Source organism: Haliotis rufescens, unplaced genomic scaffold (assembly GCF_023055435.1).
Source record: "Haliotis rufescens isolate VD_foot unplaced genomic scaffold, xgHalRufe1.0.p SCAF_21, whole genome shotgun sequence".
In the NCBI taxonomy this organism is placed as follows: domain Eukaryota; kingdom Metazoa; phylum Mollusca; class Gastropoda; order Lepetellida; family Haliotidae; genus Haliotis; species Haliotis rufescens.
In genome coordinates, this window is record NW_025963902.1 from 11,151,613 (window position 1) to 11,403,426 (window position 251,814).

General features: G+C 40.1%; 5 protein-coding genes across 11 annotated transcripts; 2 read left to right on the forward strand and 3 right to left on the reverse strand.

The window, feature by feature from the left end:
* Positions 1 to 5,265: 5,265 nt before the first annotated feature.
* Positions 5,266 to 17,286, reverse strand: LOC124145754. 2 transcript variants are annotated; one of them, XM_046515650.2, is made up of 9 exons: positions 17,179 to 17,286; positions 13,497 to 13,583; positions 11,111 to 11,155; positions 10,586 to 10,633; positions 9,408 to 9,456; positions 7,997 to 8,001; positions 7,234 to 7,278; positions 6,824 to 6,912; positions 5,266 to 5,333 (listed from the first exon to the last, which is right to left on the reverse strand). In XM_046515650.2, exons 2-8 carry the CDS (start codon positions 13,557 to 13,559, stop codon positions 6,853 to 6,855), a joined length of 315 nt encoding a protein of 104 aa, XP_046371606.1. In that variant the 5' UTR covers positions 13,560 to 13,583; positions 17,179 to 17,286; the 3' UTR covers positions 5,266 to 5,333; positions 6,824 to 6,852. The 2 variants fall into 2 exon arrangements, with proteins under 2 accessions (XP_046371606.1, XP_046371607.1); XM_046515651.2 differs by having other exon boundaries at positions 6,820 to 6,912.
* Positions 17,287 to 31,835: 14,549 nt separating this feature from the next.
* Positions 31,836 to 39,605, forward strand: LOC124145755 (zinc finger matrin-type protein 5-like). The gene is made up of 4 exons (XM_048401240.1): positions 31,836 to 32,042; positions 34,057 to 34,119; positions 37,084 to 37,158; positions 38,474 to 39,605. The coding sequence occupies exons 1-4, from the start codon at positions 31,910 to 31,912 to the stop codon at positions 38,743 to 38,745; spliced, it is 543 nt and encodes a 180-aa protein (XP_048257197.1). The 5' UTR covers positions 31,836 to 31,909; the 3' UTR covers positions 38,746 to 39,605.
* A 6,685-nt stretch (positions 39,606 to 46,290) lies between these two features.
* On the reverse strand, positions 46,291 to 198,578 carry LOC124145756 (unconventional myosin-XVIIIa-like). Of its 5 annotated transcripts, XM_046515654.2 has the most exons (41): positions 139,140 to 142,202; positions 120,901 to 121,095; positions 120,371 to 120,547; positions 119,356 to 119,566; positions 117,950 to 118,092; positions 117,019 to 117,119; positions 116,147 to 116,207; positions 115,455 to 115,599; positions 114,704 to 114,845; positions 113,300 to 113,431; positions 112,584 to 112,776; positions 111,956 to 112,042; positions 111,130 to 111,274; positions 110,319 to 110,478; positions 108,453 to 108,636; positions 106,683 to 106,893; positions 105,540 to 105,637; positions 103,685 to 103,750; positions 100,200 to 100,226; positions 71,259 to 71,387; positions 70,325 to 70,468; positions 69,009 to 69,098; positions 68,000 to 68,119; positions 66,538 to 66,649; positions 65,420 to 65,547; positions 64,976 to 65,130; positions 64,328 to 64,451; positions 62,237 to 62,332; positions 61,002 to 61,103; positions 60,097 to 60,207; positions 59,559 to 59,682; positions 57,003 to 57,130; positions 56,107 to 56,220; positions 55,691 to 55,807; positions 54,226 to 54,309; positions 53,869 to 54,006; positions 52,904 to 53,089; positions 52,155 to 52,291; positions 51,299 to 51,456; positions 50,124 to 50,168; positions 46,291 to 48,456 (listed from the first exon to the last, which is right to left on the reverse strand). In XM_046515654.2, the coding sequence occupies exons 1-40, from the start codon at positions 140,700 to 140,702 to the stop codon at positions 50,164 to 50,166; spliced, it is 6,543 nt and encodes a 2,180-aa protein (XP_046371610.2). In that variant the 5' UTR covers positions 140,703 to 142,202; the 3' UTR covers positions 46,291 to 48,456; positions 50,124 to 50,163. The 5 variants fall into 5 exon arrangements, with proteins under 5 accessions (XP_046371610.2, XP_046371609.2, XP_046371611.2 ...); XM_046515653.2 differs by lacking the exon at positions 50,124 to 50,168; XM_046515656.2 differs by lacking the exons at positions 50,124 to 50,168; positions 139,140 to 142,202 and adding an exon at positions 197,061 to 198,578 and having other exon boundaries at positions 46,296 to 48,456.
* Positions 198,579 to 205,545: 6,967 nt separating this feature from the next.
* LOC125382957 lies at positions 205,546 to 212,248 on the reverse strand. Its single transcript, XM_048401339.1, has 4 exons — positions 212,206 to 212,248; positions 210,530 to 210,721; positions 207,030 to 207,227; positions 205,546 to 205,556 (listed from the first exon to the last, which is right to left on the reverse strand). Exons 1-4 carry the CDS (start codon positions 212,246 to 212,248, stop codon positions 205,546 to 205,548), a joined length of 444 nt encoding a protein of 147 aa, XP_048257296.1.
* A 9,506-nt stretch (positions 212,249 to 221,754) lies between these two features.
* Positions 221,755 to 236,228, forward strand: LOC124145714. 2 transcript variants are annotated; one of them, XM_046515606.2, is made up of 4 exons: positions 229,731 to 229,769; positions 230,807 to 230,849; positions 231,787 to 232,393; positions 234,596 to 236,228. In XM_046515606.2, the coding sequence occupies exons 3-4, from the start codon at positions 231,791 to 231,793 to the stop codon at positions 234,920 to 234,922; spliced, it is 930 nt and encodes a 309-aa protein (XP_046371562.1). In that variant the 5' UTR covers positions 229,731 to 229,769; positions 230,807 to 230,849; positions 231,787 to 231,790; the 3' UTR covers positions 234,923 to 236,228. The 2 variants fall into 2 exon arrangements, with proteins under 2 accessions (XP_046371561.1, XP_046371562.1); XM_046515605.2 differs by lacking the exons at positions 229,731 to 229,769; positions 230,807 to 230,849 and adding an exon at positions 221,755 to 222,041.
* The last annotated feature ends 15,586 nt before the right edge of the window (positions 236,229 to 251,814 follow it).

Sequence of the window (251,814 nt, forward strand, 5' to 3'; positions counted from 1 at the left end):
TCGGGGTGAACCGGGATTCGAACCCACAAGCATAGGTTTCTGGCGTGCCTAAGGGACGCAACTCTGCACAGCGAATCGCGACGCCTTAGACGACTGGGCCACCCGTGCCCTTCTTACGCGTCATAGACCTGTTGCAGGTGGGCACACGTCAGAATATTGTTCCCAAACGTTGCATGTTTCTCAATCTGTCATCAGCAGATTGTGGGTCCGACAGGAATAAATACATAACGTCGATGATCGACGCCGCTCTGGACGCCCAATGCAACAACTCCAGCCAAGGACAGATTAGTGAGAGCGATGACATTAAGGAATCGGTGCATCAGGCAACTGGAGTAGGATTACATGCACGGACGATGGGAAATCGTCAGCACAGATGGCATTTGCGTGCAACTTACTGCACGTCATTTGATTGGTTGGTTTGTTGTTTAACGCCGAACACAGCAATATTCCAGCAATTATATGACGGCGGTCTGTAAATAATCGAGTCTGGACCAGACAATCCAGTGATTGATATCATGAGCATCGATCCACGCAATTGGGATTGGTGACATGCATCAACCAAGTCAGCGAATCTGACCACCCGATCCCGTTAGTTGCCTTATATTTCGTCAAGCATGGGTAGCTGAAGACCTATTCCACCCCGGAATCTTCACGGGCATCTAATATGCTGATATACATGTACCTAACATATATGCACACAGCGTGATTTAATATAAATTCCGTGCCATGTCTAAGTTAGATGACAGGAAATACTAAAGGTTCTTGATTGGCATCTGCAACAGAGTAGTGGTATATTTGAACTTTTACAATGGCATGTCTATCTCTGTTGTTTTCCAGTGATCCATTCATATAATTTTAGTACTTGTTTTCAGCAACCCATACTTGTAGTCAGGCGACTAACGGGATGCATGTCATCGTATCCCATTTGCGTGATCGATGCTCACAATGTCAAGCACAGAGTTGTCTACGGCGTTGAAAAACAAACAAAAATGTTTCAATGGCCTTAAATATTGATGTCACCCTATTGGGAGTCCGAAGTTTGTTTGTTTGTTTTGTTTGTTGTTTAACGCCGCACTCAGCAATATTCCAGAGGCTGGACCAGACAATCCAATGATTGATTTCATGAGCATCGATCCACGCAATTGGGATCAATGACAAGCATCACCCAACTCAGCGAGCCTGACCACCCGATCCCGGGGAGTCTGAAGTAGGCGTTGTCTCCTGTGTAACCTGTGCTTGTCGTAAGAGGCGACTTACTTGGATTGGTTGGTCGGACTCGGTGGCTTGGTTTATTGCGTGTACCAGTACCCCGAGTGTGTTAATATTTGCTGGTGCCGTGGCACCCGAGAGCAAGTGTACCCAAAACACCTTTTTAATTACAATTGATATATAATATGTGTTTATTATTCTGTTATCAAATAAATGTCTTTGTTAATATGTACCTCATAGTTTGAGTTCTGTGTGTGCACTAAATGCATGGGTATGGTGTTAGACGCTTCGCGGCGGAGGACTGCAGGAATGGGCTTCATACGAAACATTAGCCAGATGTAAGGAATCAAACTCGGCCGTTTAGGCGTGACGTGTCAACACTTAATGAGACACTGGGCTACCTTACTGCTATTATGGACATATTTCCTTCACACATAAAATATTACCGTGCACGGTAAAATCTGTCGAGACATGACAATACTTCTTTGAATCTTGTTAGGGATTCGTGCCTGCAAGGCAGAAGACCTATTGTAATTGCTGGGAGTATTATTATTTATTATTCCGCCGTTTTTTGTACCAGATCTACAAAAACTACCACTGGCAAGAATCGCTCCAATATCAACAGCAACATGGACACCAATGTGAAGCAGATACCAGCAAAAACCCAAGGCCAAAGGCCCAATGGCTAAGGGCAGATAACTCATCAAAGTTTCAACTTCAGCAGCAATAATCTTCGACACTAATTGTCCAATGACTTCCAGATTTGCCATGCGGCAGCGCAATCAGATGCCCATCATTTTGTACAGCATGACCATGGTAGCTACAACGCACCGTTTGGGAGCCACATTGGATTGAAGCTTTTCGACATGCATTTTAGCATCTAAGCAATGCGACAGGTCCCTGAGATCCTGACAAACTCAGAACACTAATCCGTTTGATTCTAGCGCCAGGGACAACGAAGGGACAGCGTGTTAAAGAGGGAACTCTTTGGCCCCTGTCATAAACTTGACATATAGCAGAATTCCAAACACGTGTAACTCCGAAACAACTGGTCCGATTTCGCCCAGATTTCGTGTGTGTTTGTAGACTATAGGCTTGTCCATAGTCATGCCTAATTGTAGCCACATCGCCTTGAAGGCAGCGAAGAGAAAAATGAAACAGAATTCATCTATAACAACATATTTTAACCTATTGTACCTCACCAGATCATCCAATAACTGTCAGACTAGGCACTCTTTAGTAATATGCAACTCGATATTGAAATGCATTCACAAAATCCCAAGTAACACATACACCAAACTGTGATTTGACTGTGAAAATGTCATTTTGTGGGAAAAACAATGAGATTTTACGACACTTCAAACTTGTTCAGTTCAGACACTGAAAGAAGTGTATCTCTCTTCTCTACACGCAACAGCATTGCCCGTAGGCCTGTGGTATATGTGCGATTGTGTTAATCCGCTATGGACTACAGAAATCAGTTGTCAGGGTCAGTGAGATGCAGCGTATATACAGCTGATGGACAACGCAGGAAGAAACGGACTATAGAAATAGGTTTACGAGTGGGTTTGTATCTTCAACGGTTCTGCATAGAAAACAGTGCAACTTGGTATAATATATCGACATCGCACTTTGTGTTAGCGGTGCATGTGGAAGCTCATATCGGCATTGGCGCGAATTCACAATACACACTGTCAATAGAGTTAAGCAAACGAATAATTGCCCATGCATGTTTATTGACCTTTCAGCGTGTCAGCTGGCCTTAGTCCCATGAGAATGTGTCAGTCGAGTGCATATTGGAACGTTAGCCACGGTAAAGGTATAGCGAGACAGCGGTAGCGCAGAATTTTATTCTCCAACAAACTGCTCGAACCGTAACACACACACGCACCCCACCCCCACTCCACCCCCCATATACGAGAGCAACACAGTTCCACCTTCGGATATGAACGGCACATAGTAACGAATTTATTATTATGTTTTCGATACAACCAAACTAAATCCAAACATATTCTCAACTTATTAAACTTATATTACACTTGCTAGAATGGTACGTAATGCCTGAGAATGTATATGCATTTCGCGACTCTGTCAGACCTGGCGTACATTCAAAGCAGGCATCTATTCAAGAATTTACGGTAGGCGAGTCTCTGGGCCAACTAAATGTGATCTGACTTTCACTCAATACGGGTGCAGGGGGTAAGGCGCTGGACACTCTTACCCTGCACCGAGTGTGATCACTGCATGTTTAAAGTGTTTCGTGAGTGTAGCGGCTGTGGATAGGTTAAATGTTCGTTTTTTTAGTTTGTTTGTCGTTTAACGGCGCACTCAGAAATGTTCCAGCTATATGACGGCGGTCTGTAAATAATCGAATCTGGACCAGACAATCCAATGATTGACATCATGAACATTGATCCACTTAATTGGGATACAATGACATGCATCAACCAAGTCAGAGAGTCTGACCACCCGATCCCGTTAGCCGCCTCTTAAGGGTTAAGATTTTGTTGTTGTTGTTTAACGCCGCACTCAGCAATATTCCAGCTATATTATGGCGGTCTGTAAATAATCGAATCTGGACCAAATATTCCAGTGATTGGAAACATGAGCATCGATCCAAGCAATTGGGATAGGATGATCTGCATCAACCATGTCAGCGAGCCTAACCACCCGTAACGGTTAAGAGTGCTGGCTCGTCGCTCTGACGACAAGGGGTCAATTCTCCATGAAAACCATGTGTAAAACCCTTTTGCTAGTTTTACCGACCGTGTTAAGTGAGGCTGGAATTCTTCTAAAAGCGACGTAAAACTTACTACTTACTCCTGAGTATGGATTCTTTTTTAGCGGTTCCTCTATAATTACACGGTTTAAAACAGATACGCAGTTTTATGATGTTATCAGACAGTTATTGGATGCGGGGCTCCTTGTAAGGGTGCGGACCGCCTCCATGGTCTAATGGTAATGCGTCCGCCCGGAGAGCGGAAGGTCCGGGGTTCTATCCCCAGCCGCGTAATACCAAAAGACGTTAAAAGATGGTACTTGTTGTTACCCTGTCTGGCGCTCGACATTTAGGGGCTAAAACAAGGACTGGTCGGCTCGGAGTCAGTAAACTGTGTCAGAGTTGGGTATTCATGTTAAACTGCGGCATGGTATCTCAGTGTGTTAGCACTATAAATCGGCATCAGTCCGGACTAGTACAAGCAGCCACACACACACACACACACACACACACGTGCATGCTCGTCGCTATATAAGTGCAATAATCTTGGACGCGACGTTAAACCCAATTTCACCTCACCTCACCTCACCTCACCTCACCTTGTAAGGGTGCAGTGACTTTGCTTAAACTTAAACTTAATCTAAGTGTTGGGCTCAGTCTGCTCACTTCAAATGCGAAGCCGCCATATGTGACGTAGATGTAACTAAATGCCAATAAGCATTATGGAATCAACCACATAACCAAATCTTTAGCCGGAGGAAGACTTCTATGAAGTGTCACTTGTCTCCTTTCGTAAATAAATTGTGTTTAAAAAAGAACGCTTTTCATTGGCTCTGAGAACTTTTCAGTGAAAAGCGATAGGCCAACATAGCTGTTATCAAAATGCCTTAACTGTACGTGATTAACACAACTGCAAACGAGCAGGTTGTTCTACGTCTTAACAATTAAAGTTTACGCCCACTCGCTCATTCAATGCTCATGTAAATTTATGTACGAGACACTGTTGGTTGGTTGGTTGGTTTGTTGTTTTACGCCGCACTCAGCAATATTCCAGCTATATGACGGCGGTCTGTAAATAATCGAGTCTGGACCAGACAATTCAGTGATTTATATCATGTGCATTGATCCACGCAATTGGGATACGATGACATGCATCAACCAAGTCAGCGAGGCTGACCACCCGATCCCGTTAGTTGCCTTTTGCGACAAGCATAGTCACCTTTTACGGCAAGCATGGGTCGCTGAAGACCTATTCTACCCCGGAATCCTCACGGGTCACGAGACACCGTAGGCTGGGGCGATATTTTATGAGAAAATGCAAACACAAACACAGAAAGTAATGTGCATGTTTTTTTATTCAGGTTACAGATTCAAGAACACGAATTCAAGAACTTGACTTGGTATCCTGCAAAATAAAGAGAGAGAGAGTTTATTCAGTATTGAAGGCCTCGTGGCTAAGAGTACAATTTCTTTCATATAACATGAGTACGATAGTGGCATGTGGATGTATTACGTAATTTCTAAATATAAAAGTGTATATCTCTAAATAAAACTATATCTTTAATACAGATTAACACTTCTGTTTAACGGTAAACTGGCAAATTTCTCTTTAGATAAAGGGCAAAACCTCTTATAACATTAACATTTTTTTAGACATCAAGGAGGCAAATTTCTGTCTTGATGGACAATGATGACAAATAACGAGAATTAAACTATCTCTGCTTTTCTCGTAATATGGGCAAACAAGTGCAAAATGATATTCATCATCTAATTCTAATAAATCACAATTATCACAGAACATTAATTCAGGTTGTATTTACTGTTTGCTAAAGCGCTGTTTTTGTACTTTTAAACCATGTGCTAAACATCGGAATTTCGCTCCAACTCTTATAAGATCCTTATCGAAGCATGAGGTTATATAGAGTTCAGTTTCCAATGGTGATTTATATGACGCATAATGGTTCAAGAACACAGAATTGTTAATCTTTTGACTCCAGTTTTGTACAACAATATCAATACATCTTCTCTTGAATAATTCCATGAAACAATGTATATGCCCACAGTCCTGCGATATCCACGCATAACCAAAACCAGATTCAAACAAAAGCATTCTCACATGAGATGCCCATTTAACACTACCATTAACAGCTTGTACTTTCAGCATTTTATAACAAGCACGTGGAAGTCGATTTGACTTCATGCGTATCAGTCTACACCAATATCTTATACATCGACTGAAATAAATAACACTTAGATGATAACGGCAAACTTCACTAAGAACCGCATTAGATGATGCTTTATTACTGATTGACAAATATCTCTTTAAAAAAAAACTTTGGACTTTTTCTATACTTTCTCTAAATGTAAATCCCCAACGCTTCTTAACTACCATTCACTAAATGCTCCCAAACTTCTAACATGCCATGTACTTCCTATCCGAACACATTATTTCCAGATCGTGATCTTATTAAGACAACTTCGTGAGCGCAACAGAAACTGGAACGGAAGCAACCGTGTTTCGTAATAGCATCAAAGATGACCTTGACCTTGGAAAGATACATGGTCGTTATGACTTGACCTGTAATGGAATGTCCTCAGATCTTTGGGCAGCTTTAATTAGAGTGGGTTGCCTGGGAGCTATTCAAATCTGGACTCCCAAGGGGGCCGCCAGCAAGTACCAATGTGGACACTCCTTTTGCCATGCCAGAAACCCAACGAGGTGGGTTCTATTCTCTGAAGGTCCTCGTTGTGCTTCTGGGTGTCACAACACCATGCCCATGAACGTGTTGTTTTCACTAATGTGGTAAATGTCGGAGACCTGTATCACCTCGGGCTAATATGTCGCGATATAACTGACACAGTATTCGAAACAGCAGTAAAAGAAAACTCACTTACTCGGGTTTACACTGAAGAGCATGCCTGTCCTAGTTCCCCTCCTTCGCGGCTTCCAATTCGTTGCAGTATTTAATGTGACTAGCTGCCAACTGCAAAAGGGTCAAAGACAAATATTAATCTGGAATATTCCCAGGATCGGGTCATATTAAAAACAATAATTTTATTTCCTTTGTTTGTTGTTTAACTTCACAATCAGCAATATTCCCGCTGCAAGTCTTGCCTGATTGTTGGGCGCGGTATTAATAAAATAATGAATAAATTAATTAACCAGTAAATATAAATACTATTTATAGACTTTTATTACCCAATATTATGGACCTTCGGTTCAGGTAAACTGCCACCCAAGGCATTTTACCCCTAAAAGGCGCTAACAGACATTAGACGAGTGCACAACCTTGACGTGAACCTACTATTTGCAGAACAGTTTCCATTGCTGCTTCGGTGTTTGTCTCGTCCTGAAAAGGAAAAGAAGAGGGGTGTAATGAAAATCCAATTCCCATCTAGTATAACCTACTAACATATGATAGGCTTTACATTAATGTTTCTGTTCTGTTGGAATAAATAGTTAGGACATAAAAACAAAAAACAAATCCATACATAATATTCTTCCCATAAATGTCCCTACAGCTTTCTTCAAAATTTAATATAATACTTCTTTGTGTTTCTTTGTTGTCTATTTGAACGTGGCACCCAGTAAGATATAGCGATCACTTTCAGAGAGCGGCCTGATGAGTTCTACAACCTATTGCTAGAGTCCCATCTGATAGGTACCCGGAGAAAGGAGTTTAGGAAATTGTTAGTTTATTAATTGTTGTGCGACACACTCACCAACATTCCAACCACAAAGATTTGAAAAATTAGCAGCTACAATATATATAGCCAATACCAGTACCATAGTACAAGGGATGTACTGAGGTCAACATACCAAGTTATGCGAGGACGAATTCATCAATGTTCACTATATATACCTGTGTAAAACTATACACTAATCTCAAGTCAATCTCAAGCATGTGTTTACCATTTTTTTCTTAAACCCATCCTCATGGGAAATACAAATGCAATTTTCAAAACGCGTAATTAAGCTCAAACCGTTCAGTTTAATGAAGTCCTGTTGCAAGGTAGTCCAGAAAGTATCAACGTGTTGGCAGACATGCTAAAAGCTTGTGTACTCACGTATTCTAAAAAAAAAGATACAACAATTACATAAATATGTGTATATTTAGACATTTTCTAAGTATAAACACTGAAATCAGTGATGGGTAAGGTGAGGTGAGGTGACTTATACTCCGAGCCGACCAGTCCTTGTTTTAGCCCCTTAATGCCGAGCGTCAGACAGGGTAACAACAAGTACCATCTTTTAACGTCTTTTGGTATGACGCGGCCGGGATCGAACCTCGGACCTTCCGCTCTCCGGGCGGACGCTCTACCACTAGACCACGGATAATAACAAACACACCCGCAGACGAGGACGAGTTTGTTCATTTTATTTTTTTTATTACACGGTCCTGTGGTTCAAGGTGAGGTGAAATTGGGTTTAACGTCCCGCCCAAGACTATTGCACTTCAATAGCGGCGTGCATGCACCTGTGTGTATGGCTACTTGTACTACTCCGGACTGATGCCGATTTATAGTGCTAGCCCACTGAGATAACATGCCGCGGTTTAACATGAATACCCTACTCAGACACAGTATACTGACTCCGAGCCGACCAGTCCTTGTTTTAGCCACTTAATGCCTAGCGCCAGACAGGGTAACAACAAGTACCTTCCGCTCTCCGCGAGGACGCTCTACCCCTAGACCACGGAGTCGGTCTTGTTATAAGAGAGTATATTCGCTATTTATTAAAGTCTGAATTATATGTTTATCAGTGGTTATAGTAAATCTTTACGTCCGTATATAAAGCATTCAAATATAAAAATCGAATCTTGACCAGACAATCCAGTGAATGTTTTTTGTAAGCAACGATCAGTTCGTTTTACTATAACGATCAACCAAGTCCCAGAGTCTGACCAACCTATCCATTCAGCCGCCTCGTACGACCTGTATATGTTGCTATAACAATTCTAACACCGAATTGGTGGTTATATCATCCAATACAGAAAACACGTTACAAACAAGTGCATTTATATACCCCTGGGAAAAGGTTAGGCACAGCTTTGTAGATTTTACCAAATAATATAGTACTTTTTGAAATCGTATCCTTTTTAAATATTAAGACAAAACACATTTACTTTTGTTTACAAGGTTACATACCAATACTGAAATGCAGAAACCAAAATCGATTCTCTGACAACATGTATTGTAAATGATCCACGACAATAGTTATTTAACGACTCTTTCATTTGCTTATTGTCTGTCTTTGTTTCCTATGATATGATCCCAATATTAATTTTCGCATGTCCAGAGACATACATTCTCCTACCAACTGCACCAGGTATCCATGGTACGGATCAAAATGAGATCAATGTGACATGTAGATATATCCCAAATATATATGGAAGTTCTGGGTAAATGAAAATAAAAGATCGGTGGCGCTTAATTTAATTTGTTTCCAGACGTAAAATATATAATGTATAATCCTTACTTCCGAGTGCGTTCACTGCATCCGCCAGTGTCTCTTCTGCCTTGGAATACTGCAACAGAGTGGGGTCGTTTAAATCATTGATGTATCGACGTTGACGACCCAACACTACTTTTGTCATCGACAATTTCAAAAGAGAAGTTTAAATAATCATGCGATGTAATTCTGAATCAAAACTTATAAAACAATGCCAACGCCTTTAAATTATCGTCAAGTGATATTGTTTAGGGCTTAGCAAAGTGTAGTAAAATAACCCAAATGTCATTATAAAATTAAACTGATACGTTTCCATCTACAAGAGATGTTTTGTTTGTTTGTTTGTTTGTGTGTTGTTTAACGCCGCCCTCAGCAATATTCCAGCTATATGACAGCTGTCTGTAAATAATCGAGTCTGGACCAGACAATCCAGTGATTGACATCATGAGTACTGATCCATGCAATTGGGATACGATGACATGCATCAAGCAAGTCAGCGAGCGTGACCTCCCGATCCCGTTAGTCGCCTCTTACGACAAGCATAGCTGCCCTTTTAACGCCACACTGAAATTTAGCAATATTCTAGCTATATGACGGTTGCTTGTGAATGAACAAGACACACTTGTAGTTGCTACCATGAACAACGACCCACAGCGTTGAGTATATTATTGACTCACAACAAACAATTCACCAAACCTGGTCAATTGAAAGGCCTCGTACCGACCAGTATACGATGTTTGGGACATATTCTAACCCAGAATACCATCTAGGGTTCAAATGTAAACGCAGTCTGTTTTAAGTTAAGAGTAAGATTGCACTATTATGGTTACTTTTGCATGTATTGACGGAAAACATAGAACACGACTACGAATCGAGCAATGAGTGAGTGAGTGAGTATGAATTTACGCCGTTTTTAGCAATATTTCAGCAATATCACTGCGGGGGACACCAGAAATTGGCTTCACACATTGTACCCATGTCGTGAATCGAACCCGGGTCTTCAGCGTGACGAGCGAACGCTTTAACCACTAGGCTACCCGCTCGAGCAAAGCGTGTACATGGCGTATGCATACAATGTGCATGTATAGGGACGAATAGTAATACGTATATTTCCTGAAGGATAAACATATAAAATTAACAGCCTTAAAACTAATCTGAACTATAAGACACACGTGTACTGGCAAAATAATATCACGTGTACTTACGCCCATGTCAAGAACTGTTGTGCAAAAGTGGTCGAGAGCAAACGCCGACTGAAAAATAGTGCATAAATCTTATTAATGTGAAACTACTGCAATGCTTTCACATATACATTTTAATCGGAAAGACAAATACCAGGTTTCATTAAACTCGGTCCGATATGTTGTCAAAAAAGATGAATCTAGTAAACATGTAATTTGCATCCTAAACTCGCGGAAGGGCAATTGCCTTGATTTTGTTTGTTTTTTGTTTGGTTTGTTGTTTTACGCCACACTCAGCAATATTCCAGCTATATGACGGCGGTCTGTAAATAATCGAGTCTGGACAAGACAATCCAGTGATTAATATCATGAGCATCGATCCCCACAAGTGGGATTGATGACATGCATCAACCAAGTCAGCGAGCCTGACCACCCGATCCCGTTAGTTGCCTTTTACGACAAGCATAGTCACCTTTTACGGCAAGCATGGGTTGCTAAAGACCCATTCTACCCCGGAATCTTCACGGGTCGCAAATGCCTTGATCCTACCTTGCCCGTCTTGGCCTGTAAAGCATCTTCCTCCCCAGATGGCGCCTACAAACACAGAGGGAATTGTTTGCAGCTACACCGTTTACAGTCAATTTATGGAAAATAATAGAATATAAGTTCTACATTTTTTGGTAAAGATTAAGCTATATAATTAAAAGATCCGAATGTTCTGAAAAACTGTCAGATTTACATGCGAGTAAGCAAATTTAAATGTAAAAAAAACGACCAGAGTGAGTTGTTTATCTTACAATAAAACACTACAGGGAGAATAAACCACGAGGGGTGTTTTTGTATACGATAACTAACGACGACGAGTCGTGTATTTCGCATATCAGATGTTAACATTATGGACAGCCTCTTTGAGGATGTTGATAAATTTTACAAGCTTTAAAAAATATTTTCCCGTATTTAATGATGGTGATTCCCCGAATACAATCCGATGGCGGCAATGTCGGACAAGTCAGGATGGTTAAGTTTAGTATTTTCTGAATATTCTCACGAACCCAAAACAATTGACGACCACTATGGGTACATTTTCTCCCATTACAGATTGCCATACCTCGCATACTTTTTGATTCGATTGTTAGGTCATTACGTTTATCTGCCTTGTCCAACTACCTCTAAGGGGAACAATTCACTACCCTCTACAAAATAGCGTCGTCCAATTTTCGACGTCATCGAGTTGCGACCGTATGATCGAAGCTCCAGATATGACGTCAATCGTGAAATAAACCACGCCTCCTTCTTCATTGTTTTTTGCGATTAATGGCGTTGCTAGCTTTTAAACTGACGTCCAAAAGAAACTTTACCAACTGAAAATATAAATTTCTGACAAAGTATACATTATTTTTCGATGAAGTCTATCTATAACTCATGACCTAAATACAACAATGGTGTATGCAGAAAATGTTAATCGTCTGTTACATGTTTGCGAGATAACACGCGAAAAAGTGAAAAACACGTGCACCACGGACAACTGCAAATGCACGTGCGGGTAAGGGTATAAAACGATTGCAACGGCAAGTCAGACATTCCGGAGTGATAAAAAACACAAAAGAAATGCCACGACTGACAGTCGAACAACGTGAACGAGCCTTGGGTGTTGTACAGATGGGAGCCACCCACGCCCATATTGCACGAACCTTCAGTTGCTCCCGTGTTGCCGTTACCAACTTGATGCAACGTTACAGACAGACAGGGCGGACCGCTGACAGGCCAAGAACAGGCAGACCCAGGGTGACCACGCCCTATGATGACCGGTACTTGCGTACCATGCACCTCCGAAATCGCTTACTGACAGTGACGTCATCGGCGACAAATGCCTTAGGTCACAGGGTTTGTCGACAAACAGTGGAGACTCAGGGCTCAGGGAATCAGGGCTTTTAGACCATACAGAGGACAGCTATTGACAGCGCAACATCGTCGTCTGCGATTGAGATGGGCCCGGACTGTACGACGTTGGCAACGACGTGACTGGCAGAGGGTTGTCTTCACTGACGAAAGTCTATTCTGTATGTTTAGGGCTGATGGAAGACAACGTGTTTACCGCCGAAAGGGTGAACGAACGGCGGCGTGTTACGTGCAGGAGGTCGTACCATATGGTGGAGGGAGTGTCATGGTGTGGGGAGGGATCTGTGGGCAGGAGAGGACACCGCTGGTCATCGTTGACGGAAACTTGACAGCTCAGTGTTACATGGATAACATTCTTCGTCCAATTGTCCTACCATTTTTCAAACAGCAGCCACGTGGTGTCATTTATCAGCATGACAACGCTAGAGCCCATACAGCCAGAATTGTCACTAACTTCCTCGCAGCCAACAACGTCAACGACCTGCCGTGGCCTGCACGCTCACCCGACATGTCCCCCATAGAACACCTCTGGGACTTGATGGATCGTCGTGTTCGACAACGACCACACTCTCCAGCCAACCGGCAAAAACTGATCTTGGCCCTCCAAGAAGAATGGCGTCAAATCCCAAATCGACTTTTTCGGTGCGTCGAAGAGTTTTTGTGTGTATTGAGGCATTTGGTGGTCACACACGCTACTAATGACTTGTTATTGAACGTGAGCGATTGTTTATGTACTCTGCCTATTGTCCATGATTCTGAAAGCTCGAGTTTTGTACCACACCCAATTTTGGGGGGCTCTGACGTCATTCTCGGTCGCGGTATGATTGTCATTTTCAGTGTTGATTATGTTGATATATTGATCTTCTCAATACACTTTACTTCATGCATGTATGTTTTGTTCTTTTGGAACAAGAGTGATTTCAAACTCTGGTAAAGTTTCTTTTGGACGTCAGTTTATTAAGAAAATAAAAGAAATAAAATGTATCATAATATAAATAGAACAGGCGATGACAGTCAGTTACATTTTGCTACAAACCATTGTTGCTTCTCCGATGAGAAAGGCGAACGCCACAGCCATATAAATTGCACTGAAATTCATTGTTCACGGTCTTGATTTTGGTCACTGAAAAAAAAACACTCACATTTTATGTCCAGGTTTACGCAGTATGATAAGTGCAGTTCATTATTACATAATTTTAAAAACATAACATGTTATTCACAACATTCTATTCTAATTACACGAATTTAATGTTATGCAGGCAGCAGTGTTTCAGCTAGATTGTTAAACTGTTTCAATGTTTTTTATACAACAGGCGATGCAATACCAACAGTAAAAGGGCAAAATATTGTTTATATGTGCAAATAAAGGGTTTCACGAACCTGAATAAACAAACAAAGAAACACACACACAACAAAAGCATGAAGAGCACGGCGTATAACATGAATTAGATTTATAGATACGCACGTTCTGTTGTACTTATATTGATTACATCTACTACCTACAAACCTGCACATGCAACCATTCCTTGCACTAAACAGTGCTGTGCCCATGTGTGTCGTATGCTTTAGGTGCTTGACATTATTTGTTCTTTGACTTTGGTCATTGGTCACGTGGTTTGGCAGCCATATTGGATTCAAGGTTTACACAGTGTCTTTTGGGTAGTCTTCAAATGCAAACAACTTTGAGTCCACTGCATGAAATGCTTTCAAACTTTCTGAGAATTGTCTCCATACAGAACACAACAAATTGTAATAGCCGTTTTTTGGATATCCTTTAGTTGCGTCAATATTTGATTTTGATTTTGATCATTTTTTTTCACCGAAATTATACTTTAAAGATCATGTCTTGTCAGGTTCTCCACAGAAACTATTGATAGTTTTACATGAAGCTTGTGTGCCATATGTACCTCTTTTTTTGTTCTTTGACTTTGGTCATTAGTCACGTGGTTTGGCAGCCATATTGGATTCAAGTTTTTTTCAGTGTCTTTTGGGCACCTGTCTTCAAACGCAAACAACTCCGTGTCAACTGCATGAAATGCTTCCACACTTTCTGGGAATTGTCTCCACACACAACACGGCAAACTCTAATAGCCGTTTTTTGGATATCTGTTTTAGTTGCGGTTGTATTGGATTTTGATTTTGATCATTTTTTCACCGAAATTTTACTTTATAGATCATATCTTGTTAGTTTGTTGACAGAAACTATTGCAAGTTTATATGAGTCAGTGAGTTGGGTTTAACGCCGCTTTTAACAGTATTCCAGTTATATCACGGTGAGTCAGCTTAATGTGGGAGGAAAGCCCGAAGTGATGCAGGTCTCAGACGTTTATCGCTTCGGTGAAACCCACGAGCACGGGTATGGTGCTGACAAACCTAGAAACATAATCGGGGCGAACCGGGATTCAAACCCAAAATTATAGGTTTCTGGCGTGCCCAAGGGACGACTGGGCCACCCGTGCCCCCGCAAGTTTACATGAAGTTAGTATGTCATATGGATCTTATTTTCTGTTCTTGGGTGCACAGAAAAAGTAACAACACTTGGTGGTAATATTTGATAAATATTTGGGACACCCCTGGAACACGTCAATTTCGTAGCGGTGATGTCCTGCAAACGGTGACTATGTTTTGACAGAGTTGGTACAAACAAACCCTTTGAGGATTCGAACATGTTCAATGTCGGAAATAGGTTTTGAACAGACTAAGCACACGTCAATTTCGTAGCGGCGATACCCTGCAAGTTGTGCCTACATATGACGGATTAGGTACAAGGAAACCCTTTGAGGATTCGAACATGGAAAAGCCACGCCCTTACAAATGCGTGGGACCAAGGGGTGGTGATAGAAATATACATACATAATATATCTAATCTATATACAGGGAAATTACTGACACGCACATATATAAATGATGTCAAGAACGTTCTGACGCGCATGTAGAAATAAATCAAACGTCATTTATAGTTTAATACCCAGTTAAACACAAAAGAAAGAATACAAATGACGTTTGATATATTTCTACATGCGCGTCAGTATTTCTTCACATCAGACTTTTGAAGAATCTTTGATTTGATAAACGTTATAGCATCTATAAAACGCATCTTCAAGAGATTCGTATTCATCATTGCATACAGTACAGTGATCGTTTTCTCTTTTTTTTCCAATTTAATATAAACATTACCACAATGGCTACAATTCGGTGTAACATTATATGAGGGAGATTTTATGTATTACTATCTACGGAACATTTACGATTTATGTCGAAGCATTTTTGAAGATACTTGTGTATTACCATGGTGTTTAATTTAAGTATTTAGGGACTTCACAAGGTCAGAAAGTAACTTACAAATGGTAATTTCTTTGTTCTTCCGTTTTATTGTACCACTGTATTATGAAGTGAGTGAGTGAGTTGGGTTTAACGCGTGTATATATATATCACGGCGTGTCAGCTTAATGTGGGAGGAAAGCCCGAAGTGATGCAGGTCTCAGACGTTTACCACTTCGGTGAAACCCACGAGCACGGGTATGGTGCTGACAAACCTAGAAAAATAATCGGGGCGAACCGGGATTCGAACCCACAATCATAGGTTTCTGGCGTGCCTAAGGGACGCAACTCTGCACAGCGAATCGCGGCGCCTTAGACGACTGGGACACCCGTGCACCCTGTATTATGAAGATTTATCCAATAATTTGGAATGGAATGAATAAGTTTCAAATAGAGTTTGAAATTGAGACGACATGTTCCAGTTAGGCTAAACTCGTCTTTAAAACATCAAATTACTTTAAATATCAATATCAAAAGACGAATTATGTGTTGGTAATGCTGTTATCTCTACATTAACAATCACGAAAGAAAACTAACCCATGTATTACACCACTGTGCCCTAGCTTGTTCTATTATTCCAACAGTCCAAACTCGAGACTCAACAACATGTCCGATTACACTGGTCCTGACTGACCCTAGCGGAATTCCGCCAGGCCTCCACGCGACACTCATACCGTAGTCTGTACCCTAGTCCTGCGTCATGACTGTGGAATTTATATTTTTTAGATATTCACTTTGACTAAAAGCCTAGGCAAGTCTAGATCAAACTCGCCATGTCTAGTTTAGTTGATTCCAACACAGCTGAAGAGCAAAGGTTCTTTCACAAAAAGATATAATTATTTTAAATAAATCTTCTCATTGATTAGGTGTTAGTCTATCTGTCTAGATTGCCTAAGTTCTGGTCCTGAAATCAAGGGCTCCATTTTGATTTAGTTGAGTAGATTTATAATTCTAACTACAAAAGATGTATTTCTGGGATATTGATTGATTTTCGATGTGGGTATTTAAAGATCACAAAATAATATTAAATATATGAAATTTATGATGTAGTTAAGGTATATGCACTTGTAAAAACCTGTATTTTGTAGTCAATCAAAGAAGACATTCAACACCTTACATTATATATTGTTTTAAAATGTCTCGCTTCATGAACACGTTCCTGATTTCAATATTGTATTCAATTCCACACATGACTACACAACTTTTATATATTTTACATGTATAAGACGGCTACATGGGCAAGTATAACCGCAAACACAAACTTGTGGTTGTTGAAGATTTTTGTGTGTTAAAACACGTGTTATTGTAAAGGGAAATATAAACATTTAGTCTGTTCAGGTAACGAATTCTAACTATTGTTTCCTGAATTAAATATTATTTAAAACACATTAGCCTACCTCTTGCTGCAATGTGTGGCCCAATCAGTCAAATAGTCATGTCAACGAAAACCCAGACACTTCAGGCATACACATCTTATTGAATGTAATGTGACAACAGATGTTGTTATCAACCAATAGTTACATTTTCCTTGTGTTCATTGAAATTCCTGCATTCTGATTAGCTGAATTGGTCACGTCTTATTGCATTCATTCCCCAATGAATGTTAAAACGTAAGCCGTGCCCACCGAAGCGGACTGCTTTTATTACTTCGGAATGTCGGGGAATCCTAATATTACATGCGAGGGAATTCCCTTTCTGCTCACGTGTATCGCCATGCAGTGGGCATTTAGCGAAATTCATTCATATTCCTTGTCCATACAACCCGTGAGACCGAAGGCCGAGAAGGAATGAAACATCATATGTGCAGACTCGCTCGCCTGTTTTTGTCCCACTCGCCTCGGTGCCACAACTTTCATTTCTTCGGGTTTCATTTCTAACTGGCATTTTTCCAACTAGGACTTCCCGTTCTCAGGGAACTAATGTTCGAATCTGGCGGTAACTGACTATGTCATTTGAAACAGCCGCCTTCTCCCGGACCTATTTGTTCCGGCTCGTTGCAGTCTGACTGTTGCAGTTCTTCTCACCTCTTTCCTTGATTGACAGGTCCTATGAACTTTGTTTTAATCCTACTCTCCGTTGATTGGCTACTCACTGTGTGGGCGTGTCATGATATGTGCATAAATTAAACAATCACCTGATTTATGTCACAGCACAGTATGTATTCCTCCCCCGGGAATGTTTATCAATCTCGTCATTTTTGTCTGCTTTTACAAAAACAACTGTTTTTGGTTAAACTGTTATATGTTTTCGTTGTCGAATTTAATTAAAGGCATTGACTATGTATTATTTTCGGTTCATTGAGGTATGCAAACTTTTGTAAAAATCCGCTACGCGGATGAACCGAAAAAAATACACAGTCAATCCTTAAATACTCATGTTGTATACAACAAAAGACATATGAAACATCAATATCTGGTAATAACCATTTTCGATTTTCTTGTCGCAGGTGAATATATGAAGTTAAATAAGCTATTAGAACTCTTGTATGCCAGCTGGGACCATTCAATATACCATGTAATGAATTCTATTTACACGTTGAACGCATTGACAGAGAGCATTGTTATCTTGAAGTGGTGCGTCACAACTGGAGCTGAAAGGTAAGAGACCAACTAATTGTATGAAGTGACGCATCACAACTGGATCTGAAACATATGAGACCAACTCATTATATGAAGTGGTGCATCACAACTGGAGCTGAAGGTAAGAGACCAACTAATTGTATGAAGTGGCACATCACAACTGGAGCTGAAACCTGAGGGACCAACTCATTACATGAAGAGGTGCATCGCAACTGGATCTGAAACATATGAGACCAACTCATTATATGAAATGGTGCATCACAACTGGAGCTGAAAGGTAAGAGACCAACTAATTGTATGAAGTGGCACATCACAACTGGAGCTTAAACATATGAGACCAACTCATTATATGAAGTGGTGCATCACAACTGGAGCTGAAAGGTAAGAGACCAACTAATTGTATGAAGTGGCACATCACAACTGGAGCTTAAACATATGAGACCAACTCATTATATGAAATGGTGCATCACAACTGGAGCTGAAAGGTAAGAGACCAACTAATTGTATGAAGTGGCACATCACAACTGGATCTGAAACATATGAGACCAACTCATTATATGAAGTGGTGCATCACAACTGGAACTGAAAGGTAAGAGACCAACTAATTGTATGAAGTGGCACATCACAACTGGATCTGAAACATATGAGACCAACTCATTATATGAAGTGGTGCATCACAACTGGAGCTGAAAGGTAAGAGACCAACTAATTGTATGAAGTGGCACATCACAACTGGAGCTGAAACATATGAGACCAACTCATTATATGAAATGGTGCATCACAACTGGAGCTGAAAGGTAAGAGACCAACTAATTGTATGAAGTGGCACATCACAACTGGAGCTTAAACATATGAGACCAACTCATTATCTGAAGTGGTGCATCACAACTGGAGCTGAAAGGTAAGAGACCAACTAATTGTATGGAGTGGCACATCACAACTGGATCTGAAACATATGAGACCAACTCATTATATGAAGTGGTGCATCACAACTGGAGCTGAAAGGTAAGAGACCAACTAATTGTATGAAGTGACGCATCACAACTGGAGCTGAAACCTGAGGGACCAACTCATTACATGAAGAGGTGCATCACAACTGGAGCTACACCACTAGAGACCAACTCATCATATGAAGTGGCGCGTTACAACTGGATCTGAAACATAAGAGACCAAATCATCATATGAAGTAGCGCATCACAACTGGAGCTGAAACCTGAGGGACCAACTCATTACATGAAGAGGCGCATCACAACTGGAGCTACACCACTAGAGACCAGCTCATTATACCAGGAAGTGGCGCTTCCTGGAAACATTAAAAGACTTAATCATCGTTACTAGAGGTGGTACATATCAGTATAGACTATTGTCTTGATTTTGTTTTGGAAATGATCTTTTGGTAGTGATAAGCAAATTGTTATAAAACTCAACAAAAGTTATTTGCCAGAACGGGTATGCACAACAGAGGTCCATAACACGAAATCTTTGCTTTGACTATTGTGCTAAATAATGACCAAACGGAGTCAAGGTATCTGTTCATTTGAACCTGAACCTTTTTAAGATCTATCAGTATATGTGCTCCAGAGATCAGACTTCCAGACGACCTCAGCTGACACTACAACTGCCTTTCTACGGTAACTGGGGTATCATTGGGTGTGGACAGCACCCGCAACTCATTCTTACACTTCATCATGAATGCGGAAGGTTATACTTTCCCTACTACTCGGAACATTCGGACCAGCAAAATACACCCCTATATCTACTGACCACATTCTTCACAGGGAAAGTCCAGCATAACATGGCTTTCTCAGAATGGAGCCCATATGACCACGGACAGTTGCAATGTGTAACCCATGTCCAGGCACCTTGGTCGTCTAGGTATAACCTACAATTGTAGGACATGCTTACATGCAGTCTAAGTCACCGTGACTATAGAAACTATATGGAGTTAAAGGAGCACCTAATTACACCATAATATTGAAAAAAATGATTCTGTCTGGAAAAATAATCGGCTTCGTCTAAGTGATGCGTCTCAACTGGATATAAATCATAAAAAAGAAGCTCATACTAGGAGGGGTGGCGCGTCTGAAACATATGAGACCAACTCATTATTTGAAGTGGTGCGTCACAACTGGAGCTGAACCTGGACTGGACTGGACTGGATTCTGGGGTTTAACGTCTACTTCACAGTTAATGTATTTCGTAGACAGGGTAGACTTTGAGAAGGCATTTGATTCCATTGCTTGGTCATTTATAGACAAATCTTTATCCTGTTCGGGATTTGGTGAAAATTTAAGAAAATATATACTCACGCAAAAGAAACGCAAGTGGTTTTTTAAGCAGATAGGTAACAAACACGGAACCATAAATTGATACGAGTTTTAGCATGTAGTGAAGCCTGATGGTGTTATCAATATTTTTGGTTGCATTTTGGAAGCCCCGATAGAAAAACGCAACATAAAAAACGAATCGCCAAAACGCACCATTTCAATGAATATGTGGGTATCATGGGCCGGTATCATGCACCCATTTCACCCATATATATAAAGTATAGCATAATGGGTTATATATGTATTACAGATAAGCTGCAATTAGGTATGGAGCCTACTAAAGAAAGAAAAAGGGAATAAGAGCCTAGCCTAAGTCTATAATCGCTGCGGTGGGGAGTCATGGTGGCGAGGTAGGGAGACGATTGATGACAGTGAGCGGTGTTATTGTGTCCTTGACATTGACAGTTGGCTGAGTAATTGATGTTCTACGTTAGTGTGGAAGACAGTTCGCGCTTGATTTTTCTATCCCGATCCTGAATGGGAACAAGTTTGCTTACATTATGAGATTTTAAAGCAGAGTTTGTTTGGGATGTTCTAAAATTTGTCCCAGAGTTTATCATTAAGAATGAAATTGATAATGGAGTTGTATTTTGCTGGAGGGTTGAATGGACTGAAAAGTAAGTAAATATTGTGCTGATAGTGAGATGGGATAGAGTGATATAGTTGAGAGTGGAAAGTGCTATAAAGTGGACAGTGGTTAAACATGTGATCTAGATCTTCGGGAATAAGGCAGTTTGTACAGTTACCATTTAGATGTTTTTTTGCTTAAATAAATTATAGTTAAAGATTTGTATTGCCACTGATAATACGGGATATTATTTTATCAAAAAGGTCGAATTGTTATAATTGTGGCATTTATAGATAGGTTTATGAAATAAAGTCTTAATCCAGGTTAATCCAGCAGAAATTTTGAATTTTGATGGATTGTTATATTTTAGATTTCAGCTCGGTTTTGGAAGTGTGAAAATCAATGGATGGGGATGTATGAGTTATGGCTATATTAGCTGTTATGTCTGCAATGTTGTTACCAGGTGTGTTGGATATGCCAGGTAACCTTATTATTATAAGGCTATTTCATGTAATTTATTAGTTGGATTTCTGTTACATGTGTCTATATTTGTGTCATGTATTTGGTCTATGTCTGTTTGTTTACATAGTTTTGTAAACAGTTGCCAGTTATCTTTTTTAAAATTAAATTTTATTTGCTGGGGAGAGTCCGAGGGGGGTTCAGTTGGGGTGGGTGGGTGTGTGGCTTTTATTTAATGAATTTTTTATGGGGCAGTGGTCGCTGCCCAAGGTGTCATCATGAACTTCGGCAGGATAATTGATGGGGCGGGGTCTGTCTTTCCGAATGATTTGAAAGCCTGGAATTTTGTAGGCCATTTTAGGGGACAGTCGTGTTTCCTGTAAAGCTACTAGTGGATTTTATTTTAGGCAATGAGGGCCTCAAGTTCATGCCCAATGGCTCGGAGACCATTGCAGTTCCAGTGTATAATCACCATGACTGATAGGGTAAGAAGTGTACTTATTAATAACATGGTGGGGGACGATTGTGACTAATATTTGATTTTTTTGGGGGTGGGGGTGGGGGGGTGGGGGGGGGGGGGGGGGTGGGGGGTGGGGGGGGGGGTGGGGGGGTGGGGGGGGGGGGTGATTGTGTTGGTTTGTGGTGTTGGGAGTAGTGCTTGGTGGTGGGGAGGTGTGTGTGTGTGTGTGTGTGTGTGTGTGCGTGCGTGCGTCTGTATGTGTATGTGTATGTGTAGTTGGGGGATGGGGGTGAATATCGGCTGAGACTAGTGTGTGTGTGACTGAGGTTGAGTGTGTTTGGGGTCGATGGCGAGTTTTGTGTGGAGGTCTTTTTGGTTTGAGTTGGGGTAGAGTAGGAGTGTGTGTGTGTGTATGTGGTGGGGGGTGGGGGGGGGGGGGGGGTGGGGGGGTGTGAAATGAGCTGAATGATGAGTCTAGGGTTTGGTCCGTAAGTGGGTAAAAGTTGTCCTCTTGATCATCAGTTGTGTAATTGTATGAGGGGATAGTTGCTGGTTTGGGGAGGTCTGATAGTTTAAGATTTTTGTTGAGTTTTAGGATATGTTGTTGTTTGATGAGACATGTATTTTGGTTGGATGTGTGGCCTTCGGTTTGGCAATTTATGCAGTAGGGGGCCCAAGTGCATTCTTGAATGGCATGATTTTGGGACCCACACTTTGAATATAGGGGGAGGTTTTTGCAGTTGATAAATGTATGGACGAAAGAGAGACAGTTTTGACATTGTGTGGGTTTTTTGTTCTTGTTTTTTCTGATAGGGTGGACTTTATCAGTGCTGTGAGTTGGGAGTGTTGTTATTTTGAAGGTGATAACAACTGTTTGTGTGACTGTTCTACCTGGTGATGATTGTTTGTTGTTGTTTGTTTTAAAGTCTGTAATTTGGGGTTGTGTGTGGATTTGGTTAGCTATTTGTATACATTCCTGGATGTTTTGTGTGGTGTCTTTGCTGTCTAGATATGTAACTCCCTGTATTTGTGATTGCCAGCATGGGGTTTGCCAATTTATGTTTAACCCGTCGATGATAGGGGATCTGGAAGCTGTATTTAGTTAGGTTTGATCAGGAAAAGTAATTTTAAAGCCTCGGCCGCATATGTTGACATATTTAAGGTTGATATAAGATTCTTTGAGGCAAAGAGCAAATTTATTTGTTGAGAAGGGTTCATTTAGTTGGGTGGCTGACTAAGCTAAAAAGGCAAGAAGGATTAGTATTTTGTTAGCATGATGTTTTGGTGTTTGGTTGAATGTCAGTATTATCGGGGGTGGAGAAAATGGATGTGAATAATAGGGGGAGGTCATATTTACCCCTGCAGGTAAAAATGAATCCATCAGAAAAAAGAGTCGTTTGAAAAAGCCGAGTTGAGGGGGGGGGGGGGGGGGGGGGGGGGTCCCTGGTCGCTGAGTAACAATGGCGGCTGATCTCTAGGGACGCTTGAGCTGGGAGCCGGCAGTGGTAGGGGTGTAGGCAGGGGGTCGGGCAGAATAAGGAACTTTAGTGGTGTTGGATAGTGATTAGATGATGTTTGATGATTATGATAAGCGCTCACAGGCTGAATATATGTCCGAAGACCATGATGGACAGAATATGAATGGGGAGCTGAAACATTATAGACCAACTCATTATATGAAGCGGTGCATTGCAACTGCAGCTGAAACATTACAGACCAACTCATTATATGAAGCGGTGCATTGCAACTGCAGCTGAAACATTACAGACCAACTCATTATATGAAGCGGTGTATTGCAACTGCAGCTGAAACATTACAGACCAACTCATTATATGAAGCGGTGCATTGCAACTGCAGCTGAAACATTACAGACCAACTCTTAATATAAAGTGGTGCATCGCAACTGCAGCTGAAACATTACAGACCAACTCTTAATATAAAGCGGTGCATCGCAACTGCAGCTGAAACATTACAGACCAACTCTTAATATAAAGCGGTGCATCGCAACTGCAGCTGAAACATTACAGACCAACTCTTAATATAAGCGGTGCATCGCAACTGCAGCTGAAACATTACAGACCAACTCTTAATATAAAGTGGTGCATCGCAACTGCAGCTGAAACATTACAGACCAACTCTTAATATAAGCGGTGCATCGCAACTGCAGCTGAAACATTACAGACCAACTCTTAATATAAAGTGGTGCATCGCAACTGCAGCTGAAACATTACAGACCAACTCTTAATATAAAGTGGTGCATCGCAACTGCAGCTGAAACATTACAGACCAACTCTTAATATAAAGTGGTGCATCGCAACTGCAGCTGAAACATTACAGACCAACTCTTAATATAAGCGGTGCATCGCAACTGCAGCTGAAACATTACAGACCAACTCTTAATATAAAGTGGTGCATCGCAACTGCAGCTGAAACATTACAGACCAACTCTTAATATAAAGTGGTGCATCGCAACTGCAGCTGAAACATTACAGACCAACTCTTAATATAAAGCGGTGCGTCGCAACTGCAGCTGAAACATTACAGACCAACTCTTAATATAAAGTGGTGCATCGCAACTGCAGCTGAAACATTACAGACCAACTCTTAATATAAAGCGGTGCATCGCAACTGCAGCTGAAACATTACAGACCAACTCTTAATATAAAGCGGTGCATCGCAACTGGTGGTGAAACATATGAGACCAACTCGTCATATGTAGTGTTTGTTTGTTTGTTGTTTAACGCCGCACTCAGCAACTCATTATATGAAATGGTGCTCACAATAGGAACTGAAACATTACAGACCAACTCATTATATAAAGTGGCGTGTCACAACTGGAGCTAAAACATTAGAGACCAACTCATTATATAAAGTGGCGTGTCACAACTGGAGCTGAAACATTACAGACCAACTCTTAATATAAGCGGTGCATTGCAACTGCAGCTGAAACATTACAGACCAACTCTTAATATAAGCGGTGCATCGCAACTGCAGCTGAAACATTACAGACCAACTCTTAATATAAAGCGGTGCATCGCAACTGCAGCTGAAACATTACAGACCAACTCTTAATATAAAGCGGTGCATCGCAACTGCAGCTGAAACATTACAGACCAACTCTTAATATAAGCGGTGCATCGCAACTGCAGCTGAAACATTACAGACCAACTCTTAATATAAAGTGGTGCACCGCAACTGCAGCTGAAACATTACAGACCAACTCTTAATATAAGCGGTGCATCGCAACTGCAGCTGAAACATTACAGACCAACTCTTAATATAAAGTGGTGCATCGCAACTGCAGCTGAAACATTACTTCGATCAGTGACATACGTATTTAGTAATAATTACTTTGTTTTGCATCCTTATTAAGAAAGAGAATTTGTAAAAGAAAAATCTTTCTAAGAGCAAAATGAATGCGTTCTTGTGGTTCTTTTTTCACAATTTTAAATTGTGTATGTTTCCTCCAAGCTGTAGTTTTGCTGGACCAAAAGAAAAAAGGATAGACATAATAACTGAAAAGCATTAATATTAAAGATTGTGTTAGTTATTTTTTTGAAGTTCAATACCAAGAATATATGACACGAAATTCCATTACTTTCATTCACCAACGATCATTATCTATTTCAAACCTTTCCTTTTGTAGAATGGGATGAAATGGAAAACTGTACTGGAAAAACATTATCACGAATGTCTTTGAATGGGCCAGGCACCATGAGACTACAGCGTTGTGAGACCGAGGAGGTCGCGCGGTAGCCACGCCAAAATTGCATTATGCGCTGAATGTAGTGGGCTGTTGTCAAATTGAGCAGAATTGCTGTGAGTAAGCAGAGACCATATAATATTATAATCTATTATATGGTCTCTGGAGTAAGCAAGGAACAAGGCGCTAAGGGAATTTGGTGTCGATTGCTACCCGAATGCGAGCCGCGAACTGTGATAAAACAGCTAACGCGCGCTGTACCTCATTATTTGTTCAAATTAGGGTGCGTACTGGTTGATTGAACCGGTGGTAAGCTTGATACAAGTAAGTCTGGATTAATATTTACTGTGGCATCCACACCTGCGCCTAGCGACAACATACCCGTACCGAGTAGCTCCAACAGACAATTGTTTAATCACTTGTCAAATTTGTCTTTCAGTAATATAGAAACCTAGGTGTTGTTTTGAAAACGAAACCAAACACAATTACTTTTGCTAGAAAAACATTAAATATACTCTTTATACAAACATACTATACGCATTTTTGATCACATGTATTTCTTTGTTAAATCAATAAGATTAGCTGCCCATGAGTTATCAATAAGGTCATTACTATAGAGCCTGCCGACACCTTCCGTTTTAATCCTTTCCAAATTATCGAAAAGGTATGTTGTTTCACACTTCTTCAGCATGGACTTGGATAGAAATATATTGTAAGCTATCGACGCCATAGTGATGTGGATCGCTGTCGCGATTAAGAACATTTCTAACGTGATATCTTCGATCTGTTCTTCGTGTTTTTTCGAAGTGTCAATTTGAATCGCACAGTTTAACAAAATGAAATGTCAATGTTTGAACGTAAAGCAGATTATTTGTTTGTAAAATATCTATGGCAAAGTATGCCGCCATTTTGGTTGAAGATAACATAAATGATATTTACGATATCTTAGGGCTACGATAGTTTCGAAAATAGGCTACGATAGCTTACAATTTCCTTACAATAACTTGACGATAATTTTAGGGCTACGATCGTTTCGCAAAAGAATCTAGCTCATTTTTATAGAAGTAATGCGTCTTAGCTGGAGCTAAAAAAGATACACTCATCTTAATAAAAAATGGGGCGCCTCAACTGATACTGACACATTCAAAGACCAATTGATTTCAATAACCATAAAATTGAAAACGATAATGTCTGTATCTGCATCGTCAAAGATATCTAGATGGATCTCAACTTGAGCTAAAACATTAAAATTATAACTCATTTTAATAGGAAGTGGCGCGTCTTAAATGGAACTAATACATTAAAAGACTAACTCGTTATTGTAGGAAGTGGGATGTCACAACTGAAACTAAAACATACGAGACGAACTGATCATGATATGGTTTCGCGCATCTGAGCTGGAGCCAAAACATTAAAAGACTCACTCATTATGATTCATTCATTCACATTATTTCATGGTATAATCGGCCGTAGCAAGTAACATCCCAGCATCAACATCAGCCTCCGACCCAACCACAATCCAACAAAGTCCTGCCCCCATTCTTCTTCAAGTAAATAAAAGCGACAATACCCTTACCACATTCAATAGAAATCTCTGCTGAAAGCTGACTCGATTGTACGATTCCAGCTGTGTCATGAGCACGCGTTTATGAATCACTCGAGAGTAGTGATGATACCAGGTGCTCGCGAAAAGGTGAGCGTATCCTGCACCACCGGTGGCACCCGTCACAAACACATGTCAAGGCAAGTTTATTGTTCACCTGAAACAACACGTGAACACACTCCATGCAGCCATCATACCAGTCGCCATTGCTGGAGCCAATCAAGCCCCGAAGTTCATTCAGTTTGGGCCACACTCTATGAAGGTTCATACTTCAGTGAACTCACACAAAGTGAAAGTTCATTCTTAAGTAATCCCTAAAGGTAGCCCTGAGGGCAAGAACTGAAACCTTCCTAAACACATTACTTATATTAGCTGATCTATTATTTACCCCCGCCAACTCTAAAACTCTTAAACTGGGCAAAAACATTAATATAAAATAGCATCTAATTTTAAAATTTCAAAATTTATATTCCAAATTGTAAATCTATATGGACATAAATCCCTTCATATGAAAACAATCTAGCTTTACTCTTCAAGCCATTTAGTGCAGCGACAGTATTCTCGGCAATTTCAAATTTCCTTATAACATACAGTAAATATTTTAGATTAATCTTTGACAAAACAAAATTTTAAACAAACCGATTGCCATATATATTGAATCTAGGCCCTGGACAAGATAGAGCTGCAATGAATGGTTAAACGGTCATTTCACAGCAAATGCTCTGCATGTATGCATATAGTGTTGTTGGCCAATGTGTGGAGGCGTTGGACAAAATTCTCCTAGTGAAAATGTATTGACAAAAATAATTCTGGTGTCCCCGCGTGATATTACTGGAATATTGCTAAAAGCGGCGTAAAAACCATACTCATTCATTCATTCTTTATCTAAAACATACTGATAAGTAATATACCACTTGTTCGTACGGGTGGAGTTTTAAAATCGTATATTACCACTGCATAAGTGTGTTGAGGAAGCTGTTATGACGGCAACGAAAGTGTTTTCTCTTGTTTACATCACTGGTGGAATGGAGATACCATGTTGAAACGTTCGCTCCTGTGACGAAAATCCGGGTCTTGTACCCAAATAGGAATTTAGAATTTAGAGTCAATATGTTTTATGTACATACTGCATTCTTACATTAAATAATATACTTCATTCATTGACGACATGGGACAATGTCTTCCCCCCCCCCCCCCCCCCCTCCCCCACACACACACACAGAGTGACAGAGAAACGCTCTTACCGGCCTGGTGCTCTGGTGCTGTTTTGTATCGACAGGGCAGGAAAGCAAGCTGAAAAATGTTTTTTCGTGAAAAGTCTTCATAATGCACATGACATACCAAAGGTTTAAACGCAGCGTTCAAAGTAGCGCGTGAATAATTTAAACATCAGAAATAGGGGTCTAAGCCCACCGCTGCATTTGATACAGTGAGCGTCGTCTGCTTCGATCCATTGAGTCTGGATTACGCGCAGGAAAAACTCGTGCAACGGAAGTGTTTCCCGATTGGCTAAACTCGTAACCATGACATCACGTGACTATTCTGGTGAACACCTGCATGAAATATACAACATTTCTAACCTGATTTGACCTTTGTTTATATAAATAATCTTAACCGACAAAGCCATTGGCGGTGGGGTTTGTCTAGCGAGGCTAAAGCCTTGACTCGTCATACCAGTTCACCACATGGGTACACCATGTAGAGCCGATTTTGACGCCCCTCTCCGTAATATGGCTTGGACTTTGTTCCAAATATCGCAAATGATTTAGCAATTATAAATGGTAATTTTTAGCGGTATTCATCCTAATAGAATGGAAATGTAATACATTGGATGGTCGACCATGAGTTGCCAAGCGCCTTAACATTTTAATGCATTTTTATCATAATGATGATTATGAAAAAAAAATTTAAAAAAATTATGAACAATATGTATAAAGTACCACCCGAGTGAAAACGTATTAACTGAGGGTCAAAGGTCAGTATACCGAGTTTTTTTATGTAATAGAAATTATTGAAAGAACTGTTGTTAAATTTGATAATGTCTATTTAACCATTACTCATTCCTGCAACAGTTTGTGAAATGTAATCTGTGGCTGAATAATTTTGTGCAAAAATATATTGGTTCGATGAAGACTAGGGTAGGAAATGAACTTGCAACCACATGACCCCTAACATGTTTGAGATGTTATTAATTCATGCCGAAAAGAGCAAATGTATTGATTTTCAAGATAAGATATCAAAGACACCCATCAACGAAATTAATATAGTCGGTCCCTTAGAAATGCCTTGTCGTGGTTAAAGCGTTTGGTCGTCACGCCGATTGCCCGGGTTCGATTCCCCACATGGGCACAACCCGTGAATTGCCGTAAAAGGCGACTATGCTTTCGTAAGAGATGACTAACGGGATCGGGTGGTCAGGCTCGTTGACTTGGTTGATGCATGTCATGATCGCATCACAATTGGGTGGACCCGTGAAGATCCGGGGTAGAATGGGTCTTCAGCAACCCATGCTTGCCGTAAAAGGCGACTAGGCTTGTCGTAAGAGGCGACTAACGGGATCGGGTGGTCAGACTCGCTGACTTGGTTGATGCATGTCATCGATCCCAATTGTGTGGATCCGTGAAGATCCGGGGTACAATAGGTCTTCAGCAACCAATGCTGGCTCACTGACTTGGTTGACGCATGTCATCGATCCCAATTGCGTGGATCGATGCTCATGATGTCAATCACTGGTTTGTCTGGTCCAGACTCGATTATTTACAGACCACGGTCATATAGGTGGAACATTGCTGAGTGCGGCGTTATACAAAAAACACCAAACAAACAAACAAATCTTAGGCGCCGCAATTCGCTGTGCAGAGTTGCGTCCATTGGGCAGCCAGAAACCTATGATCGTGGGTTCAAATCTCGGTTCGACCCGATTATGTTTCTTGGTTTGTCAGCTCCATACTCGTGGGTTTCACCAAAGTGGTAAACATCTGAGTCCTGCAACGCTGGCGTGACAAAGGGACGCTACTTTGCTCAGCGAATTGCGGCGTCTTAGACGACTGGGCTACCCGTGCCCTCTCATGAAATAGAAGAAGAAAATATATTATATATGATGTGAATTATATACAATATAGAGCAGAATATGGAAACAGTTTTTAGTTTAACTATAAAGGTGTTACAAGATATTCTGGAAAACTCAAAAATGCACGAGGTGGTGATATGTCTCCTCGATATCTCCAACGCTCGCATTTCGGTACACATGTACCTACGATCACTGACATGAGATATAGAGGATGTGATATGTGTCAATTATATTGATACCTTTTCTCTTAAAAAATAGCAACCTGGGCCACTTCTGGACACAGTGGTATATGTAATAATATAGTAAATCTTCTTTTAAAAAAGCAAGAAATAAAGGAAATCAAATTATTTTCTATTTTTTTTATTTTTTTAAATGGATATATGGTATTCATTCGTAAAGATTCGTATAGTGTATATAAAATCTTATAATGTTTGTGTTATGCTTTTTGCGAGAGTTAATAAAAGTAAAAGTAAGATATGTGTCGTATGCATGTTTATACATTACAGAGAAAAATTCTGATATTCGGGAGTAAAATACATAGGAATATATTCATAGTGAAAGTACAAGAGCTTTTTGTAAACATTTTACATATATCTGGTCCACTCAATTAAACAACCCACTGTTTTTAATAATTAATAGTATATTAAACCTTTCGTATTTTTTTAAATTTGTAAACATTCTTCTTCTTTTTTAAATCTGGCCTCATAATGGATGATAAATAGTTTCCCTACAAAGTTGCAATGCATTTTCTATGATTGGTTGTCCCAACAAATCAAAAAACAATTATCTATTAAATAGATATAGGCCTACCGCAGTAACTGGTTTCAAACACGTAAACTCATCAATGGAGTGATCTATCGTTTCACTTTCAAATGGGGCGGTTTTGCTGGACTTCCGCTGGTGTGACATACAGAATTCAGTTACTTATCCATAAAATATATTTTGAATTCGGATGGGAAAAAATCTTGTTTCACGGGTGCTTACAGAACTCACGATTTTCTAGCAATTTGCTCTCAATAACTTTATTGTGTTGCACATTTATGGTGTGTGATTAATGTTACGTGTGTGTTTTGCATCGAAGTATTGACTTCGCTTATGAGTATTTGGCCAAGGAGAACTTTTCATAGCCAAGGACTGGGTAAGCTGGGCCCCGTCTCCAATATCAAGTTGACGACGCGCATAGGGAGCCGGGAACCAGCTTACTATCTACCTAAACTAAATCGCGCTAAGCTTGCGTCGCGTTCCAACTGTGGAACCAGTTTATCATAGCCAGTCCGACTTTTAGTCTATCCCGAGATTAGAGTTACCTACCCGTGGATATCACGAAAACTGTGTACAAAACCTCGGAAAACTTCGACGATGGGAAAACGGTATTATTGTGATTATTGCGATAAATCTTTTGCAGATAACGCAACCAACAGGAAGAATCATTTGATGGGTGTATATCATCAAAAGCAAAAGAAAGCCCATTACGATTCTTTCATAAAAAGAGGTAATTTAATAATTTGATAACTTCGAAATTAGATTTATCATGTCTGAGACATTGTCTCTTCACCCCTTATTCTGAGTTCATGACAAGATAGGTTCTGTTTAGACTTTGGCTCTCAACTGTTCGACATTTCACTTATCATTGCTTAAGTTACGATTCAAGAGGTATGTGGTAGGCTAATGACAGGACACACATAATCATTTACTCTAATTCTTAGCTTCATATTCTAACAGATTCTTGTTCTAGTTCTTGTTCAGCGAGCCTGACCACCCGATCCCATTAGTCGCCTCTTACGGCAAGCATAGTCGCCTTTTACGGCAAGCATGGGTTGCTGAAGACCTATTCTGGATTTGTAGTCCAGTTGTATAAAGGTGTGTCAGCTATATGTGTGAGGAAAGTTCAAAGTGCTACAGGTCTCAGATGTTTATCACTTTGTTGAAACCCACAAGCTGACAAACCTAGAAACATTATAAGGCAAACCAGGATTACAACTCATTATCATAGGATCCTGACAAGACTAAGGGACACAACTCTGCGGAATAAACATAAAATATAGTAGTAGTGGGCCGATACACTGACGCATCTGTGAAACGTGATGTTTTACTGCTCGATACAAGTATCGATCACAGTTGCACACTAAGTAAAACAATTTTGATTCTTACTCTAATTGTTTTCTTTAATAACTGTTTCACCAAACACTAATTAGTAATGAAAATTATATGGAAAAAGTAAATATTTTCATCCATTGCGGCATTCTTGACACTATCAACTGTAAATTGTCAGTGTGCCAGGTATTTGGCCATACTGTCTATGAACAAGATGACTTACGCACCACAGATGAGAGCACATGCAAGCATCGTGATACATATCAGATCGTGACCAAGATATCGTGAAACATATCGGATCGCACAGTTGGTGTATCGTCCCAGCCCTAATAACCAGTGTGCATATTTTGTGTAGATCTGCTACACGGAGTTACACAGAGTACACACTGATTTTTATGTTTATACTCAATAAATGCAAAATAGCCGTGAAGATCCAGGTTAAAAAAAGTCTTCAGCAACCCATTCTTGCCGTAAAAGGTGACTATGCTTGAGGCAACTAACAGAATCGGGTGGTCAGGCTCGCTGACTTGGCTGAAGCATGTCATCGTATTCCAATTGCGTGGATCGATGCTCATGATGTCAATCACTGGATTGTCTGGTCTAGACGCTATAAGTTACAGACCGCCTTAACAAACAACAAACAAACTATAAATGCAAATATATTGATTTCAATTCTTAACAGACATGACCAAATTTGATTTTACGGATGGTCTCTAGAAGGTCAGAGTGACAACAGTTAATATCAGCATGATCAGAGAGTGGCAGCTGGCTTCACACGTAATATACCTGTTGGGAATTGCCCTGGGCTTTTAGGGTGACGAACAAAGCTACCACTAACCACTCCACTACCCCACCGACCCCAATATCAAAGATGCCTCAAGCTATACGACAGTGGCCCGTAAATAATCAAGTCTGGACCAGACAATGCAGTGATTGATATCGTCAGCAAGATGGCAAGATGACGTGTAATCAGCCGAGCCTCACCATCCCATCCACTTAGCCATCTCTAATGAGTAGCACAGGCTACTGGGGACGTTTTCTAACCTTGAATCCCCATCTCTCGCATTGATTTTCTATAATGGCGGTCATTTTCTTAAAATTATTTCAGGCGACTATGCTTGTCGTAAGAGGCGACTAACGGGATTGGGAGGTCAGGCTCACTGACTTGGTTGATGCATGTTATTGTATCCCAATTGAGTGAATCGATGCTCATGACATCTATCCTTGGATTGTTTGGTCCAGGCTCGATTATTTACAGACCGCCGTCATATAGCTGGAATATTGCTGATTTTCGCGTTAAACAACAAACAAACAAACAACTGGAATACTGTTCAAAGCAGCACAAAGCCCAACTCACCCACCCACCCACTCACTCACACACTCACGTTTCAAGCATGTTTTCTCTGTTCCAGATCCGGCCAAGGTCTTAGCGGAGTCTTCCAAACTACCATTGTGCCACAACTTCAAAACTACAGGTACTGTGTCCTTGTTAGACTAACATCTAGTCTCTGAAATGAACATATCGTACATAAAAAAACAGTTGTTCAGTTATCTTAATAAAAATATAATAAAAAGGAGCCCAGTGACTCTCTTCATTTTCCTGATACTGCAGTGATCTAGACTTGCCAAACATTATAGACTTGCATGGGCTGTATTTGATATATATTTTTATCAGGGTCTGTAAGACAGACTATGTCCTTGTTAGTTACTTCAACCAGTATACAGTAATTTCCTTGCTTAATGCTCGGCAAATACCAATTAACAAAGACTCGGTTGATATTTTCAATATTGAGAAACACTTGTGATAAATGATCTATTTAAATTAAACGTAAAGTAATGACTTATAATGATTTCTTCTTTCATGTCTATATGACAAATACATGCCATCTGTGAGGTGATATGCAGTGTCAAGGTCATACACACATTGAGTGAGTGAGTGAGTTGGGTTTAACGCCGCTTTTAACAGTATTCCAGTCATATCACAGCGTGTCAGCTTAATGAGGGAGGAAAGCCTGAAGTGATGCCGGTCTCAGATGTTTACCACTTCGGTGAAACCCACGAGTATGGTGCTGACAAACCTAGAAACATAATCGGGGCGAACCGGGATTCGAACCCACAATCATAGGTTTCTGGCGTGCCCAAGGGACACAACTCTGCACAGCGAATCGCGGCGCCTTAGGCGACTGGGCCACCCGTGTCCCCCATACACACACTGAGACAATTAAAGTGTGCTACAGTCGGTGAGGTGAGATGAGATGGGTTTAACATCGTGTTGAAGATTATATAGTGAATTGTGTGTGTGTCTCTGTGTGTGTCTCTGTGTACCATGGGTATGTGAAGTCTGACCTTCATTCTCAACACTGTCACATGCAGTTCTCGCAGGCCACTTAGGAGACATAAGGGAAAAACTTGTGGTCAGTTTGAAGCATATTTACAAACACTGCATCAGTAACATTGATAGTGTTCCAGAAGCGAGGTGAAATGGGGTTTAACGTTCGGTTCAAGATTGTTGCACTTATATAGCGACGTGCATGGATGCACGTGTATGTGTGTGTGTGGCTGTTTGTGCTAGTCCGGACTGATGCTGGTTTTATAGTGCTAGCTCACTGAGATACCATCCAGCAGTTTAACATGAATACCCCACTCAGACACAGTATACTGACTCCGAGCCGACCAGTCCTTGTTTTAGCCCCTTAATGCCAAGCACCAGGCAGGGTAACAACAAGTACCATCTTTTACTTTTGGTACGACACGGATAGGTTCCGAACACCCAACCTTCCTCTCCCTGGGCAGGCACTCTATCCACTAGGAGGCGGTCCTGTGCTTACAGTAACTTTGTTTTCAATTTGAAATTTCCTGACAGGTCGTTGCTGAAATAGAGGGTCATGTCATTTGAACATGTTGAATGAAAGTGCTGCTAGCTTTGTTATGATGGTAACTAGAGGCAAGGGACTTTCTGTTTCATAGTTGAACTGCATCGGGCGTGTATTTTTATGTGACACAAGGACTCGTCAGCTCGGAGTCAGTATCCTGCGTCTGAGTGGGGTATCATTGTTAAACTGTGGCGGGTATCTCAGTGGGCTAGCACTATAAAATCGGCATTAGTCCGGACTAGTTCAAGCAGCCAGACTCATGTGAATAATGTTAAACACCACCTCACCCAACCCACATTAAGCTGACAAGGTGTGATGTATGCCTAGCTGAGATACTGTTCAAATTGGGGGCATGGGTGGCCCAGTCGTCTAAGGCGCCCCGATTCGCTGTGCAGAGTTGCGTTCCTTGGGCACGCCAGAAACCTATGATTGTTGGTTCGAAACCCGGTTCGCCCCGATTATGTTTCTAGGTTTGTCAGCACCATACCCGTGGTCGTGGGTTTCACCGAGGTGACCTGCATCACTTTGGGCTTTCCTCCCACATTAAGCGGACATGCCGTGATATGACTGGAATACTTTTTTGAAAGCGGCGTTAAACCCAACTCACTCACTCACTACTGTTCAAATTAGTGGTAACTGACACCTCATTTACTCACGCACTCAAATTGAACCCAGACAGCAGTATGCATTCTTGCAGCTGAGATGACATCCTCAATATTCCCAACTTCCTGAGACAAGGGAGTTAACTGACTGTGAAAGTCCAGTTTCCACCCTTACTGAACTAGGCAGGAATTATGGAGTTATATTTTCTATGCATAGTCCAATCAAAATCGACATCCAGTTCTTAAGCTTCTTTGCAGATTTCAGTTGATTGCAGGATTTGCAAAGCATGTGCACCTCCAACTCGGCGTCAACAGATATTTTCCAAATCTTTTCATGTTTTTAATCAAGGTGTTCACATGATTTGATGCATTTCGCGAGGTGAGACCTGTTTTATCACAATATAGATCTTGATTGTCGATCAGATCGTCTTGACTAGGGGCCGCCATTTTGTTTGAAGCAAATGCAATTGATATTAGAGGTGGAACCTGATTGGCACTGAAGGGACATAACTGGTAATAGCCACTGGTGGTGCTACAATTGAGCCCCGAAATTCCGGCCTAGTTTGGCAAGGGTGGAAACTTGACTTTCATAGTCAGGTAACTCACTTGCCTCGGGAAGATGCAATATTCCAAAGTGTTAAATCTAAAAACAATTCATAAATACCCTAGACCCATTTACCTTTTATAGCTTCATTTCAGAAGTGGCATCACTACCTCAATATCTCCTCTTACTTAGCAGAGAATTTCTCTTGCTCGTGAGAGTAATTTGATTGGATGGCTTTTTTAGCATCAGCCTATTTGAATCAGGCTCCATGCAAAGCTTTGGCAGCAAATGGGTCGGGGTATTTTTTCGTAATAGAATGGAGAGTCAAGGATGCTGAGGTGATAAAACATGGATGTCAGTCTTAGATGTTGTTTTATGTTTAGAGTATCACTAGATATATAAATGCTATTGTTTTTCCAGGGGAATGTCATTATGGTGTCAACTGCCGGTGGTCACATGTGACGGACAAGGTCAGGGAAGAACTAGAGAATGAAAGTGAGTAGACAGACACACAGATTTATTTCGTATATGTGGCCAGGAGGCGAATAGTACGACATTTTGTTGGAGGATAATTTGTCATGGAGCACCATTTGTATATTGGGTCTGAAAAGATGTACACATTTCAGATTTATTAGTTATCAATGTATCATCTTTCTTTCATATATCTCATTAACAAAAACTACAAGTCTGAGAGACGGTAGCTATTTTTGCCGTTCATTACTTGTACAAATATTCTTTGTGTTGGATACGTATAATAATAGCAGGCATTCTCATATTAATAACACATGTGAAAGTAGGGGAGTTGTCATCAACTTCGCATTAAGACTGTCATAAGTCCAAGGGAAAGTAAGGGTGTTGTGATCATCTTAGCACTACGACTGTCGTAAGTCTAGGTTAAAGTCGGGTAGTTGTGATCTTTTTTGCGCTACGACTGTTGAAAGTCCAAGTGAAAGTAGGAGTGTTGTGATCATCTTAGCGCTATGACTGTCGTAAGTCTAGGTGAAAGTAGGGTAGTTGTGATCATCTTAGCGCTACGACTGTCGTAAGTCTAGGTGAAAGTAGGGGAGTTGTGATCATCTTAACGCCATTACTGTCGTAAGTCTAGGTGAAAGTAGGGGAGTTGTGATCATCTTAGCGCCATGACTGTCGTAAGTCTAGGTGAAAGTAGGGTAGTTGTGATCATCTTAGTGCTACAACTGTCGTAAGTCTAGGTGAAAGTAAAGGTGTTGTGATCATCTTAGCACTACAACTGTTGAAAGTCCAAGTGAAAGTAGGGTAGTTGTGATCATCTTAGCGCTACGACTGTCATAAGTCTAGGTGACAGTATGGAGGTTGTGATGATCTTGGCGCGAAGATCCATTTGTGGACTACAGCCTGCTTTCTTAAGTGGATAGTGGCATGAAATATCAAATGTTTTTCAAATTTGTCATCCTTCAGACATTCACCTGTCGGGTTTACGGGTAAGAATATGTCTGCAGAAACCGATGCTGGTCGAAAGAGGCGACTTAATGTATTGGGTGGTCAGGCTCGGTGACTTGGTTGATGGCGTGTCATCATTCCCTGACGACGTGGATCGTTGCTCACAATATCAATCACTGGATTGTCTGGTCCTGGTTATATATTTAGCTGGAATATTACACATTTCATTCATTCTGCTGTTCTGTAGGTTTATGCATGAAGTTCTTATGTTAATTGAATATATACTTTCACTGCACTTGTATAACAAGTTTTTACAATCCTTTAACAGAAAGGGTAGGAGAAAGGTCTAAATCAGCCTGTGATATTGTAATAATTTGTCTTGCTTCTTCAGTCAGGAGTAGGAGAGAGGCCACACAGAAGCAGCGGCAAGAGGAGGAGAAGGTGCCCACACTTGAGGAATGGCTGGACAAACGGTCCAAGAAACTGAAGACTGAAGAAGATGTGAAGAGTGGCATCACAGAACCATCGGATGAAGCAGCAGTGTTCCAGCTGCCGGTGTGTTCACTACCTCCAGTCCTTGCCAACATCCCCAACCTGCCCCCCTCGCTCCTGCCCCCACCCCCAGATGCTTACAAGTATCTGCCCTTGGAGGAGTGGGGATGAGAGGGGAACTAGAGGTACATGGGAAGGAGCTTGGCCCTGTTCCATACAGTGATCATAGTGCAAGATATCATCAATCTATGTCACAATGTTGTAGTCATGACTGCCATCGTAGACCAAAATCCCAATTTGGACCGAGGTCCACAGGGCGGTGATCACATTGCCATCTTAGCACAACTGACGTGACTGTCTTTTCAGTAACATTAAAACTTTCAGTGGTCACAGTGCTAAGGTCTTTGTTGTATGAGGCTCCAGGCAGTGATATTAGAGATATGTAAGCAATATATTTCAATGTATGATTCCTGACCAACATGACTGAACTTAATCATGCAAGTAGTACTTTGTCGTATCACAGGTTGATTTTGAAAAGGGTGGTTGGGTGCACACAACCCAAGCCACTAAATGAATAGATGTGATATATAGACCCTGACATTGGCTGAAGCATGTGTCTGAAAAAGAGGGTTGTGCCCCTCTGGTAACCCCTTGTCATGTTGTTCAGAATAGATCCCCAGTACCTCATGTGGGGATCCCTTCAAAAGTCAAGTTTCCACCCTTGCCGAACTACGCTGGAATTACGTGGTTCGATTGTAGCACCGCCCCTATTGATAATAGTTACGAGTCAGTTATATTCCCCTTCTACACTGCTGATTTCTATAAATAATCTGTGAGATACACAAGAAATTTTGGACTCGTGTAATTTTCGGTCTCAGCAGGTAACTTACAGATCATACCCAGAAACATCTGGTTTAGAATAGGTCTTCAGCTACCCATGCTTGCTGTAAAAGGCGACTAACGGGATCGGGTGGTCAGGCTCCCTGACTTGGTTGATGCATGTCATCGATCCCAATTGCCTGGATGGATGCTCATGATGTCAATCACTGGGTTGTCTAGTCCAGAACGACATCATATAGCTGGAATAATGCTGAGTGCGGTGTTAAATGCAAACAAAAGTTACAGATTGGTCGAGTTGGTCAGGGGATGCTTAATATGGAGAATATGGTAGCTAGGATTGAACATTCACTCCCTTCCTCATTGTGTCCATCTGACTTACACTTGTGACGGGCTTAGAAAAAAAGGGGGCACTGCAACTCCTGTGCAAAGTTGTGTCCATTAGGCGTGGAAGAAAACTATGATCATGGGTTCGAAATCCTGGTTCATCCCAATAATGATGGACCCGTGAAGATTCCGGGGTAGAATAGGTCTTCAGCAACCCATGCTTGCCGAAAAAGGTGACTATGCTTGTTGTAAAAGGCGACAAACAGGATCGGGTGGTCAGGCACGCTGACTTGGTTGACGCATGTCATCAATCCCAATTGCGTGGATCGATGCTCATGATATCAATCACTGGATTGTCTGGTCCAGACTCAATTATTTACAGACCGCCGTCATATAGCTGGAATATTGCTGAGTGCGGTGTTCAACAACAAACCAACCAACCAACCAATTATGATGCTAGGTTGGTCAGCACTTTTCCCGTGCTTGTAGGTTTCACCTGCATCACTTTGGGCTTTCTTCCACATCAAGAAGACACACCGTGATATAACTGGAACACTGTTCAAAGCAGTGTAAATCCCAACTCACTCACTCAAGTATGACTCGACACAACACGACAGTGATTATAAGATTTATTACATGTCATATATTATGGGAATCATTTCACAATTTCCTGTATGTACAGAAATTCATTGTCAATAAATGGACAGAAAACCTATCAACTTCTGTTTTAATCTTGCCATCTTGTTCATGTCAATATTGGACCAACACCCAAGTGGGTGCTGGTTAACTCTGTGACATTTTGATATTTGTCGAGGTGGGGGTTGATATGAACATGGTGATGAAAACTAGGAATGAAACAAAATTGTAATTGAAAATCAAATCATTTTTCACTGAAATAAACTCAGACTTCCTATTCTACTACCACTAGTAATGACACTCGTCTTGACCTTACAAACAGTACTGTCAAAATGGAATCGTGAAACATCGGAGATTTCTCAAGAAACTAAACACATGACTATTCATGCCCAAGGTCAGAAAACCAAGGTTTGACTATATTTCAGCAGAAAAGCCTATTTCAGCTCCACTGCAACGAAATCAGCTCCACAGCAACGCCTTCAGCTGTAACAACCTAGCAACAACAACAGCATGTCTTTAATCAACAGGAACTAGGAGATATGCTGTGCACAGTAAAAACATGCCAACAATGGACATAACAGATGTAAAATTGGAAACAATTTACAGCTTACTTTTGGCGGAAGAGCAATGTAAAAACTTGCCTCAATATTAACATCTTAACAATTTACAACACCTATGCATAATACGTGTAACAAGGCACCATTTGTTACAATTCTAAATTTCCGTTATATTTTTAGTCATTCTTTATTTCAGTGCAGATAGCTGATTCAGGTTTTAATCTGAAATTAAATGAGGAAGAATTTGTGGATGTCCCTTTCTATATTATGAAACACGTTGTGGAGAATATGCTTTCTCCTTCATCTGGTGAATAATAAATCCCCTGATGAAGGAGTAAGTATATACTCTGAAACGTGTTCCTCATAATAAAGAAGTTGACATCCATAAATTCTCTTCCTTATGTGTATCACTTCTAAATGCCATTCAAAAACTTGAAATTTAATATTATGAAAATCATTCAACCTTGACAAATAATTTTGAATGTATTATCGAGCATTACGTTAGGTGTAATTTGCGCAAAAACAAAGCTGCAGAGGACATGATGACTTTTCACCATAAAGCTTTGCAGGTGTATTAAGGCTTGGATACAAGCCACAAAAATTCTGGCCTGATTAAATTACCAAAGACTGACTGCTTGTCCTACAAGTATGAATAAACCAATCTCAATTAAATCAGATTTCCACTCCAATGCAATAGATCTCTGCGTAAAGATCTGAAAACATCATTGAAGGTTTCTTTGGAAGTTTGTTTTGGAGATAGAGAGTTCAGACACTGGTCGAAAGCTTTGCTACCTCGTACCAAGTTAGCTACCTCGTACCAAGTTAGCTACCTCGTACCAAGTTAGAAACCAGCCTTGAGGCTGATTACAAAGTTCGCCTGTCATGACCTTCTTTGGAAAGTTTGGATCTTCACACAGAGAGGTATCAGAGTTAGGCATCTGTGTCAATTAGATTGGACTAAAATACACTTTGACATGAATTAGTAAATTATTTACAGAACAAATTATCCAAGATTTAGCCATTCCTATTTTCAAGCTAATGATGGCAGTCTACTGGCATACATTCAATATCAGATTCTCTTGATCAGTTCTTAAATATTGATATTGAATATCTGTGAACAATAAGTAAGATATTATGATAAGTCATATGCATAACGTCTTTATTATTCATACCCAACATTTAAGGGCAACTTGTGATAAATTTATAGGACCAGGGTGCAACCTGGTTTTGTCTGGTGTAACCTGGTTTTGTCTGGTGTAACCAGGTTTTCATGTCAACATCCACTCACCGCAGGTTAAATCAAGTTCGTAAATCAAGCCCTGTGTACAATAAAGACCTTATCTATAATATTCCTTGACATAATTATTACAACTTCTAAATGCCTATAAAGACTTGGTAATAAAGATACTTTAGCTAAAACTTAAAATAGAAACTTTCTTTAATCTTTTTGTCAATCTGGTTAAACTAAACGTATGATTGTGGCAGCTTAAGTTGATATTATAAGGGTATGGCTATTTTTCAGGGCATTATCATTTACAGAAGCCCAAGCTCGTCCATTAACTGCCCGACGAAGGAGGGCGGTTGAAAAGACCGAGGGCTTCTGCAAATGATAATGCCCTGAAAAATAGCGTTACCGTTATTATAGCTAGAATGGATGGAATTTGCCATAAGATAAAAAGAAACAACAATATCGGTTTGGAAACATTTACTGCAATCGACACCAATGTCACTGACCAACTTTTACAAATATGGTAACGCCAGAGAACAAACCAAACGACGTCACTATTGACCGTGATGCACCTATCCCTATCCTATGACGTTGCCTAACAACGGGCGTGATAATGGCCCGTCGTCAAGCAGTATGAGGGCATTATCAAGTCACAGTGGCCCGCTCATTTCTGATAACATGCGGGCGGCTTAATGATAATTCTATCCATTTTAGCTATAATTTCTTACAATTAAGTACGTATGTGGTCTCCTGTGCCCTTATTGCAATACCCCAGTCGCACCACGAGGGGAAGTCAGGATTGTATCACAGAGATGCAAACCCAGGTTCTCTGCAACCGAAATCAACATCCTAACCCTTCGCTTTTCTACTCCATCAACCTGCTCTCAGCCTTCAGTGGACTCGTTTATTTAATTTAATTTAATATAGACATATTAAAAGACATTTATGTCAATAACATTTGAATGACATGTATGTCCGAAATACGAGATTTAAACATTCAAGTCTTAATACAAAGACTACCGAAAGCTAAATATTTATGAAAAGATCATAAAGAGCCAATGAACACATTTTTATTTGAAAAAAAAAGAAGTAAATAAGAAGTAGAAAATGTTTAAAAATATAGTGAGTAGTACACTGACGAGGGACGTAAAAGGACGTAAAAGGTCTGGAATGTATCTACGAAACTGAGACATGAGTATGATATGGATACATTTGGACCGAGTATGGCTTAACTAGAATGCTTATACTGAACATATCCTGCCCAACAGGTGCAGCATTCGTGATCACTCGTGTCATTCCAAGAGTAGACGCATGGCGACTTAAGCCCTTTCTTGGCCATCTTATCTTATCTTCACGCAAGTAGGCAGAGCCAAAAAGATAATCAGCTTGATGTATCACGTCCGCCTTTGTTTCGTAAGTTTATGTTTATATTTTAACATACATGGATGTTGTTTTCAACCAGTTGTTATGGATGGGTAAAACAGCTCTCACTTCAGCATGTTCAATATATGTATATTTAGCGAGTGAGTGAGTGAGTGTGGTTTTACGCCGCTTTTAGCAATATTCCAGCAATATCACGGCGGGGACACCAGAAATGGGCTTCACACTTTGTACCCATGTCGGGAATCGAACCCAGGTCTTCGGCGTGACAAGCGAACGCTTTAACCATTCCAGCTGTATTCCAGCTATATGACGGCGGTCTGTAAATAATCGAGTCTGGACCAGACAATCCAGTGATTGATATCATGAGCATCGATCCACGCAACTGGGATAGATGACATATACGACCAAGTCAGCGAACCTGACCACCCGATCCCGTTAGTCACCTCTTATGACAAGGATAGTCGATTTTACGGCAAGCATAGGTTTGTGATGACCTATTCTACTCCGGATCTTCATGGGGCGAAAGAGACGAGTGGTGACGAATGCCAATGTAGGTTGAGCTGTAACAACATTGTTTATGTTACAGCAAGATACAAGGATAATACTGTATACCTATAGCATACTTTACAACACGATATTAGGATCGTTGGCAATTACAAAGTCGGCTAACTCTCCATGTTTTTGGTCCACGAAATATTAGAAATTGATAAGATAATTTAGCATATTCATTGATAATATTTCTCTCTGTCCAAATATGAGTCAAATTGATCATAATGAAAAAACAAAAATTGTACTGGTTGTAACAGAAAGGATATGTTAAAATACATGACAAGATCCTGGTAAGATAATCATATGATATTGTATCTCTTGGGAATAAACCAAAGAAGGAAGCATGAAATTGCTTTACCAATGAAAAAAAAGATATCGTTTATTAAGATTTTAAATCTTTTCATATTTGAAGTGAAAATTATTTAACACTTCCAGCAAAACAAATATGAATATTTTGGACTTTTCTGGAACAACTGGTCAGGCAAACATGGTACAGTGATCAATAAACAATGAAGTCACCTACACCTAGTGCCTTTCATTGTTTATTAGTTAATTAACAAAAGAATTGGCTTAAAATGAAGGTGGTCGGGGGGAAAAATCCAACCCAAATATGCTACTAATGAATGTAAACAAACTTGTACGTCATACCTGTGATTGTGAAATGACACAGAAGGATAATTGATTGTTTGTTTTTGTTAGAATAAAAGATATTTATACATAATTCACCATTTCTAACAAACAGTGTTGACAAAATCTTGAAGTTTTTAATCTCATCTAACTGTAAAACAGTCAGCCAAAAACGTTATCGTCCACTTCTTTTTCATAATTTCAGGTTTTTTTGTCAGTCAGTCCCGTAAACCAATAACAAAATTAAGGCCTAAGTCCAACCAAAACAGCCATTGATCGACATTCAGATAATTGTTTATACCCAAGAGATCTGATCAAGTACATATACAGCAAACACAATATGAGGAACTGGTTACCATGGTTACACAGACTTCAACATAAATAGTAAGCATTGACTATAAGACGATGAGTAATACTGAAAGATGGGCTGAATCACAGTTACATGAAACGATAAGGTTTTTTTTCACAGGTAACAGTGTGAAAGAGTCTCTAAGAATGCTGAAAAAGTCACAAAGTTTGAGAAAAAGATTCACAAAAACAGCGTACATGTGCCACGGTTATATTCATATTGAACTAAAAACATAATAATCACAGTTATGTTATTTTTCAAATTGATACGTATATTCAATTCAAATTTTGTTTTCCAAAAAACAATTGAGCTTTGTGTGAACAGTATAAGATTTGTGTCTACAGGATAATCATAGGTTTGAGCTAAAGTGTAATAAATTTACATTTGAGAGAGTATCATGAATGTCAGGGAGGTTACGAACATACTAATCTGATTTCATAATGATGATTATAACGGGAGTACTAGTTAATTATATCAAGTGAAATCATTAACTAAGTGCTGTGGTACATAAAGTTGGCACACGAAATTCACTTATCAATACACTGCTGTTAGTAAAATAATCATATTTATAATATGTCTGATTTTTGTCATAAATTATTACACCAAGTCACTGAATTCATGAAGGGATACCATTCGATTCACCGAATATGCGAGTGAATCATTGCAGCCCTACTGATTACAGTACGATTATCAACCTTCTTTCGAATTCAGGGAATTTATCCAATTGAATATTAATCAGTGAGATACATTAAATATTCTTAAAGATACGAATACAAGACGTACAAATTTGCTGAGTTACTGGATGAATTCCAATTGTTTCTTGAATAACGTAAGGAATGTTCTAAACACACCTGTCTGTCTTTAACGAATGCTTCAGCCCAGGTGTTCAAACATTATCAAATTACAGGTAAAACATCCACATCAGATATCTCATGGTGGAACCTAACACACCTGGACTTGTCTTGGTGCCAGTATAGTGTGGTTTAAATGACCTTGCTAGAATATGAACTAGACCACTCAGACTTATATGGCTGTAGAGAAAAACGTAAGTCTCCAGCCAATATTGGAGAAGTAATGTGACATACAGCTGTTATTTTGAGTAAAGTTTGTTTGTTTGTTGTTTAACGCCTCACTCGGCAATATTCCAGCTATATGACGGCGGTCTGTAAATAAATCACGTTTGGACCAGACAGTCCAGTGATTGACAACATGAGCATCAATCCATGCAATTGGGATCGATGACGTATATCTACCAAGTCAGCGAGCCTGACCACCCAATCCCATTAGTCGCCTCTTACGACAAGCATAGTCTGTAGAATTCATATAATATATTCAGTACTTATAACCAAAGAAATTGAACCCATGTGCAGGCTAACACAGACATGACACAACCAGAAGAAGAATCTTCACCTGCAAGATATGTGCTGTGACAAGATTCTGACCCTTACTGTAAGCTGAAATTACCATATCAGAAAACATTAAGCAATGGAATCTATTCAAATAAATTTCTAAAGAAATTCTGTTATCTACACTATGATGCAAGATCTCATTCTAGGATACAAATTCCAATCTTCACAGTGACCATTTGTCATCCTTTGTTTTGTCGAAGTCAGGCAATCCTTTTCCCCGCTTACTTCAGGTGACCTGTTATTTGTATAATCCAAGCGGTCATTTGCATGACATATTTAAGGTGTCTCTGCTTTGAAAAAGATACATCTTTAAAGAAACATGTTTTGTTTTTTTCGATAAGGAATCCTTTGATGACAAGCAGCCCTGCATCTTTGCTTCAGTGATAGGAGTTGAGTTCAGTGCAGCGTGAAAGCAATCCATTTACGTATTCAGTTGCAGCCCTCAAGTGCTAGAGTGTGAGTGAGTTTTTGTTTTACGCCGCTTTTAGCAATATTCCAGCAATATCACAGCGGGAGACACCAGAAATGGGCTTCACACATTGTACCCATGTCGGGATTCGAACCCGGGTCTTCGGCGTGACGAGCAAACGCTTTAACCACTAGGCTACCCGACCGCCACTCCAGTGCTAGAGGTTCATGTATGGTGTCACTGCCTACTTCCCAGTGCTGCTAGAATTTGGATTGGTACCTGTGTGTTGACAGACAACCACTTTATCTGCATCACATGGAACCATGGTTGCACTCTTGAATGACATAGCACTTGAACTCTAGACCACTATGTAAGCCTTGTAATATCTACATGTGAGTCGTCACCATATATCCTTGGAATTTTTTAATCTATCATCATCCACAGCACAGCTGAATCTATCAATATTACTGAAGTTGAATCATTCAGTATCCACAGCGCCTCACTCCTAGTGCAGTGAAATCCTTCAGTTGTTCACAGTGCCTTGCTACTTGTACAGTAAAATCCTTTAATTGTACAGAGAAATTCCATCAATTGTACAGCACTGAAATCCTTCCATTGTACAGTGAAATCCTTCAATTGTACAGCACTGAAATCCTTCAAATGTACAGCACTGAAATCCTTCAATTGTACAGTGAAATCCTTCAATTGTACAGTGAAATCCTTCAAATGTACAGCACTGAAATCCTTTCAATTGTACAGCACTGAAATCCATCCATTGTACAGTGAAATCCTTCAATTGTACTGCAGCTGAATACTCAGTATCCATAGTGCCTCACTACTTGTGCAGTGAAATCCTTCAATTTTTCCACAGCAACTGAATCCTAATGTACCAACCATCAATATGACTTCTCTGCATCTTTCTATCAACCATCCTTCATGTCAACAGAGGGTCATCCGCCTTTCTCTGAAGCCTTTCAACCACTGAATCCTTTCATGCCTGTATCTTTCAGCAGAAATCAGGAACTCAAAGAATTGCATTTGGATCCTTCAAATCAGGTACCCAACAAAACTGCAGCAGAATCGGCAACATCCGGAATCCTAAAGAAGTGCAGCTAAATCCTACGAAATCAGGAATCTGTTGAAATCCTCATTCAACACTTGAATTCCATCACATCCTCAATCCTTTGACTCAACTGAATCTCTCATCCTCTCATTTAACCACAATCCAATCCTTCGATTTCAGCAATTGCCGCCATGTTTTCCCAGGAGATAAATTCCTCAGATATGTATCCAAGATTTTTCATTACGGAAGAAGGTTTCACTGCAACTCAACGTTCTGTCCAAGAGGAAAACGAAAACAGTAACAGGGGGTTGATGAAGTAACTACATCAGCGATGAAATATGACATCGAAATGTACGACACAATGCTGACACGTATAGCGGACGGCCGATGTGGATAGCTCCGTACTGCAAGATATGACGACACACACACAATCTGTTGCACTTGGCCCAAAGGTATCCTGAAGAGTTGTACCAGGCTCACAAGCCTCACATCTAGTGCTATGCTTCACCTGAAATTGACAACAACAGTGTCATGTCTATTTCATAGTACATGTTGCAGAAACAAAACATTATTTACAGAGGTTAAACTTTACATTAGTGTAAGTATTGCTATGTTTGTTTGTTTGTTTGTTTGTTTGTTTGTTTGTTTGTTGTTTAACACCTCACACAGCAATATTCCAGCTATATGACGGCGATCTGTAAATAATCGAGTCTGGACCAGACAATCCAGTGATTGATATCATGAGCATCGATCCATGCAATTGGGATACGATGACATGCATCAACCAAGTCAGCGAGCCTGACCACCCGATCCCGTTAGTCGCCTCTTATGACAAGGATAGTCGCCTATTACGACAAGCATGGGTTGCTGAAGACCTATTCTACCCCGGATCTTCACGGGTCTCTACAGAATGAAAAGCAAACCCCAAGTATTTGTCACAGACTGCTGAGTCATCATCTAACAGACTAAATGTCTGTAAACTTGACATGGATTGCAAACTCAGCTAGAACGACACAAAGCAGAAGGCATCTAATTAACCCAGTGATACAAGGAGCCTTTATGTGAGAGTTAGACATGAATCTTACAGTTTGGGTGATTACACCGATACATTTGAGCAAAGATAAAGGGATTAAACAGGGGCTTCAACAGAGGCAGTGTTAATAGTGATATTTGTTACCATAAGATATATACACAGTCTGCATCTTTTGCCACTCTAGTCTAGTAAAATTCTATTCCATCTCTGCCAATAATAGTCTGTATGATTGCACTAAACGCTAGGGGTGAAACAATACATGATGTATCACGATACATGGGTCAATATCACGATACACATGTTTACGTTACTAGCATGGAAGCTTCCGGTGAATGAGTGAGTGAGTATGGTTTTACGCCGCTTTTAGCAATATTCCAGCAATATCACGGCGGGCGACACCAGAAATGGGCTTCACACATTGTTTCCCATGTCGGGAATCGAACCCGGTTCTTCAGCATGACAAGCGAACGATTTAACCACTAGGCTACCCGACCGCCCCTGGAAACGTCCGGACAAAACATATTTCAGCTGTAGACATGTTCATAGTGGCAATTTTTAGTAGCGAACTTGAAACCCTTATTACAACACACTTTGCGATATTTGACTGACAAAAACGCCAGGGTTCATTAAACGAGTAATAAGTCATTTATTTCAGCAAGTGTATCATCTTGTATCGATACAGAAAAAAAACATGTATCGTATCGTATCATCGTATCATCACATGAAAACTGTATTGTTTCACCCCACTAAACTCTCCTGAAAATGTGTCTTGTACACTCGAATGTTTTAGGCACAGATTGCACACATACACTTGGGATATTACAGATCAATCACAAATGACATTAAATAGAAATGTGTAACAAGATTATTAGTTCTTTTGTCAGAAAATACAAAGTGATGTATTCCAAGCAATGTGTAAGCATTAGAATATTACCAAACCAAATATTTGGTAATGCAAGCAGAAATTGCTTTTTTTGTTGTAAATTTAGAATTTAAGTTTTCCCATTTGAAAATAGTGTTGTTATTGAAACAGATAATCACATTCCCTTCTTTAAAGAAGCAAGGAAAGTCTAACAGATAGGGAAGCTGAGGTGTTAGATGACGTATTTGCTGATACATATATTACTGAATGTGTAGATTACCATGTCGTAAAGCACACGTCTTCCACTATTGAAAGTATTACTATGCTGAAAATTGAAATAGCTGAATTAATTGAAAGTCCACAGCAGACTAGTTTATTCTTTAACAAATGATAATACCTTATATTTCGCAAATGTGTTTTCATAAAAAATAATTATCTTTGATTATGCAATTTTGTTAAAACTTCAAACTGAATTACAACACTTGTCATATTAATGATATTTAGTATTGATGACAAAAACATGTGCACATATCTCCATATTCTGTGTTGACAGATTATCCTAAAGAGTGAGTGAGTTTAAAGTAACGCCGCAAACAGTATTTCAGTTTGTCACATCTTGTCAGCTTGATGTTGGAGGTAGCCCGAAGTGATGTGCTTCATATGTTTACCCATGTGATGAAACCCAATTGTACTGTTATGGTGCTGACAACCTACAACCATGAGGTGGAATCTGGGATTCGAACCTTCGATCATAGATTTCTGGCAAACTAAAGTCGCAAGTCTGAACAGCTAAATGAAGTACCTCAAACAGCTGGGCCCACTTGCACAAAGCCATCTTAGCGCTAAGATGATCGTAACTCCCATACTTTAACATAGGCTTACGATAGTCTTAGCGCTGAGATGATCGTAACCCCCATACTTAAACATAGGCTTATGACTGTCTTAGTGCTAAGATGATCGTAACTCCCATACTTTAACATAGGCTTACGACTGTCTTAGCGCTAATATGATTGTAACTTCCATACTTTAACTTAGGCTTACGACTGTCTTAGTGCTAAGATGATTGTAACTCACATACTTTAACATAGGCTTACGACTGTCTTAGTGCTAAGATGATTGTAACTCACATACTTTAACATAGGCTTACGATAGTCTTCGCACTAAGATGATCGTAACTCCCATACTTTAACATAGGCTTACGACTGTCTTAGCGCTAAGATGATTGTAACTCACATACTTTAACATAGGCTTACGATAGTCTTAGCGCAAAGATGATTGTAACTCCCATACCTTAACATAGGCTTACGATAGTCCTCGCACTAAGATGATCGTAACTCCCATACTTTAACATAGGCTTACGATAGTCTTAGCGCTAAGATCATTTGTGCAAGTGGGCCCAGCTGGACCACCCGTGACCCCATTATCCCAGAGATGAAATTGTACCAAGTGACTTACTACAATCTATATCATTGAACCTAGGACTGTGAAGTGCATCTTCGTGGGAGCCACTGGTCACTGATGTTGACCGGCTCCCCCGCTGTCCCAGTGGAGCCTGATTATGACTGGCCAAGAAGCTGTCAATGTCCTCATCCGACAGATCATCAAGGTCATCACTGAAACGAGGAAAACAAATACTGCATCAAGTTGTCATATTAACCTTTTGGGACAAGAAAGTACCTGGACCACATTCCACAAAGCGATCATAGTGCTATGGTAAGTGTATGTTTAGGTATGTGAGTTACGATTGCTTTGTGGAATGTGGTGTGTGTGGTTGTTTGTACTAGTCCAGACTAATGCCGATTTTATAGTGCTAGCCCACTGAGAAACCATGCTGCAGTTTAACATGAATACCCCACTCAGACATAGTATACAGACTCCGAGCCGACCAGTCCCTGTTTTAGCCTTGTATTACACTTACATAGCGATGTGCATGCACGTGTGTGTGTGGCTGCTTGTACTAGTCCAGACATGCCGATCTTATAGTGCTAGCCCACTGAGATATCATGCCGCAGTTTAACATGAATACCCCACTCAGACACAGTATACTGACTCTGAGCCGACCAGTCCTTGTTTTAGCTCCTTAATGCCAAGCGCCAGGCAGGGTAATAACAAGTACAATATTTTAACATCTTTTGGTATGACTCAGCCAGGGATCGAACCCCCGACTGTCTGCTCTCCGGGTGGACGCTCTACCACTAGGCCACAGAGGCGGTCCAACCTGTGTCATAACCGAAGCAGGAAATTAATGTAGTATGTTCAACACAAAGTGCATCAAGTATTGTGTGTCAGTGCAGCAGGAAGTGGTACCGACCTGTCCGACAGGAGACTGTCATCGCTGTCCAGGTCCTCCTCCAGGGCAGCCTGCAGGTCATTGATCCTCTTGAAGGCCAGCTTCAGGTCAGACTGGTTCTGTATGGCGTCAACCTCCAGTTCCTCCACTCTGTTGTCCTGTAACACAACATGGAGGACATGAAGACAAACATTGAATGGGCAGCAACTCAGGCTGTGTATTACAATATATAAGATAGCTTTGCGATAAATCGCAAAGAACATTAAAGAATTGACCTTCACTTAGTGTGAGTTCATTGGAGTATGAACCTTCATAGAGTGAGGGCCAAACTGTGTGAATGTCGGAGCATTCCCCAGGAATGTGGAAGTAGTCCGTCAGTGTTTACGTCATTTCAAGAACACGGTCTCGTGAAAAAAGTATGAACGTCAAATTGTGTTGTTCATACACTTATGAACGTCAATTTCGCAGTCATGTTACCGACCTCTCGTCTAAAGGAAAAGCCGTATATCGTGTAAACTTCAAATTAAAAAACTATTAAAGAATGAAGTGTGGTTTATTTCACGATATCATGACATCGTATCTGGAGATTCCCAACTTGATGACGTCATATATTGGATTATTATTTAGAGAAGTGCCCTTACGCAGCCATTGACAGCAGATGCCAAAATTATCTCCCCTTGACCAGTAAGTTTCATAACTGCCCGTACCATATTTACAACGCACACTGGTATTAAATAAACTTTATGGTGATCAAGTAGACCAATTCTTACCAGTTCCTGTTTCTTATTGGTGGCATCGAATTCCTTCTTCTGGGAGTCTGTCAACTCTTCTCGGAGATCCCGCAATTGTTTCTGGAGACGCTTCATCGACTCCTCCATCTGCATTTTCGACATTCCCATGTCTCCTTTCTCCGTCTTCTCCTTCTCCAGCTGCTCCTTCAACCTGGATACCTGGACCTGCACATCAACAGACATCGGTAACTCTCGCACGGTCACGCTGGCTACAGGAACCAAATAATGACATACTGTAATGCCGACATATAGCTGCAATATTGCTGAAAACTGCTGACATATAGCTGCAATATTGCTGAAAACTGCTGACATATCGCTGCAATATTGCTGAAAACTGACGACATATAGCTGCAATATTGCTGAAAACTGACGACATATAGCTGCAATATTGCTGAGAACTGACGACATATAGTTGCAATAATGCTGAAAACTGCTGATATATAGCTGCAATATTGCTGAAAACTGATGACATATAGCTGCAATATTGCTGAGAACTGCTGACATATAGCTGCAATATTGCTGAGAACTGACGACATATAGCTGCAATATTGCTGAAAACTGCCAACATATAGCTGCAATATTGCTGAAAACTGCCAACATATAGCTGCAATATTGCTGAAAACTGCTGACATATAGCAGCAATATTACTAAGAATTGCGGACATATAGCAGCAATATTACTGAGAATTGCCGACATACAGCTGCAGTATTGCTGAAAACTGCCGACATACAGCAGCAATATTGCTGAGAGCAGTGTAAATGAATTGAAAATCATTTACTTCTAGCCAAACAATGTATTTTGGCATTATTTTCAGTATATTTAGTTTATGGACGAGTATTTTTTTCATCTTACAATACCAGAAGAAATTTGACTGAGACACAAGCTTCGGGCTAGTCACAGACTGAGACTCTGGAGATGTGTTGATCCTCAGTCCTGAATCTCACCTCTATTCTCTGCCTAGTTGTCTGTTCCAGATCCAGTTTTCCTTCTAGCTCTCGGATCTTGTTCTCTAGCCGGGTGACGGAGTGCTTGTCCACGCTTGTGTCCTCATACGACATGACCCTGGATGAGAGATTCTCCACCTACAGGGGAAAACAGCTGGTCAGTCAGTGGTCAGTCAACACAAAGACAAAGAATGATTCTATATGATATATATTACCAGTTATCTTGATCATGGGTAGGTCAACCGGTCACCTTTGACAAAAGCAGTGCTATTAGAGAGTTGCAGGTCGCGCACCTGATGATAGCTAGCTGATTTCTATCTGTAATTGCGTATGATGTCATGAAATCTCAGATCTTACCTCTTGCTGGAGGTTACATCTCTCTGTCGATAATTCTTCTATCTGCTGAAGCTGTGATGAAAGTGTTATGTGATCAACAGATTGCTGAAAAGAGAAATTGACATCAGTAAAATAACAGAATGAAAATGAAAAGCTGAAAGTACCCGTTCTTGTGGTGTGAAGGGATATATTCTCTCAAGAGTCTCTGAAAGTTTTACACATTTTGTTTTTTTATATATTTTTTGGTCTTCGATGTTCTAATTTGTCTCTTAGGAATTTTACTCTACATGTTTAAAAAACACTACATGAGCTCTTTTTTTTTTAATAACATGTACTGTTTGTTTGGTTGTTTAATGCCACACTCAGCTTTATTCCAGCTACATGACGGTGGTCTGTAAATAATCGAGTCTGGACCAGACAATCCAGTGATTGGCATCATGAGCATCGATCCACGCAACTGGGATAAGATGACATGCATCAACCACGTCAGCGAGCCTGACCACCCGATCCTGTTAGTCGCCTTTCACGACAAGCATAGTCCCCTTTTACAGCAAGCACGGGTTGCTGAAGACCTGTTCTAACCCGGATCTTCACGGGTCCTAACATGTACTGATGTGTATACCATGACATAAAGTCAGGTGAGCTAAAAATATATACACAACATACGATAAGCACCGGGTACCCCGACCCGAGTACCCGAGTTACCCATCCCAGCCCTAGTATCCCCTCCCTGTGCCCATACACACAGGCAACTGTGAGTGAGTGAGTGAGTGAGTGAGTGAGTGAGTGAGTGAGTTATGCTCAATGCTGCTTTGAATAGTATTTCAGTTTTGTCACACATGTCAGAATAATGTCGGAGGAATTTCAAAAGTGATGCTGGAACCCATTTCACAAAGAGATTGTAGCACTACGATTATCACAACTCTCATAGTTAAACAAAAACCTATGACAGTCATAGAGATAAGATTGCTACGTGAAACACTTAGACATTTACAACTTCGGTGAAACCTACAGTTTTTAGTAAGGTGCTGACAAACCATGAATCACCATAGGGGCAAAAATTGGAATGGAAATCACAATCACAGTATTTTGGCATGCCTAAGGGAGACAACTCTGACAGGGAATTGAGAAGCCTTAGACGAGTGGACCCCTCAGAGCCCCTCATAACAGTGAGTGAGTGAGCGAGTTGGGTTTAACATCGCTTTTAACAGTATTCCAGTTATATCACGACGTGTCAGCTTAATGTGGGAGGAAAGCCCGAAAGTAATGCAGGTCTCAGACGTTACTACTTCGGTGAAACCCACGAGCACGGGTATGGTCCTGACAAACCTAGAAACATAATTGGGGCGAACCGGGATTCGAACCCACAATCATAGGTTTCTGGCGTGCGCAAGGGACGCAACTCTGCACAGCGAATCGTGGCGCTTTAGACGACTGGGCCATCCGTGCCCCCTCATAACACAGTATGATTGACAGAGTGTATTACCTGTTGTACAGCAGCCTTGTACTTCTTCATGATCTCGGTCAGGTCCTCCTCGTTCTCCTCCAGCTTGTTCTGGAGGTCAGATTTCTCCCTCAAAAGCGACATACAGCGGTCCTCAGCCTGAAGAACACCATATACACATATGCAGTAAGTCAGTGAAATGGATTTGAAGAAATTATTATCATCATCATCATCATCATCATCATCATCACCACCACCACCATTATAAATATTATCATCGTCGTTGTCATCACCACCACCACCACCACCACCACTACCATCATCATGATCACTATCATGAATAATACTATCATCATCATCATGAATAATACTATCATCATCATCATGAATAATACTGTCATCATCATCATGAATAATACTGTCATCATCATCATCATCGTCATCATCATCATCATTACCTCCTGTTTGCTGCGGGAGAAGTCCTCTATCTGCTGCTGAAGGTCCTGTATCTCCAGCTCCATGCGTTTCTTGCCCTTCACCGCTGCCTGAGAGGAGAACAAGGCATCATCCAGCTGAAATACAGAAACAGATGATAACAGCAGTCCCTATTTCACAACGGAAGATGTCGGACTCCTGGCTCAAAGCAGAAATGGAAAGTCATTGCCAGTGGTTCCCATGGCAGTCGTCAGCAATGCTATTGTCACCAAACTATAGGTTACCAGGTCATTGAAGTGTCAATTTCACTTTACCTGTTCAGACTGGACTTCAAGACAGATCAATATTCTCCAAGGTTTAAAACAACTGATTTGGTTGGTTTGTTGTTTAACGCCGGACTCAGCAATGTTCCAGCTATATGACGGCGGTCTGTAAATAATCGAGGCTGGACCAGACAATCCAGTGATTAATATCATGAGCATCGATCCATGCAATTGTGATCGATGACATGCATCAACCAAGTGAGCGAGCCTGACCACCTGATCCCGTTAGTCGCCTTTTACGGCAAGCATGGGTTGCTGAAGACCTATTCTACCCCGAAATTTCACGGGTCTTAAAACAACTGAAATTTTGTTGCATCTTAGTTACTGCCAAAGAGTATGGTCCTCAATGGTACTGATGCCAAGGCACCCACAATGAATCTCACTGTGTTTTTTTCAAACATCAATGACCCAGACCTACTAATCTGGAACACTCTTGTTCTTTGTAGATGACAGTTGTTCTGTGATACTGATTCCAAGGGCCCCCCAATGAAGCTCACAGGTTTTTCTTTCAAATATGACCCAGACCTCCTGATCTGAGACACTGGTTATTTGCAGAAGACACTGCTGTAGTAAAAGGTGTCACCAGGTCTCCTCACCTGGTTCTTGAGCTGGTGTATCTGCACCTTGGCTCCCTCTACGGTCTTCTGTTTCTGAAGTGTGTTGCCAGCATCCTTCAACAAAGCCTTCGTCTTCTTCAAAGTCTTTCTGAGCCTCTTCTCAGTGTCTGAAACAGTTGTATAAATCATGTTCCTCAATACATCTGAAACAGTTGCATGAATCATGTTTCCTGAATACATCTGAAACAGTTGTATAAATCATGTTCCTCAATACATCTGAAACAGTTGTATGAATCATGTTTCCTCAATACGTCTGAAACAGTTGTATAAATCATGTTTCCTCAATACGTCTGAAACAGTTATATAAATCATGTTTCCGCAATACGTCTGAAACAGCTGTACAAATCATGTTTCCTCAATACGTCTAAAACAGTTGTATAAATCATGTTTCCTCAATACGTCTGAAACAGTTGTATAAATCATGTTTCGTCAATACGTCTGAAACAGCTGTACAAATCATGTTTCCTCAATACATCTGAAGCAGTTGTACAAATCATGTTTCCTCAATACATCTGAAACAGTTGTACAAATCAAGTTTCCTCAATACGTCTGAAACAGTTGTACAAATCATGTTCCTCAATACGTCAATGTGCCATGTCTGCCAGCAAATCACCTCCTACAAATTGTAGCAGGATCACGAGGGATACATGGGGTTTTATGCGACAAAGAATTTATCTTACATCTTGACATGCATCAACCAAGTCAGCGAACCTGACCACCCGATCCTGTTAGTCGCCTCTTATGACAAGCATAGTCACATTTTATTGCAAAGATGGCCTGCTGAAGATCTTTTCTACCACAGATCTTCACGGGTCTAATATGACATTGTAAAAGAAGTAAAACAAATTCAAAATTGAAGAAAAACAACCGTTCGATTAAGCTGAGGTTAACTTGTGCTGTCACATGACTTTCATCGACTCTAAGAAATCCACGTGCAGCCTGACTTGTTGTGGCGGGGTATGAGAGATTTATTCACCTTGTGAGAAGTTTATTTCCCTCCTAGGCTGGAGACATAGTATTTTATCGAGATCACATGGACCAATCAGATCTCATCATTCTGACATGGAGGTATGATAAGAAGTATTATACGTGAGGTGTTTAATGCAGCGTTCAAGATTATTGTACTTCTATAGTGACCTGCATGTACATGTGTGTGTGTGTGGCTGCTTAATTGCCTGTTTTATAGTGCTAGCCCACTGAAGTACCATGCCGCAGTTTAACATGGATACCCCACTCAGACACAGTCTACTGGCTGTGTGCCTGTTTAAATGGTAATATACCATCGAGGTAAGGTAAGACTCAACAAATGATACTTTTTTATATCTCGACCATATCTTAAACTAATGTCCCAATCAGGGGTCCGGAAACCGTCATATGCGCCAGACATGTCCGATTGGGAATCTCAAATGTCCGTTTTAAAATATTGCTTACCGGACATTTTAAAAAGTATTGTCCGGACATTCTTAAATTTTGACCGGACATGATCAACAGTTAGGACTGAGCAGTTTCTGTCTGCAGTTGCAACACAATGAAGATTAACTACACTGATAAGCTTTGTTTGTTTTGATTGCTGTAAATACATCGTACCTACATGATAGTCCAATCGGTCAATCACTGTAATAGGCAATAAACTGAGTTGACACTGATTAATCCAGGATTCATTACTGAGAACATCTTGTTAATTTGAGTGAAAGGTGTTTACAACTGTACATTAATACCTTGCATCATCGATGTACCTCATTATCCTCACAATGCTACGATACGTAACCTCAGACAAGAAGCGAAAGCGTGACGACAGCCAGTCGACCGATGCAGATCAGTCGAGCGGATCTGCCAAACCCTCAAAGTCTGGACGATCATTTTGTAAGTCGTGGCTAACGACTTTCACTTGGTTGACATACAATGAGGATTTGCAGATTTTATTTTTTTCAGTAGCTAGTCGTATATTGAATCTTGATTGACCGCCATTTTGCTTTCTCGGACGATCGATATCCAATTTTTTTATGGTCAATAATTAAGTACAGATGAAAAAAGTATTCAAATAACTATTGCTATCAACGATATTTTAGTATTTGTGATTAAATTATCTGTCTTGTTTTTAAAAAAATCTTTAGTTTAAAAAAAAACTTTTCCCGTGAGGTCACGTGATAACCAAATATGGGATAATAGTCTCGATCCAAATGTTACAACGCGTACACTTGAGCAGACTCATGAATATAACTCATGAATATTAATTAGACCGTTCACTACGTTAATAGATCGTTATTATAACAGAAACAAACGTATGTTTTCCATGTAAATCTAAAATGATATTATTTGTTATTAATTGTCCGGTGAATAAAACAATTTAAATTGAAACAATTCATAATTCATCATATTATGAATACGTAAACTTGTAATGTGTGTGAAAAGTCGTACTAAAATACGCTATTTGAAGGGGGCGTGGCCTAAATGCAAATGTCCGATTGGGATTTTAAATTTTCCGGACCCCTGGTCCCAATGCTACTTTTTCACATTCCTCAGACTTCTACATACCCTTATCCCTGGCTGGGGCATGTGCTCCCATATTCTCCATCTGCCTCTCCAGGTTGTTCTTCTCCTCCATAATTCGCCGCTTCTCCTCGTACTCTTCCTCCACCTGGGACTCCATCTGCCTCAACTGTAACAACACAACGTTGGTTACAGGGAGCACACAGGGAGACACAACGTTGGTTACAGTAAACATAAAGCAGATACGCCATTGGTTACAGGGAACGTACAGCAGAAGGTTATCCCGAGTCTACAGCGAACTTCAAGTGACAATGTGGAACTGTGGATCACCGTGAACATTACTGTTGTCGCGAATCACAGGTTTGTCTGGCCCAAACTTTGTCCTTTATAGGCTGTCATGATTAATTGGAATATTTCTGACTACAGAGTATAGCAAAGTTAATTCACGAGACCAACCCCTGATAAATGCTCATACAAAACGCACTTCTAATGAAAAAAGCATTATACCTTAGTCACCAAAACTCACTAGCCATGAACTGTAGCTCTGTCACTGACTCCCTCTACAATCCCGTCTCCTCCTTACCTTCTTCTGGGTCTTGAACCTCATCTCCTCCATCTCCTCATCCTTCTCCTCCAGATCCTTCAGGTGCTGCTGACGACTGCGCTCCAGGTTCATCTCCAGACGTAGTTTACCCTAGAAACATGGAGGAACACAATTCATGTATCTGTCAACAGAAGGGAGAGCTGACCTACTTCTTCAGATAAAATCTTAGCCCCAGGTTAGTGCTAACCTGGATCCTGAATGTTTCATTACAGTTCTATATCTATCTCCACCTGCCCTATCTGATGCTGGCTGAAACTCTGGCCCTCAGCGTCAACCGGCTCCAGCTATTGCCCCTGTCGAACTTGGTCATCCTCTATCCTACCCCTTCTCTTTTCTTCCTCTCGTTTCCCTACCAGAGCCTGGCTGAAACCCCCTACCCCAGCACTAGGCTACCTAGCATCCACCTGCCATGCCAGCTCCCCCTTCCTTAGCCGTTAGCCTCAATCTGGTCCAGGTGCTGTATCAACCCAGCTTGGTCATCCTCTACCTGACTCTTGCTCCCATCTCTACCAGAGCCTGGCTGAAACCCCTTATCCCAGGCCCCAACATCCACCTACTTCATCTGCCCAGCTTTGGTTATCCTCTACCGCACCCATTCCTCGATTTCTATCCCTACCAGCCCTGCCAGTTGCTGTATCTGCCTGGCCTGATCATCCAGCTCCTCCTCCTCCCTACCAGACCCTGACTGAAATCCCCTACCCCAGCACTTAGCTACCTTGGTTCAAGCATCCACCTGCCATGCCAGCTCCCCCTTTCCCCAGCCCAAAGCCTCAACCTGGTCCAGCTGCTGTATCAACCCAGCTTGGTCATCCTCTACCGTACCCCTTCCTCCGTTTCTATCCCTACCTGCCATGAAACCCCCTACCCCAGATCCCTGCACCCACCTGCTCCAGTTGCTGTATCTGCCCGGCCTGGTCGTCCAGCTCCTCCTCCTGTTCCCGCAGCTTGGACTCCAACGTGTGCTTGGCCCGCTTCAGCACCACCACCTGCAGGAGAACAGACACTGTCCATATACATGTCCCCTCCAACACACCTTGTTGCACTTATATAGCGACGTGCATGCACGTGCGTGTGGCTGCTTGTACTAGTCTGGACCGATGCCAATCTTATAGTAGCCCACTGAGAAACCATGCTGCAGTTTAACATGAATACCCCACTCAGACACAGTATACTGACTCCGAGCCGACCAGTCCTTGTTTTAGCTCCTTAATGCCAAGTGCCAGGCAAGTTAACAACAAGTACCATAGTTTTACATCATTAGGTATGATGCGGCCGGGGATCAAACCCCGGACCTTCCACTCCCCGGGCTGATGCTCCATCACTAGACCATGAAGGCGGTTTGCATCCAAGAAGCACTGACTGCACATATAGCTTCTTTGGTCACCAAATTTCAACATTAATGTCAAATTCCACTCATGCAACATTCAACATAGAGGCCCGTGTTATAACATCACTACTGGATTTAACACAGCAAAAGGTTCATTAAGCTATCTGAATTTTCTTTCCTTTATTTGTTCAGACTGTTACAATTGTACTGGAAGATTACAATAATTCATTTTGAACATTAATTTCTGTAACAACATATTCCATTTTCAAAAGATATAAGATGAAAATATTCAACTATTTCATAAATTTCATAAATTTCAGACCCAAACATCTCATTACTTCTTACATTGAAACTTTAAGCTTCAAGATGTACTTATTAATAATTGCCCCAATATATTGCTACATTTACAAACATAACGCAATACGTATTGCTGAGGATTAGAACAACAATATACCGGTGTACCAGTAATACTACACACCCTTAATTGCCTAGCGAGTTCAACCTGCTGAGAAATAGAACTCTTTTATCTGTAATGGACACTTATTTGAGTTAAGTAAGACTCACATTCTAAAAGGTACTTAAAGAGGCAGAGAATTGAGGAACTGTTTTATCGGTAACTAAAGGATGCCAATCTTGTGATGAACAATCTTCAAAAAACCTTATGATCACTAACTTCTTGTGATAACACACAATGCCAAAGCCATGCCAAAAAAGTAATTTCTTGACATGAGTACACCAGTTGGGTTATTTAAAACTTTAACTGCTTGTAACTCCTCTTAACTAAAACAATACCTCATTGTTGTCTTTCCCTGAAGACAGGAGATCAGTAAGTTCTTTCTCAAGCCTCTCATTCTTCTCCACCTGGGACTCGTAGTCCATCTTGTAGCGCTGTGAAATAGACACTCGTACATTTCAGTGCATGTCACAACACATCCAGCTGTGACAGTGGGCCAGGTGTCAAGCCCTGCTCCTACATTACACTAAGACAAGGAGCTACACTGCAGGGGGAACCACACAGACCACTGAACCAGGATCAGGTTCATCCTTGAGCTTGACACCATAGCAGTACTGATTTCACTTGATGTCAAACTTGAAGTTACACAACCGATAGCATTTTTGAACACACAATGCCATTTAGAAAGTGGTCAAATGTAATGAATGTTATATTTTGGATACCACTTTCTTTGTAAAGTACAGATTCTCGGACTTTTTTTTGGACTCAAACCCCCACCCCCCAAAAAAGCACGAGAATCTGTACTTTACAAAGAAAGTGGTATCCAAAATATAACATTTGTTACGATAGCAGTTTGCAGGAGAAAATCAACTTCAGCCAGATGCAATAGGTATCCTTCCAGGGGGGACATTTCTTACTTGATAATTTGCTGATATCATGTACATCATTATCATCATTATCATTATTATCATATATTAGTAATTGTTTGTTTGTTTTGTTTGTTGTTTAACACCCCACTTAGCAATATTCCAGTCTCTAAATGATCGTGTAGGGACCAGACAATCCAGTGATTGACATCATGAGCATCAATCTATGCTATTGGGATACGATACATGCATCAACCAATTCAGCGAGCCTGACCACCCGATCCCGTTGGTCGCCTCTTACAACAAGCATAGTAGCCTATTACAGCAAGCATGGGTCGCTGAAGACCTATTCTACCCCAGATCATATTCGTAATGGAATTGGTGAGTGTGTTCGACAGCATTACTCCTGAGAGTTCCTAGGGCTTCGGCCTCCCACACTAAAGCACATGTAGCACATGTGGTGTCTCCTTTGGCACGAGAGTATGTTCAATATATGACTGTTCACCCAGGCAGCTATGCGAATGGGTACCCGGTAGGATAAGATGGCAAAGTGACTGTTAAACCTAGCGCCTCACAAGCAGCTTGGGTTGTATACTCCCCAGGGAGCTGAGAATGAAAATCGATTGACCAGGGTAATAATAAAGTATTGTTTTGAGCATATCCCTGTGTGATGTGGAAATATAGTGCAACATAAATGGCCTTATTGTTATCATTATTAGAGCTAGGGGACAAAATCGGAGTAAGACTTTATTGTCTTGTTCATGGTTGAATGCATCGTCAACCGAGCCTGACTGACTGTCCTGCTAGTTTTACAAAGCTCTGTGACATGAGAGGGCAGTATAGAGGGAATCTGATGACATGATGTCCAGTACAGATAACCAGATTGTCTCAATTACAAACTGTACACAAGACTAAGACATGCAACATTCAGGAATTGTGCATAATGCCCATGATAGTTCATTAAGCTTCCATAGATTATATAAAATATCATAAGGTCAGGTTAATGTATTTTCTTGTTTAACATAAATTTTGAGAAGTAAAACAGACAATTAGTTAACATACTTTGCATGATAGCAGTTTCATGAAAAAAATGTTGTCGCCTGCCTTTCATAAAAAAATCTGATAAAAAGGAAATGTATCATAGGTTTCTGGCATGCCCAACTCTATGCACCAAATTGCAGCGTCTTTGACGAATGGGCTTCCTACGACTGAGTGAGTGGGTGAGTTGGGTTTTACGCCGCTTTTAACTTTATTCCAGTTATATCACGGCGTGTCAGCTTAATGTGGGAGGAAAGCCTGAAGTGATGCAGGTCTCAGACGTTTAACACTTCGGTGAAACCCACGAGCATGGGTATGGTGCTGACAAACCTAGAAACATAATCGGGGCGAACCATGATTCGAACCCACAATCATAGGTTTCTGGTGTGCAACTCTGCGAATCGTATTGCCTTGGACAACTGGGCCACCCTTGTCCCGTCGCTTCCTACGACCAGCATAGGGTGCTTTAGACCAATTCTAATCCGGAATCCCCACAGGGGTATGAAGGATGTCGTGACACCTCACCTGCACATCTTGTTCCAGAGTGTATTTCTCGGACATCAGACTGTCTCTCTCCTTCTGAAGCTTCTCTCGCAGCGTGTGTTCGTCTCTCACGTCCTCCTGGGCCATGTTCAACTCCGTGTCAAACCTACAATGGCAGATACACATAACTACCTAGCATATAGTCAACTAATGCAAAGTCCTACATAGAAAACATTCAGTGAAATTAACACAGCTTCACTGTATCTCATTTTTAAGGATTTATTATAATTATGGAAAAACATCAAGTTAAATCATAAAAAACTTCTTTGCTTCTTTGTATGGCAGAGAGAGCCAAAATGGGTTCCTGGTAGAATGTTTTAATGCTCATCAGCTATCCTTTTGTTAAATACAAATTTATCATTCTGTTATAAATCCATATTATTTCTTCTAAATTGTTTTGGAGCGGTGGGGTAGCCTAGTGGTTAAAGCGTTTGCTTGTCAACCATAGACACGGATTCAATTTCCAACATGGGTACAATGTGTGAAGTCCCCTGCTGTGAATACTGCTTGAATGTTTCGAAACGCGGCGTAAAATTCAACTCACTGTGAATTGTTTGTATAGCATTTCCAGTGTTTGAGTCAGTGTTTGAGTCAGTGTTTGAGTTAGTGTTTGAGTCAGTGATTGCGTACCTGCGCTGTTTCCGCTCCAGCTCGTTGTTGCGCGTCATCTGCTCCTCCAGGTGCAGCTTGGTGTCCTGCATCTCCTGCGTGATGCGCTGCACCTTCTTCTTGGTCAGCTGCACCAGACGGCGCTGTTCCTCCGCCTCCTCTACTGCATCGTGCAACTACATCAACACACAAAGCAATGGCAAAGTCTTAGCATGAAGGTGAGGTGAGGTGAAAAGGGCTTTAAAGTTGCGTCCTGAGATGGAGTGAGTTCTCAACAAACGCAATGTCCCAAGTCAACAATCAGGCAGGGGTAGAAACTAACAGTTATAGTCCACTAGTGCTTACAATGATAACATATAGAAAACATTGGCAAATTTCTACTAGTCCTTATGAAACCTTAATTATTGGACAGATTGACAAGGACTATAGGACTAGTGCCAATTTCTAACACTGACAGGGACCTACCCTCTTCTCGAGGAGTCGCCGGGACTGCAGCTCCTGCTCCATCTCCTCCTCATGTTGCTGATGCAGCCTCTTCTTGGTCATTGCCAGCTCCTTGGACAGCCGCTCATAACGTTCCTTGTAGATGGAATCTGAACACCAGATGTAGCAGAGTGAGTGAGTGAATGAGTGAGTGAGTGAGTGAGTGAGTGAGTGAGTGAGTGAGTGAGTGAGTGAGTGAGTGAGTGAGTGAGTGAGTGAGAGTGAGTGAGAGTGAGTGAGTTGGTTTAACACCTCCTTGTCAGCAGTTGTAGAAGAGAGTAAGTTGGGTTTAACACCTTATCAGCAGTTGTAGGAACGTACAGCACCTTCACAGGTAGTTCCAGTTCTTATGTAATGCAATTGACTAAATGAAGCAAGTCTAGATTTTTCACAGGGCAACTCCCATCTCCCTGTGGCTCCTTTTCAATGTCAATGGTGTTGTTTGTTTGTGTCAAAATTATATATTTTCAAAGACTGAGTGTTAGTCTTCTTCACACAATGGAATGGTGCAGATATTCAAACCCTATATTTTGTAACATTAATGCACACACTTCTCCATGACCCTCATAGCTTTGGGCGGATAAGGGACACAACTCTGTACAAGTAGTCGTGAACTGCTGCCAAACCGATGCCCTCCCTTTATCACCTAGTCATTGTAAACAGGTGGTCGGCTATGACTAGGTGACCAAACTCTTGTAAACCACTAATTTTCTGTGCAAATTACACTTCATGAGAACATGCACTGAACGCGCAAACGCTTTATCCACTAGGCTACCCAACCGCTCCCATATATGACAGATGCTGATGACCTCTTTCGACACTGTATCCTTGCATCACATCACTAGAAAGACATCCACGTGACACACTCACATTGGTCTTCGGCAACCCATGCTTGTCATAAGAGGCGACAAACAGGATCTGGTGGTCAGGCTCGTTGACTTGGTTGATGCATGTCATCACATCCCAATTGTGTAAATCAATGTGGATTGTCTGGTCCAGACTGGATTATTTACAGACCACCGTGATATAGCTAGAATATTGCTGAGTGAGGCGTTAAACAACAAACAAACAAACAAACAAACAAGGGAGAAACCTCTCACCATCTGCATCGTCATCCAGCTCCCCCTCGAGTGTCTGTGCCTGCCAGATCCTTGACTGCATCACCTCCTGCTCAAGTCTCTCATTCTGTCTTTTGATCGCGTTATACTTGGACTGTGGAATTGCAAAGCACAAATCTGACTGTATAATAGATCCATTGACAGACTTCAAAATTCATGCTAGTCTGCTATCCCGAGCCTACTTAAATGTACTGAGGACAAGCTATCAAATGATGGTCGTCCTCATTGACTAATAGCTGTTGAGGGTTATAATTCTGAACCAGTTCTGAATACTTCAACTCTGCTACAACTTGGAACTGAATAAAATTTAAGACAATAAACAGTTAGGACAGCAGGACTAGCTAGAACTCCAAGGGCCAGGAAAATAAGGTTATACTCGTCCTAAGGACTTGCCTTAAAACAACAATGAATTAAACACTCATTCACTCAAACCTTACACTCACTCAAACCTTACACTCACTCAAACCTTACACTCACTCAAACCTTACACTCACTTAAACCTTACACTCACTCAAACCTTACACTCACTCAAACCTTACACTCACTTAAACCTTACACTCACTCAAACCTTACACTCACTCAAACCTTACACTCACTCAAACCTTACTCATTCACTCAAACCTTACACTCACTCAAACCTTACACTCACTTAAACCTTACACTCACTCAAACCTTACACTCACTCAAACCTTACTCATTCACTCAAACCTTACACTCACTCAAACCTTACACTCACTCATACCTTGCACTCACTCAAACCTTACACTCACTCAAACCTTACACTCACTTAAACCTTACACTCACTCAAACCTTACTCATTCACTCAAACCTTACACTCACTCAAACATTACTCACTCAAACATTACACTCACTCAAACCTTACTCATTCACTCAAACCTTACACTCACTCAAACCTTACACTCACTCAAACCTTACACTCACTCAAACATTACACTCACTCAAACCTTACACTCACTCAAACCTTGCGCTCACTCAAACATTGCACTCACTCAAACCTTACACTCACTCAAACATTACACTCACTCAAACCTTACACTCACTCAAACATTACACTCACTCAAACCTTACGCTCACTCAAACATTGCACTCACTCAAACCTTACACACACTCAAACCTTACACTCACTCAAACCTTACACTCACTCAAACATTGCACTCACTCAAACCTTACACTCAGTCAAACCTTACACTCACTCAAACCTTACACTCACTCAAACATTACACTCACTCAAACCTTACACTCACTCAAACATTACACTCACTCAAACCTTACGCTCACTCAAACATTGCACTCACTCAAACCTTGCACTCACTTAAACCTTCCACTCACTCAAACATTACACTCACTCAAACATTGCACTCACTCAAACCTTACACTCACTCCCAAGCCCTGCTCTACACATGGCGGTTTGCCTTGGGCTCACCTGCACATCCTTGAGATCCTTCTCCAGCCTCATCCTGTCAGCAGTCTCCGCCTCCAGCAGCTCAGTGGCATTGTGGGAGGTCGTGTTCTCCTCCATGAAGTCGGCCGTCATCTCCGACAACTACACACACAACACGACTCACATTTCATCGGATTTCAGTACACACAACACAGTTGGCAAGTCAAAGGTTTTACTTGAAATCTACACAACTCACATTTCATAGGATGACATCAATGACTTAAGGATAACAACATCTTACCACTAAGGAAAGAAGAGGCCACAAATTTAGTACAGGAAATTCACAGACAAAGCCCAGTGTGTGCAAATGATAATAATCATGAAATACTGTTACATTTACATCGGAAAATGTTTTTGGGGATAGAAGACCATGCAGGTATTAGTCAACAATATATGATGACAAATGTTGACAGAAAATGTCCTGTTGCTATTAATAATTAACACAAATCCTTACAGTGTAGTAACTCCGACATGACTATTTCAATGTGTAGTAAAGTAACAGTAAATACAAACTTCAGTAAGGCAGACATCATCTTGAGGTGAGGTGAGGTGAGGTGAGGTGAGGTGAGGTGAAATGGGGTTAACGTCTCGTCAAAGATTATTGCACTTACATAGCGACGTCCATGCACATATGTGTTTGTGTGTTTGTGTGGCTGCTTGTACTAGTCCGGACTGATGCCAATTTATAGTGCAAGCTCACAAGGATACTATGCCGCAGTTTAACATGAATACCCCACCCAGACACAGTATACTGACTCCAAGCTGACCAGTCTTTGTTTTAGCCCTTTAATGCCGAGCGCCAGACAGGGTAACAACATGTACCATCTTTTAACGTCTGTTGGTATGACACGGCCGGGGATCGAACCCCCGATCTTCCGCTCTCTTGGTGGATGCTCTACCACTAGACCACAGAGGCGGTCATCTTGAGGTAGGAATCATCACATATTGTTTGAGGTTTGTACATCGTGACTGTACCACACACGTCACATACCCTGTTTTCCAGTTTGTCACATTGCAGCTTGTAGTCCGCCCGGTCCTTCTCAACCTTCTCCAGCTTCGTCTTCATCTGTTCTAGTTCCGCCTGAAGCAAACACGCATCACTGGTGTCAATCTGGAGTTTTTGTTTATTGTTTGTCAATTATTTATATGTCAATGCGCAATATCATAGCCATATCATGGTTGTCCATAAATTATTATCTCGGCCAGACATACCAGTGGTTGATATCATGAGCAGTATCGCAAGCTGTTGAGATACGATGACATTCAACAAAGTCATCCGATCCATTTTAGTAAGGTATCTGGGGACAATGCTGATGAGTTGTGTTTAAACAGTATTTAAGTCATATCATGCTACATCAGGTAAAATCTGTGAAGATCCAGGTTAGAATTGGTCTACAGCAACCCATGCTTGTCATAAGAGGCAACTAACGGGGTTGGGTGGTCAGGGTCCCTGACTTGGTTGATGCATGTCATCGTATCTTTCAGTGAAATTTACAGATTGATTTGCTTAATGCTTAGATTGACAGTGAGCAGTATGACAATGTCTCTTTAATATCAAAATGACCACATAGCTATCTATCTAAAGGGGTTCAATACATGAACATGGGACCGTACAACCTTTGTAAACTAAGGATAAATATTCAAATTCAAATAGATTTTCATGTTTAAAGGTATTTTCTCTATGAAAGTTAACCATGCCAAATGTGTAGACTATTTTAGAATGTAAAGGGACATAAACAAATATAATTCGTTGAAAGGACATGCAAGGTGTGACGAATCATGCTGGTGTGAGGGAGAAGTACAATGTTGGTTTGTTTGTTTGTTGTTTAACGCCGCACTCAGCAATATTCCAGCTATATGACGGCGGTCTGTAAATAATTGAGTCTGGACCAGACAATCCAGTGATTGACATCATGAGCATTGATCCACCCAATTGGGATACAATGACATGCATCATCCAAGTCAGCGAGCCTGACCACCCGATCCCATTAACCGCCTTTTACGACAAGCATAGTCGCCTTTTACGGCAAGCATGGGTTGCTGAAGACCTACTCTACCCCGTTCTTCACGGTTCCGTACAACCTTTGTAAACAAAGGATAAATATTCAAATTCAAATAGATTTTCATGTTTAAAGGTATTTTCTCTATGAAAGTTAACCATGTCAAATGTGTAGACTATTTTAGAATGTAAAGGGACATAAACAAATATAATTTGTTGAATGGACATGCAAGGTGTGATGAATCATCACATCTTGCTGGTCTGAGGGAGAGGTGCAAGGAACTCTGGTAGGAGACAGGAAGCAGTACCTCAGCGTTACGGAGTTCCTCTTCTGTGCGGTGGACGTTCAGGAGGGGTTGGACCTTGGTGTAGAGTCTCCACCACTCCCAGTCTCTGATGAACATGTACTTCCTCACATTCTTCTGGATGCAGTTGACAGCCAGATGCTGGACCTGGGACAAGACGACAAGGTCAAGGACGCTCAGAATATATACACATTCCGGGAAAGTGATAGACACTTGATGCACGTCTGAGTGATCAACTCTCAGACGAAGACACGTACCCCATGTTACAGGAATTGTTCAAACGAGAAAACTTTACTATTTTTAGGTCTCACATATTATTACGTCCAATACGATATTATCCTTATTTTGGTGAGTGCTCAGAAAAACAAGGCATTTTGCCAGAGTTTGAACAACATGTCACTATCAGTCTTCGCTATCACTCCCTCTTCCATCAGTATACAATCTGGAACCATTCTGATTTAACAAACTAACATAAATTAGTCTACGAAATAGTAAGTGGTAAACAGTAAGACTATAAAGGCATTCCCAAAGACATACACACAAAAATAAATACCACTACATTTAGCGTTTGAGAAAAGATGTTCAAGATTCTTGTAATGGCCACCTGGACACAAGTAGCAGCGATGAGTGAGTGAGTGATTTGGGTTTAACGCCGCTTTTAACAGTATTCCAGTTATATCACGGCGTGTCAGCTTAATGTGGGATGAAAGCCTGAAGTGAAACCCATGAGCATGGGTACGGTGCTGACAAACCTAGAAACATAATCAGGGCGAACCGGGATTCGAACCCAGAATCATAGGTTTCTGGCTTGCCCAAGGGACGCAACTCTGCACAGCGAATCGCGGCGCCTTAGACGACTGGGCCACCCGTGCCCCCATCAGTGATGATACGGGGAGGGTTATGAGGGCTTCACAATGGAAAAAAGTTTGACCCTTACCCTGAGTTTCTCCAGGTATTTGCGACCGAGGAACCCTCTGCAGAAGGACTGGAAGGCTGTCACAGTGCCCGTAATCTTCTCATCTCTCGTTACCTCCAACTGTGCTAGCGCTCCAGGCCGAAAAAATACCTGCAAGTACAAAAACTTGGTTAAAGACATTGTACAACAGTGACTGTACATACAGGTCACAGAAGCTTGTCAATGATTAAAACTGGACTGGACAAACCAATGGTCGATAGCATGAGCAACAAGTCATGTTGCAGGTCAGGTTAACACAGCCAACAACCAATCCGCAATCCAGTCGTGTCACAACAGACAGGGATAATTCGGAACCTGCTTAGCATCCCCTAAGCAACACTACCTCTTGGGTCTTCATTTTGGGTGCATGGCAATTATTCAATGACTGCCGACACAACATACATAAGGCTGGCAAAACGGTAAGATAAATTGTGCATTACATGTATATACACAGTTGTTAAACTGCTTAATTGCAGACTCTGTATACACAGAGACAGGTGAGCAACTTGATAACACATAAACACTACGAAAAACCCTGGTATTTATAGAACATCTGCTTATAATCTTGTTAGTATCCTCAGAATTGTGATACCTCGATCTGTGTTTATGATGATAGTCTCTTCTAAAACAAAAATAATATGAATTTCAACCTCGAGATTAATAAAAGCAGCATCCAGTTTTAACACTTAACACTTTTTTCAGAAGCAGCCATATTTTCCTGATGTAGCCAAGGTATCTGTTATATCTAATTTTTTTCCATCTGAACTGAAAATTCCTTCCAGGATCTTGCTTTAACAATTTCTAATATTTGCGAACTCTGTAACCTAGCAACTATACAGTTTTTTATTTCAACATCAGATGAATTACAAAATTCCCGAAAAAAACTGCTTACTCAGCAGTAAACAATACTTATGCACACAAGGAATTCAATATCAGCAACAGCTGTTGAATGATTTGTTGGAATTTTGCTACATGCATATAATTAAAATAATGGTATTATGAAGAATGCCTTGTATATATTTTTATATTCACACTCCCTTAACCTCCAATACATATATATTTGTTTGTATTACAATACATAATTTCTTATAATTTTTCATTTTGTGTTACTCAAAATTATAATATTCTATTACAGCTTAAACATAAATAATTCTTCATAAGGTTTAATCTGACAAAAATAATATAAACAGGGATTATCCATCTATTAATCTGTAAGAATACTCAAATCCCAAGTCATGTTTCAAAATTCAACCATGATGGCATGCAGTCCTTCAAGATCAAACATGCATTTAGTACATAAACCAGTCCCCTGACGTGACTTTGATCGTTTGTGATTACTGAGTGAGTGAATCTGTGGGTTTAAAGGTGCTTAAAAGCATTTCAGTGATATTAGAGAGTGTCAGCTTAATGTCAAAGAACGTCCAAAAGTTACAATTCTGGTGAGGCCCATTAACACAGCAAGGAGATGGCACTCCAAGGATCATAATTAGGGCAAATTTGTAGTAGTATCTAAACCAGCAGATCCTGGCACAGTTAAGAGAGGCAAATCTGCCCAGCAACCTGTGACCCCTTTGTCGTTATTACACAAGTGGTAGCTATAAACTTGAGGGTGAATTTGAAAATACAGCCTTAAAGTTTGAAATTGAGTATTTAATTGAAATGCCTCCATCGGTCCTGGGCCCTGACGCCTGTTTGTGCTCAGCATAACATTTAACACATGGGTAAAGGAATTTGAAGTGACCAACATCAACATATCAACTTGGAAGAGGAATTCCTGTCTTTTGTCACACAGACTGAGATCAATACTCCCCTAGACTAATGCTTTAGTCTCTGAAAGTATAATATTATGATAGAAACAGGCAATTCCATGTGAACTGAGAAGGAGCCTCAGTGAGATTCAAAACCTGTGGGACCTGTGAAGATTGCTGTTACCGGCGACTATGCTTGTCGTAAGAGGCGACTAACGGGATCGGGTGGTCAGGCTCGCTGACTTGGTTGATGCATGTCATCATATCCCAATTGTGTGGATCGATGCTCATGATGTCAATCACTGGATTGTCTGGTCCAGAATCGATTATTTACAGACCGCTGTCATATAGATGGAATATTGCTGAGTGCAGCGTTAAACAACAAACAAACAAACAAACAGAACCTGTGGAAACTCTAGACACGGTAAGCGCTGGGTAAAAGGGAAAATAAAATGGTTCAAGGCCTGTGAGACAGACTAACACTCCTCCATAAGGCAAGTGACTCTATAACAGGAAAACTGTCACATCAAAAAAAAAAAAATTAAAATAAGCAAACCGAAACCTAACATTAAAGACCACTTTAAGCTCCTTAGATCTGGCCTAGCATCATATGTACTTTGTATTTTCATTTGTATGTAGTTGCTAACTGATTTTGTGACTTAACTATTACACTTGGGGCAGGCACAGTCAGCTCTGGGGCCGAGCCAGCAGTTGTTAGTCAACCTATTACAGATAATGAGGAAGCCGACTTCCCCGGAAGTAACAAGTGTTTTACCAGTTGCGTGAGATCATGATGGGCTCTGCTTCTCAGTTCCCACTCTCATCACATAAACCTCACAATATGTCACACAAAGACACACATAGGCTCTGACACACCAACAAGCTCTTGACACACCAACAAACTCTGACACACCAACAAGCTCTTGACACACCAACAAACTCTGACACACCAACAAGCTCTGACAAACCAACAAACTCTGACACACCAACAAACTCTGACAAACCAACAAACTCTGACACACCAACAAACTCTGACACACATAGGCTCTGACACACCAACAGGCTCTGACACACCAACAAACTCTGACACACCAACAAACTCTGACACACCAACAAACTCTGACAAACCAACAAACTCTGACACACCAACAAGCTCTGACACACCAACAAACTCTGACAAACCAACAAACTCTGACACACATAGGCTCTGACACACCAACAGGCTCTGACACACCAACAAACTCTGACACACCAACAAACTCTGACACACATAGGCTCTGACACACCAACAGGCTCTGACACACCAACAAGCTCTGACACACCAACAGGCTCTGACACACCAACAAACTCTGACACACCAACAAACTCTGACACACCAACAAACTCTGACACACCAAGACATGACCCTGACACATCGATAAACCCTGACCAACATGCCTTGATACATCAACATGTTCTGTCTCTGTCTCCTACTCATTCATTCAGTCACTCTACCCCTCTCTCTCACATGCACACTCTCTCTCACACACACTCTCTCACACACACACATTATCTCTCTCCCTCACACACACATTCTCTCACACTCTCTCATTCACACACTCACTCACACACACACACACACTCTCTCTCTCTCTCTCACACACTTTCACACACACACATTATCTCTCTCCCTCACACACACATTCTCTCACACTCTCTCATTCACACACTCACTCACACACACACACACTCTCTCTCTCTCTCAGACACTTTCACACACACACATTATCTCTCTCCCTCACACACACATTCTCTCACACTCTCTCATTCACACACTCACTCACACACACACACACACACTCTCTCTCTCTCTCTCACACACTCTCACACACACATTATCTCTCTCCCTCACACACACATTCTCTCTCACACTCTCTCATTCACACACATACACATTCTCTCTCACACATACACACACACTCTCTATCACTCACTCACACATACACAAGCTATGACACACATGCCTTGATACACCAACATGTCCTCTCACACACTTTCTCTCTCTCACACACACACACTCTCTCTATCACTCTCTCTCACTCACACATACACAAGCTATGACACACATATGCCTTGATACACCAACATGTCCTCTCTCACACACACACTCTCTCTCACACGTACACAAGCTCTGACACATGTCTTGATACACCCATATCCTCTCACACACAAGCTCTGACATGTCTTGATACACCCATATGCTCTGACACACACAAGTTCTGACACACACACAAGCTCCGACACACACACAAGCTCTGACACACATACGCCTTGATACACCTCTCTCTCTCTCTCTCTCTCACATTGACATTTTGCCAGACCGACCCCACCCCTTACACACCACACACACACACCAGACAACATTCTCAAAAATAATTACCCAAACCTTTCTTACCTGAAAACATGCTCACACACCCCACTCTTCAATCAATTCCAAACTGCTAACATGTATCCTCGCACCTACACCCTAAAACATTTGACTCAAACCAGGTGCTAGGTAATTCTAGACTGAGGCTTATCATAAACCCACCTCTAATCTTATTGCTAGAAATTTCTTAATTAATGGCTTTGAAAACAGTCTACAGGAGGTAAACAAACTGAGCACATGTAACAGTAAACCCAACACAGCTGAGTCAGTTACAGCAGATGCGCGAGTGGAGTGGCCACTCAGGTGAGTCAACATACGCTGGAGCGGTTTTATGAGCGAGTGAGGGAGTAGGGTTATATGCCACTATTAGCAACAAAAAGAAAACATTTAGTCTGACTGAGTAGGGTTTTCACCACTTTGAACCTAACTTCAGTTCTGTAACAGCATGTCAGTTTAATGTGGATCGTGAACCAAATCATGAGATGAAGATAAAATGGAAAATGAGGAAGTACGAGTGACTCATCCTGTAGTAAAAAGGTCCATTCCACAAGCGATCTTAGCGCTGCAGTGATTGTAAGTCTATGCTAGAGTATGGGAATTATGATCATCGTACGATCTTAGCGCTGCAGTGATTGTAAATATATGTTACAGTATGGGAATTATGATCATCATAGCGATCTTAGCGCTGCAGTGATTGTAAGTCTATGTTACAGTATGGGAATTATGATCATCGTACGATCTTAGCGCTGCAATGATTGTAAGTCTATGTTACAGTATGGGAATTATGATCATCATAGCGATCTTAGCGCTGCAGTGATTGTAAGTCTATGTTACAGTATGGGAATTATGATCATCATAGCGATCTTAGCGCTGCAGTGATTGTAAGTCTATGTTACAGTATGGGAATTATGATCATCATAGCCCTAAGATTACTTTGTGGGACAGAACTTAGGATCCCATTTCACAAACGTTCTTAGGGCTACAACTGTCGTAAGTCCTATTCGTTAACATAAACTTACGTTAGTCGTAGCACTATGATTACTTTGCCGACCATGTCCCAGGATCCCATTCCATAAGAGGTCTTAGGGTTAGGACTGTTGTAAGTCCTATTCTTTAACATTGACTTATGAAAGCTGTATCACTTAGGATCGCTTTGTGGAACAGGACAACAACAGTTACTGGAGCCAGTTTCTCCCCAGCAAACCCTTTCATCCATCTCTCTCCCACAGCCACCATGTGTCAGAGCCATACAACATCTCACATCCCAAATTGGCACAATCATGTCGTCAGCACCTGGCTGCTGGGTAAGTAGTCCACATCCTCTGTGGTGTCTGGCTGGCAGCAGCTGCAGCCACTGATGCACTACTTCATCACCAGATGTGCAATTTCAAACAGGTTGTCCGCTAGTGTGAATACAGAAAGGAGCAAACCAACACCAAAACATATCATTACACCATGTTGTGGCTGTGTAACGCAACAATGTTCCCACTCTATGATTGATGATGGAATATAACCAAGGCTGGATCAAACAATCCAGTGATTGATATCATGAGCATTGACTGATCCTTGGGGTACATGGGTATGATGTTCCACCAGTTTGTTTGTTTTGTTGGTTAACGCCGCACTCAGCAACATTTGAGCCATATGACGGCGGTCTCTAAATAATAAAGTCTGGACCAGACAATCTAGTGATTAATATCATGAGCATCGATCCACACAATTGGGATCGATGACATGCATCAACCAAGTCAGTGAGCCTGACCAACCGATCCCGTTAGTCGCCCCTTTCGACAAGCATAGTCACCTTTTACGGCAGGCATGGGTTGCTGAAGACCTATTCTACACCGGATCTTCACGAGTCTACTACTTTATCAGATGAAGCTGACATCCATATGTTCCTTATTCTCCTTATGTGTATCACTTCCAAATGCCATTCAAAGATCTGTATACATGATTTGATAATCTGGAGACTGTTTATTCAGGCCAGTTAAAAAGGAACCATTGTTAGCATGGTCTCTCTATATTTGGCTGTCTCTGACAACTTGACTGGATGCATGTTGGCAGAATATGATCATTAAAAGTGATGACAGTCACTTATACTTATACACAAGGTTAACATATTTCATTTTCTTAGTTTCTTAGGCTTGGACTTTTCATATCATTTTAAAACAACTTGTGAAGTATAACAGTGAGTGAGTGAGTATGCTTTTACGCGGCTTTTAGCAATATTCCAGCAATATCATGGCGGGGGACACCAGAAATGGGTTTCACACATTGTACCCATGTCGGGAATGGAACCCGGGGCTTTGGCGTGACGAGTGAACGCTTTAACCACTAGGCTACCCGACCGCCCCGAAGCATAACAAGCCTTTGAACAGTGTCATGTCACAGCATGTTGATATGAATGTCGAAATCCCAACATAATGCAGGTTAAAGACAGAGCTAGAAACTAACAATTTTTCTCCACATGTCCTTATAATGATAACATATAGCAAAACCATTAAAAAAGGCAAATTTCTACTAGTCCTTATGATACCTTAACTATTGGCCAGTTTGGCAAGGACCACAGACTAGTGCCAATTTCTAACGCTGGTATACAACAAGCAGAGTCATGGTGCAGACAAACCAGCATCATAATCAGGAAGAATCTGGGATTCAAACCCATGACCTTCAGTTTGTAGGAGGGATACACAGTGAGCTAGATGCGGACTTCAGACCATGGGACCACCCACACTCCCAAAACACTCAAACTGCTGACACGACAAGTTTCTCGAATGATGCAAAAACACACTGAAACTAATGAATCAATTATGGCAGACACAAAATTAAACCGAAGCATAAAAATTGACGTTTGATTATAGCAGCAATCACCATGTATACGCTTACACTTAAGTCGGCAGATGGTTTTATGCCTGCCGGGAGACATGATGTCTACAACAGAGTCCTACCACTGGATTCTGGGAATGGCATGCACATTGTGTGATCTAAGAATAATACTGTGAACTCGTATACCCCAGTTGGGTGACACCAACCATATTAGATGAGGCTTCTCAAGGATAATAGCTCCTATAATTACCATAGCAACATGCAGGCTTGCTGTACAGGAGCTCATTCTTGGGTTTATGGCAACATGTGGGACTGGGATTTGTCTGATTTTTTTTTGTCAGCTTCACATGAGCTGACACATTCTGGATGTTTTTTTAGGTTCTACAGGAGCCTTAAGTCAGTGTTAGAATTCACCACTCATCTCATTTACCAATGTTGTAGGAGTTTGGGTTAATCATTCCAGTTACATCACATCATGATGTTTGTTTGTTGTTTAAAGCTGCACTCAGCAATATTACAGCTGTATGACCGCAGACTGTAAATAATCGAGTCTGGGCCAGCCAATCAAGTGATTAATATCATGAGCATCGATCTACGCAACTTGGATCGATGACATGCATGAACCAAGTCAGCGAGCCTGACCACCTGATCCCGTTAGTCCCCTTTTACGACAAGCGTAGTCACCTTTTACGGCAAGCATGGGTTGCTGAAGACCTATTCTATCCCGGAATCTTCACGGGTCTTCAGCTGTATGACCGCGGACTGTAAATAATCGAGTCTGGACCACACAATACAGTGATTTCTGTTTTTTACTCGCTTCTAGCAATATCATGGCGGGGGACACCAGAAATGAGCTTCAGAACATTACACCTATGTTCGGAATCGAACCTGGGTCTTCAGTGTGACCAGCGGACGCTCTACCACTAGACCACAGAGGCGGTCTTCAATACAAGGAACACGGCTAACAGCAGACAGTTGGGAGATGCTTGAGGTTGGGAGACAGGCAGCAGAAGCAAGCTCCCACTGTGTATAAACAAACAGGTCATTCCAGCCATCATAGTCCCCTCGCCCTTATCAGTAGATTCAAAATCTCATGTCCGCCTGTCACTTACATTTTGATAAACTATTAGCAACAACTTGAAGCAAATTCCACCGTTCTCAGTCTTTAAGTAAATTGTCTTTGTCATCAGTCAACTTGTAAGTCATGCCTATCAAACAAATTCCATTCATTTTTTACAAATTCCCTTTTACATGTTTCAGAACACCATAGGAAAAAACATCTGTCAATATCTCATCCAGAACAACCCCACCACCATTTGGGAAACTAAGCTTATCTGATTTACATTAGCCATCCCCCTCAAGCATGTCAAGACTTCCTGGCTGGTGAGAAGCATTATGAACAAGTGTGTGGTCAGTGACAGGTCATAACAAACTGCCCCATCACTCATCACACTGATCAGTGGGCAATCACAAGACAATCCCATAGGGCTGGCTATCGATATAGATTACAACTAAATATCAATCAATTATCGAAATAACCTTTAAGCAAATATGCAAGTAAGTCCCGAAAGAAATCAATATATTTCACGGCACTGGTGAGCAGTGGCACATTTATGTATAGAACACTTTGTGGACATTTGAGATGTAACAAAAACAGCTGCTCTCCGTCTTCGACAATTGACATGATTGACAATAACAAGTCTGTTTTGGTATTTCTTACCTTAATTTCATCACAATAGTTTATGTAAGTTATTATTGATGACAATTTCATATTGATAATTGTTAATATTTCTTCCCATCAACGATAATTCCGATTATCCATCTTTTTAGCCAGCCCCCACAATCCCACACATACTACCTCAACCACGGCTGACCATGCAAGTTAGAGGGTTACCATCTGGCTGTCTATTCATTAACTGACAGTTCTCCTGTGTACTTGGTGGGATGTTTGTTTTGTTTTTTTGTTGATTTAGACATCCAAGATGCATAAAAGATATCTGTTTTCAGTGTTTATGCCAGTAAACATCCATCATTAGTTTCTACCATAATGGAAGGTTGCAATGGGTTTATTTGTCTTTAGGAAGTTCTAGGTTTCTACAACTGTGGCAGATCAGGCTTTCTACAATTGTGACATATCATGGTTTCAAACTGGGACAGATCAGGGTTTCTACAACTGTGGCAGATCAGGCTTTCTACAACTGTGGCAGATCAGGCTTTCTACAACTGTGGCAGATCAGGCTTTCTACAATTGCGACAGATCATGGTTTCAAACTGGGACAGATCAGGGTTTCTACAACTGTGACAGATCAGGGTTTCTACAACTGTGGCAGATCAGGGTTTCTACAACTGTGGCAGATCAAGGTTGCTACAAGTGGCAGATCAGGGTTTCTACAACTGTGGCAGATAAGGGTTGCTACAAGTGGCAGATCAAGGTTGCTACAACTGTGGCAGATAAGGGTTGCTACAACTGTGGCAGATAAGGGTTGCTACAACTGGAAGTACATGGAAGGTACCTGAACCACAAGAAAGGCCAACAACAGATTCCAGCCTCAAGCTTATAAACAAATCCTAGCAATCATTCCTGATTCCAGACTTAATGTCTTAAGAAGTGGTCAACATCAGCGGTCACCTATGGTCATTAGGGGATACCATAGGCTACTGACCACACACAGAGTGGCAGTTATGAATGTGTCCAGATACATGCAACCTGGCTTTAGGAGGGCTGGGTCTACTATAAAGAAGGAAGTGATCACTCAAATGGAACTACAGATCATGTCATCGAGTTGTCTTCAAAATAGGTTTAACTTAAAACACTATCCACTTTCAAACTAATTGTACAGAAATGTAGATATACAATGAACTCAATGAGTGCTGATGTAATGCATTTAATCACACATTTTGTATTGCCAATGTTTTACTTCAGCAAACAATGTTATTAAATAGTATGAACATTTTTACTGTGAAAACCTGTAAAACAAACAGTGAAAGCAATCCTGATAACAGTTTAAATACTGCACATACAACAAATCAACATCAAGTCTTATTGAAATATGTCCTATAACACAATGCAGAGATTTATCACAATAACACGTTTTTTGTTCAAAATTGGGATTTAAAAAAACCCAACCTTTTATTTTTTTTTCAGGGTCAACGATGTAACACAGCATTCAATACATTAATGTTATTGTCTTAATCCTCTCCCTCTGTAAAAGTTAAAGGTTCCAGTTAACATTAACATCCAGTTAAGGACTAACCTCAAGATCCTCAAACTATAACTTGGGATTTATCTAGGATTTCAAACACCTACACAAAATTTTCAAAACTGGGATTTTTGGTTAATTCTCATTTTCTCATTTTGATGCAATTGTGTAAAACAAATCACTAAAGCCTTTCGATTCTCTTTATAGACGATGTTGTCAGTGAAATACAAGTCACCTCAACAAAGTTGGTTGGTTTGTTGTTAAACGCCGCACTCAACAATATTCCAGGTATATGACGGCAGTCTGTAAATAATCGAGTCTGGACCAGACAATCCAGTGATTGACATCATGAGCATCGATCAACGCAATTGGGATCAATGACATGCGTCAACCAAGTCAGCGAGCCTGACCACCCAATCCCGTTAGTCGCCTTTTACGACAAGCATAGTCGCCTTTTACGGCAAGCATGGGTTGCTGAAGACCTATTCTACCCCGGATATTCACGGGTCAACTCTACAAAGCCATAACATTGGTTCTCATGATTGGTTAAAACTAGAACTACAAGAATTAGGAAATTTGTAATTCTATTTGGGGAATTACTACTGACATTGGCTGCAGACCTGGGGACTAACATCCACCTCTGAGCAGGTCCTGATAAACCCCTGACAGCCCTACAATCCCATCATAAACCTGTAGGGGGCACTGGTGGCCCAGTCGTCTAAGGCACCGCAATTGGCTGTGCAGAGTTGCGTCCCTTGGGCACGCCAGAAACCTATGATTGTGGGTTCGAATCCTGGTTCGGCCCGATTATGTTTCTAGGTTTGTCAGCACCATACCCATGCTTGTGGGTTTCACCGAAGTGGTAAACGTCTGAGACCTGCATTACTTCGGGCTTTCCTCCCTCATTAAGCTGACTCGCCACGATATAACTGGAATACTGTTAAAAGCGGCGTTAACCCAACTCACTCACTCACTCATAAACCTGTACATAACTCAGAAGGTACACACTGAGTCCGATTCCATCAACAACATTAAATCAACTGACAGGCTGTCTTGCCATGGTCATTGACATACACACTACTGCCGTCTTCAGTTCCCAAACATCCTCAGATCAGATTCCATGTCAAAGATACCATTTACAACTCCCAAACAAACAGGCTTCATCAGCGCCTAGGGTATGGCATTAATGGGTTAACACATGTACCAACTTTGCAGAGTGCATCTAGGATTTCCTCTATCAATATATTAAGGTTAAAACATAAATTGTTTTATTGACATTCTCACCCTTATTGTCTGTCATACAGACCCTGAAACAATATATCCAATACAGACCATGCAAGTCTATAATGTTTGGCAAGTCTAGATTTCTGAAAATGAAGAAAATCTCTGGGCTAGTTTTTATTATATTCTTTTACCATAAGTTAACAACTGTTTCTTTTCTGTAAAATATGTTCAGTACAGAGACAAGATGTTAGTCACCCTTATTGTTAAAAACAATCGTTACAACGTCCGTTACTAAATGATACATCTGGACAGTCATACACTTGAACAATGGCACTCCTGAACTAAATCACTCCAAAACAATCATACCCCTAACAATGGAATGTTTGACAACCATACACTTGAACAATGGCACTCCTGAACTAAATCACTCCAAAACAATCATACCCCTAACAATGGAATGTTTGACAACCATACACTTGAACAATGGCACTCCTGAACTAAATCACTCCAAAACAATCATACCCCTAACAATGGAATGTTTGACAACCATACACTTGAACAATGGCTCTCCTGAACCAAATCACTCCAAAACAATCATACCCCTAACAATGGATTATTTGACAATCATACACTTGAACAATGGCACTCCCGAACCAAAACACTCCAAAACAATCATACCCCTAACAATGGAATATTTGACAATCATACTCTTGAACAATGGCACTCCAGAACTAAAAGACTCCAAAACAATCATACCCCTAACAATGGAATGTTAGACAATCATACACTTGAACAATGGCACTCCAGAACCAAAACACTCCAAAACAATCATAACCCTAACAATGGAATATTTGACAATCATACTCTTGAACAATGGTATTGTGTAACAATCATGCCCCTGAACATTTGAACAGTTCTTTAACTGAACAATCATTCCTGAACAATGATTGATAATCATACTCTGATCAATGAATTATCATTCTTCTAAACACATTTTCCATAACAGTCATACTTCTGATCAAAGCAAAAGCTGAACAACCATTCTCCAGAACAATTAACAAGAACAGGCAAGAGTTGACAGAGCAGAGCAACAGATGAACATAAAAGTCTCTAACAATTATCACATAATGTCTTTAAAAGCGTTTAGAAGTAGGACTGTGATTATGTTTGTTTGTTTGTTGTTTAATGCTGCACTTAGCAATATTCCAGCTTTATGAGGGCGGTCTGTAAATAATCAAATCTGGAGCAGACAATCCAGTGATTGACACCATGAGCATTGATCTACGCAAATGGGATACGATGACATGCATGAACCAAGTCAGCTAGTCCAACCACCTGATCCCGTTAGTTCTTGAAGGCTGACTTCATCTGATGAATGAAGGGGCAAGAAGTAGTCTAGAAACATTGTATATGAATAATAAAGTTGTTATCCACAATATTCCTTGGCATAACAGCATTATTTATTGGCACTACCTATAGTCCTTGCCAAACTGCACAATTTGCCATTTCTAAGGGTTTTGCTATATGTTATCATTATAAATGAAAATGTTAGTTTCTACCACTGCATAATTATCACACAAGACTTGTTTTCCACCAAAAATACTCACTTAATCTCCAAAGATGACACACAATCATAACACTATTACTTACCAACACCACAAAGATCAAACCAATTCTCAGACCCTCCACCACTCCATTGATCCAATTCACAAGAATGCAAAGAACCTGACCGAAGCCCACAGAACCTAACCATGCATAGCCAAGTTCACAAGGTAGAGTCCATGTCCCCTCGCCTCCAGCCAGCATGTTTGCCGTAGATGCATATCTGCGTGAATGGCCTGAACTTGTTAAACACAGATTGGCCCTCGGAGAAAACAACAACCATGTGTGGAAAACAAATGAAATGCATTTAAAAGCCTTGTGGATGTCACACATGAACTGGGCATGGCTCAGGATGATATCAACAAATTCTTGCCTCAGCCGATGAGGTGTGAGCAAAGACTGCTTCACGTTTTGCTATGTGCTGAGCTGTGGAAGTTATTGAGGATTTCACATTTTTGTTACGGTGGCTTATGTTTTTTCAATTTGGTACGAGCGTATGTGTTCTCCTCAAACTGTCACACGGTGACCCAATTCGTAACTTGTCTGTGTTGCATAATTCAGAAGGGTCAAAGGACAGCTGAAACGATCTGGTATTTGTTGATCTACAATTTAGCCATGGTCGGAAATACTTGTTCTTCATTTTTACTGCCATCTTATGTGATACTCAAAACATTAAACTAAGTTATAGCTAAAATGGTGACGTGACGTCATCTGGTTTGTTCTATGACGTTTCCATATTTGTAAAAGTGGGTCAGTGACATTTGTGTTGTTTGCAGTAAATGTTTCAAAACCGATATTGTTGTTTCTTTATATTGGATCACAAAATTCCATCATTTTAGCTATAATAACGGTAACGCTATTTTTCAGGGCATTATCATTTGCAGAAGCCCTGGGTCTTTTCATGGGCCCTCCTTCGTCGTGCAGTTAATGGAAGACCTCAGGCTTCTGCAAATGATACTGCCCTGAAACATAGCGTTACCCTTATATTAATCCCCCTGAAATATAAGTAAGTGAATGTTGTTTTATGCATGGTTCAGCAATATTCCAGTCGTAGCACAGCCACTTGTGTCTTTACCAGACTAAACACCATCTGTTGTTTGATGCCACTCTCAGTAATTTTCTAGCTGTATGAAGGTGGCCAATAAATACCAGAAACTCTAGTGATTGATATTATGAGCAGCGATCCACATCATCGGGACATCTTGACCGCCTCATCCACTAAGTCACATCTTACGACCAGCATTGGTTGCTGGAGACTAGCATAGGTTGCATTGGTCAAATGTATAAATATTTCAAATGTTTCAGGAACAGTATTATTTATTCTTGTGGCCTGAAACCTATGTCCTTAAAAGGAACATTCTGTAGTTCACTACCGTAGTCGACATAATAAACACCAAGGGCGCTCTCAAAATTAGAAATAGGGGGCTCTTATTAGAATATTATTTTGATGAAAAACAACAGAGTTGAAAGATCGTAAATTTCGTGGTTTATGTTGACAGCCTGAAATGTTTATACATGACAGATATATTTCTTCCAGAATTTAATGTCCCATAATTAAGGGTGCATATAACACACGTATTACATTGATCAATGTGATACATTGATCAGTCGAAAGGGGTGCTAATTGGGATTGTTCTCTAGCCAATTGTTTAGCAAATATCACTGTGGGCGCTTGTTAGAACGGGGCGCTAATTACGTCGAATACTGTATTTGAAATAATTGAAAACCCCAACAAGACAGTCAGGCAGGTGACCCATAACTGTTGCCTGCCCATCTTCAAAGTTACCTGCCCGCATTCAGACATTATGAATACTGAAAAATCATGAAAAATATGAGACAAATCACATCTTGATTCGGCTGAAATAATGCAAACAATTACTTGAAAATCTGGAAGAAGTTATAATAAAACTGAATACGAAAGTAGTCTTAAAATAATCTGCCAGACATGTGGGTAGGTGGAAGAAAATTTCAGACAGCCCGACAGAAAAGTTACCAGCCACGGGCAGGCGGGCAAGCTGTTATTTCAGACACTGCTGTAGTTCACTTAGAGTAACATCTAGTCTCTGAAATGAACATACCGTACAGAAAAAAACAGCTGTTCAATTATCTTAATAAAAATATAATAAAAAGGAGCCCAGAGAATATCTTCATTTTCAGATACTGCAGTAATCTAGACTTGCCACACGTTATAGACTTGCATGGGCTGTTTTCGATATATTTGTATTAGGTCTGTAAGACAGACTACAGCTCACTATAAACTGGAATATCACTGAGTGCAAACAAACAAGCAGATCTTTCTAAGATCATAAGACATTTTACAAGACATGGCTTCGGACGAGTGGATAAGTTGCAGGCAGCATCTGTGGGACAGATATGATATTCCTACCATGCTCTCTTAACAAACTGATGTTCTTTCCTCACAATAACAGAACCCACGGAACATGACCCCTCATTAGTGAATACGCTTCTTCCATCTGAAATACACATCCATGTGGACCCAACAGCTGATATGAGTGACATGCTATCACAGACTATTTCAAGCCATAACTATCTGAAACCTACATGCTGCTGGGGAGATACTCTAATCACCCAAGAACAGCAGCTACTGTGAGTGACTGGGAGAAGGTCCTAGGTGTGATTCCTCTTATTGGATGCCCAACAGGCAACACAGATTTATCATATTGCTGCAGGAAGCATGATGGCACAATATCACCTTGCTCGTTTTTAGATTAAACCCCCTTATCTCATGACCATGGAACATAAATATGTTTAAAAAATATATATTTATTGACATACAGCAAAACCATTAGAACTCTAGAGTGTGTACTGCTGTTTAAGACTTAATGCTTTTTGTTATAATTTACCTTTTTTATGTCAGTGCCAAAACTCTACCAGCCAAAATATGTCTTGTGAAATTTATTTATGTGTATGATTACATGAGCATATGGGCTTCTATTAACTAATATCTTTGTAGTCCGAAATATATTATATAATATTATACCTTTTATTTTTAGTTTAAAAACAATTGGCCTAAAATTCAATGAAAGTGTTGGAAAAATAATACAATAATTTGAAACTTCCAGATTAATCCTGGTACTTATGAACGATAACACCATTATTGAAGTATGATTGTGAAATGAAACTGAAACATAACTGTTTTCTGTTACAATAAAGGTTTTTATACATAGCATACACCATTGGGTGAGTCAGCCCCCAAAATACTGTCAACAAGTCATTATATTTTTCTTCGAATTTCAGTTTTTAGGGGGTCGGTTGGTCTCGTAAACCAACAAATATGTATAAGGCCTAACATTAACTTATCCAAAGGGTTTTGAACACTTTATATCAAGGAAATTCACAGGAATGCCAACTAGTCATGATGATAATCCACAGGGGTGGACACAACTAGTCCAAGTGAGTCCAAACCTCACTTGACCGCCTCCGTGGCCTAGTGGTAGAGCGTCCGCCCGGAGAGCGGAAGGTCCGGGGTTCGATCCCCGACCGCGTCATACCAAAAGACGTTAAAAGATGGTACTTGTTGCTACCCTGCCTGGCGCCTGGCATGAAGGGGCTAAAACAAGGACTGGTCGGCTCGGAGTCAGTATACTGTGTCTGAGTGGGGTATTCATGTTAAACTGTGGCATGGTATCTCAGTGTGCTAGCACTATAAATCGGCATCAGTCCGGACTAGTACAAGCAGCCACACAAACACACACACGTACATGCACGTCGCTATATAAGTGCAATAATCTTGGACGCGACGTTAAACCCCATTTCACCTCACCTCACCAAACCTCACTGCAGACGAGTCGTCTAAGCACCATGACAAGGCCCTCACAGTTTTAACTAGACTCAGACCAGCAGGCTGTTTGCCATGCTTAGTATCCTAGCCCTTTGCCATGGTTGTGGAATTTACATTTTTTAGGTATTTATGTTTTACTTAAAGCCTAGGCAAGCCTAGATCAAACTAAACCAAGTCTAGTTTGCTTGATTCCGCAGAAGGAAAGGTTCTTTTGAAGAAAAAAATAATAGAATTATTTCAAAGAAATGTTTTCATTGACTAAGTGCTCGTCTATTATTATCCCAACATGCTGAAATAATCTAAGCCTAACCAGGTGACCGTTATGACAACACATACGCCCCACCTTAGCAACACAAATCATAGCAAGCCACCTCAAACAGTCGAATAAGATTGTAATAACCTCACAGGTTCATTTAAGAACTGACGTCAACAATTTTAACGTTTTAGCAGAATTACCTTTCATGCCCCCATAAACAAAAAAATTATACTGAAGTAAATTTTCATAAATCGACAATAATGATTTCACATACTGCTTATTTAAAATTTACACACAAAACTGTTGACGATACAAAATTAGTGACATTATTCAGCGAAATAATGCAAAACAAGCCCAACCCACTCTTATCAGCCAATCAGGAAACAGTCGTCCGGTAGTGAGCATGGTCTAAAGTATTTTTGGTTGATGGAAACACAAATGCAAATATTCTAAATTGGTGAGCCAATAAAATGTCTTGAAATCACATAGAATTTGTATAGAAACAATTACCTGTCAAATTCTGTACTTGATCCTACTCAAAGTTGCACTAATATCATATTCAGGTTGACTTACCTGGGCATTCTAAAATCCTCCATTAAATCCTGTATTGGTCCACAGCCAAGTAGCAACATGGTTAGAATGATCAATTAACATCAACTTTCATGCTACCAATCCTTCCAATTACAGCAAAACTACCCAAAGTCATGACAGCCGAACCAAGGTTTCATTTCTGTACCCCAATTTCTCTAGCGTATCAATTACTTTCAAAGATTATAGAACACTGTGAAAGTATTAACCACCACCACTCACATACTGATTGTGTATGAAATAGCTTGAACAACTGTCACAGCCTTGCCTGGTACAGCTATAAAAGATATCATCTATTACCTCTGATCACCTTTAATTAATTGAAGGTAATCAAGAATGTCCACATCCTGAGTTGGCCATCCCTCCAGGCCAATACACCAATTAACAGTATCAGACGTCTGACAAGGAATTTCACCAACAACATAATCTGACACTTACATTTGACAGAGAGATAAGCCAGACGTATCGGTATGTGAATGCCACAGGGTTGGGAGCCAGTAATCTTCGTTAGTATCAGACCCTATCACTTCAATTAGATTAAATTAACTTAATTTCCAATTTTTTGGCTTGGGCTGAAAAGATACCGGAAATCATGGAACATGTTAACTGGTGCTTGATGTAAGACAAACATGAAACAAAACAAACATGTCCGTCTGTGATTTAAACCTCTAGTCCTAAGCCCGAGTCTATTAAAAAGGATTTCTGTCTAGTAAGCTTTGCTTTTAAAATATATAAACATCAACACCAGAGAATAACCTCGAATATCAAGGAAACAGATTCCATTGGACGTAAAAAGCCTAATTGGGGTGAAAATTATATGAATGGATCCCTGAAAATCAGTGATGACACAGGTGTTCTAAAAAATTGTAAACCTGTCTAGTCATGTCCAAACATGACCAATAATCTTTTGAAAATTATGTCAAGTATCAGGGTCGGCCTAGTAGATTCAAACATTTTAGTGTCTGAATAGAACAGTAGTCGATATTACGAGCCCAAAAATAATTCCATAATACATTTTCTCCTCTCAATTATTGAAAATAAAAGGAAAACGATAAAATATCTTTAAAAAATTCACTCGCCAAGGGGCACCAATAAGATTGGGCAGATAACTGAGGCTTGAGGATTCAATATTCTCAATCCACTGAGAAATTGAAAATTCCTCTTCAACTCTGGTCAATAAAAGCCAAGCTTTCACAGCATATTCCTGTGTGTGACATGAGATATCATTGTATCAGCTACAAAACATTCAGTCCACACCCACTTGGTGTTTTCTGAACAAACAGGTACTGAACATGATAATCTTGGCTCCTGACTCCTGGCTGGTGTCAGGCCAGAGATGCAACAGTGACGGTGGCGCCTACGCTGTCAGGGAAACTTCAGACAAAACACTGGGACAGTCTTTGGCATGAATGTGATCACCAACACAAAAATAGTCTGAGATATGCTACTCAACTCTTGACAGGGATAGGGTGAGGTGAGGTGAGGTGAGGTGAGGTGAGGTGAGGTGAGGTGAGGTGAGGTGAAATTGGGTTTAACATCACGTCCAAGATTATTGCATTTATACAGCTACGAGCATGCATGTGTGTGTGTGTGGCTGCTTGTACAATCCGGACTAATGCTGATTTTATAGTGCTAGCCTACTGAGATACCATGCTGCAGTTGACATGAATACCCCACTCAGACACAGTATACTGACACCGAGCAGACCAGTCCTTGTTTTAGTCCCTGAATGCTGAGAGCCAGGCAGGGTAACAACAAGTACCATCTTTTAACGGCTTTTGGTATGACACGCCTGACACCTTCCGCTCTCTGTGAGGACGTTCTACCACTAGACAATGTACTCAGCAATATTCCAGCTTTATGACGGTGGTCTCTAAATAATCGAGCCTGGACCAGACAATCCAGTGATTGACATCATGAGCATCGATCCACGCAATTTGGATACAATGACATGCATCAACCAAGTCAGCGAGCCTGACCATCCAATGCCCTTAGTCGCCTCTTACGACAAGCATAGTCTCCTTTTACGGCAAGCATGGGTTGCTGAAGACCTATTCTACCCCGGATCTTCACGGGTCTGTGCAGTGAGATGCGTAGTCCTGCAACTGAAGGCTAGGGTCACTGGGCTCCGGGTTTTTGGAAAGGGACAGGCTTTTATGTTTTTGTAAGAACCCTTTCGACAAATGTCATGTCATTTAAAGACTGTGTAGGAATTTGAAACAGAAATTGAAACAAAAATTAATTTTTCATTCAATATTTACTCAGGAAACAATCATAAAATACATCCCCCACTATGGGTGCTTTCACATCCACGTGCAGAAAAAAGTTTGTTAGATCATCTGAATAGGGTCCATCTGAGCTTATAAAATGACTGATAAAAGCTGGGGTGTATGTAACCAAGAATTATTCATTATTAATCAAGCTAAGCATGAGCGAGTTGGGTTTCACTCTGCTTTTAACAGTATTCCAGTGATATCACAGCATGTCAGTTTTTTGGGAGGAAAGTGATGCAGGTCTCAGATGTTTACCACTTTGGTGAAACCCATGAGCATGGGTATGATGCTGACAAACCTAGAAACATAGTAAGGGCGAACTGGGATTCGAACTCACAATCATAGGCTTCTGGCTGCCCAAGGGATGCAACTCTGCACAGCAAATTGCAGCCCCGTAGACAACTGGGCTACCCGTTCCCCACTGACTCAACAAATACAAAGAAATCCTAACTCCTAACATGTTCCAAACCATCACCATCCTCTCATTTCTTCACAAAAGGAGACAGAAGATAAACATGTCTTTAAGATCCAATCTCAGAGACTCGAGAAAACCTAATCACAAAAACAAAATACCCAATTTTACACCTGACAGGAACTAGACACATCTACAAACTCAACACTGAAATGTACAAGATAATTGACAACAAAGCACTGACAAACCTTCCCACAGAGGCGAAATCCAAACCAGCATGTAAGTTGCAACGCTTCTACATGTCTGTCAGCATCAACGAGAGAACGCTCATTTCGGGGCAGTCTATTTGGAGAAGAGGGGTGTGCAGTATGTGTAACCCAACCACCAGATGCATAAATACAGAGGTCGGTAAACAGTTCTAAATTTAACTTATTTGCAGTATTTGAATGAAATTGCTGGAATTTTGGAAGGGCTCATCTTGAAGTGAATGGAAGTCATATGATACGCTTGTTCATTCAGGTAACGCAAACATACAAATTTGTTGTTACAATGAAGGCTATGATTCTTAACTCTAGATTTCTACTGGAGCTGTCTCTGCCCCTGACATACCCATGTATAAAATGCTTCATTATGTCAAATACATGACTCTTCACACATTATTTCCTGGTTAAATTAATTTCTTTAAGTGGCATTTCAGAAACTGGAGAAATATGAAGCCAGAATTAACCCACTGATATCAACTTCTTGATACAATGTTGCTGTATTGAGGCTGGTACTGTTATCAAGAAATATTTGTTTGTTTGTTTGTTTGTTGTTTAATGCCACACTCAGCAATATTCTAGCTACGAGGACAGTGTGTAAATAATCGAGTCTGGATCAGACAATCCAGTGATTGACATCAGATTGCCTGGTGTCACAAGTGAAACAAGAATAACTTTATTGAAGAACATTTCATAAATTAATTCAATATTCCGAATATTCAACATCCCACTAACTCTAGACTAACATTCAGTCTCTGAAATCTTATATTACACAATATCCTTCTTGACTCTAAAAATAATAAAAATTCCCTAAGCTGATTTCAGATAGAGCTAGCTTGAGCTGGCTAGACTTACTTTTGTATGCATTTCTAGATTATTATTTTTTCATAAAATAAATATATTCCACGGTCATGGTGCAGGACTACACTAACTCATGCACTCTTAGCTCAATGGCAGATCAGTCCATTCCTAACAACAGGGGGTACATGACAGAATGTCTCTTTCACCCTCAATCACCTCCCCGCAGAGCTTAATGACCTGTGCCAACAGACATGACCTCTGCTCTTGGGGTCACAGCTAATGATGAGGAAACTTGTTAGCTAAACTAATATCTTGATGACGGAGGTAAACAGATCTGGAATTAAAATATTTTCATCATCTCCAAGTCAACCCTGACAGCGATCCCTACACAACCCAACAGCTGTCACTAAGTGTCACGTTACGCCTGCATTAAACTTTCATTCAGCGGTGCTGTAATATTTATTACATTGGGATTTGTTGTACAGAAAGTAGCAGTTACATTTACAATAAAAGGCATGTAGTTTGACTTCCAATTAACCTATTTATTATGAAATAATTCAATATTTACTGAATATTCTTTTATTATTTAAGTCAATTTCAGATGTGCTTGATTCAAGAATACAAATTGTTTAGTTCCAGTGATAATGTTATAATATGGATCAAGTTAGGACAAGTGTGTTTTCATTATATGAACTATTTTCATCTAAATTTAATGGTGAAAAAAATGTATTTCACATTTGTTATTTTTTTAATTTTAATTGTTTAATTTCTCGTTCATACAAATTTCTCTCCTCTTGTTCTTCCCTTTTTTCAAAAACCTTGTGTCATCACTATGTGATAGTGATTCATAAACACATGCTCATGATGTAGTCGGAATCATGATATGTTTATTTGCTGTTTACTCAGCAATATTCCAGCTATATGACGGCAGTCTGTAAATAATCAAGTCTGGATCAGACAATCCAGTGACTGACATCACAAGCATCGATCCACGCAATTGGAATCATAATAGACTGCTCTTAGCAGAAACATCTTATGATAAAGGAAAGGGTTTTGTCACTTATATTAACATATTCAAATACAATTTTAATTTTAAAATACACATTTTTCTTTAAAACAAGAATCCTCTAAATAGCCAAATCGACACCACCTCTGGAAATATAATCCTCATCCCTCAATAAACAAAACATGGCAATAACCGCGATCCCAACAAACAATCTCTTGTCCCATCTTGGAAAAGGAACAATCTGATTTAGGGGGGCCACAAGCAACCAGACATAATAAAACAAGCACTTCCTGCCAGAAGAACTACAGGGAACACACCTGGCTCACTCCTGGCTTGTCCAGATGGCTCCGAACTAGGGGGGCGGTCGGGTAGCCTAGTGGTTAAAGCGTTCGCTCGTCACGCCGAAGACCCGGGTTCGATTCCCGACATGGGTACAATGTGTGAAGCCCATTTCTGGTGTCCCCCGCCGTGATATTGCTGGAATATTGCTAAAAGTGGCGTAAAACCATACTCACTCACTCACTCACTCCGAACTAGGGAGGAAGATCTGTCTTGGTGATCAGCACTGACAGCTACTGCTCGAAGGAGGTGTGTGTGACAGTGAACGGGAAATAAAGTTGTCAAATACGCTACAGACTAAATAAACAGGAAGTTACATACAGGATCTAACACCAAGAAACTCTACTGCTTGATCAATCGCAACAACAGGAAATATCTTAGTATCCCTATCACTTGTTGAGTAGTTTAGAATTGTAAAAGATAACAGGTATATATGTTTAGATATCAGTGGAAACAGTTACTGCTGGTGGAGGGGTGTATGAGAATGGAATAGGGTTATTAAGATGTCTTTTGTTTGTTTGTTGTTTTACGCCGCACTCAGCAATATTCCAGGTATAGGGCGGCGGTCTCTAAATAATCGAGTTTGGAGCAGACAATCCAGTGATTGACATCATGAGCATCAATCCACGTAATTGGGACCGATGACATGCATCAACCAAGTCAGCGAGCCTGACCACCCGATCCCGTTAGTCGTCTCTTACGACAAGCATAGTCACCTTTTACGACAAGCATGGGCTGCTGAAGACCTATTCTACCCCGGATCTTCACGGGTCTATGAAGATGTCTACTTCACTTTAGATGTATTTTGAAGGTCATAGCAGCTCTGGAGGTTCTAACTTGGTGAAACAAGCATCCCGTTGTATATAACGATATGTGTGTGTGTGTGTGCATCCATTTGCACGTGTGTGTAGTGTGTCTGTCTGTCCCTGAATGAATGTATTGCAAGATGCAGCAACACCCGTTCTAACACTGGATTGGTCCAGATCCGGGGTAGAATAGGTCTTCAGCAACCCATGCTTGTCGTAAAAGGTGACTATGCTTGTCATAAAAGGTGACTATGCTTGTCGTAAAAGGTGACTATGCTTGTCGTCAGTCCCATTCAGACCCTGCCTGGATACTCCCTATCCCTATCAAAATTTGAGTAGTATATATCAGACTATTTTTGTGTTGGTGATCTGATTCATCCCAAAGACACAGTTTTGTCCAAGGGATCTCTTACAGCGTAGGCCCCAACATCAGTGATTGCATCTCTTGAATAGACCCCTGAATATCCGGGTTAGAATACATCTTCAGCAACCCTTGCTTGCCGTAAATGGAGACTATGCTTGTCGTAAGAGGCGACTAATGGGGTCAGGTTCGCTGACTTGGTTGATGCATGTCATCGTATCCCAATTGCGTAGATTGATGCTCATGATGTCAATCACTGGATCTTGAGAGAATTGCTGACAGCCAAACAGGTAGTCAGTTGTCTATTTCGCTATAGACATGTGCACATTACAAGATGGCACACCACACAACAAGGAGGACATATTGTCTAGAAGTGATGTGGAGCTATATGTCTAGAATGAAAGAACTGAGTAAGGCACACATATTTTATTTTTCATTTCACCCCTACTGAAAAGCATCTGGGTAAATGTTTTTGAACAATATTTATTTTTATTATGTCTCCCACTTGTAATATAGACCCACCATAAAAGATGTCCATGTCTACATCACCATCAGGGATTTAAGAAGGAAGAATGATTTTTTTTAAAATAAAAAATAAATGATTGACATAGCTATTTACTTTTATTTATTTTTGACCAACCTTTTGTGGAAAAGCTGCAATAAATCTGTAAAACATAAAATTTAAAAAGTGTGGCATAAATAGTACTTGCAGTTACCTTTTTAGAAACCATTTAATGACCAAAAAAACGCTAGAAAGTTGTCTATTTCACGATACATGTGAATATATCGCAGGAGGTAAGACTAAGAAGCTGTGTTGTTAATGATAATAAATCTACCATGTATGAAGTGAACCACTTAGTTCTGGGTAATTAGTACTGTTTCTCCTTGAGTGGCAGTTATTGGCATGTTGTCTATTTCGCTATAGACATGAGTGCACATTGCAGGAAGTTGCATGCTTCAAGTTCAACACTGAGAACTTCGACCCTCCGTGAAGGGGCTATTTGTTTTGGGTGAAAGAACTGAAACACTTTGTCTGGGGTAATTTACTAAGTACTGACAGTTCCTTCTGAAAAAAACCTTTGACGACAGATGGAAAATTGACTTTTTTGCTATGGACATGATGAATTTGAAATGCATGATACAGCACTGAGAAAATAGAATTGCAGTCAGTGACTAACCACTAATCCAAAGCCAAAGTCTAGTAAAATTTTGTTTGTTTGTTTTGTTTGTTTGTTGTTTAACGCCACACTCAGCAATATTCTAGCTATATGACGGTGGTCTGTAAATAATCGAGTATAGACCAGACAATCCAGTGATTGATAACATGAGCACCGATCTACACAATTGGGATACGATGACAGCTCAGCTAATAATAGTTCATATGATAACGCTAAAATCTACAGTTTTTGGCAGAGACCGGAATCACAATCATATGAATTATGGGAAGGATCTGTGTTCAGACTGAATAAACGGAAATGCCTGGTGCAGAAACTGGTGTCAAGTTGTCTATTTCGCTATTGACATGAATGCATATTTCAGAAAACAAGGCTCATGTTATACTGAGACGGAAAGTACTTGTTAAGACTAAGGGTCTATTAAGTATATTATGGATAACTATTATTAACAATTTTTTCTTTAGAAATGTTTGACAGCCAGACAGGTGGAAAGCAGTGTATTTCAAAAAGTAAACAAATATCACTGACAACCATGAAAAAAATACAACACAAAATTAGCGAACATCCAAACATCGCTCAGCTGACATTCAAACATATTTCTTCAACATATTTGAAGCATTCTAAATGATAAATTAAAACATCCCATCTCGTTCACTTCAAAAACTTGCGTGATAGCAATAACGTACCGAAAGAGGTTTAATCTGATACAAACGTTTCCTGTGCCTGTCAACTGTCAGATAAAGCCGCTATGGTTATGTGTGTAAATCTACATCCCACCCTATCAAGCTTTGAAATCTACATCCTATCACACTGTTTCCTGCTGTATAGATAATACGTTTCAATTATTCCTACATCCTGCAAATGCACTTTGCTTGATGCGATGGACCCACAGTGCCTCTCATCACGACAGAGATCAATTATTGTCATCATATACAAATCTACTGGACACTTATCTTATCAATTGACATGAAACCTAGTAACGGCTATATCAAACAAAACTGTTGAACTTTAAAAGCTCTGAGATTTATTAAATGTCATAAAAATAACACAACCGTTGAACTCACACGATTTCAGAATTTACATCTTTGGTCATAAGAAATTGAGATTAAGCAAAACGTCCAGTTACAATTATAAATTTAACTCTTATACTTAAACTACTGCTAATAATTTTTATGTGAATAGTTAAATTAAGCGGATAAAGTTGAAATGTCACATCACAGTTCCAATACAGCGTTAGAAATTGGCACTAGTCCTCTGGTCCTTGCCAAACTGCCCAATAGTTAAGGACAAATAGAAATTTGCCATTTTTAAGGGTTTTACTACACGTTATCATCATAAGGACAAGTAGAATAAAAGTGTTCTACCGCTGCAATGGTGCATCCAAATTCTTTAACGATAGAGTTGAAGGCCTTAGAATATTATTGAGTAAAGTTTTGACGACAGATGAGAATTTCGCTCCTTTCAAGTTCTGTACCTTTTCCAAGCACACATCCCAGAAATAAAAACCCTTTGGAAGGTACAATGAAGAGAAAGAGAAGTCCTAATCATTGTTTCTAATATTTACAAACACAAAACTTAGCTCCTAATATAAGGAGATGAAAGCTTATCCATTTCGCAAAACACTCATCTTTGGTCACAGATGAACTTCGGTACTGTTTTCTCCAGAAATTGAAAAATCATTCGTAGATGTTATCATAACAGTGTACATAATGCTGTTTTAACCCTATAACTCCTCATGTAATATAATCATCCATCCATCCATCCATCCCTCCCTCCATCCCATCCCATCCCATCCCATCCCATCCCATCCATCCATCCATCCATCCATCCATCCATCCATCCATACATAATAATTTCATCACTACATAAAATAAAACGTTTCCAACCTTGCAGAGCTATTAATATTAAACCTTCATACTGATGTGTGTTTGTCTTGTAGATACAAATACGAAATGTAGGGTTCAAAGGTCACACCAATGTTCATTGACAGTCCACTTCCTGTTCAGACAAGTGCTTGACAAGATCATCTTGAAGCACTTTTAACACATTCCCATGTTAGGCCTTTCAAATTTTATTAATTCGTTTCCAAACATGTTGACCTAAAATTCAAATTAGGTGGATCAAAACAAATAAATATACTTTTACACTTCCAGATTAGTGCTGCTAATGAATGAAAACAACCTCATAGGTAACACACACCATCATGGAGTGAGTGAGTGAGTTTGATTTTCTGCCGCTTTTTTAGCAATATTCCAGCAATATCACGGCGGGAGACACCAGAAATGGGCTTCACACATTGTACCCATGTCGGGAATCGAACCCGGGTTTTCGGCATGACGAGCGAACGTTTTAACCACCAGGCTACCCGACCGTCCCACGCCATCATGGTACTGTGATTGCAAAACAATACTGAAAGATAACGGTTGTTTCTTCTTTGTTGGAATAAAGATTTTTATACTTATTATTCACCATTCCTTACAAACACCAGTGATAAGATGTAATTCTTCTTTTTTTTTATTTCACCTAATTGTAAAACAGTTGGACACACAAAAGATTAAATTCTTTGAGAGGCATTTAGAAGTTGAAGTACTAAGTAAGGATAAGATCTACTGATGAAGAACGACTTTATTACAATTGTAATAAGGAAGTTGTTCATCCATATATTTTATCCTTATTGCACAAAAGACTGTCAAAAGTCTTCTTTTTTTTCCTTCTTATTCCAAATATCTTTTTGTCAGTTGGTCTCACAAACCAACTAAAAGATATACGCCCTGAATATCAGTGAGTGAGTATGGTTTTACGGAGCTTTTAGCAATATTCCAGCAATATCACAGCAGGGGACACTAGAAATGGGCTTCACACATTGTACCATTGTGGCAATCGAACCCAGATCTTCGGCATGACGAGCAAACACTCTATACATTAGGCTACCCCACCGCCCCCCTAGAATATCAAAGTCCATGAGGTACTTCAAAAAGTGAGGTCAGAATTGTACACATCATCTGCATCAGGTTAAAGCGAGAGGAAAGACCAAACTCCCACAGGTTGCAAATCTTTACCCTTTCTGTGAGTTTGGTTTAACACTGCTTTGAGCGGTACTACAGTTAGCCTATGGTATATGAGCTTGAGGTGGGAGAAAAGTCCAGTGAAATCCAGATAACACAGACATGGTTATGACAAATCAGGGATCACAATCAGTGCAAATACATAGGATCATAGGATACTGACACTTCTAAAGGAAGGCAACTCTGCATAGTCAATTACTGAAACCTCTAAATCCCAGAGGTCATTGTAAAGCCAGGGTAACTGACTGACCACACAAAAAAAGTCTAACAACATTCCATGAATTTATACTTTACCTTCACATAGCATAGGTTGACTATGACTAAATCTCCAGGGTCAGTTAATTATATGATTAACTTGTAACAATTTATGTAATTCATACGATTACAACACAATATCAAACTCACATTGCTTTCCTAAATCTATAGGGAGCAATAACCACAGGGGAAGTCAGTGCGGATATTATAATTGTGAATAAAACGTGAAATAAAATTAATTAGTGATGATACTGTGCAAAGTTATAAACAAAACGCATGAATAAAACAAAGATTCAAAATCATAAACTGAAAAATGGTTTCATGACAAAAAAAAGACAAAATTCACTGAAAAAAAATAAATTAAATGTCCAACCCAAAATTTTAGGATAAGCCATCCAACAGTGTGCACGGGTTAAACCTCAACCTATGGGTTAGCATCAACTGGATTCATAAACAAAGTAAATTGTTCCAAATCAAAATTGAACAAGTAACATCACCAACACAACAGAATACCTACTAGAGAACTTTGTGAAGTATGTCCATTCTGCCAAATGCAATGGAAGACATCAAAATCAGAGAAAAATACTTGAACTAAATTTAAACACAACACTGGAATCTGAAATTCTAAATCAAATAACAAATTTTATGTCTCTCTTACTATCAAACACCCCTCTCTCCATACTGCCCTCTCTCCATACTTGATCCGACCCATGAACATCCGGGTTAGGATAGGTCTTCAGCAACCCATCCGCATTGTAAAAGGCGACTATGCTTGTCGAAAGAGGCAACTAACGGGATTGGGCTCACTGACTTGATTGATGCATGTCATCGTATCCCAATTTCGAGAAAAGATGCTCATGATCTCAATCACTGGATTGTCTGGTGCAGCTTCGATTTTGTAAAAATCGCCATAATATAGCTGGAATATTGCCTAGTGTGGCGTTAAACAACAAACAAATAAACCAAACTTGATCCATACAAATCACTATATATAATTCCTGACTTGACTTGGCAGACAACACTGGAAATGCGAGCCAGCTGCATACTTTTTGTTCCTTGATCTTATATGAGGGGTCTTCATAGTCAAAAAGACATAAAATTTCATTATTTAATCAGAGTTTCAAATTTCTGTGACTACATAAGGAAATTAGTTCAAAGTAAAAATGTTTAGCTCTGAATCTTTCAAAGCATTTTAAGAAAACAGGAAATAATGAAATCATGAAATACAACAAATATAATGTAAGTGGGATCTCTTCTTCAGAAATCAGGGGTTGACAGACCTGCTGGTCCTCCGGTCCATGGACAGTAGAAATAGCAGTGGACCAGACATATTTTCTCACTGGCCCATGGCTAGTTGATGTCCTATACTATCATATCCCTCAAAAGAGGTCAAATAACAACTGATTCTTTCATATTAGTTTTGTTAACTACCATGACAGATTAATTATAGTTATATGAAAGAATCACGTGTTCTTTAACTCATCTGGAGTAGTATGATTATATACCAACACTAGCCAGATGGCCAGTTCATTCAATAGGGATTTAATAGGGATGAAATGATACAGTTAGGTCCCGATACGATGCGTATCATGATACATAGGTCCTGATACGATATGTTTCACGATACACATTTTTACATCAAATCACGTCGAAACTTCTTGACAATAAATATTTCAGAGCAAGTTCTGAAGGAAAAGCTAGCTGTACACAGATATTCGTAGCGGCTATTTGTAGTTGTGAACTTTGAATATACTTTGCGAAAAAATTGCTGGTGGGGATGGTGTCGTTAAATAAGTAATAAGTAATATATTTTAGCAAGTGTATCGCTTGTGCCGACACAGAAATAACGTATCGTGTATCTTATCGTCGCTTGAAAAATTATGATGCACTGGTATATCGTCTCACCCGTATCTTTTAATCTTAACCTGAGAAATCATTCTACATTTTTTGCATTGAGTTTATGCCATGTGATTTATTTAGATATTGTTTAAATGTTGCAGTTGTGCAGAGGAGTGAGTGAGTGAGTGAGTGAGTATGGTTTTATGTCGCTTTTAGCAATATTCCAGCAATATCATGGTGGGGGACACCAGAAATGGGCTTCACACATTGTACCCATGTCGGGAATCGAACCCGGGTCTTCGGTGTGACAAGCAAACACTTTAACCACTAGGCTACCCGACCGCCCGCTGTGCAGAGGACAATATGACACATTGGTCCTCCTCTTGTTATTGTAACAATAAAGTAGACTAAAGATCAACTCACATTTCTACAGTGTTAAAGCAATAGGTTATTGCCTGTGCCTTCAATACAGCACAAAGTTCAAATAGAAGTGTGTGACTAAGCTGAAGGCTAGTACTCAATAGTATCCTAGCAATGTGATAGCATGTCATGTTAAGAGTGGAAAACAAAACACAATCTTGGTTGGTTGGTTTGTTGTTTAACGCCGCACTCAGCAATATTCCAGCTATATGACGGCAGTCTGAAAATGATCGAGTCTGGACCAGACAATCCAGTGATTAGTATTATGAGCATCGATCCACGTAATTGGAATCGATGATATGCATCAACCAAGTCAGCGAGCCTGACCACCCGATCCCGTTAGTGGCCTTTTACGACAAGCAAAGTCGCCTTTTACAGCAAGCATGGGTTGCTGAAGACCTATTCTACCCCGGGACAATCGGTATTGTAAATATTTTCAATGTGGGAAACCACCAACACTGCAATGGTGCTGACGGACCAATCAAATTCAAAAACGTTTAATCAACAGGAACAGAAATTTACATATGTAAAACAGCTTGTTCAGAATTGCGCTCTAAACACAGGTGGATTTAATCATAGACGGAGCAATATGCATTTGAATCAGGATGTTTTCTGCAGTGCACTTTGAGATTGAAGTAATTTCTTACTCAAATGAAATAGCATACCACAGATCCTGTTTTGAATCAAAATATACAAACCAGTCAGACGAAATTAATAACATGTGTGAGGTAATCTGTATTTGTTTAAGTTCGAAAAATTGCACTTGGTAGCACATTTCGTACTGAATGAAATTCCTGTCTAGCACAACCTGACACAATTTGATATCATTCCGCCATGAAGACACAATGCAGCATATTGTAATTTTTTCCATGAAATTAATTACTTAGATCAAAATATCTGACTTGGCATTTATGCATTTTGATATATTCTTGTTTGGAAGTAACACTACAACAGTCATAAGCCCATGTTAAAGTATAGGAGTTACAATCACCTTAGCGCTAAGATCGCTTTGTGGGATGGGGTCCGGATCAACATCACAAAAATAAATTGCATTTTTTTTATCTATCATTAGCATTATTATTGTGGGAATTTCTGGTCAACATGACCTGAGTCATGAATGTCATAGCGACCTAGCTTAGTCATGAAATGTCACAACGAATCAGCTCTATGATGTATTCTTGTAAGACTTCTAAAAATATTTATATACTCTAGAACCAGGTGAAGGTAAATAGGGGGTTGACATCGCATCCAAGATTAATGTGTGTGTGTGTGTGTGTGTGTGTGTGTGTGTGTGTGTGTGTGTGTGTGTGTGTGTGTGTGTGTGTGACATTGCATCCAAGATTAATGTGTGTGTGTGTGAGAGAGAGAGCGTCTCTCTCTCTCTCTCTCTCTCTCTCTCTCTCTCTTTCTCTCTCTCTCTCTCTCTCTCTACAGCAAATGTCAGCATGACCTAACAACAGGTAATGTCAATGAAGTGAATAAATGTTGTTTTATGCCACAATCAGCAATCTGGCATTGTCAAGGCAGCCCGTAAATAATCCTATCTAGGCCATGCCAGCAAACATGGGCCTGGTAATAAGACACACAATCCTCAGTCGTGTCTCACACCAAGCATGCAGTACAGGGGACCGGGGTCTTCATCCACACAAGGGGGACAACTCTTGAAACAATGTCCTTGCTGGATAGACTACAGGGGTTACTTAATGACTACTGATACATGTTCTAATAGGACCGCTGACTTACCTGGCTGAGCCCAATCCTGTAGCTAAGCTTGTCAATATCCAGATTGTCCATCACCTGTAGCACTGCCTGAAATACACAACACACAAATCAGCCAATAATCAAAGTCCTACCCTTAACACTGACTTATGAGTGTCGAAGCGATAAGAGTGAGTGAGTATGGATTTACAACGCTTTTAGCAATATTCCAGCAATAGCACAGTGTGGGACACCAGAAATGGGCTTCACACATTGTACTCATTTGGGGAATCAAACCCGGGTCTTTGGCGTGACGAGCGAACACTTTTACCACTAGGCTACCCGACCGCCCTATGACAGTCGAAGCGATAAGAGTGAGTGAGTATGGTTTTACAACGCTTTTAGCAATATTCCAGCAATAGCACAGTGTGGGACACCAGAAATGGGCTTAGCACATTGTACCCATTTGGGGAATCAATCCCGGATCTTTGGCGTGACGAGCGAACGCTTTTACCACTAGGCTACCCGACCGCCCTATGACAGTCGAAGCGATAAGAGTGAGTGAGTATGGTTTTACAACGCTTTTAGCAATATTCCAGCAATAGCACAGTGTGGGACACCAGAAATGGGCTTCACACATTGTACCCATTTGGGGAATCAAACCCGGGCCTTCAGCTCGACGAGCAATGCTTTAGCCACGAGGCTACCCCACCATCCCTAGAGCTAAGATCGCTTTGTGGATCTCCTGGTGCAGTTCCATGGCTTCCTTCTACACAACCTTGTAATGTCTATGTTGCAATGCAGGATGTACCAACAGTAATTTTGTATTACAGATGGAGTTAGATGTAGTTCAATTTGTTGCCATGGTTTCTCCTGGCTGAGCATCAGTCCTCAGACAGCCTGGGACTCCTCGCCGCATATGTTTTGGTTCGCGTGATGCTTAATGCCACACTCAGCAATATTCAAGCTATATGATTTGTTTGTTTGTTTGTTGTTTAAAGCCGCACTCAGCAATATTCCAGCTATATGACAGCGGTCTGCAAATAATCGTGTCTGGACCAATAATCCAGTGATTGACATCATGAGCATCGATCCATGCAATTGGGATACAACATGCATCAACTAAGTCAGCAATTCTGACCACCCAATCCCATTAGTCAGCTCTTACGACAAGCAAAGTCGCTTTTTAAGGAAAGCATGGGTTGCTGAAGACCTATTTTACTCCAGATCTTCACGGGTCTCAAGCTATATGACAGCAGCCTGTATATATTTGAGTCTGGACCAGACATTCCAGTGACTGATATTCCAAGCAACAATCAATAATGTTGGGGAACGATGACACACAATCAACCAGACACAGAGTCTGACCACTCAATCCAGTTAGTCATCTCTTAGGTTGGTTGGTTGGTTTGTTGTTTAACGCCACACTCAGCAATATTCCAGCTATATGACGGTGGTCTGTAAATAATTGAGTCTGGACCAGACAATCCAGTGATTAATATCATGAGCATCGATCCACGCAATTGGGATCGATGACATGCATCAACCAAGTCAGCGAGCCTGACCACCCGATCCCGTTAGTCGCCTTTTACGACAAGCATAATCACCTTTTACAGCTTTTATGGGTTGCTGAAGACCTATTCTACCCCGGAATCTTCATGGGTTTCATCTCTAAGGACCAGCATAGATTGCCGGGGATCAATTTGTTACCTGCTTGTGCCAAACTTGCATCCCTACAGTTCTAACAAGACATCAATTTCAACAGTGTCATCAAGCATACTTCTGATTATCTGTACTCTCTAGTCATGAGTTATCCACACTGCATTCTCAGTAACGCTTTCAATAGCCCGGGTTACCTGCTTCAGGCCTTCAATACTGACTGTTGATTAACTTCAGTTACCTTTTTCTCATCCATATCCTTATCTGGGCGAGCATTGGGAGCAACCAGCACTTCAAACTTCTGCCTGAACTCGGAAAACTGCATATAATCTGGGAATCCTGTAAAAATAGATAATAGACTTCTATAACAGTTTACAACATCAATGCATGCTGTAGTCATGTCTAATCTCCCTTATGACTACTGTCCGATTTCTGTCATAGGAGTTATGTCCCCTTTGACTACTGTCTGATTTGTCATAGGAGTTATGTCCCCTTTGACTGTCTAATTTGTCATAGGAGTTATGTCCCCTTTGACTTCTGTCTGATTTGTCACAAGAGTTATCTCCCCCTTGACTACTGTCCGTCTTCTGTCATGAGAGTTATGTCCCCTTTGACTACTGTCTGATTTGTCACATGAGTTATCTCCCCTTTGACTACTGTCAAACTTCTCTCATGTAAGTTATGTCCCCTTTGACTGCTGTCTGCAAGCTCCTCACAGTGATAGCCTGTTCATGAGCTCTCTATACTATCGCAGCCACCAGTCTAAACTCCCCACTGTGATAGGTGACCACAACCATGCTTCGAGTTGAACTCGCAACCGACGGACTGTTATGTTCATAAACAAGCAATGACTGCCGTGACGCCGAATACACTTACGCTGATATATTATTTTCTGTGTTTGTCCCATTTGAATTTCTATTTCATTTCCACTATCATGTAATTGGTATAGTAAGAATGTAAGGGGGAATTTGGGTGATTTTCCATTCGTCTGCAATCTCGAACCAATTTGATCAAACAAACAAGAAGGTAAATTCATCTGGGAAATATGGTCAGCTGTAAACTTTTAAAAAAAATCACAATGATGGCATTACCAAAGACATAAAATTTAAAAATTCTTGTAATGGCCGCGATGTTACCGAGAGTGTGACGAATGTGTCAAGCGCTGGAAAGGAGCTTGTACTGTCTAATTCTGTCATATGAGTTACCTCCCCTTTGACTACTGTTCGACTTCAGTTCACAACTTGATGAAATGAAAATGAGAATGAAAATCTAATTTTTTGCATCACTCAAATCGCTGATAACATACTAGAAAACAAATGAAAAGACAACTTTCTATTCAGCAGAGAGGATAAATATTTCTTTTTAAAGATGATGATTTTCTTACCTTGTCTGAAAAGTCTGACAGCATCAATGATCTCAAAGCCACGAATCTGTGCTCGGACAAGTGGGACATTCAGTAGGATCTCATCATGGGAGTTTGGCTTGGTGGCGTTTGACAACGAGGACTTGAGCTCACACAAGCCGGCCGAGTGTTGCGGCACAATACAGTGCAGAAAGTGACACTTCGTCTTCCTGATGGTCTCCATCACAGAATCCTAGAAGAAAACAGTGGTCGTGATTAATGTTTAACGCCACAGTCAGCAATATTAAAGGCCATATGCAGCAACTTGTAAATTATCGAGTCTGGACCAGACAATCCACCGATCAATATTTATGAGCAATGCTCATCACCATTGGGACATGATGATAAACATATCAACCAAGTCACAGAGCCTGACCACCCAATCCGTTTAGGACCAGCAATAATAATAATAGTCCATTTGTATGGCGCATATATCCATGCATAGTGCATGCTCAAAGCGCATAACAATAAGAAGTCATTTGGAGACAGAAGGTCGAAAGATATAGGATTTGAGTTGTAAGTGAGTGAGTGAGTTGGATTTAACGCCGCTTTTAACATTATTCCAGTTATATCACGGCGTGTCAGCTTAATGTGGGAGGAAAGCCCGAAGTGATACAGGTCTAAGACGTTTACCACTTCAGTGAAACCCACGAGCACGGGTATGGTGCTGACAAACCTAGAAACATAATCGGGGCGAACCGGGATTTGAACCCACAATCATAGGTTTCTGGCGTGCCCAAGGGACGTTACTCTGCACAGCGAATCGCGGCGTCTTAGACGACTGGGCCACCCGTGCCCCCGGAAGATTTTGTACTAATAACTGGTTGAAAATAGGTGGTTCATTAAAAAATACCATGTCTAGCGTATATTTCCTGGCCAGATATATTTTATGGACATTTCTTCAGACTGTCGTAACACAATTTATATATAATATAAAACAAATATTAATAAACGTTGTTTCAACTGTATGTAAGTCAGAGAAATCCCTTCTCCCAGGTTTTGGTTGAAACTGTAAACCCTCGGGTCAGAATAGTCCTCATGCTATTCCCTCCTTTACTGGTTATACATTTCAACCAAAACGTCAGAGGTGTGTTTTCTCCTACACTTATAAACCTATTCATTGGGATCCCTATTAAGTAAGAGACTTCTTTCTATAGGCATTAAAACCTATTGCGAGGTTTTACTTTCCAGTCGGGTTAAATCTCATAAACAGGGACGTTGTAATATCCCTGGGATATTATATAATATCCAAGTGTTTTTATATAATGTCCTGGGTATTTTATTAATATAACTTCCATTCAGATTGTAACATGTAATGAAATATAAAATCAAATGAAAAATGTTTTCTTTATATTCCCGAGGAACGAACTCGCAACCTTCATATCTGGAGGTGTTGATAAGCCGCACTGGTTTTTAGAGTGTCCTTTTCAAGATCCGTACACCAGCAACAGATATTTTACGCGCGTTTCCTAAGGTTCATGGAAAGTATGTTCGAAACATAAAAATGTTGATAAATGTTGTTTTAAGTTTCTTTTTTCGGTTTATAAGCATGGAAAAACACTTTCCCTCGGTTTTGGTAGACAGAGCATGCCCTAGGGTCGTTTTTTCCCTCTCCCCAGGGCATGCTCTGTCTACAAAACCTCGTGAGCGTGTTTTCTCCAATACATAAATCGCTGTAATGATGGTGTAATTTAAAGAATTTAAGCAGTTAGTTTAAAAAAAACCATAATGATGATGGAAGCAAGGACTCACCACTTGGAACTTCATCTGTAGACAGATGGACTTCTTCTTGAGCCCAGCAGTGCCGGACATGAAGGTCCTCCTCATGCTGCCAACCCGCCTCAGTGACGTGGTTCCCTCCATCCCGACAATAGACCCACTGACCACACCGGCCACGGGCGCCTTCACGCTGGTGAACAGCGTACTCATGTTGTGTCTGAAACAGTCGTCAGTTTGAAACATGGATGTGTGCACGTGTTTGTTTTATGCACACTCAGCAATATTCAAGTTATGATGGTTCCTGTAAATAATTGAACCTGGACAGGTTAATCCAGTGATTGATATTATGAGCAACGATCCACGTATTTGGAGTATGATGACACGCCATCATCCAAGGTAACGAGCCTGGCATTTAATCTCCTCTTACGACCAGGGCCCCGTTCTACAAAGCGATCTTAGCGCTAAGACCATCATCATCCCTATACATTAGCATGGACTTATGACAGTCGAGAACAAAGCTAAGATCGCTTTGTGGAACGGGGCCAAGCAGAGGTTGCTCCTTAGCAATCCCCAGTTTGAAACAAATCTAAACAAACATTTTTGAAGTGGTCCTGAAGCAAATATTTCTGGGGTTCTAATGAATATTAAACAAGATGCTACCATAATGAGTGAGTGAGTGAGTATGGTTTTACGCCACTTTTAGCAATACTCCAGCAATATCACGGCGGGGACACAAGAAATGGGCATTACCCATTGTACCCATGTCGGGAATCGAACCCAGGTCTTCGGTGTGACGAGTGAACGCCTAAACCACTAGGCTACCTGACCGCCCCTATATAGAAAGCTATCAGCTAATTGTTTGAAGACAAAATACCAATTAAGGTTAGGTACCAAAGGCCATGTCATGTATTATGTACTGGACATCATAACCAAGGTGAATCCGAACCGAAGGCCAGCGATAGAAACTGACAGTTTTAGTCCACTAGTCCTTATAATAACATATAGCAAAACCCTTAGAAATGGCAAATTTCTATCAGTCCTTATGATACCTTAACTATTGGCCAGTTTGGCAAGGTTTGTTTGCTGCTTGATGCCGCACTCAGCAATATTCCAGCTATATGACAGCGGGCTGTAAATAATCAAATCTGGACCAGATTATCCAGTGACTGATATCATGAGCATCGATCCATGCAATGGGGATTGATGACATGCATCAACGAAGTCAGTGAGCCTGACCACCCGATCCCATTAGTTGCCTTTTATGCCAAGCATAGTCGCCTTTTACTACAAGCATGGGTTGCTGAAGATCTATTCTACCCCGGAATCTTCACGGGTCAGTTTGGCAAGGACTACAGGACCAATTTCTAATGCTGCTAAGGCAATCAGTTATGGAACAAAACAACTTAAAAACATATAATGGACCAATTGTAATGGAATGTACAGTTATAAAAACATTATTACAATTAAATGCTATGTAACAAAGATTAACCATTTTAAACTAAATCTTACAACGCTTTCTAACTACAAAATTTGAATTAATGACAGACCATTAAAACATAAAATCCTGTAAAGTTTGAAATATACCAAACATAACTCAATAAGATGGATGGTTGGATGGTTTGTTGTTTAACGCCACACTCAGCAATACTCAAGCTATATGACGGCGGTCTGTAAATAATCGAGTCAGGACCAGACAATCTAGTGATTGATATCATGAGCATCGATCCACGCACTTGGGATCGATGACATGCATCATGGGGACCACCCGATCCCGTTAGTCGCCTTTTACGACAAGCACAGACGCCTTTTACGGCAAGCATGGGTTGCTGAAGACCTATTCTACCCCGGATCTTCACGGTATAAATCAATAAGAACATTGTGTTGCTTTTGCAGCCTTACTTCTTGGAGTCCTGCAGCACAACAGTGGCGTTCCTGGAGATGGGGCTGTCCCTGCAGGACTTGAGCCAGCCGCTGGCGTTGTACTGTACGGGGTTGGTGCCCTGGAAGTGGTTCAGGATGAATGTGTGCCCAAGGGAACCCTTCCTCAACAGACTGTCACCTGAAACCAGGAACATTTGCATCGAGTGAATGTGTGCCCTAGGGAACCCATCCTTAACCTATATCGCATTTAGTTTCGTAACCCATTGGTTTCCCACTGAACCACCAGAAGCAGGTGATGAAAGGGTGTTCAATCTAACATGTCATTACTTCAGTTGTGCACATGCTGCACATTGTCTTTCTCTGGCATGCTTTCATCGAATTCCTTTCATACCAGTATGCACTGTATTGTTTCACTACAATGTATCCCAATGTCTTCTTATTCTTTCTGGTATTTCTTGCAGTTAGACTGCTAATAAGTTGGATAAAAAACCTCCTCCTCGTTCTTGACTGAAAATATAAACCCATAGCAGAGGGAAAATGGTGGAGGGCTAAAGGCCCGACCCAATGCCCTGATGCCCTGGACTAACATTCTCAGTCAAGACCAGGAGGAGGTTTTTATGCTTTACCAGCGGTAGAAACTAACAGTTTTAGTCCACTAGTCCTTATAATGATAACATATAGCAAAACCATTCAAAAGGGCAAATTTCTACTAGTCCTTATGATACCTTAACTATTGGCCAGTTTGGCAAGGACTACAGGACTAGTGCCAATTTCTAACGCTGTTTACTTCTAACCTGGTGTCTTCATGGAAATGGTGACTGTAACTTACGTCTGACAGGTTGCTCTCCATGTTGGGAGAAGAATCGCTCCATGAAGCTGTCTTCTGTGGCGCCAGGGAAGATGGCCTCCTCGTCCAGTATCCATAGCAACCCTTTCTTCTCAGCATCCCGTAGGTCCTGGGTGGAAGTGCGTACCTGGGAACATAAAATTTAACTGCTACACAAATACACCAACACTTATCACCAGTTAGGATGAGGGGATTCTACTTTGGAATTGATTACCGCTTAAAACTTAAGTCAGAAGTAACATAAAGCTTTACCATCTTAGTTTGTAAGTGAGTGAGTGAGTATGGTTTTACGCCACTTTTAGCAATATTCCAGCAATATCACGTCGGGGGACACCAGAAATGGGCTTCACACATTGTACCCATGTCGGGAATCGAACCCGGGTCTTCGGCGTGACGAGCGAACGCTTTAACCACTAGGCTACCCGACCTTCTAGTTTGTAAATAATGGAGTCAGCATCAGAAAAAAACGGTGGCTGATGGCAGGAACAACAATCCACTTCACTGAGATACAACCACACCATAAACCAAGCTAAATTTGTCATCAGATCCCAAACCTGATTCAGCTTTTATTAAGAAAAAGGGCTGCAGGGGACTACACATTTTATCACAGAATCTTAAAATTCCCCACATAATTCACATTTTATAACTATCAAAGCAACAAGTGACTCTGCAAAAGCACTCCCTTCCCCAATCAAAAACACCAAACACTTCCGTCTCCCCAAACTGTATCAGCCCATGTTCCAAGGGACATAACTCCTTAACAGCTTGATAACTTCCAAAGTCATGTGACAATTCCTTCAAGTCTTACCGTGCCCTGCTGTGGAGCTTTGTCTATGAGTGACACGAGTGCTGCTGGGCTGTTGGTCACAAACTCAAAGTCGCAGTCAATGTTTTCCTGAAAACATATGGAGGATAATTACTTGATGATCATAGGTATAAGATGACATATCTACGGTATTCGCTGAAATTAGGGTTGTTTTGTTTGTTGTGTAACGCCGCACTTAGCAATATTCCAGCCTTATGACAGCGGTCTGTAAATAATCAAGTCTGTACAAGACAATCAAGTGAATGATATCATGAGCATTGATCCACTCAATTGGGATACAATGACATGCATCAACCAAGTCAGCGAACCTGACCACCCGATCCCATTAGTCGCCTCTTATGACAAGCATAGTCGCCTTTTAAGGCAAGCATGGGTTGCTGAAGACCTATTCTACCCCGGAATCTTCACGGGTTTCATCTCTTAGGACCAGCATAGATTGCCGGGGATCAATTCTCACCTGCTTGTGCCAAACTTGCATCCCTACAGTTCTAACAAGACATCAATTTCAACCAATTTGACCTCACAGCCTACAAGCCAATTCAACTTGTTAAGGCATACCTTCTGGGTACACATGTAACCTTGACCTTGACCTTGACCTGCCGTGACCCACCTGTGCGTATCTGTCCTGCTGCTGGGTGAAGGACAGGTCGTGGAAGAACAGCTGCAGCCTCTCCTGGGCGTAGTTGTTGCAGAGGTCCTCGAACGATGCCCCACTCTGCCGCCCACAGGTCAACGGGTTCTGGAAGCCTGGTGCATCCACCACTGTGATGGAGAACTGTGTCCGTACGTTGGAAGACAGAGATCTGGGAATATAGGAGAGCGTTCAGTTTTTTCGGATTCTCACACGGAATCCCATTGGGGAGTTAAACCAGAAGAATGGATGAAACTGCATGAGATTTGCTTGAGAAACAGTGCATTGAAGCTATACAGAAGGTAGTACTTAATTCCATAAGCCAACTCTGTTTTCATTGATACTACAGCATGTAAACTGATACTTAAAGACATAGAAGAAAAGAACACACTGCCAATTCCTTCCCTTTACCCATGGGGGCACAGGTGGCCCAGTCGTCTAAGGCACTGCGATTTGCTGTGCAGAGTTGCGTCCCTTGGGCACGCCAGAAACCTATGGTTGTGGGTTCGAATCCCAAATCACACTGATTATGTTTCTAGGTTCCTCAGCACCATACCCCTGATCGTGGGATTCACCGAAGGGGTCAACGTCTGAGACCTGCATCACTTCCTCATTAAGCTGACATGCTGCGATTAACTGCAATACTGTTAAAAGCGGCTTTAAACCCAACTCACTCACTCACTCACTTCCCTTACCTGTTGATGAGAGACACCACAGCGTTGAAGACATCAGAGTACAGTCCTACAACAAAGGCCTCTAGATGTTCCAAAGGTGAAGCTCCAGAGTCCGAACTCAGGTTACCCGACTTTTCAGACCCTGGTCCAACCCTGCAATACCAGACAATTTGAGAGATTCTAATCCAAGTCAACAGAGACATTTACAAAACATATTTTTTTTTTGTGGAAATGAACAAGTATAGGCCCATCGGCTCACACAGTGTGCTCTTATTTTGCAAGGCATCAAGTCATCAGAGTTGTCTCCCCTACCTCATACATTTTGTTCAAGTGGGAAATACATAAATATACATTGATTAATGTCTGTTCATATGGAAGTAGCATGAAGTAAAACTCAAATTTGGCCTACCGTATTCAACGTAATTAGCACCCAGGGCACTCTCAAAATTAGAAATAGGGGGCTCTTATTAGAATATAATTTTGGTGAGAAACAAAAACAGAGTTGAAAGATTGTAAATTTCGTGGTTTATGCTGTCAGACTGAAATGATACAAAAGAAAAGTCTGTGCGTAATTGAGCGACAGATATATTTTCCAGAATTTAATTGCCAATAATTAAGGGTGCATATAACACACGAGTACGTATTATACATGAATAAATAAGTTGTGTGTACATTGATCAATCGGAAGGGGTTCTTTTTGGGACTGTTCACGAGCCAATATATTAGCAAATATCCCCATGGGCGCTTATTAAAGCAGGGCGCTTATTATATCGAATATGGTAATCATAATTTCTTTCAGCAGGATTAGTTACTGTTTTCCACTCATAAGTATACTCACTATTAATTGTAAGACGTTCTAAATCAAAGGCCTAATGGAAGCAACACATAAACTTCAAAGCTCCTTCCCAGCGAGTGACAACTTTGTAACACTCTCGGTAACATCACTACTGCCACCAGTGTGGGCGCGGCCATTACAAGAATCTTAAAATTTGCCCTCTAACCCCAAATGTAGTAACATTTATACTTTTGTTTAAGTCTTTGGTAATGCCAATACAGTTATTTTTTAAAAGGTTTATGACTGACCATATTTCACAGGTTCAAAATTGCAGATGAACAGAGAAAATCACTCGAATCCCTCCTTACATACTTTCTATACCAATAAAATGAAAGTTAAAATGAAATAGAAAGTCAAATTGACAAACAAAGAAAATAATTTAGTTAGGGAAAGAGTATTCGGCGTCACGGCCGTCATCGCTTGTTTGTAAGCATAACGGTCCGATGGTTGCGAGTTCAACTCCAAGCATGGTTGTGACCACATATCACAGTAGGGAGTTTTGACTAATGGCAGTGATAGTATAGAGAGCTCCGCGAACGGGCTATCGCTGTGAGGAGCTTGATGAACTTCCTGGAGTTGTCTGCCCTTACCTCATGGAGGTGCTGCGTGTGAGAGTGGAGGTGCCGGACATGGTGAAGATGGACCTGGCCAGTTCCTCCACCGTGGTCCCCAGCAGGGAGGCTGCCTTCTGTGCTGCGGCCGGCTTGTTGAACTGAGACTTGTTGTTGCTTCCTGAAATGAGGAACACATTCAGCAATGGCTTCTCAATGAGAAATTTGGTAAAACGGAAATCTTGTTTTATCCTTTGTTTACAATGGGTTTAGTTTCACGTGCAGCGAAGCCCTATGGATAACTAGTGATACGGTCATTCTGAAGTGTTTGTTTGTTTGTTTATTGTTTAATGCAGCACTCAGCAATATTCCAGCTATATGATGGTGGTCTGTCAATAATCAAGCCTGGACCCGACAACCCAGTGATTGATATCATGAGCATCGATCCGTGCAATAGGGATACCTTGACATGTATCTACCAAGTCAGCAAGCCTGGCTATCCGATCCTGCTAGTTGCCTCTTACGACAAGCATGGGTTGCTGAAGATAATTCTAACCAGGATCTTCACGGCTCCATTCTGAGGCGTAAAGATATACTCCTCACTGTAGCAGTTGTCCAAGCGTAGCTTTATAATTATACAAAAGAATCCTTAAATCACACTGAAAGGCTTTTAGAATCAGCGCAATTGTTAACAATCACTAGAAAAATCTGTTCTGGTCACGTGATATGCAGTCTGTCGCTAGTGTAAGACATTTTCGTCACATCGCAGAGTGTGTCCCGGTCATCTCACCTTTTGTCGCTCCTGCCACTCCTAGATGGAAAATGGCCGCCAGCACGGAGAAGATGGCTTTGGACTCATCGTCTGAGACCCCAATGGTCTGGAGGGCGTGGATGACTTTCCCCCACTGAAGGCTAGCCTTCTGCCGGTCATCGGGCTGGAGAGAGAAAAAAATAAAAACACTGCAGAAATATCTAAATTAATACAAACAGGTTGATAGCAACAACCACTTGTTAGACTGTCAACATGGAAAAGATGGAACGTATGTACCTCGATATGTACCGTATCATGACACAAGTGTCGCCATATTTATCGATATACTAGGAAGGCGTATCGTGTCAGGGTCAAGTAATTTAAAGTCAATCATTTAAAATTAGATATCAGCCAATCCTGACCAGTGACCATTCGCCACACATCCTGTTTTGAAGCAATGATGGCAAATGTGAAAACAAGGCAGCATGACCCCTGTATATCACATGGTGGAAATACATTATCATCTTGTCTCTGTACTCAGGTAATATAAAATTATTCAAATACATACCCTTAAAAGACATGTAGACATCTGAAAATTTACAAATGTTTATCTGTCCAAGGGCATGCTCGTATTTCAAACCCTTGTAAATTTTGAAATCTAAGACCCTACCAAAACAACCAAAAGAAATGCATGTGAAACGCTCTATGATGAAGTAGTCATCACTCCTTACCTTCTGAAGTGGTGTCATGAATAGGTTGTGTTCATTCAACACTTGAAGCTGAAGTTCATTCCTGAAAAGAGAACAATCATGATGGATAGTAGTCCATATTCCGGGCTGCAAGATATCCTGTGATTGCAGATGTCATAATCACGTGACACAGAACACAGGATAAGTGACACAGGACACAGGACACAGGACTCGTGACACAGGACTCGTGACACAGGACACATGATACAGGACACGTGACACAGGACACAGGACACAGGGCACAGGACACATGACACAGGACTTGTGACAAAGGACTCGTGACACAGGACTCGTGACACAGGACACATGATACAGGACACGTGACACAGGACACAGGACACAGGACAAAGGACAAGTGACACAGGACACGTGACCTGGCTAGAAACATTGCCACATGTCTGCACACCGCTCTGTCTGCACAATGACCTGTGAGTAACCGGCTGGTAATCGGGGATGAAGACTTCATGGGTTTATGGGGATGTCAGCATGACATGGAACTGGAGGTTTGTTTGTTTGTTTGCTGCTTGATGCCGCACTCAGCAATATTCCAGCTATATGACAGCGGGCTGTAAATAATGAAATCTGGACCAGAATATCCAGTGATTGACATCATGAGCATCGATCCACGCAATTGGGATACGATGACATGCATCAACCAAGTCAGCGAGCCTGACCACTCGCCCATTAGTCGCAACTTCCGACAAGCATAGTCGCCTTTTACGGCAAGCATGGGTTCAGTGGGATCTTCATGGGTACAGTGGGAAATGGAACCCAGGTCTCGAGTGAGGAATGAAAGCCTCAACCACTAAGCAATCCCCCTAATGAACCAGGAAGAGATGACAATATACACCCACCTCAGCTGTGCTTCCACCCCAGCCAACATGTAGTAGAACACGTGGAAGGTTGGTTCCCCCTCTGGACGACGCACAATGCGGTTCTTCTCAAACATCAGCACCTGAACACACAGACATGATAAATACCTTGATAAATGGTGAGTGAGTTGGGATAATGCCTCTTCGAATAGTATTTTTGTTTTATCACAGTGTGTCAGGCAGTGTTTGAAATAAAGTAAATCACTAGGCTGCCATCAGGACCCACAGACTCCCCAGGGAGATGAGAATGAAAATCGAGTATGCGCTGATCCGTTGACCGAGTTAATAGTGTAGCACTTTGTGCATGCATTAGGATGTAGATTTGGTGCACTTTGGATATACACATTATTTTTATTATCAAACTTCATGATGAATATTAATGAGAATGAACAATTAACCTAATTTCATAGATATCCACATGAAAAGGCCACCAGACAATAGACTCCATTTTTGTGTCCAGAATCAGTCTATCCTTAGGTCAAAATATATACAACTCAAAAGAAGTAAAAGAACACCCACTTTTTCAAATGACTATAGTTATTCTGACCATGACTGGATTAACTATAGTCATATGAAAAAATTGTCTCTTCTTAACTTCTTGTGTTGTTTACATCAACAGCGAAGAATGTATTTTGTATTTTGAAATTGGTACGAAGCTAAAAGACTCAATATCCCAGGGTTAGAAACTAACAGTTTTTGTCCACTAGTCCTTATAATGATAACAAATGGGCCAATTTCTACTAGTCCTTAGGATACCTTTACTATTGGGCCGTTTGGTAAGGACTACAGGACTAGTGCCAATTTCAAATGCTGATATCCATTAGGTTGTAAGCTGACCACACAACAATCACTGTCCAGCTAAAGGGGCGTAACAATGCCCTTGACCGTCACCCAACTGGACACTATCTCCTACCTGTATTGATGCGGAGTTGATCTGGCCGGAGTGGTCGAAGTCCAGCGTAGTGATCTGTGTGTAGCGACTGGCGTTAGTGTTGAGCAGAGTGCGACTGTTGCCGAAAGATTCCATGAGTGACATAATGGCGGTCAACTTGTCCACTACAAACAGATGGTATATATTTAAATGTTAGAGATCCAACGTAATCTTGTCAACTTGTCACTCCATTAACTCAACATGAAGTATGTAAGCATAGCTCGGATACTATACTATAGTCGTTCTTGTTTTATTTAACGCCGCACTCAACATGACTGCGGCTGGTAAATAATTAAATTTTCTTATTGTTCATTGTAATTCCTGCATTCTGATTAGCTGAACTGGTCACGCGTTATTGCATTCATTTTCAAATGAATGTAAAAAATTAAGACATGCCCACCGAAGCGAACTACTTTTATTACTACAGAATGTCTGGGAATCCCAATATTACGAGAGAGAGAATACCCTTTCTGCTCACATTTAGCAAAATTCATGCATATTCATTGTCCAAATGACCTTTTGAGACTGAGGGTCGAGGAGGAAGGGAACAGCAGACGTGCAGGCCCGCTCACCTGGTTTTTTTCCGCTCGAAGGGTTCCACAAATTTTGTGTTTCATTTCTAACCTGCATTTTTCCAACTGTGTCTTCCCGTTCTCAGGGAACACAGTGTTTGAATCTGGCGGTAACTACGTGGATTCATACAGTTTGCACATCAGTTTTCAATTCATACTTAAATGAACCGAAAAAAAATTCCAGTCAATCCTAAAATAATCAACTCTGCACGAGACAATGAAGTGATTGATGTTGTGAACAATGCTCGAAGCTGTCAGGGTACGGAGACAGACTATCAACCAAGTCACCAAGTCTGACCACCCAATCCTCTAAATCGCCTCTTAAGGCCAGCACAGTTTGCTGTGGACCAATTCAAACCCAGAATCCACACAAGAGCATGGCAATGTGATGTTGTTTGTTTGTTTGTTTGTTGTTTAACGCCGCACTCAGACAATCCAGCGATTGACATCATGAGCATCGATCAATGCAATTGGGATCGATGACATGCATCAACCAAGTCAGCGAGCCTGACCACCCAATCCCGTAAGTCGCCTTTTACAACAAGCACAGTCACATTTCACAGCAAAGCATGAGTTGCTTAAGATCTTTTCTACCCCGAATGAGATAGTATTAAACCAACTTCAAGGCTTGATAATTATATTTTACGGCAAGTATGGGTTGCTGAAGACCAATTCTATCCCGGAATCTTCATGGGTCTGGCAATGTGAAAGAAATGCAACAGGCTGTAATAATCTTAGCACTAAGATCCTTGGGCAACAGGCCTGAAAACAAAACTCACCATTCAGGATGTTGTAGATGCTGAACACAAAACTCACCATTCAGGATGTTGTAGATGCTGCCGGCTGACAAGGTGAGATAATGAAGGATATGTTTGGCGTTGATAGTTTTCCCGCCGCCACTGCGGCCCATGGTGATAATGGACTGGTCCCTGCGCGAACTCAACATCTCCCGATAGGCGATCTGGGCCATGGAGAACACATGAGGGGGCATGTCCTCCTGCTTGCACCCCTTGAACATCTGGACCACCTGCAGGATGAACAACATATATATTGTGAGTAAGCCCAGATTTTTAAAAATATTTTTGTTACAAATCTCCCAAAAAAATTGCCGAAAATTAAAATTTGAAAAGAAGAAGAAGAAAAAGCAGTGTGTTTTTTCCACCAACCAGAAATAAGTAAATTGGTTTTTTAAAAAACTCATTTACAATCGCTATCAATAAATATACATTATTTAAACAACTATAATTAAAAACGGTGGAATATATACAGGGTTAGAAACTAACAGTTTTTGTCCACTAGTCCTTTTAATGATAACATATAGCAAAACCCTTAAAATGGGCCAATTTCTACTAGTCCTTAGGATACCTTTACTATTGGGCAGTTTGGTAAGGACTACAGGACTAGTGCCAATTTCTAACGCTGATATATCTTTAAAAAAGTTACAAACACAACGGATGTCGACAAATCAAGAGAGGAAATGAAAAAAATAGTTGAAATCGAAATGAAATTATTATTTCAAAATTTGACCCGAAAGTTTAGGCCAAAACTCAGAACACCCCCAACCCACCCCTCACCCCCACCCCCAGCCCCACTAACAAAACAGTCTGACCTAAGTATACATTGTTTCATACTTCTGTCGCCTATATTCCAGCTATATCACAGAAGCATGCACAGTGCTCAAATGTAAGGATAGTTGGGGTCCTTTTGAGGTTTGCTTGTATGGCATTTGAATCTTGGGACTAGGTCGCTGGAGACCAAATGTAACCCGGAATCCCCACAGGGGTCCCCAGTAAGTACGGGACACTGCGGCACCGATGGTGTTGTGACCAACCTTGTCTGAATACAGAGGCAGCTGCTGCATGGGGTTCAGGATGATGAGGGAGGGGCCGCCGTAGGTGTGGATGAGGTTCCCAGCATATCTCTGTCTCAGCGTGTGCAGGGCACTCGACTCGTTCAGGTAACGCAGCGACGCCAGGTCTTCAGCGCGGTCAAACTGAGGAGGGTTTGCCTGAAACCAACAAATTCTTACAAATTATTCTCTAAAGAAAACGACATGTGATTACAAAATCGTGTTGGACGAAAAGCTGTCAGTATGAAACTGAAAATCAGGCCTTCGAATAAAACACTGTTTTTCATTTGTTTCGCATGATATCCAAGGAACATTATTTGAAGCTTTATTTGTTTTCAATACTTTAAAAATATTACCAAAAAGCTATTGCTTTTGTTCATCATGAGGCCAAAACAGAAAATGTTTCAAGAGAAGATAGGGCCATGACCAGTAGATCCAAACACACAGACTTGTTGCAACTTAGACCACAGGGCCACCCTATCCCTGTCATCACAAACAAGTCTTCAACTTACCTTTTCAACATCGTCCTCATCCACTTCCAACACATCTCCCGAACTTTCAACCTTGACCTTGACCTTTCCTTCAGGAAGTGACCCTGGGTCTGCTTTGAGGAGGTGTGAGGCTGCAAATCCCCCCTTGTGGACGAGCCAGACCTTCTCTGTGTCCATCCAGGCCTTCTCAGTGTTGACTTCATCCTCAGATTTGGCCTGCAACAAGACACACAGGAGTCAAACTCAGGACTAGGGAGCACCTGGAGCACTACTGAGACACAAACACCCCATACAAGGTGCAAATGTGGGAACAGTTATCATTTGTTTTGTTTGTCTGCTTGTTTTCAACGATAACTCTGCAATATTCAACCTGTAAACAATCAAGTGTTGACCAGACAATCCAGCAGTCAATGACATCTTGCACATCGATCTACGCAATTTGGACATGGGGACATGCTTCAACAAAGTAAGCAATCTTACAACAAGCATGGGTTGCTGAAGACCAATACTTTCACAGTTGTTGCAGAAACAGAGAAACAGAAGCAAGAAAACAAGGTGAACAACAATCAGTGTTCGAAATAATTTCCTGACCAACTGCCCGTGGCTGGTAACTTTTCTGTTCGGGTTGCATGAAATTTTCCCTCATCTGCCCAACTGTCTGACAGATAATTTTAAGACCACTTACGTATTCAGTTTAATAATAAACTTTTCAAGATTCTCAAGTAATTGTTTATATTATTCTACAGAATCAAGATGAGATAAGTTTATTTTTCTTATTTTTTGTGACATTAAAGTACCGTATTCGACGTAATAAGCGCGCAGGGTGCTCTCAAAATTAGAAATAGGGGGCTCTTATTAGAATATTACTTTGGTGAAAAAAAAACAGAGTTGAAAGATAATTTTCATGGTTTATGCTGACAGCCTGAAATGTTTATGTACGACAGATATATTTTTCCAGAATTTAATTGCCCATAATTAAGGGTGCATATAGCACACGAGTGCGTATTATACACGAATAAATAAGTCTTGTGTACATTGATCAATCGGAAGGGGTGCCAATTGTTCGATAGCCAATATATTAGCAAATATCGCCGTGGGTGCTTATTAGAGCGGGGCGCTTATTACGTCGAATACGGTATTTATAATGTCTGAATGAGGGCAGGTAACTTTGAAGATGGGCAGGCAACATTTATCCAATGCTGTTCGCACTCATCAAACACAAGGGCGGTATTTACTGAACCATGCAAGGATTTTTTGGTTTGGTTTGTTGTTTAACGCCACACTCAGCGATATTCCAGCTATATGACGGCGGTCTGTAAATAATCGAGTCTGGACCAGACAATCCAGTGATTAATATCATGAGCATCGATCCACGCAATTGGGATCGATGACATGCATCAACCAAGTCAGCAAGCCTGACCACCCGATCCCGTTAGTCGCCTTTTACGACAAGCATAGTCGCCTTTTACGGCAAGCATGGGCTGCTGAAGACCTATTCTACCCTGGAATCTTCATGGGTCGAACCATGCAAGGAGCCTGGGTCAGATGCCCGAGAAGAGGATGCATATTTATCACAACCATCAGCAAAAGCCTATTTCCAACTCACTAAGCCTTTATCAAGTAGTAACAAGATAACTGATACTCCAGCCCAAACTGACACTCCATGCAACAAGACAGAGACTGCCATGCAAACATTAACCAAGCAGGGACTCCATGTCCTGCAGACAAATCTACCATGAGGTCACCATGACCTTACTCACAACTGAAGGTTACCTGAAGTGACATGGGAAGTCTTCAACAAGCTAACACAAGTACCATGGACACCTCCTTGGAAGATCCAGATCAGCCTTTATCTCGGAAGGAAATCAACGCCCCCATCAACAATCATCTCCATGAAACAGACCACCCATCTACACTATAGATAGTGACACTGATGCTGGGCCAAGTACTAACTGTGGAAAATCAATTCTTTCCCCCTGTATGATGACATAGGCCCATCAATGGAGCAATGGGGGAAAACATGAAAGTGAGTGAGTTGGATTTAACGCCGCTTTTAACAGTATTCCAGTAACATCACGGCGTGTCAGCTTAATGTGGGAGTGAGTGAGGGAGTGAGTGAGTTGGGTTTAACGCCGCTTTTAACAGTATTCCAGTTATATCACGGTGTGTCAGCTTAATGTGGGAGGAAAGCCTGAAGTGATGCAGGTCTCAGACGTTTACTACTTCGGGGAAACCCACGAGCACGGGTATGGTGCTGACAAACCTCGAAACATAGTCGGGGCGAACCGGGATTCGAACCCACAATCATAGGTTTCTGGCATGCCAAAGGGATGCAACTCTGCACAGCGAATCTCGGCGCCTTAGACGACTGGGCCATCATGAAAGTAAAATATTGTGACATGATAGACCGTCTGTGTCATGAAAGGTATGGCAATTGACACTTTAAAGGAATGTATGATCTGAGGAAGTGAGAGAAGTTTAAGTTTAATGCCACAGTCAGCAAATTACTGCTCAATCATGGCATCCTATGAATAATTGAGACAGGGCAAGTCAACCCTGAGTGCATGATAGGGGTGACTTTTGGGGCTTTTTTCACTATAGTCTGGAAGGTAATTTAAGGTACCGACGTTTACTACAATATCTGAAAACTATCGGACCTACTCCAGTCAAAGTTGGTATGAGATTATTTAACAGTCATACATAACTGGATATTACATTTAAAGACAATTGGTGCATGAATAAAAAATCTGTCTATTTAGCTATCACTATATTTCATCAACAACCAGACCTGTTCGTCACGGGTGGAACGAATATTCATTGTAACAGCCATCTGCATAATGCTACCCCTGCGTCACAGGGCCATATGACACAGTTGAACCAATCAACTCAACTCGAAAGGGTGCATGGGAATCCCGCACGTTGTGACGCCGAACGCCAACACCTTATTCGTGCGTGCGTGATTCCCGTGCACCCTTTCGAGTTGAGTTGATTGGTTCAACTGTGTCATAAACGTCGGTACCTTAAATTACCTTCCAGACTATATGTGATTTTACTCTGATAGCATTGCGATAGTATTATTTGTGTTGTTTGTTGGTTTGTTGTTTAACGCTGCGTTCAGCAATATTCCAGCTATAAGACAGCGGTGTGTAAATAATCAAGTCTTGACCAGACGATCCAGTGATTGACATCATGAGCATCGATCCACGCATTTGGGATACCATCACATGCATCAACCAAGTCAGCGAGCCTGACCACCTGATCCCGTTAGTCGCCTCTCACAACAAGCATAGTCGCATTTTACAGCAAGCATGAGTTGCTGAAGACCTTTTCTACCCCGAATGAGATAGTATTAAACCAACTTCATGGCTTGATAATTATATTAAACAATATAATAGAAACGAATAAAGTATTGCCGACAATGTCAAAGTCGGCCATTCCCCTCTACTTGAACCAAAGGGAGGTAACTCATCTGAAGTTGTAATCCTTGTTAATCACCACAAGACAGGATTGAAACCTGACTGTAAACACTGAACTTTCCAACACATAATTTATGTTTTATCTATAACAAATAATGACTATTAAAGCTATAGATTGTTAAGCACATTATCGACAACAGGTTTTCATAATTCCACCTGATATAGTACAATCGCAGGGCAAACAATTGCAATACACTGATAGTCGGATATCCATCGTTACTCTCCTAGTGGTTGATGTCATGATGAACAATCAACACTATCTGGACCCCAACACACACAATCAGCCAGGTCACACACTGTCCCATTTCAGTCAACTGTAAAATCAACTGACAAAATTTAATCAAATAGTTTCAAAATATATTTTCTTCAATTTTGTCGAAATACCATGAAAAGTTGACTTGACTTAACAGCTGTCACGGGGCTTACATAAATTTTTTAATTTTTTAAAAGAACGATGTATGACATTTGCGGGCTGCTACAAATAATGTTACTTTCTCTCATAGTGAGTTAGGGGCGGTGGGGTAGCCTAGTGGTTAAAATGTTTGTTTGTCACGCCAAAAATCTGAGTTCGATTCCCACATGGGTACAATGTGTGAAGCCCCTTTCTGGTGTTACCATCGTGATATAGCTGGATTATTGCTAAAAGTGGTGTAAAACGATTATACTCACTCACTCACTCACTCATATTGAGCTCACACTAAATGTTCATCTTGTCATTCCAGCCACACAACGCCTACAGAACAATACCATGGATGCAATATAACCTGAAAAGTTTACAAACTTAAATAGTGCTATCACATATTTACAACAACATACCTAAAAACCTGACATCCTCAACTGACCCTTATCCTAGCAAAAACATTAGACATAAACTGACTCCTAGGAGCTCGTGTCAATTTCCAACCTCTGAAAGCTCACAAATATTTAGACCAGCATCGGTCACATTTCCAAGACATGAATATTCATAAACGATTGAAACCAAATACACTCAGAGTCAATACACAAGGAACAATACATACATAAAAACTTCAAGAAACACCATGATGTGAAACAGACACAAAATCAACACGAATCATAAATACCCAGACAACCATCCTAAACAGCCAAGAAATGAACGGAAGTGACGGCTGTCGCTCCAACCCCTCCGACTGGACACAAAGTCTGATTATGAAAATCAATTGTTGAAATAATGGGGGTTTGACACTGAGGGAGTGCAGCTGCCCTAACATCCAGCACCATCAACACACCCTCTGCCCGGCAACACACATAACTGGCCATGCTGATTAATTACACAAATTATTCAACTGGGACTTTCATGGAATTTCAAAATAGCCTCAAAATGAAATTAACTTCAAAACCTCACACTGAGAACTGCGTTTTTAGACCACACTTTTATATTTTATAATCTTCAGATATACTGAACATAAAAAGTTAGGGATCATGAATATTTGGGGGATATTTTTGTGTAGTAAAGAAAAAGCTCACAATTTCATAAAAATATTCCAAAAAATATTCATGAAAAAGATAGGGATCATGAATATTTTGGGGGATATTTTTGTGTAATGAAGACTAAGCACACTATTTCATTAAAAAAAATTCCAAAAAATATTCATGATACTAACAATTGGACCTGGCAAAATAAAAGAAATTATATATATTCAGAACTTAGCGTTTAAAATCAAGGCTGCAATGGCATTAGACATCACAGCATTTGATCAATGGTTATAAAAAAATTTATAGTAATTTGTATGATTTTCTTGACTGTGTCATTCCTAAATAATCAAAGATGACGCCGATAAGGAAATAAAAAAAACTCTTAACTATTTTTATTATGTTTTATGGTCATGGTGTCCAACTCTAGTCAGTTGAATCCATAAACAAAAGAGAGAATAAAGTATCGCCTTGTCGCCATTGGATGGATTCAGAGGCAAGCTTTATGTTCAGTTTTTATGTTTAGGAATTTGATCCAACTTTTGATAGATGAAAGTGTGCTGTGGTACTGGAAAGTTCACCAGAATGGATTATGACATCCAAACTTGGAAACTAGACAAAGGAAATAAAAACAAATGCAGGAACTCTAACTTGCAGGGATGAAATTGAATTGGGCAAATTAGATTTGTCTCAAATAGAAATGGACTGAGCTTCATTGAATCGAACTACCCATTAGTGCAACTTGGAATAGGAATTCAATAACCTTACTGGAAAGAATTCCATACTGTTTCATATTTAATTCAATTATGTCTCAACAACAGACCCGTGAAGATCCGGTGTAGAATAGGTCTTCAGCAACCCATGCTTGCCGTAAAAGGTGACTATGCTTGTTGTAAGAGGCGAGTGATGGGATCGGGTGGTCAGGCTCGCTGACTTGGTTCATGCATGTCATCGATCCCAATTGAATGGATCGATGCTCATGATATCAATCACTGGATTGTCTTGTCCAGACTCGATTTTTTACAGACCGCTGTCATATAGCTGGAATATTGCTGAGTGAGGCGTTAAACAACAAATCAACCAACCAACCAACAACAAAAATACACATTGTCTCTTTCACAGAAATATTTGGAATATTTGTACAAATGGGATGTATTCTATGCAGATCAGTGACTTGACCGGAATTTATAAATGTATGATTTAGCACAACAGACAGTACATTGTTTACACTCTTTATACAAATCAATACACAATCTTATCAGAATCTTTCTGTCAATATCATATTCTGATACAGTGAGACTGAAATATATTTGGGGCTCCATCCATCCATCCATCCATCCCTCCCTTCCTCCTTCTTTCCCTACTTCCCTCCATCATCCCTCCCTCTTTCCCTCCCTCCCTACATCCATCCCTCCCTCCCTCCCTCCCTCCCTCCACCTATCCCTCCCTCCCTCCATCCACCCATCCCTACCTCCCTCCATCCCTACGTCCATCCCTCCATCCTTCCCTCCCTCCATCCATCCCTCCATCCATGGGAGTGTCTGTGAGTGTGTGTCTGCATCTGAGTGACAGTGTAAGTATGACATCTGTTTTGTGCCAGGAGAACTAAAATCTAACATTTTCCACCCACCTTCCTCACATCCATGTCTACAGGAAAGGTACCCACTGCATCAACACGACGTCTGCCACCCACTTCCCCCGATGCCACAATGCCATTGTACAAAGACCATAAAGTAACTCTGTTATGTAATCATACTGGCAAATTTCAAACATGTCAACCGAGAGTCTTTGGACTCGAAGCACACAGTATCCAGTTTGTTCGGAGAGTCTTGAGACTCCAAGGACATTGCATAATTTATTTTCGAAGTCTGCTTCTCATTATCCTCCCAAAAGACCCAGGGTATTTGCACAAGTCGAGAAAAACATCTGTTCAGGTAGAATTAATGGGTAACCAGGCTTCAACCATTAACTCTTTCAACACCAGTCAACCAGAAGTGTTTACTGCTGGGACACCGAGTTCCCAGAGACTCTTGTGTGACAGATGAAGCCAACATTTATCAAAGAAAATATTTGCTGGTAAAATATATTTGCTACTACATGCTATACACCATTTGAAAGGTCTGATCCTATGGTTTATAAATATGAAAGTTATGTTTTTCACATTATTTAAAATAATGCATTTACAACTTAATTAAGTTGGTTGTAAATAAAAAATGTAAGCTAACATGTTGTTAACATCCAGATTAAGGACCAAGGAAGCAAAAACTTGATGATTTTCGGCAAATATAAGATTTTATAAAATCCACTTACCTATTTCTGTTTTATTTTCATTGTTTACGTAATTGGAAAATCATTTTAAAAAGAATTATAAATAGTTTCTGTCATCACCCATTTCCCGATAACAGCGGCTGTCCGCTCAGTAACATGAAGAAATACCCCCGTTTTCGAAGCTTCGTATGAATAACACGTTCGTCGAAGAATGGCATATGACACATCGCTGGAAAGCTTATTCCTTCATCTACACGCTCGTAACATCGCCTGTTTTTTTAGTAGTTATAACAAGCAATTTCTTTGGATTAAAATTGGTTTCTAATGACGCTTTCTTGACGAAATCTGCTACAAGTTTTCGTGATTTGTCAATTTTGAGCACGTGACCTAAGGCAGCCAATCAAATTACAGCTGTGATGCCAAGCTCGTGTTTGATAAATTTCAGAAGTTGGCGAAAGATTTTTGTTAAATCATGTTATTCTGAACGTTTTAAGCAGGAAATCACAATATATATATTAAAAATATGGAACTTTGTGAATGTATCGTGCTAGGTTAGGAGCTGTGACAAAAAAACTTCATGCATATATTTTTGCATTAAACATCGTGTCCGAGCTGAGAATTCAAGGCGACGAAAGCCGAGATGTCATTTGACTTACATTACACGAGATCGCACGAAAAGATGGAAATAATAACTTAGAAGTAAGTTGGATTACTTTTAGATATATTTTTGTTGATTTTATTTATTACTTTGTATAATATATTTAAAAATTTGTTTAAAACGTCTTTATTTTGCTCTTTGACATGTTCGATGTGGACCCGTTGTCGAAATGTGTGTCCGAAAATTCTTTTTTCAATAACATCGTGGGAAATAGTGAATTTTTTTTAATTTATCGATACGTATACGTATTTCAGACATTGTGAAATGTGATAGATTTAATAAATGAATGATATTACAGGAAGGTCCATAAAAATCTATACTATTTTGACGTGACTACGGCTTGGCCGGTAAACCGGCCTACGGTGTCTGGGGACTCGGTGCTTCTTGGCCGGAAAACCGGCCTACGGTGTTGAAAGAGTTAAGCAATATGGAAATACCTGTGTCCTTGGACACAAAACATTTTGTGCATTGTCAAAAGTGAACATGAATATAATATCCTTAAAACATGACATCATACGGGTGACTTGGAGAAAGTGAGAAGCGTGACACCCTTCAGACACGGAAACATGACTGAGTCAAGTCTATCTGCTCATCTTAAGTTGCTATTTCTATACTGGCTACATTTTCATTCACAGGCTAAAGATGGTTCCTATCATTCATCAGCCCTCCAGCAGTGAAATTTAGAGAAGAAATCGACATCCTTGACCGTCATGCATAACCACATCTCCACTGGTGGGATATGGGTAGGGATAATTCTAGGGTGGGGCCTTGTGCTTTTGGCCCCTAAATTTGAAAAAAGGCCCACATTTTTAAATGCAATGGGGCATTTTAACATTGTGCTGTAACGGCGATCCTATGGAAAATTTGAAATTTTCACATAAAGGGCCCATGTCAGAAAATTCCTAGTGTGAACCCTGTATGGGGTTTTTATGTCAAGCAGTTACATCTATCTCCTATTTCAAGGAGAACCCTAAAGCAATATGATTACTTCAAGAGAAGAAAAATCTGAAGCAGTCTGTTTGATGAGAACAAAACATGAGGCTGATTACTTCACCAGAAAAGAAAAAATCTTGAAGCAGTTAGTGTTTGAAATAATTTTAAACCCAACAAGACAGTCGGGCAGATGATCCATAAGTGTTGCCTGCCCATCTTCAAAGTTACCTGCCTGCATTCAGACATTATTATATTGAAAAATCGCGATAAATAAGAGACAAACCGCATCTTGATTCAGTTGAAGCAATGCAAAACAATCACTTAAGAATCTACGAGCTATGATAAAAAAGTCATAAAAAAAACTGCCAGACAGTTGGGCAGGGGGAAGAAAATTTCATGAAGCCCGACAGAAAAGTTACCAGCCACGGGCAGGCTTGCAGGCAGTTATTTCGGACACTGGAACCAGTCTTTCAGCTAAATATCGGCAGCCTGTAAATAATGAAGTCTGAACCAGGCAATCCAATGACTGATATTGTGAGCAGTGACCCACACTGACAAAGACGTGTCATCAACCAACTCACTGAGCCTCAGACCACCTCAGCCATTAAATCGCCTCTTACAACCAGCATTGGATGCTGGGGATAAATTCTATCCCAGAATCCCCATGGGGCTGGATCAATCTACTCGATCACTTCTTTACCACTTTTATGTCATAAAAAACACATCAACCTGATTAAACCTTACACATTCAGTTCCACACAACTTGAACATTAACCAGGGTATTAGTCATTGCTGTCTACATGATGATGTACAAGCACGGGTATGGTGCTGACAAACCTAGAAACATAATCGGGGCGAACCGAGATTCGAATCTACAATCATAGGTTTCTGGCATGCCCAAGGGACGCACTTTGCACAGCATATTGCGGCGCCTTAGACTGGGCCACCCATGCCCCTATAACGTTAAGAGTGAGCAGAAACATGATAACATTATCCCATTTAGAGTATGCAGACCATGCATAAACATGATGACATTATCCCGTTTAGAGTATGCAGATGATGCATAAAGATGATAACATTATCACGATTTGAGTACATGGTCCTAGGATATATTTTATTTATTCCCGCTCCGGATTAACAAATCATGACAAGGTACCATTTGAACAACCATTAATAACGTACAGATAATCCAAGAAAAATTGTCCGGAAGGCTGGTAACTAATAAGGTCCAGACGACCAGGCATTCACCATTATAAACAAAACGGTTATATTTTTTGGGTTGTTTATTTGTTGTTTAATGCTTCACTCAGAAATATTCCAGCTATATGATGGCAGTCTGTAAATGGTCGAGTCTGGACCAGACAATCCAGTGATTGAAATCATGAGCATCGATCCACTCAATTGGGATACAATAACATGCATCAACCAAGTCAGTGAGCCAGACCAACAGATCCCATTAGTCGAAATCTTACAAGCATAGTTGCCTTTTACGGTAAGCATCGGTTGCTGAAGTCATTAAAAGTATTTGGCACAGACTGCAAGAGTTCACACTTGCCACCGACTTTCTCCAGTCTCTGGTCAGGGGGCTATGTGTCCACTCGAGGCCGGCAGAGATCTTGACTCTCATCCAGGCTGACACTGACCTACACCTACATTCCCATAAACTCACACACCTGTCACGTTTTTTGACACACATTTCGGCCCACCCATGAAAAGTTTCAGTCCTGGGTTTAGCATCAATCTAGAAGATTAATGGAAAGCATCACAGAATCCAAGCGCCATATTGTCTGAAATAAAAGTCTTAATTGCCATGGCTGAAGAAGGACAACAAAGGTGTAGCTTGGATTAATGCAAGTTTTTCGTGATGCTCCTGATAATAAATCTTCCGAGGCCTACAAATTCTTTGTCTTTTAACAAACATTGCTTAGCAGATACAAAACATGTTTTAATCTTGATCTTGAAATATATAAGTTTTTCGTAACACTCCTGATAATAAATCTTCCGAGGCCTACAAATTCTTTGTCTTTTGACAAACATTGCTTAGCAGATACAAAACATGTTTTAATCTTGATCTTGAAAAATATTGAGGATTATATTTTTTTCCATGTAAGAGGCAAATATTTAATTGATACCACTGAAACAAATATTCCAGCCGCATGGCCGGGGGTATACCAAGAATGTGACAGTATTGCCTTCCCAGTCCATGAGTGAGTGAGTTGGGTTTAACATCGCTTTTAACAGTGTTCCAGTCATATCATGGCACGTCAGCTTAATGTGGGAGGAAAGCCCAAAGTAATGCAGGCCTCAGACAACTACCACTTCTGTGAAATCAACGACCACAGATATGGTGGTGACAACCCTAAAAACAAAATCGAGGCAAACCGGGAATCGAATCCACAAACTTTAGACGAAGGTTCTAGTGTTCCCAAGAGATGCAACTCTGTGGGGCCTCAGATGACTGGGCTGCCCGGCTAATCAGTAGTAAGTAGATTTAATTGCACTGACTCATGCTCCATTTATGGGCTGGACAAGATCTATAAATATATAACACAATGCCAGAGAATAACCAGTCTTGATTATCTGCCGAAACAGATTCCATTGATTAAAAAGCAAAAAAGTGACAATTTTACGAATGAATCACTGATAATCAGTGGTGACACCAGCTGTTTGCTAAAAGTGTAAGCATTCGCTGCCCTACCGGTAGCACTGTGTGAAAACTCAACACATTCACCAAAAGGATAACTGTACAAAACCATCAGGCACACAATGGTATAAATTTAGCAATTAAAACAAGGGCCATAACTCTGTAAAAAATACATTTTATATGATGGTTTTCGAAAACCAATCAGCATATTTATCCTTTAAAGATTACTGAATGCAAAAGTCATCCTAAAAGCAATTTCTGCAAAAATGTATCCCTACTGAAGTTCTGGACAGACGCAAGTATGCACAGCACCCAAACCAATATCCCCCGCCCCACTTTGTGGCAGGGGACAATTAACCAATCAATCTGCCCTTACCTTGTGAGTGAGTGAGTGAGTTGGGTTTAACGTCGCTTTTAACAGTATTCCAGTTATATCACGGCGTGCCAGCTTAATGTGGGAGGAAAGCCCGAAGTCATGCAGGTCTCAGACGTTTACCACTTCGGTGAAACCCACGAGCACGGGTATGGTGCTGACAAACCTAGAAACATAATCGTGGCGAACCGGGATTCGAACCCACAATCATAGGTTTCAGGCATGCCCACGGGACGCAACTCTGCACGCCGAATCGTGGCGCCTTAGACGACGGGGCCACCCGTGCCCCCCCTTACCTTGTGACTGCATCATGTAGCAAGGTGATTGTATTATTCCCTTACTGTCTATAGTCAAACAAAAACTAACTGTCTGAACAACATATGAAGAAAACTAAATTGAAAACCACATGCAAAACAGGGACTCACCATTAAATATTCTTGGGGAGGGGGTGCTGGGATTTTTATCAGAGACATGATATGTTTTTACGGTTACTGCTTCAGTTTTGTTTCAGAGATAAGAAGAGACTAACAATTTACTTAAAATTCACAAAACACCTTTTTTTCAAGGACATCAAGCATATCCAGTACACAACTTATTTTGGGGAGGGGGCACAGCACAGAATATCAAATGGTCCATCCCTGAGGAAAATAAGAATAAAGTGAAGTTACAAACTCCCTTCCGAGACATGTTGCAAGGTGTGTAGCTAAGCCCCTTACTGTTTCAAACAAAACTGAAAGAGCAGCAAAGACTGAAGTGTAATCCTCGGATTAAGTGGCATAAAGACCTAAAGTTCATGCTAGAAATCTTTCTAAATGTCAACTGCACTGTCACATTTTGCACAACCTAGAAAACTGTGAAACGACACAGATTGTTTGATTAAAACCTTCAAACTATAAAGAAAACTCTCAGCAAGATATTGTAGGCTCATGTTAAATCTGCTTCTGCTCTGTTATAAGTGTATAGCAGGATGCGAGGGCTTGGCTACTTATTCTGTCAAGAGACAATGAAGAGAAACGCATAAAAACAACAGAGCTATTTCATCTATGTGCCTTCAAGGCAGACTGGCCCCCAACCCCCCCAGAACAAAAGATGTCGTAAGGTGTATGTGTGTGTGGATGTTTGGCCCTTCACAAAATGTGACCTCAAAAGTAATAAAATGACAGGGTACCATTTCTGAAACAGACAGGATTTATTATCTTTGAAACTCTGCCTCATAAAGAGGAACTACATCTTGAGTGAGTTAGTGAGTGAGTGAGTGCCTTGTCATAACTTAAGTAAACTATTATGTCACGCTAACCAAAACAAAAAAAATCTGAAATGACAGATCATAAACATATAAACGTCCCTAAATTGTACCATAAAAGGCCAATCCTTCCCATCACAACTCTATCCCATGTCACTGCGAGCAAGGTCAGACCAAAATACAATCGTACCAAGAAACTGTAAAATGTCCGATCTACTTGAACAAATAACATGAAACAAGATTCATCTAAATCAAAAGCAAACAATCTCAACTCTCTGAAAATATATCTAAAGGCAAATGTACCCAAAATACTTTCTGAAAATAAATCTGAAAGCAAATGTACCCAAACACTCTCCGAAAATAACTCAGTGTACCCCGTACCACCCACAATGTTCACAGCATTACAATTACAGAATTCTAAATGTGAAAAAAAACAATCACACAACAATAAACCTAACAACAATATGAAACACACGTAAAAAAACAAGGTTTTATTCCTAACATCTTCACCCTTTCCTCAATCTTCCACAGTGGTCTATGGCAAGGAGAATGTCCTAAGCCCTTACTGTTTGTAATCTGAGCAGTAGTAACAGTTTCTGCTTTGCACGCCTATATTCCTCCTTGAGAACATCCAATCTCATTCAAAGTAAATGGGGCATGGAGGCCCAAGCAAAGGTCTCCCTAAACTTACATTTATCAGTATCAGTTAGAGTGGCTGCCGCACATCTACAACTCGCACAGCAGGGGCCCTATTGCTTCACAATTCAACAAATAAATAATGTTAACCAATTGCTATGATGCAAACAATAAGTTGATATTTCAGTTTTTTCTGTCCCTAATAAACTGTTTATGAAAGTGCCAACTGAATGGTGTTGTAGACATACTTACTATATTTGAAGATAACATCCTTGTAACTGGCCAAGCAGAGGCTGGTTAATTTTATTTTTGGTTAATGTATGTCAGTAGCTTGTTCATTAGTTGACATTTTATTGCCAATTTTCTCTCTTTAAATTGTCTTCAAAAGCAACGCAGTTTGGGGGATTTTTCTTTGCCAACACATAAAATTAAATATCCTGAATGTCTCTAAATTGACATACAGACTAGAAATCTGGAATGATAATGGACACACTTGCCGGAAACTGTCTGTCCCGTGTCAAACATGTAAAAGTTGTCTTTTGAAATATAAATGTCTTATATATAAATATTACAGTTTTTTAATACAGTATCATTTTCTACTATTTTATGTAGCCAAAGACATACATTTAGATAGAATATCAAGGTAAGATTAATGATACAAGATGATAAAATATATCAGACAATGATTTAACAAATTCCATGCAATGGAAGAAAAATAAGGTAATTGTAAGGGAAGCATTTGAAGATCACGTCATCTATATCATCTGCAATGCCTGTGTGTATGAGTGAGTGAGTGAGTGAGTATGGTTTTACGCCGCTTTTAGCAATATTCCAGCAATATCACGGTGGGGAACACCACAAATGGGCTTCACACATTGTACCCATGTCGGGAATCAGAACTTGGTCTTCAGCGTGACGAGCGAACGCTTAACCACTGGACTACCCGACCGCTCCCTGTGTGTATGAACATACAAAATATAGTCTGTGATATTTCTAATACCCTTCTCGAGGCGGTTAGGTCGCCTAGTAACAAAAGACAACAGTTCTCTGAGGATGTGTATACATTGCTGAACCCTAAAAAATAAAAGATTAAAAAAAATAATAATTCATGAACAAAATAACCCTTTTTGTTTACTACACTCTGGAAACAAAACATACACAGAGTACTAGCAGAGCTTGTTTCTATATCATCCCCAGAGTCGGTTGTTGGGGGGAGACTAACGTCTCCATGTGCCCAATCTCCACACACAGAGATCTACATCATATATAATACCATCAAAGCAAGTCACAAGAAAGACTAACATGTAATAGCATCCCTCCTCAGATTAGGGTATAATTAATCTGTAATACCCGCTCAAAGGCTGTAAGAGCAATCAGCGTGATTGATATGTACAAACTCATAAACATATCCCACAGCTAACTAATCACTGATATCTCTGACCAGTATGTTCACTCACATCAAAGGGATCATTAATGACCAGGTTACCTGCCTATATCTGACCATTACTAGCCATAAACATTCCACTCACTGCAATTACTTCCCTTTGATGTTGTGTCTGTGATAACATGATGAACATAACGTTTGTATCAACCCTGGTTATCAATGTCCAAACATCGTCAATTTCTTAAAAGTTGAAATTAACAACTGGGTTGAAATTGGCATTTATTATGGTAGTTTAGATACCTGTGTTCCCAGTTTTCATTTTGGCATGGTGACAGTGAGTGAGTGAGTGAGTGAGTGAGTGAGTGAGTGAGTGAGTGAGTGAGTGAGTGAGTGAGTGAGTGAGTGAGTGAGTGAGTGAGTGAGTGAGTGAGTCTTAACGCCACTTTGAGTATTCCAGTTATATCACACAAAACAAGAAGCATAATCAGGCGAACTAAGTTTCGAACCCACAATCATTGGGTCCTGGTGTGTCTAAGGGATGCAACTCTGCAATATTATGAGCATGTTGTTGTGTTTTTAGTGTGTTTGAGTGTTTGAGTGAGTGGGTGAGTGAGTGAGTGAGTGAGTGTGAGTCTTAACGCCACTTTGAGTATTCCAGTTATATCACACAAAACTGGAAACATAACCAGGCGAACTAAGATTCGAACCCATGATCATTGGGTCCTGGTGTGTCCAAGGGATGGAACTCTGCACAAACAACACCTTCGGCGACTGGGCCACCCATGCCTCAAGCCACGTAATGGCTACAATTTTTTAAACACCTTAAATTTCAGTTAAAGTTTAAACTAACAAATAGGGTGAAATTCACTCATATTTGTGTTAACAGTGTACATAGTTTTCATTGTGGATCTGTCATTAGCTTCATAACAGCTACTGTTCTTTAAACATCTTAAATTTCAGTAAAAATTCAAACTAACAAATAGGATGAAATTGACTCACATTTGTGTTGACAGTGCACACATTTTCCATGATCTATTCAACCTCAGCGACAGTTAAAGTTGTTCTTTAAACATTGTGAATATCAGTTAAAGTTGAATTAACAAGGCAGGTGAGAATGACACCTGGACAGTGTTATAGACGTGTTGACAGTGTAAATACCCTCATGGATGCCAGTGTTGTTTCTGTGATAGCTTGTGCACAAGGACCACAGCAGCAAGAGTTATTTTTTCAATTTGTAAAACAATGATTGAGACGCCTTCCTATACATTTCTTTGTACAATGTCTGAAAGAAATGGATTTAACCTTCAAAAACGTATCCCTATTACAAAACAAAACAAGAGTTTGCCACTAACGTGGCTATATCCCCCACCCCTGTTCCAGAATTTATGACATAATGAAATCTAAACAAACCCTAACCTTCTTTAACCGAGGTGGAACTTGTCATGGAAATTGTAAAAAAACAGAAGAGTTTGGAACCTAAGTCCATCTTGTTGCCATGGAAAGGTAAAAAATAAAAATTTCTAAAATTTCTAAATAGCAAAAGGCACCAGTTCAGCATGTACTTGATGGACCTGCAAAGTTTCATGAAAATATATTGAACGGTTTCTGAGTTATGCTCCAGAAACGAAACGTGACGGACTTTGTTGGGTGGGGGGTAATTATGGGGGGGGGGGGGGAATTGAAAAGTAGAAATAGTCTCTTCTACAGACCCTTAGTATATTTAATAAAACACTAAGACAATATATTTAATATCTTACAATCAGCCCCATTTTAGTCTCAGCTCAAGCATAAATTACTCTCTCTCATTCCCATCTCAAGCAGAAATCAAAAGGCTTTAGTTTCATCTCATGGGTTCCTTTACTGCCTACACTCCGAGCAGTGTTACAAAATTATTTTATTTAAGATTACTTTGATCTTAATCAAGATATGAACACAATCCTTTGTATTCTGGTAACAGAAAAAAATGATCATTCTGATACTAAAACAGCACTGCTGACAATGATGATGAGATAATACACATATTCTACAACGCTCGTCACGATATGGCTGTGATATTGCTGATGTGACGTTAATTTTTAACTCACTCATTCACAACAACTGTCACTGAATATCAACATGTAACACAAAACCTGATCATAAAAGAACCTAAAGGTAATAATAAAAAAAAAACTAAGCTGAAAAAAACTCATAAAAACCTGTCTGCCACATTATCCTAAAACTAACATTTTTATATCTGTACATAAAAAAACCAATGAAAACACTTTCCAAAAGCTTCACAGCTTCAAGACAATCATAATGTCATCTTTCTGAGGCAACCAACTTGTTATCGTGGCCATACATCAAGATTAATAGCCATCGCCAGTATTCATAATAATCTTCATATATCCAGGTACCGCTAGTCAGATAATAAATGTCATATTTCCTTCCATAAAAGCCATTTTTCAGTTTGAGGTAAGTCTAACATGTTCAAGATACACTCTGAAACAGGCTGGTCAGGGTAAACTTGACACCTGAATACCACCACTTAAAAAACTGGTCGTAAATGTCATGTGACCTATATTCAAGGGAGTATGAAATTCATAATCATACAGTAGAGGGTTGCCCCTTTAATACGCCCAAGAATAGCTGAGTCTGTCACTGCTGGTGATCCAAACTGATGATTAGAGGTGTATACATCCATGAGACACCTGTTTTGAAGATGTTTGTTAATATAGGAATTAATAAATCGTTGTGCCTTTATTCACAAACACTACTTAGAAAAGTAATTAAACCTCTGCTCGGCCCAATTTGAGAAAGTGGGTTCAGTCTAAAGACAATTTGAACAGTCGTAACAGCCATGATGCTGGTTGTCGACGCATGAGCACAGGTATGGTGCCGATAGATCAAGGATCATACTCAGGGTAAATTTGGAATCCTGCATGACTAAGGGAAGCAACTCTGCACAACCAATTGTGCTTTGACCACTGGGCTATTCATATCTCTTTAAGCCAAGTATAAGATTTTGACATTAAGGCGATCTAGGATCCTGGCATCACGAAGGGAAGTAACTCTGCAGAGCCATTTGTTGTTCTTTGACCACTTGGCTACCCACATCCCTTAAAGCCCAGTATAACAATATGAATCCAGAACATGTGTTGTATCAAGAATAGTATTCTTCCTTTTTTACCATCTTCCAAAGAAAAGGGTTGTAACGAGGTGTGTTTTTTCCACTTACCGTTATCGACTTCTTATGTGCAGCAGCAAGTAATTCCCTTTTCCTTCGAGCAAAAGCATCCGCAAGACTTTCAAATTCATATCCACTAGGCGACCGTTGCAGTAAGTTTCCTGAGTCTAAACTAATAGATCCGTCCCGAGAAGCACATCTTAAAATCATAGGTTGTTTGGGTGAATGATTTTGACCAACACTTGTCCTTTGGTAACCATCACTTTTTTTCCGAGAACTTTGGAGGTTCGTATGTAGGTTACTCCCACTAGTGCTCCTCCGAACTCGGGAACTATTTTTGTGTAATGACTGATCCGATGCACTGTCTCCAAACAAAGCATATCCACGAGAACGGGAATTTCCACCATAATCAGAATTAATACTCCTGTTGCTTTCACTTCGGCGAAATAAACCTTCCTCTTGACCAGACTGTTGTGACCTTGACCCTCCAAAATCAGAGTTAATGCTTCTGTTGCTGTCGCTGCGATAGAATGAGTTCCGCGAATGAGGTCTTTCCATGTTTCTTGATGGAGGTCGGTCAGCATTTCGGGAAGGTGGTCTATCCATATTACGGGAAGGTGGTCTATCCATATTACGGGAAGGTGGTCTATCCATATTTCGGGAAGGCGGTCTATCCATATTACGGGAAGGCGGTCTATCCATATTACGGGAAGGCGGTCTATCCGAGACCCGTGAAGGTGGTCTGTCTGAGTTTCGGGAAGGGGGGCGGGAGTCTGAATTACGAGATGGAGGTCGGCCTTGTTCTATATTGATGCTTGTTCCACTTTCCGATCTGCGAACCCGAGACGCAGTATGTAATGCACCATATTCACGATGTCTATCCCCACTGCTGCTGCTGCGCTGCACTCTTTGCTTAGAAGAGGAATTTCTTTCAACGTTAGCGCCACTGGATGTCCGTCGAACATTTTTGGTCTGGGGCGTAGACCGATCCATGTTAACAGACCCACCGCTGCTGACTCTCCTTACATTTGTCTTGGATGGGGAATCAGCCCCAGATATTTTTCTGGGGTTTCTTGTTGGGCTATCAAAATCCTCACTCGGAACACGAGCTCGCGGTGAAAATTCGTAACTCAGGTCATTTCCACTTTCACTGCGTCTCACACGAGGTCCCTGACTGCAAAACTCTTCCTCGAAAACCTCGGAGCGTCGTAACCGAGAACAGTGATTACAACCAAGTTTAAGCTGTTCTGGTTCGTTTTCAAACAATATCGTCTTTCCACCTTTAAGTCTCATAGACGCTTCACTACTTTTACCAACAGGGGATGAATCTGTTTGTGAGGATCCGGAACTACTTTTTCGTGATGGTTTACCTCCACTCAGACTAGGAGTAGCTGAATGGTCGTTACGTCCACATGACACGGGGGTCTGTGAACGATCTTCTTCCTCATTCCCACTTTGTTTCCGATGACAATCGGCACTGTGTACCTCCATGTCAAGTTCGTGCTCATCAAATCCATTTGTCCTTGACCTTTGTGATGGGGTCCGACTTTTCTGCCTTGAGTCAAGCATATCGTCTCGAGAAAATTCAGAAATTGTTACCAAATCTCCAGACATGGTAATTAGTTTATCTCAAACGACACTTGATTACCCGTAATACAAAAAACAAACAAGCTCTGTCCCCTTCTCGTTACTAACTTGTTATCAACTTACGTGACTTGGAGACGAGGAAATACGTAACACAAACACAGTGATCCTAATTCAGAATATATTGCCTTCCTTCCACCATGTTTGTTAACAAATCCTGAGCATGTGTGAGCTCTATAGAGAAACAACTTGCTATCAGCTATCTGCTACTCAGTGAAGCATGGCATCCCTTGATAAAATCTGTCTGTAGATTTTGTATTACAAGACCCAGCACACCTTGAAATGGATTCTTTTTTAAATCATATTAATTTCAACCAGGTTATTCCAATGTTCGGCACATAAATTTTCGTAAAATTTACCACAGGTACATTTCTTGTCAATTTCATAAACACATTGAATGACAGGCGAGGACGTTACAAGCCCCAGCAGTGGTGATTTCAAAGTGGGAGTCAAGTTACAACCAGTTTTCTGTCATATTACAGTAAAACATCCATAGCCTAGTGACTAGACACAAACACTAAAATATTCTCGTTATATTACAGTCAGTTGTCAGTCATCTTGTCCCATCTGTCACCTTTTCGGTTAAAATGAACAAGAAACTGTCATGGAATGTAAAATATTTCACCAAGGTAAATTCAACTCCGGAGAAAATCACTGACGTGCATTCTGACATGTGTTTATATCCACTGTCACTCCTGGTCAGGTACCAACCCGCTAATAACAATGACAAGCTGCACCCACCGAAATCCACACTCGTACATATCACAAGTATGTCGTAAATATCAAGCAGGCAGCGTCCATTTCACGGTATGTTAAAGAAAGAGTCTCCTCTCAAGCCACGTCCCATGAGAGTCCAATGTATCCGTTTGCATCACAGGTAACGTTGGTTGTTTCAGGAGCCAGTGATGGCACATCATGTTGTAGGCAGAAAGACACTGTCCCTCTCGCAAAGGAATTTTATCTTGGCTATCACAGAGCCCCCTGATGTTTGCACAAATAAAGGATAGAAAATTACTTCAGCGTAATCCTGCCGTGACCGCAGCGATCACTGATACAAGCCTGCCTACTCCTCAGGTATTCAGTGTTTGCGGAGGTGAGCTGGATGTGGTTGGGGGCATGCGAGGTGACGAGCAGGCCCTCCTTACACCTGGCACAACTGCCAAGTTTTGAATATCTCCACAAGAATTTTCCTGGTCATAACTTCCCTTTTCAACAAGGTAAAGATTAAAAACATTCACCACTGTTTTCCCATGCGTGGTCCTCCATACACAAAGTCCTACCCCGTGTGGTAAATCTTTAACGCAAAGTAACGTGATTGTCGTCAATTTCACTCTTGTGATTTTGTTCATTGACAATCTGATCAGTCATACGATATGTCAATCAAGTACTTACATGCAATGTAAACTTCTTTGATTATTTCTGTCAAGTTTTTTTTCTGATGTTTTATCTCACATATTTCCTTTCACCCTAACAAGATCTCATAAAATTTGTCAACTAAGGACCCAGAATCCTCAAACTTCAGGTAACAAAAACCACTTCAATCACTTCTCAATCTTGAATATCCACAAAAGAAATCCAGTCAAAACTTCTTTGTTCTTTAAGTTTCATTGACACATGTCAAAACTGAAATGAACACTCAAAGATAAGCAAGGTTTTTTTAAACATGAAATAATGTTTTCCACATCAGAAATACACAATAGCCCAAACACTTGCTCCAAAACAGTCAATCCAAAGTGTCTGCACTTTCACAAGGCTGGGCCAATCAGTGACTGAACATTCAGTCAGGTGTCCTGACCTTGTGTGGAAGTAATAATGGTGAAATCCCTTCTAACACTCACTCATAATCCTCTACTTAGGCCATCCTGTTTATTAGCAATCCCTTAATCTCCTACTGTTTCTTGTTTGATGTAAGTAAGTCAGTTACTTAAGTTCAATCAGTCATACCTAAACCCACAATCACATCCAAGTAAAATGGCACAGAGTATCATGTTCCCACATAATCAACACTGCAAATCTTTGCCTCTGATTTAAAAAAAAATATGCAGGGCAATGTCAAGAGTTCAATGTCAACGGGACAAATGGATATTTTTAAAGTTTCTCAAAGCGCCCATTCCACTTTTTTCTCGCCGTGTTAGAGTCTGTAACGATGTAATTCAATGACACTTTCTGCACCTTGAGTCAGATAACTGGTCTGTTCAAATTTGAGCAACAAACCTACCCTGCCAAACTTGAACTTTAAGTTTCCCTTCTCCTCCACATACTCAAATGTCACGTCCGTTCATACTTTCTCAGTTCTCTCCTTTGAAGTTTGAATCTGGGTTTCAAATCCAAGACGGTCTTCGTAATTTCTGAAATCTCTTGTAGATAGTACTTTCCTGGAGTCAAATTATCTCAGTGTGGTCCAGTCAGTATGACACACATTGAAAGCACTTTCCTACTTAATGATCGTAAGAAAGATGACCCCATGCAAAGCCTCGTCGTCAATGAAATAACGGATCAAACATAAACTGCAGTCCTTCACAAAACATTCACCCTTCCAGAAAAATCCTGGTCGTCTCAAATTCACAGCAGGAATTTAAATCCGTGATATATAAGATCCATCATACAATTCTGTTGTCCGTGTTCCCACAGAACATAAAAACTGGGTCACTTTGGAGAAAATATTTACAAAATCACATCTCCATATTATGTCCCATCACAATGAATCCAACTCAGGTAGGTACACAGGTAAGTATAAGAAAAGGCCGACAAAGCCACGTTTCTTTTGAGGTCCAAAACCTTTGAGAAAGGCTGTTTAATTGCACCATGAAATCCGTCTCATGCTCTGATTGTGATGATAGGATTCACGTCCGTGAATAACAGCTCTCGAATCTCTTTCTAACAAAGGTGATGTCTTAGACAATACAAGATGAACGTCAGATGCAACGGAGAGTGGTGATTCTTCTTGAAGAGTTTCTGTCAATCTTATTCACAATGCACGGGTTATCGCCGTCCGAACAGGTTATTAAGTCTCCGTCTATTCTATGTCGTTTCTCTTTGCTTGACAGATTACAACCTCTCTGAGATACATACATCACCCAAACATCTGTCACTTGTTATTCATGATATTTACATATTTCTTACGGCACTGAAAAGTTTCTCTCTGGGTCACCGACTTCCTTAGTGTCACGTATGATACAGTGTCAGTCTCAACATAACTTATCTTTTTGGAGTCAGTATATCAAAAAACATTCAAATCCTTTTTTTCATGATAAACACATTTTTCACAAGTTTTAATCTGATAGCAACAACCTTTCAGCAACAAAATGTTATCTGCTACGTTTCGAACACCATTAATCCAGGAGTATTCCTGTCTTCTCTCCGAGGCACTCATTTCAAATTAAATTCTCTTTAAAATCCCACACCTCATGGTTGTCAATTTCAGTCAGTAAGCTGTCAATTTCATGATTCCTTGTTGTCCCCTTTGCACTTTATGATACAGATTGACATCTATTTCCACACAGCAACGTCGCTAACGAAGGTAATGGCCAGATACTTGCTTCCCCAGGCAGTCTACCTGTAGACTTTGTGCCTGTGTAGATTTCACTAGCTTGTCAATTTCCCAACTTAAGGGGGTTCAAGGGTCAAGCCTCCAAACCCATGAGAAACATGGATGGTATCACCCGACAGTGCAGGCCTGTTCCAAGTCGCTGTCAATAACGCCTTACACCTCCACAGTTCAAGTAAACCCAATTTGTAGATCTGAGATTACATGTTTTCTATCAAACCAGTCTACCACGTTAACCACCTGTCCAAAGCCTTTAGCAAAATGTCCTTCTGTATAATAAGCTCGTCTGATTTAAGTACGCATTTTAACTCAAAAATCAAAACAGGATTCTAAATGTAAGTCCAGACAGCTTCTCTCTCCTAAAGCAACTTAAAAGATATGTCCTTATCTACAGCATGTGTAAGATCTGATAACAAGGCAGAATCTCACTGATCTCTATCCAATGTACATAGCGACAGTGAAATGTACAACATCACCACAAAGGCCGGCCTGGTTATGTAATGCATTGTCAGGGAGGAGTGTAATTGATCATTTGTCAAGGGCTCTCACTGTGTGACAACCAGTTACACCGACTTACATCACATGGACAGTCTGACATATCACTGGATAGCCAACAATGATGAGAAGGTGCCATGGCTTATAACCAGAGAATTTGTACTGATGTTGTTGTATGCTAGTTATTGTTTTGTTTGTATTAAGTGTCCAGGGTGGGATGAATTTTCATCATGTGAAAATTTTAGATTATGCTTTGCAATATTATGAGCATGTGGTTGTGTTTTTAGTGTGTTTGTGTTTGAGAGTGAGTGAGTGAGTGATGGAGTGAGTGATGGAGTGAGAGTGAGTGAGTGAGTGAGTGATGGAGTGAGTGATGGAGTGAGAGTGAGTGAGTGAGTGAGTGAGTGAGTGAGTGATGAAGTGATGGAGTGAGTGAGTGATAGAGAGGGAAAAACAAGGTAGAAGAAAGACAGGAAAGAGTGAGAGAAGAGAGAAAGATGACAAGAGAAAGATGAAAAGAGAGAAAGATGAAAAGAGAAAGAAAGGGAATAGAGAGAGAAGAGGAAGAAGAAAGAAAAGAGAGAAAGAGAGAGTGACTGCCTGACTGAAGATAACCTCGTTGACTATGTCTTATCTACTGAAAGCTTCATTACTTTACATTACAACAATAAATCAAATGGTATGATTGTTATAATCACTGTTACGTTCATGGTGTACTGAATCAGACAAGCTCTATTTGTTGCACTGTGACATCCACAAACATGAATAGCATGCACCTAACACTATGTACATTCACTTCCAGTCCATCATCATCAACATGTCTTGAAGCACCATCTCCTACAGATTTTAGTCTTACAAAACATGTTACATGTAACATACAGCCACCATACTGGCTTACAAGAAATCTACTTCTCCCAACCAGTGAACCCCCAACTGTAATATGAACCAAGACATTTCTTTAGTCCTCCAGGCAAGATATCAAAGCACAAAGCACCTTGATGCCCAATACCATACAGCTAGTATGACAGATGTTTGACCGTCCCCCCAGGCAATTAGACAACCGTCTCCTCCTCAGTCAGCTGACCTCTTGCAATGGTCTCCTTGACCAGAGGTTCAACAGCCTTCTGCCTGGATGACCATCAGGTTTACATCAAGTATCCCTGCTGACCAATGTCCAATCTACCTCCTCCTCACATTCACAGTATGGCTGACATATGGAAGTTCCAAATCCGGTTCGCCCCGATTATGTTTCTAGGTTTGTCAGCACCATACCCGTGCTTGTGGGTTTCACCGAAGTAGTAAACGTCTGAGGCCTGCTTCACTTCGGGCTTTCCTCCCACATTAAGCTGTCAAGCAGTGATATAACTGGAATACTATTAAAAGCGGCGTTAAATCCAACTCACTCACTCCGTACAGCCCTTTCCTTGCGACTTCCAGGTATGTTAGACTAACATTTAGTCTTTGAAGAGGATTTTTTTTTTTGACTCTCCAAAACTTTTTTTTATTGATATGCGCATATAGCTGACCAATAATCTTATCTATCCCTGCCTTCAAGTGCTTAGTCAGCCCTTGTCCACAACCCATCATCCACACACACACTCTGACCACAATGACCTCAATGACCACAACGGCTGACCAATTGAAAACCATCCTTCTATTCTCTCTATTTCTGTCCTAAGGTATCCAGCAAGCCATCATCCACACCCACATCAACGCACACTCACATCCACATCCACACTCCCATCAACACCAAGAGACACACGCCCCTTAGTAACATCTACACCCACATCCACACCCCATGGATCAGCACATACAGTTGACCAATGATACCTCCCTTTTCTTCTCCCTGTCTGTCTTCCACCCACTCTGCCCTTGACCACTCATCATCATCCACACCCACTCCCTGCCCCACACCCATACCCATATCCTGCCCCACACCCACACCCTGCCCCACACCCTACCCCACACCCACACCCTACCCCACACTCACCCCCTACTCATTCACCCACACCTTTATTGGGAAGGAATGTGAACAAGATCCTTCCTTGGCGACAGTTTCTAATTTTTTTAGTCACCATTATTAGCCACCTTGCTAAAATAACAGGTTTTATGTCCACGATTTTTATTTGCATATCATTCATAAGAAGAAATTGTATTTCAGTTACAAATTCTTCTTTTTCTTCTCCCTGTCTTCTACCCACTCTACCCTTGTCCACAAGACATCATCCACACCCTCATCCACACCCACATCCTCACTCACACAAGCATGCACGCAACCATACTTGCTACCATGCACGCAATCACGCATGCAACCACACCAACACCTCAACGACCTGCACATACACATTACCAATAACACAACCCTTTTCCTCTCCCTAACCCAGGGGCGGTCAGGTAGCCTAGCGGTTAAAGAATTCGCTTGTCATATCGATGACCCAGGTTCGATTTCCGAGATTGGTATGATGTGCGAAGCCAGCGTTAGAAATTGGCACTAGTCCTGTAGTCCTTACCAAATTGCCCAATAGTAAAGGTATCCTAAGGACTAGTAGAAATTGGCCAATTTTAAGGGTTTTGCTATATGTTATCATCATAAGGACTAGTGGACAAAAACAGTTAGTTTCTAACCCTGGAAGCCCATCTCTGGTGTCCCCAGCTGTGAAAGTGGCTCACTCACTCACTCACTCACTCACTCACTCACTCCATGTTCCACTACCATTCAGCCCTTGACCACTGACCATCGTCCCTACATCAACACACAGGTGAACGCAATGGGTTACACAAACACCAGAGTGACCTTGGTCAACACGGACTCACCTCTCCCTGTATCACTGACCACTGACCACTGACCCATCAGCCTCAACATCAGGGCCTGGGAATTATTTCAACATTCTCACAAACTAACACCATCTTTTCCCACCTTCCCCCAAATCCTTCTTTTGAATTGAGGTCTTGTCTTGAATGATATTCACCTCTTTGAAGTCCAACAAACAGTAGTCCACAAAGCAGTCTCATATTAGTGACAGTCAAATCATCAGACCCTCCCTGCCTACCAGAAACTTGCACATTTGCAACAGGTTCCTAACTCAAAATTCAAACTTGCAATCATAACTGTTAATATGAGCAAGTATGTCTTTTTGATGCTTTCAGCAATATTCCAGATTTGGCTTTACATATTTTGAGAATCAGTTGGAATACAGAATACCAGATTGTCCTTCCACCATATTGGTCAGGAATGTGCACAAGATCCTTCCTCATCAGTAACGGTTTCTAATTGTTTTCATCATTATTAGCCATATAGCTTAAATAAGGGGGCACGGGTGGCCCAGTCGTCTAAGGTGCCGCGATTCGCTGTGCAGAGTTGCGTCCCTTGGGCGTGCCAGTAACCTATGATTGGGGGTTCGAATCCCGGTTAGCCCCGATTATGTTTCTAGGTTTGTCAGCACCATACCCATGCTTGTGGGTTTCACCGAAGTGGTAAACGTCTGAGACCTGCATCACTTCGGGCTTTCCTCCCACATGAAGCTGACACGTCTGATTAAGCTATAACTGGAATACTGTTAAAAGCGGCGTTAAACCCAACTCACTCACTCACTTAAATAACAGTTTGACATCCACAATTTTTATTCACATATGATTTGTAAGTAGAAATTGTATTTTAGTTAGTTTTCATAAAGAAAAAATATTAAAAAAATTAAAAGTGGGAGAGTTGGCGGCTATGACCCTATGTCATTGAAGGGTTTTGGAAAAATCTTTAAGACATTTTGGAAAACAATGAATAAAAGTCCCGGAATAGAAATTAACCAAGAAAGTCTACAAGCCCGACTAATGATAACATGTAGTTACACCCCCCTAAATGTTTGAAATCTTACTGGCCCTAGGGATACCTTTAACATCGATTAGCAGGATCGGGTGGTCAGGCTCGCTGACTTGGTTGATGCATGTCATCTTATCCCAATTGCGTGGATCGATGCTATTGCTATCAATCACTGGATTGTCTGGTCCAGACTTGATTATTTACAGACCGCCATCATATAGCTGGAATATTGTTGAGTGCAGCATAAAAATACAAACAAACAAAACAAAAAATATTGACAAAGCTTGCCCTCACGAGTGCTCTTTTCTATTTTTCTATCTAAGTTGTAGAATATGGCTCAGTTTGAATCCCTGCAGTTGTGGTACTGATTTCTCCAGATTGACCTTTCCCTGGGGTCAAGTGGGTCCTCCTTTCCCTCTCCAACCTATCAGCTACCAACACCCTGGATGTAAGTATATGTATGTATACCTCTCCACAACACTTCTCTGTGTCCTGTGTCATATACAGCAGATATTGTCTATATCAACCTGTCAATCATCACTTGGAAGAGTTCATTCAATTAATAAATACTACTTGAAATATTGCCAAATGTGGCATTAAACATTAAACAAAGTCTCATGTTGGTTAAAGTTCAAGATCATGAGATACGAAGAGCAATACAAATGAAATATTCTTTTGTCATGCCTAATTTCTCATATTATCTTATATCCCCAAGATAAGGGTTTGTTTGTTTGTTGATTAACGCCACACTAAGCAATATTCAAGCTATATGACGGCAGTCTGTAAGTAATCGAGTCTGGACCAGACAATCCAGTGATTGACATCATGAGCATCGATCCATGCAACTGGGATACGATGACATGCATCAACCAAGTCAGCGAGTCTGACCACACAATCCCGGTAGTCGCCTTTTTACGACGATCATAGTTGCCTTATACGGCAAGCATGGGTTGCTGAAGACCTATTCTACCCTGGATCTTCACGGGTCCCAAGAAAAAGAAGATCAGTGGTTAAAAAGGATATGAAAGGGATCGCTTGAAAGTATTGGCCTCCTGCAGTCTTTACATCAATGCAACAAGTCTCCAGTTGCATTTGGAAGAAAAACTAGTATACCCGTATGAAACAAACCACTAGTCAGAAGCCTGAGACTAGTAAAATTCTGTTCGGTCAAGTAAGCTCAGTTAATAAAAATCCATATCAAAATAATATTAAAATCTACAGAAAATGATACCAAGAGCCAAATTTGGGCAATTAGTCTCAAAAGTCTTTGACCCAGACTGGCACACACAATTAAAATTTTATCGTACATTTGTGAAAATTTTGATTGCACAAAACCAAATAAAACTGCCTGATTAAACAGGGATATTTGACATAGTTTAGCCTCTGTTTCACAAATCAGCAAGCCTGGCTTTTTACACTACCAATACCCTCAGGTATGTCACATAGAATACCAATCATTTTCAAATTACCAAAATCCACCTGTGCCCTTATCGCAATTGACAAGCGTCAATTTCACGAATAAGTGAAATACCTCCAACACAGCAATACCTACAACAAGGCATAGCTTAGCTATAGCCTTAGGATTTACCTGGTCAATTCAAACCCATTACTACTAGATAGAGCCTGTTTGAATGGGCTTGCCAGGCACAAAACTGTAACAACGTGTCTATGCTAAATGCCCTAAATTTCACGTCTTTCATCCGCTAATGTTTGAGACTTAGCCAATGAAAGATTGTAAATATCAAATGGGTGCAGCTCGGAATCTACATTGTAAATCAATCTCCACTAGCACTATTTCTAACCCTGCTCCAAAACTTTATTAGCCACAGTGCAATAAAACTTTGTCTATGATTTATGAAGAACTAGGACAAAACCATTTCAAAACCGTCGTGTCATGATCTCAGACAATTTTAGCTCCTCATTTTACACAGATTTAGATGCTCTTTTACAATACTTCACCAAGGTAAGGCATTTTATTTTTTATTAGTTGGATCCCAAAATTTTGGGCCTAAAATTCAATGTAGGTGGTTGATACAAATAATAATAATAATTTCAGATTGGTAATGCTACTAACAAACTGATTGATTGTATAACAAAACAAAAGAGTTTTATTATCATATTCACAATTTCTTATGAGCAGTGGTGATAAAATCACATGGTTTTAGTTGAATTTTTTTTTTCAAACGTCTTCTTCTTCATAATTCAACGAATGCAGTAGCCGTGTAATAATTCAAAGGCTGGCCAATCTCATTAAAATCAGACTTTAGTTCTCACTATAGCTAAACAAAGATCTGAGGACATCCAATTAGGGGTCACGTCAGAACGACCTTTCATCTGACCAATCAGTGCGTCGCTTACCAGATTATGAAAGTGACAGTCGGAATGTGATTTCTAATCAATGCAATCTTGAAAACTTTAACATGGGGTATTCCGAACGATAGTTACGGGTTTAACGACTGAATCCATACAATCTAGACCATCTATTAGCCATTCCAGAATGTTTTTTTGTTCAGGTTTCAAATTTGTGACCGAGAATTTGTCAAAATATGTTTCGAAGCATAGTTGCCAATTTGAAATTTGTGCCATAAAGCACGAGAAAGCTGCCTTCTGATTGGTCATTCCATTGGTCGGTCAAAGTAATGGGATGTCCTCAGATCTTTGTTTAGCGGTAGCGAGAACTAAGATCTGATTTTAATGAGATTGAAGGCTGGCTAATGTTTCTTGCACCGGATACAATTTACACCATTCCCTCATTTGCAGATTTCACATTGTACAAAGTCCTTGTCATAACTTAAAACTACAGAATCTGGGGCTTCTATATGGAACTACAACAGCAGTCAACCTCAATGCCCTGCAGTGAGGACACCAAACAATGTGTAACACATTATTACTTTCCATTGTCCTCGCCACTTGAGGGGCGATCGGGTAGCCTAGTGGTTAAAGCGTTAGCTCGTCATGCCGAAGACCCGGGTTCGATTCCTGACATGGGTACAATGTGTGAAGCCCATTTCTGGTGTCCCCCGCCACGATATTCCTGGAATATTGCTAAAAGCGGCGTAAAACCATACTCACTCACTCACCTCGCCACTTGAAATAGAATCACGAAATATGACGATTATTTATAAACGAAAATAGCTGCATGTGTGCTAATGCGAATAAAGTGAAAACAACCAATTCCAGACTTATATTTAGCACTGTATGCATCTCGAACTTGGTTATGGCGCTTTAAATATGTGCACGATTTCTTCTTTCATTTCGTACTGGTAATGAACATACGCAGCACACGCTGCTATATATAGCCACTTGCAGTCACCTGACCACCGACCCTTACCCACATTGTAACCAGTACATGAAAACTCAAATTTTTTTATTGTTAACAAAAATTGATATTTCTTGAAAAGCGCACTTTGCAATTTCTGCCATTACTGTAAGTTAGTAATATTCCTTATCAGAGGAATGGCTTCTTTTCACATAATAAGTATTAGCAAACATACAGCTATCTTCGATAAATTATAATCGTGATATTTCGTGATTCTATTTCAAGGAGCGAGGATAAGTAACATCCCTCCCTATAAGGTTCATCCCCTGCTACAGCAGCACCAGCAGCGACCTGCCACATTCATCACCCAGAAACACACAGACTCTTGTAATGCAGCTCATTGTTACATTGCATGGAGACAGATGCTATTAATATTCTCTGGTAAGGAATGTTTCTGGGGTCTTCTCACCCTGAACATCCATGTTGAAATGTATCCTGCTTCACTCTCAATGTCATATGTCTTCTGTTGCAGCCCTCCAGCAAGACTATCAAGTCAAAGTTCAAGTAAGTTGTCTCCCTTCATCTGTCTTCACATACCTGTATTTGCCATATAAGTACCCTGTTCCAGTAAGCGCCCTTTTACCAACTTCTAGACCAATCTGTAAGTACTGTATTCAACGTCTTATTACGCTGAATAAAGTAATCTTTGTAAGTACCCCTACCAAGACTGAAAATTTACATGACGGTCATAATGTTCCCCAGCATTTGACAGATTATTTTACACAAAATAGCACCGCAAGAGGGGAGTATAAATAAAACTAATTAGTATAAAAAAAGATTTAGTTTCATAAACGTTTAAATTAAACAAATTTTGTCAAAACTGATCAATCTCTTAATCTATTTTAACTTATGTTTTGTTTGTTTGTTTGTTTGTTGTTTGACGCCGCACTCAGCAATATTCCACCCAAATGACGGTGGTCTGAAAATAATCGAGTCTGTACCAGACAACCCAGTGATTGACATCATGAGCATCGATCTACGAAATTAGAATGACAAGCATCACCAAGGTCAGCAAGTCTGACAACCCGATCCCATTAGTAGCCTTTTAACTCATGAAAAGTTTTAATAAGTTCCCCACCCTTTATCAATCTGAAATGCATACAGCAAACGATATACTACTGAAAAGAACTTAGGGCACACCCGGTATTTTCATACAGCTATAGCTAATCTGTCAAACAGATTAGTAGGGATGAGTATTGGAGGTTTAAAGTGTATCACAATATTTTACAATGCACAAGGCTGTATTTTGATACGTATCAAGATATATTGTATAATTCTAGGTTTTTCATTCAGGAACAAATATGAAACACCAGTGAATGAATTGAAGTTCAGAAATGGAACAAACCTAGTTGCTGATACAATATAATGTTTACTCATTCAAAAAATATTCTCCGACGCAGGCTCTGGACATTTGACAAGTGTTTAACATTAAACACATGATAAATATCGCAATTTGAAACCACCCGATATACCGAGCATTAAAAAAATACATTGTGATACATATCGTGGAAAAAATTAACCTTGATTTACCGATTAACCGATAATACTGCACCCGTAGTAATTAGTGCCGTATGTAAGAATTAAAATGTCTTAGTAATGAATATTGTGTTGGCAGACAAGGAATGAACACCATGAATCAACCCGGCAGGTGCTGCCTCTTTGCCCAAGCCTTGTCAGAGTGACTTCTTTAAGAGCGCAGAAATAGGCCTACTCTTATCAGCGCATGTTATCTCCGGGTTAACACTTACTTAGTTCATATTTTAGTCAGTGTCTGACATCACAGCAACAGTGTGGCTATTCACGCTGGTCTATCACCACACATGTGTCAACTCTACAATGTCTGGTCTGTCAACACGCGTATGTCACTCTACAATGTCTTGATTATCAACACGCATGTGTCACTCTCCAGTGTCATAAAGCTGGTAAGACAGAGAGAGATGAGATTAATATCTGCCGCAGCAGCCCCACTTGTGTTGAAGCCTCTTCCTGGGCCTTGTTACACAAAGTAATGGTTGCTCTAAGACGATCGTAGCTCCCAAACTTTAACATACCGTATTTCTTCTATTAGACGCCTGGGCTTCTATTTATTTCGGACAAGCCTTTGACCCGGCATCATTTAGAGGCCAGGCGTCTATTGGAGGCCCGGCTTCTATTAATACCCCAATTTCACTATGACCACGAATGTCCCGAATCGTCACGAAATGGAAGAGAAAGGGAGTCCTCATTGTGTAATTTAGGTCCCAAAAAGGGATCATTAATTGTATCAATTGATCGACCCGGCGTCTATTAGAGACCAAGCGTCTATTAGAGGCCCGGCTTCTATTTTTTGCACTGTTAAATTGCAAGCTACCAGCAATGATGAGCACTCAGCAATATTCCAGCTATACGACAGCGGTCTGTTATAATCGACCAGACTATCTAGTGATTGACATCATGAGCATCAATCCCTGCAATTGGGATCCATGACATGCATCAACCAAGTCATCGAACCAGACCACCCGATCCCGTAAGTAACCTCTTATGACAAGCCCAGTCGCCTCCTCCAGCAAGCATGGGTTGCTGAAGACCTATTCTACCCCAGATCTCCACGGGTCCAGTTTGACAGGGTCTTCTTTGTTTGTTTGTTTGTTGTTTAATGCTGGACTCAGCAATATTCCAGCTATATGACAGCGGTCCCTAAATAATCAAGTTCAGACAATCCAGTGATTGATATCATGAGCACCGATCTACGCAATTGGCAGTTTGACAAGTGAACACCTTAACAACAATGCTACCCACCACCCTTATAGCTCCAGTATCCCAAGACATCACGTATTGAATGTGTACAAGAAACAGAATCTCATATGACATGTTTTCCTGGTCATGTCATCTTGTACTACTCTTGGTAAGAAAACAAAATATTTACCTACCTTACTAGACAGTAAATAATACAGCTATATCCACACCACACTGACCTGATATCTCATCATGAACAGTAACAACCATCCATTGTCCACAAACAGACACGATGGATTTCAGGGAACACAATCTGTGTGTTTTATATCACCCTTGTCGTCTACAGCAGACCCTGTGGGAACTAGCTCCGTAGCAATCATAACTTATGAGTAAACCTCAGTGATAGACATTGGCACTAGTCCTGTAGTCCTTGCCAAACTGCATAATAGTTAACGTATCATTAGGTCAATAGAAGTTTGCCATTTTTATAGGGTTTTGCTATATGTCATCATTATAAGGACTAGTGGACAAAAACTGTCAGTTTCTAACCCTGGTTATGTTTACTTGTCAAACTGCCAATTGCATAGATCGGTGCTCATGATATCAATCACTGGATTGTCTGAACTTGATTATTAACCAACGTCACCCTGCGGGGAATACCTACTTAATGTCGCTAATATTTCTCTGTTGTTTTCATCAGAGATATTTACCCTGTTGTCATAAGAGTGAGTGAGTGAGTTGGGTTTAATGCCATTTTTAACAGTATTCCAGTTATATCACAGAGTGTCAGCTTAATGTGGGAGGAAAGCCCCAAGTGATGCAGGTCTCAGACGTTTACCACTTTGGTGAAACCCACGAGCACGGGTATGGTGCTGACAAACCTAGAAACATAATCGGGGCGAACCAGGATTCGAACCCACAATCATAGGTTTCTGGCGCGCCCAAGGGACGCAACTCTGCACAACGAATTACGGGGCCTTAGACGACTGGGCCACCCGTGCCCCCTTGTCATAAGAGGTATTTGCCCTGTTGTTTCATCAGAGATATACCCTGTTTTCATAAACGGTATAGAGGTAGTTTCCTGTTTCCACTAGATATATTAACTCTGTATTAATTAGAGATATTTGCCTATTGTTTTCATAAGGGATATTTGCCATAATGCTCTTATAAAAAAATATTTAGACAATTGTTCTTCTTATATATATTTTCTTTGTCATAATCATGATAAGAAATATTTGCCTTGTTGTTTTGTAAGGGGATATTTAAAATTTGTTTTTATTAAATGAGATATTTTCCCTGTTTTTCGGATAAGATATTTGCCCTGTTTTTTACCTTAGAAATTATTCCCGTTTTATTGGTGACATTTGGCCTGTTGTTTTGATAAGCAAGCGTGAGAGCAAATATGGCTTTACTACTTTAGGTGAAGTTGTATCTAATGAATACTAAACAGTATCAGAAAATTCAAGAAAAATTTGCAATTAACACAGCTTTGAGTGTGCACAACTCAGGAACACTGACGCCTTAGTCTAACTGGCAAGTTCTGTGTGACGTACTCGGGTGACCTGGTCTCCAGACTTACCCGAGCCTGAAGCAAAACCTCACACAGACAAATGCACCTGATTGTTTATCTGGTTTTTTTTTTCAGTCTTACCACATACACCAAGGTGATTACGCCCACCCTAACACTCAAATAAACATCACGGCTCACTATGTAAACCTACAAATCCTTTCAAATCACGGTCTACAGGTAGGCTGGCATTTATTGAGTGACACTGGCAGTGAGTCAATCAAGTATAAATGAAGTATCTATTGCTCTGTTGACTTTTGTTTGTTGTTTTTGTTGTTTAACGCCGGACCCAGCCATCTCAGCAATGATGACGGTCTGGACCAGACAATCCAGTGATTGACATCTTGAGCATCTATCTACGCAATTGGGATACCATAACATGCATCAACGAAGTCAGTGAGCTGACCACCCGATCCCGTTAGTTGCCTATTACAACAAGCATATAAGTCACCTTTAATACACAACCCTAGCACTCAGCCATTTCAGCAATGATAATGGTCTGGACCAGACAATCCAGTGATTAACATCTTGAGCATCTATCTACGCAATTTGGATACCATAACATGCATCAACGAAGTCAGTGAGCTGACCACCAAATCCCGTTAGTCGCCTCTTACTGAAAATGATGTCCAAGACAAGTTGGGCACTAGACAATGCTAGATAGTGTCACAGACAGTACTCATTAGGGCTGTACGTTAAATTCACTTGTGGATTCGATGAATCGAACCGTATCCATTCATGAATTGAATTCGTTATTCATGGCCACAAGAATCGAATATTTATGAAAATGCAATCAAGTGCATTTGTATACCCTGTGCCTAAAAATATCCTTAAGAACATATTATATGCATAGATTTCTTCAAAAACAACGCTCTCATAATATTTAATTTGACAGTATTGTGGTCACTGGTCATTGTCGCATTTGAGCAGATACTACTACCTGGATAACAGCAGTATATAAATGTATTGTTATTGTTATTGTTTCACTGAATATGACAAATAATACATAAACTCCTGACTTGTCATTGTACTCGTGAATTAATATTCGTATTCATTACCCTATATTCATGATACGAATCGTATTCCCCTCATAGTGTATTTGTTGCAGCCTTAGTTCTGATTTACTTGACTACCTTCGAAGTTACAATTGTCCAATATACTGCCATTCTTCAATACCTCACTGACGGCATGTGGTGATAGAGATGACTTGGTTACACAGAAACAACTACTTAGTGTGTATATATGCTGTAGGGTAACAGGAGGTCTCGTCAACTTGCACGAAGGTGACATGATGTTCTGGGCGTAATGTTGTGTAAAGGGTGATGAATATTTATGATGCTGAGGAGACGAAGCATTCGCTGTTACCTGTAGTCACGGAACATGGTCACCGGCCATTACTGTACTTCACACTGACATGTACTTGACATGACACCCAGGGGCTACAGGAAAAACATGGGAGGATGGGGATGTGGATGTTTTTTTTGGGATGGGCATATTTATCAACCACCGAACACAACACGTAGTTTACTGTAGAGTTTTTAAAAAGATTACAACATTTCTGCATATGAGTGAGTGAGTGAGTGAGTGAGTGAGTGAGTGAGTGAGTGAGTGAGTGAGTGAAACGTTGTCTTTTTATTGTCCATTTTTGATGAAATGTTCGCACACCAAATGCCATGACTCCCTAAATTGTATTCCTACATTGTTAACAAAATTGAAATATATTAATGATACATTTATGCAGAAAGGTAATTTCAATAAAAACTCTCCAGAAAACTATTTAGTGTTGTGCTAGTTGGGTGATAAATGTGCCTGTCATGGAACTTCATGTCTATCAACTATTGCTTTCATTGAAACTGTACAAACAGAATTTTGAAGCTACATATCTAAGAAAAAGCAACATATTCTATTACAATCCATCTTTTAGCAGTAAAATACAGAGTTTCTGAACACCAAATCAACACAAACACTTATATTCTCATACAGCAGAGACCCCTATCCTCTCCAACCTTGAAAGAGAGATGATTTATAAATATTGTCATGAATTAGTACACACCCTGCTCCAATAAGCTCTCCCTCACATGTTTTGAAAATAAAAATGTCATGTGTACTTTATTAAAATAACACATTGTAAAGAAACTCAAGTTTAACATGTTTAAAGTGGAAAGGGTAGTCGTTAATCAACACCACCCTTGAACTTCTGACTAAATAATCAAACACAGTATCGAAGCTTTCAACCAGAAATTTACACAAAACCACCTCCACAAACGACCAACTGACAAAACAAAGTTTAACAAAGCACCAAAAATCTTGAAAAAAATTCATCTGCTCTGAACATCACAAATCATCAACCAATTTTAAAATTCATAAACCAACCTTCAAATTCCACTGCTGAAATCTACAAGGGTCGAAATATTCGTCCATAAATATCACGATCCGTTTGTAGAGTGTCCAAACCAGCAAGTAGCTCCCTCCCATTGGCACATGGGTGTTGCACAACAGAGCTCTCTGACATTCAGAGCGGAGCATGTTTGCAGATTGTTTGTGAAAAGAAAAGACACATACACTCATTGAAGGACCACATTGTGTCCTATTTGCCAAATAAAGAAAGGAATTTTCTCCTGTTGAAAGACAATATTAGCAAACGAGCACATTGTCAAATCAGTGTATGGGATATCTATTCTGGTTTTCTTTTCCATCATCAAAGGGCAGTTAACTGGTTGAGAAGGGTTGGATTGATGATTAGAAATGGTTCAGGAATCTGGATCAAGGAAGGATATGGACCCCATACAAATGCTTCACCAAATCGAAATTTTCAACAGCTGCAGTTACCTACATCATTTGTTCCTAATTAAGCCAAGGTAAACTTTTCTTCTGTATTTACTCATATTTAAATAATAGTATTAAATGTGATCACTATTGGGGTTCCCCATAATGGACCCCCAGCACCCTGTGCTTGTTGTTAGGGCTGACAAATATGAGGCTAGGGTGTCACAGTGCAAAGATCATTCCAGGAATTTTCTGATGTGGGCCCATTCAGCACTGTTAAGTGAAATTTGGAACAATTTCTATGTGATGACTATATAATACAATGTCATGCTTTTGATAATGTTGGCCTTTTTTCTAGATTTATGGGCCAAAAGCCCAAGGGTTCTTCCTAGAATTATCCCTGACAAAGATCACCTGGCTGATGGTTTGTTGTCCTATATTCATATGATAGCAGGGAGGGGGGCCCAGTTGTCTCAGGTGCTGCAATTAGCTGTGCAGAGTTGCATCCCTTGACCACACCAGAAACCTATGATCATCGGTTTGAACTCTGGTTCACCCTGATAATTTTTCCTGGTTTGTCAGCACCATACCGGCTGGTACTTGTGGGTTTCACCAAAGTGGTAAATGTCTCGAGACCTGCATCACTTCAGGCTTTCCTCCTAAATCAGGCCCACATGCCGTCATTTAACTGGAGTACTTCAAAGCGTGGATTGCTGCCCGTGCAATCAGCACTGCCTGGCCCCGGCTCAATTATTTTTACAGGTCTGTGATTTAGTGAGAATATTTCTGACTGCTGCATAACCAAGGGTATCTTTATCAATATCATCTTCCCGAGGCAAGGGAGTAGATGGACTGAAAAAATCCAGTTTCAACCCTTGCCAAACTAGGCTGGAAGTTTTTTGGATCATTCATAGTGCCACCAGTGGTTATTAGGAGTTATGTCCCTCCTATTGACCAATCAGATTCCACCTCTCAGATCACTTGCATTTGCTTCAAACAAAAGAGCGGCGCCCAGTCAAGACGATCTGATTGATAATCAAAATCTATGTTGTGATAAAACTGGTCTTCCTTCGCGAAGTGCATCAAATCATGCGAGCACCTTGATAAAATACATGAAAAGACTTGGAAAATATCTGTTGACGCTGAGTTGGCGGTTCACATGCTTTGCAAATACTGCAATTGACCGACATCTGCACGACAGTTTATTATGTCGATAAAGTTAAACGATTTCGATTGGACTTTGCATAGGCTCGTTAGTCCAGCCCATATATAACTCCATAATTCCAGCCTAGTTCAGCAAGGGAGGAAACTGGACGTTTATAGTCAGTTTAGTCCCTTGCCTCAGGAAGATGTATCAAAATATATAGCCACAATTGCTGAACAAAAATACAGTAAGGAATTACACCAAATTATCCAGGATAAAAGGAGGTTACTTTAAGGGTAAAAATCTACAAGAAAGCATGAGCATATACCTAACCAAACACAAACAATTACCGTATTCAACGTAATAAGCGGCCAGCTCTAATAAGCGCCCACGGCGATATTTGCTAATATATTGGCTAGTGAACAATCCTAATTAGCATCCCTTCCGATTGATCAATGTACACAAGACCTATTTATTTGTGTATAAGACGCACTCGTGTGTAACATGCACCCTCAATTATTGGCAATTAAATTCTGGGAAAATATATCTGTCATATATAAACATTTCAGGCTGTCAGCATAAACAACGAAACGTATCTTTCAACTCTGTTGTTTTCACCAAAATAATATTCTAATAAGAGCCCCCTATTTCTAATTTTGAGAGCGCCCTGGGCGTTTATTACGTCAAATACGGTAGGTTTATCATAATCATAACACCACTAACATCTGTCATAATAAACAGAACACTTGTAAAGAACAAAGAAAGGTACACCATGTACACTGCAGCAGTAGAAAACTAACATTTTTAGTCCACTGGTCCTAAAAAAGCAAAACCCTTAAAAATTAAAAATTTCTACTAGTCCTTATGATACCATAAGTTTTCAGAAGTTTTGCAGCGACTACAGGACAAGCGCCAATTTCTAACTCTGCATTGTATAAATACAAAGTCATGAGAATAACATTACAGAATCATTAAATAATGGCATTTTATCTTTATTTCTTAAATTTAGATTTAAGGGAACATCCATTTAATTTGCAGGGGGAGGCGTTTGCCAAGAAACAATTCATTTGGGACATATTTCTGAACAAACTATTCATCTAAAATCTCTTCCCACCCCCCACATAGAAATCAAATGAATGCTTCCTATGGTCCATTATAGGGTGGTTCATGTCCCCCTCCTGCTCCGTTAATCATTCAAAATAAACCACATTTTTTCTAATATGTTCAAGATAACTTAATTTGCCCTAAACTGATAAGACTCCTCTTTACAAGCAGGCTAACAGACAGCTGTCTAGCCTTGCTCCACGGCTCTACTGAATGAGGTGAGGTGAGGTGAAATTGGGTTTAACGTCGCGTCCAAGATTATTGCACTTATATAGCAATACCATGCCGCAGTTTAACATGAATACCCCACTCAGACACAGTATACTGACTCCGAGCCGACCAGTCCTTGTTGTAGCCCCTAAATCCCGAGCGCCAGACAGGGTAACAACAAGTACCATCTTTTAACGTCTTTTGGTATGATGCGGCTGGGGATCGAACCCCGGACCTTCCGCTCTCCGGGCAGACGCTCTACCACTAGACCACGGAGGCGGTCTCTACTGAATGACAAGTCCATGGATGTATAGTAAGTCCATCCTCATAATAGGCAAGTCCCGATTAGCAGACAGTACAGGATGCCAGTCTTTTATAAGGACATCTTTATAAGGAAATCATTATTTCAACTAATATTCATTGCCCTAGAGACTTGTGCTAGTCTAGCCACATGAAATGAACAAGCAGGTGATATGTACACCGTGTATCTACTGACAAGGTGTATGTTGCGGACACACACATGGATGCAATGTACACAGAACATGTGTTTCTCCTCTGTGTGAGTGCATGCTTCTGCTTTCATCCACTTCTACAAGCCTTCTTATCAAATATGCCACATTCTCTGGTATTTAACATTTCGAGGATCTTTCATGTGAACTGCTAAAAGGAGCTGTGTATTTCTTGGTTCTTACACTTACTATACACTTACATGTCAATGAATTACTTCCTAACACTTTTCGGTGGCAGGTTTTACATTGCAGCATATACATTTCAGAGCAATTTTATCAAATGTGGCTGATTACAAATAGACAAATATGCTTCAGGGTTTTTTTGCATAAAAACGCAGCCTTCAATCCTTTACTTTTTGTTTTTTAACGTGAACTGTTTAGATGAGAAAAGCTTTTCCGAATTTTTTTATTTATTAATAAGGCCATTTTGGGGGGGGTTGTTGGATCATAGATCCGCTGGCCCTATTTTCTTCCAAATTGTTAAAAATATTACCGTATTCGACGTAACAAGCGCCCAGGGTGCTCTCAAAATTAGAAATAGGGGGCTCTTATTAGAATATTATTTTGGTGAGAGAAAAAAACAGGTTTGAAAGATAAATTTTGTGGTTTATGCTGACAGCCTGAAATGTTTATATACGAGAGATACATTTTTAAAGAATTTAATTGCTCATAATAAAGGGTGCATATAACACACGAGTGCGTATTATACGCGAATAAATAAGTGTTGGGTACATTGATCAATTGGAAGGGGTGCTAATTGGGATTGTTCACTAGCCAATATATTAGCAAATATAGCTGTAGGCGCCTATTAGAGTGGGGCGCTTATTACGTCGAATACGGTAATACAAATTTACACATTTGTGTCCACCAACGTCATTCATGCAAAATTATTTTGAGATTACTCAGTAAAACAATCATATGTAGAACTTGTGATTGCTCAGTTGACAAGTCGCAGCAACATTCCTAGCAAAGTAAATCTAGAGTTATGTCCCTTGTCCTAATACATTGACTTGCGAAGCTTCCAGCAGACAATGGCGTTAAACACGGTGAATCCATTTATATAAAATAAAATAAAAACAATCACAAATTCAAACTGAAATACCTGCTGTCATACTAAAACATACATGTCACTGGACAGAAACTACAGCCATGTACATTACAATCCATAGCTGTCAATCATGTTTGATTGACAGGTGATGTACATTCTCCTGTTAGTTATGCAATCTACATGGTAACAGCCATGTCAAAGACGAGAATAATGAATGGCCATACAATGCACCATACTGGTCATTGATGAAGCTGGGATTAAAATGATCTGCAGATATAATTAATGTGTGAATTTTCTCCAGGCCATAACTCACGTCAGGGCAGGCTTTCATGTCATGCTAATTTCAACACTGCCAACAGAAAGTAACCCAACATAGGTAGGTGATAATTCAAGTAAGTGAAAGTCAGAAATATACTCTCTCACCAAATCATAAATAAATATGTAAATATGTATACATTTGAAGGGAGCTGTTCAAAGGTAGGAAAAATATTCATTTTTTTAGTTTTGAGATAACCCCCCACACACCAGTTGATGTCAAATATAATAGACTCAATATTTGAGTCTTAGCTTGTTTGTTTAACGCCACACTCAGCAACATTCCACGTAAATGATGGCGGTCTGTCAATAATCAAGTCTGGACCAGACAATACAGTGATTGACATCATGAGCATTGATCTACGCAGTTTGGGATACAATGACATGCATCAACCATGTCAGCGAGTCAGACCACCCAATCCTGTTAGTCGTCTCTTATGACAAGCATAGTCGCCTTTTAAGACAAGCATGGGTTCCTGAAGACTAATTCTTGGATCTTCACAGAGATTCATGACCTAATGATGATTAGTACACCGCTGCAGTTTCAGGAGAAGGTCACTTACCTCAATGTTATAATATTTTATAAAGATAATATAACTGGGGTTTTTTTTCTGTAAATTATTTTCATTTAAGAGACTTGATGTTAGTCTCCCCCACCCCCACCCCCACCCCCACCCCCACACCCCCACTAAATTTAAATTTGTATGCAACATTCAACTTTAGAACTGCTCCCTAAATGAATGGAAACTGAACAAAGACATTTGAAAGAACATTAAAATACCTTTCATATTTATTTTCCTGAACTTTATGTAAGAGAACTTTGTTTAAATTTAAATATTGTGATAATCTGAAAAAGAACCGTTCTGTAAAAAAACTTAAGAGAACTTAATCCAATTCAAAACTTAAATCAAATAACATGGTTCAGTCAACAAGTTCCTCAATTAACCGGTGCATAAACTTACATAAAAAGTTTAAATTTACCAATAATTCATATTTCTGTTTTTTTCTGATACACAGTAAACATGATCAGCTTGATATTTTTACACTGAGAAGCAATCATGTCCCGATCTCCCGTGGCCAGCTAAAATTACAAAGGGCTTGCTTAAATGTAAACTAAATGGCACATAAGGCTGGTCAAAATTTCACCCCTACAATGTGTATGTTTAATTATTTTAATTGGATCATCTCCCTAGAATGGCAACCGGACAACGTTTGTAATGTTGTGTACAACAACTCCTGTATTCCTCATAAATCGCCATGAATTGAGGCAAATGGAAGCCAAGACTTAATCTCAGAGTGCAGGAAAAACGCATTGGAGTTAGAAGTTCAAAAATGTTCAGAGCCCTGCTAGGTGTCTACGCGACCTCAGGTTCGGCCACTTCACGGCCTCCACCATTAAGTTGTAGTCCAGATAATTTGGAGAAGGGCCAGTAACTTTCAAAAGGAGCAAGCCCTGATGACGACAGACATATTTGTTGTTAAATCTACCCCTGTAGTCTGCTCGATTCTCTTACGTATACTTGCTATATATTTACACTAGCTAACACACAAACGTAAAGAATCAGTCAGCTGTTCTCCGATATTAATGGAAAACTAATCGTCCTGTCACTATTCAGTAAATTGACGACTGAATAGCTATCTGATACTTTATCATGGATATGAACACTAACAGAGGACCTGTATTCTGATCAAGTGCCGTCTTAATAAAACCAGCATGTCACATGATCACAGGCCATTGAAGTAACTCCACAAGCGTGAAGTGTTTGGTGTTGGGCTCCGATACTGTGACCTACAGTTTACGAGGTTTGGGTAAAGCCGTGACCTCTGAAATGGCCCGCTATAATTTCCCATGTCATGAGGATATGAACTTTATTTGTCCATCATATAAAACTTACACATAGATCTTTCAGGTTTATATATAGATATTGTTGATTGTATAACTGTCAGCCATATTGTTGACGAAAAATATGTGTCAAAAAGTGACAGAACAAAAAATTAATTTGAATTGAATTGAAAAGTGACTTGAATTAATTATGTGATGCAATATTGTAATATACAACAAAAGAAGTTAAAGAAGCCGATTCTCTCATATAACTATAAGTAATCTGTTCGATTATTTCACATTACTATAGTTAATCTGTCATGCCATGACAGGTGAGCTATAGCAATATGTAAAAAATGGGTGGTTCCTAACTATTTTTGAGTTGTGTTTTATCATCTACAAGACAAAAGTGATGCTCATGCTGTATGACAAAGACGATGCTATGTTTACCCTGATGAATGTAAAATATAAACAAAAAAAGTATTTACTTTTTCTCCACCTACTGAGCTGAGTCAGCCTTTTAGATCATGTTGATATGGCAGCTTTTATTTTTCAAATATTTATTAAGATTACTTATGACATAATTATAACAATGCTAAACTAAAATAAAACTATCCCTATTGATAAATATAAATATATGTTTTCAGGTAAACATTATCCATCATTTACAATTGTATAGTGTCCCGTTTCAGTATCTTGTGATGTCGTATTTTGCGATATTGATGTATCGATACATTTTTAATGTAAAAACAAATTTATGAATATTCATACTAAATTAATAATTCACTACCACAGAAACCTTCCACTTGATAAAATTATCATGCAAAAAATGGACAATTAGAAGGTAGAAACAGGATCTTAAACATTTAATGGATCAGTCTACTTCATATTGAGCATTAAGTTGATTAATTGCAGATCTAGATGGGAAGTTACACATACTGAAAAACTAATTTTGTTATCAATCAATATATCAATACATGTATATTGGTATACTTTTGAGCCCACATAGCAACACTGAACTTTCCAATCAATAACACAGGATCTTGTTAGTGAAACACTCGTCTGTCATGCAGACCTGAAACAAATATATCCAATACAGCCCATGCAAGTCTATAATATTTGGCAAGTCTAGATTACTGTAGCATCCGAAAATGAAGAAAGTCTCTTGGCTACTTATTACTATATTTCATAACGATATTTTAACAATATTTAATTTAATTTTGCTGTAAAACATGTTCATTTCTAGACATTAAGTCAAGTGAAATGCCTGTGTTGATAGAAGTGTGAACAAAATGTCTGTACCTAGTAACCTACTATTAACTATCATAAATAAGAAACAGGAACAGACAAGGCAATCCCTTAATGAAAATTTAGAGGTACTATTTTGCTTTCTCCTTACACAAGTAAGTCCAAAATGACCTGTGGACTAGCTAGACATGGGCGATAGTGTCTACCTGATAAACCATTCAAATTTCAACTCATAGTCAAAACAATGAAGTCAATTATTTCACAAAAAACGAACATCACACACACAAAACATCAAAGTTCAAATCCATGCACGTTTCCTGGTAACGACACAGCAATCATTCAATCAATAATACTATTTACCTGTGCACAGTTAACTTGCTTCAACTTTCTTGCCAGATGATTACTCGAAACAAGACGAGTAACACCTTTTTTAGATATTGGTCGTTTTTTAATCACGGCCGCCATACCTCCAAATCGGAGAACCGAAATTCCGAAACAACTACAGCCGTCCCCAATCCATGATACTATCTCTGATCGTCAGCTGACAATGCTTATTCTGCTGTCGATCACCACGAATAAGAATGCCAGACGACAGGTCTGCCACTTGTGATTCCTCGATCTTAATGTCGTTCAGTCACTTAGTGTACAAATATGCCTGTAAAATGACTTGACCACTTGAGAAGTGTATGCCCCAGCCATAATGGTTTATTCATCTGCCTCAACACCCCTGGGTTTCAGGATTTGGGGTATAATTTCCATGCCTGCACTGTATACAGAAGTTGCAAGTCAGGTACAGTGACTCATTTTCTGTGGATATCATTGACCAGGTTCCTTCACACGTGCCCCACTATAACAACTTTGGGCATCTGGTGAGTGAATCCTTTGTTCATTTCTATATTGAATTTTTCATCTGTGAACCATTCCAAACTTAAAAGCATCTTATATCATTAAAGAATTGAATATTTGCAAAATTTCTAACAAAAGTTAAAATATCTGTGGAAAGTACTATCAAGGCCCAAGCTTTCCAATGGTATCATAAGATTATCAGAAAATTCATTTTAATTTTCACTAATCCACAAAAATTATCTACTCGATGGTTAAAGTGGCAGTCAACAAGGATTTGTTTGTTTGTTTGTTTGTTGTTTAACGTTGCACTCAGCAATATTCTAGCTATATGACGGCGGTCTGTAAATAATCGAGTCTAAACCAGACAATCCAGTGATTGACCTCATGAGCATCGATCCACGCAATTGGGATCAATGACATGCATCAACCAAGTCAGCATGCCTGACCACCCAGTCCACAAGGAAATGTCATTAGTCCTTTCTGAATTTGACTGGTATCAAACTAGCGGATGTATGTATCATAAATTAAAACCAGGTAATTTTCATACGTTTTTTTATTTCTTGAAAGTTGGGATTGTCTAGTGACAAGAAAAGTTAGGGGGGAGACTGGTAATTTTCAGAGTTGCCAGTCAAACAGGACTGGCAGTTTCAAAAGCAAGGAGAAACACTGTAAACAGTACAAGGTTTTAGTTCTTAGCGTCATATTCTTGCATTGAATTAAATCTCAAAACACCATGTACAAATACCTCTTAATTTAAGAAACTTTGAAATAATTTTTAACAAAATAATTATTTTTTCCCCAATCCTAATTAAATCTCCAATATGGATTCAGCCTATGTGTCTATTCCTAAATATGACCACTATAAGAACAGCCCTAGTCAATTACAGTCTGACTAGTGGTTCAACTTGTTCATTCATTATACAGGACAACAAGAGAACAATATACACAACTCTATACCTACCTCGCCTTATAGCGAGGCAAGGTGGGACACGCCATAAATCAATTATACTACACAACTTTAAGGTAGTGGTATCAGGTAAATATGAGCAGGTTAAGAAATTCAATATGGTTCCTTTTGCCGTGCTTGAATAGGTGTGAACTAATCGTAAAAACAATCTTTTTGTGAGCAGGTAATGAGGCATGCGTTTTGTAGTGGGTCATCGATTTCAGGAGCAGTAATAGTGTTCTGGTTGATTGTGATTTCCTCATAAAATGGCAGGTTAATTGCGTTATTCGTGATAATTGTACTTATTATTACCCCGGTAACTTAATTCCTGTTTTAGCCTCATTGAATAGAAAAGACTTCAAAATACAGTGTAGACAGGTGTTACTTGTTTTAAACAAACAAACAAACAAACACTTTTGTAAAACGCTGTCAAAATGTCAAACTCTTATATCAACTTATATGAAGAAATTATAATACCAAATTTTTTTTTAAAATTAACTTAAACCTCAAAATGTTTTTGTTTAATTTCAGGTAAATTTGTAAAAAAAAAAAAATCTTCTACCTGAAACAAATCAACTGAAACAGAGTGAAGATATTTGCTTAGGTATGGTATAATTTTATCACTAGCATTCTTGAAAGAATTGCTTCCAAAAACAAGTGCGCATACCAGACCAAATACCTTGGAATTGCAGATAGGAACAGTTGCCATAGAAACCACCTGAAATAATATATAAATTTACACAAAGCACACATGCACATTGAAATTATATCCACTGTCTGGAGAGAGATGAACTTTGAACATCCACACCTGGCTGGATGGGTGTTAAGGCAAGCAGAGTTATCTCCCTTCAACTGAGCATGATGTGTTGTAAATTCTCATCTCAACCATGAGAAACCTGCCTAATTGTGTGTGAAATCTGTGGCTCCGTACTACTGCTATCAAACACTTGAAACAGTGACTTAATGCACCCAGACAAAATTATTTACAGGCCGCTGTGATATAAACTGAAAGTGTAAAACAAGATTCACACACACACAAACTGAATTAGTCATATTTTCAGACACATATCCACCTTGGCTCAATGTACAAAATTTGTTCGGGGTATGTCATCCATATCGATGCTCATGATGTCAATCACAGGATTTCCTGGTTTAGACTTCACTTTTTACAGACCACTATCAGAAAGCTGGAATATTGCTGAGTGGGGGGTATGCCACAAACAACAAAAAATAAAAAATATAAGTATCCGTGCTTATATCATGATCAAATTTATCAGCACCTAAATGTTATAGGAATTACACTGATAAACAGCTCACGATCTATAAGAAAAATACGCACACAAAAAATCATCGTAACCGAATTAAGTTTGTTTTGCTTGTGTACAAATTAACATGGTGAGGTGAGGTGAGGTGAAATGGCGTTTAACGTCGCGTCCAAGATTATTGCACTCATATAGCGATTTGCATGTACGTGTGTGTGTTTGTGTGGCTGCTTGTACTAGTCCTGACTGATGCAGATTTATAGTGCTAGCCCACTGAGATACCATGCCGCAGTTTAACATGAATAACCCACTCAGACACAGTATACTGACTCCGAGCCGACCAGTCCTTGTTTTAGCCCCTTAATGCCGAGCGCCAGACAGGGTAACAAGAAGTACCATCTTATAACGTCTTTTGGTATGACGCGGCCGGGGATCAAACCCCGGATCTTCTGCTCTCAGGGTGGACCCCCTACCACTAGACCACGGAGGCGGTCTACAAATTAACATGGAGAAAAATTGAAAAAAAACAAAAAACAATAGTGTAACAACACTATGTGTAATTACCATTGATTACCCAGAGTAACCTTTTCAACTTGCATACCTGAATATCTTCACACATCTTTATTTACTATTAGACGCAGGCATCACCGACATTCATAAACACTTACAATAACCCGGGGACTTTATCAATATTGTAATATATGAATGTTTCTCACTAGAAATTTATTTTGCATTTGAACAAAATGTAATGAAATGTAAAATCAAATGACAAATGTTTTCTATATATTCCCACGGATCGAACACGCAACCTTCATATCTGTAGCCCAGTGAGTGTACCACTAGGCTGCAGACGCACTGAAAATTCACTATGTCTTTTTCAAGTACCCATACGCCAGCAACAGATATTTTACGCCTGTTTCCTAAGGTTCATGGAAACATGGAAAGTATGTTTGAAACATAAAAATGTTGATAAATGTTGTTTTAAGTTTCTTCTTTTTGTTCATAAGTTAGATAAAACACTTACCCTTGTTTTTTTATGAGATCTAAAAACTCATCCTCAGGATAAAGTCTCAGGGCTAACACCTCTTGGTTTTATCCCTTGGATTCCACCAAGCATGACCAACATTACCCATAAAACTGCAAATACAATTTGTACTTGCTCAAACAGCCTATTGAGAGTTAGTAATAATTGTGCAAATCCTTTTCACTTCAAAATAAAACTATCAGGCAAATGTTACCTATTTGTGAGCAAGTAGGTTTGTGAGCAAAACTTTTACTAATCTTTGTTGACAAATTCTGAAACAGTTAAAACATACCCTTTTTTCCACAAGTGTCTAAATGTCTCGCAGTATATGGCAAGCATGTCCCAACACAGGAGAAAATCTCATTGGGAAGGGCTTGGAGTGTCTGTCAAAATGACTTAAAAGGTTGTGTGGGTTTGTTGCTGACCCTTCTTCACATTCTTAGCATATACACAGTGATGAACATGGGAAAACAAACAAACCACAAACCAGGAAGAACTTATCAGAATAGATGCAGCGGTAGAAACTAACATTTTTAGTCCACTAGTCCTTATATTGATAACAACAAACCTCAAATTTCTACTAGTCCTTAACATACCGTAACTATTGCGCAGTTTGTCAAGGACTACAGGACTAGTGCCAATTTCTAACGCTGATAGCTGATATATATTTATTAACATGAAGAGGGGCAAGCTGTGCATTAAGCTTCTTTCAACAGTTTGTCTTTCAATCAGCTCATTAGCTGTGGGAGGAAACCCAAAGTGATGCAGGTCCTAGATGTTGGGGTAATCCACAAGGGCAGGTGTGGGTGCAGGTGCTGACAAACCGGGACCCTCGGCAAAACTGGGATTCAAACAGCGTCAGGATCCTGGTACGCCAAATGGAGCGAACACAGCACAGTTAATCTGTGTCACCTTTGACAACTGTCCCACCTGTCCTGTTAAAGGAACTTCAGACTGATGTCAGTACTCTCGGGTCGCTGGACCATGACCTGTACAAGTGATGTGCCAGGCGTCAGGAATATGAGGGGCATTCAGGGCTGAGGACCACTACACATAAGGGTGTCTTTTCAGGGGATCCTGGGAATCTGATGCACTACGTTTGTTGTAAGAGGCATCTAATGGGATCCGGACGTCAGGCTCAGTGACTTGGTTGATGCATGTCATCGTATCCAAAATGCGTAGGTCAATGCTCATGATGTCAGTCACTGGATTGTCTGGTCCAAACTCGATTATTTACAGACCGCTGTCATATAGCTGGAATAATGTTGAGTGTGGCTTTAAACAACAAACACACAAACACACAAACACACAAACAAACTGTGATATGATCTGGCACGTGTCTCAAAAGCTATTTGAAATAATTGTAAAAATTAGATACAATAAAATCCTAGTCATATTAATTCCTGGGGTCCGACGAAAAGACATGAAGTTATGGGTAATTTCAGAGATGCGGAAGACCCATATCAAACCAATGCCATACACGGATAATCAGGATTAACATTGCATCATCAATATTGCAGCTTATTCCTTTGAACTCTGCAACATTAAAATGTTTTAAGTGTCACATCAAATTGCTGACTTTTGTGGATAACCAGATAAAATATTTCCATTTCCAAAAAATCAAAATTAAGTAATTTGTTTTCAATATAACAATTTAATACAAAATGTGTACACGAACAAACAACTCATTCCGTACAGGACAAAAGGCGTACAATCACTATGAAAAGAAGTTGCATTAATGGTCAATAAAAAAAAGTAATGTTGTAGGCTACTGTCCCTACAGCCTGTCTCAGCAAAGATCTAGACACAATACACAATAAATAGCCATCACAGGCGAGTTGACTGTCAGAAGCATTCATAAAAGCTCCTTTTGACTGCCAGTGTTTGTAGAGGTCTGGAACAGATGTTGATTCTACAAGAGTGAGTGAGTGAGTGAGTGAGTGAGTGAGTGAGTGAGTGAGTGAGTGAGTGAGTGAGTGAGTGAGTGAGTGAGTGAGTGAGTGAGTGAGTGGGAGGAAAGCCCGAAGTGATGCAGGTCTCAGACATTTATCACTTCGTCGAAAGCCACAAGCAGAGGTATGGTGCTGACAATCCTAGAAACATAATCGGGGCGAACCGGGATTGGAACCCATGATCGTAAGGACAGGTTTTTGCAGTGAGTAAGTGAGAGAGTTGGGTTTAACACCGTTTTTTTAACAGTATTCCAGTTATATTGTGGCATGTCATCTTAATGTGGACTGAAAGCTCGAAGTGATGCAGGTCTCAGACATTTACCACTTCGGTGAAACATGTCATGACAGATGAACTATAGTAACATGTAAGAATCGGGATGTCCTTAACTTATTTTGAGTAGTATATGTGATCATTGAACTCAGGTTTTCTGTAACTGCAGGTCTCCATAAGGAAGGAACAGTTTGGCTCCTGTTTCTAATACCTGATTTCTCAGCCTCGTGCTTGAAACTGAGGAAATAGAGCCGTGATACTAACATGTGAGCTGTGTAGACGGACTGGCATTCTCTTCATGAACCTATCTCAAAGGGATTAGGGGTTAAAATAGTTTCCCTGAAACCTATGCTTAGTTTGTTTTTTTGTTGTTTAAAGCTGCACTCAGCAATATTCAAGCTATATGACGGCACTCTGTAAATAATCGAGTCGGGACCCAAAAATCCAGTGATTGCATCATGAGCATCGATCCACGCAATTGGGATCGATGACGTGCATCAACCAATTCAGCGAGCCTGACCACCCGATCCCGTTAATCACCTCTTATGACAAGCATAGTCCTTTTACAGCAAGCATGGGTTGCTGAAGATCTATTCTTTCCCGGATCTTCATGGGTCTGAAACCTATGCTGGTCCCAAGACGAGCCTTAATAGGGGGACAGGCTCGGTGACTTGGTTGATGGAGCTCCATCATACAGCAACAGCATGGATCGTTGCTCGTGATATCAATCAATGGAATGTCGTATCTAGACTTATTTACAGGCAATCTTCACACAGCTTGAATATTGCCGAGTGCAGCATAAAACAAACATTCAACAGAAAACCTACATACAAAACAATACTTTAAATACGTTTCCTGCACTAAGAGGACAATGTGACCACTAGATTCTCATGTTCCTCGTCTATCTTTGTTTCTTTGTTTGCTTTTTAAAGTCACACTATGCAATATAGTCCAGCTACTTGATGTCTCTGCAAATAATCGCATCTCGACCTGACAATCCAGTGATTGCCACCATGCACACCTGGTATAGTGTATAGTATATTTATAAACATTACTGTCCATTCACAGTTATTAATACATTCATATTGTCCCTTACTTTTGTCATCCAAGCAAGGTTATAAATTAATATATTTTCACTCGTCTGCATAAATGGTCTGCTACAGAGTTGCCATCTACCTAATGGTAAAGAGTACGGCTGGGATGGGTAACTAGGGTACTCGGGTCGGGTGGGTACAGGACTACCCAGACCCGTGGTTAGTCACGTGATATATTGTTTAATGAAAACCATTATCAAGAACTCCACTGTTACACTACAAGTAACTAATGTTCGCATTTCATTTTGACTATGCACGCATTCCTTCTGACTTTCATATGTTTGAATAAAGATAAGTAAGTAAGTAAGTGAGTTGGGTTTAACACCGCTTTTAACAGTATTCCAGTTATATCGCGGCATGTCAGCTTATTCTGCTTAATGTGGGAGGAAAGCCCGAAGTGATGCAGGTCTCGGACGTTTACCACTTCGGTGAAACCCACGAGCACGGGTATGGTGCTGACAAACCTAGAAACATAATCAGGGCGAACCGGGATTTGAACCCACAGTCATAGGTTTCTGGCGTGCCCAAGGGACCGATTCTGCACAGCGAATTGCGGCGCCTTAGACGACTGGACCACCCGTGCCCCCGAATAAATATAAAGCTTCAGTGTATGCATGACCAGATCCTTTTATATGTGTATCAAAATACTTTTTGCCAGGGCTACAGTCAAACTATTCCCAATTGGACATTTTGTGCCCATCTCTTGACCTACAGCGGGTACCGGGGTAGGGTAGCATAATAGGTGGTTGAAAATGTGGACTTATACCAGCCCCAGCAAAGAGGTAGCCCACAAGAAAATGTTTCTGGTCCTTTCTGAATTATATCAGTTGGGGATTCCAGTGTTTGGCATTGTGAGCAACAATTCATGCCTTAATGAAGACATGCAATCAATTAAGTCACAGTCTGACCACCCGATCCATTTGGTCACCTCTTCCTGAGGACAAATTCTAACCCAAAATCTTCACAGGGGCCGATCAATAAGAATATAGGATCCCCAGCAACCTATGTTTGTTGTAGGAGGCAACAAAATGGATCCGGAGGTCAGGCTCGGTGACTTGGTTGATTACATGCCACAACTGAAATAGACGAAGCTCATAATATCAATCACTGGACTGTCTGGTCCAGTCTCCATTATTTACAGACCACCGTCATACAACTGGAATATTGCTGAGTGCAGCATTAAACAACAAGAGTCATCAGAAGATGACAAATCCCCCTGGCCCTTACAAATTCAAAAGAACAAATTATCTGCCTGTATCCACTTGATAAAGAGTTTCTATCTGATCTGTCTGTCCGTATACAAGAGTAGTTACTGAGCTATCACAACAACACCATGGAATTGGGATTCGGAACTTTGTATTTCTATGTCAGGTACACACCACCATGAAAAGTCAAAGTCAAATTTGCTGCCAGGGAAACAAAAAAATATAAATTCTAACAATCCCTAAATAGCAAAAGGCACCAGATGACAAACTGGTCATATGTGTGCATAGTTTCGAGGAAGAATACCTATTAGTTTTAAAGATGTAGTCAAAGTCAAACTTCTTGCCATAGAAACAGGAAAAAATATATCTAAAGTTCTAAATCACAAAAGGCACCACTTCAACCCCTGAATAATACATGTTCCAAGTTTGATTCAACACTGAACATTATTTTAGTGCTGCTCCAGAAACAACACCTACCTCCATTACAGCAAAGTCTAACTTGTGTCCATGGATACATGGAAAAATGAAATTTTGAAACATTCCTAAATAGCAAAAATAAAAGATTTAAAATTGACAAAATAGCAAAAGGCACCACTTCAGCATGTGACTGATATATCTTCCAAGTTTCAATCAAATATACTGAATGGTTTTTGAATTCTGCCCGGGAAACGAACCCCATCCCTAATGGAGTCTATGTCCAACTTCGTTCCATAAAAAATATATAAAATACAAATTCGCAAAAATCCCAAAATATCAAAAGGCACCACTTCAGTATGTGACTGATAGATTTGCCAAGTTTCGATCAAAAACACTGAATGGTTTTCGAGTTCTGCCCCTGAAATGATTATGGACAGACAGTTGAACAGACAGACAGACAGACAGACAGACTGGCTGATCGCTATATCTCCCCCCCCCCCCCCCCCCCCCCCCACAATAACAAACAAAGAATGGCATCCTTTCCCGATCCATCCCTAAACATCTCATATGTGTAATTTCTGTCAACCATGACGACACCCTTCAAGGCCACCACCTGAACAGTGATCTGATGGTCAAACAGCCCTTGACATGCACAGCATATTACAAATACCTACGGCCTATCAATGTTGCGGAAGACAGCTCAAGTGTCCGACAAACACACATAAGAAAGCTCTATCTCTTCAACCACCACATAATGAAATCGCCCATGTTGTCAAACCTACACCTAAAGAGGACAGCTGACCTTAAAACATGTTGAGGGCAATGCAAACATGAAAACTGAATGGTCCTACATGGGTTATCTTGTTCTTTTACAATGGGCACTGATAGCGATCAAAACACATTGTTACATGCATGTATGGATTACAAACACAACACTTGAGTGAGGTGTATAACGTGGGTGATTTATTGTGTTCTGACAACAGCATATGTACTATGAGTGTGTGAGTTGGGTTTAACACCGCTTTTAACAGTGTTCCAGTTATATCACGGCGTGTCAGCTTAATGTGGGAGGAAAGCCCAAAGTGATGCAGGTCTCAAACGTTTACCACTTTGGTGAAACCCACGAGCACGGGTATGGTGCTTACAAACCTAGAAACATAATCAGGGTGAACCAGGATTCGAACCCACAATCATAGGTTTCTGGCGTACCCAAGGGACGCAACTCTGCACAGCGAATCGCGGCGCTTTAGACAACTGGGCCACCCGTGCCCCCTGTACTATGAAATCCTGTGTAAGGGTCCCCTGTGATTCATTGAGGACACAACTGATGACAATCGTTATCTGGGCTTTACTTGATTTAAAGGAAGATTAAGCTCAGGATAATTGTCTGCCCTAGCAAAATATATTACCGCTTTATAGTAAATTGTGTTTGTTTACTTGTTGATTAATGCCGCACTCAGCAATATTCCAGCAGTTTGTAAATATTTGATTCTGGACTAGATAATCTAGTGATTGACATGAGTATCAATCTATAAAATTGGGACGTGATGACAACATCAAGTCAGTGAGACAGACCACCCGATCCTGTTAGTTGCCTCTTTTGACAAATATGGGTTGTTAAATATTTGGCAATAATTCATGGACCTACGATATGCACTCCTCATCTTTAGGATCCAACTCTAGACAATGCTTAGTCTCTGAAAATATATAATTTTGAAAGAAACAAACAACTCCATTTAAATTGAAAAGGAGCCCCAATGAGATGGGAGATTCAGACCTGAACATGTGGAAAATCTAGACTTGCTTCATTTAGGGCTATACCATTAAAGTAAGGGCTGAGCTGAAGGGAACATAATATGGTTCAGGGACCGTGAGACAGACTAGATCCAACATTGACTGGTCTCTAATACACAGGATACACAGTAAATTTCTATCGGAGTCATTGTTGATCTTTGGTTTCCTTTCCTGGTCATGGATTAAATTTATCAACATGATCTAGAATTTGGTCAATTTTAAACTGTTTTAAAAGCAAATATAGGATTTAAAAACGGTTATTTTTCTAGGACACTGTGATCCAAAATGTCCTTAAGATATTTTTTCAGATTTTGTAATAATATTGAAGATATCAGAAGTAATATTCTGAAAATGTTCTTTTGCATTTGTGTCTAGTAATTTACTCAATTATTCTAGGGTGTCATACTAACCACCACATCAATGGCATTATACTGTTAAATTTGTTCTCAAATTTTTCATTTCATACTTTCCAACTGTCATAAATATGAGAAGTTTTACTTTACTTTATGTCTTATGACATGCATATCATGTCAGCGTGACCATCATGTTCACGTCAATAGCTCTCTAATTACAGTCAATACACTCCCCTGTGATGTGTCAACATAGACACGCCATCAGCTGCCGTGTACGCACACACCACGTCCTACTTGCTCCGTCTCAGCTGATCACAATCACAGAACATAATAAGCATGATAAATAGAGCTCTTCAAATTTAATTTTTCTTTTGCTTTTAAAAATTCAAATTAAATCCACGTGGTGTTTGGATGGTCCGGGGTTCTTGAGATTTTCTCCAAAATTACTTGAATCAGGAAACCTCGACATCTGTAACTTTCAACCAGGATCATGAGAAGCACAGATGTTCATGCTTAATTTCCAATACTCATGGCTTTCTTAATATTTCAAAAAGTGTTTCTGAAGAAACTCAACCCTATTTTCCCAAATATGGCTTTCTTAATATTTCAAAAAGTCATGTTTCTGAAGAAACTCAACCCTATTTTCCGAAATATGGCTTACTTAAAATTTCAAAAAGTCATGTTTCTGAAAAAACTCAACCCTATTTTCCCAAATATGGCTTTCTTAATATTTCAAAAAGTCATGTTTCTGAAGAAACTCAACCCTATTTTCCGAAATAAGGCTTTCTTAAAATTTCAAAAAGTCATATTTCTGAAGAAACTCAACCCTATTTTCCCAAATATGGCTTTCTTAATATTTCAAAAAGTCATGTTTCTGAAGAAATCAACCCTATTTTCCCAAATATGGCTTTCTTAATATTTCAAAAAGTCACATTTCTGAAGTAACTCAACTCTGTTTTCAGTACAGGCGTAATAAAACTAGGGCAAAATTGGATAATGTGCAACAGCATTTTTGTGGAAGTGAAACCCACAAGCATGATGTCATCAGCTAGCCTGCCAACAATCCAGGTCTGAAACAATACACCCAGGAAGGTGTGTCCCCCAGACATTGGGAGGGTGATAACACAACACCAGGAAGGACGAATGTAGTGTGACACATAGGGACAGTCTCAAAACTTTCAGAGTCCACCAACTTTCTTTGTTTGTTTGTTTGTTGTTTAACGCCACACTCAGCAATGTTCCAGCTATATGACGGCTGTCTGTAAATAATCGAGTCGGGACCAGTCAATCCAGTGATTGACATTATGAGCATCGATCACGCATTTGGGATACGATGACATGCATCAACCAAGTCATGGAGCCTGACCACCCGATCCCGTTTGTCGCCTTTTACGACAAATATAGTCGCGTTTTACAGCAAGCATGGGTTGCTGAAGACCTGTTCTACCCCAGATCTTTATGGGTCGAGTCCACCAACTGATTGGACTCTTCAGCAGCCCATTCTTTCCATAAAAGACGACTATGTTTGTCATAAGTGGCGACTCACAGGATCGGGTGGTCAGGCTTGCTGACATGCTTGATGCATGTCATAGTATTCCAATTGCGTGGCTTGATGCTGATGATGTTAATCATTGGATTGTCTGGTCCAGAATATTTACAGACCGCTTGACTATTACAAACAAAGAAACTGATTGGACATATTTAAACAAAATTTTAGCACCCATTACCCAACCTTGATTGGACATTAATCGGATTAACCTGGCATAAGAAACAATATCCTGTTTTTAAGCAGAACAAAATTGATTAAATATATGTTTTACATCATTGTTCTAACTTGATGTACTGGTATGGGAAAGCTTAGTAATCTTAGAGTAGTTTTGTTCAAATACGTCACTTCATAAAACTTGCACAATGTTTTGAATTAACAGGTTTTTCAAACACCATCCATTAAATTTCAAGGAATTACGTCGTGAGGTTGACTATTAACTTTTGGGATGACCCCTCACTAGAGTGCTTTAAATAATAATTTCCACAAAATATGGAACAAAGCTCAAATTTCCATCAAGTAATTAAAAATGCTGATAAGTTTCCTGCTTACGTAAAGTCAGTGAGTAAGAATGCCGACTTTTGATTTATGATCTTATGATCCATGTAGCGCCAATGACACTAGTTAAAAAGGATCATTTCAACCTTTAGTATAGCCTCAGTACTTTCTTCATTTCTTCCATGGAACTGCAAGCATCTTGTCAAGAAAATATATCAACGTCACTTGAAATTACGCCCAATGTTCCTATTTTCTAGATATGAGAACCATGGCTGGCTGTGACAAGGATCGATTTTGCTACATGCAAGCTGTACCAGTGCAGGTAAAACACTGCAATTCCAGGCAAATTTTATTGCAAGGATGCACCCAGTGCAGTACCGTATTTTCTTGAGTATAGTGCACACTTTTTTTCCAAAAAACACAGCTGTGTAGAAGGGGGTGCGCATTATACAAGAATTATGAGTTTGGATTTTTTACCCCCATGGAAAGACATTACCGTGAGCACGTAACACCGGAAATACCATGTCAACAAATCCATACTGAAGTTCGCAAATTATTCATGTAATTACACTGTCTGGCTATAAAATGTGTTCTTTGTATATCTGGACTTATGTTTGTAACTTATTTCATTAATTTTATTCAAAATTCCTTTTAATATTGTTTTAATTAATTTCGGCGAAATCGTGTGTGTAACATTTCCCATGGCAGCAGTTATATTTGATAAAAGTGGAAAACTGAATTGTTTTAGTACTGGCTGCAAAGCTTTTCGAATCCAGGAAATAAAAGTTCATGAAATTAGTGAAATACACAGGTGGTCTGAATGCAGTGTACTTGTAGAACTACCTCTTCACAATTACCACTAGAACAGTCACTCATGACGTTACAATCACATCAAACAGATACTTTGAAACTTCTGTTTGAGGTTGTTTACTGGACGTCATAATGTGAAAACCATATACAGATTTCCTCAAAATAAAGTTCTGGAGCACAGTCTCAAGTTTATTTTCTCTTTGAATTTATTTCATATTCAAAATATCTTAAAATACAGTATTTCAATGTTTGATAATTTGGTTCAGCCAATATTTTGGTGATGCGTTACCTGATTAAATAAAAATAAAATATTCGAGCACATTCTCAAGTTTATTTTCTCTTTGAATTTTTTTTTATATTCAAAATAACTGAAAATACAGTGTTTCAATTGATGATAATCTACTATAGCCAATTTTTTGGTGATGCGTTACCCGATTAAATAAAAAGAAAATACTGGAGCACATTTTCAAGTTTATTTACTCTTTCAATTTATTTTTCATTCAAAATAACTGAAAATAAAGTGTTTCAATTTATGATCAACTGGTACAGCCAATATTTCGGTGGTGCAACCTGATTAACTAACTTGGTTGCACCTGGAGCAGGTGGTAAAACAGAATGAAATCGTACCCTGTATCATCGATATTAGTCAGTCAGATATAAAACGGACACAATTTGATCCACTAGTAGACTTGTCCTACCCTTCTCAAGAAAACATAACAGCATTTGTGGAGAAATGTTTCCCTGTGACACTAGCCGTGGACCCTGGCCATTTGGAACAAGGAACTTGGGGCTAACTTCTTTCCTGTGTTTATAAAAGATTTTCACCAAAACCCCACCAGAATAAACAAACATAGAAACTCAAGAGTAAACATGTGCTGAGGCTTCCACAAAGACTGCCGATGTTACACATGGTGGTCTAAACGAGTGGACACTCAGGTCTAACTGGTGAGATCAAACGTGATCCTGATTTTATCCCGACCTTTCAAGAAATCAAGCCTTATCATCTTGGCTCAACTTTTGACCGTAGATTGATTTGACAGAAGTTCCTGACAATTGCAGATATGAAAATAGAAGGCTTAAAATCTTATTCTATATTTTTCACACACTTTGTGTTCCTGAATTTCTCTTTCTCTTTTGTACATTAAATATTTCTATTTTCTATTTGAAGAAAAAATATTTAACAATGGCTTCACTAAGCATAAGGGCTAGCACTGTAACTTGAACCATTTGGCCTTAATATGTTATGATTATGAAAAGAATAATGATATATTAAAAATGTCCAACTCCTATCTCAGAATCATAATCAGATTATTTTTTTCAGCTAATCAGTACGAAGTAGATAACTATATGATTGTTGCTTGCTTGTTGGAAATACCTCATATCAAACGACAGTGATACTGCAGTTTACAAACAGCTCACATCAAGCCGACCAAAGATTTAACAGTTTTACCTAAGCAGGGAAAGACATAGCCACTATTCCGTTATTCCGAGAATAGTGAAAATCCAGAGGGACTACCCGGTAGTTGTTTTCTACCAAAAGAAAGAGAGTTTACATAACCACTTAAATGAGTTAGTGAGTGAGTATGGATTTATGCCGCGTTTAGCACTATTCCACCAATATCACGGCGGGGTACACCAGAAATGGGCTTCACACATTGTACCCATGTCGGGAATCGAACCCTGGTCTTCAGCGTGACGAGGGAGCTTTAACCACTAGGCTACCCGACCGCCCCCTGAAATGAGTGAGTGAGTTGGGTTTAACGCCGTTTTTAACAGTATTTCAGTTATATCACGGCGTGTCAGCTTAATGGGTGAGGAAAGCCCGAAGTGATGCAGGTCTCAGACGTTTACCACTTCGGTGAAACCCACGAGCATGGGTATGGTGCTGAAAAACCTAGAAACATAATCGGGGTGAAACGGGATTCGAACCCACAATCATAGGTTTCTGGCGTGCGCAAGGGATGTAACTTTGCACAGCGAATCGCGATGCCTAAGACGACTGGGCCACCCATGCCCACTTTTCTGAAATGAGATGTGGACAAGTTGGATTTGACCATCAGTGTCTACCCCTGATGAGATTCTGCAGTTTACTAGGCTTGTAACGATTCAGCGATACCTCCCGTATCATCGATACTTAGGTACAGAGTGTATAGACAATACTTGAATCGTCAGTTTATGAGATCGCGATACGCTAAAAATAAAACAGGAAGTGATAGAGTAACCTCTTGTAATGGCAGAACATGAAGACATGGTGATAGAAGATGCACCCATTACTATTATATCTAATAACCATCCCTTCATTAAAAACTGTTTTTTTCTTGTTTTTTGTTGATATGTTATTGTTTTTGAGATAATAATAAACAAATGTTTGTAGCGAGAGGATTTAGAGTTCTATTTCTGTGATATCATCATTTCTTAACTATTTGTTCTGGTATATCGCGATACCACTGGTATTGTCAGTCAGCATCGTGATGCGTATCATATCGCAAGACACAAGGCAATTCTCAGCTATAGAGTTTACCAGTTTCAAATAGCTGACATCAAGCCACTGAACAAGGACTATCTTTACCATTTTTGATAAAGATGGCATCAAGCTAGCTGTGTGACAGACAGTTTCAAACTGTTGAGATCAAGTCGATGTGAGATACTTGTATGTTTATCAGTCTCAGCTTCATCAATTAAACCACCTGGGCCCCGTTCCACAAAGTGATCTTAGCGCTAAGTCGATCGTAACTCCCATTCTTTACCACTGACTTACTACAATCGTAGCGCTAAGATCGCTTTGTGGAACGGGGCCCTGGCCAACACAACACGCCTTTGAATATCTTATACCATTCTTCAAGATAATGTGTAATCACATAAACCATCAGAATATCAACAAATTCACAAGACACCCAACAAGATTTGTTTGTTTCCCAATAAGAGACACAGAATTAGATTTCAAATGATAATTCCACCTAAAAACTTCTAATAAAATCGATTCACAAATTTCAGTCTCTTGAAACACTAAACCAGTTTCAATAACATTGTTCCGCCACTAATCACTGAATCTTAAAATAACTGTCTCAAGCGGAGAAGACCCAGCAAAGGCTACGGTCTCTCCAGCTAATCCCTGAACACTTCTGCAACATTCCTCACCTGTGTTACAGGTGTTTTGCTTACCTGCCAATCCCTCGTTTATACCTGTCTGCGAAATGCAGAGTAAATCACTAACGTGAAGCGTGGGGCGATGACGGATCGCACTTCACAGCGGTCACTACCATGACCACAGACAATCACAGAAATGTCGACAGAAACTGCCTCATATTTACTGGAAGCTAAAACATTAGGATGACAGCATTTCATGCTTACTCCAGTATCTTTGAATCCACTTTGTATCTAGCTTCTTAAAGCTCCAGACATGAAGACTAACGTGATAGTTTTCTGAGAACCTTTAGCTGAAAGCTTTATATCCTGTGTAGCGACATTGTGGCTGGCACAGGATATGCAAGCATTTACCTAAGTATTGTACTTTCAGATCGCAGTTAATCCGATGACAACATGTTACACATCTTAATCCTTGTTGGCTATGTCAATTCCAGGAGGGGCGGTCGGGTAGCCTAGTGGTTAAAGCGTTCGCTCGTCACGGTTCGATTCCCGACATGGGTACAAAGTGTGAAGCCCATTTCTGCTGTCCCCGCCGTGATATTGCTGGAATATTGCTAAAAGCGGCGTAAAACCATACTCACTCACTCACTCACTAAAGCCCCTCATTTCACTGTAGTACTAGGTGAGGTGAAATGGTGTTTAACATCACATTAAAGATTATTGCACTTATATACTGATGTGCATGCATGTGTGTGATGTGTGTGTATGCTTGTACAAGTCCGGACTAATGCTGGTTTAACAGTGCGAATGATGTGACCGGAATAATGCAAGTTGCTGAGATACCATGCCACAGTTTAACACAGATAATCCCCTCCGCTGACCTCCAGGCAGGGTAACAACAATTACCATGTTGTAACATATTTTTGTACGACACAGCCGGGATCACACTGCCGACCTTCCGCTCTCTCCTTGCATGTAGTACTAGGAGGCTCATTATGATATATTGCCACAGACTGTGGTTCCACCATGTCATTGAAGCTGAAACGCTCGGATCCTAATCCTGTAAAGATCCGGGGTAGAATAGGTCTTCAGAAACCCATGCTTGCCGTAAAAGGCGACTATGCTTGTCGTAAGAGGCTACTCATGGGAATGGGTGATCAGGTTCGCTGACTTGGTTGATGCATGTCATCGTATCCCAATTGTTTCGATCGAAGTGCATGATGTCAATCACTGGATTGTCAGGTCCAGACTCGATTATTTACAGACCACCATCATATTGCTGGAATATTGCTGAGTGTGACGTTAAACAACAAACATACAAAACCAAAAAAACAAATAAAAAAACTAGGTACCGAATCTACAGCTAAAAATCTCAAATTTCAAAACACAGCGGTTTATCTATTAGCCAGGCATTATGACGGGCCCTGAGAAGGTGAATACAGGAAGTCCCCAGATGCTATCACCACAATAGGACTGACACATTGACTTGGTTTCCTTAATCATTGCCTATGACTCACTTGAGCCTGGAGAAGGGAAATGACAAACCATGGCGCTTACAAACCAAACATTGTAACCCTGCCAATTCTGAGACTTGAATCCTGAAGATCCTTGCACGACTAAGGGACACAACCCCTGTACAATTATTTTTTTCTGCTTGAAACAGGTTTTGGAAAAGTGTACAGCGAGAAGAAATGATTTGTATGTTGTGGGTTTTTTGCAACATTTGATGATGAATTTCAATTTTCAGAAGACACTTCTCTGAAGGCTTTGTAGCATATCACTAAAATAATTGCATACATGGTCTTACATACAAAGTTAGATCTCTATTGAGACCATCAAAAGTTAAAAATAATCATTGTTATTATGTGATATTTACTATGATCAAATCACCCTGAAAAAAGTACAATAAAAGCCTCTCTCACTACATGTGGAACCCTGTGTATAACAGATAACATGTTATCGACACCCGTGTACTACCAGTGCTGGTTTATAAAGATTTGCATTTGGATTTGACATGCCGACTAAGCATTTGCTAACTGGATGTCACGATAAGGGCAATCACAGGCACAGGCAGAAACATGTACCATATTCGACGTAATAAGCGCCCAGGGCGCTCTCAAAATTAGAAATGGGGGCTCTTATTAGAATGTTATTTTGGTGACAAAAACAGAGTTGAAAGATAAATTTTGTGGTTTATGCTGACAGCCTGAAATGTTTATGTACGACAGATATGTTTTTCCAGTATTAAATACCCATAATTAAGGATGCATAGAACACACGAGTGCGTATTATACGCGAATAAATAAGTCTTGTGTACATTGATCAATCGGAAGGGGTGCTAATTGGGATTGTTCACGAGCCAGTATCTTAGCAAACGTTGCCATGGGCGCTTATTAGAGATGGGCGCTTATTACGTCGAATACGGTATATTTATTACCCATAAATGTCCTACCAATCTGTGATACAGTATTATTTTCAGATATCAGAGTAAGTGGAGTGGAGTGGAGTGGAGTGGAGTGGAGCGGAGTGGAGTGAAAAAGTGAGTGAAAAAGAGAGTTAAATGCCACGATACTTCAGCTCCATTACAATAGCCAGGAAACAACAAAGTCTGGACAAGGTAAACCAGAGACAGAAAGTATGAGCAACGATCCACACTATCAAGGCACGACAACATGCAATCAGCCAAGTCAGCAAGACAGGCAATGAACTTAACAACCAGTATGGATCATCAGCTATGTGCATCAAAACCCCTCTGCATAAAATAGGTGCATCACTTATAAACTCAATACATAACTTACATTGAAGCCCCATCAGTACGAAGCATTGTTGCTATGTTGAATTGAATTCACATTTTTACGACATGACAATTTCCTAGATACCACAAATTTTGCAGATTATTCCACACTGACCCCTCAGTATCCCCTCTCCTGATGTACCTGTCACATGTACATGATACATACGCCAGCTGCCAGCATTCAAGGTTGTGGCATTAATAGAAGCCAAGATAAAGTTGCTTCCAGTTACACCAACTAGCTACTTAATGCTTACAGAAAAACCAAGTCAACCGTAGACTTACTTCACGCTCCCTAATGAATATGGGAGATTGATGTCATTCCTATTGGTCAACTGACTCATTACCTGTGTCAAGGACCAGGTGTTAGGAATATAGGGCAAGACGCAGGGTTTCAGATCGGTTCGTTTTCTAGGACACTGTCTGATCTTGTTCCAAAATGTCCCTATAAAATAATCAAATTTGGGACTGATATACACATGTTGTATGAAATATCATGACAATGTCCCAATGCTGTTTGACTTAGAAAGACTGTCTCCGTGGTCTAGTGGTAGAGCGTCCGTCCGGAGAGTGGAAGGTCCAGGGTTTGAACCCCGGCCGCGTCAACCAAAAGACGTTAAAAGATGGTACTTGTTGTTACCCTGTCTGGCGCTCGGCATTAAGGGGCTAAAACAAGGACTGGTCGGCTCGGAGTCAGTATACTGTGTCTGAGTGGGGTATTCATGTTAAACTGCGGCATGGTATCTCAGTGAGCTAGCACTATGAATCGGCATCAGTCCAGACTAGTACAAGCAGCCACGCAAACACACACACGTACATGCACTTCACTATATAAGTGCAATAATCTTGGACGCGACGTTCAACCCCATTTCACCTCACCTTGACTTAAGAAAATCGGTGAAGGGAACGTCAGAAATGGAAAGTCATTTGTCTGTCACAAGGGTATTATGACCTGAGGCCTGGGTCATTCATTTATCCTCATAACAGCTACAGTACGTTGTCCTACAGAATTGGGGGGCACGGGTGGCTCCGCAATTCGCTGTGCAGAGTTGTGTCCCTTTGGCACGCCAGAAACCTATGATTGTGAGTTCAAATCCCGGTTTGCCCAGATTATGTTTCTAGGTTTGTCAGCACCATACCTGTGCTAGTGGGTTTCACCGAAGTGGTAAACATCTGAGACCTGCATCACTTTGGGCTTTCCTCCCACATTAAGCTGACACACCATGATATAACTGGAATACTGTTAAAAGCGGCGTTAAACCCAACTCACTCACTCACTCACTCACTCTACAAAAGTTGAAAGGTGAAAAGATAAAAATGAAGACTGTTCATTTCTAATCCTATATATGAAACATTAGCAGTCATATGAAGTGCATTAGTCAGTGAATCTTATAGTGACCTATAAGGAATCAAGCCTCAGCCGGACAAGCCAGTGGTTACAGCATCACCAACATTCCATGTGAAGGTAAGAGGACACATCATCAGCTAGATCACACAGTGTCCACTACGACTGGGACGTTACGACATCTCTGCGATCCAATACCCAGTGATAGAAACTAACACTTTTAGTCCACTAGTCCTTATAATGATAACATATAGCAAAACCCTAAAAAGGGCATATTTCTACTCGTCCTTAGCATACCTTAACTATTGGGCTGTTTGGCAAGGACTATAGGACTAGTGCCAATTTCTAATGCTGAATACGTATCGTGATACTTTGCTCACGATCTGCTACGTATCATGATACATGTGCTCTTATCTGTAGTCCCTTAGCGATCTTGTTCATAGACAGGATGGCCAAATACCTGGCACACTGATGATTTACAGTTGACAGTATCGAGTATCGCACAACGGATGAACATATTTACATATTCACTACTAATTTTCACTACTAACAAGTGCAAAAGTGAGCGTGGCTCACTAATACCCCCGACCCGCCTAGTGTGTCAGTAATTTCAAATTAAATAGCTAGGATAGGGTTAGGGTTTGAAAAATTCATTAAAAAATGGAAAATTAATAAAAACAATTTTTTTCTTTTGACTGCACCCATCCATATGACACAGATTATATGTACTAAGTTTGAGATGAATCCACTGAATAGTTTAAGAGAAATCGCGCGGACAAAGTTTTCAGACGGAGGGAACCTTGGTATAACTATAGGTCGGGGGTACAATTAGTGCTTGGTGCTACAGTTACTAAAACAAACACTAAAGGTAAGAATCGATATATTTGTTGCTTAGTGTGACTGCCATCGATACTTGTATTGAGAAGTAAATAATCACAATCCACCAATGCACCAGTGTATCGTCCCACTAATGATGTCCAAGCAACCCTATTTATTTCACTCTTACTAAAAGCATTCCCTTGGGACCTTTTCTCGCCAAGAATCTCCACAGGGCCCTCCAATCAAGCCAGCTATTGGTCAGTATGAAAGGAACTCAGCACCATCAATACCCCAGCAATCAGCAAATGTGTAACCAAACTAAAACTACAAATCCTCGGACATCGGAATCGATCCATTTCGAAAGAAACTGTAATTAACCTGAGTGTTTAGTCAAGATAGAATGACTGAAGTTATTCAAGCTAGATTCACTTCCAAAAGGCAACATCAATGTGGGAAGGAAAGTCAACAAAAGTTTATTAGGCTACTGTCAGAAGATACTCAATGATCACAAACTTTTAAGAATTTGTAATATTTTATCATCATACTTAAACCATTATGATCACGCTTTTATACTAATGATTCTGAGCCATTCACTGGTCATTTTGAATCTTCGTTCAAAACAAGAAAAAGTGACGCAACTATTGGTCATTTACAAAATTACAGAGAAAGTACTCATCAACTAGAACATGGTTTAAGTCAGGGAAAACACCCGAATCTGTTGATTCAGGAATTAGAATGGACAGATTTTTATTATTTCCCCACTTCACAACAACAATAATTTCAAGTAATTTCAAAGAGAAAATATTTTCGGGGGATGAGGTCGTGTGAATGGTTAACCTTAAGACCATCTCTGTAAAATGACACAAACGGTGGCCATTTTGTAATATTCTGTACAACAACATCTTTTTTTGCTCATAAAATCGCCACAACATGAGGCAAATGAAAGCCAAGATTAAGTCTCAGTGTGCAAGAAATGACGTTTTAGAGGTGAGGAGTTCTAAAATTTTCAGGGACTGGATCTCAGTCGTGGCCTCCAGCATTTAGTGAAAGCCACCTGGTTTAGTTGGTTGGTTGGTTGGTTGGTTGTTTAAAGCCGCACTCAACAATATTCAAGGTATATGACGGCAGTCTGTACATAATCGAGTCTGGACCAGACAATCCAGTGATTGATATCATGAGCATCGATCCACGCAATTGGGATTGATGACATGCATCAACCAAGTCAGCGAGCCTGACCAACCGATCCCGTCAGTCGCATCTTACGACAAACATAGTCGCCTTTTACGGCAAGCATTGCTAGTTAAGAGAAGGGCCAGTAACTTTTGAAAGGAGCAAGCCCAGCTGGCTACATATGTATTTGTTGTTAAATCTACCCCAGTAAGAGTGCTATGGGGGATACTTACAACTGTAGGGTGACATAACAGCTTCTGATGACAATGGGCAGGGCAGGAGCACCAATGGGGCCACACTACCACAACTGTCATGTTTCTGTACTGGCCCCAAGGGAGGAATGTAATACAAGGACAACCATCAAAGGCCAGATTAGCAGATATGTCTTAATTTGCCAGCAGACAATAGCCATGCCTCCAGACATGAAGACTAACGTGATAGTTTTCTGAGAACCTTTAGCTGAAAGCTTTATATCCTGTGTAGTGACATTGTGGCTGGCACAGGATATGCAAGCATTTACCTAAGTATTGTACTTTCAGATCGCAGTTAATCATATGACAACATGTTACACATCTTAATCCTTGTGGCTATGTCAATTCCAGGGCTCTACGGGTCCAAGATATTCATCCATGTCTTCATGGTCAGATTCAGGGGTAGAATAGATCCCCCAGTACCCAATGCCTGTGTCCCCATTGGGATACTCAACTTTTTTAGGCCATCCCTTGAGCCCCTTGCTAAACTTAACAGCAGTGTACCCGTTTGCATTTGAAACTGCTAGTCCTGTTGAACTGGCAACCATAATAATTACAAGTCCTCCCTAATTTTTGTCAGTCCCAACTTAAAACAAATAAGAAAACGTATGAAAATTACCTGGTTTTAATTCTTTCAACATTATGTTAAATGCATAATGGCATCTCTGACATAACTTAGTTAGATCTACAAAGTTCGCCTTTTTTTAAAAATATTTCCAGACAAATATATCTTTAACCTTGAAGCTAAGAAAAATGTTATTTCCTTGCACTAAAAATAGACACGGTGAAACGCTGATGACAACAGACGAGCTGACTTCGTTCGAAACATGAATATCGCCAATGTTTTGTTCAACAGCAAAGATTTCGGAGGTACTTGATTTGCCGACAGGGACTGGGAGTCACATGAATTATCGGTCCAAGCCTAATTTTATCGGTAAAAAATTGGCAATTACCAGTAATCAGGAACACTGCTTAACAGCTGACAACAATGAGGATTGGACGGTTATGTAAATGATCAAGTGCCCTGGCTGTTTGTATTCTCATACCCTTTAATGATGTCGTTTGTTGCATATACAAAACCAGTGACAACGCTAACCTTCACTCAATCATTTCATCAATAATGCACAGCTGTACTGCCATGACTGGTGCACAAAACACCACTCACTCGTCCTCAACAAAATGAATGTACCAAACTGACCCCCATTATTTTACAACTTCACTGACCAACCTATTCATTTTGTTTGTTTGTTTGTTTGTTTGTTGTTTAAAGCCACTCTCAACAATATTCCAGTTATATGACAGCGGTCTGCAAATAATCAAGTCTGGACCAGAAAATCCAGTGATTGACATCATGAACATCGATCTACGTAAATTGTGATACGAAGACATGCATCAACCAAGTCACCGAGTCTGACCACCTGATCCCGTTAGTCGCCACTTAAGACAAGCATAGGCACATCATACGACAAGCATTATTGCCTCTAGCAACAAACATGGGTTGTTCTTACACCTTTTGTGCATTGATTTTATATTGCACATATTGTGCGTGTGACACCTTAATAAACATTTAACTACTACTACTACTACTACTACTTCTACTACTGTATAATGTGTGTTAAGTAATTAGCTGATCAGCTGGGCTAGTTGAACATGGTTTTGTTACAACAGTCCAGATGACTGGACAAAGGCTGGTTGTATCTTAGCATGCTTAGTAACATGTGCTGCTAAACAAACTTACACAGCATTATGGGATAGTAGACATTCCACATGAAGCAGAGGAATCCATTTCTACTGAACAGGGGACTGCGGTGGAGTGTGCTGAGGTGCACATGGAGTTCAAGCTCCACGTGTGTTCCTCAATGAGCAAACCATCCAACCCCGCTGCACGGATTAGACAGATCCACAGGTTTAATAGCTAGGTCATATGTTTCTTAAATTTGTTCAGCAGAAGCCATAGATGTCAGTGTTCCGTGATTCTTACAGTCTGGTGATCTTAGCGCTCTAGGGATTCAAACTGACACTACCCCCGAGTATGTCTGCCGAATATTATAAGTATCCTGAAGGAAGGCTACTAGAATTTCTGATTTCTTAGGGGGTGTCATCATATAAATATCACTCTTGGGGCTAATAAACGTTACAGGTTATTAAAGTTGCCTCCGTGCTATTCTTAGTCTATGTTACAGTTCTGGGCTTTATTCCACAAAGCGATCTTAGCGCAAAGACAATTATAACTCCCATTCTTTAACATTGACTTACGACAGTCGCAGAACAAAGTACTAGGCTCCATTCCACAAAATGATCTTAGCGCAAAGACGATGATAACTTCCATACTTCAACATAGACTTACGACAATCGAAGTACTAAGTACTGGGCTTCTCTCCAAAAAGCGATCTTAGCGCAAAGACAATCGTAGCTCCCACACTTCAACATAGACTTACAACAATCGAAGCACATAGTACTAGGCTCCGTTCCACAAAATGATCTTAGCACAAAGATGATGGTAACTCCCATACTTAGACTTAAGACAATCATAGCACTAAGATCACTATGAGAAAGGGGCTGGGAGCCTTAGCACTAAGATGGACTAATACAATAGGTCCTGACCTTGTGATCATATTTACGCAGTTATATCTAAATATTCTTAACATTTAACATGGACAACCACACAGTCAGCTGTTTGACATAGATTCAACAAGCTATACATTTCACCGCCACATGTTACGACCACAGGGAAATATCTGCCTGTAATCACCTACTGCCAATCTATTGATGAAGGACATACATTCAGATATTGTGAAATGGACAACCTGTTCACCAGGTTTTATCCCACTGTACTCAGCAACCTGAAGAGACTGTCACTCTGACATTAGCACAGGGCTTGAGAAAATACTTGTCGATTTCAGCTGCTCCATAAAATTGTTGTTTATCAAATGTTTATTTCAAACTAAATATTGAGAGATGGGAAAAAACATTGTATGTCTCTCCACACAGACACAACCAAATATCATTATCAACTTTAAATGACAAGCATATTTCTGTGTTGAAGAAATACACATCAAACAGACATTTCTCCAACTGATTTTTCAGGTATGTTAAACATGTTAAACATTTGGTTTTTAGAACAAAATTCAATATATATGGTTGTTTTATTTCAATTAATGCCATATATGGTATTCTGTTGCCACATGAAAGTTGTTTCATCAATTTAAAAATGGAATTTTGGTTGTATTACCTTGTTATACATCTTACCAGCCCTATGTTCTGGCAATGTTTTGGTCAAGAATTTCAGCGTTTGGCACCACAGATTTAAAATGCAGTTTCCAAATTACTACCTTAAGATAAAACTTGCTGAAGACTGCAACTATTTTTTTTAAACAATATTTATTTCCACTTAATACAGTGAAAGGGGATTGATAAACAGGCAGAGCCTATATAAATATCTCTCCCCATCAAAGTTCGAAGAAGCAGCAGTAGTATATATGTTATACAGTGGTATAAACTTGATACTATGTCACATGTGGTACATCAAAGGTAAACGGTTGTTAGTGAGATATATATAAGAGTGCATGTTCAGACCAATCTTTTGCTCATAGAGAAGAAATGATATACAGGGTCAATAATTTCACAGAATCCAATTTGAATAAAAGATTTGGACATTAAAAAAAATGGCTTATGTCCAAAAATATACATGCTTTAAGTTAAAGCACAAGACAGTCAATTGTTAGCCAAATAACATCATAAAGACATTTTATTCTGGATTTGAGACCACATGGCCCATTGTAGAGTTGACAGTCAGTTCATTCTTTTCATTATAAACAGGCACTTGGCGAGCATAGGTGCACTGTCAGTAGTTCACTGTCAGTTTTAAGTGTGGTCAAGAAAACAGCAATTAGCAGGAACAGGCCTGAACAACAATCCTATTACTGGTGTAACTGATCAGTCAATCAGGTCCTGAGTAAGGATAAGATATATGCCTCTAAATGCCTCTCAAAGAAGTTGATCGGGTCCTTGTTATTGAGACTGATCCACAGCTATACAAATGAAAGTCAGGTGTTGCTACCTGTTAATTGGCTTGACCCACAGTTACATAACCTGTGTAAACTGATCAGTGAACCGTGACCTGATTAATATGACCTGATACACAAGTAAATAAACAAGGTAGAAAAATTCAATCACTTGAATCTGTTTACTCCGTAAGTAATAGAATCAACTTGTGGGAGCTTGTTAATTCCACCTCTGTAATCAATAGATTCATGTGATTTCTCTGAATTTCTCTTTAAGTTTGCATAATGCCCTTGCAAATTATAACAAAGTGAAACTTATCTTTACTAGTGTTAGAGTTACATAATTCACACACTTCATACAGTTCTCTTGCTTGCCAAATATATCTTCCTGTTTCTATTTATAATTGGTGTGAACGACCTCCAAAAGGACCCTGGGCTACTCAAAATTTTTAAACAGGTTTAACTATAAATTCCAAGCAAAAGGATAGTTTATAATGGGTATAACTATTTCTTTTGTGCCCAAAGGAGCGCTTTGTGCCAGTCTTGCTCGTATACTGCCTTCACACAAAACTACAAGTTCTGAGTGAGTGAATGAGTTGGGTTTAATGTACTTTTTACAGTATTCCGGTCATATTACAGCATGCCAGCTTAATGTGGGAAGAAAGCCCGAAGTGATGTAGGTTATAGAAGTTTACCACTTTGGTGACACCCCCAAGGAGAGTAATGGTGCTGACAAACTTAGAAACACAATCGGGATGAACCAAGATTTGAACCCACAAGCATAGGTTTCTGACGTGGCCAAGGGACGTAACTCTGCACAGTGGATTGCGGTGCCTTAGACGACTGGGCCACCCGTGCTGCCTCTTACAGAAGTATTATAAAATCATATTAAATGCCATAATATCAAGCTACTTCACACGAGCAAATCCATAACATATTAAGTTCAAATGTATGATAACCTTAAATGGAATATCTTTAATTCCAAAATGGGAAACCAAAATTTGCTGTTTAAGTGGGGCAGAATATAAGACTGCCTTGAGAAATATGCGAAATCATATTTGAAAATGTCTGCTCTGCTGGAACAACCAATTCAATTATTACTCGCCATCAAAGTAGAGTGACTCATGACATAATTATCACACTGAGTTGGGTCAAAAGGAATGAATGAGTGAGTGAGTCACTAAATGTGCCAGCTAAGTGAATGTGATGCTGTTTTCAGCCAAGGTTAACACCATCAACCAGATCAACTTAACACTACAGAATCAAGTACTTATATCATCAGGCCTCTACTTCATAAATATTTGGTTCCATAATAATAATAATAATGATGATGATGATGATAATAATGATAATGATCATGGTGGTGGTGGTAATGATGATGATGATGATGATGAGGAGGAGGAGGAGCCATGAGTCCTTGAGGTTGAAAGTTTTAAACACTACACTGTACAGTATGAAAAGAACCACTTCCTTTTATCATGGTTATTGTTAACTGACAAGTCATTGTTATTTCAAACACAGCTACTGTGTCGCATCCATCAACTACCTGTCACCACCAAGTCCATGTTCCAAAATAACCCTCACAACAGAAACCCATAACCATACTCATTACCAAACAGTCAGCAATAACCTCTGGCCCTTAGAAGTGGTGGCATTAACGTTTTCTGCTTGATATGGCAATCATAACTCGCTGCACACACGACTACACGAGAAACCAAAATAAGCAAGCTAAACATACTGAACACATACGACCTTCGACATTACACTCTATTGCAGTGATTACCTCTGCGTTAGTCATAACAAATAGGCCACTGCACCAACACGAGCCCCACACACAGAACAGGTCTCCAGGCAAAGTGATTGTTTGTTTATTGCTTAACGCTGTCAAAAACTATCCTGTATACAAAATTGGTACACATACAAAATACCAGATACCATCCATCATGTTTGTTTGATGCTTGAGCATCGATGAACACAACAGCACGCGACAGCATGGCTGTTTTTTAAATAAGGCGATGAAGCTCAAAACATGCAGAATAATATTCTCCTTGCGATTATAATGGTTAAATATATGATTAAACCTCAAAATTGAATCTCAAATCACTGTATTGAGTTACAGTTGGTGTGGCTTGTCCCATGAAGGTCAAGGACATGTGTCGCCCAGGGCCGACACTTCAAAGAAACCTTTTAATTTGAAATCCTCAGGTGTTCAATACAAACTTTTCTATATATCTATTATACTCACTGATCAATAGGAATAATTAACCGTACGGAATGACCCCTTAGCATTCTAAGGCCCCTCTTTTTTAAACATAAGGGAGCCTGCAGGCCCTTGAAAAGAGAAGTTGTTGCATCACTGCTGTCTGTATAGCCATAGCCAGGTGTAAAGCGTTATCAGGTCACTGCTGCCGTCACTTAAATCACCTGATGGATGCTTGACGTAATAACGGGATTGACAGCTCACTACGCCACAAGGCACTCTGATCACAGTGGAGTAAATCTTCCTCGTTTCTTTGAAGATTCACTGATGTGAGAAGTACATTTTCCTCATTCAATTGTTAGCATGGTTATTGTTAGCATGCTTAAAGGAAGTGTCTGGACTCGCTCTCTCTTATGTTCAAAGGAAGTGCATAGACAGTCTCTCTCTCTCTCTCTCTCTCAGAGTGAATTGCCCGCCTATGTAACATCACTTTTGCCAGGTACCAGCCCCTGTACTGACATGCAGTACAGACAGGTGGAATCGGTGGGGATGTGTGTCAAGTTTGTCACAGCATATGCCAACTAACCTCATCGAAGTGCCCTGTGTGAAGCACAGCCCGGCATTGTCACCTTGTATTGATGACCGTGGGTTGCACCATGGCCTTATTGGACTTTGACCCTATTCAGTTATAAGTTTCATTGCATCAATCGATATAACCATGATCATCATCATAAAATAAGCGTTACCGTTTAACAGTACATTTACCCTTGTCCATCTGACCCTTGTTTCACAAAGTCGCCAATCATATACTTTATCAAAGACGTAAGACAACAATAACGATAGGAACAAAAGATCACTTTGTGAAACTGGCCTTCAGATTTCTAATAGTCATCATCAATAACATAAATATCAATATATATAACAGCAGGTCAGCGTAAGTCGAAATGTGATGAGACTGACAAAATTTTCAACATACGAAACAAACAAATTAGACTGATGTAATTTAAGATGTTTACTTACCCCTTTCTTGTATCGAATACTGCCGCTTCTCTTCAGAGTCCCCCCTTTGACGACCTGATCTTGTACATCAATAGCGCCCCCATCTTTTCCAGGACGAACACTAAGCTCTATCAATTCTGGAATCGGTTGTACTTTCAGTTTTAAAGATTCATCCGCTTTTTTGATGATTTCAACAATTTCTTCCCTTGAGCTTCCTTCTACATTTGTACCATTCACTTCTACAAGCCTGTCTCCAGGAATCAAACCTGTCTGCATACTCCGAGGTCCACTTCCTGGCTCGGCAAATATCACAGTTCGATCGGCATCACCATTCCCCTTTTCAGGAATGGTCCCTTTACGTAGACTGAACCCGAAATCTCCAGCAGGCGTTCTTTTCACTGTGATGTTCCGTGTGCGTGCCGGTTTTGGTGGAATAATGGCCGGTAATTTCAAATCTTGGAACTCTTTCTCTCCCGGCATGGGTAATTGTGGAGGCAATTCTTCAACAACAAACTGTTGTTCACTCTCAACACTCCGACGTGGCTTAGGTTTTGGTTTGCCTGGCGACCCTTTTAATTTCTGTGTTAAATTTGCATCAATCTCATCCACCAAACCTGACATTTCTTCATTTCGCCTAGTGTTCTCCTGCAACATTTTAACATCATCCAAATTCCCCTCCGTCCCGGCTTCATAAATTTTAGCAGTTTCTTTCAAAATTCCTTTCATCCTAGGTTTGGGCATGAGGGGTGGGGGTTTGGACCCCATAGGGGCCTTCGAGGACTCCACCTTCCTTTCTGGGGGTAGCTCCTTTGTTGGGCTAGGTCGCCCTGACGAACCACTAGCACTAATATTACTCTCACTACTGTCACTCGGTGTCAGGCCATCTGGAGAGGTCTTATCCTCCTTTCTACTTGATTTTCTGTCGCTGAACCTCCGGAAAACGCCTTTCTTCACCTCCTCCAATCTCGACATCTCTTCCGGGGTAATGTGGGGTCTGTCTTTTTTCTTTTCTTCTTTCTTTTTTTCTTTCTCCTTTTTTTCCTTCTCTTTCTTCTCCTTCTTCTCTTTGTCCTTTTCCTTATCCTTCTTTCTAAAGCTGAACATGGTTACTGTTTTTTTCTGCAACTGTCGATCAGGTTGAAACAATGCGATGCTCGGAGGTATATCAGTGTATTCAACACGCGAAGATCTAGTCAACACTCAGACGCTCGCTTCACTTAGATGTGTCATAGGTCATAATCCACATTTCTCACCGGTAACATCCACAGAAAATCACACGACACCTACGGATAATGGAACCTGGAGTTGCATGCACATCCGCTAAATACATCAGTTGTAAGGTGCTACAGGAAACGAGCCTTACCGGGTTCAAAGTTGTTTCGGTATCATCAATCGAAACAAGATGGCGACACCGGTGAAGGGAATAGACACTTACCCTGACAGCGACGAATGTATTATCGGGCCAAGAGCTACCACCATTTTAATTATGTCTACACTGGAAGTAACCTAGTTTGTGTCGTAATGAGACCATATTTCCTCGTTTTTAAAGCTTATGCATGTGCCAAATCAATTGCGTTAACAACAAATCCGGGGACATTTAAAATATTATTACACGGGCAACTTTTTACCTCTACACCGAACACCTGTTAGACAAGAGTTATCTCACCCTTATCTCGAACAGGTTGGCGTTTTGTTGCATGGATAAATTTACCTTCGGGCACTGAGGGTTTTTCTTTATTTGATGTTTTGTTTGTTATTATGCAATCGTCAAATACGAAATGTAGAAATAATGGAGATGTAACTGATGCAGACAACTGAAACAAAACCAGTGACAATACATAATGTTTTAACAGCTTATACCGCGGATGCAATGCAACTACTCAGGGCCTGTGTTGATTTTATAGACGGTGCCCACGAATCGATGGCATACATTACCGAAAGTACAAGGGTTTTTTAAATAAAATACTTTTTTTTAAATCCCGGATTCCGCAAAAATAAGAATACTGTCTATAATAAGATGGAGTCTGCATATGCCATACAGAGGCGGATACAGCTTTTCTGGGAGATGGGGTGCAGATTTTCATAAAATTTCAACTAAATATATTTTCTCTCTCAGCTGTTTAGGTTTTCAGCCAAAAGCAAGATGTGTTTTACCTGTCATATAGTGTGACAGAAAACACGAAAATTATTTCATTATGCCAGTTTTTATCATTTATGTTTGTTCAAGTTCTTATGACAGCGCCTGTCGGTAGACGGCCAGACGACATGGCATGACGCGTACGGCCAGTGTTTGTGTGCAGATCAACCTCATTTACGTAGTTTTCAAACAAAATAAAACTGAAACACTTGTTTGACTAAACTTAAAATTTACTTCTTTATTAATTCCATTATTATTATTATTTTTTCAATTTTATTTTATTTTTTATTTTAGCCCCCGCTAAAGCTTATTATTCATCATCATTTCTTAAAAAATGGAATCTGTTCTCGAAATAAGCGATTTTATGACATAAAAAAATTGAAGCAATTTAATAACTTCATATTGTGTCAAAGGTTATTGACACTTGAGTGAAATATGGATAGGGTAACCTTATATTCAAACCTGTGAGCCATGGGTCGAATCCCGGTTCGCCCTGATTATGTTTCTGGCTTTGTCAGCATCATGTCATCTTCCCGAGTCGAGGTATTTAACCGACAGTGGATACTGGACTCCGTGGTCTAGTGGTAGAGCGTCCGCCCGGAGAGCGGAAGGTCCGGGGCTCGATCCCCGACCGTGCCATACCAAAAGACGTTAAAAGATGGTACTTGTTGTTACCCTGTCTGGCGCTCGGCATTAAGGGGCTAAAACAAGGACTGGTCGGCTCGGAGTCAGTATACTGTGTCTGAGTGGGATTTTCATGTTAAACTGCGGCATGGTATCTCAGTGGGCTAGCATTATAAATCGGCATCAGTCCGGACTAGTACAAACAGCCACACACACACGTCTGTAGAGGACCACCATTATCATATAGGCTTACGATATCGCTAAGATCCCTTGTGAAACCTTCTCCAGATTTACTGTATACTGTTTTAGGAATTATGATGTTATATTGACAGGAATGATTGAATTCAATTAACGGACTGGCTACATGGTCTACTGGATAGAACGTCTGCCCGGAGAGTGGACCGTCGGTGGTTCGATCCCTGGCCGCGTCATACCAATAGACGATAAAAGATAGTACTTGTTGTTACCCTGCCTGGCGCGCGAAAATAAGGGGATGAAAAAAAGGACTGGCCGTCGCGGAGTCAGTGGGTATTAGATGACTGAGTTTCACCTCGCCTCAGTTTAACGTCGGTTATCTTTCTATATCCAACACGACACATTTGAAGGATTGAAGAACGTGGCGTGGCAAATTGCCGCGCTCTAGACTACACACTAGGCCATGAGTAGCAAACAATTATGTGTATGTAGACATTTTCGTTTAGTCTGTGCGATCCACGCAATTGGGATATGGTGACATGCATCAACCTTTCTGCGAGCCTGACCACCCGATCCCGTTAGTCGCCTCTTACGACAAGCATAGTCGCCTTTTACGGCAAGCATGGGTTGCTGAAGACCTATTCTACCCCGGATCTTCATTGGGCATGGGAACTTTAAAGAAAGTCACATGTAGTGTTCAATGGACAAACGCTTAAACGCTTTAGAAGAAAATACATTCATCTTCAACAGTAAGTAAATTCTTGTTGTATATAGTGGTCGTGTATATATATATATATATGGAGGTACGTGATATGTAGGTATAATATGTTATTTTAATGTACAATATGTTTAAAATATGTATAAAATACTCTGTTCGGTAAAGTTTTGTAGAGGCGATATAGGTTCATGACGTATCTTGAAACAGTTTTATTAAGTCAAACATGCCACGGCCGTACGATATACACTCACATACCAGTGAAGACAATCTTTATGAATATACATATATACATATATGAACATTACAAAATAGCATACCACTGATGACAAAGGATAAAAAAAGGATGAAAAGATAACTTTAACAACAAATAGTCACTTTTATTCTCAGCATTTGATTCTTAGCTCTCTGTTGATACATGTTTTGTTTGAGTCTGATTGTGTGTTGCAACCTTTTAGGTTTGAAAAAGGACAATGTTTGTTTCCAAACCTTTAAATTTTAAAGAGTGTATTGTGTCATTTTATGCAATCTGAAAAATGTTTTTAACGGAATACTGTATTACTCTGCGACTCTGGTAATAATGAAAATTTCAACAACAAAAATTGCGCGTGTCATGCGCTGACCCTTTTATATGAAACGGACGTATACTACCTAACGCCGTACAGTTTCATCATTGGTGAGATCGTCTCTTAGCATGGCAAAACAATCGGACATATTTGTGATATCGAAATAAGTTGTGATATCGAAAAGCCAGTAGGTGCTGCATGGGTATAGCAGGCAGTTCGTATGAGGATATTTCTAACGACTTTCCACTTGAACCAAAGAGTGTTTTCGGCTACTGATTTGCATCTCCAAGATTAAGGTCGTATGGACCGCGGCGATGATGATGGTGACGACGACGACGACGATGATGATGATGATGATGATGATGATGATGCAACACCTACATGTTATATTTATTATTTATTTATTATCCGAACCTTTAACTCGACGATGCTTGTATTGTTACTATACATTGTGGCAGTTCTTAAACTCTCGCGATTTGAAATATAAATGCTCCAGTCCTGCGCCAAATCAATGGCTACTGCAAAAAATATATAATGGACTTTGACAAAATTGTATGTTGACAAATTGTATGTTGATTTTTAGGTCCTGAGATATATATTTTGTCGATGTTAATTAATTTATCCATCTTGTTTGTATAATGAGCCTAAGGCCTAAAGTACTGAATAAGGTCTGTCACTATGTCTGTTTGTCTGTCTGTCTAGTTGTCTAGCAACCCATGCTTGTCGTAAAAGGCGACTGACGGGATCGGGTGGTCAGGCTCGCTGACTTGGTTGATACATGTCATCCTATCCCAATTGCGTGGATCGATGCTCATGATATCAATCACTGGATTGTCTGGTCAAGACTCGATTATTCACAGACCGCCGTCATATAGCTGGAATATTGCTGAGTGCGGCCTTAAACAACAAACAAAACAAAAAAAACACTGGGTGATGAAATAGAGCATAAAATGTTTGGAATTCATTATCATAATAAAATAAATGGACAAATAATTGTAAAATGACTGAAATATTTTTGCTTTATGTAAATTGCCTAAGTGAAAAATGTAATTTTACACATTGACAGGACCATGTATTAGTTTTGGACTATCAAAAGTTGCGAACACAGCGACCCTCTTCTATAAGTGTTTAATACCAGTCACTAAAACTCACTTGTTTGATACTATTTATAGCAAATAAACATTGTGTGTTGCAAATATACAGTATTTGCCTACAGGAAAGACGTTTCATTCTGACGATATTGCACAACAAAGAACCGCATAAGAAAGAAAATGAAGAGAAATATCCACAACGAGAATTTCTTGGTTAAATCTTAAGTTTGTTTGTTTGTTTGTTGTTTAACGCCGCACTCAGCAATATTCCAGCTATATGACGGCGGTCTGTAAAATAATCCAGTTTGTACCAGACAATCCAGTGATTGACATCATGAGCATCGATCCACCCAATTGGAATCGATGACATATATCATCCAAGTCAGCGAGCCTGACCACCCGATCCCGTTGGTCGCCTTTTACGACAAGCATAGTCACCTTTTACGGCAAGCATGGGTTGCTGAAGACCTATTCTACCCCGGAATCTTCACGGGTCCACAAAATATGTGATCAGGTTATTTGTGAAAATACGCCGATCCAAAAAATGTTTATTGGGAAGAGGAATCTATTGGGCATACGGAACAATGTGATAATTGTTTATATCAAATCGATTTGTACAAAAATCCAATTGAAAATGGATTTTCGAATATATCCAATTGAAGCGTACGTAATATCTCTTTGGTAGTTTTCGGGGATATCTGTCCCAAGAACAAATCATCCGACCCGAGTCAACCGATGTTACCACATTTCTGGCAACCAAGGTTGAATATTCAACCTGAGTCAACCGGCGTTAATCAAGGGGAACTTAGGGCAGTACTAAAAATAAAATGCAATCTTGGTTATAATAATGACTGCCAGAAGAGTGAGTGAGTGAGTTGGGTTTAACGCCGCTTTTAACAGTATTCCAGTTATATTACGGCGTGTCAGCTTAATGTGGGAGGAAAGCCCGAAGTGATGCAGGTCTCAGACGTTTACCACTTCGACGAAACCCACGAGCACGGGTATGGTGCTGACAAACCTAGAAACATAATCGGTTCGAGCCGGGACTCGAACCCACAATCATAGGTTTCTGGCGTGCCCAAGGGACGCAACTCTGCACAGCGAGTCGCGGCGCCTTAGACGACTGGGCCACCCGTGCCCCCGACTGCCAGAAGAGGGAGAAACACAACCGCCATTGCTACAACACACGGCTATGAGTGGCTAACAGGTGTTAATTGTTGTTTGTTTGTTGTTTAACGCCGCACTCAGCAATATTCCAGCTATATGACGGCGCACTGTAAATAATCGAGTCTGGACCAGACAATCCAGTGATTGACATCATGAGCATCGAGCCACGCAATTCGCTGAGCAAAGTAGCGTCCTTTGTCACGCCAGCGTTGCACGACTCAGACGTTTACCACTTTGGTGAAACGCACGAATATGGAGCTCACAAACCAAGAAACATAATCGGGGCGAACCGAGATTTGAACCCAAGATCATAGGTTTCTGGCTGCCCAATGGACGCAACTCTGCACAGCGAATTGCGGCGCCTAAGATTTGTTTGTTTGTTTGGTGTTTTTTTCTTTAGTCTTGTCGATGACATTAGTGTCAAAAGGGACCTAAAATTCAATGATATATATGATTACATTGGGTTTATCAAAAAGGACAAGATCAGGTTTGTTGGCCTGGATAGTCTGAGGCTGTAAACGGGCCTATTCCAAATATTTTTGTATTTATCATTTTCCACGACGCCCTCTATATTATTATTATTATTATTATTATTGTTATTGTTATTGTTATTATTATTATTATTTACCTTTGATCCTACGAGGCCGAAGGTGAAACATTTATCAGAGCACAACAACAGATGCCCGTGGTTTGATAAAAGTCACGGATCACAATGTCCTTAATAATATATAGGTTATGAACTGAACAAAATGTCATCTATGAGAACTTCACTTTCAAATATTTCATTATATCTCAGTATCAAGAATGCCATTCGCTGTTTATCGTGTTAGGAAACTGCTACTTTTATAATTCAAGAAAAGGAGTGGAATAATTAAAGTGAGTGAGTGATTTTCTCAATAAATGGTGTCGAGGTGAGGTGGAATGGGGTTTAACGTCGCGTCCAGGATTATTGCACTTATATAGCGACGTGCATGCACGTGTATGTGTGGCTGCTTGTACTAGTCCAGACTAATGCCGATTTATAATGCTAGCCCACTGAGATACCATGCCGCAGTTTAACATGAATACCCCACTCAGACACAGTATACTGACTCCGAGCCGACCAGTCCTTGTTTTAGCCCCTTAATGCCGAGCGCCAGACAGGGTAACAACAAGTACCATCTTTTAACGTCTTTTGGTATGACACGACCAGGGATCGAACCCCGGACCTTCCGCTCTCCGGGCGGACGCCCTACCATTAGACCACGGAGATAGTCCTATATAAATTATATATATGATATTGAGTAAAGGAGTTACAGCACTGGTAGTGCTTTGAATGAGAGAGCTGGGTTTAACGCAGCTTTGATGTTTACCACTCCGGGCGGACACTCTACCATTAGACCACATAGGCGCTCCAATAAATGGTAGATTAGCTAATACTGAGTTCATAATGTTTTAATAATGCTTTAATAATGTTTTATTAATGTTTTAATAATGCTTTGATAAATGTTTTAATAATGCTTTGATAAAATGTTTTAATAATGCTTTAATAATGCTTTAATAACTGTCATCTTACCAAGTAGGGTAAGGGTCGCGAATACTTTTTATTATGACTGATGCTCAGTTATCCATTCATATAATGTTTAGGGGCGGTTGGGTAGCCTAGTGGTTAAAGCGTTCACCAGTCACGCCGAAGACCCGGGTTCGATTCCCGACATGGGTACAATGTGTGAAGCCCATTTCTGGTGTCCCCCGCCGTGATATTGCTGGAATATTGCTAAAAGCGGCGTAAAAACCATACTCACTCACTCATGTAATGTTCGCTGCTATTTTGCTTTGTTCGCGCAATGGAATCTGTTTAGGCGGATAATCGAGACTGGTCATTCTCTGGCGCTGACTTTTTATATTTACGTGCAGTACATTATCTTTGTCGAATCTGTAAAGGTAAATCGCCTCACAGTTCCAGATAAGCTGCGCATGTGTCACAATGTGAGCTTGTGTGGCACTAGGGTAACACATGAACAGTCGAAAGTTAGAAGTTACCTGAAACAGCAATTTAATCATAATTATTTAAAATGCACAGAAGATTAGGTCCAAGGGGGTTAAACTATATTGAATTTCCAAACACATCGACCAAATACCCAATATGAATGAAAACATGTGAACGAAAACAAAGTGACTCTCAAATAATCCGGACTCCTTTGAAGACAGAAGGCTTTATTTCAACAATACTAAAGTTTCAAACACATTTCCTTTGAAATCGAAGCGAATAAGTTGGGCCACCATTGAGGGAGGGATGCGAATAAGTTGGGCGGTCAATAAGGGATGCGAATAAGTTGGGCGACCATGGAGGGAGGGATGCGAATAATTTGGCCGACCAATGAGGGATGCGAATAAGTTGGGCGACCATTGAGGGAGGGATGCGAAAAAGTTGGGCCACCATTGAGGGAGGGATGCGAATAAGTTGGGCGACCACTGAGGGAGGGATGCGAATAAGATGGGCGACCATTGAGGGAGGGATGCGAATAAGTTGGGCGACCATTGAGGGAGGGATGCGAATAAGTTGGGCAACCAATGAGGGAGGGATGCGAATAGGTTGGGCGACCATTGAGGGAGGGATGCGATATAAAGTTGGGCGACCATTGAGGGAGGGATGCGATATAAAGTTGGGCGACCATTGAGGGAGGGATGCGAATAAGTTGGGCGACCATTGAGGGACGGATGCGAATAAGTTGGGCGACCATTGAGGGAGGGATGCGAATAAGTTGGGCCACCATTGAGGGAGGGATGCGAATAAGTTGGGCGACCATGGAGGGAGGGATGCGAATAATTTGGCCGACCAATGAGGGATGCGAATAAGTTGGGCCACAATGGAGGGAGGGATGCGAATAAGATGGGCGACCATTAGGGGAAGCGAATAATTTGGGCGACCATTGAGCGAGGGATGCGAATAATTAGGCCGACCAATGAGGGATGCGAATAAGTTGGGCGACCATGAAGGAAGGGATGCGAATAATTTGGCCGACCATAGAGGGAGGGATGCGAATAAGTTGGGCGACCAATGAGGGATGCGAATGTCAGGTTAGTTGGTACAATAGATTGAAAAGAGAACCCTACCAAGGATGGATCCAGCATTTTTAAAAGGGAGGGCTTCAAAATATATAAAAAATACTCTCTCAAGTAATTCTACTGACAACAACAAACTATATTTGGCTTTCCAAAATGGGTCGGAGTTGGGGTTGGGGTTGCTCTGTAACATATGTCAAATATATAAGTATCCCTACAGGTCGGTACCCAGTCGAAAGAAGTAATAATCAGTGCAGTGTTGTAAACAAACAGATTAGTCACACTGCAGTCAGAAACTGTAGTTATCTTCCCGCAAGAACTGTTACTTGGTCCTCGCCAAGTCAATTATCCCTTAAATGACAAACGCATAAAGTGTAATCCTTGCGAGAGAAGTGAAATCTTCAGCGAAAGTCAAGTATATTCTGTGAACTGGTTAAAAAACGACCTCACAGATTATGCCAAATGCATCTGTGCAGTAGATGTCGTCCCATCTGTAGTCAAACCAGGGCGCCTGCAGGACGCACAGGTCGTTTTTATGCTTGCCGGGTTCCCTGGGGGCCCACTTGGCGGCAGTGACGCGGAATCCACCTGTCCACTGATAGTCACCCCCCATAACTCTGGTCAGTCCGATGAAGAACCCCTTGTTCTCTGAAATAGAAGCAACAATTATGAGGAAACGTCTGACTCGAAGACATACGCTGTGGATAGTCTACAGGGAATGATTGGTACATATAGTTTACACCGTACACAAAGATGTTACCCCACAAAGATGTTACCCCACGAAGATGTTACCCCACAAGGATGCTACCTCACAAAGATGTTACCCCACAAGGATGTTACCCCACAAAGATGTTACCCCACACGGATGTTACCCCACAAAGATATTACCCCACAAAGATGTTACCCCACAAGGATGTTACCCCACAAAGATGTTACCCCACAAAGATGTTACCCCACACGGATGTTACCCCACAAAGATGTTACCCCACAAAGATGTTACCCCACAAGGATGTTACCCCACACAGATGTTACCCCATAAAGTTGTTACCCCACAAGGATGTTACCCCACAAAGATGTTACCCCACAAAGATGTTACCCCAACAAGGATGTTACCCTACAAGGATGTTACCCCAACAAGGATGTTACCCCACGAAGATGTTACCCCACAAAGATGTTACCCCACAAGGATGTTACCCCACAAAGATGTTACCTCACAAGGATGTTACCCCACAAGGATGTTACCCCACACGGATGTTACCCCACAAGGATGTTACCCCACAAAGATGTTTCCCCTCAAAGATGTTACCCCACAAGGATGTGACCCCACACATATGTTACCCCACAAAGATGTTTCCCCTCAAAGATGTTACCCCACAAGGATGTGACCCCACACATATGTTACCCCACAAAGATGTTTCCCCTCAAAGATGTTACCCCACAAGGATGTGACCCCACACATATGTTACCCCACAAGGATGTTACCCCAAAATGATGTTACCCCACAAGGATGTTATGTCACAAGGATGTAACCCCACAAAGATGTTACCCCACAAGGATGTTACCCCACAAAGATGTTACCCCACAAGGATGTTACCCCACAAGGATGTTACGTCACAAGGATGTTACTCCACAAAGATGTTACCCCACAAAGATGTTACCCCACAAAGATGTTACCCCACAAGGATGTTACCCCACTAAGATGTTACCCCATAAAGATGTTGCCCCACAAAGATGTTACCCCACAAGGATGTTACTCCACAAAGATGTTGCCCCACAAAGATGTTACCCCACAAGGATGTTACTCCACAAAGATGTTACCCCACAAAGATGTTACCCCACAAGGATGTTACCCCACTAAGATGTTACCCCATAAAGATGTTACCCCACATCGATGTTACCCCACAAAGATGTTACCCCACAAAGATGTTACCCCACAAGGATGTTACCCCACAAAGATGTTACCCAATAGAGGATGTTACCCCACAAAGGATGTTACCCCACAAAGATGTTACCTCACAAGGATGTTACCCCACAAGGATGTTACCCCACAAGGATGTTACCCCACAAAGATGTTACCCCACACGGATGTTACTCCAGAAAGATGTTACCCCACGAAGATGTTACCCCACAAAGATGTGACCCCACAAGGATGTTACCCCACAAAGATGTTACCCCATAAAGATGTTACCCCGCGAAGATGTTACCCCACACGGATGGTACCCCACAAAGATGTTACCCCACAAGGATGTTACCCTACAAGGATGTTACCCCACAAAGATGTTACCCCACAAGGATGTTACCCCACACAGATGTTACCCCACAAGGAAGTTACCTCAAAAGGATGTTACCCCACACGGATGTTACCCCACAAGGATGCTACCTCACGAAGATGTTACCCAAAAGGATGTTACCCCACAAGGATGTTACCCAACAAGGATGTTACCCCACAAAGATGTTACCCCACAAGGATGTTACCTCACAAGGATGTTACCCCACACGGATGTTACCCCACAAGGATGTTACCCCACAAAGATGTTACCTCACAAGGATGTTACCCCACAAGGATGTTACCCCACAAGGATGTTACCCCACACGGATGTTACCCCACAAAGATGTTACCCCACAAAGATGTTACCTCACAAGGATGTTACCCCACAAGGATGTTACCCCAACAAGGATGTTACCCCACAAGGATGTTACCCCACAAAGATGTTACCCCACAAAGATGTTACCTCACAAAGATGTTACCCCACAAGGATGCTACCTCACAAAGATGTTACCCCACAAGGATGTTACCCCACAAAGATGTTACCCCACACGGATGTTACCCCACACGGATGTTACCCCACACGGATGTTACCCCGCAAAGATGTTACCCCACAAGGATGTTACCCCACAAAGATGTTACCCCAAAAGGTTGTTACTCCAAAAGGATGTTACCCCACAAGGATGTTACCCCACAAGGATGTTACCCCACAGTAGGTAGACAATGATGGAACCTCATGACCGCATGTATGGTTTGACGACAAACCTAGAAATATAATCAGAACGTACAGGAATGAGTGAGTGAGTGAGTGATTGAGTTGGGTTTAACTCCGCTTTAAACACTATTCCAGTTATATCACAGCGTGTCAGCTTAATGTGGGAGGAAAGCCCGAATGATGCAGGCCTCAGGCGTTTACCACTTCGGTGAAACCCACGAGCACAGGTATGGTGCTGACAAACTTAGAAACATAATCGGGGCGAACCGGGATTTGAACCCACAATCATAGGTTTCTGGCGTGCTCAAGGGACGCAACTCTGCACAGCGAATAGCGGCCCCGTACTGGAATGAACAGAGGGAAGGTGAGATTAGGTGAAATGGTGTTTAACATCGCGTTCCCGATTATTCTTTTTTGTTTGTTTGTTGTTTAACGCCGGACTCAACAATATTCCAGCTTTATGACGGCGGTCTGTAAATAATCGACTCTGGACCAAACAATCCAATGATTGACATCATGAGCATCGATCCACGCAATTGGGATATGATTACATGCATCAACCAAGTCAGCGAGCCTGACCACCCGATCCCGTTAGTCGCCCCTTTCGACAAGCACAGTCGCCTTTTACAGCAAGCATGGGTTGCTGAAGACCTATTCTACCCCTGGTCTTCACGGGTCTTTTCCATTTATATAGCGACGCGCATGCTATAGTTGTATTAGACTAATGCTGCTTTTACAGTGCTGAGATACCATGCGGCAGTTTAACATAGATACCCTACTGAGACACAGAATACTGACCCCGAGCCGACCCGTCTTTGTTTTAGCCCCTTAATGCCGAGCGCGAGGCAGGGTAACAACAAGTACCATCTTTCAACGTCTTTTTGTATGACGAGGCTGGGGATCGAAACACCGATCTTCCGCTCTCCACTAGGAACATACAGAAGTCTATCTTGTGCCTTAGTAACTTACTATAGTCTGCTCTGTGTATGGTGTCAATGGCTGCAATCTTGGCACTGGTGTCGAGATTGACAACCCGTCCCCTGGGCTGGGCTTCACACAGGGCTCTTTGATGACCGTAGTTGTCATGTGCTGTGACAAACTTGACACACATCCCTATCGACTCCACCTGTCTGTACTGCACGTCAGCGCAGGGGCTGGTACCTGGCAAAAGTGATGTCACATAGGCGTGCAATTCGCTGTTTGCCCTTCAGGGAGTGAGGTTTGTTTTGGTCGTAGACGTGTTCCAACTCATCAACACCACAAGCTTAATGTTGACAACTCCACGTGGAACTATTCCAATAGATCCAAGCGACAAAGCTATTAAATATAGTTTATGTAACAGGAGATGAGATGATATCCTGCCCATAGTCAGTTGGCCACGGTTGAAAAACAACCTTTTTCGTTCCCACATTTTCCTGTATACCGTAAACCTTTCCTATTGCATAAAGAAGGTATCGTACACAATTGTCTTTGGGTAGTAAGTTTGCGAGTGTGTGCGTGAATTTCCAGGGGGTCAACATGTCATAAATTGAAGGGAAAATGCATAATTTGAGAAAATCGGCTGTAACATTCTTATTAAGTCATTAAACTATCCAAATTATGTCTTTAATTACAGGTAATATGTTCGGTTATATGAATTTGGCAAACAGTTTGTTTCATTTCACTGTTATTCTAATTCTCAGTGAAAATATGGATAAAAATCATGTTTTTTCCTACTTTTTCAATTGTTGTATGTAGGTAAAACACTAATTCCATTGAGTTTGGGCAATAAAACCACTATAACTTCATATCAAAATCTGCCTTAACCATTGTGCCATCCTATACAGAAAACAAAATTAAAATATATTAAATACCCCTTATGCTACCCCTTCCCCCAAATACCAATTTTGACGAAAATTGCTTATTGAGATATGGTAGTCGATTATGTTAATGTAAAGGATGATTGGGATAATTGCAACAATGCTTAAAAACACAAAAATGTTAAAATCGTAAACAAAATTGATGTTTCAGGTTTTTCTATGAACATCAATGGTGGTCATCGTGAATTTCAAGATGGCCGCCATTTTGAACTGTGTTCAAAATCAAGATCTAATTTCATTCTTCAACGTGGTCATATAATATATCATATGAAAGCTTTTTACATTTTCTTTTTCAATGATGTATGTTATTCACTGACTTCTGTGGTAAAGTGATCCATAACAATAAAACAAATGATATAGTGATAGCTAATTTCTCTAGCGACAACAACCCTGCCCCAAAGTCAGATTTCAATTAAAATGGACATAGTTTCACTCAAAATTTTAGACATGCTGCGCTTTTGCCCGAGCATTTCACTAGTATATCAATTGAGTGAAAAAAACACGTGAATACTTAAGGTATTATGAAGTACCTCGGTATATAAGAATTAGATCACAGAGTCAAGGGCTGTGAAATAATGTCACTTCTAGTCCATCTCTTAGAGGTAGGTAAGTTGTTTCTGTTAAGGCGGGAATGCTAGTTCTTTAATGCTAGAACTGTGTCTAGAATTGCACACCTGTAAATGCACAATAAGCAGATGATCCTTATCCGGGTGTAGCTGCGCCAAGAACATGGGATGTTCCTTTGGATGCAGTTGTGCTATGTGCTAACAGAAACAACTTACCTACCTCTACAGAAGAGATGGACTCTGACGGTGACTAGAGGTGACATTATTTCACAGCCCTTGACTATGTGATGTATTTTTTTTATACTTCAAACTACTACAAGTATTAACATGGCTTATTTTTCACTCAAATGATAAACTAGTAAAATGCTCGGGCAAAAGTGCAGTATATCTAAAAAATCTGAGTGAAACTATGTCCATTTTTATTGAAAACTGACTTAGGGAGTGGGTTGGGGTCGTTAGAGAAATTAGCTTTCAATATATCATTTGTTTTATTGTTAGGGATCACTTTACTACAGAAGTCAGTTAATAACATACATCATTGAAAAAGAAAATGTAAAAAGCTTTCATATGATATATTATATGACCACGTTGAAGAATGAAATTTGATCTTGATTTTGAACACTGTTCAAAATGGCGGCCATCTTGAAATTCGCGATGACCACCATTGACAAAAACTTGAAACATCAATTTTGTTTACGATTTTAACATTTTTGTGTTTTTAACCATATCTCAATAAGCAACTTTCGTCAAAATTGGTATTTGGGGGAAGGGGATATGAAGTTATAGTGGTTTTATTGCCAAAACTCAATGGAATTAGTGTTTTACCTTCTCACAACAATTGAAAAAAGTAGGAAAAAACATTATTTTTATCAATGCTTTCACTGAGAATTAGAACAGTGAAATGAAACAAACTGTTTGCCAAATTCATATAACCGAACATATTACCTGTAATCAAAGACATAATTTGGATAGTTTAATGACTTAATAAGAATGTTACAGCCGATTTTCTCAAATAATGCATTTTCCCTTCAATTTATGTAATTATGACCCCCTGAAAATTCACGCGCACACGTGCAAGCTTACTACCAAATGTAAATTGTTTACGAATCCTTCTTTATGCAATAGAAAAGGTTTAAGGTATACAGGAAAATGTGGGAACGAAAATCTAAACTAAGCCTCTTTTCTGCTGGTGGCCTACTGACTACCACTGGTGGCACCCATCAAAATACAAGCAAAGGCAAGTCAATTGTTCAGAAAGAACACGGGGACATATAGCACGTGTAAAAATAGGAAATTGCATAAAACATTTTTTTTTACGACCGATGAGTCAACGTTTGAATTTTCTCTACATGATACCATCGAACTTTTCGAAAGCTTTACTAAGTCCTTAAATGTTGCAACCGTGACCAAGGTTGGGGTCAAGGACAGGTGAGGGTCAAGGACATCTTACGGTATCCAAGAGAAACATACATGACAACAAAAACGTTAGTCACTCGAAGTCTTGGTGAAGTATTTCCACCCATCAGCCTTCCTTAAATTGGAGTAATCTTTTTCGAACTCTGCATTTGACAAAATGCACAATTGTTGGGCTTTGTTGTGAAAAAAGGATCTGCACGGCGGTAGACATAACCTTGCACAAGATGGCCTACTCCCTTGTCCCCCAATGGTACTACATGTACTGTGATTGACCAGCATCACTCTTTCCAGTATCAACTGAAATTGGAACACAGTTAAGATGCTCATCTTTTGATGATGGTGGACGCTCGCTCCAGGGCGATCGTGTGTCTCAGCCTCTATTGGTTTGTGGCAACAAATAACCGTATTGTTTAAGACGACGAGTGATTGGTTTGTAATAGCACCATTAGTGACAGATTAAAACGTTATCAATACTTCTATTACCATAGATATAGTCTTCATAAACATGCATTATAGATTACGCTCGTGATGGCGCCAATTCTTTTCTTCCAGGTAGTAAACTACCGGTTAAACAAAAGTATACACTTGAAAATTCGATTTGACCAAACAATTACAAACGGTATTAAATCTTTACAAAGGTGAAATGGGGTTTAACGTCGCGTCAAAGATTATTGCACTTATATAGCGAAGTGCATGTACGTGTGTGTGTTTGTGTGGCTGCTTGTACTAGTCCGGACTGATGCCGATTCATATGCTAACCGACTGAGATACCATGCCGCAGTTTAACATGAATACCCCACTTAGACACAGTATACTGACTCCGAGCCGACCAGTCCTTGTTTTAGCCCCTTAATGCCGAGCGCCAGACAGGGTAACAACAAGTACCATCTTTTAACTTATTTTGGTATGACGCGGTCGGGGATCGAACCCCGGACCTTCCGCTCTCTCTATGCTTGACGTAAAAGGCGACAATGCTTGTCGTAAAAGGCGAATAACGGGATCGGGTGGTCAGGCTCGCTGACTTGGTTGATGCATGTCATCGATCCCAATTGCGTGGATCGATGCTCATGATATTAATCACTGGATTGTCTGGTCCAGACTCGATTATTTACAGACCGCCGTCATATAGCTGGAATATTGCTGAGTGCGGCGTTAAACAACAAACCAACCAACCAACCAACCTTGTCCATTCCGTTGAAACATTGCTAATATCGGATGCTGTATGACTGTCATTTTAAATGTTGACTTCGTTGAGATTTTGATTGTGTCAGTACATTCATGCATCTAACTTTTATTTTTTTTAAACCAGAAGTTCATACCAAGCCACCATCAAACATTTGCCGTTTACGTTTTTATGTCCGGGAGTTTATTTCACTTTTAAACAATGTCAAACTCTTGTGTTTAAAGCGTTTTATTCTACCTTATATATATCATTTTCCTCTTTTAATCGTTTGGTTTGATGTAGTTGTGATCTATGTTACTTCTATACCTTAAATATGTATCTGTACTCTTTCCTAAATCTCTAGGGGGCACGGGTGGCCGAGTCGTCTTAGGCGCCGCTATTCGCTGTGCAGAGTTGCGTCCCTTTGAAACGCCAGAAACCTATGATTGTGGGTTCGAATCCCGGTTCGCCCCGATTATGTTTCTAGGTTTGTCAGCACCATACCCGTGCTCGTGGGTCGGGTAGCCTAGTGGTTAAAGCGTTTGCTCGTCACGCCGAAGACCCGGGTTCGATTCCCGACATGGGTACAATGTGTGAAGCTCATTTCTGCTGTCCCCCGCCGTGATATTGCTGGAATATTGCTAAAAGCGGCGTAAAACCATACTCACTCACTCACTCTGGGAATCCGGGTAAGAATTTAGGGAAATTTACCATATGATATACATATACTTTAGAATCAATAATGCAACTTTAATGCTGACGTTACATCTGTTAATGATGGCCTATGCGTTCATGTGAACTGTCCTGTATTTTTACGAGCACTGATTAATAGAAAAGTTTATACACACGGCTGTTGTGTTTCTCCTGGCATACATAATGCATTATATCTAAGGTTGCGTTTTATGCGTTTTATCCTTGGTTAAGTGTAGGATAAAACATGCAATCCTGAATAAAAGCAATTTAATGTATTTTAATAGTATTAGTGCATCTGATATGGGGCATTTAAATTTAACTCTTGGTTGTTAATGTTAAATACTTTAGAATCAATAATACAATTTTAATTATGAATTTGCATCTCGTTTGAAGTCATGCGCGTTATTTTTAACTTTTTAGTCGTTTTTTTTAGTATTGTGTACAAACGGTACAATAGCATCTTTGTCCAGCAATGAAACGCCTGTCAACCGCTCATAGTTGTGCGGGGGGCACGGGTGGCCCAGTCGTCTAAGGCGCCGCGATTCGCTGTGCAGAGTTGCGTCCCTTGGGCAGGCCAGAAACCTATGATTGTGGGTTCGAATTCCGGTTCGCCCCGATTATGTTTCTAGATTTGTCAGCACCATACCCGTGCTCGTGGGTTTCACAGAAGTGGTAAACGTCTAAGACCTGCATCACTTCGGGCTTTCCTCCCCCATCAAGCTGACACGCCGTGATATTACTGGAATACTGTTTAAAGCGGCGTTAAACCCAACTCACTCACTCATAGTTGTGCGCCATAGACCATGGATGTTGTGTGTCTCATTCCTCCTCCTTTAACTCCAAGCATGGTTGTGGTCATATATCCCTGTGGGGAGTTTTGACTGGTGGCAGCGATCGTACAGGGAGCTCTGCGAACGGAATGTCGCTGTGAGGAGCTTGATAACATAATTATGAGGGGGACGACTCTTTAAAGCCTTGGCCGTCTGCTCTGCTCACTGTCTCAATGTCTGACAATGGTAGGGTTCGCATAGAGCTCATGTACGGACCAGAGCTCATGTGACGTTCATTTTCATTAGCTTGCTAAAAATAGACATCCGCCACAACTACGCCACATAGCGGCCGCATGAATTCAAAGGTAACTCGCCGCACTCAGCAATATTAACTCCAGCTCTATGAAGGCGGCCTGTAAATAATATTGTTTGAACTGGGCAATCGGAATGATATGATAAACAATACATGTATTTTGAGGTACGGTGACACGCAACAGTTCGCCGAGCCATAAATTAGCATTTACAAGCACAGGTAGAATGGGAACTATGCTGATCTTAAGCAATTCCCCGGGATCGGTTGTTGCCTTTTTTATCGTTTATTTCTCACCGTGAGTACCCGGATGATATAGCAGAAATCTAGACTTGTTCGCGACTTGTGCTGCGCCATTCGTAAGCGCATTTGTCACTTTTATTGATAGTATAAGGGCGTATGGTCACATTGATCAGCAAAATGAAATACAGTTTTGGAAATGATAAGGAAATGTAGGTATCTTTGTGGGTAGCATCGATAATGATGACGAAGTGTTGATAAGTCACCTGCTTGGTAATTGTGCGTTTTTCGTTTACACTATTCTGACTAGCAACACAAAGTAAATATTTCACCTGAACATTGCTTATTTTATCGTGTTTATATTTTTACAGTCAAAATGTGCAAAGTGTTCACTTAGGACATTTATTAAACGCCTAAAAATTCAGTTATTTTACAAATTGACTGAAAAATATGTCCATCTGTATTATTGTGATAACGAATTCCTGACAATTTTAGGCTTAATATCATCACCAAGTGACTGAAAATGTTATAAAAGTACATTTCTATCTTGTTTGGCTTCCAATCCTAGCATAATTAATCTGTTGTCATGTTTTTAAGCCCTTTTGACCGTCTTAATCATTTTTAGTCATTCTGTTAAATAAATGGACAGATTTTTCAGTCAATTTGTAAAATGACTGAAATACTTAGACATTTTATAAATTGCCTGAGTGAATCACATTTTACAAATTAACTGTAATATATACACGCTTACAAAGGAAAAGACTTGCGAAAACATCGACTGTCGCGCATCGAAGAATTTCCCAACCGAGACGTAGATGGAAGAGGAACAAGATTGAATCTGTTGTGACAGCAAATGAAGGAAAACAAAATGCAACTATCATAATTATCGCCTACCATATTTATATGTATAATTTTAGGCAGCTTCCTTGTTCGAGGAATGTATCCGTGAATATCCACACAAAGGAACAATATCCCACACGTCTGCAGCTGTACAAAGAAACTTTTTCGATGTCTCGGTAACAATCAAATATTTTAATCTATTTCGTTTCGGGATATTATAACCCGTGTTTGTTTCTCAACTGATCACTTAGTTTGTTTCAGGTGTTTCACATAGGTGTCAAGTCTCAAAGGTCAGCTGAGAAAGCCCACGGTTCTTAAAATAATCCACTGAGTAAGATAACAATGAGCAATCAATCAACGTATTATCGGTTAACCCTTTGAACAAAGTATGTTGTTTTTTACATCGGCACTTCACGCCATGATATGAGTGTATCCTTTGCTTTAGTAAAACTACACATGTAAACACTTACTTTTGACATATCCACTGTGCAAGATAACATTGATTAATCAATCAATGTATTTTCTGTTTATCCTTTGATGGCTCAGTTGCTTTACAAAAAAGTAAATCAACTGATCATTCATCTCTTGCTGGGCTGCCACGTGCATATTACATAACACAAATTTCACCTCACTTCAAACCAGGATTTAGATTGAATAATTACCCCAGACACAAGAAATGCCAAATGGGAGCCTTTATCGTGTAATCTGAGTGGTGCTGCCACTAATTATACCTGTAATAAATTCATTAACTGAGCATCACGTGAATGAAGACAAATACACAAGTGTAGGGTTATACCTAGACTAACATTTAGTCTCTGAAATCTTATATTACACAATATCCTCTTGACTCTAAAAATAAAAAAAGTCCCTATGCTGATTTCAGTGTGGAATAGAGCTAGCTTGAGCTGGCTAGACTTGCTTTTGTATGCATTTCTAGATTATTATTTTTTCATAAAATAAATATATTCCACGGTCATGGTGCAGGACTAGGTTATACCAGAAAACATAGATGACAACAAGGGGGTAGTAATCGTATTATCCACGCAATCCGAAATCCGAAAATGCTTTCACTGCAGGGATACTTTTTTATTATTAAACTATAACCATCAGGGGTACTTCCAAATGACGACATCCGATGAGCTTCCGTCGTTCTTTTTGTCTGTTTGTTAAGGCTGAAGAAATTAATTAACATGCGCCCTTTGTCGAAATCTTCATAGATCACGGGTAACCAAACAGTGGTCAAAAATGCTTTACAAGACGGTAGCCCAGTCTCTTGTCACGCTTAGTTGCGTTAGCGAGCAAATCGACTCACGTTCATTATTTATCAATTCATTGTAAATTACGAACACAGCAGAAGCATATATATACATATCATATCGCTTGTGGGAATTTCATTATATCCTCTATATATACGCGTTTGAACTTTGTGCATGAGTTTGGAAAATTACTAATTTTTAAAATTGGATTCCAATTATTGAATGGATTGGCAAGTCATGCAGCAAATTGACATGATACTTTCAAACAGACAATATGCAATACAAAAGGGAGTTAACTCCCCGATCTTTTCAGTATAAATAGCCACAGCCTTAACAATATAAACGCGGAAAATAAATGCTTGCTTCAGATTGCTTGCTCTTTTACAGAAAGTTCGTAAATTTTGTTTTACCAGAAGGTTCGTAGTATTTTAATAGGGGAAATTATGTTTTGATTTTAAATGGTTCAACAATACTAAACTATAAATATTCTGCTTCGTAAAACTAGTATCTCATTAGGTAAAGTATGTTTACTCAAAATATTTATGATCTCTATGTTCACAACATAACTGTACGACTGCAAAACCTTTAACTAACTGTGATACCTGGTTTATCTACCGTAGCAAACCTTAATATCTTCACAGATGTTTAGAGAAGTAATTACAATTTTATCAACAAGTAAAGAATTTTTATTATCTTTGATATATCTTTTTAGAAACGATACCCGCACTATGGTGTAGAGTTAACATTTGGGGAGTAATATACAATGTAGCGTAGCGCAACTGAGACCGGGAACCAGGTTTGTTGTGTAGGAAATTAATGGACCAATCAGAAGGGAGTTTTCAAGTCGTGTATATTGCCCGGCATTGGTCCACTATATCGTGTATATAGACGGTCCGTCGACTGACGGCGGCTTGTGAGCCCTAGAAGACGCCAGAGATTGGTGCCCCTTTAATTCCAACGAAGAATCAAGCCTGTGAAGTGCCTCCAGCACAAGGACATTGGTTCACTAATCAAATGGTCTGCCCTGAGAGTGGAAGGTCCGTGGTTCGATCCCCGGTCGCGTCATACCAAAAGACGTTAAAAGATGTTACTTGTTGTTACCCTGTCTGGTGCTCGGCATTAAGGGGCTAAAACAAGGACTTGTCGGCTCGGAGTCAGTATACTGTGTCTGAGTGGGGTATTCATGTTAAACTGCGGCATGGTATCTAAGTGGGCAAGCACTATAAATTGGCACCTGTCCGGACTAGTACAATCAGCCACACACACATGCATGCACGTCGCTATATGCTATATGCACTCACGCACTCACGCACTCACGCACACACGGCCGTAAACTGGAACACACTACACGCACTCACGCACTCACGCACTCACGCACACACGGCCGTAAACTGGAACACACTACTCAACTGAGGGACAACAGAAAGTTCTCCAAGTTTTGTTTGTTTATGTAATTGAACATTACATCGCTATACAAGTGCAATAATCTTGGACGCTACGTTAAACCCCATTTCACCTCACGTCACTAATTAAATGTAACTCCCCGAGACACTCGTCCCGACTTTTCATGAACACCAGGTGCCATCACATTTGATAGTGATTCATCAACACAGTCAGAATTGGACGATCGACTCTTGTTTTAGCAGATGTTTCTTATGCATATTGAAAGGGTTTTGTACCTTTGATTTGAAAACAATGTCTCTTTTATTGAATGATATCTTCCCACGGTCTGAACATGACCTCAGCCAATAACGATCTCAGCCATTAGCTTGTTTTAGAACTTGACAGGGAATGGTTCTAAAACATAAGAGTAAAGTGCTATACGCACACGTACACGTACACGCACACGCACACATCTCTCCTGCATGTCTCTTTTAAATGTCAGTGTTCAATACGGATCACACACACCACTTACATATACTAACACACATGCACAGACTAGCACACACACACACACACACCACTCACACACACAGATATACACTAACACAGAGACACTAACACACATACACACACTAGCATAACACACATATATTAACATTAACACCCACATACACCAACATATACTAACACACACCACTCACATACACTAACACACACAGATAGACACTAACACACATACACACACTAGCACACACACAAACTAACATTAACACACACATATACTAACACACACACTAACACTAACACTAACACACACAACTCACATACACTAATACACAGACAGACAGACACACACACTAGCACACACATGCTAACAATAACACACATGTATACTGACACACACACACTAACAAACATACATATACTAACACACACAAACAGACACTAACGCACATACACAAACTAGCACATACACACACACTTACTCACACATGACACACACACACACCACCAACACACACAAACGCGCTAACACATACACACACGCAGACACATGTACACAACAGACACGCAAACAAACGTACACACACACACACACACACACACACACACACACACACACACACACACACACACACACACACACACACACACACACATACATACATACATACATACACACACATACACAAACACATACATACATACATACATACATACATACATACATACATACATACATACATACACGCATACACGCATACATACATACATACATACATACATACACTTTCCATATTCATAAGAAATATATTGAGTGCATTGTTCGATTGAAAAATATCAAAGGCGGATAAGTTCATAAAACGTTTTACTGCAATCAAAAACATTTCTGTGGTCAGTAAACAATCTGAATACATCCCCAATTATTTCAATACGAACGTTAATATAATGTTGAAAAAGAAGACTATTAGAACGATAGCAGCATTAACACGGGTCTCTCTATTTCCAATTACAGTCTCAACTCTAAAGCCCAACAACAACAACTTATTTTCACATGGAACGGTGAAGCATTGTCAGAATACAATCCATTTCCACGTCAATATTTGATCGATAGGTATTTCATTCGAGACGGAAGCAGGCGCCCCCTGCGTTTATGAGCAGTTGAAATGGATATTCTATAGCTGTGCAAAACCCCATAGCGTTGACAATACATTCCAACCAGGACTTTTATTTGTTAATTACCGTAGCTGTCGTGCTCTCCCAGCATGCGTGGATTGCAGTGTATTCAGATTGTTTACCTGGATTAAGCCAAATTGACCACACCAGGTTTGGATAGTGCTTGTCTGATGATTGAGCCATCGGCGTGCTTCTCCCGGGATGGGTTGCATTATGCACATGATAAAGTTGAGAAATAGAAACGGGTTTCAGCATCTGCCAACACAAGGATGCTCCTACTGGTGACAGCGTTGACGGCGATTAATCGGTGTAAGTAACGAAAATTTCATTGCCTGGTCATATCAGTCATCAGACCGTGAAGATCCTGGTTAGAATTGGTCTTCAGCAACCCATGCTTGAAAGTGAGGGGTGACTAACGGGAACGGTGGTCAGACTCGCTGACTTGGTTAGTGCATGTCATCGTATCCCAGTTGGTAGATCGATGCTTATGATGTCATTTACGAGATTTTCTGGTCCAGATTTGATTATTTACAGTTCCGTCGTCATGCAGCTGTAGTACTGCTGAGTGCGGCGTTAAACAACAAGCAACCAATCAGTTTGAGCTATGCCGTGCATATTGACAGCTACAGATTCAGTATACGTGGATTCAGAATGTTCAGTGTACGATAACCTGAGTCAGTGAAACACTACTGGGCAAAAGAAAGTATACGCTTGCAAATTCACTTTTATGACTGCACTGTGAAATTGCGACCTCCATGATCATTGAGACGTCATCTTCGTCACCTGTTGTTGTTGGTTTGTTGTTTAACGCCGAACTCAGCAATATTCCAGCTTTATGACGGCGGTCTGTAAATAATCGAGTCTGGACCAGACAATCCACTGATTGACACCATGAGCATCGATCCATGCAATTGGGATACGATAACATGCATCAACCATGTCATCGAGCCAGACCACCCGATCCCGTTTGTCAAGCATAGTCGCCTGTTGCTGAAAGCCTATTCCACCCCGGCTCTTCACGGGTCCAGGTTGACATGGTTTTCTTTCTTTATTTGTTTGTTTGTTGGTTGATGCCGAACTCAGCAATATTCCAGCTGTATTAGTTCAGACAATCCAGTGACCACCCGATCCCGTTAGTCGCGTCTTACGACAAGCACAGTCGCTTTTTAGGGTATTAACTAGCCAACAATGGGAATGGAACTCTCGATAACCTGTAGTCGGTAAAACATACCGAGCGTCACATTCAAGGACAAATTCAGGAATTAATGAACATCTTGCAAATGAAAGGTTTATGTCAGAAAACAATACGGATGCCGTTCTGGATAACCTATAGTAGGCGAATCATGCACCGTCCCATTCGAGGTCAACTTAGTACATGTAAGAATGCCTTGCAAATGGTTGTTGGTTGGTTCGTTGTTTAACGCCGCACTCAGCGGTATTCCAGCTATATGACGGCGGTCTGTAAATAATCGAGTCTGCACCAGACAATCCAGTGATTGACATCATGAGGATCGATCCACGCAATTGGGATACGATGACATCAAGCAAGTCAGCGAGCCTGACCACCCGATTCCGTTAGTCGCACCTTGCGGGTTGGTTGCCGAAGACCTGTTTTACCCCGCGTTCTAATGGGTGGTACAAGATGTCATTACTATTTGATAGTGATTCATAACCACATGCTTATGGTACAGTGAACGGCACCAGTGACAAAAATGACGTCCGATGAAATCCCGTAGATTGACATATGTCACCATGTATTTTCAGGTGAACACTTGACTTGCCTTTGCATGTGTTTGTGACGGGTGCCAGCGGCAGGGAAGGATCGCTCACATTTTCGCGAACACCTGTTATCAACAGTGATAGTGATGCATAAACACATGTTCATGATATAATCAGAATCATACTATCGACTCTGCTTTTAGCAGATATTTCTTTTGAATATGGAAAGGATTTTGTCGATTTTATTTAGAACAACGTCGATACGCTTCATTGCAGCTCTCGACGAAGTATGGAAAGTAAAGCAAGCCGTTATAATTGCACCGTCACACTGGAGAACAAAGTCACCTGGAAACAGAACTACATACATATGGATGATTACATTTGTTTTGAACATACCGAGTGCCCCGGTAGTGAAAAGGATTTACAAATTTGGCATTACGCAAGAGACTAATATAAGGATTTATCACATTCGAGGATACAAGAATTACTCAACGAAAATCTTGAATTTGACGGACTTTGGTTTGAGTACAGATGGCATAACGCGTTCCAGAAGTCGATCCTTTCTTTGTAGAATGTGTTAGAATTTAAGTAAAATGAAGGGAAGGGAGACTGGGAATTCAGTAACCAACTGTCATACTACAGGTTGATGTTTCAACAACTATTTTTTACTCAACTGTTTGTTTGTGTTGCAAAATGATAATATATTTTTACATGCTCTCTAACTAGTTTTATGTAAATCTGTGATATTCTAGTTATTATACTGATGGCATCATGGTTTACGGATGAAGAATACAGCTCAAGGAGGATATGATAAGCTGTGAGGTCACACACACACACACACACAAACAGCACTCACATACACTTAAACACATAGGCAGACACTAACACACATACACACACTAGCAGATACACACATACTAACACACACATCAGTCACATACACTAACACACGCAGCCTGACACTAACACACATTGAAGGGCGGTGGGGTAGCCTAGGGGTTAAAGCGTTCGCTCGTCACGCGGAAGGTCCAGGTTTGATTCCCCATGTGGGTAAACGCGTGAAACCCATTTCTCGAATCCCCGTTGTGATATTGATGGAATACTGAAGGTAAATATCAAGGTTAGTTATGTACTGTAACAAGGGTAAATATCGTTAAGGTTATCTATGTGCCGTGACTAGGTAAATATCAAGGTTATCTATGTGCTGCGACAAGGTAAATATCAAGGTTATCTATGTGCTGTAACTAAGTAAATGTCATTTAGGTTATCTGTGTGCTGTGACTAGGTAAATATCGAGGTTATCTATGGCTGTGACTAGGTAAGTATCATTTAGGTTATCTATGTGCTGTGACTAGGTAAATATCATTAAGGTTATCTATGTGCTGTGACTAAGTAAATATTAAGGTTATCTATGTGCTGTGACTAGGTAAATATCGTTAAGGTTATCTATGTGCTGTGACTAGGTAAATATCAAGGTTATCTGCAATGAGCTGCAATGAAGTAAATATCAAGGTTATCCATGTGCTGTGACTAGGTTAATATCGAGGTTATCTATGGCTGTGACTAGGTAAATATCATCAGCGTTATCTATGTGCTGTGACTAGGTAAATATCATTAAGGTTATCTATGTGCTGTGACTAGGTAAATATTAAGGTTATCTATGTGCTGTGACTAGGTAAATATCGTTAAGGTTATCTACGTGCTGTGACTAGGTAAATATCAATGTTATCTGCAATGAGCTGGAATGAAGTAAATATCAAGGTTATCCATGTGCTGTGACTAGGTTAATATCGAGGTTATCTATGGCTGTGACCAGGTAAATATCACCAGCGTTATCTATGTGCTGTGACTAGGTAAATATCATTAAGGTTATCTATGTGCTGTGACTAGGTAAATATTAAGGTTATCTATGTGCTGTGACTAGGTAAATATCGTTAAGGTTATCTATGTGCTGTGACTAGGTAAATATCAAGGTTATCTGCAATGAGCTGCAATGAAGTAAATATCAAGGTTATCCATGTGCTGTGACTAGGTTAATTTCGAGGTTATCTATGGCTGTGACTAGGTAAATATCATCAGCTTTATCTATATGCTGTGACTAGGTAAATATGAATAAGGTTATCTATGTGCTGTGACTAGGTAAATATCAAGGTTATCTGCAATGAGCTGCAATGAAGTAAATATCAAGGTTATCCATGTGCTGTGACTAGGTAAATATCGAGGTTATCTATGGCTGTGACTAGGTAAATATCATCAGCGTTATCTATGTGATGTGACAAGGTAAATATCATTAAGGTTATCTATGTGCTGTGACTAGGTAAATATTAAGGTTATCTATGTGCTGTGACTAGGTAAATATCGTTAAGGTTATCTATGTGCTGTGACTAGGTAAATATCATTAAGGTTATCTATGTGCTGTGACTAGGTAAATATCAAGGTTATCTATGTGCTGCGACAAGGTAAATATCAAGGTTATCTATGTACTGTGACTAAGTAAATATCATTTAGGTTATCTATGTGCTGTGACTAGGTAAATATCATTAAGGTTATTTATGTACTGTGACTAAGTAAATATAATCAGCATTATCTATGTGCTGTGACTAGGTAAATACCGTTAAGATTATCTATGTGCTGTGACTAGGTAAATATCGTTAAGGTTATCTATGTGCTGCGACAAGGTAAATATCAAGGTTATCTATGTACTGTGACTAAGTAAATATCATTTAGGTTATTTATGTGCTGTGACTAGGTAAATATCGTTAAGGTTATCTATGTGCTGTGACTAGGTAAATACAGAGGTTATCTATGGCTGTGACAAGGTAAATATCATCAGCGTTATCTATGTGCTGTGACTAGGTAAATACCGTTAAGATTATCTATGTGCTGTGACTAGGTAAATATCGTTAAGGTTATCTATGTGCTGCGACAAGGTAAATATCAAGGTTATCTATGTACTGTGACTAAGTAAATATCATTTAGGTTATTTATGTGCTGTGACTAGGTAAATATCGTTAAGGTTATCTATGTGCTGTGACTAGGTAAATACAGAGGTTATCTATGGCTGTGACAAGGTAAATATCATCAGCGTTATCTATGTGCTGTGACTAGGTAAATACCGTTAAGATTATCTATGTGCTGTGACTAGGTAAATATCGTTAAGGTTATCTATGTGCTGCGACAAGGTAAATATCAAGGTTATCTATGTACTGTGACTAAGTAAATATCATTTAGGTTATTTATGTGCTGTGACTAGGTAAATATCGTTAAGGTTATCTATGTGCTGTGACTAGGTAAATACAGAGGTTATCTATGGCTGTGACAAGGTAAATATCATCAGCGTTATCTATGTGCTGTGACTAGGTAAATACCGTTAAGGTTATCTATGTGCTGTGACTAGGTAAATATCATTAAGGTTATTTATGTACTGTGACTAAGTAAATATAATCAGCATTATCTATGTGCTGTGACTAGGTAAATACCGTTGAGATTATCTATGTGCTGTGACTAGGTAAATATCGTTAAGGTTATCTATGTGCTGCGACAAGGTAAATATCAAGGTTATCTATGTACTGTGACTAGGTAAATATCATTTAGGTTATTTATGTGCTGTGACTAGGTAAATATCGTTAAGGTTATCTATGTGCTGTGACTAGGTAAATACAGAGGTTATCTATGGCTGTGACAAGGTAAATATCATCAGCGTTATCTATGTGCTGTGACTAGGTAAATACCGTTAAGATTATCTATGTGCTGTGACTAGGTAAATATCGTTAAGGTTATCTATGTGCTGCGACAAGGTAAATATCAAGGTTATCTATGTACTGTGACTAAGTAAATATCATTTAGGTTATTTATGTGCTGTGACTAGGTAAATACAGAGGTTATCTATGGCTGTGACAAGGTAAATATCATCAGCGTTATCTATGGCTGTGACTAGGTAAATATCATTTAGGTTATCTATGTGCTGTGACTAGGTAAATATCAAGGTTATCAATGTGCTGTGACAAGGTCAATATCATTAAGGTTATCTATGTGCTGTGACAAGGTCAATATCATTAAGGTTATCTATGTGCTGTGACTAGGTAAATATGATTAAGGTTATCTATGTGCTGTGACTAGGTAAATATCAAGGTTATCTTCAATGAGCTGCAATGACATAAATATCAAGGTTATCCATGTGCTGTGACTTGGTAAATATCGAGGTTATCTATGGCTGTGACTAGGTAAATATCATCAGCGTTATCTATGTGCTGTGACTAGGTAAATATCATTAAAGTTATCTATGGCTGTGACTAGGTAAATATCATCAGCGTTATCTATGTGCTGTGACTAAGGAAATATCATTAAGGTTATCTATGTGCTGTGACTAGGTAAATATCAAGGTTATCTATGTGCTGCGACAAGGTAAATATCATTAAGGTTATTTATGTACTGTGACTAAGTAAATATAATCAGCATTATCTATGTGCTGTGACTAGGTAAATATCGTTAAGATTATCTATGTGCTGTGACTAGGTAAATATCGTTAAGGTTATCTATGTGCTGCGACAAGGTAAATATCAAGGTTATCTATGTACTGTGACTAAGTAAATATCATTTAGGTTATTTATGTGCTGTGACTAGGTAAATATCGTTAAGGGTATCTATGTGCTGTGACTAGGTAAATACAGAGGTTATCTATGGCTGTGACAAGGTAAATATCATCAGCGTTATCTATGTGCTGTGACTAGGTAAATATCATTAAGGTTATCTATGTGCTGTGACTAGGTAAATATCAAGGTTATCTGCAATGAGCTGCAATGACATAAATATCAAGGTTATCCATGTGCTGTGACTTGGTAAATATCGAGGTTATCTATGGCTGTGACTAGGTAAATATCATCAGCGTTATCTATGTGATGTGACAAGGTAAATATCATTAAGGTTATCTATGTGCTGTGACTAGGTAAATATCATTAAGGTTATCTATGTGCTGTGACTAGGTAAATATCGTTAAGGTTATCTATGTGCTGTGACTAGGTAAATATCATTAAGGTTATCTATGTGCTGTGACTAGGTAAATATCAAGGTTATCTATGTGCTGCGACAAGGTAAATATCAAGGTTATCTATGTACTGTGACTAAGTAAATATCATTTAGGTTATCTATGTGCTGTGACTAGGTAAATATCGTTAAGGTTATCTATGTGCTGTGACTAGGTAAATATCGAGGTTATCTATGGCTGTGACAAGGTAAATATCATCAGCGTTATCTATGTGCTGTGACTAGGTAAATATCATTTAGGTTATCTATGTGCTGTGACTAGGTAAATATCAAGGTTATCCATGTGCTGTGACAAGGTCAATATCATCAAGGTTATGTATGTGCTGTGACTAGGTAAACATCAAGGTTTTCTACGTGTGACGAGATAAATATCAAGGGTATCTAAACGCTCTAACTAGGTAAATAATTAGGTTATCTGTGTGCTATAAATAAACGTTATCCATTATCCTCATGCTGGGACCAGGTAAATATCACCGTGACAGCTACAAGTATTTATCCGCTGTGGCAATAGACAATTATCCAAGTCAATTGTGGCTAGATAGATAATATTAAATGTAACGTACAGTTATGTATATCCGTAAATGGCTGCATATTGTGTCACATTTGATAAGACACATCTTTGTGAACGTATCAAACAAAACTGAAAGGATTACAAAGAAAAATGTTATGCTTTGACCCAAAAATTAGAAGTATGAATTTATTAACGTTTCATAACCTTTCACAATTCATAAGAATTTACACTTTCTCATATACAACGAGTACTTATAATATTTTTTCGTACATATTTATCTCACACAACGGGCCTGTTAATCCGATAATACGCGGTAATATGCTTATATTTGATGTGACCAGTTGCACCTTAATGACCCAGGGTATTCTGCCAACTATGATCAGATTGAATTAAGCGGATTAGAATATATCGTGTGACCCCAAACGCTGGATACCATGGCAGAAATCAACATTTCTCGAACACAGTCATAATAAGACAACTAATAAATTCCATTCATAAAAACAATACAAACAGCGTGACATGAAAACTGGACATTATTGTTTGCAAACAATAAAGTCTAACAGTTATATTAATCATCACTTTACAGTATCAATAAAGATTACGGATTATTGCCTGGGGTATATTGATATTGAATAATTGGATCAATGATCAGGCCTCGGCTTAATATGTATTTATAGTTAGTGCCAAATTTACCAATCAATATAGAGACGGACTACAAACGGATAGGGAAAACTACCTGTGACGGATATATATTCTGACGGCAGGTGGGTGTTACTTTGATATACGAAATATTTTAGCCCTTATGTTGATCATATATGTACAATATTTATGTTATAGATGCGCATTTGTACAATATGTATGTTTTAGATGCGTATTTGTACAATATTTATGTTATATATACGTATTTGTACAACATTTATGTTATAGATGCATAATATTTATACTGAAGATACCTGTATGTTCAAAATTTATGTTGTAGATACGTATTTGTACAATATTTATGTTGTATTGCGTATTTGTACAATATCTCTGTTGTAGATGCGTATTTGGACAATATCTGAGTTATAGATACGTATTTGTATAAAATGAATGTTATAGATGCATAATATTTTTACTGAAGATACCTGTATGTTCAAAATTTATGTTGTAGATACGTATTTGTACAATATTTATGTTGTAGATGCGTATTTGTACAATATCTATGTTGTAGATGCGTATTTGTACAATATTTATGTTGTAGATACGTATTTGTACAATATTTATGCTATAGATACGAATTTTTCAATATTTATGTTGTAGATACGTATTTGTACAATATTTATGCTATAGATACGTATTTGTACAATATTTATGCTGCAGATACGTATTTGTTCAATATTTATGTTGTAGATGCGTAGATGTATAATATTTAAGTTGTAGATGCGTAGATGTACAATATTTATGCTGCAGAGGCCTGTATGTACAATATGTATGTTGTAGATGTATAATATTTATGCTGCAGAGGCCTGTATGTACAATATTTATGCTGCAGAAGCCCGTATGTACAATATTTATGCTGCAGAGGCCTGTATGTATAATATTTATGCTGCAGAGGCCTGTATGAATAATTTTTATGCTGCAGAGGCTTGCATGTACAATATTTATGCTGCAGGGGCCTGTATGTACAATATTAATGCTGCAGAGGCCTGTATGTACAATATTTATGCTGCAGAGGCCTGTATGTACAATATTTATGCTGCAGAGGCCTGCATGTACAATATTTATGCTGCAGGGGCCTGTATGTACAATATTTATGTTGTAGATACCTATGGGCAACATCCGAGAGTTTTATATTCTGACGGCAGGTTCGTGTGACTTTTCTAGGAGCAAACGTTTAGCCTATGTGTGCAACGTGTATGTAAATATTCCTGTCGTAGAAACATATAGGAACTACATGTAACACTGTTTAATATTCTGCCGGCAACTAGCCGATGTGTACGATGAGTGTGTAAAAACTTCTGTATTCTATAGGATTACCCGAATCAATCTCATTAAAATCAGATCTTAGTTTTCGGTACTGCTAAACAAAGATCTGAGGACATCCCATAACGGGTCACGTCAGAACGCCCTTTCGCGAACTTTGACCGACCAATGAAATGACTGACTAGCAATCGACATTAGCTAATCAGAAGGCAGCTTTCTCGAGCTTTGAGACACAAGTTTCAAACTGTCGACTACGCTTCGAAACATATTTTGACGTATTCTCTATTTAAAACATTAAAACTTATAAAAAGAACATTCTGGAATGGCTTATAGATGGCCTAGATTGTATGGATACATGTATAATAAAAAACAACAACGTAACTGTCGTTCGGAATACCCTCCGTTAATTTTTTCGAGATTGCATGATGAGTAAACACCGCGTCCGTCACTGTCATGATCTGGTAAGGTTGGATGAAAGGTCGTTCTGACGTGACCCGTCATGGGATGTCCTCAGATCTTTCTTTGGCGGTAGCGAGAACTTAGATCTGGTTTGAATGAGATTGGGTCAAAATTAGTCTTCATCAACCCGTGCTTGTCGAAAGGGGCGACCATCGGGATGGGGTTGATTAAATGGTCCAGACTCGATTATTTACAGACCGCCGTCATATAGTTGGATTATTGATGAGTTCGACGTTAAACAACAAACAAACAAACAAATAGCAGGAGATAAATTTGAACATGTTCTGAAATTCAAAAAGGTATTTTCGTCATCATCTGTTGCAAACGCAGAACCAATCTTTTCTTATCTTTCATATGAAGGAATATGTCCATCCCAAGAAAGGAACGGAGGCCAACGCATGAATTTTTGTCCGAACTGTCTGTTTCTCAAAAACAGCGGCTATCAACGGAGAAACACCATCTGAAAGTACGGTTGGACAAGCTGGACGTACAACGAAGACGATCATTGGAAGTTATAGATAGTGAAAGACGTATGATATGTAACAGCTTACAACTACAGCAGCAGGATCAAAATAGACTACGGAATCGCCAACGTTCGTCAAAAGCGGACAGAAGAAACGGAAATGAATCTGGACCAGAGGTTTCACATCCGGGTTATGTCCGCATGTCACCGACACCGGAATCCATATCGATTTCTCGTTCAATTTCTGTCGACTTGGGAAAAAATGGCCGTCGCTTGTCGGTTCCTCCGTCCAGAGACCACCTTCCCAAGTCAGCCGATGCCACCAAGAACCGGAATTCAGACCTTCAGGATGTAGAGAGGGCAAAAAGAGCAATGAGTCCAGCAAGAGTTCTCTCCCTTGTTCAGAGACGTAACAGCGACACATCAACCTTGACCTCTCTAAGCGTCATCTCGAGATCAAGCGGAAAGGGATTTACGTTTTCACAGACACCTGAAACAGATAAGGTAGGTGGGCACATAAGTCATCAATCTTATTTAAATTGGCAATAGTTCAGATCGGGAGAAGGTCAACACGACCGTGGAAATCAAAGTAGAATCGGCCAATGTCCAAATGTTGTTTTTTATTACGTACGCTAACTGATTTTAAGAAGGGTCAGCTGATTATAAATTTCAAAAGTTAGGAATTAGACCATGATTATAATGATACAAAAGACATTCGTCTGATTCACATGTCCTTATTATGAGTGAGTGAGTATGGTTTTACGCCGCTTTTAGTAATATTCCAGCAATATCACGACGGGGGACACCAGAAATGGGCTTCACATATTGTACCCATGTCGGGAATCGAACCCGGGTCTTCGGCGTGACGAGCGAACGCTTTAACCACTACGCTACCCGACCGGCCCCCTTATTATGAGCACGTGAAGATCCGGGGTAGAACGGTCTTCAGCAACCCATGCTTGCCGTAAAAGGCGACTATGCTTGTCGTAAGAGGCGACTAACGGCATCGGGTGGTCAGGTTCGCTGACTTGGTTGATGCTTGTCATCGTATCCCAACTGCGTGGATCGATGCTCATAATGTCAATCACTGAATTGTCTGGTCCAGACTCGATTATTTACATATAGCTGGAATATTGCTGAGTGCGGCGTCACACAACAAACAAAGAAACAAACAAACATTACCGGTACCTCTCATTCAGAAATACATGGAACTATCAACTTACATTTTGTAAAGAATTACCTGTTGATAGAATTTAATCTACTGTTCATAAACACTCGTTACTGATGTAATATAAATGGCTTAAGCGTTTGATGGTTCGTTAAGCTGATTAATTCGACCACAATAATAGTCGAATCCCTTTGTCGCGAGCTTTAATGGACCAGAGAAATAGTTCGACAGATCCGGGGTCCAGACAAAAGGAATCAAATGTAACACATCGTGCATGTTTCTTGTCTTTGGTGTGTCCATTTTTGCTGTTTAAGGTCATTTACCTATAAAAAGAAAACCCACACCACCATAGAACGCCATCTTTATGTATTCAACTGATATAAGTATTCAATGTACACAAATAACATTAGTATATGGGCGTTATTACTATTTTATCCATTTTCACTAATACGTTTTATTCATGCATATAAGCAACTAGACTGGCTCCGTCTCCATTTTAATATAATATCGTGTAAATACTGTGTAAAATAAACTTATAGAAACAAACGCAAACACACACACACACACACACACACACACACACACACACACACACACACACACACACACACATACCCTAAAATACATCCATAGAACCCAAGAATGCATCCATAGAACCAAAGAATGCATATCTAGAACCCTAGAATGCACCCCTATACCCAAGCAGTCGTCGCGAAAGGGGATAAAAACAAATGTGAAATTCAGATAAATTATCACCAAACACCATAATCACCATAAATTTACCATTTAATTGTATTTCCCGTTCTGCTAGGCATTGCGTTATATGCAGAAATATAGATTACTGTGTGTATTTTCTCGTAAACTAAGCTGGAAACAGCAATCAGCTGTACACACATTTTCTACCAATCTACGGGCGATTCGGTTAAAAAATACGCAAAATATATGACTTCAAAGAATTTTGTAATGCAATGATCTCATTGGCCAGCTGAGATAGCACACGTGACAACTATGTTCATGATGTCCACAGTAAAAAATCCATGGAGTTTAATAACAATGGGCAATCGATTAAATAAATTAAATAATTATGTCTGGACCAGACAATCCAGTGATTGACATCATGAGCATTGACCCATGCAATTGGGATACAATGACATGCATCAACCAAGTCAGCGAGCCTGACCAGCCGATCCCGTTTATCGCCTCTTACGACAAGCATAGTAGCCTTTTACAGCAAGCATGGGTTGCTGAAGACCTATTCTACCCCGGATCTTCACGGGTCCCCTAGCTGGTCAGAAGCCCAGTTTGTTGGGTCGCTGGCGCTGATTGGGTTCTGGAGATTACGCGGGCTAATCAAAATGGCGCCGGCTAGACGACTGAAAGTTGGAGTGTTGTTTCCCTTTAACATGTCTGCAATATTGCATCAGCAATCTAATACCCAACTAAAACAACTCACTCACTCATAATAAACGTCATTCTTGCAGGAAAGAATTCGAGCAATGCTGTTGTTGTTAACCTCACAACTGATTTCTTATTTTCAGCTAGCCCAAAAGATTGTTCATAGTGACGGCGATTCAAGGAGGAGGATGTCCATGCCGACGTTGTTCCCAAGCCTGAACACGTGTGGCTCAGCCAAACTACAGTCCTCGCGATCTCTCGACGCAGACGCGGGCACACCGAGATCAGTGGAAAGACGTCTTTCCTTAAATACTGACAGGGGTCGGATTCTACGTCGTCATAGCATCAAGAAAACACAAGATGGCGCTGTAGACAAAATGGCGGGGATGCACAACGTGTTGCAAAGATCCGCTATCTTCCAGATTCAGGAAAACGAGGGTCCTGACGAAAATGAGATGAATGGGTCGTGAACGACAAATTGAACTAATGCTTATTCATATCATCTTCCCGAGGCAAGGGAATTTACTGACTATGAAAGTCCAGTGTCCATCCTTGCTAAACTAGACTGGAATTTCGGAGTAATATTTTGGCTGGACTAACGAGTCTATGCATAGTCCAATCATCGGTCGACATCCGGTTTGAGAAGATCTCTTTGTTGGTTGTTTAACGTCGCACTTAGCAATATTCCAGCTATATGACGGCGGTTTGTAAATATTCGAGTCTGAACCAGACAATCCAGTGATTGACATCATGAGCATCCATCCACGAATACGATGACATGCATAAACCAAGTCAGCGAGCCTGACCACCCAATCCCGTTAGTCGCCGTTGCAGGATTTGCGTAGACAGATCGGCGTCAACAGATATTTTTTATGTTTTTATTCAAGGTATTCACCTGATTTGATGCACTTCGCGAAGTAAGACCCGTTTTATTACAAGATAGATTTGATTATCGATCAGATGGTCTTTACTGGGTGCCGCCATTTCGTTTCGATATGAGAGGTGGAATCTGAGGGTCAATAGAGGGACATATAAGGGACATAACTCGTAATGGACACCGGTGGCGCTGCGATCGAGCCAAGAACTCCAGGCCGGTTCGGCAAGGGTGGAAACTGGACTTTCATTGTCAGTGATCACCCTTGCCTTGAGAAGATGATTCATGTGTGTGGGTATTGTAAATACGTATAGACATTGGATAATTTAACGAGTGATACACGTTAATGTGTATTCTAAATTGTATTTCTACATCACATTCCTGCTCTATTAAGCAAAAATAAAAGAGAAAGAAAAAGATTTGCAAACAAGTTCTTTCGTCGAGTAATCTTCTTTTGATGGAGTAAGACTTTACGACGCTTCGAACAGTATTTCATTTTTATCACATCCAGACCAAGGAAAGACAAAAATGAAGTTAGTCGCAGAAAAAAGGGTCCTCAGGAACCTATGCTTGTCGTAAGGCGAGTAAATGGTTCGAATGGTCAGGCTCAGTGACTTTGTTGACTGCATGTCATTGTGTCAGAAGGTCGACACTTGTACGTGGGTCGACACTTGTGATGTTAATCACTGTGTCGACAACGAACAAAACTCACAAATGCTATTTCTGTAACATTGAGAAATAAAGATCAGACAGTCATACGAAAAGTATGTCGAGTGAGTGAGTTATTAGCTAACGTCGCATTCCATTCACAGACATATGGCGAATATTATACTTTTAATACTTTAACTATTTTTAATACAACTAATTCATACTAAAGGATGGAAGTGAGTGAGTGAGTTGGGTTTAACCCCGCTTTTAACCTCATTCCAGTCATAATAAGGCGTGTCAGCTTAATATTGGAGGAAAGCCCCAAGTGATGCAGGTCTCAGACGTTTACCACTTCCGTGAAACCCACGAGCACGGGTATGGTGCTGACAAACCTAGAAACATAATCGGGGCGAACAGGGATTCGAACCCACAATCATAGGTTTCTGGCGTGCCTAAGGGACGCAACTCTGCACAGCTAATCGCAGCGCCTTAGATGACTGGGCCACCCGTGCCCCCCAGCACCTTTGCGAAACACTCGCAATAATTTACATCGGTGTCTAATTGTGACAAGTATTGTAGTTTATTAATACTCACATAACAGTAACGCTTCTTGAAAAGACTGTATTGTTGAAATCATAGCGTATTATTACATGTACCCCGCACAGATCCAAGTTGGAATTGGCCTTCAGCAACCCATACTTGTCTCCCGTGAAGATCCGGGTTAGAGCTGGTCTTCAGCAACCCATGCTTGTCGTAAAAGACTAACGGGATTGGGTGGTCAGGCTCGCTGACTTGGTTGATGTATGTCATCGTATTCCAATTGCGTGGATCGATGCTCATGATGTTCGTCAATGGATTGTCTGGTCCAGATTCGAATAGTTACAGACCACTTTGGAATATTGCTGAGAACGGAGTTAAACAACAAACAAACAAAGAATTCATCTGTTTCGTCCAATGATTTTGACAAGATAAATTCTGATGAATTCGACGTTGTCTTTTGCTGGTTACCCAGCCATGTTGGAATCGTTGGTAATACAATGACTGATGCTGCAGCTAAAACAGCACTCAACAAATCTGTGACACCACTTCTGCTCCCATACACTGATTATAAGTCTGTGCAAAAGAAGTGTGACACCTAAGTGGGTATAAATAAATTACATGGTATGAATCCAATTATCGGTTACACCTACTTGGGTTATCGGTCCAGATTTGATGACGTCATTTCAAATGTTGTATTGGCCATCAACGATACCTCATAGAATAGGTCTTCAGCAACCAATGATTGCCGTAAAAGGCGACTATGATTGTCGTAAAAGGCAACTATGCTTGTCGTAAAAGGCAACTATGCTTGTCGTAAGAGGCAACTATGCTTGTCGTAAGAGGCAACTAACGGGATCGGGGGGTCAGGGTCGCTGACATGGTTGATGCATGTCATCGTATCCCAATGGCGTGGATCGATGCTCATGCTGTCAATCACTGGATTGTCTGGCCCAGATTCGATTATTTACAGACCGCCGTCATAAAGTTGGAATATTGCTGAGTGCGGCGTTAAACAACAAACAAACAAACATGACTATGTATTGAAAGGTGAGGATCCCTTGTGATGATAATATCAGTCAAGCATGTCCTGACTGTCCTGTTTTTTCCATCACAAAGTATCAATATTTCAAAGTTTTCTCTATAAGGATCTTCCATTAATAAAGATTAGTTCTCATGTACTCATAGTTTTTCAAAGAAATTGAATTGTTTGATGAATTGTGATTGATATTGTTTGTGTAGAATAAATGACTTTATTATAATTGGTAGAAATATTTTTATAATTGAGATTGTTATGACTGTAACCTCGAAAGGGGTTTCGATTCGCTGTGCAGAGTTGCGTCCCTTAGGCACGCCAGAAACCTATGATTGTGGGTTCGAATCCCGGTTCACCCCGATTATGTTTCTAGGTTTGTCAGCACCATACCCGTGCTCGTGGGTTTCACCGAAGTGGTAAACGTCTGAGACCTGCATCACTTCGGGCTTTCCTCCCACATTAAGCTGACACGCCGTGATGTAACTGGAATAGGGGCGGTCGGGTAGCCCAGTGGTTAAGGCGTTCGCTCGTCACGCCGAAGACCCGGGTTCGAATCCCGACATGGGTACAAAACGTGAAGCCCATTTCTGGTGTCCCCCGCCGTGATAATGCTGGAATATTGCTAAAAGCGGCGTAAAACCAATCTCACTCACTCACTCACTGTAACTGGAATACTGTTAAAAGCGGCGTTAAACCCAACTCACTCACTCACTCACCCATTGTCATTGTCACAAGTTTGCCACCTAAACATATGGATCATATGCAGCTACGATTACCAACGTCTTCTGTACACGTTCTCTGCCGCCTTGGGTTATTTTCCATTTTCTCTTGATGATTCCAGAAAAGGTTTATGCTTAATATCATACAAGATTGCAGAACGTGAAAGTTGTTTGGCTGTTACCGACACGTTTCATGATTTGTATGTTCGCAAGGTAATATGCTATATTTGCATTGTGCAGAACTTCTTCCAAAGTGGGAAGTTGTTCAGTTGATTGTCGCCGCCATTTGGCTGGAATATTGCCGGGTGCGGCGTTAAACAACGAACAAGCAATTGATTTGCAGTTACTTTCATCTTATTGATGCACAGCTGCAGTTGACATTATTGTAGAAGTTTAGGCTTACTACTGAGTTGTCAAATACCCCAAAGCAGCATCACTACTACAATGGGAATTGTTCAATTGATTGGCAGTTACTTTTAAGTTCTTGATGCACAGCTGCAGTTGACATTATGGTAGAAGTTAATGCTTACTACTGAGTTGTCAAATACCCCAAGGCAGCATCACTACCACAATGGGAATTGTTCAATTGATTGGCAGTTACTTTTAAGTTCTTGATGCACAGCTGCAGTTGACATTATGGTAGAAGTTTAGGCTCACTACTGATTTGTCAAATACCCCAATACAGCATCACTACCACAATGGGAATTGTTCAGTTGATTGGCAGTTACTTTTATGGTATTGACATTTTGCTGCAGTTGACATTATGGTAGAAGTTTAGGCTTGCTACTGAGTTGTCAAATACCCCAATACAGCATCACTACCATAATGGGAATTGTTCAATTGATTGGCAGTTACACATATGTTATTGATATTTTGCTGCAGTTGACATTATGGATGAAGTTTAGGCTCTCTACTGAGTTGTCAAATACCCTAATATAGCATCACTACCATAATGGGAATTGTTCAATTGATTGGCAGTTACTTTCATGTTATTGATATTTTGCTGCGGTTGAATTATGTTTTATGTTGCTGACGTAGTTTTGCTTACTCAATGATTTATAAAATTCCATTGTGCAGAATCACAGTCTAATTTAATCATATATTTTTCACTTTATTGGCAGTTACTGTAATCTTTTGATACGTTGATTTTTCAAATTCGCTCATGCAGAATTTTAAGGGAATTTTTTCTTTGATTCTGATTTGAAACTATGCAAATTGCTTGACAATAATAGTCAAACTTTTATATGATGTTGGCCTATACTAATGCTATCTGGAGTTGATGTTAACCATTTAAGTGCATTATCAGGTGACGAATTTTCACGTTTTAAATCTATGTAGTTGTCTTTTACCATATTGTACATGTTCCATTTGTAAAAAAAATAATCTTTATATATCACTTAACATTGTTGTAAATTTGTTTAGCAGTTAGGACGAAAAGGGCCCATCGGTGGTTTAAGGCCATTTCGGTTCTTAGTTTAATCTTAAATGCATAAAAAGTTTTAGTTAAGACTATTTTCTTCCCTAAAATAATCATTTTTAGACTTTGTTATGTGACCTCTATGTATCTATAAACTTAGGTGGTGAGGTGAAATTGGGCTAACGTCGCGTCCAAGATTATTGCACTTATATAGCGACGTGCATGTACGTGTGTGTGTTTGTGTGGCTGCTTGTACTAGTTAAGACTGATGCCGATTTATAGTGCTAGCTCACTGAGATACCATGCCGCAGTTTAACATGAATACCCCACTCAGACACAGTATACTGACTCCGAGCCGACCAGTCCTTGTTTTAGCCCCTTAATGCCGAGCTCCAGACAGGGAACAACAAGTACCATCTTTTAACGTCTTTTGGTTGACGCGGCCGGGGATCAAACCCCGGACCTTCCGCTCTCCGGGCGGACGCCCTACCACTAGACCACGGAGGCGGTCTCTATAAACTTGAAAAGGATATGGCTTGATGAACTTAATATACATTATTGGTATTTTTCTGATAACTTTATACAAACTCACCTCTAGAGTCCTTTTGGTTCTGACCCTCAGACAACTTACCTTTGAGCATGACTCTTGTATTGTCTTTATTTTGACACAATATATTTAAAGAATTAAATATCAGTTTTGAAGATAACATCCATTTGCTTACTCGTAGAAGACGTATATTGTATAAACAGTGCCGAGTCACTTGGTTGATGCATGTCATCGTATCCCAATTGCGTAGATCGACGCTCATGATGTCATTCACTGGTTTGTCTGGTCCAGACTCGGTTGTTTACAGCCCGCCGTCATATAGCTGGAATATTGCTGAGTGCGGCGTTAAACAACAAATAAACAAACAAACAAACTAATACTCGACTGAGATGATTTCTATACTAATAAACTGCAGTTAACGTGGTCATTTCGGATGGTAGTGTACCCAGCAGTACATTCCGGATGAACCAATTTAAGATCAATTAATGAATTTAGAATCAACTTCAAAAAAAATAATATCCCTCTAAATCTACGAGACAGCTGTTGGAAGCGAAAGAATACACGCTGGTCAGGTACCCCAAATGGCGCTTTGCGAAACGAACAGTCTCGATTGACGAATTGTCTGAGAAATTTACAGTTTATAACGAAACATTTTAAAGCGAATGACACACGGCAAGAAGCGAAATAACTCCATATATCACCATTTGTCATTAGTTTGGCTTGTCAATGTGGAACTAACGTAAAGAGAAAGTCAACAGTTTATGTACGGGCTAGACGCTTACGCAAAAGGGGGACAATTTGCGGGCAGGTAACTCTTGTATGACAATAGTTCCGTCAGAGTGTTATGTTCGCCGCAGTGACATATCAAGTGTGATGTTCACTGTAGTGAACTTTCAAGAATTATGTTCACAATGAAAATATCATTTTTCTCAATTTAAGAAGACTCAGTCTTTCGCATTGAAGCATATATGACAAAAAAATTATTTGAAAGGCGTCATCGGTATATATGTGTAAAGGGACACAACTCGTCCCGACTTGCCATACTCGTATAGCGGTAGAGCGATATAGCTACTTTATATACCGGTATATACACAACAAACTGAGCAAGAAGAAAAATTCTTCAATATCCCCTGTCCCTAAAAATATCACCTTCCTGAGGCAAGAGCGTCCACTAGCCTTTTTATCAAAGTCTTGTTTTCACCCTTGCCACATAAGGCACTCTTTCCTGTGCTAAATATGATTGGACTTTCACACAAATCGATAGTCCAATCAGAGAACGTTTCAAAAAATCAACACCCGCCACTGGTACAGCTTCGCATGAAAGTGAAGTACCGCTGCCTGTCTTTGTAGACACGTCGTTTTCATCTTTTAAACCCCAACCATTGCCTGTTTTTGTGTCAGGGATGAAATCGCGAATGTCTTCGTTATCTGATCGACAAGGTCGTCGCCTATGGTATTCGCCATCTTTGTTGAGCTGTAAGAGCTAAGAACAAGGGACACAACTCGTGATCTACGCGAGGTGGCGCCAGGAATGAGTCAAGAAAAGTGGCCTTGATGTGGCAAAGGTTGGTTGGTTGGTTGGTTGTTTTACGCCGCACACAGCAATATGACGGTGGTCTGTAAATAATTGAGTCTGGACCAGACAATCCAGTGACTGACATCATGAGCATCGATCCACGCAATTGGGATCGATGACATACTTCAACCAAGTCAGCGAGCCTGACTATCCGATCCCGTTAGTCGCGATGTGGCAAGGGGGAAATTAGGCTTTGATATAGGCAAGTGGACACGCTTCCTCGGGAAGATGTAAAATATGTGCCTACATCAAACAATGTATAGGCCCATGTCATATACCTCATTACACCAAAAAAGGTTTGAGTACAACTGACATTATGACAGATAACTAAACTGCAGAATGACACCCTCATTTGAACATCAGTTTGTGTTCACACAGTTTAAATGGAGCGGCCTTAAATGAACCCATCCAAACTGACGTTGAGTTCAAAAGTACACTGTTTCTGTCATGTTGACTGGCTGAATGGGTTGTCACGTGATGTGATATTTGGAGTTCACAGCCTGTGAAAGGACAGAAAAGTTCGGCCAACTTTCAGGCAATCCCGAAAAGTTCACACGATGTGAAATTTTGTTGTGAATTTCATCAGGTGAACTTTCACTGGAACGACTTTCCAGGGTTTCTAGACACCCGTTCAATTCACTCCAGTCAATTCTGCTTCCTTTGGTTTGTGATTATCAAAACACACAGAACACCTTAAATCAGTCCTATTCCAAATTTGTTGGTGCCAAGTAAGTATTCTTGAAGACAAATCTAACCCGAATCCTTAGAGCCTGAGGTACATACTTAAGTGTGTGAGTGAGTTGGTGTGTGCATCTTATCAGCAATATTACCCATGAGTGACCCGTGAAGATCCGGGTTAGAATAGGTCTTCAGCAACCCATGCTTGCCGTAAAAGGCGACTATGCTTGTCGTAAGAGGCACTAACAGGATCAGGTGGTCAGGCTCGCTGACTTGGTTGATGCATGTCATCGTATCCCAATTGCGTGGATCGATGCTCATTATGTCAATCACTGGATTGTCTGGTCCAGACTCGATCATTTACAGACCACCGTCAAATAGCTGGAATATTGCTGAGTGTGGCGTTAAACAACAAACAAACAACCAACAACCCATGAAGGCAGAAATAGTTGAAATTATGTTCCTTAATTCTCAAAGTGAGTGAGTGAGCTGGTGTGTGCATTATATTAGCTATATTACCCATGAGAGCAGAAATAGTTGAAACTACGTTCCCTAATTATCAAAGCGAGTGATCGAGTGAGTTTGGTTTAATGCCGCTTTCAACAATATTCCAGTTATATCACGGTGTGTAATGTGAAACCCACGAGCAAGGGTATGGTGCTGACAAACCTAGAAACATAATCAGGATTCGAAACCCACAATCATAGGTTTCAGGCATGCCCAAGGGATGCAACTGTGCACAGCGACTCTTGGCACCAACCCTAATTCTCAAAGAAACCCATAATCAGGCATGTTAAAAAAACAATCCAAGGGTGTTGATGAAAGGAGTATAAGCAAGGAGTACATTGGTTTCTAAGGCATGATCATCAAATCCTGACACGTCTAAGGGAGACAACTCTGTACAACAAAAGAGTGACTTGGTACCATTCCTGCCCCAGAACCCCATATCATGCAGAAATATAAGGACAAACATCACATATGATACAAAAGTTTTATTACTGTAGTTACAGTCATAAAAATGATGATGCTTTGCTACAAAAAGCAATTGCACAAAGAAGAGAAAAGCACCTTACACAAGCCTCAAACTGTTTGTATAGAAGTCAGCTATTTACACAATGCACAAATCACACAGAGCAACACAGAACACTCTGCATACATCATTTCATGAAGACTTGTCAGTATCATTCACCTGTCCCATCAGCCTAACAGAAAATATATTGAATTGGGAATCATTCAGAACAGGTGAAAACTGTCCTTAAAAAAATGTGATTGTTCATATTTGTCATTTTAATATTAATATATGGCAGTACAAGATTCCTCTTTTTTGTTATCTTCTAAATAAACTGTGAAAAGTAGGTTCAATGTTGAATTCTTTTTCATCAACAATTAACATATACCATTAGGGACCCCTTCGAGGAATCAGCATTTACTAGTTTGCATCATGTATTATTGAGACAAAATCAGGATCTAATTCTTCAAATGAAGAAAGTCAAAGAGGGCAAGGATGTATACAGTATGTAAATTCTTGATCATTTGGATCTCGTCAGTTGTGGTAAAGGAACCAGTTCACTATGTTTCTCTCCTTGATCCAGTTAACCAATGTCACTTTATATTTTAGGCAAACATCCATTTTTCAGTCTCTGTTAATAGCACTATTTTTCAACTCCGCAAGAAAAAATATCAAATATTCTCAACCAAAGCCACAGATTCTTTGCACCAATAGATATAAGGCAAATTTGGCACACAGTCTTTGTTAAAACGTGAACCTACTGACTACTGAACAGGCCTTGTTGATGCCAATAAAGCTGACACAAAATGGGATTGCTTGAGAAATCTTGGAGCAGAGACATACAACAAAACACAGGACACAACAAAACAACTGTTATGACTGAAATGCTTTATAAGCTGTGATGATTCAGAACAGTTAAGGCATTACCTTCTAACCTCACTCTAATTACCTAACCTACGTGTCTTGAAATCTGACCTCGAAGTTGTTGGTCGGAAACTTCATTTTCACATTACCAACTCAGGAAAAAGAATACACCATCATACCCTGATATAATATAAAAAACTGTTCATGAACACGGAAGATAACGTCCGTAACAAGGAATAAAATATTGTTCCTTAATTACGAAAATAATGGAAATGAGATAGGGGTGTACTGCAAGGTAACTGCACAGCACCATATCTTTTTAAAAAATACTCCCATTTTAATGTTATTAAACATGTCGAATGAAAAATATTTGCTATAAATAACTGTACTACATGCTTTTTTATTTCTCTTTTAAACCAACTGTTAATGCTGTTTTGTTACATATTACATTGACATGATATTGAAGAGGTATGGAAACAACTGAATCATGTTAATACCGTTAGTTGCACACATGTATTTAGATGCATATTTATAGAATGGAAATATGATACATCATTCAGATATATCATGAGAAATAGTATCTGTATTAAGGATTGAAGTAGTCAAACATAAAACGTCAATGCCAGAAAAGCAGGAAATAAGATGCTAGCTTTCAGGTCACTAGCACACTTCATAGCTGCAAGTACCTTGAGACTGTAAAGTTGTATATTTTCTCTAATCCAGACATAACAACTAACTTTTCTAACTGACAGCAAAAACAAATATTCACACTAGATATACACATGACATAACAAGTGGCAGGAAAACTGGCAAATTGTTACCCATTATATTTCTGAAAATAAATGGCCATATTTCCAAATTAACATAAGTCTGCTAGACTAGTAGGATTCGGGAACGACTGATGACATTTCCTTGTGGACTTCCACTTTTACAATTAGGTGGACAGCAACCCTGAAGCAGGCCACCTTTGCAGACAAGTGAAAATAAATATTAATTTCTAATCCTGATTACCCTGCAACAATAACAAATTCAAAGTGTTGACAGTTTCTACTTGAAATTTTTGTTGTGCTCCGTATTGGTTTACTTAATTACCAATATGACTTTTGGGCAGTAATTAAATCTAATACAGTAAGTTTTTTATTGGTGGTCTAAGAGCTTCTTTAAGTGAAATTGATGCCCCACACTTAAGGATATATGCTCATTCTACACTGTTGCCTTGAAATATATATTTCATGTTAAAAGTTGACAAAAAAACATGTTTCGTTGCACAAGAAATATTTAACCTTTTCATACGGGGAAGACAATAAGTAGTTTCAACTGATGGTTTCAACAATGCAAGTTCAATCTATATGACAAGCTGCAAGGGAAGATTATTATTTTGAAGTCTGCCAGTTTCCAAAACACAATATGAACTGTTGAAACATATTTACAACAGCAAAGAAAGCTATATTACAAAATGTACAAAATATACCAAGTTTGGGGACAACACAAGGTAAAGAAGCTGCCATGGTTGCTACGGAGATAGAAGAAAGGAATGGTCAGTAAATGCCCCCTAATATTCCGAGACACATTAATATGTAATATGTACTACTCAACTTTTGATAGGGATATAGAGATACTCCATGCCAGACAACTTATTGAAATGTACAAATAAGTTTAATCAACTTGCAATGATGCTGAAAATGTTAAATTCCCAAGGGAATATTTGATACTATTCACTTGGCAACATCTTCAAACAATCAGTCACATTCATTCCCAACCAAGCGAACAAATATCTCTATTAAATTTTTGAGTAATATATTGTCAACGATGATAATTTCCCTAAAACATATTCTGAGAATTTGTCAATAATAAACACGCATTTGGACTGTCATAAAACTCTAAAAAGTGTTTACGAGTTTACAATACAATGTCATGCAAGAGGATATTGAACAAGTTTAGCAGAAAGTGGTATGCACAGTTTATACAGGATAGATGCCACTTGGACAAATATACAAGTAGCGATTAAGAAGAGATTACCAGATTTTTACAACAATTGGTTATTGTAGATGTAAAAATGGTTTCGATTCTTCGCAAATGAACAGCAACATGATAGTGTTGTTTTACAATGAAATACGCATGTTGGGTGAGTGAGTGAGTGATGGGTTTTACTCCCTCAGAGGTATTTGTGCAATACCATGGCTGTAGGCACTGAGAATGGGCCCACATGGAAACTCGAGGTTTGAACCAAGTACTACATTATGGCAGTCCTCGTCTTCAGTGATCTGTGGTGTGTGACTGGAACTTGAAGGGTATTAATCCAACAAGTATAATCCTACACATTTGGGACAAAATACAAACTGATGCAAACTTCCAGAATTCTATCATCCTGGGTAACAAAAAACTGGTATGTGTTTTAACATGCATCTCTATTTCGCATTTTCCTAAAAATCATAATCAAAACTTGACATATAATTCACTTCTAACACCTAAATTCACTTCTGCCACCTAAACAAAATAATTTCTTCCTAAAAATGTTTAAACTAACCTTATTTTGCTTGTGATGAATATTTCCTTTGTGATCAAGTGTTAACCAATCAGAAGTGCCCTACAAGATCCCCATGGCAATGCATGCTAGCAGTAGTTCACAGTGTCTACAGGCCTCACTTAGATACATATATATCTCACACAACTTGCCGAGTTATTTCAACAGTGGACAAATACAATCTCCAATATTTATATATGTTCAATACTGAAAGCAATAAATAGGTGCATCAGAAGAGACCGACCTTTTGATATTCCTGGTGGGGGTATGGACAGCCTGGAATATTTTCAAAACTAATCAATTGTTTGATGTCTATTTTGGTGTCATCATGCAGCCTTTGGTGTCTACATTGGTGTCGTCCCTTGGTTTTTTTTCAGGTAAACAATTGACTTGCCTTTGCATGTGTTTGTGAAGGGTGTCATAATGGGGGCAAGATAGGCTCACTGTATCATGAACACCTGGTGTCATTGGTTTGTTTGTTTGTTCTTTAACGCTGCACTCAGCAATATTCCAGCTATATGACGGTGGTCTGTTCATAATCAAGTCTGGACCAGACAATCCAGTGATTGACATCATGAGTGGTGTCACTGGTACTTGATAATAGTTCATGAACGCTTGCTTATGATACAGTCAGAATCGTTAAACAGACTCTGCTTGTTGCAGAGATGTATGATTATGGAAATTGTCACTTTCATTTGAAAAAGTAACAAAATTGTATGTTTTGAAGAAGTGACACAAAAAATATTCAGTCTCCCACAAACGTTCCAGGGCCCTAGCATATCAAAAGACCTGTCTCTCGACTGCATTTACACCTACACACGTCTGTTAAATTCATGGCTTCATCGAAGGTGGATATGGATCTGAAACACCTGATCATTTCTTAGATAGGGCCCCTATCTGCAATAACTCATAACAATTGATTCACCTTCAACCACAAACATCAAGGGGGCACGGGTGGCCCAGTCGTCTAAGGCGCCGCAATTCGCTGTGCAGAGTTGCGTCCCTTGGGCACGCCAGAAACCTATGATTGTGGGTTCGAATCTTGGTTCGCCCCGATTATGTTTTTAGGTTTGTCAGCACCATACCCATGCTCGTGGGTTTCATCGAAGTGGTAAACCTCCGAGACCTGCATCACTTCAGGCTTTCCTCCCACATTAAGCTGACACGCTGCGATATAACTGGAATACTGTTAAAAGCGGTGTTAAAACCAACTCACTCACTCACTCACTCACAAACATCAATCTCAGATGCAGCAACACACAAACTAGTATTTGTCCTTTTTATACATTATACAAACAAGGTTTCGTCAATATGTGACTGACCTACTAAAGCGAACCTAACAAAAACACTTCAAGGTGTTCATTTGCTCATTAACAAGTAATTCATCTGTTGTGGCCTCATAATAATACTGCCTTGATTACAGAAGACATGTGAAAAGCACCCCAATCATATCTTAAAGTTTATCTATGTGGCAATGGTTAAAAAAATAGATGACAATCATACTTGTTGGTTTCTGACCCTATAACCTTGTCCTGGCCCCTATCTGCAATAACTCATAACAATTGATTCACCTTCAACCACAAACATGATGAATACACCTTAATAGAAATGGCCTAAAAAGACCCAAAATAACATAATATTACATTTCTAACCTATTAAATTCTAACAATACCAATATCATTATTTTTTTATATTTTGAAATTAACGATAAGAATTCTTTTTACACAAAATATAAACATTCAGCTATGCATTCTTTACCAGGTGTAATACAATGCACGAAATAACATACTTAATCATAAGTTTATACATCAATTGCAATAAATAAAATACTGAAATGTACCTATATACCACACTGATAAATCTCATCAAATTTAATTGATATCACTGTCCACATTATATTAATTAAAGTCAACTTGAATCAAATATAATATTGAATTGTTCTCATTGGCCATGCTAATAAAGATAATCAAATGATAATGGATATCACGATATCACAAAATATGACCCAGTATAGACTAATGTTCTGTATGACAAATTACAACAGTGAGTGAGTGAGTGAGTGAGTGAGTGAGTGAGAGTATGGTTTTACGCCGCTTTTAGCATTATTCCAGCAATATCACGGCGGGGGACACCAGAAATGGGCTTCACACAATGTACCCATGTCGGGAATCAAACCCAGGTCTTCTGCACGCCGAGCAAATGCTTGAACCACTAAGCCACCCGACTGCCCCCAAACTACAACAGAATATTGACAGCACGGTATATCAAACTAGTATATGACATCTCAGGTTCGTTTAATGATGTAATAAGTCATATAGAGAATATTATATATAGTGCCATGTTGCAGCCATGTTTGTTGCTCCATTTGGCGACATATTGGAAAAACGCTGTCTATACATATTGGGACATTAGTCGGTTGTTAGTGAGAAAGAAGGCATCGCATTGATGTAGTAGCTTGAAAGTAGTTCCTGCTCGGCGACCTTATTTGCATATTTATCGGATTGGTAAATCACATCGATAACACAAGTCCTTATATGATAAACCTACATATCAACTGATATCCAATGATACTAAACATGATATCACATGGTCCTGTAAACTGTAGCATGGTTGTGCATGGTAAGGGGTTTCTTACAAAATCCTTGATTATCCAGTGTATCGTACCTCTTATGTTATTATGATATATACCTTGTACCCACTCGCATCTATAGCTTCGTTTTAGAAATGCCATCTCCCTCTCTTATCACTGATATAGCATTGGTTTTCCTGCTCAAAGGCTTGAAGTCAACAGCCAATCACAATGTCTCTTCTCAACGTGAGTTTGGCATAGATCTTTTGTTTGTTTGTTGTTTAATGCCGCTCTCAGCAATATTACAGCTAAATGACGGTGGTCTGCAAATAATCGAGTCAGGGCCAGACAATCCAGTGATTGACATCATGAGCATCGATCAACGCAATTGGCATAGATCTACTTTCAACAGGATCATCACAGGATGGTAGAAGTGAGACCTCTGTATCTTCATTCATTTCAGAATGAATTAACTTTTAGCTGTCTAAGAAGCTTCCCTGAATATTTAGACAGAAAGGAAGGCCTTAAGTGAGTGAGAGAATTGGTTCTCGTGCCAGGGCACGCCTGCTCAACATGAGAGGAAAGCCCGAAATGATGCAGGTCTCAGACATTGAGCACAGGAATGGTGCTGACAAACCTGGATACATAATCGGGATTCAAACCCAAGATCATAAGTTCCTGGTGTGCCAAAGGGAAGCAACTCTACACGATGTTCCTGATTGGATGGGAGAAAATACAACAATGCGCACAACAAAGCGAGTCTAGCACTGGTCAAACCTTCTCTTGATCAATCATCTACCATTTGATTGGACGGTTGGACTCAGAGCGTATTGTTTGTTTGTTGTTTCACTCAGCAATATTCCAGCTATCACAGCAGTCTGTAAATAATCAAGTCTGACAAGACAATCCAGTGATTGATATCATGAGCATCAATCCACACAATTTGGATGCCATGAAATGCATCAACCAAATCAGCGAACCTGACCACCCGATCCCATTTGTCGCCTCTTACGACAACCATAATCCCCCTTCACGTCAAGCATGGGTTGCTGAAGACGTATTCTACGAGTGTAGCTATGATGGCGAGGGGTTCCAGAGTACTGATCATACAACACACTGGGTACTCAAGGATGCTGTATTACAAAACAAGTTCTACACAGTGCACATTCCCAACTCTCATAACACAAGGCACATGTACATATTAAATGTAAACTAAATGTATAAAATATATAGCTACATATAAAATTATCATTGTATAGTTTGGCGGGAAGTAGATTGTTTTCCTGAAATGAGAAAAAAAGTCAAAATCTGTTTGACAAGATTGAAATATTTTTGAACAGAGCCTCATAGTGCATGATACTCAAACAGAGCCTCCTAATTCGAGATACCCAGAGCCTCCTAATTCTTGATACTTGACCAGGGCCTCCTTATACATGATACTCAACCAGGGCCTCCTAATTCTTGATACTCGGAGCCTCCTAATTCTTGATACTTGAACAGAGCCTTATAATTCTTGATACTCGAACAGAGCCTCCTAGTACATGATACCACGGACTTGTTATATAGGTCCGTCATGATACTCAACCAGGGCCTCATAATTCTTGATACTCAAACAGAGCCTCCTAGTACATGATACCACGGACTTGTTATATAGGTCCGTCATGATACTCAACCAGGGCCTCATAATTCTTGATACTCGGAGCCTCATAATTCTTGATACTCGAACAGAGCCTCCTAGTACATGATACCACGGACTTGTTATATAGGTCCGTCATGATACTCAACCAGGGCCTCATAATTCTTGATACCCAGAGCCTCCTAATTCTTGATACTTGACCAGGGCCTCCTTATACATGATACTCAACCAGGGCCTCATAATTCTTGATACTCAGAGCCTCCTAATTCTTGATACTTGAACAGAGCCTTATAATTCTTGATACTCGAACAGAGCCTCCTAGTACATGATACCACGGACTTGTTATATAGGTCCGTCATGATACTCAACCAGGGCCTCATAATTCTTGATACTCAAACAGAGCCTCCTAGTACATGATACCACGGACTTGTTATATAGGTCCGTCATAATACTCAACCAGGGCCTCATAATTCTTGATACTCGGAGCCTCATAATTCTTGATACTCGAACAGAGCCTCCTAGTACATGATACCACGGACTTGTTATATAGGTCCGTCATGATACTCAACCAGGGCCTCATAATTCTTGATACCCAGAGCCTCCTAATTCTTGATACTTGACCAGGGCCTCCTTATACATGATACTCAACCAGGGCCTCATAATTCTTGATACTCGGAGCCTCCTAATTCTTGATACTTGAACAGAGCCTTATAATTCTTGATACTCGA

What these genes read in the sequence shown, in the direction of transcription:
- LOC124145714 (XM_046515605.2), top strand. Translation starts at nt 231,791, where the DNA reads ATGTCCATCCCAAGAAAGGAACGGAGGCCAACGCATGAATTTTTGTCC. An exon ending in AGACACCTGAAACAGATAAG is followed by an intron (nt 232,394 to 234,595) that starts GTAGGTGGGCAC and finishes TCTTATTTTCAG; the next exon opens with CTAGCCCAAAAGATTGTTCA.
- LOC124145755 (XM_048401240.1), top strand. Translation starts at nt 31,910, where the DNA reads ATGGGAAAACGGTATTATTGTGATTATTGCGATAAATCTTTTGCAGAT. An exon ending in CGATTCTTTCATAAAAAGAG is followed by an intron (nt 32,043 to 34,056) that starts GTAATTTAATAA and finishes TCTCTGTTCCAG; the next exon opens with ATCCGGCCAAGGTCTTAGCG. An exon ending in GGAAGAACTAGAGAATGAAA is followed by an intron (nt 37,159 to 38,473) that starts GTGAGTAGACAG and finishes TTGCTTCTTCAG; the next exon opens with TCAGGAGTAGGAGAGAGGCC.
- LOC125382957 (XM_048401339.1), bottom strand. Translation starts at nt 212,248, where the DNA reads ATGTCACCTCTAGTCACCGTCAGAGTCCATCTCTTCTGTAGAG. An exon ending in AGTCCATCTCTTCTGTAGAG is followed by an intron (nt 210,722 to 212,205) that starts GTAGGTAAGTTG and finishes CACTTTTGCCAG; the next exon opens with GTACCAGCCCCTGCGCTGAC. An exon ending in CATACACAGAGCAGACTATA is followed by an intron (nt 207,228 to 210,529) that starts GTAAGTTACTAA and finishes CTTCTATTTCAG; the next exon opens with AGAACAAGGGGTTCTTCATC.
- LOC124145754 (XM_046515650.2), bottom strand. Translation starts at nt 13,559, where the DNA reads ATGAATTTCAGTGCAATTTATATGGCTGTGGCGTTCGCCTTTCTCATC. An exon ending in TCATCGGAGAAGCAACAATG is followed by an intron (nt 11,156 to 13,496) that starts GTTTGTAGCAAA and finishes CTGTGTTTGTAG; the next exon opens with GCGCCATCTGGGGAGGAAGA. An exon ending in TACAGGCCAAGACGGGCAAG is followed by an intron (nt 10,634 to 11,110) that starts GTAGGATCAAGG and finishes ACTATTTTTCAG; the next exon opens with TCGGCGTTTGCTCTCGACCA.
- LOC124145756 (XM_046515653.2), bottom strand. Translation starts at nt 140,702, where the DNA reads ATGTCTGGAGATTTGGTAACAATTTCTGAATTTTCTCGAGACGATATG. An exon ending in CCAATAAGAAACAGGAACTG is followed by an intron (nt 52,292 to 52,903) that starts GTAAGAATTGGT and finishes GTTGTGTTACAG; the next exon opens with GACAACAGAGTGGAGGAACT. An exon ending in GACAGTCTCCTGTCGGACAG is followed by an intron (nt 51,457 to 52,154) that starts GTCGGTACCACT and finishes TCCTCGTTTCAG; the next exon opens with TGATGACCTTGATGATCTGT.